Here is a 288,358-nt window from a genome sequence, read left to right as displayed (position 1 = left end):
AGCAGTCAGCTTTATGGTGCTCTTTACCTGTCTGTCATAACTTCATCAGTCTTTTCCCCAATGCATCTAAAGCCTTTGAAACTTAAGAGATGTAGCAGCGCATCTTCACATGGTGTGTGCATTTGCGCCATGCTAACTTGGCTAGCATGTAAACATGAACAGCAGGTTTCTGTGCATGAGACCCAATTATTAAATGTTTAATGAAAAGCCACTTTTGGAATGAGATGCTTGTGTCAGCATGAAAACAATGATTCTAGAACGCACATATCAAAGGACAAATAACTGAAGGGACTATGCACCTTTAAAATGAGTTTCAGATGTATTGTACGATATTCAGTTCTATCACAGCAGTGCTGGGAGGACCACCTTAGCTGTGGAGGATTTGGCTTTTCCATTATAAACATTGACTTTTAAACATCTCTGCAGCATTTTTAAATCATCACAGTGAGCTGAAACATACATGGTGTCAAACAGATGGGAAATTTCATATACATTTTTTAAGCCAGTTAAATCATTTTTGTTTAATTGCAGAGAAACAAAAAAGCTAATAGTAGGAATCAGGATGTGCTTTTAAGTGCTTCTTTGCATCAAGTTCCATATACAGAGAAGGTCTGAATTTGCATTTATTTATTTATTAAAAACAGTAATTTTGGCAGTCAATTCTTAATCTAGACTAAGCCATTCTGGTATTTTGACAAAAACAAATGGTCTTGAAACTGCCAGGATATGAAAGTTTGAAAAGCAGCTTCTAAGACTACATGGGGGCTACCCTCTGGACTTCATATCAATGAGAGTTTTAACTGATTAAGGACTGCAGTCCTTAATGGCCTACAGTCACTGCTTTGATGAAGGGTTTTTTTTTTATCAACACTGTGTTACCATTCACTCAGTCTGGGGCTGAGGAAAGGAAAACAATTCTTATCTCTGTATCTGTTTGTCATTTCTGTTGTATTCCTAATAAGTTTTGTTACTTATCTTTGGTTTCCTGTATCTACAGAGTTAACTTTGGTTTTTCTTATCTTATTGGCATAATGCAAATAAGATTGCTGCTCCATGCCTTTAAGGAAATCATATCAAAATAAAAATTAATTTCTAACTGCAAATAATGCACCTGGCCAACCAGCAAGGGGCGCACTAAAACCCACAGCAAAAGAGGAAAGACTGTGGAGAAATATTGGGGACAGCTTGTCAGCGGCAAGGAGCTTCCTTTAGATGAAAAGAAAAATGAAGCTAATGCAAATGTTTCAGGAAAACTGACCTCAAAGACAAAATTGAGGATTGCACAGTTACAAAATGAAATACCTTATTAAAAAAAATTCCTTGGTAACTTAAAAAATCTAACGCATTTGGTTGAAGTTCACACCTACATTTTTAAGAACAGGCTCTGGTGTAATTCATAACACTAAAATCTTTGATGTTTCATGCAAGAGCAAGCACAGTTTGAAATAGCAGGAGTCCAGAACTGCAGACATGAACTTGGATAATTTCACTTTAGGAAACGTATTCAGAAAATGTGTATGCCCCATTTTAGAGTCAATAAACCCCAAACTCCTGCCTGAAAAGCACTGCTCTCGGATTTTAATAGAAAACTCCCTTCCCAAGCCATTGTTTTCAACTTTTTAATTACTCTGAAGTGAGTAGATGAAATGTAGCCAGAGGCAGGCAGAAAATCAAAAATTTCCCACTGCTGCTGAAATTGCACATATTTGCCAAGAGAAAATGTGGGAAGTTTTAGAAAAATGCCACTATACCATACCCCTCTGCTAGGACAGGGGAAGCTTTGCAGTATCCCCTTTCCTCAATTGTCACCTTCATGGTTTGGACAAAACCTCTGATTTTGATGGCAGTAACTGACTGATCTACTGACTTGACTGATCTACTGATAACAAAAAGGACACATTTCAGAGTAACAGCCGTGTTAGTCTGTATTCGCAAAAAGAAAAGGAGTACTTGTGGCACCTTAGAGACTAACCAATTTATTTGAGCATGAGCTTTCGTGAGCTACAGCTCACTTCAGTTTCCACGGTATGCATCCGATGAAGTGACCTGTAGCTCACGAAAGCTCATGCTCAAATAAATTGGTTAGTCTCTAAGGTGCCACAAGTACTCCTTTTCTTTTTGCAAAAAGGACACAGTTAACTCAGAAGGATATTGGGCATTGTTAAACAGGCCAGGCCAAATTCATCCCTGCCATAATTCCAGTGAAGCCAACCAAGTTACATCAGGGATAGCTTTAGTCCACTAATCCAAAAAAGATCAGAAGAAAACTGAAAAAAAAATGCCACATAGATTTCTCTTTAAAATACACAATATAGAATGGCTGTGTTTGAACAGTAAAACAGGAGAGGTCGCCTGTTGCATCATGTTTTGCTGTTAGACACAAAGCTGAGTGCCACAGCCAACCTAAAAGGTGAGGATAGTTCAATATGAGCTAACCTCGAGCAATCCAGCAGTTCAGTTCAATTCACATTAGCACACAAATATATGGCTAAACTTCTCATTGAAGTCAATGCGCCTACTCACATGCTTAAGTTAAGCAGGATCAAGGTCTAATGTTACCATCCCTAAACATGCCATGCCATCAGTGCCTTGTTATCATCAGAATGTGAGCCTACGATGAAAATTTGTTAGGAGGAAAAGGGTGAGAAAGAAAAGGATTTATTACATTTTAAAAAATATTTTCACATCACTAAAAATAGTTACAGGAAGAAATTCAAAAGATTCCTTTAAAATGCAAAACTTGGACCAGTTATTCACCTTGATTTACTTTTTTCCAGCTGCCTTGCATCTCAGAATGAATATGGCTTTCACCAGGTCCTTTCTCATCTCTCCCTCCTACATCTCCCATTCACCACCCTTGGTTTGCCTTCCCCTCCTTCCTAGATCTTTACATTCCATTGAGAGGTTCCTCATCCTGATCACCACTTCTCTTCTGAGAAGTGATCCACGGGTTAGTGTGCTCATCTGGGACTTTGGAGAAGGGGGTTGAGTTCCCTGCTCTGTCACAGACTCTCTGTCTGACTTCAGATAAGTCAGTCGTTCACTTCCTCATCTAGGGATAACAGTACTTTGTTGTTGTGAGAATAAGTGTGTTAAAGATTGTGAGGTTCTCAGATACTACACTATTGGGGGCCTTAAAAGTACCCTAAATAAACAGAGTCTCTTTTTAAAAATAACCTTTTTTTCGAGAAGTAATGACTGCTCAGCCCACACTTCCCAGCAGCTCCTGGCTTTGTTTCAATTACAGTAAGCAGGGCTTCCTTCTGTCATGAGGGAAAGTGCTCATAGGGTGGTTGTTCTTACCTCGCCCAGAGGAGGGACAGATTGTTATTATTGATATATAACAATTTACAAAGATTATAAGAAGGCAGGCCAGAGGTCTGAAGGACATTTAACCTAAGACCCTGATTATGCCATTTATAAGACTGCCTGCACAGGGCCCCGTTGAAGTCAATGGAGTTGCACTAGTGTAAAACCAGAGTAAATGAAATCAGAATACAACCCCTAGGGCCAAATGCTGTGCTGATGCCATTCTGCTCACTTTATTCTGCTGGTGTGACAAAAAGAGGCCTTAGCGGGGACTAGACTCTTGCCTCTTGTCTTTGTATTTACTTGTAAAGTACCATGCTCAACTATGCTTTCATCTGATAAATAGTTATGATAATAGTGTGGGGTCTGGATATTACTGTAGCTACTGATCCACTGAAAGCAGGATTTCTTAACACTGCTTTCACATTTAATTTAGCATATTAAAACCAAAACTATAAAAAACCAAGAACCAAGCTGCATTTCCATTACATTTACTTGGGCTTTTCTTAATGCTGCAATTCAACACTGGGTCCTTTTGAAGAAAAATGAATTAATCACCCTGTTGCAATAATAATTCCATGGGAATCCCACAAAAGGCACAGAACACTTTCTTTGCATAATTTACTTTTTCCTCTGACTCATTAGAGCACATTTCCTTGGTACGTAACTGAAACCCAACACTTCTCATTACACACCCTGGGAGTATATAACTCCTAAAGAAGGTTACCAGAGTATTTACACATTAAACATGTGTATTCATTAAAAACAATGTCTGAGGCCAGGAATAACTTATTCACTGACACTTGCAAGTGGTTTTTTGAACGCCCATTTTTCTGTTACTCACAAAAATGTCTTCTTGTTACCACAGAAACTGACGCACTTCTAAAAGAAACACACCATTACACTCCTTTGTTTTTTCTTTTCCTTCCCCTCACAGTACCTCGAGGTACATCTGGGATCCTATTGAGTTAACAAATTGCAAAAGGAGTGATACAGAGATAAGTGACAGTTTACTGTCAGCAAGCCCAAAAATATGTAAGCAAACAAATTTGGCAAAATCTACTCAGCAGAGTTGATCTGAAGTTCAAACTAAGGCCCCAGTCGTGCAAGCTGCCTTTCATGGGCAGATCCCAGTGCCCACACGGGCAGCTTTCAGGATTAGGGCCCTCTGTCCTCACAATCAGCATTGTAGCAGGATGACTCGGAATACAAAGAAAATTTTCTCAAATACTCTAATTGGAAGACAGGTTATAATTATTCTTAATAGGCAAGATCAATAGTCCGCATCACCATTTTTAATTGTGATGCTCAAAATTTACGTTAACCATTTTTTTATTTCCCTCCTGATTTTATTCCATCTTCTAAATTCTATCATCACAGTTTCACTGCATTATGGAAGGAAAAGGCTGTGATGAAGTGAGGTAGTTAAATCAGTCTCACCCTTATATTTTTATTATTTCTGTGGATTCTCCTGTCAGTAAAACATTGCATTAATGACAGGTTTCAGAGTAGCAGCCGTGTTAGTCTGTATTCGCAAAAAGAAAAGGAGTACTTGTGGCACCTTAAATTTGTTAGTCTCTAAGGTGCCCACAAGTACTCCTTTTCTTATTGCATTAATTGAGATCCAAGAGACCAAAGTGAGGGATGGGGGCATAGTGCTCCCCAAGAGGGGTTTTGGGTACATTAAACAATAGGAGGAATGCAACCCAAAGGGGGAGAGGAGGTGCATTTTACATTTAAAGTGCCTGATCTCTCATCCATGGAAATCAATGGCAAATCTCCCTTTGAATTCAGTGGTGCAGGATCAGGCCCTCAGTTTGATTATAGGCAGAACCCAATATTTTCTGTGGTCCACTAGCTCTAAATTGTAAGGCTAACTAAAAATTGTGTGGCAGTCTAAAACAAATAGTAGAACATTCACAATCGAAGTTTGTTGGGGAATTAAATATTAACTGCATTCTTCATTACAGTATCAATTTAAATAAACCCTGTTTGATATTGTTTCTGCCATTTATTTTACACAGTGGTTAAACATTTTGTTTTGCCATGAAATGCAATATTGACAGTATATATAATTGGACTGTAGCAGTGTATAGCAGAGGTAGGTAGGAACTGGGGCTATTGGTAGGTTGGAAGGGAGGCTTTTGTCATAAACAGAGGGTTCTGCAGGTGAAGGTCCGATGATGGCATAGGTGGTGGTAAGCTGGAAGAATCTTTTCCAGCTGCACTGATTATGGGAGAGAAGGAATGCTCCCAAAGTGCAGCAGTGTGGCTTTGATATGCCTGTGTAGCATGGGGAAGTAGCTTTAGGGATACTCATGCAGGTAAATGTTATAGGACTGGGGGGTGCAAACACAGTTTTGACTCATTTCAAACCTAATGGGACAGTGTGGGTTTGATGGTTTGATTCACACTCAAGGATTTGTGTTCTTTTTAGCAGAGATTGTGAATAAAGGAGAGGATAAGAAGCAGGATGAGATAAATGACTGGGTGGAAAAAGTTTTTGTCTGTCTTTCTGCCTGCTCCTGAGAGACAGTGGGTGGAAGGAGTAGCAGCATATGGTGAGAGAGGACTGTAATAGAGCAAATAAATTCAGTCTTTCTTTATTCCATATCCTGGGCCTAGCTCCTGGGGTTGCAGGGAGGTTCTATACTTGCTTCATAGTACTGATTTCCTTTTAAATAGTGAAATATAGCCCTGATCCCACAATTGAGCATGTGTGGAACCCATATTTGTATTTTTAAAATTGATTAAGACATGGGGGGTAGGGGGTCATGTGATTAAGTTAACAGGGCAATGTTACAAATTCAGATGAGTTTTGTAGAACCAAGAAATAATTTGTCTTACAGGGCCTTGAACTCACTGAGTGTTATCCTTAGAAGGAAGGAAGGAAGGAAGGAAGGAAGGAAGGAAGGAAGGAAGGAAGGAAGGAAGGAAGGAAGTGAAAATGTAAGACTACAGATGTGTGAGATTTAGTAGTTCAGGTGTGAATATTTTCTCTGCTTTGATCTCCAGAGATTTGCTTGGCTCAAAGAAATTATAGGTCAAATCCTCAGGTCCTTTCTTAGAAAAAACACCAAGTGGATGTTCTAAACAGAGCTTTGCCCAAGTAAGGACTCAGTAAAGGCTGAGTGAGTGGGGTAAACACGTCCTATCATTGATAGGGAGTCAGTTACCTCTGCAGCACCATCCTCATCTTCTATGGAGGGCACTCTTCCAGATTGAGAATCCATGCAGGGAGGGAGCAGATACTGGATGAGCAGGCCTTTGTAGCATGTGGGTGGGGAAGGAGGGCCTATTTGACACTATGGGTGGAGTGGGGAGAAAGAGTCCCCTGCAATGCCCAGCCACAGAGAACAGCAATGACCACCTCTCAGGAAAGGGAAGGCAGGGCAAATAGAGATGCATATTATCCCTCACTGTGTCCACCTGAATTTATGTGGAAAGAGAATAGAGTCTAGAGTTTTATTTCCCACTGAAGGGAAGAGAGAGCCTTCAAGAGCATACATGACCTAGGGATGTCCTTGATAAGGTGGCTCCACTGGAGCTGTGCTAAAAGGGAGTGACTGGGAGGACACAGAGGTTTTGGAGCAGCTATGGTGAGTTGTGCCTCTGTGCAGATAGCCTCTGACCTTCTGAAGATCTCTTAGGATCCACATGGATCCCAGCATATTTGTGTGGTTTGAGGGTAAGCTCTAAGGAACATTCCAAAAGGGGGCAAACCTTGCTACCCCCCTCTTGTCAGAACAATCAGGGAGAAACTCCTCAAGTGGATCCTAGAAGAACTTTACTTCCCCTTGGCCCCTCCTGTTTCTTTGGACAAGGGGACAATCTGGTCCTAAATAAGGGCTTCAGGATTTGATACTTTGGTTGAAGTTTTAGGTTCAAACACTCCAGCACTCAAACGTAGCTTTGTGGAAACCACGAAGGTCGACCTTATTTTATGCTTCAACCATGCAAAACCATTAACTTTGCTCTGGAATTTCAACACAAAACTATAAATCAGTTCAGGCTCACTCAGAAGGAATTGGTGAACCTGCTCTGAGTTTTGAATTCATAAAAGAAACCCAAGCCAAGTGAATTTCATCCTGAACATTCCACACAGCTCTGTTTAAAGGCAAACTTGGCTCATGCCTCGTCTCCCACCTTTTTCCAATATTTAAGAGCGTGAGAATTAATAAGACACAGACAAAACACCCCAAACAGAATTAGGCACAAATTGCGTGAACCAAGCTACTTAGTGCTATGGCAGAAAGAGATTAGCCTTAAAACATGTTTGTGTAATAACCTCAGGATTATGTTAGTAGTGTCTGAAATCCCTGTATGAAGAAAGAGTGAATAACTTTATAAAAACAAAAGGAGGACTTGTGGCACCTTAGAGACTAACAAATTTATTTGAGTATAAGCTTTCTTGAGCTACAGCTCACTCTGTTGGATGCATTCAGTGGCCAGACTAACACGGCTGCTACTCTGAAACCTGTCATTTATAAAAACAATACTTTCTGTGGCAGAAAGTGTGCTCGGAACATTTTAATACAAGAGGAATAGGAATTACCTGGAAATACTACAGTCCCCCTATCAGTAATGTCATCATGTAGCCAAGACAGAAGATAGTTAATACTGACATAGTGGGGCATGTATTCTGTGTAACTGAAGATCTATTTCAGTATATATGCCTCTGGGGATTGCATTTTCAGTATATTGAATACGTTACTGTAGGTGTATGTGCATTTCTAGTATGAGTCACCCGTGTTTCGGTACATGCATGGTATCTCTACATTTTCTGTATAATATGTAAGCAATAAGCATCAGTAGGAAGTAAAAAAGTTCAGTTTTTGAGTGTATATGTATTCCGATGGGGCAGAACAAAAATATTTTTAAGACACTTTCCAAAATGGAGGAGAAAAATCTCAACAATGTTCTGTTCTACCCCATAGGGATATAATAGAGATGTCATCCTGACCTATTTACAGCACCATTAAAATGTATAGTGTGGATGGCTTGGCCCAGTTGTAGGGGCAGAAGAGCTGATTCATCTCCATTAACATTAGTGGAAAGACTCCACTGACTTTAGTGGGAGCTGAATTGGGCCCATACTTAGGTCGCACATGTTAACTATGTTGTAATTGGGTTGGTGGGGACAATGCATTGTAACCATGTTGCAACCTTGACTTGTTGCAGGGTAGCCTAGCCCCCTAGGATATGTCTACACAAGTGGCAGAAGACAGCCTTCTCGGCTAACCCTCTAAAAACAGTGGTGTAGGCAACACCTTGCTGTTGCAGCTTGGGCTCTGAAGCTTAGGGAGGAGTGCTGACTACACAGCTATTTTTAGAGGGTTAGTCCAAGTCTGTCAACCCAAGCTGGCAGGCTCTCTTCTGCGGGCTGTGTAGACATACAGGGTATCTCCCTCATGCAAATTTCCGATGGACAACAGTAGTCCTTGTCCCTGCTGGGCTCCCGGTCAAGCGTGTTAAGGAAAAATTCTTCCAGAACGTTAAAGTTTGTTTTGACAAAGAAAAAATCTGTTTGTTTGGGTTTTAGAACTTGTTAGCTAGCATGTTCTAGGACTCTAGTGTGGACAAGGTAAATTGTTCTTTCACACATGCTAGCTGGTTGAGGTGAAGCCTGTTTTAGAATGTGCTATACGTGCCGCTTAACATTCTAAAAAACCCACCTTTTATCCTCATCAAGAAAAACTCTTACATGATGTTGCTCAAGAGTTTAGGCTTTATTAGGCCTTGCTAAAATTTTTTCCTCTTTCTTAAAAAAAAAAAAAAATCAAGAATTTCTAAACAAGAATTTCTCCAATCTGCATTTCACTAAACCACACACTTTATAATCTCCCAATCACTTGGCAAATAGCAGATGCTGCTGCAAGGTGTTGTATTATTAAGATTGCATCATTTTTATGGCATATATTTCATTTACTAGTAAATTATGAAAAATCATTATCAGCAATTTAAGCTCAACTACAGTGGACAAAAACAAATGAACAAAGAAAATTTGGGATGGAGTATCCCTGCCTTTTATATTGTATTTCTCTGCTAGTTGCTTGTTTGTAAAATTGTCATTTGCAGTGGGTATCCCACTCCATGTGAATCAGTAACATTAATGCAAAGCACTATGGCCCTGATTTCGGAAACATATACATGCTTAATCTTGTTGATGTGAGCAGTTCTACTGAAGTCAAGGAGACTACTCCTGAAAAAAAAAGTGCATGCTTATACTGTTAATGGTACATATTTAAATACAGAAAGTTATTTTTTTTAAAAGCCTATGGTTTTCATAGCAATTAACTACTGTAGCTATCTATCTGGATATTAATACAGACTATCTAGTTATCAGACTATTACAATTGTTCAATATACATCCGTTAATATTTTAGGAGATTTTCACAAGTGAACAATGGAGTGACTTTCTGTCACACTTCTCCTCCTGTGTCTCTTTAAACATGTCTGAAAATTCCATCTTTATTTTTTAACTGCAGATAATGGTTAAAATATCTGACCTACCCATGTGATTCTAAACACCTGTGATGGAAGGATAGACAATCCTTCTTTCCCTTTTCAAAATTAAAGAAAGAAATCTAAAGTTCACAAACCAAAAATTTGAAACAACTCGCTTTTAAAACAAAAAGAAATGAATCAATTATTGATAATGCTTACAATATAGGGAAACAGTGCCAGATGGACTGTGTGAAAGGCTATCTGATGGCATGAAGTAGAAGAAGTGTACAGTACATAATATTGCTTAAGAAACTGATCCAAGGTAAAAGGAACAAATAGTACACTTTGATGAGTCATTAACAAATGTTTTAGCAGAGGTGAAACTGCACTATGCCAGCACTTGGTTAACAGGAGTGGTGCATCTTCATTTTGTGCTTATTCTGCACTGTTAGTGGAAAAATATTTCCACCACAGAGGCAGTGAGCATATGTAATGCAAACATTTTGACAGTGAATGTAAACAGCTTTACTGCATTTTAAACCATTAAATCAAGGACACAAACTTCCATGCATTTGCAGATTGCAATCTTCTCTGACTGTAGTGAAGATCGTGCTGCATCTGTTTTGTGTTTGTAATTCCATGCTGTGTTGTGTCACTTTGACTGGATTTAAAAATATATGGAGATATAATATTTTTATTCTCATGGACACCAAAGCCATGCTTGTAAACATACTGGGGTGATTCAGTAGTATATTCTGAATAAATATCTTAAACAAATAAACAGTCGGACTGGGATCCTGACTCACAGCCTTACTCGCTTTTGATTTGTGGCTTCTTGCATTTTGATTTGAATCAATTGGCTCAAGCTATATATTTTTGGCTTAGCTCCTGAATGTGAGCCCCAGGGTCCATTCTTGTAAGGCTGCCATAACTAGGTGTCTAACATTGTTTTTGTCATGAGAAAGTGCACATAAAGGGTCTGTCTTGGAACACAACTTTTTTTCAAGCTATCCCATTTCCTCCACCCTCTTACCTTTTTCCAGAATGGTTCTACGGGGAAATTGAAAGTTTTCTTGAACAGGAAAGGAAAGCGCATGTTAGGATGGGCCTTTTATGTGATGGACTGGTGCCCCTCGGAAAGAAACAGTGACAAACGTGTGGTGCAGGCAGCATTTTGTGGAGGAGGAAAAGTTACCAATGACAAAAGAAATGATTTGTAAAGGAGGTAATAAGATTCCTTCAGATTAAAGGGAAAGTTTTCCTTCCTAATAAATTATTTCTCTCCCTTGTTAGTAAATCATTTCCCCCTCGGAATACATTTAATTAGCTATTCCTTTTAATTATTACTTGTCCAAGTGGATCTTGAAGGCTACAACTTAAAAGGAGCCCAACAGAACACTGTCAAAAGCCAACGCCAGCCAGCCATGTCATTAATTGGGAGACAATTCTACTCTGACCTTCCTTTATAAAAATATACTACAGTTAGGGTCCAAAATGCTGCAGTAGCACCATAGCAAGCTATGACACCTTGGGCGAATAGGAAAGGCTTCCATTGATTTTGATGGGTTTTGGATCAGGCGAGTGTGGTATGCTAATGTCAGAGTTTGCATCCTTAGTATACTGCAGTCTTGGAGAGTATCTAATATGATGATGTGCTCTTAGTTCAGAAAAAAATTACCTCTGGACTATTCTTGCTTACCTGTGAATGTAACACATTACAGTGTATCAGAGTATATTCCTCTCACCCTCCAGCAGGAAACAAACTGGGAACACTCGTTTTATGGGCAAAAAGAGGTTTTGCCATCATGTCATGCCTGTAAGTGCCGAGCTGTGTTTTACCTTATAGCCCTGCCTCTATCTCAGTATGTGGCTGGCAGACTTGTACATTGAGATTTATTTCTGAATCAGCAGCATAGCAGTGTTGCTTGTGTTTGGAACACACACAGGCTCACAGCTGGCTTGTCCTGATATTTTAAAGTCATTTCCAGTGATGCATGATGTGTTCACTGGCTGTTTATATTTGTCTAAAGACTAGACATAAAAACTATTTGAAAATTTAACCTTAAATCTTTTGCATTAGTGGTTTGGTAGTGTAAGCACCCAGAAGTCCCAGTGGTTACCCGATCCCCAATTTTACCCATTGCTCCCCAAACTGGCATGGCTCCCTCTACTTTAAGCAACTAATTTGTCCATGACATTTATAATATGCTCCTCACCAAAGTATCTAAGAGTCACTCTTTCTGGGAAGAGAGCAGCCCTCTCTCCCTTCTTCACCATTTGAAATGTGAAGATGCTCTGGGGTTTATTTGCATTTAACGACCCAGAGCACACTGCATGCTAATTTCCTGAGAAATAGCAGAGGAGGATCTTAGGAGTCTTGGAATGTAAAAGAATATAAGATCATGTGTACTTTGGGGCCATAAACTGCAGAGAAATTCTAGAGTGCCTTTACATTTTAAAGGGCTAATATGAGGGCAGGGAAGGCTGCTACTCTGATCATCAAGAGAGCCACTTGACTTCTCCGCAGAAGTTGGGGAGAGAGAGTACCCAGCCTTGCCGTAAAGCTCATGGCTGGGAAGAGCTTTTAGCTTGCACCCTGAAATGAAGAGCTGACTAACCAGTGGAAACAGGCTGTTGGGGAGCCCCGGTCCTGCCACTAAAGAATGGAGTGACAAGCCATGCTAGATTTGTCATTGCAAAAGAAGGTTATTGGTAGGCAGAGTCAGGTGAAAGGTTTAAATCTTAATCAGACTTTCAAACCTTCCATGTGATTTGGGTTCAGTTGTACAAATTGGTCAAGGTTTGGGGAAGAGCTCAATTTTACTGAGCCAATTTGTCCACCTAGTTAGGGCCTTTTAAAACCAGTCAATTAATCACCCCCTTGAATAGATCTCCTTTAGTAGCTATGCTTAGCGCCACCAGTTATGGCCGCCGCTGCATCTATTTTATACCAGCTCTGTAATCCTTTGCCTGGCTATAAGGGGAATATCTTCCAAAATCTGATTCTGTGAAAATTCATTCTGTTTGACCAGCTATAGAGCTGGTTGGTAAATTTAAAAAATTCAGTGCAATTTTTCATTTTAAGTTTCATTTTAAGTCTTTTGTGAAAATTACTTCCCACGCTTGACTTGCTGTAGAGGGAGTAGAATGTCTCTACATCTCCATCCTATTAGCCCCTAGCAAAGGGGTGCGGCCTGAAGGGAGAGGGCCTGGCCAGAGGGCCTCTGTGATCCAGCTATTAATAGCTGCCATAATGACTCCATAAGGGCTATTGCAACCAAATGTAAGCCTAGCTTATGCTGATGACCAGATTGGTCCCTGGTCAACCAAGAATCCAGGGCACCACAAAGATGGCACACAGCTAGCCTAAACTCAGCTGCAGCACACAATTGGGGCCAATAGTTGTAATACTAATTAGTGATGGGTGATTAGGGCGATCTCAAGAACTTCAGAGGTTGGTTGCAGAGTGGGTATCACCCCAGAAATTGGGTGATTTATTTGAATCTTATCAACCCCCTCGGGTTTTCAAGCTAAGCAGGAAAATTAGCAAGAAGAAACTTTCCTCATAATTTTCTAATGCTTCCTGCATCTGGCTGGTCTTAAAATTTCACAAGAGTATCCTTTCATGTGATATTTCAGCCATTTTACTTCTAGATGGAAACAAGAAGGGTAGAAAGCAAGACAATAATAGTGGAAAAACATATCCAAACTTTTTGAAAATCTCCTGAATGGTTTAGTTTGAATTTAGTTAGTCTTCTAGGCAAAGGTTTGGATCAGGGCTTATTTTTATCCAAACTAGTCCACTGAGCTACTGAGATGGGCTCTTGTGACAAAGATCAATAATAAATAATTCATTATTAAATTTTCTGTGTGTGGCAGGATACTGAATCTCACTATATCTCAGTTTCTTATCAATCCATGGTACTTGTATGAGCCCCATTACCAGGATATCTGAGCCCCTCACAGTCTTTAATGTGTTTATCTTCACAGTGCTCCTGAGAAGAAAGGAAGTGCTATTTTTCCCCATTTTACAGATAGGGAACAGAGAGATAAAGGGTTAGGTTTTAAAAGGTGTTGAGGTGCCTAACTGCCACTGACTTTTAAACATCTGGCCCTACTTGACTTGCCCGAGGTCATGCAGGAACTCTGTGGTAGAACAGGGAATTGTACACAGGCTAGCACCCTAACCATTGGACCATCCTTCCCCTCCTTCTGTGCCCTGGTGGTAACACATACTACATAGCAGGTGGTTCAACTTGCATTTCCCCCCTCATGGGGTCTGCTTTATTAAGCCAAAGAAAGAAAATAGTTTGGCTTGGCTCACCCAAAGCACGATCAGTTCCTGGTCAGTGGGGTTGTATGGATCAGCTCATCTACCCTTCCAAGGGCTCACAAAGTCCCTCCAGCTCTCAGATGCCTGTTTTATGTTTTGCTTTGTGAGCAGAAACGAGCCCACTACCACATTTTAATTGCAGTTGTTTAAAGAAGGGGGAGGGGGGCGGGGAGGACTCAATATTGGATTTTCTTGCTGTTATTTTTGTTTGAGATATTTTAAAGCTTGTCATTTCCTGGAGGAAAAAAGTTTAATGTGTCAAAATATATCAAGCTTTCTGATTTTGAACAGGGCTCACTGAGTTTTCTTGCTAGCTGTTTCAAGGTTCTGCTGCAAATTACATCTGTTATGACCAGAAGTGTAACTCTCATTAAATGGTAAACATCTGTGGAGAATACCTACAGTGTCCTTCCTTATTTTAAAAAAAAAAACCTCAAGAAAATCCATTTTTAATGCTATTTGTTGCTAGCTGTGTTAGGATGCTCTCATTCTCTAAGGTGCCACAAGTACTCCTGTTCTTTTTAAAGAAATTCAGATTGTCAATGCACACCTCTGCAATATGTCCTCTAGGCTCTAACCTTACCCACAAATTCAAAGTCCTTGTTATGATATGCAAACTAATGAATCAGTTGAAGGAAGTTTTTATATTATGACTGTTTTAATTTTTTTTTTCTGATTTGAAAATTAGCTGTGACTGTGCCACATACTATGTAGATTTTGTGAACTTTCTTACTAAAATTAGTCTTTCCACTTGTGGATTTTATTGTAGAGAAGTGATGGTCTGAAACTAGAATCATTGATCTGAAACTCCTCCTTCCTTCCACACCAGCATCCAAACTGATGTTTGGATAAAATAAACTACAGATCACAACCATCCTGCCTTTGAAAACATGTCTATAATGGCTGGGCATTATATATTAGCCTGAACTGGTTTTAAACTAGATTCAGTAAACACAGTTTTAGCTACAATTCAAGAAGCTCAGTTCGCTTTAGAGGAAGCAAATACTGTCTATACATGTGTGTGTGTGTGTATGTGTGACAGAGTGCAGGGAGTGAACAGGTGAGCCTGCACTCTGATCACTTAGATGCCAATTAGTTCCCCAGAGAAAGCTAACTAAGGTAATTAGAAAACTAGGCTAGTGGTCTGAGTGGAATAAAGAGCTGATTAGCCCTCAGCCCAAGTCTGATAAAGAGGCACAGGAAGGAAGTGGGGATTGGGGTAAAGAGAGAGAACATGTACATGTCTATGTCTAGTTGAGCCCAGCCACATAGAGGCCTCAGGGAAGGGAGACCTCTGTTTCCCTCAGGTCCTGATGAGAGGGCAGAGAGCACAGAAGATATTATAAACAGACTGTTGCATGGGGACTATAGTGGTAGTGGGGGAGAGAACTCAAAATAAAAGGCCTTGTGCATGCACAACTAGTGAAGTCTGCACAGTTTCTGTGGGGCAAGAGCCGACAGGAGCAAAGGTGGGCCCTGTTTCATATAGAAATCACTTCTCATCCATTGTAAATCCCTTTTCCTAAATCAGTTCTTTCTAAACTTTAACAGTTCCAGAAAGTTGCAACCAGATGACTCTCTTGATCCATGAATTGAGACAATACCCATCCTATTCTGTCTCCATAAAGTGCTTTATCCTACTTTTATGACTTTGTAACTCTCCACGTAATTACCAGCCACTCACTCTGTTCATCCTCCTTTAACTTCTTCCAAGTCCCCTCTTCATACTTGGTGGTTCCTTTCTCACTCAGTCTGGGGCAGGTCTAGATCTTTTCCACTTCACTAAACTCATCTTTACTATCTTTGTTCAGGGATATAGACAACTTTTTTTTTTACTTGTGGGTGGCTAGAATTAAAAAATAATAAAATGATAGCTGTTGGATGTTGTTTATTTGAGTTATTTTGTACCATGACTAAATTTGTCCGCTTTAAATGGGTTGTCATCATAAGAAGCTGAAAGGGTTTCAGCCTTTAGGATGCTTTATGACTTATTGTGCATAAGATGTTACCAGATTGTAAGGATTTCTGATGGTGTAAAGTCTTATGCTGCCTTAGTATTAAAGGTAGTTTAAATGCTTATACAGCATTAAGGATATTTTCTTTAAAAAAAAATCCTAAAGGAATCCCCAAGAAACTAAATGAAACCCCCACCTCCCATTAAGACATTGTTAAACAATCTAAAAGGGCCTAATTCTGCACCAATGAAGTCAATAGTTGATTTTCAGTGGGACTTATGCTCCAAGGCCCAGCTTTTTAAAGGTATTTAGGCATTGCACTGGTCAGTGTCGCAATGGCTAACTGATCTAGGAACCTAAATCTCATTCCCAAAAGGGATTTAGGCATGTAGGAGCCTGAATCCTATTGGCAGTCAATGGGGTTTAGGCTCTTAAATGCCTAAATCCCTTTCATTGATTTTTAGTGTGATTTAAGCTCCTAACTCACTTAGGTTATTTTGAAATTTTTGTCCATAATGATTTTCTTTGATAAAGTTTAAAATACCCACATAATGTGAGCAGTTGTATAAAAAGAGTGTATACTGTGTTGGATGCTTAGTCAGAAGGATATAGCTTTAGAATTTTCCCTGCATCTGTGTGTGTGTGTGTGTGTGTGTGTGTGTGTGGCTTCAACACACATAAATTATCTGGTTTTTTCTTTTTCCTCTTACATATGGAAAAATATATGGAAATGTAAAAGATGAGAGAATATCTGGCATTTGAACCAGCCTCTGTTTATTCACATTTTAGATTCAGGCTGGAAGGTAATTCAAGAATCCATCCAGATAAAAAAGCACTGCTGTACAAAGTAAAAGAAAAGAACAACAGAAGTAAAAGTCCATATCTTTAAAAACTATGGAGCTGCAACTCTGTTTAGCATTCAATAAACTATCTCTAGAAGGGGAAGCACGTTACTTGGTATCATATTGCAAGAGGCTGTTCAGCCCTGTTGCGCTCACTCAGAGCTAGGTATTTACTTTTGTCACTGTGTAGCAGCGATTGCATTATATCCTTCCTGCCAGGACACCAAAGAGAAACAGAAGGTTAAGTATAAATGGGGGAGGGGGAAAGAAGGATGGAGAAGCGGCAAGAAAGAGAGGAAATAACAGTTGAAGAGTAAAGAAAAAGGTCTTAACTGAATAAATAGTAAGTTATTACGGAAACAGGGAGGAACAGGAGAAGATCAAGTGGTGCATATTTGGGATTACTACTGCAATTGTGTTTCTTTTGCCGATGTCACTGAGGGCGAGATCATTGGATCAAAAGACAATCAATACATTTTTATTAAACATACCGGTACATAAAAATGGGAGGCACAGAGTCTGGCTCTGGGGTGGCCTAGAGGAATTTCCATGATTTGGACCATGAATGTTGAATAAAAGGCTTGCTCGTTGGAGTCTGTTGCATCCAATGAAGTGAGCTGTAGCTCACGAAAGCTTATGCTCAAATAAATTTGTTAGTCTCTAAGGTGCCACAAGTCCTCCCTTTCTTTTTGCAAATACAGACTAACACGGCTGCTACTCTGAAACTTGTAAAAAGTATGTCTGCCTAAAAGATAGTTTGCCAGAGTTTGCAAATATAGCTAAAGGAAGCTGAACAAAACAATGGCTATCCTGAAGGTCTGATCTCCAGGCATGCAAACTCTTACCCAGACACCTTCTTGTGAGTCCTTCACCTCATTGGGAGAGGTGAGGGGGGGCTTCAACATTGCATGCATCACTTAAAAATAATCTGCTGGAGGCAATTACAGCATGACCCAAAGCTAGGGTGACCAGCTGTCCCAATTTTATAGGGACAGTCCCGATATTTGGGGCTTTGTCTTATATAGGTTCCTATTACACCCCACCCCCTCTCAATTTTTCACATTTGCTGTCGGGTCACCCTATCCAAAGCCCACTGAAATCAGTTGGATCAAGATTTTTTAAAGTGCCAAGTGATTTGGGGTGCCTCGATTTTGGCTGTGCAACAGGAGAAAATAAAGAGGCCCAGCACTTCCTGAAAATCAGGCCTCTGTAGTGGGACCTCAAGCTGAGCACTCAAAAACTAAATCATTCAAGATCACTCGTCACTTTTGAAATTGTAGGCCTGGGACGGTGTGTTTTGTTTGACTTCAATGGGCTTTGGAGCAGGCCCTGATTGCAAAATATGACTATATAAAGTACTCTCTAATGGCAGAGAAGGGAGAAGGACTTTCCCACTCATTAAGAGTACATCTCAACTAGGATAAAAGAGTGTTAACTCATTTTGACTGATGTTTAAAACTCTAGTGTAGACAAAGCAAACAATAAATTGACATGTGATAGCTGGTCTAGGTGAATAATGGTGGAAGCCATCTAATTTCAGTTACTGGGTTTAGTGCGCAGGAGCTGGGTGATGGTGGCTTTGATATACAGTAGGTCAGACGAGATGATCTGGTGGTCCCTTGTGGCCTTAAATTCTAAAGTCTACGATTCTGTGTATTAAGATACAGTTCACCCTACCTATACCAGGGTTTTAAAATCTGTTGGCTAACACATTTTTTTAAAAAACCCTTTTTTATCCTAGTCTAGACAAGACCCAAAAGGGGCTTGAGGATTGGGTGGGGCTTGTGGATCTCCAGATGGACTCATGAGAAGGTGAAGTGCAAAAGGCATGGGTGCAAGAAATTGCAACTACGGCTTAAAAAAATTGTTTAAACATAGCTTATTGGGGGCACAGAAGACTGGTGGATCTAGAGAATCAGTTGGAGTCAACAATGTGAGAAGAGTAGGGATTTCTGGTGATTAAAGACAGGCATGAGAATGGGGCACCATTTATGGAAAATCTGATTCCCACTCTACTGGAGTTTGATGTGAAGTGTGACCCAATTATTACTGAAAGGGGTTAGTGAATTCTGATGAGAAAAAGATTCTGCTTTCACTACCACTGCGTAAATCAGGAGTAACTTCATTGAAGTCAGTGCGGTACTCTGGTGTAGGAGGAAGCAGAATCACCTCCAACAAGTGGGTTAAGATTAGAGACTGGACAGCCTGATTCTTCATTTCCTTGTATAGTTATTTACATCTATACAAAGGGGAATAGAACTTTGTATAAAAACACTCCCTAACCAGAATTCTCCTCTCACACTAGAGGTTGCATTTTACTCTCCCTTTGTAGAGGTATAAATGACTACACAAGGTGCAAGGCTCTGGAGAATCAAACTCTGGTGTTAATGGGTCAGATCCTCCTCTGGTGTAAATTATCAAATGGACCGATGTTGATTTACACCATCTGAGGATCTGACCCAATAATACTGCAGTCACAGAGCCCGATTCTCCTCTGCATTGATGTCAATGGAACTGCATCAATACACATCAGCTGAAGACCTGGTCCATACAGCACAATGAGTGTGCATGACATTTTAAAAAACAAATAAATGACAGTTTCCTGCCCTGAGGATCTTACAATCTAACTGAGACATAAGAACACAAAAGATGCCAGTAAACAAAGGGAGGAAAAGGGGGAGGATGGAAGAAACAGTGAGAAATCACGACAAGCTTACTTTATATACACAAGCCATTACTTCCTTCTCATTGTGTTTTGTTTAAACAGGGATGGGATATTGAGTGTGTATGGTTGCATTAAAGTGAATGTTGTGTATACACAAAGAGCAAAATCTTAACTGTCAATCAGGCTGTGAAAGGAAAGCAACAAAAAGAGCACTAGGAAATTTCTGAGCCCAGTGTGTTACTCACTCTGCAACTGTCATGCTGCATTGATTCACAGCACTGGGCCCTCTCAACCAGCAGGCAGGCAGGAAGTAGACTCATCCAGCCTGACTCGCCATTGCCCTGCCCCACAGTAAAGTGGGTTTAAAGCACCTACCATTATGAGTGTGGTCCTTGTACACCCACTTGACCCTGGTGTACTGATTACGCAAGGTGCGGGGCGACAGGGCATCCGGCCCATTACTATTTAAATGGGCACTATACAGAAAGCAGATTCTTGCTCTATCCCCTATGTTTACATAGCTACATGGACAGCAGTTAATAAACCAAGAACCAAGGGAACTAAAGCAGATAAGTGGACGGGGTGGATGGTGCTGGTGTGGTGACTGGAGTGGGAAGGCTGAGGAAAAGCAGCAAGACTCTGGGCAAGATTTGAAGGAGGTGAAGGAAGGTCTCTCGTGTACAGGATCTGGGACTGTATTTGGGGCACAGGGGATGTAGTTATCCTGTCACACATTCATGCTAGGGAGAGAATTTTGAAGACTGCCTCTAAAAAAAATAACTCCTGGACAAAGGATCCCAATTCCAAATCCTTTTCTTCCCAGGATTGCCATACAGACCCGGTGGAAATAATTTATTCTCTTGAGGCAAAGAGAGTGAATGTTGCACTACTTCTCCCCTCCTCTCCCACCCTCTGCTCCATCACTAAATGGAACACCCCCTACAACAGTAAAAACTTACGTTTTCTGCAGAGAAACTGCTAGGAAAATATTAAAGGAGGAGACATCAATGAAGCATGGAACAGAGAAGAAATGCGTCATGAAAAGGAAACAGATGAACTAGCTGCTTGTTGCCTTTTACTCTTGATGAACTAGCTGCTTGTTGCCTTTTACAGATGAACTAGCTGCTGTGTTGTTCTCACTCAAGTACAGTGGTGGCAAGTGACGTATTGGCCTGAAACGCAGGGTTTGGACATGTTCCTTAGCTTCTTTGGATTAGTACTTTCCATTTGCTTTAGCTCTCCTGAGTATGGTTACAGGAGAGTGAACACTGTAAATCTGAGATTGTTTTGATTTGAATTTTCTTCTCACTTGATATTTAGGACTCAATCCTAATCCCACTGAAATCAAAGGAAGTTTTGCTGTTGACTTCAATGGGACCAGGATTTGTCCATAATGGGATCAATCTCAAATCCAGACTGATTTTTATTATGTGTATATAATATACAAAGAGCTATCTGTTCTCCCCTGCACTGTGGGGAGAATCCTGAGCCTCAAGGAGGAATCACCCACAAAGAAGTACAAGTGGTACTTGTACAAGTGATATTTGTTCCAAGCCAATGCTCTCTTTTGTAGGGCAACATAAAAGTATCTTGCTCAGTCCAGTCTTTCTTAAACCATTGAAATGAATCCTTTCATATGATCCATTTTAAGGTGTAAGCCTGATTGTATTGTTTTAGCGAACATCTGGTTCTGTTGAAGATTATTGAATAGCATTTGTGAAACATAAAAATATGAAACATGAAACGTATTAACTTTTTCCTGTTTTAAAAATATTTGAAATAAGGGGACCAATCTGATAGGGTGTTCATAAAGACCTCAATGGCTGGCAATCTGTAAAGGAAAGAAGCCAGACCCAGGTCTCCTTCCACCATAGAAACTTCTGGTAAGACTTGCACTTCTACATGTTTTTAAAAATATTATCTTTGCTAAATTGCTTTTTGCCTTAAAAAACATCTCTCAGATGTTTTGTTGTTTTGCTTGTGCTATAATGATCACAATTAAACAGTATATCTGTTAGTGTAAAGTGTTGTAAGCATAGATGGGTCAATGAAGCCATGTTTAGATCAGTATCTGCATTAGGCTCAAACTTGGATTTGAGTTTGAACAGATTAGGAATAGGAGTTGGATTTGATATATGAATTCTTGTCAGCTGTTTTTACAAGATTTCAACATCTAGTGACAGAAATTCCATAGAATCATCTGATCTCAAAACATTTCTGTCAGTTATGACATCATTTGTCCTCATGATTAGTCTTGTGGCATTTCTTCTCACGAGACTTCAGCTACCCTCTCTTGAAAATGGCCATGTGAACCACCCTGGTTCTCCTGAATAAGTACCTATATACTTAACGGACTACAGCCTCACCTGTGGCTCAGATATACTTAATGCTGTTAAGAAGATGTGGAAAAGAGATGGCACTAAGCTACCTTTCTTTATCTTTCCCTAATTATGAGGCTGATCAGGGGTTGACCATGCCCTTGAAATAATTTAGAGCAGGCTCAGAGCACTCTGTCTGTGTCCTCTTTCCTAGCCATGAGCCAGGGTGATTCTCCTGTTGACTTCAGTGAAGCCAGGATTTCACCCCAGGTTTGTAACACTGTTTTATATCCCAGCAAGGATATAAAACACCATTTTTTAGGGATGAAGGATGGTTTTCTGATTAAGGCACTGCACTGGGAATCAGAATAGCTGAGGTTAGTTGTCTGCTTTGCCACAGTGTTCCTGTGTGACCTTGGGTAAGACACTTGATCTCTATGTGCCTCAGTTGCTCATACATTAAAATGGGGATAATAATACTTCCCTATCTCACAGCAGGGATAAAGAAATTCATAACTGTTTGGGGGGGTGCTTGGATCCTGCATTGGGTGCCATGTAAGACCAAAGACAGGGAGGACATTGTGAGGGCAAATAATCTGAGAACCATGTAGTTTCCTGTGAGGGAATTTGGATGAGCTCTTAAAAAGCAAAGTTCTGTTCTGCATGGACACTGAAAGATTCCATAGCGGTTTTTTAGATGGAGGTATTGTTCCAGTGTCCTTGCTAACATTTCCATAGCCTCTATTGTTGTACAATTTGCTTGTGTCATTTGGTGACTCTCCTACACCCCAGAGGTTTCTATATTTCAGTACTACTGCATGTGTAGCACATAAAGGGCCTTCTTATTCTCAGTTATGTGAAGGATACACAAATGCCTAACCAAACAAAATGTGGATTGGGTGCTTTCTACTTAAATTCTGTGGATAATTACCTCATCCACTTACCTGGAGCTACCGGTAGTAGGTGTGTTCCACTCCTGTGGGGTAGAAGCATGCAGTACAAATTCCAATCCCAGCCCCAACTCTCATGGATAATGCTCTAAGAATAGAAGAATGCAGCCTGTGCCATGTTACTACTGCCAAGCAGTATCAGACATCACACAGAGTTCATTAGTCAGTTTAAAAGACAAATCTTCTAACTGGAAGCGTGGTTTAAAACTATTCCCCAGGGATGTTCTGGGCTTCAGACTGAGATGCTTGAAGATAAGTCAAATCTGCTACTGCTTTCAAAAGAGTTCCCCAGAAATATAGCATGATTGGTTGCCAGGTATAAAATTCTGTGTTTTGACTATTTCCTCCTCGCAAATACAAAATGGCAATAATCCACCTCCCTCCATTTTTAAATCAAGCAATTTAAATTATTTGTCATATTTCATCACTGGCGTTGGAAGAGAGATTGACATGTATAATTCTGTTATGGCTACTTCTGTACATCAAGTGTTACAAATTCATCATTTCACATTAGAATTATAGCATGGTAATTAACCACAGATTGTTGTCTCCTAACTGTCTTTCCAATTGTGCTGTTCTGACTGCTAAATATTGCAATCACACACATGTTTTGCTATGTATCTCCGAACTGAAAGCAGCCAAGGACCGTTGGGTTATATTTTGAATACTTGATTCAAAAAGAAAAACAATCCAGGCTTGACACAATGTAAAGGTTAGATGCGAATACTATGCTTGTTTCTTGCCAAGATTTTTTAATTTATAAAATTGATGAAGGTATAAAAAAGAACATCTGCATTGTATACCCACAGTAATATGAGCTGGATTTTTGTATATGTGTAGTTGCTCATGAAAATTAGGTATGTGCAGAGAAAGCTTTTTGAGAAAGCACTACACTGCAGAAACACATAGCTATTAAGATAAAAGCAGATGAGGGCCTGGCTGGCTCAGAGGATTGGTAATAGGATATGGCACCTTTTTCTTTCAGGTTGCTGACTTGAATCAAGTCCAGATTATTAGTGACTGAAAATTGCTGAAGCACCATCCAACGTGTGTTCAGTGGCCCCTGTCAAATGGGCTTTTGGTTGCAGTCCAGTTTCTTGTAACAGGTGTCCACCTCTCCAGGACCACCCAAGATGGCATCTTTGGGCCAGTCTGAGAAGAGAGGCCAAGATTTGTATAGACACTGAGAATGAGCTGCCCTCTTACCTCACTTCCAGGGTACATCTACATTGCAACTTGGAATGAGCTTCCTAGCCCAGGTGGACAGACTCACATTAGCTGGGCTCAAAGTAGCATGCTAAAAATAGCAGTGTGGTTGCTGCACCTCTGACAGAGATCCAGGCTAGTCACCTGAGTTCAGACCCAAGGGATCAGGTGGGCTTGAGAGCCCAAGCTGCCGCCTGAGCCATAATTTTCACACTGCTATTTTTAGCACCAAAATTGAGCCTAGCTAGGGCAAGTCTCTCTACCAGGGCTGGTAGATTTGGTGTAAATATACCCCTACAGAGTCTCTGACCCAGGCCAGTGTATAGACAATATGGGAAACTTGCACCCCCACAGTCTTTGTTATACTAGTTCTGTGGATAAATATGATTCTGGTTTCTATAGCTGTCAGTCAGCACCTTTTACTAGCAGTGCTTTTAAAGAGGCTCTTTAATGATGAAGATCTGAGCAGATACTATTTTCTCTAAAAAGAAAAGGAGGACTTGTGGCACCTTAGAGACTAACCAATTTATTTGAGCATAAGCTTTCGTGAGCTACAGCTCACTTCATCGGTTACTCTGAAAACTATTTTCTCTGTTCCTAAATCAAAACCGGTTTCTCTGGTACCCGTCACTTCCCTTCCCTTTCATTTGTTCCGCCACTTTCCCCCTCCTTGCGTCATAACACCTTAATTATTAAAATGCTGTTTAAATAATGACATGAATAGAAGAATATGTCAACCCTCTTCTGCCAGTAACATACTCTAGATTAAATGGCCAAAAATTGCATTACCTTGGAGTTCAGATTGCTTGGTGGTATGTCACCTCCTTGCAGAATGCTAAGTTGAACATAACTCAAACTCAAACTTCTGAAAACCAGCATCTGCCCAGTTAAGATTGCCCATGCAAAATAAACTCTGCTCGGCTATGCCCTGTTAACACACATACCTTTACTCTGCCAACCTGCTGAAATGTACATACCCATTCACTCTCAGCCACAGGATTCCATCTAACACCGCTAAAGGACAAAAGGTTGGGGGGAGAGAGAGAGATGGTTGAGTGTACCACCTTCCTTCTGTTCCTCTGGAGCTGACAGTAGCCAATGGGAATGATTTGGATACACTCTTGGTGCAGTCAGTCTGTTACACTAAATGGTGGAGGCAGTAGTTGGGCCTGCTTGGTAAAGATGTGTCTGGGATATGAGGACATGTGTGGATTACTTTGTGGTGTGTGACAGCTGTGACGATGGTATGAGGAGATCTATGTTTAGCACCCTCTGATGAGTGTGAGCAAAAGGCAGGGCTGCATGTGTACCTTCAGGATCCAGTATGCATCATTTCAAAGCAGTATTGTGTATGTCAGATAATTAACAAGGCACAGGCATTTTTATTACAATGGGTATTGTCAGTAGCAAGCTGCGATATGAGAGTAGTCTAAGCACTTATTATCGGCATGCATATCCGGTAAAGTGAGCATGGTCAGTGTCAGGTGTAGCTGCACTAAATGATGGAGGCAGTAGTTAGCTCTGCTTGGAAGAGGTGTGTTTGTGAGATCTGAGGATTACTCTGAGGTGCGTGACAGAGCTGTGGTTGTGATATGAAACAATCTATGTTTTGCACACTATGAGGATAAGCAAATGGAAGAAGTGCATATTTACTTTCAAGATGCAGCTGGATCATTCCTGTGCAGAGTTATGTAGGTTACACCAGTAGCATGGCATAAAGCTTCCATTTCAAAGGATATTGTCAGCTGAGGTGGAATAGGAGAGGACTCTAATGCTTTTAATGATGGGTAAGTGAAAGTGTAGGCTGAGATGTTACCCTGTGGGTAAGTGTAAAAGGCTGTGTTGTGGTTCTTAAATTGTACATGTGTGGGGTATTCATGCTGGGGAGCTGGCTAAATATGTGAGTGTATACTAGGATCTGGAACCTCCTGAATCTTATAGTGCCAAAGGCCAGTGTGAGTCTGTGCTATGTGCCTAATGAGGCATTGCTCAAAAGAGGGTAAAGGGAAGGTGGCATGAGCAAACTTTTTTTCCCCTTTATGTCCTTTAATAATGTTAGATGAAATCCTGTGGGTGAGAGTCAACAGGCTTAAAAAGAGCTGAAGAGCTTACACATTTCAGCAGCTGTAGTGTTAGCAGAGTATGTGTTTTAGCAGGGTATACTGGGGCATTGAGTTTTGCTCAACTCAGTGTTCTGCCAGGGAACGACATACCACCAAGCAACCTTAACTCTGCATTAACATCGTTTTTTGGCCCTTGAATTTCCTAGTTTTCTAAACAGGAAAAGATATGTTGTTGGTAGGTGTGAGTAGTCATTGAGGCTGTTGTGCATATCATGTCCCGCACTTTTCATACTAAGTCAGCCATGCCCCTCACACCCCTACACCCAAACATCAGCTCCCCCCCCCTCCATGCCTGCTTTGGAACACCTCCATAGCCATGCCCTCACCCATTCAATGTATTCCTCCTCCAACCTGGCCCCCACCCATGGGCATAGTTTTGGAGGGGTAGGTGAGAGTTGCCCTCCCAAACTGCAAGCCTCAGGCAGGAGTAGAATCCCCCCCACCTCCAGCCCCATTGGCCTGACTGGAGCTGCCCCTGCCCCCAAATATAGAAGTCAAACTACGCCTATGCCCCCACCCCATTACCCCCCCCCATCCGAGCCCCTCCTTCCCCCCAAATGTTAAGCAAGGAATTCATCTCCCTGAGGTGTTCACTCCCTGGTATATCTACCCTTCTATTGTTGTTACTTCCCCCTACCCCCATAACTTGACTCACATACAGTGTCTGGAGCAAAGCACAACCATGTTACAGTGGAATGGTGTTCCTGGTCCATGTTTCAGAATGGTTGGAGGGTGATGTTTGTTGCAGGGCCGGTGAGAGGATCAACAGAAAGGGTTTCTGTTCCAAAATACTGGATGTTTTATGTTTGAGAGAAAGATCCTTTAACCCCTGCCAAACAGATGTACTCCATCTCTGAGAAACAGTCAGGTGTCAGAGCTTGTAATGTTTCTATGCCATACAGTACACATTCTCTGGTCAGCCATGAGCCCTCCAATTTCCCAGTTCATGTTCTTCTAATACTGACTAAGAGTTTTCATTCTGTTGCTGTAGCAATCATTCAGACGCTCAGTCCAATCAGAGTCCAACCTCTCAAGTCACCAATTAGATGTTGCAGAGTAGACATAGCACAATGCCTACACAGACCACCTTTCTCCACCCAAATCAGCCTATAGTCCACAATCTCCATGGCCTGGTGTACTCCTTGCTGTCCTGCAAACTTCTACACCTTGTGATCCAGGAATCACGCAGAATCCACACACTGGAAACACTGCTAGAGTGCACATTTCTTTTCCCTCAGAGGTCAAGGTACCTGAGCTGTCAGTTCTAAACGTCTATGCTATAGGTCTTTGAAACACCACATTAATCTGCCCTGAAATCAGAAAGCAGACCCTTTTCCTCCCTGCTCCTCTGCAGGGGCTAGTAATACAGATTTTCTCAAACAACCAATACAAGGCTTGCCTACCACCCCTTCTCATGCCCAACCCTTCTGCAGCTGCAACCCTTCTCTCTGGCCCCATTCCCACACAAAGTCCTCTGGATCTGGCTCCCCCCCACACACCTGATAACAAAAATTATGATTAGACTGGCTGCTGACTGTTCTCCTGTGTTCACAGTAAGCATCCCCATAAATTAAAGACACATAATATGATAACAGACACAACTTGTATCAAGCAACCCGAATTATTAAATCTTTATTCCACAGGTATACAAAGGGCTGGACTAGAAACATCATTGGTGGGGTGTCCAGGTTTGGGTCACTAACCCTGCCTTGCATCCTCTTGAGGCATACTACATTTCAAAGGAATCTGACTAAGCATGTAGATTTTAGAGGACTTTAAAAGATCAACCTTTAAACAGAAGTCGAGACACAACCTAAGTTCCCTCTAAGGTGCACGGCCGCGCAGATGCCTATTAAGCCCCATGCAGGGACTCAGAGCTGTGGTGGAGAGAGGCGCCCCTCCCCGTGGGCCCCAGCATGGACGTGTCACGGCCGGGGAGAGGCGCCTCTTCCCCAGTCCGGAGCTGCTGCAGCAAGAGAGGGTTGGGGGGAGTCCTCTCTCCCCATCGCAGCTGCGAGGCAGCCTGCACCTCAAACCCCTCATCTCCAGCCCCACCCCACAGCCTGTCCCCCTGAACCCCATCCCTCTGCCCCAGCCCTGGGCCCCCTCCTGCACCAAAAACCCTTCATCCCCAATCCTACCCCAGAGCCCGCATCCCCCCCCACACCCCAACGCTCTCCCCCAGTCCCCTACCACACCCCAAACTCCTCATCCCCAGCTCCATCCCAGAGCCTGCACCCCCAGCCAGAGCCCTCACCCCCCCCGCATCCCAACCCTCTGCCTCAGCCCTGAGCTCCCTCCCACACTCTGAACCCCTTGGCCCCACCCCCACGACATGAATTTTGTTATATGCACCAATATGAAGGTGATGTGTCACACATCACCTCCATATTGGTGCACATAACAAAAATCATTCCGCACGTGGACGTAAAAAATTAGAGGGAACACTGGACACAACCCTAACTATAGGCGTGCTGCTGCGCCATTATGATTTCTTTTTAACAGCTGTGCTTTTCTTATTTGACCTCATCACATTTTACCTATTTCAACCTAAAGACACTTTCACTTAGTCAGCACTCAGGATCCTAGAGACTATTGTTATTTTATTATTATGAATCATGTTTATTTTGGTAGTGCCCAGGGACCAACAAAGAATGGGGTCCCATTGGGCAAGGCACTGTAGAATTCATAGTCATAGAGAGTTTGAGGCCAGAAGGAACCACTGGATCATCTAGTCTGGTCATCTGTATATCACAGCCACCCAATACCACCCAGCACCTGCCCACTAAATCCAACTATCAAAGTTAGACCAAAGTATTACAGCCCACTGGAGACTAAACTATTATGTGCCACAGGCAGAGAATAGGAGGGACCAAGAGGCACCATCCTCCCTAATGGCAGGAAAGTGATTAAATCAGATATACCCAGCTAATCCCAGCAAGTGATCCGTGGTCCATGCTGCAAAGGAAGGTGAAACCCCCACAAGTCACCATGAAACTGACCTGGGGGAAAATTCCTTTCCGATTCCACATATGGCAATCAGTTAGACCCTGAGCATGTGAACAAGAACCAGCTAGCTAAGCAGTCCCTGCTCTGAAGAGCTTACAATCTAAATAGGCAAGACAGAAAAAAAGAGAGGAGAAAGGGAAATCAAATGAGTTATAAAGAAGCATGGGAGGAACCACTTGAGTAATTCTGTCAGGTTTCAGAGTAGCAGCCGTGTTAGTCTGTATCCTCAAAAATAAAAGGAGGACTTGTGGCATCTTAGAGACTAACAAATGTATTTGAGCATAAGCTACAGCTCATAAAAGTTTATGCTCAAATAAATTTGTTAGTCTCTAAGGTGCCACCAGTCCTCCTTTCGTTTTTGAGTAATTCTGTTAAAGTAATATTGGACCCCAGATTTGCTGAGATACTGGTTTTTATTTTAGCACTTTTAGATTGTTCAAGGCTAGCAATTTCTGAAAGTTCTTGAAATAGTTTCCTAACGTTTTAAAGAACTTTACTATAAGGGTAGCAGCAAATGTTTTATGATCCCAGACTGGAGGTCTGACCCAGTGTGGTGCTGAGTGTCTGTAATTCCATTGACTTCAAAGGACATTAGGAGTGCTGAGTAATTTGTAGAACTGCGTTCTTAAATGCCGGAGAAGTAAACTGTAATTATTACCCTGTTCAGTCCAATCAAGCTGATTTTTCCCTTCTCAAGTTGTTCACTACTTTTACATGGTAGGTCATAAAGCACAAAAAAAGAAGAAGAAAGTTAGCACTTTTTGGTATCTCCCTATAAATAAATCCATGTACTAACATTACAGCTGGTTGGAAAACATGCCACATTTTTTTTCAAAATTCCGACTCACTTTTATTTCAGTTTTTTTCAGGCTTTTTAGTGGTTTGTTGAAATTTTGAAACGTTTTGAAATTTCAACATTTTTCAAAAATTGAAAATTTTCTTCCAGCTTTTTAGCTGGTCAAAAACAACCAACCAAAAACATCACTGAAAATGTTCATCAAAAATGTTCAAGGTTTTTTGTTTTTCTTTTCTTTTGGGGGAGGGGTGGCATTGAAATTCAAATGTTCAACAAAAAATGGTCAAAAAATAAAAATTAAAAAAATGTTGATCAGCTTTACCATCTGTTACTTGGCATTATTTTTCTGCCCAGTTATCTCACTCTACATAAAAAACATGCTGTTTTAGAAATCCAGGAAGTAATCAAACAGCAGCTATTTTAATTGACTATCAGACCAACTAGTAAATAAGAGACCAGTCTTGCTCCCATAGGAGTTTTGTGGATTATTTCAATGGGAACAGAGTAGGCTCAAAGTTACAAACTGTAAACAGTAAATGAAGAGAGGCAAATTCAGTTATGCAAGCAGACACCAGTTTTAAATTCCCAAGGACAGGGCATTAGTACAGGGCATTAGTAAAAAGGACAGGGCATTAGTAAAATGAGTGCATTAAAAATATTTTTTAAAGTTTTCAAACCACGGACCTAATAAAGAAAAGGAGTACTTGTGGCACCTTAGCGACTAACCAATTTATTTAGTCTCTAAAGTGCCACTAGTACTCCTTTTCTTTTTGCAAATATAGACTAACATGGCTGCTACTCTGAAACCGGACCTAATAAAGGACACTCTCTTATTTTGCATCTTAAATGTCTATAGAGTTAATCCTTATGAGAGATGAAATTTCCAGAAAATATAAGGGAAAACTCATTTTAGCTTTGCAGAAACTTGATTGATTACTATGGCAGTAAAAACTTGCACTCATACATACATTACTGACTGTCCATGCAGTTCCTGCATACATTCAGATGTGTGTATTTGGTATGCAGAGTTTTGCTAAATCACTACACAGGAGATGGCATATCCTCATTAAAACCTGCAAGGCTTTTTCATGGGGAATCATGAACTTTTTATAGCCTTTTAAAACTAGCAATATCATTTAATGGAGAATTATATCTCTGCTATAGAATTATATAGATTCATTTTAAAATGTTATAGAAAAGCTATAATTCTTCATTACATTCTATAGCTTTTTATAGTAAATTCTACAGAAGGCTATTGATTTTACCCCATTACATTCTATAGGAGTTTTCTATAAGGGAATAGAGTATTGTAGTGTTTTCAAAGAGCTGGTTTTTCCAGAGTCCTTTTTCTCTGAGCCTAACTGCTGTTTTAGTATCAATGTTAATTAAAAACAAAACTAAGATAAAAATAGTTGTTTAGTTTCTAGTGTTCGTTACTTGAAACGTCATGAACTGTTAGTCAGTAGATACGAGTGCACTCTGAAACCTTCATGCTGATACACAGAGTGTGCCCAGCCTAGCTGATAATGTAGAATTAAGGAGGCAGCCTAATCTAGAATATAAGGCAAGGAACAGAGAGTTAGGAATGGATCTGGGCAAATGTCTGCCATTTCTCTTTGTAGGGATTGGGAAAACAATTTCTTTTGGCTTTCACTTTTGGAGTGTATGTTTTGGGGGTTGTTTCAGGCCTTACATTTTTCTAAACAAAATTCAAACTGCAAACGGAAATGTGATAAAAACTGCTAACATTCACCTATAATGTAGAAATCAGATTAAATTCCAAATTGTATATGATGTCAGTGTGAAAACCATGCATTGGCTCAGATTCACATGAAAGCTTGGTGAACTTGTCATTGAATCTGGTCTGAATTTCAAGTATATAATTAAACCCAAATAAGGAGAGTTTTATAACATTTTGATATCTCTATTCAAGGAATCTGTCTTTCCCATTGACTCAGTTCATGACCTGTCAAGGTTCCTCCCCCACTCTGAACTCTAGGGTACAGATGTGGGGACCTGCATGAAAACCTCCTAAGCTTACTTTTACCAGCTTAGGTTAAAACTTCCCCAAGGTACCAATTAATTTTATCCTTTGTCCTTGGAATATCCACTGCCACCACCAAACTCTAACTGGGTTTACTGGGAAACGTAGTTTGGACACGTCTTTCCCCCCAAAATCCTCCCAACCCTTGCACCCCACTTCCTGGGAAAGGTTTGGTAAAAATCCTCACCAATTTGCATAGGTGACCACAGACCCAAACCCTTGGATCTGAGAACAATGAAAAAGCATTCAGTTTTCTTACAAGAAGACTTTTAATAGAAATAGAAGTAAATAGAAGTAAAGGAATCACCTCTGTAAAATCAGGATGGTAGATACCTTACAGGGTAATTAGATTCAAAACATAGAGAATCCCTCTAGGCAAAACCTTAAGTTACAAAAAAAAAAACCACACACAGACAGAAATAGTCATTTTGTTCAGCACAGTTCTTTTCTCAGCCATTTAAAGAAATCATAATCTAACACATACCTAGCTAGATTACTTACTAAAAGTTCTAAGACTCCATTCCTGTTCTATTCCCGGCAAAAGCAGCGTACCGACAGACACAGACCCTTTGTTTCTCTCCCTCCTCCCAGCTTTTGAAAGTATCTTGTCTCCTCATTGGTCATTTTGGTCAGGTGCCAGCGAGGTTACCTTTAGCTTCTTAACTCTTTACAGGTGAGAGGATTGTTCCTCTGGCCAGGAGGGATTTTAAAGGGGTTTACCCTTCCCTTTATATTTATGACATGACCATAGGCAAGTGACTAAATCACTCTGTGCCTGTATTTCTCAAATGAATACTGCCCTACCTCACAGAGCCATTGTGAGGCTTAAAACTTACTTTTAAAGCACCCGGAGTTCTTTAGATGAAAGATACTGCAGACATGAGGTAGTATGGTTCAATGAATTGGGAGTGGGAGACAGGAGACATGGGCTCTATTCCCTGCTCTGCTACTGATTCACTTTATGACCAAAAGCAAGTTATTTTGCATCTCTGAATCAGTCTGCCCACCTATAAAATGGGTATAACGATACTTGTGCACTTTTTGAAACACACTGAGCACAGGGATGAAAAGCACTATGTAAGGACTAAGTTTTATTGAAAGTGCAATATTTTATATAATAATGTAGTGGGGTGGTCACCCCACTCCGGCTTAGAAGGGGTTAATAGCCAGCCCTTGGAGAGGCTGCCTCACCAGTTATTCCCCATTTTGAATTGGGGCATTTAATTTTTTACTTCCTAAGTGTAGTACTATGTACTTATCTTTATTTAATTTCATCTTGTTGATTTCAGACCAATTCTACAATTTGTCAAGGTCCTTCTGTATTCTAATACTGTCCTTCAAAGTGGTTGCAACCCCTCCCAGCATTTGTGGTGTCATCCACAGATTTTAAAAGCATACTCTCTACTCCATTATCTAAGTCATTAATGAATATATTGAAAAGTACCAGATACAGGAATGACTCCTGTGGGATCCGACTAGGTACATCCTCCCAATTTGACAGCAAAGATTGATAACTACTCTTTGAGTACAGTCTTTCAACCAATTATGAACCCACCTTATACTAATTTATCTAGACCACATTTGCTCAGTTTGCTTATGAGAATGTCATGTGGGACTGTGTCAAATGCCTCCCTAATATCAAGATGTATTATGTCAACAGCTTCCACTCATTCACCAAGCCAGTAACCTGTCCAAGAAGGAAATTAGGTTGGTTTGGTGTGATTTGTTCATGACAAATTCACATTGGCTATTACTTAGTGACCTATTTGCCGGAAGCTGGGCATGGGCAACAGGGGATAGATCATTTGATGATTACCTGTTCTGTTCATTCCCTCTGGGGCACCCGGCACTGTCCACTGTCAGACAGAATACTGAGCTAGAGGGACCTTTGGTCTGACCCAGTATGGCCATTCTTATGTTCTTATATTAATCTCTAGGTGCTTATAAATTGATTGTTTAATAATTTGTTCTAGTATCTTTCCAGATATTGAAGTTAGGCAGACTGGTCTATACTTTCCTCCTCCTCCATCCTCCACAGGTTCTCGAAGATAATTGCTAACAGTTCCAAGATTGCTTCAGCTAGTTTCTTCAGTACCCTAAGGTGAATTTCATCATGCCCTGCTGACTTGAATACACCTAGATCATCTAAATATTCTTTAACCTGTTCTTTCCCTATTCTGACTTGCATTCCTTCTCCTGGTTAATATTAATTGTATAAAATATCTTGTCACCTACATTCCCTCTAAATTGCACGGCTGCGCAGGAGGCCACCAAGGGCCATGCAAACGTGCACACGGCACTCGGGCATGGAGTGAGGTGAGGGGTTGTGATGGGGGAGCTTGAGGTGTCCTGACTGCAGCAACTCCCCCAGCCCTGGGGCTGCAGCACGGCGAGGAGAGACGCCTCTCCCCACCCCAGCCCCAGTGCTATGGCGGCTGGGGCGAGGCGCCTCTCCCCCAGCACCAGCCCAGAACAGCTGTGACCAGGGAGAGGTGCCTCTCCCACAGCCCAGGTGCTGCTGTGGGGCGAGAGAGCTGGGGGGAGTCCTCTCTCCCTGCTGCAGCCCCATGCGGCCTGCACCCCAAAATGGAGCCCTCATCCCCCTGCACCCAAGCCTCTGCCCCAGCCTGAGCCCCCTCTTGTATCCTGAACCCCTCATCCCTGGCCCCACCTCAGATCCTGCACCCCCCAGCCCTGAGCCCCCTCCCACACTCCAAACCCCTCAGCCCCATCCCCGTCACACATCACCTCCATATTGGTACACATAACAAAATTCATTCCACACGTGGATGGGAAAAATTAGAGGGAACACTGCTTGTCCCACTTAATCTTTTTAGTGAAGACTGAAGCAAAATAGGCATAAACACCTTAGTCTTCTTGATGTCATCCGTTGTTAACTGATTTTTCCTGCTGAATAGTGGACCTATATTGTCCTTCACCTTTCTCTTGCTCCCGATGTATTTATAGTACTTCTTCTTGCCTTTTATGTCCCTTGCTAGGTCTAACTCATTTGGTTCCTTATCCTTTTGATTTTGTCCCTACGTGCTATTCTTTTGTAATCATCCATTTGTCCACGTTTCCACATTTTGTAGGATTTCTTTTTGATTTTCAGGTCATTAAAGTGCTCCTGAGGGAGCCATATTGGGCTCTTATTATTCTTCCTATCTTTCCTTCACATCAGGATAGCTTGCTGCTGTGGCTTTAATATTGTCCTTGAGAAACTGCCAGCCCTCCTGAACTCCTTTTTCCCTTAGATTTTCTTCCCATGGGACCTTATCTACCAGTTCTCTGAATTTGTTAGTCTGTTTTTTTTTAAAGTCCATTGTTTTTATTCTGCTGCTCTCACTCCTTCCTTTCCTTAGAATCATGGAATCTATCATTTCAGGATCACTTTCACCCAAATTGCTTCCACCTTCATATTTGTAAGCAATTCCTTCCTGTGTGTCAGAATCAAGGCTTAAAAGGTTGTTCCCCTGTTATTTTCTTCACCTTCTGAACGAAGAAGTTGCCCCCAATACATTCCAAGAACTTATTGGAGATTTTGTGTTTGGCCTTATTACTTTTCCAACAGATGTGTGGGTAGTTATAGTCCCCCATTACTATCAGGTCTTGTATTTTGAATATTTGTTATTTGTTCTAGAAATGCCTCATCCACCACCTCCTCCTGATTTGGTGGTGTTATGCTATAGTTGACTCCTACCATAACATTGCCCCTGGTTTTCCCCCCTTTTATCTTGACCCAGGGGCTTTCTATGGTCTGCCTCTCACTTCCTTCTGGACTCAGAACAAGTGTGTATATTCTTGATGCATAATGCAACACCTCCTTCCTTTTTTCCCTGCCTGTCCTTCCTGAACAAGCAATACCGCTATACCAATATTGCAGTAATGGAATTCTGGAAAATGGTGAATTAAGGGAGAAAAAATCCCAGAAAGAAACAGATCCTGAGAAGAAAAGAGAAGCAGGGAAGAGGAGAAGAGAATAGAAAAGGAAAGGTGAAAAAAGACTGGGGGACTGCATAGTTCAGAGAATGGAAAGAGAAGAATAGAAACTCTCATCTCTAGCTTGCAAGGTCAAATCCTGCTCAGGTTACTATAACCAAAATTTGTTACCATACTTTGATGGCGGCTGCTGCTATTCCTAATCTTAGTCGATGGGCATCCATATTACAGGAACCACCACCTCCACAAGTGGTTGATGCTTCGTTGGTAGTCTCAGCAGAGAGGTGAGAGGCTGAATTGACTGGGAAGTGATCCCTGATCCCTCCTAATCAGCGTTGGGCAGAGTGGGAAGGCTCACAGTGCCACTGCCCAACGTGTAGCAACTTCGTGGATGAACAGAGAACTTGAGTTGTCACTTGCTTAAAAAGGAGGAAGAAAGGACATTGCATCTTGTGATACAACTAGAAGGGGACCGGATTTTCCATTTCACAGGAAATTCCTTGATTTTTAAAATTTTGTTTCCATTCCAAAAATGGAACAAAGCCATTTAAAAAAAATAATTCCATAAAATGAAATTCAGAAAAAAATGGTTTCAGATTGAGTGAAACTAACATTTTGTTCAAATTTTGATCTCTTTAACAGTAAAGAAAAATTGTATATAAAGAGAATCTTGTTTTGAAAATTTGTTCCTAAACAAAAAACCAAACCATTCTGTTCCCAAAATGCCAAAGCAGGAGGTTTTGACATTACTGAAACACTTCACTTTGTGTGTTTTCTAAACAAAATTGTCAAAACTGACTTTTTAAAAATGATTTGATTAGGGCTGTCAATTAATTGCAGTTAACTCACGCAATTAACTCAAAAAAAATTAACCATGATTTAAAAAATTAATCCTGATTAATCTCACTGTTAAATAGAATACCAATAGAAATTTATTAATTATTGTTGGATGTTTTTCTACATTTTCAAATATATTGATTTCTATTACAACACAGAATACAAAGTCACTTTATATTAGTTTTTATTACAAATATTTGCATGTGTAAAAATGATAAAAGAAAGTATTTTTAATTCACCTCATAAAACTACTGTAGTGCAATCTCTATTGTGAAAGTATAACTTACAAATGTAGATTTTTTTTTGTTGCATAACTGCACTCAAACAAAACCACGTAAAACTTTAGAGCATACAAGTCCACTCAGTCCTACTTCTTCAGCCAGTCGCTAAGACAAACAAGTTTGTTTACATTTACGGGAGATACTGCTGCCTGCTTTTTATTTACGTCACCTGAAAGTGAGAACAGGCGTTGGCGTGGCATTTTTGTAGCTGGCATTGCAAGGTATTTACATGCCAGATATGCTAAACATTCGTATACCTCTTCATCCTTCCGCCATCATTCCGTAAGACATGCTTCCATACTGATGATGTTTGTTTAAAAAAAAAAGTGCATTAATTAAATTGGTGACTGAACTCCTTAGGGGAGAATTGTATGTCTCCTGTTCTGTTTTACCTGCATTCTGCCATATATTTCATGTTATAGCAGTCTCCAATGATGACCCAGCACACGTTTGATTTACGAACACTGTCACTGCAGATTTGACAAAACTCAAAGAAGGTACCAATGTGAGATTTCTAAAAATAGCTACAGCACTCGACCCAAGGTTTAAGAATCTGAAGCTCCTTCCAAAATCTGAGAGGGACGAAGTGTGGAGCATGCTTTCAGAAGTCTTAAAAGAGCAACATTTTGAGGCGGAAGGTACAGAACCCGAACCACCAAAAAAGAAAATCAACCTTCTGCTGGAGACATCTGACTCAGATGATGAAAATAAACATTCATCAGTCCGCTCTGCTTTGGATCGTTATCAAGCAGAACCTGTCATCAGCATGGACACATGTCCTCTGGAATGATGGTTGAAGCATGAGGGACATATGAATCTTTAGTGCATCTGGCACGTAAATATCTTGCGACACAGGTTACAACAGTACTATGCAAATACCTATTCTCATTATCAGATGACGTTGTAAACAAGAAGCAGGCAGCATTATCTCCTGCAAATGTAACCAAATTTGTTTGTCTGAGCGACTGGCTGAAGTAGGACCGAGTGGACTTTGTTTTATTTATGCATGCAGGGTTTTTTGTACATAATTCTACATTTGTAAGGTCAACCTTCATGATAAAGAGACTATACTACAGTACTTATATTAGGTGAATTGAAATATACAATGTCTTTTGTTTTTTACAGTGCAAATATTTGTAATCAAAAATAAGCACTGTACACTTTATATTCTGTGTTGTCATTGAAATCCATATATTTGAATGTAGAAAACATCCAAAAATATTTAAATAAATGGTATTCTATTTAACAGTGCAACTAATCACGCGATTAATCGTGATTAATTTTTTTAATTGCTTGATAGCAATTAAATTTTTTGATTTAAAAAAAATCTGTGCTCTATGCTTGCCAATTGGTCCATGACATTGATACAATGTGGGCCAAATCTTTTCCTTTAGTGGAGTTACTCATAGGAATAAGGCCAGCAAGGTTTAACTCTGCTTTTACAGCTCTGCTTGTACAGAGCTTTTTCATAGTAACTGAATCCCATAATATTTTCCAGAGCCAAGCGATAGTCATGCTGCATTACAGTGTAAAATAGATGATTGTTTTCTAATACACTGAATTATAATCTTTATGAAGCTATCATTAGGGGTGGAAATAAACAGGTACCAACTGGCAGTCAGGAATAGCACAAACATATTTTGTCTTCTAAACAAGCAGTTTTCAAAGTATGTGGTTATCAGTATCAGACAAAAACAAGATGCCTCTGACAATGTATTAAAAGCATCTGGCAAGGGATTGAGATTTTTTTTAATTTCAAGTCTAACTATCATTTGCACTAAAAGTGGACTGCAGAGGCTTTAAATATCTTGCAACAATCAGGTGATCATCAACATTCCAGATGGGTTTATTTTCTGACAGTGAAAGCTCTTCCAGCTTGCATTGTTCTATTGCTGCTTTTTTCAGTAAGTGCTCTGTGCATAAAAAAATGTGTGGTTTCAATGTTAAAAGCATAAAATATGTGTGCTTGGGAACAGAGAGAGGTGTTCCCTGTTCTTCATCAAACTGACTTGGTCCTGTGCAGAAAGGCTATGCTCTTGGACAGGGGCATGCAACTCACGCGAATCAAAATAAAATTTGGGATTAATTTCTTAGGAATAAGGATGGTTAGTTTGTCCCTCACTCTATCCCCTCCCACTTAGGGCCCGGTTCTGCCACCTTCACTCAGGTTAAGGAATACCTTACTCCTTGAGCAAGCCGGCTGAGTTCAATGAGACTGCCTGAAGACTAAGGTACTTTTCAATGGGCCAGAACACCAGCCAGGGTAAAATGGTTTCAATGGAACTACCAGGGTAAAATGGTTTCAGCGTCATTGGTTTCAATGGAACTACCAGGATTTGCCCAAACAAAGGATTTGGCTCAGTGTGAATAAGAATAGCAGAATCAGGCCCTTAGTGTTTCCTTTCTTTTGTTCGCCCTCTTCTCCCCCCCACACCCCCAGTCTTTTCTTTTCACCTCTTCTGTTTGCACCCATGAGGAAAACCTTGTATAATTAATGGTTAGGATTGGGAAACATTTGTATCTTGTTATCTATGCAGTCTGTTTGATTTTTATTGTTGCCAGAGACGGGTTTAGACTCAATGCTTCTCTCTATATGCCTTTTATTTAAAAATTGTTAGAACCATATAGGTGCCTGTAAAAAGCACCAGATATGACCCAAAACTACTGTTAAATAAAATAATATATTTCTGAAATACGTCACTTTATAAAGAGGTGTTCTAGCCCACAGCCAGCAATTTTCAAACCTAAAGTCAGGTTCCTAAATCTATATTTAGGCATCTAAAGAAAAGTGGCCTCAGTTGCAAAGGTGCTGAGTATATACGTCTCCCATTGACTTGACTGGCATTTGTGGGGTAAGCGTACCACTGGTCAGGCCAGTTTTATTTATAGCCTGACTTTTAGCACCCTCCGCCTGAGCATTTGGGCTCAGATGCACTAGCAGCACTGCCGCACGTGAGAGCCAGTTCAAGACGTGTCGTGACTCCTGCTCCAGGTGGACAGGACTGGATACAAGCATCATGATTTGTCTGTCTCTCTCTCTCCCTCTCTGGACTTGGTGGGTGGGGTGGTCAGAAGGAGCACTCTGTTTCACTCTACTGCAACCCCCACCCGTGATGACTAATTGTAAGAGCTGCTGTGTATCCTTGGAAGGAGTTGTTCCCTTTTTGTCTCTAAGATGAATACAGTATGCACAGTGTGGATGCAGCGTGTTGCAGGGTAGAAAATGATGAGCCGGGCGGTCTGACTCTGCCTCATTGAGAGCACAGCTGCATGGCCACCTCATACTTCTGCTTAGCAGCAAAAGAACGGTCTGAAGGCCTGATTCAAAGCTCTCAGAGTAAATGGGAATCTTTCCACTCATTTCAAAGGACGCTGGATCAGGCTCAGAGGAATGAATAGTCTCTTCAGCTTGCTATCACCCTTAAACCCATGACCACTCATACATACTTCTTCTCCGCCTACAACTCACCTCTTACTCAGCCCTGGTCTACACTAGGACTTTAGGTCGAATTTAGCAGCGTTAAATCGATGTAAACCTGCACCTGTCCACACGATGAAGCCCTTTATTTCGACTTAAAGGGCTCTTAAAATTGATTTCCTTACTCCACCCCTGACAAGTGAATTAGCGCTTAAATCAGCCTTGCCGGATCGAATTTGGGGTACTGTGGACACAATTTGATGGTATTGGCCCCCGGGAGCTATCCCAGAGTGCTCCATTGTGACTGCTCTTGACAGCACTCTCAACTCAGATGCACGATTGTTTGCCGTTGCTCTGACGCAGGGAGGGGCGACTGACGACACAGCTTACAGAGTTGGCTTACAGGGAGCTAAAATCAACAAAGGGGGTGGCTTTACATCAAGGAGTATTTCAGGCAGGACTTCACGGAGGGTTCCAATAAGAAATGGTGCACCTAAGTTATTGTTCTTATTGGAACAAGGAGGTTAGCCTGGCCTCTGATTGATACATGGCTAGATTTACCTCGCTGCACCTTCTCTGTGAGTGACTGCAGTGTGACCTAGAGGAATGAGTCCCCTAGACGATTGTCTGCCCTTGCTTTCACAGAGGGAGGGAGGGAACGGGGGCCTGACAATATGTACCCAGAACCACCCGCGACAATGTTTTAGCCCCATCAGGCATTGGGATCTCAACCCAGAATTCCAATGGGCAGCAGAGACTGCGGGAACTGTGGGATAGTTACCCACAGCACACCGCTCCAGAAGTCGACTCTAGCCTCGGTACTGTGGAAGCACTCCGCCGAGTTAATGCACTTAATGCACTTAGAGCATTTTCTCTGGGGACACACACACTCGAATATATAAAACCGATTTCTAAAAAAATGACTTCTATAAATTCGACCTAATTTCGTAGTGTAGACATACCCTCACCCTGCATAGTTGTGAGTAAGGGAGCAGCTGCACAATGAACACAGTCTCAATGTTAAGGATTGTGCCTAGTGCTTAACCTTTCATATGTCCCATGCCTGGCCTCCACACACTAGCACTGAAGTACAACAACTTTGCCTTCCTGGCTGCATGCTGCTCAAAATCTGGGAAGGTCAAAAGGAAGGTTCTCAAAGGTTCCCAACTCCTATTGACCTTCACTGACTGAAATTCATGGAATTTCACTGAGAGTCAATGAGAGTTGGCACTTAGCTGCCATGTGAGCTTTTGAAAATCTCCCCCGGATACATTAATACTCCTGGCTGTTGGGTGAAGGTAGAGGAGTGGGAGTTGGACAGAGGCAAAACATTTCAAGGTGTTTGGGGAACCTCATTTCCTTAGGGTCCCTTGAAAATCCCAGCCCAAGAGGGTGGCAGAGACTGAAGAGGTGGCTGGAAAATTTGGTAGAGAAATTGAAAATAAAAGGAAAAATGCAAAAATGTTTCCCATTTTCCAGGCCCATCTACTTGTTGACCCTTACTAAGACCAGTTTGCTGTCCTCAAATCACAGTCCTCAGAGGTGGAAGACAGACTTTCAAAGTGTAGGGTATGATTGTCATCAAGTGGGGAGAGAAGAGAGCCTACATTCAACTGTCTGATGCTCCTATTTCTCGGGGCAGGGATGGGGGAGAAATCGCCTTATAAATTATAACCCTATCTGTGGGAAAACTCTTGCTATTGTTATCCCAAGAGGTTAGATGTTCTCTTGTACAAATAGGAATTAAGTATGCACATGCTTTTTTTAATACCTGAAGAATTCCGTTTGTACTCTGAAATGACATGAAAGTGGGAAAATTAGTAATTTCTCTACATGCCAGAATTCCAGCTGCAGGCAGAACAATATGCAGTCCCGATCTTTTAACATCTGGTCCAGAACAGGCTGATGGTGATATGACTCAAGATGAATACAATTTTTCTGTGCCTTTAAGATCAGACTAGATCAGGATCTCAAATTCGAATCACCACGAGGGCCACATGAGGACTAGTACATTGGCCCGAGGGCCACATCACTGACACCCCTCCACCCCGCTGCCCCCGGCCCTTCCCCCCTCCACCCTTTGCATGAGGCCCCACCCCTGTTCTGCCTCTTCCCACCCCTTCTGCGCCCCCATTCCAACCCCTTCCCCAAAGTTCCCACCCCAACTCCACCCCCTCCCTGCCCCTATTCCAACCCCTTTCCCTAATCCCCGCCCCTACCTTGCCTCTTCTCCACCTCCTCCCCTGAGTGCGCGGCTCCCTGTTCCTCCCCTCCCCCCTCCTTGAAAGCGCTAAGCTCCTGGAGGTAGGCAGAGGAGCAGGACACGGTACACTGGGGGAAGGGGTAGTGGGGGGCGTGGGGAGCTTGGCGGGCTGCAGGAAATAACCCCATGGGCCACGTGTTTGAGACCCCTGGACAGGATGATCACGATGGTCCCTTCTGACCTTAGAGTCTATGAACCCACACTAAAAATGATTGCATCCACAGGACAAAAGGATGTTGACATAATTGACTATAATTTTCATCTATATTTCTTGCTTCAGACTGAACTAGCATACCCATGGAAATTACCTTTGTTATAAATTATACCAATCATAATGTTGTCATGATTACTGTTCTCAGCATCTTTGAAATTTAAGGCGAAAGGCCCAAATTTCAGAATTCTTACTCAGTCCATACTCAAGCAAAGCTCTCAGGGGCAGGGACTGTATCTTTCTATATTTTTGAGAAGTTCCTATAATAATGGGGCCCTGGTCTTGACTGGAGCTTTTGGGCACTACTGCAATAGAAATAACTTAATAATTACTAATGGGAATTTTACCCACACGAGGACTGAATAAATGCTAAGTGTTTCACAATCTGTACAAAACAAACTGTTGCTTTTAAAATAAACATAAGTATCTGGATAAGTATTATTTCTGGTACCAAAGGAATATAATATTTGGTACATTTTGCTCTCTTTAAAAACAACTTTTTAGTGAATATCTATGCTTGTGGAAAGTACCAGCCTATCAGAAGGTATGCAGTGTTATTGGTAGCCAGGTCAGTCCCAGGATACCACAGAGACAAGGTGGGGGAGGTAATATCTTTTATTGGACCAACTTCTGTTGGTGAGGGAGACAAGCTTCTGAGCTTACAGAGCTCTTCTTCAGGTCTGGTGAACTAAGTTTGAAATAAGGTCCCTCACCAACAGCAGTTGGTCTAATAAAAGATGTTACTTCACCCACCTTGTCTCTCTAAAGACCTGGCAGAGTCAAGTTCGATATTTATCATTAAACAGATACAACCTGAGGGTCAGTGCCAGTCTGTTCCCACAGCCTGACTACTTCCTTCAGACATGGTAGTATAGCTCAGTGGGTAAACAGTAATTTATTTAACCAATTTCACCTTATTTTCAATTTTAAAAATGTCTGTGGGTAGAGCTGGATAGAAAATTTTCATAAAAAATTGTCCCTTTTTTAGTAAAAATTTTGAAATTTGGAAAATTTTAACCAGCTCTAGTCATGATCAGACTATTTTTCTTTCGTTTATTTGTTGTTTAAAATATTTCATTAACTGTTTCAAATGTTGTTTACAGCATACTATTAAATGCTCAGTATCAAAGCTCCATTGATTAGCTATGATTGGTCATATAAGTCACATGGTATTGCTTCTGTTCCCTTAATGGATGAGTGCAATCACGGTATGCAAATGTAATATTCAAAAACTCAATTAAGTGCAACTCAATTGTCTGCATGTTTATTACAAGTGAGCACACAAGAGTTGTGAACATGGCTGAAGAGAATTCATATTTAAATTTGAGCAAATAGTCACAGAAAAGTTTTGCATTTTTCACCCAGCTACATGCTGGGCCTTATCTAAAGCACACTGGCATCAGTGGAAGTCTTTCTATTAACTTTAATGACCTTTGAGTCAAGCCATCCAGGAAGGAAAAACTAGAGATACTGAGAATAGGTGGGATTTAAAGATAGGAAACTTGAGGCACACAGAGTTTAAAAGATTGGTATATGACCATACTGTGGCAGACCAAGAAAGAGAGCCAAGAATTCCTACCCCCTGTCTTATGTCTTTAGCCACTCAATAATGCTCTTTCCAAAGTACAGCATCAACAGGATCTGAACTTGCTTCCAGGTCTGTATATCCTTGTTCATTATGGGTGAAACTCATCCTGTGCGAGGCCCTCTGCCTCATTTAAATCTGAAAAAACCTGTTGGAAATGGGCCATCCTGATTATCACTACAAGAGGTTTTTTCTCCTGCTGATAATAGTTCACCTTAACTGATCACTCTCATTATAGTGGGTATGGCAACACACATTTTTTCATGTTCTCTGTGTGTGTATATATATATCTTCCTACTGCATTTTCCACTGCATGCATCCGATGAAGTAGGTGTTAGCCCACGAAAGCTTATGCTCTAATAAATTTGTTAGTCCCTACGGTGCCACAAGTACTCCTCGTTCTTCTTTCAGAAGAGAGAACCAAGGGCAAAGTGGCTGCTGCACCACTGAGGGGTGCTCCATCATGGTCCCAAATGCTCTGGTCATGAAAATGCCATTCAGAGGAGGACTAGGCGATCAACACTTATGTGGGTCCAATAGCCCAGTCCCCCTACATTAGGTGTAAAGATGCTGAGGCTGCTATTCCAGCCTTAGTCCCAGATTTGAGCTTCAGCAGGTCTGACCTAGGCTTGGGTATTAGATTCCATCCCTTCCAGCCCCTGCTGAGTTCGCCACACAAAGACAGCTTACTCAAGCTTTGTGTTGGCTGTGTGTATATTTAATGCTAAATCAACACTATAACATAACAAGACCCCACTGTGGGCTGGAGCAACCCCTTCTGTGAAGAATGGAACTCAGGGGGAAGAAAACTCCACAGGTTTTCCTCCCTGCTCAGGTAATTGGCTACAGGCCTGATCCCCAAACCTGGAAGATCCTCAAGACCCCACAGAGGGTATGTGCTCTTGGCACCCCATCCACGCCCTGGCAGTACAACTCTAGCAGATTCCCTCTAGCAGTGGTTGTTTCTGGGACTCCTCTCTAAAAGGATGTCTGCTGTGGAGAGGACTCCATGGAACTGAGAACCCAGCCCCTGGGGGATGCATGATGTGCATCCACCAACCCTGCCCTCACCCAGTGCAAGGCGGCTCACCACTCATCTGCAGATCAGCCAGCCCGCTCTTTCTCACCTCGTGGATCCAGATCCTGCAGAGGGTCTCCACATGGTTAGGAGAAGGGAAGGTGGCTGCTGCTACCCCAGAGATCACTAACTGTCACCTCCCACATGGAAGGTCCCTCTTTGTGTGGATTTGGGGATACGTCTGGACTGTTCTCATCAATATGTTTAACCCCTTAATCCCTACTAATCACATACGTTCAGCAGTAAAGGCGATTTGAGAAAGTGCTAGATACCAGGATAATGGTTTTCTCTAGTGGTGCTCAGAAGGACATAAATATAGTTCTCAAGGCAGATTTTTAACCCTAATGAATTGTGTCACGTATGTATGGTCTACAGTTCTCATTAAGGTTCTTTACACACTGTCCTTTCCTTCACTATAGTTGTATTGTGCCATTTGCTTTCATCCTGCGTATATTCAGAGGGAGGAACAGGCAGGTTAGTGTACTTTTCACATGGCCAGAGCAAGCTGAACAGCTATCAGTTTCGGTGTGTCTGACGGCCCTTGGCTCCTCACTGCTAAAGAAAAATTATTAAGATTAGTATTCTTCATGTTTCATTTATATTTACTGACCTTGCCTCAGTGAGTTTTTAAAGAGACACTTTCATGTTAAAATTCCTTATCTGTCTTACTAATAACTTAGATTATTAAAAATGAAAGACCTTTTAAAATCTAGATGTACTTTTCACCATAGTATTTGTTTACTTTCTGCACATCATTAATGGCCTGAACATGCAATCTTACTCATGTGAATAATCCTTATTCACACAAGGGTGAATAAGGGTTACTCAGATGACTAAGGGATTCAGGATCAGATCCTAGGACTCCAGCCTTGCAGACATTTCTGCAAGATTTACAAATGTGAGTAGTCTGAGTAAAACTACGCATGCACATAAAATTACTTGTGTGTATGTGTTTGCATCATTGGGGGCTGGGCTCTGATACTGCAAACCCTTAACAAAATTAATTTTACTCACCTGAGTAATCCCACTGAGATTAAAGTTACTCCCAGTAATGAATGATTGCAGGATTGGGCCTTTGAAGTCCATGGCAAAATGCTTGTTCACTTCAATGGGTGTGGGATGGGTGCCTTTCACTGTGGCTGCTTGTCATGCTCAACACTGGGAAGTTAGGGCTGTAAATGCTTCAGGGGGATATTTAAATCCAAACCAAAAATTGAAAAAAAGAAAAATTGTGAAATATTTGATAATGAGGAATAAATCTCATTTCATGAAATCCTTTGTATAAATATTACTATGCTATTATTATTAGGCTTTGTGAAGAATTATATATTACACAGACACTTTAAGCCCAAAATGTAGCATCTGCCATGCCCCTTTAAGAAACGTGGGCCAAATCTTAGTCCTTACTCAAGGATTTTTAATGGGATCTTGCCTACGTGAAGACTGATGTTTTGGGCCCAAATTAGGGAAATCTATATCCATTCCTTGGACATCTTTGTATATTTATGATATGGAGATTTTCCACTCCAAGACTTCTTTTAACCCCTTTGATCTCTCAAACTGAATGCCTCTTAACTTCGCAAATAAATTAGCCAGTCCCAACCTCATCTAGCCTTGAGACGACAGTGGCTTTTTATCTTTTTTTTCCTTTTCTTTCTAAATCTACATCATCATGTTTTTCCATTGCCATGGCAATGCAGCTAAGTACACAGAGAAGTGCAACAAACCAACTGGATGTTAAAAGTTCGTGCAAAGATAGAATTACTAACTAAACAAATACTATTGGCAATATGGTTCCAGCAGGGATACTGAGGGTTCTCTCTCTTTATCTTTGTCTTCTTGCAATCCGATTACAGGTAAAAGTGCAAACAGTGAGATGAAAGCTGACACATCAGGGTTTGTAAAACAGGCGTAAAAGAGGAAATCTGCATAAATGATATTACGGGTACATGAAAAAAAGTGGTGTTTGGTTTGAATTGTAAGCAGTTCTGGCAGCTTCTAATGAAAATATGGATGATTTAGCACTTCTTTAGTGAAAATAACCCTGCCCTGAACTTCAGATAGCCGTCTTATTGTTAATGAAGAAATGGTGGAGCAAACAATCAAGGGCATAGTACAAGCAATGAATCAGGGAAGAGTTCTTTTCATTTAGCCTGATAACACTCTCCATATTGTTATGTGTGAAATGAATAATAATTGGCCCTTCAGTAACACTGCAAGACAGCTACCTGCAGGGGAAAATTCTTTCAAATAAATAACTAGTAAATAAACACGGTTCCCTTTTATGGTTTATAAAATAAGGTCTTATTTTTAGTGAAAAGCATTCTTCTTATTCTTCTAGGAATCTTACAACAATGCCAGGGAAAGCCATAAATATTTTATGAAGAATGATAATAGAGTTTTCTATGCTGAGGAAAAGTCAATGATTTTTTAAAAAGGGATATGTGATTATTTTCCGACTAACTGCAACAATGATGTGACATTGATTTTAATATTAGTTAATAAATAATGACAGTATTTAAATGAGCAAAATCAGGCTTTGGTTGGATATTGGAAATGTCATGATTTTGTTCAGCAATTTCAGTATGAAAGCTTGATTATTTCCACTGATGCATTTATACAGTCTTTATGACAAATCTCAGTCACTTTTCAGTATAATCCAATTGTACTTTATAAGAATTGTCACTTATCTCTCTGTGTTGTACCATGATCTCATCAACTTTACAATCTGACTTGGAAAATGAGTTGAAAATGCCAACCAGCAGCCTATGGCATCCTCACACAAATTCAACTTTGATGCAAGATTTTTAAAACTATTGTATCAGACATAGCTATAATCTGATCTCTTCAGCCTGCTTTTGCCTTTTAGAGCTCACAATTACTCAGAATGTTATTGGTATCTGTTTTGCAGACACTTAGAAAACAAAGGTAGAAAGCACCTACTAGGTCATTTAGGTCATCTGACCTGCAACCATGACTCAAGCCAGTAGTCTTTATTCACATGAGTAGTACCGCTATAAGCAATGAGACTTCTCATACGAGTAAGAGCTGGTTTTGTGAGTAATAATTGTATATTCTCCAGTGCTTTGTCTTGGTCAGTTTTAAAGGTGACCTGAAAATGTTGTTTTTTTTGTGTCCTTTTAAAACTTTTTTTTTTTATGGCATTTAAGGAAGGCCTGAGAAATTTTATTTTAAAAAGAAAAAACTTTTTCTCTGCTTCTTTCTTTACTTTAATAATATCAAGAACGTTAAGTCTACCTTTTCCTTGTTTGTCTGGATGACTTCTTCTGGGTGTCAGAGATGGATGCTGTGAGTGCTCTCACCCCTTAACTAAAATGGCAGGGCTCTTCTAGCTTTAACAGAGACGTATTTTCTCATACATTTCTATTACATGCTGAATTTAGATAGCCATTGCAAACAAAAAACAGAGTTTTGTGTCCATTATCTACTGCTTCCTCTTCGTCGGCCACTTCTGAGATTCCATCAGACAACACTATTAAGCTTGCCCAACATGATTCATTTTTTATAAACCCATGAGGCTAAATTCATCCCTTGTGTGACCCTGCTGATTTGAATGGTGTTAGAACAGGGATGAATTTGGCCCAAACTGTTAATTTCTCATGACTCCATTATCCTCTGATCCCTTTGCCTCCCCCCTTAATATTTGTTTCATTATTTTAGAAGGGATATAAGTTAGATTTGTGGTCTGACAATTGCTAGCACTGCTTTTTTGGCCCCTCACCTGTTTTGAAGATAAGTATTTCATTGGGAGTGAGGTAGGTGTTTGCTTTTTCCCAGTCTTTGGGAGGTGACCTCTATAGTAATGTGGCTTTTTAGTAATAATGGGAGTTGAAGCATGTTGATTAGTTTCTGCACTGTCAGGGCCTTGTCCTTGAATTCCTGGACCAGCCAAAACACCTCTTACACCAGTAAACTACAGAAAGAGCTTTACTTCTGAAAACCCCTTACCCCAAAATACCACTGTGGAAGGCCAGAGAGTAACAAAATGGTGAAAAATACAGAGGATCCTGGAGAACCTGGCTCCTTCAGAACAACTCTCCCCAAGCACTGCGCTCAAACAGAAATACTGGTGTACTTTAAACCACATGAAAGCTAGGGGGAAAGAATGGTGACCATATGACCAAGGGAAAGCTGAGGAATGCCCTCAAATATGAATGTGGCACTCTTCAACAAACACTTGAACACTGCCTGATGCCATGCCCCCCCACCCCCCCAAGGAACTGTTTGTGATACGTGACAACACTAGGTCTTGGCTGCAGTTTTGGAGCGACAAGCTCTGCTGATGATCAGTCAGCTGCCCTCTCTCATTTTATGTGATCCTGGAGAGTCTTTCCAGGTGTGTTTTGTTTTCTGGTTATACAAGCTTGTCTTCATGTTTCAAATTTACCTGGAGGGTAGAACAACAAATATGTTTAATAATCAATGTGCCAAGATAAATGAAGCCTGCAGGGGGAGGTGCAAAATAGTTCTCCCTGTACTAGACAGACCCTTTTGCCACAAGTGGGGTTCATCCTAAGGAAAAAAATAATATTCCCACTGGGTCCGCCTCCTTTTTATTAGGAGTTTCCAGTGGGATGGAAGCAGTGAGCTTCTTTATTTTGACTGTGCCTCCCTTGGAGCTCTGTTGGCAGATACTGGGTGAGCACATCCCACAACAGCTCTGCCCAGCATAACCAACTTTTGGGGCTGCTCTGGCTCCCTAGGAGAGCTCACCACAAGAGAGATTATGATTGCTGTCTGGTATGGCAACCTTGCAGATTTTCCACCTCAGACATCCACTTTCAGTGTTTACATCAGCATAAACCACTATAAACTCTGGTTGAATTTAATCCTATATTTATAGCCAAACAGCACCTAAAACCGTCATAAAATTGTAGACAAACATAATACACATGCTTACACATACTCCATTACAAGTACAGGTAATCCTCTTGGTAGCAGTGAAACTAAGGTCTAAACACTACCATTATAAAGCCCAGTTTTACAGAATTCAAAACTCATCTATTAAATTTTACTCTTCGCTGAAACCTGCCAAGAATGGTTTTGGCTTCAAGTGGAAACTGTTCAAAAAATACACGTGGCCATTTTAAAGTTAAGTACAGAAAAAAGGTAAACTGGGATACTGAATGGCTCTGGAGCTATGTAATAGGCTATGAGGCCTTTTCCTCAGGGTTACCACTTCAAAATCTAACCCAGGTTAATAGTGAACGTTATTAACATACGATGGTGGTACAATGACCTCTATGTGAAATGTGTTTGGTGGTCTCAGTCTAGCTCCTAGTGGAGAGATGTCCTCATAGCAAAGACCAACTCCCAGTTGGCATCAATTTCTGCAATTGGTGACAGTCTCAAAAGTGAATTGGAGGACTAAGTGAAATGTGAAGTGATGCTTTCTCTCCTACAAGCACTCCTTGCAGAGCAAAGTTGAGGCTCGGTGGTAAGGCACTGTTGGTAAGTTTTTGTGACTACTACCTTTGCAATACCTGTTGGTTAAGCAGAAGATGTCAACCTCCAGATCTATCAGTGGGCATTGCCTGGGATTCTCTGCTTGGTGTCTCCCTCTAGATATCTTGTTTTGACCCTGTGACCTACACCACAGTCCCTGTTTTTCATTTTTTGTCTCTCATAATTAGTTAAATTCTAGGTCAGGGTGGGCAAACTATGGCCTGAGGGCCAGATCCGGCTCACGAGCCATTTTAATCTGGCCCTTGAGCTCCCACTGAGGAGTGGGGTCTGGAGCTTGCCCAGCTCCAGCGCTCCAGCCAGGGAGCAGGGTCGGGGGCTGCTCCATGTGGCTCCCGGAAGCAGTGGCATGCCCCCCCCCACTCTTACATGTAGAGACAGCCAGGGAACTGCAGCCAATGAGAGCTGCAGGGGCGGTGCCTGCGGACAGGGTAGTTTGCAGAGCCAGAGAAGGGACATGATGCTGCTTCTGGGAGCGCCGCCTGGAGCCTGCACCCCTGAACCTCTCCCCAGCCCTACCCTCCTGCCCCACACTCCTGCCTCCCAAACCTCTCATCCCAGCCCAACCCCAGAGCCCACACCCCGAGCCGGAGCCCTCACCCCCCTCCCACTTCCCAAACCCCTGCCCCAGCCCTGATCCCTCTCCTGCCCTCCAAACCCCTCGATCCCAGCCCAGAACACCTTCCTGCATCCCAAACTCCTCATCCCCACCCCAGAGCCTGCACCTCCAGACAGAGTCCTCACCCACCCCCCTGCCCCAGTTCGGAGCTCCCTCCCACATCCAGAACTCCTCATTTCTGGCAATAGCCCACAGCCTGCACCCACAACGAGAGCCCTCATCGCCCCTCCCCCCCCCCCACATCCCAACCCCAATTGTGTGAGCATTCATGGCCCGCCATACAATTTCTATTCCCCGATGTGGTCCTTGGGCCAAAAGGTTTGCCCACTCCTGTTCTAGGTTCTGTGACACTTCCCCTCATCTGAAGGGACAAAATTTTTTTTGTTATTCCAGTGAGTTCCACCCTCCTCTCACAGATTTAAATAGGGTGACTCCTTTTGAAAGCATCGCATTCACAAATTAGAAAGAAAACTAGAAGTTTACCAGATATGATTTTGTAGTCACAAATGGTCTCAAAAAGAAAAGGAGGACTTGTGGCACCTAAGAGAATAACACATTTATTTGAACATAAGCTTTCGTGAGCTACAGCTTATGCTCAAATAAATTGGTTAGTCTCTAAGGTGCCACAAGCCCTCCTTTTCTTTTTGCGAATACAGACTAACACGGCTGTTACTCTGAAAATGGTCTCAGTTTCATCAGTGAAATTTGGTGATCACTTGGTCTAAGCAATCCTTTCAGGACACTTTTTAAGCGCTACACAGAGAGGCTTGTTGTTTTCTTCATTATTAAAAATGAGATCTAAAAAGAAAATGCACACAAAAACTAAATTGAAATCAGAGCATTTAGGGGTGCACATATGATTTCCATCAAAGTCAACATCAATTTTGCAAGTTTAAGGGCTTTTGAAGCCAGTGTAAACCAAAAGCCAGGACATTGGAGGTTAAAGCTCAAACAGTTTTTAAACTGCCTCATTGTACCTATGTATTGCAGCATGAACAACATAGTATGTTGTGAAGATAACTCTCAAATCCTGTTCAGAGAAGCCTGCAATATAGATATAACGAGGCATGTTAAGGGTGGACTTTCAGCCTTGAATATATAATTACCTAGCCATTGCTGGTTAAAGCCAGACACCTAATGTTCTTTAGAATGTAGCTTTTTCTTTGTGGATGTTTAGATCTGGGTTTTTTGTGCCTAGTAAATTTAATATTACTATAAATATGTTTCAGTAGAAATCCAATCCATCTAATGATGCATCCATTGCATCATTTACACCTATGCAAAGTAGCTGTAAAGTGCTACCATTCTTTACACCCATGTTGTACTTCCTTTGTACAGTTGTTAATGACTGTGCAAGGTAATAGAGAATCAGGCCTAGCATATTTAAATGTGTTATAAACAGTATCTATGAGGTTAATTTATATTTGGCTCATGTTTCTCAAGGGCTATTAACAATATATTGCTTTGTATTCTTAGAAATCAGTGGTACCCATGTAAATTGGCATTGTTATTGAAATAACAAAAGAAATCCCCTGGAGGCCATTTAGAAGCAGTTTGTTGCAGCCAAGGCTCCCAACCAGTTTAATTGTACTGGGCTATCACCAGCAGGAGAGTGAATTTCTGTGGGGGGGTGGAGGGTGAGAAAACCTGGATTTGTGCTGGAAATGGCCCACCTGATGATCACTTTAGATAAGCTATTACCAGCAGGACAGTGGGGTGGGAGGAGGTATTGTTTCATATTCTCTGTGTGTATATAAAGTCTGCTGCAGTTTCCACGGTATGCATCCGATGAAGTGAGCTGTAGCTCACAAAAGCTTATGCTCAAATAAATTGGTTAGTCTCTAAGGTGCCACAAGTCCTCCTTTTCTTTTTGCGAATACAGACTAAGACGGCTGCTACTCTGAAACCTGTACTCTTCCTGTTAGTTTGCTAAAACATGTATGCAAAGATATAAGGAATGACTGGGGAAAGCATTCAGTTTATAAATATGTGATTTGTGAGTTATATGTGCCTGTTGTTCTTGTTTCTCAGTTGCTGCTGTTCAGTGTACTTACGTGTGCCTACAGCATTGATGTCACCACTGTCAAACAAATAATCAAAAATTACAGCATGAGCCTTCATTCCTTGGTTCATTGGCAGCTTGTGGTACATAAGGAGTGCAGGATTGGGCCTTATATTCTGAAGGACACATTTTGTTTCATACTGTTAGAAAAGCTAGTGATGATTAAGAATGGATAGACAGGCGCGTGATTTATTACAAATGAAGTATTTTTTAGTGAGACAGAGTGTTTATTTTATTTTTCTATGTTATGAATTTCATGTTTTTGATCATTCATTTAGCCTTTCTTCCAGATACATTGGGATAGGTGTCAGACACTTTAAATGTCATTATAATCCAAATCCCGCACAGGAATATAAATGTTGCTATCATGGAAGAATGTAATGTAGAAATACTTCTTATTACACTGTAGTTTAAAATCTATTTTCCAATTACAAGAGCATATAACATTTTCTAAACAAATAGTCTAATTTTGTATACATAGGCAGCTTTTTTAATAGGATGCCACAATTGAAAATTACCATATAATTCTTAAGGTCCACTGACACAAGCACATGATTAATCTCTTAATGAAAACATGAGGATTGAGCTGTGTTTTGCAGTGGAAATCACCTTTTTGTACTTTTTACTAAGAGCAGGCAGCAGATTGTTTTGATCAATTGGAAACAATTAAAACAAAGTTTGTGGGGCTTTTTACAGCTGCATTTAATAGTGAAGACCAGACTCTTTACCTCTGATTAAACTGGTTGCTGTGATGCCCAACTATTTTTACATTTGTCTGAAAGTGGTGAGTTGAAACTTTAAAAGTTAATCATGAACTTGACTGAAAAAATACTCAGCTGTATGTCAGGGTAAATATAATTCACTATATTTACTGTGTGGCATGCATAGAAATTTCTCTTTTGATTCTGAAAACTACTCGGATGTATTAAACTATGTTTGGCTGGAGAATCAACCAGCACTACCTGTTTCAACAGTGAATTTGAGTTAAATAAGATGGGTCAGAGGAAAGCTGAATACCCTATTTGCACATTAAAAGCTGATCATTAATCCTATATTTTAACTCTACAACTGTCAGGAGCTATTATTTCCCAAAGAGTCTGACAGTTCAAGGGATAAACTAGAGTGGGTCCCATTATAAAGGTCTATGAATAGACGTCAGAATAGTTAGCGTATCAAACCCCAACGGCTATTAAATGTGATACTTTAAGAATCAATTTGTAGCTAAATTAAGGCTGAAGGATATGAATCCTGGGACAGATGCTAACAAAATAGGACATATAACTTATAGTGTGGCTTTTTAAATACAATTAAGCAGATATAAAGAAATGGTTTTTAAACCTTCAAACATCCATTGATATTCTTCCCCCTATGCTTGGAAGCTTCTACAGAAAAGAGATCAAACTAGGTGATGTGCTGAAATATTGCCTTCAAAATTATGTTTTCAAGTGACTTTAGTGCAGATCAATAAGAGAGCTGATAGTTTACAAGTATTTGAGAATATACAATAAATAAAACCAAAGAGCTCTCTTTACAGAAAATTGTAGTTTCTAACAGGACATCCTGCTGAGTTTTATCTGTGTTCATTAGGCTTTAAAGCTGAGATCGGCTAATTCCGCATGAAAAGATCTGGGCACTTACAAAACCAAATAAGGGGTGATGCTGTACTTAAGCTTATTAAGAAGTTTTAGGTTAACATTAAAACCTGTTTAAAATGGTTTGTTCATAAACAGTGGCTCATTTCACAATACTGTACCATCAGTCTGATTCCTAACAGGAACAAACCAAGCTATGAGGAAATCAGGTAAAACCTGTGCAATTGCAGCTAAGTTTTTAAAGTCCATGGACTTTGCTTCCACGCCCTCAGCAATTAAAATCTTAAACATAAAAGGCTCCATTCACCACTGTGCTTCCCTAGTTTTATGCCAGGGTAGCTCCACTGAAATCAGGGAATCGGGCCCTGTGTATATAATTATCTGAAGGGGGAGGACTGGAAAAAGATTGACAATTGCACTCTACCAACAGAAATTTTGTAGCTATCATCCAACGTTTGTTTCTGTTACATCTTTCTATTTAACCGTTTGCATTTCAAAGTACTGGAGACATTAGAGACCTTTATAAAAATGTGATGATTTGCTTAAGATATAAGTGCCTCTGTACTTAGAAAGTTAATCATTATTTATTATTCAGAGTAGGTTGTAGATATAAAATATTATGCATAATGTGGCCACAGGTCATTTTAATAGCTGAAAATGGAACCCAACTCTTTATTTAGGCTATAGAAGAACAGAAAAGAGTTTATTACAGTAAATACTCATTCTTTATTCTGTTCAGAGCAAGCTGAGAAATGAATGGAAACTCCATAAAAGCCCCACTTCATACTTCACTGCTTATTACAGATTTTAATATTCCATTTGAGACAGCTAAAAGACCTGCACTATCCTGGACCATAATATCTAGTGAATCATTTTCTGTTTTTGATAACTTTGGATTATTTATTTCTGCCTTTTCTCATACTGTGAAGCACAATTAACTATTAATCACTGTATAGCCTATCATCCCAGTCTCCTTGCTCAGCCAGTTCTAGTCATCTTCTCCAGGATCACTGTCTGAATCCCATTCTTCTCCCCAGGCCCAGTCACTTTGCTCAAGCAGTTCCACCCTCATTTTGCCCCAATGCCTTGTCTTTTGTCCTCTTGCCCAACCTGTCCCAGTTGTCCCCTCCCGGATCCTCATACTAGTCTTCCTCCCTTATCCAATCTAAGTCCCTCCCAACCCCTTGTCCTAGTCCTTTTGCCCAGCCAGGCCTAGTTTTCCGCCACCTGCCCAAACTGGGTCCTAGTTCCAGTCTTCTTGCCCAGCCAGTCCCAGTTTCTCTCCCCGCCCTCCAGTCCCAGTCTCGCTAGATCTCTTGTTCCAATCTACTCTTTTTCCCTCTCCCTGGTCCAGCTTTTGGACTCCCTGCATTTGAATCAGACAGCTCCCTCCTGCTCCACACTGCATGGGTGCCACTGAAAGCACAGGAGAGGCTCCCTTGTTCTCAGTTCCAGTGCCTAGCCCCACCCAGGACCATATCAGCCATTACAGAGAAAGTCTGGCTTCATTCCTGTAGCCTAGGGCTGGAGCATGCTCAGTTGCTCTCCACAGTGGTTCATGCACAGTCTGGTTAGCAGTGGGAGATGGGAGAGACTTAAGGATGCTCATGAGAAGAGGTAACATGTGGGGGAGGGCATGCAGGGACATGTGCGTCTCCAGGGTTGCTGCTTGGCTTGTACTGAGCATGCTCACATGGACTAAGCATGCTCAGTAACACCTGCCGAAGCTGCTGCCCTCACTCTGCCCCCTCAAACTCTCCTCTCCCCCCACTATCTGCAGGTAAGGGTCATCTCTGCTCATGAAGACAGAATCTTAGAAGATTTTAGCTAAAATCAAAGCAGTCTCTACTGAGGATGTGCAAACTGCGATTTTTTTCAAAGGTTTATAACTTGGCCAGATTAGGGCATATTTTCATGGAGAGGACAAAAGGCACATCCCTGCCACAAAGACCACCCTCTCCACATTCCAAGTCCATGCTTTAGAGCATGAGGGAGCTAGAGCTGTTCAAAGAACAGGTCATTAAAATGTTTTAATATGGGCCAAACTATATATTCTTCTCCAGACTCATTCTCTGAAACAACTGAACACTTTTAGCTGAAATTTTGCAAAACAATTCAGTCTGAGGCAGACACCTCAGAATATAAATTTCAGTGCTGAATGGTTAAAGTTTGGCAAAGTTATATGCAGGGTTTTTAAATGGAAAGTGGGAACCTTAATAATAGAGCATGCTACCAGCCCCTCCAAAAATATATTTATTTATATGCACACAGAGGCTAAATGACTATATTGGTAGGTGTGGATGTGTATACATACACATACATAAACATGCCTGTGTACTGAAAATTTGTCTAGTGTTCAGAATAATTTGTTTATATGTGATATAGCTATCTATCTATCTATATATCCCACTGACTTCATTTGGAGAAGGATGATCAGTACTGTAATCTTATTAGAGGAAAATCGGTTCAGAAACCATGTCCTACTTTTGTTAAATGCAATAATGGAGGGTAGTTTACACAATTGACTGTTTATATTTTGACATATTAATTACTCATCTAGCTTGTGAAAATGGGTTGATTCATTAAAGAAAATCTAAATGTCACAATTAAGAAAACATTTCTTTAGAGGGCAATAAATCCAGGTGTATAAAAATAGGCTTCTGTTTATAACCTTTAAAAGAAGAAGTAACTGTTCTTACTGTCTTTCTTGCAGAGAGCCAAGTGCAATCACCACTAAAGGAAATGATTCAGTTCAGCTCAGTTTCAGCAGGAACGTTAATTGTGATGTGTATAAAATGTAAGAATATCTGTGCCTGCTAAGCACACACAAAGGTTTTGATTTGCATAAAAATAGTGCTGAATTGGAGTGGAAACAATGAAAGAGTGTATAGGTAGTCACCTGCCCCACCACCCTGTCTCTGTCTACTGAAAGGGAGTTTTTGGTTTCATGGCAGAAACACAAATAAAGCATGAAGCTAAATAATTAAAGCCTGGCATTATGGGCCAAAGTAGTTTATTGTTATCTGGAGAGTATTTGTGCATTACTGACAAAGATTATTTTGAAAGATTTTAACTGTTTTCCTAAGAGAAAATGTAATCCTTTCTAGCATTTGCAAAACTTATATTACATCAGGAAAAAAAAATACCCAGCAACACAGCACATCTGCTTATCTGAAACCTAATATTGTTATTGTAAGGTTTTGTAAAACTCACTTCCTGTCTTTATACTTACACAACAGGATATTTAAATTACAAAGACAATGAAGAAGCTAGGCAAAATGTTCAAGTATTACTCTTGACATCAAATATATTGTGGTTAATTTGATACTATGATTCCTGTTGAAATAACTTGCAGAAATAATTAGTAAACACAAGGTCACTCCTAGAGTAGTGTTAATTAAACAAGCTATAATTATTAAAATAAACAAGCACACAGTTTAACCATTTTATCAGCTGTTCCACTATTCTGTGAAAAACTAATAACTTCCTATTATAATGCCAGCCATTAGCCCCAATACACTTAAGGGCCTATCGCTGTTCCATTGTTAACTTGGTCTTCAAGGTTTAATATCACAGATGTATCAAATAGCAGTGGGTTGACACTTAGCACACAGGTGTGTCTGGATGTTACTGTTTCTCATACATCAAAATTAAATCACATCAGCCAGATCATATATAGAAATAAAATTCTCATTTTCAGACACCGTTTATTTGCTTCCTAAATCTGAACATGAATGACGTTTAAGTCCATAACAAAAAGCCTCTAAGTTGAAAAAAAAACAAACTCTCCATCAATATCATTTTATTTATATTCAGTTTATATTGATGAAGCTATTTTTAGCCCAGGTGTCCTTATTTGTGGGCACTTATGATTTATATGCTTTGCCATCTTGGAAAGCTAATAGGAACCAAGCTCGTACCCATTTAATTGCCATTGACAGCTGCCCAGCCTCAGTGGCTCTGTCTACACTAGCTTGTCTTTGAGAAATGACTTGCCATTGTACTATTTCCACTGAAGCTCCTCTGGCAGCAGCAATGGTGAGAGAGTTAGGGTAGAATAAGACACAGGCATTTTTAACCATCATGTCATATAAGTCTGCTCAAAGCAGTCTTGTCTATGCTAGACTTCTTGGGGAATCTTCCACCATTGAATTAATGCCAGTGCAGCTCCACTAATGGTATTTGGTGGTGTTAATTCAATGCTGGAAGATTCCCCAAAAGAAGACTAGCATAGACAAGGTGCAGGTAGCTACTAGAGTTTTCGCCACTCTCTTGTCTAGATCTGCTCTCAGCAAGGTTAACTCTATTTAATTTTGAAAAATGAAACTGGCGGCTTCTTCATGATTTATTTAATAATAAACTGTCATACTAGTAATCTGTAGCTCTCAAAGAGCTTTACAAAGTTTAAGTATCACAAAGCCCATTTCACAGCTGGGGAAACTGAGGCACGGAGACAGTGACTTGCTTAAGATCACCCAGTGCCAGCACTGTGAACAGTACCCAGGTTGCCTGACTCCCTGTTTTTCCCAGACACAACAGACTATTATCAAGCTAAATTTAGCTTAGTTCAGTGTCCTAATGGGCATAGCTACACCATCTCAGGAGAAGCCTCTTGCTCCTGGGCAGAGTAATTTGCTAGAGCCCTTTACTGGGTGTAGAAGCTTACTCCCCTAACCCTCACATTGTTCAGCAATACTGGATGAAAATATCCGAAGGGGCAGAGCCAAGGCTCCATCTACTCTTATCCACTTCTTTCCCTCCCTGATTAGTGAGGGGAGGGATTTACTGGGCATGCAATCCATTCTCTTCCCCCATGACTGGACCCAGGGTTCGGGGAGCCCTAAAATGGTCACAAAGGGGGCAGCTGGAAAAAGTCTCACTGTACCTTATCCACCTGAGTGAGTGCCGGGCAAAATCTGTCCTATAATAACAATGATGAGCTCTAAGGTAGGAATAAATCTTTTGGCTAAGATAAAGTGTATGTATACCTTCTGTTAGTATATATTTAGCATGACATTATACTTAGTTTAGTAAATGGATGCTATCTATACCATATCTATCGCAGACGAAAAATATAAATCAATATAATTCATTCATAGGTTTATGGACCCAAAGTTCTCCAGGGAGTGTTGCAAATCCACATAAAGGTTTTGAGGGCTACGTTTTGCATCCACATCTCTGATTTAGCTTAAGTAAGTGTAAAAATCATGTCGTTCTCTGTTGACTACATATCTGAAGAAGCTGAGATGCATGAGTAAGCCAGTTAATATAAGGTGCAACTTTAAGTTACATAAACTGGCCACACATCCACTTGTTTTAGACAAAGTGTAGGAAGAGCTGTATGTGTGCTGAATCCAGTGAGTTTTGATCAGATAATGCCCTTTTTTGGAGATTTTCCACCTCACATTTGGAAGTTATGTGGATCTGGAAAACCACATTTCTTTGTAATATGGTGGGAAATGATTAAATAAGAATGTTACTGTCAGTCTCTCAAATGCCTAATCTTACAGGTCTGGAAATTTACCAGTGAACTGCTGAGGGAAACTTTTTTACTCTTAATATGGACTAAACATATGTGGCAGTCAAGGAAAAAACACTTGGCTAAAGACCAAACAGATATTTCCTTTTCTAAATGTCCTTGTGAGCAAGTGCGAAAGTGAATGGGATGTTTGCATGAATGACTTCACTAAGACTTTGTAGAGCAATACTATTGCACAGGATTATAGCAGAAGAGTGTGCAAAGTAATACAGCTATATAATTCTTTGCAACCACTAAGGGACTGGGGTGGAAGCGACGCACAGATTGCGAAGTGTGTTGGGCCACTGTTAATGTTCTGTTGCATTGTCCTCACTGAGTGATGGCTACACTGCAGTTGGATGTGTGATTGCAGCATGTGTAATCTAGCTAGCTCAGGCATCAATAGCTGTGAAGCCACAGCAGCACTGATTTCAGTACAGGCTAGTCACTGAGTATGTATTCAAGGTACTAGGTGTACTTGTCCTGCCCATGCTGCTGTGGCTTCACTCCTACGGGTACCCAAGCTGCCTAGATTAAAGCTATTTTGGGTATGCCCAACATGGCCATTGCAATGTAGAAGTAGATTGAGAGGCAGGACTAGTAGCAGAACAGCACTGAGGACTGGCTATTAAGACTCACTGCAGGCAGAGATCGTTGAGAAGAGCTGGTCCACCTCAGCAGCAGAAACTCAACTTTTGACCTTGCCAAGCTGACACTGGCTGGGCCACCACTAACCAACTACCCCTAGTCCTCCACAGTGCATAAAAGCTGCTGAAAGCAGCAGCAGTTTACAATACATTTGCACCAGACCGTACGCTTCCCTCAGAGCAGAGTATACAAGATGCTGTATTTCCTATGCTTTTCCCCTCTCCACCTGGCCGTGCCCCCAGCTGTTACTAGTAGCTGACCTCTCATAAAATGGCACTGAGACAACAAAAGGGGCAGTGCCTGCATCATGAGAAAATGCTACCACGTAGTCTCCTTTCCCCTCCATGAAATCCCTTGATTCACAATCTTGCTCCTCCTCACTAAACAGTAAAAGGGAATCTATGCCCCTAAATTAGATACTGGCATTTTACACTGGGTTGGCCCTTAAGGGAGCTAGGCATCCAAATCACATTAAACTGGACACCTAACTCCCTTAAGTTCTTTGAAAAACCTAGCATAAGTGTCATGTAGGCAAACCAAATGGACTTGCCAGTATGCACTCACACATATCTTTGGACATTAGTACCTGTTTTATTGAGAAATGGAATGTTGGCTAGGACAGCTTTAGCAGCAACATTCTGTTAGCAGGGTTTGGTTTTTTTTGTTTTGTTTTGTTTTTGGGGGTTTATTTTTGGCAGTATTGTCACTGAACATTATTTTGCCACATATTATGTTTATTACACTTTATCTCATTGAAATTAATAGGGTGTTTGCCCCCTTTGGTATCAATGGGATTTGCCATGACATTTTCATCTAGGAGGAATAATATCTCAGATATTGTGTAATATTACATGGAAACATTTTGCATAGTAATAACAGTGTGATTAGTGATGCATCTTATGTTATGAGAACATTGTTGTACCAGTGATGTGGACAGCAGCTGTACTGCATATTATTTTATTATGCATAACTCTTTTATTGTGCAAAGCCTCAGTGAAATGAAAAGGACACTTGCACCATTGATTTTAATGGATTTTTTTGCAATAAAAATCATATGCAGGAACATGGCGCACAGAAGGAATATGAGGACTGGTGTATATGAGAACTATTTTATGGTGTGAACACTTGTGTATTAGTCTTAGAGAAAAAAAGCATGATGCAAATACAAATAAAATAGATGAGACATAAACCCACAATAGCAACATTCAAAATCAAGGATTCCCCTCTGTCTTTAAATTACCCTATTGTGCCTCTGGAATAAAGTGATTTTTGTTCTGGAGTAGAGTGTCCACACAAGATGCTATTCCAGGATAGAGTCATTCATTCATAGATTCGAAGGCCCGAAGGGATCATTTTGATCATCTGCTGTTTAACACAGGCCATAGAACATCTCCAAAATGATTCCTAGAGAGCACAGTGTTTAGCAAAACCATCTACTCTTGATTTTAAAATAGTCAGAGATGGAGAATCTACCAGCTATTGCTCCAGTAAGCTAGGCCAATTTATACATAATACATAATTGTACAATTTCCTTTTGTAAATGAGATCTCACACTATTTCAGATGCTCTTAACATTACCCAATCTTCTGTTGCCTCTGATTCAGCCATATTAGCTGCCACACAGGACCTAGGCTCAACAAGGTGACAAGAATTAAATAGCAGCCCAAATGCGGAATTCCTTTACATTTCCAAGCTCGTCTGGACATCCGGAAAACTTACTTGAACAAAATTTTTGTACTTAATAGGCAATTGTACTGTAGAGTGACTCTCAGCATAATATACCCTTTCTGTACTTATTTTAATAACACACTGAAAAGAAGTAATGGGGATTAATCTGTAGAAAATAAAGAGGTAGAAGTGCATGTTCAGATCCTGAGCGCATTGCATATTACTAAAATATCTTTAAGTCCTCACCACAGAGGTTTCTGAAAACCTAGCAGGCTCTAAGTAAGGCCTTTGTTGACATGAGTACCTCACTTGTTACAGAATGCTCGGGTTTATTAGCTTTGGAGTTTAACAGGGGAAAAAAAGCAAACGACTCTCAAATTCTGTAGCTAACTGACTTTAATGGCTCACTTCTGCCTTTCAAACCAAATGAAAACGATTACCTAAAAAATCTTCTGAAATTTCTGTTCAATATTAGAGTATTTTTAATACTAGTAATTATGGGTATTTGTTTCAACTTCTTTCTCATAATAGCAAGGGATAACTCAACTGGTTCACAGTTCTGAATGATGTAAAGAAGATTTATGATTTTTGTAGGATTTATGTATAAATTAGGAGATTAGTCCATTTGGCAGGAACATTCATAGAGAAAAGAAACAGTCTATCAGCAATTAAGAAAAAATCAGTGGCAAGTTTTTGGAAGAATTCCCATTCTCAGACCAGTTTTAACTAAAACTGTGCATATTTTTCATGACTTGGGTTTATTATTATTTTTGTTATACCATAGGTATTCATTGTGCTTTTACTGCTTTAACTATGTAATATTATTTCAGAAACACAAACAACACTGTATAGGTTTAGAAGTAATAGATCTAAAATCCCATCATACCTACCTACAAATGTCAAGATTCAATTGTAATATGCAGGCAATGCTATATTAATAAATGGGTTACAGCCACAAACATCTGATTTGAATACAGACCCGGTATTTGAGCAAAAGTTCAGAGGGCTTCAGATTCAGGGTTTTGGTTTGCCTCATTGTAATGTTAGAAGCCATTTACAAAATTTGGCTCAGGCCTGAAATGGGATCTGCATGAATGGACATCTGTGCTGTTGTGGAGCCCATGTGGATCTGATTGCATATCAGAGCCCTGGATTTCAAACACCACTGAAGTTTGAAGGTGTTCAGATCTAGGATTCTGATTTGGGCACATCTCTAATTACTATCTGCAAATGTTCAAATTTACACTTAGATCATACAATTTTGGCAAATTAAATATGTTATGCTAGCTTTTTTTCCCCTTCTCCTGCTTGTCAGTACAGGCCTTCATCTCAGTGCTTATGGCATATTATGTTACGATGCTAAAACTCCAACAAACTTCCTCTTAAATATGTTACTTCTACTCTGTTGCTCTTGATATTGATGGCTATTTTGACCTTTGCAGTTCTCTAATTACTGAAGCTTTAAAATAGTACACATTAGATAAAATGTTCTCTTTTTGAAATTCCTTTTTCCTGGCGTGCCTGAGTTGAAAAACCATATAAACCAAGATTATTAGAACACAGAGACTATTACATAGAAGTTGAGGGAAATTTTGACGAATGTTTGCAAAAACAATTAGCTGTTTTGTTCCACTTTTACTTACGGGGGTATTTCTCCCCCTCGCCCCCATGTGATAATTTAACTCAGTAGAGGATGGTACATACATGAGTTTTTCCCATGCTGTTATATAAATTGTTCAAAGCAGCTTGCTTATTAAACTCTACAAAACAAGCATTTGTGCAATCTCTTTTCTGCGTTCCTTTAAGTGTATGAAAGATCACCAAATAATATACTGTTTTAATGGTAGCAATCAATCTATTTGGTTTTATGATGAGAGTTATATTTGACATGTTATAGGTCATTTTAGTTGTTGTCCTTTCTTTGTTCAGTCCAGTTAGAAAAGAGTACAAACACTCTGGTACAATCAGTTATGCATGGGGGGACATAATAAGATTTTTTGGGGCTGAGAAATAACCAATTGTTTTGCCTTTCCAAGAGTGCAGCACGTTAATGGTTCGGGTTCAGTGTGCCGAGCGATTAGCATATTGTAGTTCCATAATGAGTAATCAGCATGGAAAGAAAAAAGACCACTGAAATAAGACCTACCAAAGATAGGAACTCTTTAAAAACAGGCATCCTTACTGAATTTGTCTTTCTTAAAATTAATTCTACTTTGTGGCCTAGTTCCTTTTATTTCTAAAACTATTATGGGCCACATCTGTGGAATCCCATATCTGCTATTTTGAAACCAGCTGCTGTTGAGATTCTTTCAGTTAAGTTGAAATTAAGAACAGGTCTGTGGGTTCCCTACCTGCTGTGAAGCCCTGATGTAGTTTATAAAATTGCATATGGGTGAGAAAATGTGACTGCCTGGGTTGGAAAAGTTGGTATTTTTATATAGTACTTAGTATGAAGTTAAAATAACCATGTGAACTAAAGGTGTACTTACTTTGCAACATCAACTTTTTCAGCTTTCTTCCTCGGTGCCATTGTAAAGGCGCAACTGAATAAGTGGATTTAAAACAGAATGTGAAATCTGGATTTAATTGAACCAAAGTGTAGAAATAAGAATCCTTCTATAGCTTAGCAACTGTGTTTATGTAAGAGGGAGAAATGACTGACATGACAGTTAAAATGCTGATTCCGTGAGAGAGTTCACAAGATTAGTTCTGTCATAAAGAAAAATTAGGTTGATTATAATATGGGTCACACATGGGGCTATAGAGTCAACTCCTGCTCGCTTTACTCATGTGAGTGGTTCCATTAAAGGCAGTGGGATAACTCGCATGAGCAACGCAAGCAGGATTTGACCCACATCCTCACACACCCATGAAATAATAACTTGTCGTTAGACTTGCCAAAAACTCTGGTGTGGTTACATGTTGAGGGAATCTTCAGATGTAGAAAGGTTGTGTACACACTTTAAGTTCGCCTAATGGAAAGTATTATTTCAAACTATTTGCTGGATTTATGCGTGACTAAACTAACAGGGCACGAGAGCTTGACCTCCAGCTCATGCAGATTCACAGAACATCAGTATGTAAAACTATGCTGGATAGTGGATAATGCATTGGCATCATACAAACTTCAGAAAGGATCTGGCACTGTATGGCTACTAAAGAATATCCATATTTTTGTGGTGTAGAAGTAGATTACAAGTCAATGTATTTTACCAGAAAAAAATGTATTTGTTACTGATTGAAACCCTTTTTGTTTCACCGTGGAATTCAAGCCACAGATAGAAATTAACCGTGGTAGTAAACCAGCTGGTTAGAATGGCATTTAACAAGTTTTAATTGCAGATAGTCAGAAATATTGGTAAAATGTTACTTTAAAACATAATCACTGATCATTGTTGTGCACAATAATTTTTGTGGTTTCTCAGATATATATGAATTATAGGGGTGGTATAGATACTCATATTTGTAAATTCTGCCTATACTATCTGTATTTCTAAATTCAGTAGAAAGAATCCATTTTAGAAAGGTAAATAATAGATAGTAGAAGTTCATTTGTTTTCATTGTTGTTGTGGCTTGTTTTACCCTGGGTATACTTAGTATGCAAAAAGCCTGGGTTAGATAAAAACAGGAGATTAAGGCAGAGTTACAGACTGTAAAGCTGAGGGGTTTATTTGGTAAGGAATGTTTTCAACAAACTTGATGAGAGACACCAAGAAAACTGCCAGTTTGAATGAGTCCTGCAATGTGGAGGTAGAATCTTCCAGAGACTAGGGGCCTCAGGTCATCCTGATAAGCATTATTTAGATGTACTTTATAAATTTCAGATGTATTTCTACCAAAAAATCATACTCAACAGCACTAGAATTAAATAACTCTGAATTAGCATACAGTGGAAACTAAAACAACGGTATCCGCTAGTTACAATTCATTGAAAGTATCTGTATAGATGATACGAATATGTAATATTTAATCAAAATTTGGTTGGTTTGCCTGCCTTGACGTTTTTATATATGTTTTCACCTCCCGCTTTTACAGCGACACAGCCTTTTATTCCTTGATATTCTATTATAGTGTTTCTCAGGAACCTTTCTTATCTAAACTTCCACCAATCATTCCTAAGGCTAAGTTATGCAGACAAGTCATTGCACAGATTTTCATCAAAATGCCATTTTCCTTAGCTTGAGAAAGCCTAGTCCCAAATGCTGAACAAATAATTTATTAGACTGTAGCAAAAGTAAATAAATGTTTTCCTGCTCCATGTATTTCATTAGCCAGACTTATTATACTTACAAGCCTATAAATAGCAAAACATGTATTGAGCCATTAATATCACTGACAATCTCGTACAAAATACTGTAATTTAACTAAAGAATTTGAAATGAGAGTACTTCTCTGGGAAGAGTTCAGAAAAAGATAAAATTGGAAAACAGTGTTGATAAGCAGTTTAATCAACTAGGATAGTGATATGTTAATAACCTATTTTAAAATTAACAAACAGCTTCTCTACCTGAAACTTCTATCAGTACCAGTGAGGTTATACTAATTCAATTTGCATATCTTTTAAGTATTTGAATTTGTATATTGTTCTTCTCATTTTGCTTTCTGAAACCAGAAGTGCTGGAATCAACAGGGGAAACATGACTAAATCTATTATTTAAAGTTACATGGACAGATGGACTCTGATAATGACTTTCTGCACGATTAATATAGAGCTTGTCGTTAATGTCTATAACTCTTGTGAATTTGGGATTCCATTAATGTTGAGTTCTTCTCATCTACCAAACTTAAGGCCCAGTTCTTCAGTCCTCCTTCAGAGACCCATTCCCTACTCTTTAACGGAGTAACCAGTGCAGGACTGAGTCCTATGGAAAGGAAATGTGGAAAATATTAAGTATTTTAAGGGCACTGTATAGAGACGCAGTAAGCAGAGCCCTGAGTGAGCTCACATTTTACTGTCTAAAGGAAAGAATCTATACAGACTAGAGAGAAAAAGAGGCAGGTCATGAAAATCACATTTTTATGTGGAGGAGCTTGAAAATCTCATGCACCTTTCACTGCTCTAAACTGTCAATTTTCACCATATGGAAATTATTAGCCTAATACTGTAGTTTTAAATACTGCCCAGGAATGCTGATTTATAATGGATATTTTATTCTTTGTGTAAAGAAATGCTAAACTTCTAGATAAACTATAACGATTAGGAAAATCTACACCCTGCATTGTGTATGCGATTAGTTTTAAAGGGATGAATTCCGCTCTTATCTGTGCTTGTGTAAATCTGGAATAAGTGAAGTCAGTGTCCCTACAGCAACTGGAGTAACAGAGCAGAATCTGGCCTTGGGTTAAAAAAAAAAATCTTTAGGAAAGGTTACGAAGCATAAGGAACAAAACACAGACTTTGGAATACAGATTATCTACCATGATGAAAGCATTTAAATACTCTACATTAAGGTGAAGAAACTGCTTCTGAAGTATAGGCTAAGTGCATTTTAAAAAGTGCCCTTTCTGTGTATTTAGACAAGCTATTTTCCTGTGAATTAGAATGAAATTTGATTGTTCCAACAAAATACATCCCACTCAGGCATTCAAGCTGAAACCAGCAACAATTGTCAATGACCTTTAACATGCCTGCTATTCAAATTAGTGCAGATCATTAATCACACATAGCTTACATTTTATGATTCGTGTATCCTTCATTACAAACTTTCTCTCTTGCTTGCTGCCCCCTCCCTCCCTTTTTTTCTTTATTCCAAGTCCTCTGGTAATAACCATTGGCTAGTGTAGGGATTCAGAACAGGATCGTACATTTTGGAAGCTGTCTGTAGTAGTTTCTGTTGCAAGTGCAAGAAGTTGGAGGGGTGACACAGCAAAGTCAAACGTTGCGTGCACAAATACCACAGCACTAGGTAACCGTTTTCAGGCGCAGGGCTTGACTGTCTGGCAAGAACCACGTTCGGGGTGGTTTGGACAGTGTGTTCCTCTTAACTGCTAGTTATTCCTAGGTGAAACATGGCAGAAAAGGAAAGCTCTGGGGTGTAAAGATAATACTAACCCGCCTCAAAAGTCCAGCATGGCAATTCTACATCGGCATGCATTTTTACAACAAACAAACAAAAAACAAGCACTCTCAACCCTCAACACACTCGAGAAGTCTAGCACCAAGCTTCAGAAGATTAATTTAGGGTTTCCAGCCATAGACTAAACATATTCCAATCGCCTATGGCACACATACTTTGGGTGATTAAACTGAGCTTTGCAAACGTACAGGAAAATAAGGTTTGAACTTTTCAAACATAGGAGTGGATTATTTTTTAAAAAAGCCATATGGCAGATTGATTTGCTCAGAGCTCTTTCAACTCTTCCAGCGTAACTGTGGAACACCATTACCCTTTGATCTTGATTGAGGACTTTAATGTTTTTGTTACTGTGCATTTGAATAAATCTATAAATATTTTACCAGTGGAGCTAAAAAAAAAAAAAAAAGGATGTTTCTAATAGAAATGCATCTGGAGCAACTCCAAGCTCTTACATTTCAGAGCTTAGATATGTGGGGAGTGTATAGTAGTTTGCACAAACATAACTTTTCACACAAAACAATACACACACACACACACCCATATCCACCTCTATGATAGCTTCCAGTAATTCAGCTCCTGAATGTTTTAGTCATTTGAAAGAAGGTGAGATACATAACAAATCTGATAATGATTCAGTCCTATTAGTGGAATAATTATTTGTATATGACTCATTTCAAGCATCTAGACTTTCCCCGCATTGTACCAGAACTTTGCTGATGAGACAATAGTAGATAGTGTGTGCATTTAATATAGGACAGACCATTCTCCCATCTGGGGGAAGACATCAACCTATACATTGGAGGAAGCCAACGAAAAACAACTGGGATTCGCCAAAGCCAGGCTCGGTCTTTCGTCTGGTAGTCAAAGCAGCCCCGGCTGGCCAAAGGGCCAGGGAAAGTTTGGCGCTGAAGGGGCCCCTGGGTTGGGGCTCGACATAGAGGGTTTGCAAGTCGCCCCCCGTCCGCAGGAGTGGAGCTGGCGCAGTGAATCATGTGCAGTTCTTTCCTTATTGCATTCAGCGCATGGTTTCACCTTCAGATTCTTGTTTGTCTGTGTGTCCTTTCCCAAATATTATTACCTTACGCGAACGAGGTAAGGCACAGGGTGGGGTGGAGTGGGGAAAAATCTCCGTAGGATCTTTTTCTTTTTGGGGGGCTGGGGGCGGTTTGGGGGGATGTGGATCCTCTGAATACGCCCGTGGGAAAAACTTCGCTTTTCCAATTAATGGTTAGTCTTACTCTATAATTTAAGGGATTTAAAAATGGTAACTTTGTACTGTTTGCCGAGAAAGAGATCATTGTTACTGCAGTGGTGCTGGTGGGGGAATTTATGGACTGTATGAGCCTTTTGGCTTTGTACACTTCGTCAAAGGCGGGGGGGGGGGGGAAGAGCTTGAATGCTATATTCATCCATGAAGAAACAAAGAACAAATTGGCTTACTTTAAAGTAAAATGCTTTCGCTAATGAAGGTGGGTGATGGGACTTCAAGCTTTTGAGCCTCGAGTCTCTACTTAAATTATTGAGGATTTTTGCTGGGTAGTATTGATTCAGAATATGCATGAAATGCTTGATGCCTGGGGTGTGTGTGTGTGTGTGTTTTCCCTTCATTTTTTAGTTGCACTCCCTTCAGCTGTGCGTACATAACTCAATGATAAACATTAAAAGAAGTACACAGCTTATCAAAGGAAGTTGGGGCGGGTGGGGGTGGAAAACAAGTATTCACCGATAGACACTGGAACGCTGAGAAGGGCTTGAAGGACAATGTGTAGCAATTACTTCCAGAAGATGAAAATAGCCGTGGGGGTGAGGGTGGGAGTTGAATGTTTATATTTTTTAAAAAGGACACAGAGAGAAAGAAGAGTAGAAATAACGCATTTCCAGACATTTTGTGCGATGAAAGCTTTCCTCCTTCCCCCTTTCCCCCTCCTTCTCCCACTATCTCCAGTGAGAATTAGCATACCAAATAGTTGCGAACCTAATTTGAATTAAGATGGTTCGACAAGTTTAAGAAACTTTGCTAAACTCTGTGATAAGAGAACAAGTTGGGATATTACCATAGGCTGAATGTGTCTGGAAACTTGTGTAGAATGACAGTCACCCTGTTGTTTTTGCTCTAAAACCAGCTAACCTCTCCAATTAACTACTCCCGAGAAACCCTGGCTTTTAAACTGAAAAGTGCTGGTTAGGAGTCAGCACCATTTGTTATGAGCGTTAATAAGCTCCCAGCAGTAGACAAGTATCTTCTGGGGAATGTGCATTGTGTGTCTATGTCCATTACGCATATAGCTAAAGAGCCACTTGGACACTAGATGTTCAAAAATAAATTTGTTCAGACTTCTTCCTAAACATGAACCCTGGTCTTTATTTAATCCAGATGCAGGATTCCACCCCCAACCCCATATTTGCTGCCTTATTGTTGGTTTACATTTTCTGAAAAGGCGACTGGTGTAACCTGTGGAATTTGAAATGCAAATAAAAGCCTGTGGGAGTTGAGGCAGAACAAATCAGCATTTATAAAGTGAAAAAGATTTAATGTCTTTGAAACCATTGCAAGATTTTTTATAAAAACTGAATCATGACGTCAAGTCGTGTGAGAGATTTTTTTTTGTAATGTCTGAAATGTGAAGTGCTTACAGGAAAAACAGATTACAAGATTAACATCTGTTAACATGATCGTTTATCTACAGCCAAAAATAGGTCACTCCTTTCTTAAGGAAACACGACTGCTGGGCGGATGATTAAATAATGAATTTAGACTAATGAGTTAGTTGCAGTCTGTGTGTTATAATCTGACCTGTGACAAAAATATTTAATTCAGAGACCTTCGGAGATCATTATAAGGTCAAAGTCCCTTTTTAGGGAGAGGCACAACTCTCCCTCCTCTTCCTCCCACCCCCTTTTTCTGCTTCTTCTTTTTTCCATTCCCTATTGCTAAATGTTCTCCATCTCCTCCTCCCCCACTGAAGCAGTAATGAATGTTTTCCATCTCCAGTATTGTTAAAGGACACCAACTCTTTGCGTGCAAATGGCTAAGTTTCCTAAGCTCTGGGGTTGTTTTGTCATTAACTGAGACAGTGGCAAAGAAGAATAGGAAACGCCGATGCAAAGTAGCTCTCTGCTTTGCATCTGCCTACCCTCTAACTGTGATTGACAGCCCAAGCCTCCAATCGCCACTTCTTCCTCTCCATAGCTCTGAGTGCGTTTCTGTTACTGCTCAGATCTAGAACCAGGCTGCTTTATTTATTTACACATACCTTGGTGTGTGTGTGTGGATAGATAGAAATCTGCATAGGTACATCAAATCTCATACAAGACAACCGTATACCTCTGTTAGGTCCATAATAATGAATATGTAAAGAGTCAGCATATGAGGAGATTTCAAGTTACAAGTTGAGACCTGCTGGAGGAGAAGAAATATAAAATGATCTCTGGTTATATTTTTACAACAGCGTTGCAGTCATACCTATGTGAGGCAAATGGTGTATTGAAGTCCAAGAGTTACACCCATTCTCAGGTCATCATTGTTGTTTATATCTTTTAGCAATCTTCACAGTACATTATTTTTTTAAAAGTGACTGCAGAGTGCTCTTATGAAAATCACTTTGGGCCCTATGGAGCAATCGATTTTTAGACAGAATTCCTCATTGATTTCAGAGAAGATTGCTGCTGAAAAATTAGAGAGGTCTTTCATACTGGGAAGTAAAACAAAACTATCATGTCTCAAACTTTCTGAAGTTCTTGTAAAGTTTTTTTTTGTGAAGGGGACAGAGTAAATATTTAGTTCAGTGCAAATCCTTGAATTTAAAGCTCATTGCTCCAATAGAATAAAAATGCTGCTGACCAACAGACTCTGAATAATGGTCATTTCTAGACTACACAATAGGCACATTCAATAAAGGAATGCCTGTCGTGAACCATACCAGGTTTTGTGCTTAGTTAATCCTCTACCCCAACTTCACTCCAAATATTGATGTTATAATTTTATTTTTGTTTGGTGTATCAAGAATGTGCTACTTGTAAGTGCAGTGATCCAGACCTTCAGTTAGAGTTTAGCATTTTCTGTGCTTAGGGGTGGATTGTCATTTATCTGTTGAGTTCTCTCATGTTGTGTAATTGCGGTAAAAGGATGGGTGGGTTAGAGGTAGGACAGTTAAAGGACTAAATGCAACCTTTTGTATAAAACAACTTCCCAATTCACTCCGGAGATGGCCAGAATCACTCCTTGGAGAGGGAGCCCAGAGGATGACCAAAGAGGAACCTTTATTCTTTGGCCTTGTGCCACATACTTTATTTCATGCCTGCTGCACTAAATGAGTTAACTATCAAAGGGTTTTTCATTAACTCGACTTGGCAGCCACATATTTAACTTTTTTTTTTTTAAAAAAAAGAGCGTAACAATTTAAAAACGGATTTGAACACCACAACGTGGAAAACTTTTACTCCTATTCAGCCTATTTTATAAAACCAGATTACCTTTGTGCCCCTCCTCTTCTCCCCAACCCCATGGGTCTGGTGCTTTCAGAGAGCCTTGTCGGGATGGGAAAGGCAATAGCTCGACTTTGTCTTGACCGTTGCCTTCCTGTGTTGCATTAATAGCCTGCATCGCCGGGAGGAGGCCAGAGAGCTGCAGAACACGAATGCAACAAAGACTGCAACGGCTTTAAGATTTGTTGCTGTGGTCGAGGTGGTTTTGCAGGGCTGATGTGGCTGGAAGGTGTGTGTGAGAGAGAAGGGGAGGGTTTGTACCTGGGCTGGCCGCAGGAGAGGAGCGGGCCAACCCCAGCAGCAGCTTGTTGCTGTGTGTTCAGTGCCGAGGGAGGGAAGCAGGGAGGAGTTTGGCTCAGGCAGCTCTTGCATTCAGTTGTCCGCCTTTATAATGTAGCCAGGACGTCACAGCCTTGCACTGTAATACAAGAAGTTAAAGAGGCAGAGGGGAAGCAGCCACCCCTCAACTTCTAGCCCTTAACAAAGGCAGAGGCAGGCAGGGATCTGTCAGGAGAAACAGGCGCCGAGAGGAGAGGAAAACACAACTGGGGGGGGGGGCTCGGAGAGATCCAGGGAGGCGCAATTAATGGAGGAGGAACGTTTTGAGGAGGCGAGGGAGGGGGCAGTTGAGCTCAGGCGGCCCCAGCGCTGCCCTATTGGATTACGTGGGGATCTCGTTGCTGGTGAAGCATAGTGGCGTGCAAGGTAATTTACTTTCTATTTTAAACTCCAGTTTGTTATTGTTGAAGGGAAAGGGGGGAGACTTGTTGCAAGGCGTGGCGTGCCCAGAAATAATTACGTAAGTATTCAAACCGGCTTGGTGGTGTTGCTGACAAAAGGGGCAGTTTGTTCTGATGGCAAGGATGGAGTTTATTCCTGACAATGTATCGATTTGGAAAGCTTGAGGGAAGGGGATGGGGAGGAGGGGGTGGAACAGAGAGAAACCTCGCGCTCTCTGTCTGTGGACAGATGAAACTTGGTTGCAAGGAACCCAGATTTATTTCTGGGCGTGGGATAAGGCACTAATATAGTGTAGTTCTGCAAAACAAAGGGGAAGGATGGTAGCTGAATTGCAGTTTTCCTGCGTTCACATTACACTCTTGGTCTTTTTTTTAAAAAATATTTTTAAAGCTCTGATAACACAGATGAACTGACACAAGTTCTGATGAGTTCTGCTCTATGAGTGAGTCACAGAAAACCTTTATCTTTCAATATTATGGTGCCACTTTCTCGTTAGTGAAGGGAGGACTTTTATAGTTTGGTTTCAAGTGTTCTCCAGCTGGAATGCCCAGGAGACGCTTAAAAGTGGAATCCATTTTTTTAAATGCTATTAACTCTAAAATGTCACACTAAAACAAAGATACTTCTTTCATGTAGTGATGTCCATTAATCACATAGATGTGAAGTAAATGTCATTTAAAATTGTTCTCTCAAGCTGAAGGCAATAATTATGTTCCTTTCCCCCATAAAATCTTGTCTGTACAGTAATCAAAATGAAACTGTTTTTCATGTACCAGATAAATATTTGTATAAGCTCTTCAAATATTTTTGATGCTAAGGTAACATAGGCATCATGCATATGTTTTGGTTGCTGTAGAAGGGAAAAAACCTTCATTTGTGTAGTGCTGCTTCATTTTCTGTCAACATGTCCTTTAGTTGTGTCAAAACAAAACCTGAAATAAACTGTCCTGTTTATGCTTTTGTGTGTGTGTGTGTGTGTATAATATATATAAGTTGAATGTACTCTGTCAGGTGCTGAGAAGAGATAAAGAATGGAATTTATCTGAGGTTTTTCTACTAAAACTGGAAGCTGAAGTTGTATAGGAACACCTGTGGTGTAATTAGTATTACAGTTCAGTTATTCAAGGAGACATCTTTAGTTTCACAAGAATAACTGCCATAGCCATCTTGAGTAAGCTCTGGGTAATAAAGTGATCTGCATGTATATTTGGTTTACTTTGAAATAGTGGTATTATGTATACCTTCACTAGTTCTCAGACATTATAAAAGACTCTCTTCAGTTATATCTAATAATCCTCTTCTGAATTTATTTGCAGGGTCTTGATCCTTTAAAGTCCGATGATGTGATATCTTGGTTAGCAAGTATTATTACCGATTCTGCATTACTAATGAAAAAAATCAAACCCCAAACTATGATAAGATTGCATTAATCTGAAGTAGTTGAACAGTGCTGATAGAAAAAAATCTGAGAGAAAATTTAAAGATATTTGAGAGTAACATGGTCTTAAAACACTGACTGATATAACAGATGGGTGTCCAACACTTGTTGTATATCAACAAAGAAGTGGTGCTCATAAATTAGCATAGCTTCTTTCTAAGAGGTTTTATAGCTCATCATGACCTTTTTAAATTGCTAAACATTACTAAAACAATATGCATCAAGAGCTGCAGTCTCTCAGTAAATATGACTGCTCTCAGTACTCTGGGAAAATGAAAATAGTTTACATCACTAGTATTAATGCTATCTATTGTTATGACCTCAATAACTGACTTCCTGCCTGGAATGGAGTTACAGCGGTGACATTTAACTTATATAGATTAAAGTTTCCTGACACAGTGAATATCACCTTTAAAAAAAATGTAGCTACATCTGATTTTCTTATAAGTAGTCATAGCACAGTGCCATCACCAAGATCTAACAAGACCAATTATCATCACAGGAATTTTCAGTGACCAGATAAAAATGATTGTCATCATTCTAAATCAGTGGTTCTCAAACTTTTGTACTGGTGACCCCTTTCACATACCAAGCCTCTGTGTGTGACCCCGCCCCCTTTTAAATTAAAAACACTTCTTTATATATTTAACACTATTATAAATGCTGGAGGCAAAGTGGGGCAAGCTAACAGCTTGCGACTGCCCCCGTGTAATAACCTTGTGACCCCCTGAGGGGTCCCGACCCCCAGTTTGAGAACCCCTGGTCTGAATGTTCTTTCCTGGTCTAACTGCCTTTTAACTGCAACTTTTCTCCATTTAGCTTTACTCCAGCAAACATAGAGACTTTTTCCCCCCCAAATATTTCAGAATTATTTGAGAAGGAGGGAGGGGAACCAATATGCCTCGCTTGAGTGAAAAATAAGAACCCTTTAAAATATACTTTCTTGGTGATGTTTGTGTAGCATACATCAGATGGCACGATGTATGACAGACTGGAGGAGTATAATCAGATGAATGATGTAGATGCTAACTTTTGTAAACTTTGGGCAGTCTATTTATTTAGCTTTGTTAAGGTCATTAAGTGCAGTGCGCCAAATCCCCAGCTGGTGTACATTCATTTAGCTCCATTGACTTTAATGGAGTTACACCAGTTTATACCAGCTGAGGATCCAGCCCGATTACTTTTACACTGTGATTTTTTCCTACCCCTATGAAAGAAAATATAATTACCATACTTATTAAGGGCTTGATCCAAAGCCCACTAAAGTCAGTAATAGCTTTGGAGGGCCCCAGTATCGCAAAGACTTATTCATACCCTTAACTTTACACACCATTTACTTAATTGGGATGATTCACAATGTGTTTTAAAAAAAAGCAAGTTTGTAAGTCTTCAAAGGATCTTGACTCAAGTTTGTAGATCCTATATTCAGATTAGAAAATTGTGTTTAGGGTGTCCAACTGCATTATGTCTTAACACCATAACAATAGGAAGCTGAAATACAAACTTGATTGCATTCAGCAGGAAGAAACTTGCTTGAGCCTGTGTATTTAACTTGTAAAATGTGCTTGTTTACATTTTTAAGACACAAGTGTGAATGTGTACATGTATGCGTTTTAAGGATGAACATGTATTAGATTTCTACCAGAAATGGCATTAAAAAAAACCCACTGTTGTTCTTTTCATAACTGTGCATTGTTTGTCAGTTTGGCAAGAATGTATGAGCCGTTTTATACTTGCTTGTTGCCTAGCTGTCCTCTGATACACATATCCTCTGCTCCTATTGACTTCAGTGGGAGTTGCATGAGTGTATCTCTCAGGGTAAAATTGCGCTCTGTCTATTTCAGTAGCGGAGATTTCAACTGTTTGGAACCATGGTAGCTTGGAAACTATGAGCTATCTTAACTTACTTTTTCTGTAGCCATAAACTGCATCCAGATAATTAATGACTGGATGGCAAAAAACAGCAGAAAGTCAAATTTATTTGATTCGACATCTGCAATATAAATATTTGAACCTTGCAGCAACATTCCTTTTTCAAAGCAGACATCTTACATGATGTAAATGTTTATACATTTCAGTGCTAGGATAAAGCTGTTATGATTCAATCACTTAGGGCAAAATTCTCTTTTGGGTTACACCAGTGTAATTGCACAGTAACTCCTCTGTAATCAATGCAGTTACTCTGGAGTTATATGGGCATAAATGAGAGCAGAATTTAGCCCTTAATTTCTTAAAAGAAAAAAATGGAACCCTCTGTTTCCCAAGATTTGTACTAAAAACTCTCTCAGCAGAAATGATTTTAATAACCTTGGTATTACTGAGCCTGCTCTAAAATGTACTAGTGGATCATGGTTCAGGTAGTTAACATTGCTATAGCTTTCATTAGTATTGTAGTACTTGTGTGCATGTGTTTACTTTCATTACCTGACTGTAATCCTGCAAACGTCCTGTTTCTTGGCTTGCTAAACCTGCTTTCCTGTCTGAGGCCACTGATGATGATTACCCAACATCGATGATTAATTTTGCTATTGCTGTTTACACCTTAACTCAGGTATCAGTAGAGCTACATCAAAATCGGTACACATTTCCTGTAAACAGTTTCTCCCTCCATTCCAGAAGCTGGATTACAACAACAGTTCTTAAGCAAACAGTCTCAGGATATTATGCATGTGTTACTATGTTTTGAAGGGATATTGGCAAACTCTGTTTGTCTATTTACATGATGATAAAGTTACATATTTAGGGTTGTTAATGAATTCAGTGGTCTAAACTGTTTAAAACCTTATGGGATGAATGAACAGAGGCTTTTAATGTGGATTCAAAATTACTTACTTTGAGCTGAGTATTTAAAAAGTATTTTGACTTTTGCTAGCCTTTCACTAAAATGATGACTTATTGGAAATAATTGAATTAGTATCATCAGTAGAATATTATATTTAACACTTGCTTAAGAAAGTCTACATTTTACTGCAGCCAGATATAGAAGCCATAGCCCAAATTTTGCTGTCATGTGTACCGGTGTAAATCCAATGTTACTCTGAATTTACATTGATGTATGGGGGAACACAATTTGGCACATAGTGCTTTGCTTCTCATTAAAGTTTATACAGTTACTAAATACATTTCAAATCTCTAAGAAATGCATATTGTCTCTCTCTTGTCTGTCTGTTTTCTTTACATCTTGCTGTCTGGCATTTGAGCTTTCCTTTCCACATGGTGGCTGTCATGCTTATGTCTAGAAGGAAATCTTTTCCACCAGCACATTTCCAAATTGTAAAGTAGTATAATTTTGTGACTCCCAAAAATTTTAAGTGCAGTTTCTGAAGTGATCTAGCTGTTAATCTTTTTTTTTTCAAAACGAAATGGAAACTACAAAGCATGTACAATTGCAATCTGCAACTATTTTTAGAATTCAGACATGTTTAGTATATACTACAGTTATGAAAACAAATACTTAACACACAGGGTAATGGCTGGATACAGGTTATTTAAAAAAACCAACAAAACAGTAGCATTTACTCCAGCGACACTACATCTATTTCATATATATTCACTTTGATAGATTGCTTTTCTGGTTTTTTTTTTTTTTTTTTGGTCAGTAGCTAATGAAATAATATATTTCATGAAATTACTGAAAAAAATGTAAAGAAGATATGAAAGATCAATTCATCAGACAGTTCTGGATCTAAATGGTTGCTGAAAATAAGACCAACTAATGTATTTTAGTGTTTTCAAGGCACATGTACATATTTTTCTTTTCCAGCAGGTAAAGTAAAAGGAAGACTATTGAGTTGGCATGTCACTTTTGCTCATGTCAGATCAGGCTCCTTGATATGGCTGCACTATTATTAATTTTTTTCCCCTCTGTTCATTTAAAAGGATGGTGAGCAGGGAAATGGTGTTAGCTTTCAGGACATACTGTGACAGACTGATGGAAATTGAGGTGCTGTTTTTATTTTTAATTTATTTATCAACCCTGATTTAAAACATTCCTCAGGTTTCAGAGTTTTTTCCAGTAGTATGACACTTTCCAAAATGTGTCTTGATTACAGTTGTAGTTAAAATTAAAAACATTTTCCATGCTTGTCATGTTAAAAATAGACTTTTTAAAGGAAATTATTCATGTTCTTTGTTTTAAAAAGGGCAACATGTGTGTTTCTTCACCATATGGTAGCATTTAACCCATATTATATGAACTGACTAGGAGTTGCATTTAAGTGTTGATTTATTTCAGTACTTCAAAATGTTCTTTGTCTGAAATCTAGTACAGTAAATGATGCTTTTAAGGTTGTGCAATGGAACTCTGGGTTTAGCAGCTGTAGTTTGCTGTTACAATGATACTAGGTAATGAGTAAGCATTTTTTTTTATTCTCTCTCAAATAATTTCCTTAAAGAATAATCCAGCTCTGAATGTTGAAATGATTTGTGGGAAGACTTATTCACAATAGTCAGTGACACAACATGGTGTCAAGAGTTCCAGGGTGAGATGTTGCAGTCTTTGCTGGCTGAAACTAGAGCTACTCCTTTGATGGCTGACGATATGCTAAGCAAGACTTAGTTTTAGTGCCCCAATAGTCTGCCCATTTTAAAAGGTGCATTCTTGTTCACTTTGGGTTAGACTGTGAAGTACGTATGTTGGTGAGCAGACCATTATTACCAACTCCAAGTATTCTAAAACCATCAGTCAGCTTCCCAAAAATCATGGGATTTTTTTAATTTTTTTACTTTTAAAGAAAATACATTTTGAGTTCTTTTGTTTGCTTTTTGGTTTTTTGAGCCTTTAGGGGTCACATTTTCAGTCTTCACTGGAGCCATGAGGACTAGATACTTTTACAGTAAAAGCTGAAATTCTCCTATAGTTATTTGACTCCGAGAATTCAGACTTTAATGAAACACCAAATATTATTAGACTTGTGATAAAATTGTCAGAGCTGACGACATTTAGTTACTTACATAAAGTAGTCCCATTGATCTCAGTGGAACTACTTGTATGAGTAATCCATTTGCTCTCCATCATGTGTAAGGGGTTCACAGTCTGTCCCTTAGTGAGGTCTTTTGCGGCCTTAAAGTATATCCTTGAGTAGAAAAATATTCCAACATATCTGTAATGGGTTCACTGTATAAAAGATATGTTGGCTCCTTGTAGTTTCAGATTGTATTCTTAATAAATTAATTTGTACTATAGTGATTGTAAGTACATGGTACACTTCTTAGATCATTGGAAGAGCTCTGTATAATACTTCTGTTAACCTCAGTAAAATAAAACATGAAATAAGATTTCCAAACTCCCTCCAGTTTTGAAACCATTGAGGTGTGCATTGGGGAGAATCTGTACTCCACAGCATTATGCTGTCCTCTTGATGTCTCCTTGAATGCCACTACAGGTTTCATATATTTTCATACCTGGTCCCTTGCAATGTCCTCCCTATTGTTGTTTAACAGCAATACCTTGTTGACACCATATTTAATAGTAATATTAATGTTGATTTCAGGGACAACGTATTTCAAGGGAAAAAAGAGATAAATGTGTGTTCATTGATTTTCAGGAAAACCTGGAGGGACAGAAAAAATACATGCTGCATGTAGATAAGCCCTGGTTCCTTTTCTTATTTTCTAGATGAGTTTTACCTCTGTAAGTGAACGCTATGAACCGTGATGCATAATTTATATTGACATTAACAATGATACTAGAGGAATGTTTTAATGCCAGTTTGAGAAAATATCACAATTAATGTTGATAACCCTGGTTCAATTACATTGAAATTGATTTTAGTAGAAACATCCATGCCTTTGGCATGACCGTAAGTGGTATGATGAAATAATTCACTCCTTTTCATAATGCCAAGCATATTGGAGAGATCATGTTATCATGAACAGTGCACACCAGGTGTCAAATGACTTGACAGATATACAGCTTCACTTCTGAATGGTTCCTTCCAATTAGAAAGTAACAGTTTTAAAGGGATCAATGGAGGAATTGGAGTCTCTGAATTCTGTAATGTCAACAGGTGTGTTTTTGCTACTGTTATTTGTTCAGCTAGTTTTTAATGAGCCACAAAACTATTTGGTAAATCTTGGGCAAAGTTAGAAAACAATACTACATGAAAGTCGTGGGGATTAATGGTTTAGTGGTAGGGATTAAAAATGGTCTCCGCAAATTACCCTGTTGATAGAGAAGCCAGAATCTGTTAATGGTATTACAAACAGATTGGTTTATCAGTCAGTTATTTTCTAGGTTGGTTAGTGATTATAGGTTGCTCTGTATTTGTACTACAAAAGTAAATTGTGTTGGGACTGCTAATATTCCACACACAGTTATTTTAAATATTAAAAGCAATGTCAGATAACTTTTCAATACTTATTTAGATGGGCATCAGCTATGGCCAGAATTTTCCAAAGTGGATGCTTATAGTATTTGGGTACTAAATAGGTGATCTGACTTTCTGAGGTGCTCAAGAATGGAAGCTATAAGTGCCTGGCATCTCTGAAAATCAGGCCATCTATTTAAATGCTTAATTTTAGTGCTGAAATTTTTGGCCTGTGTCTTTATTTGTTTCTTTGCAGAGCCTTAGCATGTGTTGCATGCTTCTGATAATCAAAATAATGTGCACATTCTTTTAAACCAGTGGTTCTCAACTTGCGAGTCACAACCCCAGAGGAGGAAGAGAGTTATGAACAGGTGTCAAGGAATGGTGATCACTCTGCCCTTCCCATTTTGCTGACTGGGGAGTCCCAGCTAGCTGAGAGGGGAGGGGACAGGGGTAAAAGTAATATTAAACTCTTACCAGTATTGGGACCAGCTCCAAGCCCCTGGAAGGGGCGGGGCCTCGGGTGGAAGGGGCAGGGCTGGGGGGGGGTCAGCTTCCCTGAGCCAGCCCATCCACACTGCCTGGCCCGCTCTGCTCCAGCTGCTATCACGGTAGCGACGACTGTGAGCCCTGGGACCTTTTAAATTGCCGGCCCCAGGGCAGCTGCCTCTCCTACCCCCAATCACCGGCCCGAGGGGTGCAAAAGGGGCAGTGATGTTAAAGCGCTGCATACAGGCTGGTACCGGCTTCTTACCGGCACGCTGTAGCAGCCTGTACAGGCCTACTTTCACCCCTGGGAGGGGGGTCTTGATATGAACTTGGACAAGGGGTTTGAGGTATGGAAGAAGTTGGTTGTTTTAAAGAGTGACTCTTGTGTGCTATCGTCTAATCTTTATACATAAAATTCTCTTCCCATGCACCAATATTTCATGTTGTTACCATTCATACTTACATTATAGGTCACATGCGCCTCTATGCCTATGCATACAACACTTGGTATAAACTGGCACATTCTGAGAGTCTCCCTGACAGAGAGGAGTCACAATGGAGTCCTTCAGATATTTGCTGCATCTTTCTATGCTTGTCTTGGGAGATACTGTTGCTTTCACTTTACTGCCTTGCACTGATCTGTAGTCTATAGGCTTTTCATTATTAGCTACATTGGGGAAATGCAGTTGTTTGCCACTGGAAGTGAAATGGCAGATAAAGAAAATTGCCAAGTATGATACTTCTTAGACGCGTCTGGAGCACTGCAAGGAAGATTCACACACTAGACAAAATCCTAATTGTTCTCTAATAGTTTGGCTCTTACAAGAGAAGAAGGGCAGGATTCCAGTGCAAGCAAAGAAATCTCAAAGTGGTTTAGACGGAAAGTGGAAGATCAGGGTTGCTGCATAGAAAGCTGGAGGTTGGGATGCCAAATTTACTTGTTCTCATGTTAGATGAATGAATAGCTGCAAGGACATTAGCGAGTTGAGTAGTTTGAGGGGAGGAAAAGGAGTGGAGTCCTTGAGAAGTGTCATAAAAGTTAATTCCTTGCCTTTTTAATACCAGTCTCCTTTTTCTTCTAATTAAAAATCTAATACTCCTGAAAACATTCAACATTTTTAGTTATTTTGAAGGAGCAGCCCTCTTAGAGTGATGAGAAGGATCAAGGCTTGCATCCTCAAAGAGTGTAGGAGGAGATAGATGGTTAACCTTGCTCTTTTGGGTACAGCGTGTGAATTTTGCAACTCTGGAGTACAGGAGATCAGACGTAGAGAGAGCAAAATGAACACAGTGAGAGATTAGTTTTTCTTTGACAGGGTTCAGGGTAATGGCAGGAACAACAAGTCTGCCTGAATTTTGGCTTGGGTCCTATCTCTTCCATAACCTAATTATGTAGACTGGGACAGGTTATTAAGCAGCATATGGGGACCCTTCATTCTCTCAGCCAATTCTAAGATGGGAACAGTGCCATTTGGGTCACTTAAGTCTCGAGAGAGAGAGAGGTTACAGTCTGGGAGCCTTTGTCTTGTCTTTTCCCCCTTTTCAAGAAGATGCATGCTCTTCTCAGATCTCTAAATAAAGGGAAGAGACAAGGAGATATGTGATAACTAAGAGGATATCAGACATCAAGCACATTTTTGTTGTCCTTTCACTTGGGTTTGCTGAATGTATTTTAAGGAAGTGCATGGCATTTAAAAGGCTGAAATCCATCTGCTTCACACTCTGATTGAATTTAGTCTCCACTTTTGGCACAATAATTCTTCATAGGACAATTGAATTTTCCTCAGTAACTTTTGAAAAAGAAAATACTTGCTACCTTTGCAGAAGAAACACAAATATTTTTTTTCAACCCCTCTCCCCCTCCCCCCCCCCACCAAAACAAACCAACTTTACCCTGATTTTTCTCATATTCCTTTGGGGTTTGTGCGGATAGTGGTTGTCTAGCTAGAGGAACCCACACTTCTTCCATGCTAGGACACACGCATTCTGATAACATCTTGGAGCTAGGCCACTTTTGAAATTCTGAAGTTGAACACACACAGTCACTCCTCTCATTCAGGATAAACTAACAGAACTCTGCCAAGATTAGTTGATGGAACTGTCAGGTTCTGTCAGCTGCGTCTGTTTTCCAGTGCAGAAAGCTTGCTTTGCTACCTCACCAGCTTTCCTTTGCTACCTCACCAATAGGGAGCTGGGCTTGGGCAGCAGCAGGTAAAGAAAGAGAGGGAGGAGGCAAAGTGAGTGGGGTTTGAGCAGGGCTTTGGCGTGAATGGATGATTTAATAGGAGATGCCTGTGGGTGGGATCCATTTCTATGCAGGGCTGCTGGGGTCGTTCCGGGAACCCAGAGGCTCTTTATTTAGGCACCAGTGTAGAGACGCTTGACCTGAGCTCTGTGGCACACCATGCAACAGCACTGTGTGTAGGGGGTTGTTGGATTGTCTTGTGTTTTGGATGGTGCCTAGCACAGTGAGAATGTGGTCCGTGACTAGGACTCCTAGGTGTTACTGTAATACAACTGATACATAATAATAATGGGCAGAGTGGGGAGGGTGAGGAGTGGAGATCTGGGGTGGGGGTGGGGGCAGGGGAGGGAGAGTGGTGCATAGAGAAGGAGGGGCCAGAGCAGAGAGGTGTGTGTGTGTGTGTGGTGGGGAGAATGGAGAGGAGCTCCACTTCGATTAACCACCTGCGTTCATCAGAATTTAGATAATCTCTGATGACTCACTTACGGTTCATCAGAGTGCACATAGATCTTCTCCCCACTGCTCCTTGCTCCTCACATACTATTCTCACACAGCCCTGCTCTTTCATATGCACCCTTGGTCTGCACCATGACTCCTCCTCTCTGGCCATATTCAGCTTTTAAACACTGACATAGAAAACCTGAGTAGTCAGGGTGGGGTTGGGGTTGGGGGTTGAGGAAGCGTATTGAGGCGTGGGGCTGTAGGGAGTCATGAAGTGGCGTAATGGGAGCAATCTGGGTCATGCACTGGAGGCTATGGGAGGAATTGGGCTGTGCCAGGGAACAAGGGGAAGGAGTACAGTTGGGGGGCAGGGTATATGCTAATCTTGTATTCGTCTGAATAACGTTTAGCATTTGCAGAGATTTCTTAAATAAGTTTAATCAAAAACACACTTTTTTTTTGTTAACACCAGTTACAGCTGCTCAAGAGTTCATACCACCAACTCATTCTTAAGAGAAATCAGGAGTCGAGTCACTAGTTAAGTACACACACAACCTTTGAAATCTACAGTTGTGATTACCTTTTGCATATCCTCCGCCCACACCTGCCACTTTCCTTCACAACCCTAACTCTGACCAGAAACATTGACGGTTGAAAGAAGGAATAACATCACCTTAATAACATTGCTATAAACATAAACTATAACAAAACAATAAACATGATACAACCTTTTCCACTTAAAAAAATTCCCTTGATTAACAATCATCCAGCAGAACCCACTTAAACACAACCATTTACCCCTTACACACTAAACACCTACACTTCTGTGTGACACAAGTTCAACATTTTAGACAATTAGAAAAGCTCCATTTCTAACCACTAGGCTTGGTTGGAGTTAAATTATGATTATTTCTTATTTGTATTATAGTAGCTCCTAGTGGCCATGACTGAGAGCAGGACAGAGCTCCATTGTGCTAAAGCTAGGTGATGTACATACACAAAGTCAGATTCAGTCCCTGCCCTTGCTGGCTGTATTTTTGTGTGCATGTGGTTAAATGGATTTGTTAAATGTGTCATTGACATTCTTCAAGGCATATCTGCTATCAAGTTAAATGTTAAGAAATAGCTGGTAATTATCAAAGACCTCTTCAAATTAAAGTAGTATAAAACTATCTATTAAAAAACTACTATTAAAGTAGTATTAAACTATCACAAATTAAGTAAAATCTGTGTAATCTCAAAATTACTGTACATTTACCAAGCAGTTAGTCAGAGAATGGTGAAATATCTGGCTCCATGCTGACATTTGAAAGATATGCTGTGTGTGGAACCTGGACATTTGGCAATAATCTTCCTGGCATCAAAAGCGATCTGGATGGTCATGCTGTGGAAATGCTTTCTGTTTTTCTCAAAAATCAGCTGGTGCCACACAGGGAGTGTGAGTGCCATCACATTCTTCCTAGGACTTCTAGGAATGATAGAGAGGCCTTAACTGATTATTCTGTTGCTGTTGGGGAGTGCTTAGACACTTGATAGATGCCTGAATATCTTGGTTGTTGAGGAAATGAGTTTACCAGATACCAGGAGGCTGATTTCATGCTTCATAGTGAAAGGGCACAGAGTACTTTTTGAAGAGCAGGAAGGGGGAAACATTGGGCTTGACTTGTTGTGTAGAATGCATTCACGTAGGCTCAAAGTGTTTGCACGCTCAGATGGGGTAGTATGGTGTACACAAGCCTTCTATCTTTGTTCAAACTCGAATGGAAACTTTTAAACAATTGAAACTTTTTTTATAATATCAGGATATTAGTGGGTTATGCAGCATACTTAGTCCTCACATAGAAGTGAACCAACGGGTCATTTCTGTACATTCTGTGGACCAGATGCAGATGGGAATAAAGCAGTGCAACTCCCTGGGCAGCCTTTGGGCCAAATTCAGTGATGATGTAAATAGTGGTGTAAATTAAAAATTGGGCAGAAATTTGTGCTTGTTGCAAAATAGTGGAATTTGTACCAATTTGGCATTGATTGGGAGCTAAGTTTTCTGCTCAGTTTCTCTAGATTTATATTGGTATAACTCCATTGACTTCAGTAGTATAATTGAAATTTACATCTGAATAAGTGAAGTCAGCATTTAGTCCGAGGTCTGCAAAATGAGCATAATCTATATCCGTATAGAAGATGTGGTGGGGCAGGTAGCCACTTGTAGCAGGAAAACTAATTAAGAGGAAGAGATAAGATAATGGAGGACTCCACGTTTCAGTGTAACTTGCATCATCTTCAGCACTCCCGGATGTAGTCCTGGTGTAAGCAAGGGCAAACTTTGCTTACTCCCTTTTCTGTAGGTGCTGAATTTGGTTCCCATAGAATACAAAATCAGTGTAATTTAAACTCCCTTTCTGATCAATTCAGATCTCATTTATTCCAGGTGTGTAATTTACACTACCACACACATCACTGCTGAACTTGGCCCGTTTGTGTAAGCACATATTCTTCTGTGTGCATACGCACACAAAAAATATGAAATGTTGACTGTGTAGCCCCTACTGACATTAGTGAGTACTTACTACTCACATGAGTAGTCCCCATTGACTTCAATGGGACTTCTCATGAGAAAGTGCTCGCCAGTTTCAGTAATGATTGCACAGTCCTGTCCTAAGTGGGGGTAAAATTGCTCAGTAGTCCTTGTATTGGTATTTCCTTCAAAAAGAGCTTTAGTATTACAGGGCTGTACTCTTACAAGTGTGAGATTTGCATGTTGTTTTCACTTCTACCACCAGCATCAGCAGTCATTTAAAAATGGAACTGAGGAACGTGTATATAAAAATCTCATACATAGTACATGAAAAATACACAGTTATCTGAAACTGAGTAAAAGCTAAAAATAAATATTCCTTTTCTTCCCTTTTCCCCCTCCCAGGCCCTTCTTTCTGTCTGGCCAAATTTCTGTCCTTGGTTACATGCCGACAACCTCATTGAAATTGGAGGGGTGTAACTAAGGGTAAGTTTTGTTCCTCTGTGTATACGGGAGGTATATATGTGTGTTATAGTAGGAGCTGGTTAATTATGAAAGAAAAAATGGCACATGAATGAAATACAGGTTTAGGAAATGAGAAGAGCTAGAGTAACATTGTTTGCCTAAAGATGTCATCATGGCACAGACATTCTGTATATTTTCTTTAGTTGCTAGAATATGACAAAAGAATAACTTGTTAAGTAACATCAGAGAAATGTACTTGCTCAGTAGACCAGCAGCAAATGTACAATACAGTAAATGCCAAAGGCAAGGATTCAATTTAATAGTGACTTAAGAACCTTGCAATAGTTCAGAATTTTGCTTTCCACGTTTCATGTCTTGATAAAAGAGCAAAAGATTTGACTTTTTTTTACATCTATAAGAAACAGTTCCATTTTACAGAAGATATGCATTGGTTTTACCAGTCTTTAGTTTTAAAGATTGTACCTGGACAAACTTCCTAACATTGCAATTGTTACAATTTATGGGGGGAGAGAGAGACACACACACAGAGTAATGTAACAGATTTATATTCAAACCATAAAGGTGTGTGGTGCTAATCAGAACCAATAGGTACTCTAAGGCATCTTTACTTTTCCAGTTGGGTTTTGAACTTTTGGACTACTAAATTTTATTTTCTTGTTAAGAGCCACAGTCAGTGGAGTCAATGAAGTTAGACCAGGAATTAATTTAACTAATTTTTGTTAAATATTCAAGGGTGGTTTTTTTTTCTAGTTTGATTTTTAGATTAGTTTAAAACAGGTTAGAAATTAAATTTGTTTAAAATCTTTGGCTCGGGGCATCCATACTGCCACCATTTTCAATCAAAATAATTGCCACCAGTATGAGGCTTGGAAATGCTTTCCGTACTTTAATGGTGTGGCCCTTATATTCCACCCTAATCCATGTAGGCAGACACTAGTGGCCCCACTGAAGTCTGTGCAAAGGTTTGCTCACACGGGTCATCTTGTACAGTCAGAGGCTTGATTTCAAATGCAGCCATTTTTTGGCCAGTGTTTGAACTCAAACTCATCACACTGATTTTCATGAATTTTTTAACTTCCAGAGTATTTGAATGTGAAAAATGGGTGATTTACTTGAAATAGTTTCCCTTCTATGTTTGTCTTCCTATCTGCTATCCAAAAAGATTATATTGTATGCATCAGTGTAATGTATCCATTAGTTTATGGCTCCAAAGTCTTCCTGGAAGTGTCACAAATCCACAGGGTCCCTTAGTGCTAGATTTAGTATTTGAAGTTTTAGTTTTAAAATCTATAAAACGTCTGTTCTCATACAGCTCCCAACCGGTTTTGCTTTCAGAGAAGCTCAAGAGCTCAGATTATTGTTTCCAGAGTCAAGTTTAATTTACGTTTAGTCAAATCCATCTTCAAGGGTTACTGTCAACTTGAAAAATCACATTTGCCTGAACATTTTGTACCTAATGTAGTTAAAAGCATAGTTACTCCTTACAACCAAGACAGAGCTTTACAGGGGTTAGAACAGTGGCCTTAGTGCAAATGATCCTTGGGTCCAGTTCTTCCACCTGGAAATCTGAAGGAAACTAAATCATATCTACGACAGGGGCCGAGCCAGTAACTCAGTATGGAGAGTGTTTCTCAAACGAGGGTGTGCATTTATTAGGAAAAAGTGGAGAAGAAAAAGAATTTGGATGGGTGGGGGCCATTCAGTAACAAACATAGCAAAATGAAATAAAAATCTGGTATATTAAATAATCAGATAAACTGTAGCAGTGGCCCAATTCTCATTCCTTTGCCCGGCTACCCTAAGTGCTGCAGCATGATGGCATCAGTGATCAGGCGGAAGTGAGTGTGGCTCAATTGTGCTGGTGTGACTCCCCTAGCTGAGTTCACTTGCAGCGGCCTCTCTGTGTCCTAAGTTGATGCCAGGATGTCCTTATCCACATCCTTGATGCTGCCTGCCCATGCACTCTTAAGGGGCACATCACTCCTGAGAGCCTCCACTCCCTGCTACACTCAGGAGCCATCTAGATTCTGGGATGAAGTGACAGCCAGGAGACCTGGTCACACACACAATACCTGGGATTACTAGAGCTGAAAGGAATTAGTATGAAAGTTATTTTTCTCTGTGTATTTTGTTCATTTATGCATGGTCACTTTCATTTTCTTCTGTGTGGTAAATTTCTTCATTACTGAAAAGATCCTTATAAACATTGATAGGGAAACAGAAAAATCATTTTCATTTCATGTTTTTAAAAAGAGGTAACTCCTGCCCTCTCAAATTATAAGGTGCTTTATCAGAATTTCTTTTTTTTAAATTAGACACGTTTTCAAAAAGTTTCAGGTTACAGAGTCCCTTCAAACTTTTTTGCTGGCAAGACTTCCTTGCTTGAGCAAAGTTGAATTGCTTTTATGGGTGCCATCCAAAATGGCTGCTTAAATCAATGGGAGTTTTGCATGAGTCAGTCACACCTATTTTTATCAAAACTACAGTTTTATTGAGATTAGCCACTGTAAATGCCCAAGACCGGTGCAAATGGAGATTCAGACTCCATGGGATGATGAAATATATGCAAATCTTAAGCACATAAGCAAGATTGATGCATTCATTTAATCACATTTAGAGATCCATGGGCAGATCAGAGCATGGAATTTGCCCGTCAGTTTGAATGGAGAAAACTGTTCATGTTGCAAACAAAACTGAAATTCAAATCTTGCAAAGATTAACACACCACCTTACCATTTCAAAATGTTAGTAGCCCCATTGACGCTTCAATGGTACTATTCACAGTGCACAAATTTAAGCAGTGTAAGTCTTTGCAGGGAGTGGGCCCAATTTCTTTTTAACCCCTTGACGCTGGGAATCAGGTTTATTGATTAAGTATGATTCTTATTGCTAACAATGTGCTATGCAGACACCACCATTCCATCAAATTAATATTGATTTCTATTATAGGACAAAGGACATAACTGTCCACTTAAACAATGAGGAGTCTGCTGGCACCTTAAAGACTAACAGATTTATTTGGGCATAAGCTTTCGTGGGAAAAGAGCCCACTTCTTCAGATGTATGCAACTGTCCACATAACACCCAGTGCATATGGTGTGTTTTTTTTCCTTAAGGGAAGAAGAAAATATCAGTGCTATTTAAATATGGCATTTTCCATATCTACTATATTTAGATTGGAATGTTGCAGAAATAATCACTGGGCTGACACAGTCCTTATTTTATTCGCCATTGGTTTATTTCCCAGTTTGTTTCTATCTGTACATGAGTAAAATTTTAAGAACCACTTAAGACAGCTGAATCCCACTGACTCTGTGTATGTTATGCGTGAGGTGTGTTTCCTCTGCTCACTTATACTTGCTCACGTTAGCTCTCATTAAGCTAGCGCAAGTATAAGTAGCATGGGCAGCAGCGGTGGAGGCATGGCTTAGCTGTGCCAAGTACATACCTATCTGTTTCAGATGGGTTTGTACTTTTGATGGCCAAGCCTCTGCTGCAATTTCCTGTGCTACTGGGACTATGCTTCTATTTATACGTGCACTAGCTTGATGAGAGTTAGCATGAGTAGGTAGAGGTGAGCACACCCCTACCTTGTAGTGTAGATGTAGCAAATGAGACTTAGGTTCCTAAACCGTACAGGTGCTTTTGAAAACTCTACATCCGTACACTCGAGTGATTCAGTGTTATCTCAGCTAAAGTAAACTTGTTTGTGGTGGGCATGGCTATTTTGGGCAGAACTCAGCCAGCTGAAAGCTTCATGAGAATCCATGAAATGGGCTAATCATTGTGGTATCTAGGCTGCAAAGACTAAATTAAGAATCACATTGGGACAGTGTTTTGTTTCAGGTTGGGTTTATCTCAAATGAGATACTTTGGTTTGTCATACCAAATCAAAATGTTGCATTTTTGGCTCAGTTCGATATTAAACTGTGTCTTCCCTGATGGAAGCCTGATGAGAACCCTAATTCAGGTTCCTAATGCCCCTCTCCACCTTATGGGCCAGGCTCCCATGCTGACTGAATCTCTCGTGATGCACCTATGGGTGGGTCCAGGAGGCACCTAAACTGCCTCTTTCATATGAGGCATTGCACTGATTCAAGAAAACATGTTTCACGTTGAACTGAATCAAAACTAGACATTTTGATTTGGCAATGTTGAAATGTTTAATTTTGATTCGGGAATGTTTTGATATTTCCAAATGGAAAGTTTTGTTTTTTCCATAACAAATAAACATTTGCCACAGAAAGCAGACATTTTTCACCAAAAATTTTGTTTAGTTGAAATCCCAGTTATCCATCGAAAAACAGCTTTGATGGAACATTTTTGAGCTGCCCTAGTATACTTTTTTATTTAAGAAAAGATATCTGAGAAATCTTACTCTTCTGCATGAACAAAAACTCATAAAATACAGTTGATTATCTTAAAGTGGCAAGAAAATATTAGGGAGTTGGGGGCTGGAGAGGGAGGGAAAAACAGCCTGTATTAGTGTAATTGTGATTAAAATTAATGAAATAATGAATTCATAATATTGTGTTTATAGCATGCTATTCCTATCTTAGCATGGCTTGCTCTTTCACCATTTAAAGCAGGGCGGGCAGACTTTTTGGCCTGAGGGCCACATTGGGTTTTGGAAATTGTATGGAGGGCCGGTTAGGGGAGGCTGTGCCCTCGCCCCCTATCTGCCCTCCCCCATTTCTCACCCCCTGACGGCCCCCACCCCCGGGACTCCTGCCCCATCCAAGCCCCCCCCCCGTTCCCTGATGGCCCCCCTAGGACTCCTGCCCCATTTCCCCCCCCCCCCGCTCCCTGTCCCTTGACCGCCCCTGGAGCCCCTGCCCCTGACTGCCCTCCATAGCCCCATCCAACCCCCCCCCCCTTCGTGACTATCCCCCGAACCCCTGCCCCCATTCAACCCCTGTTCCCCACCCTCTGACCGTCCCGACCCCATCCAAAGCCCCACCCCCTGACCACCATCCCGAACTCCCCTGCCCTCTATCTAACTCACCCTGCTCCCTGCCCCCTTACCGCACAGCACCAGAGCATTGCCCAGCCGCCCAGAGCGTTGCGCCGGTGTAGTGTAGTAAAATTGCTCTCCATAACTGCTACCACTAGCGTGTTCCTACGTGGAGCAGTTTAATATGCTACACCAGCAGCATGGCGCGCTGAGGCTGCGGGGAAGGGGGAACAGCAGGGAAGGGGCCGGGGGTGAGCCTCTTGGGCCAGGAGCTCAGGGGCCGGGCATGGGGGTCCTGCAAGCTTGATGTGGCCTGCGGGCCGTAGTTTGCCCACCTCTGATTTAAAGTCACAATTGTCATTTCAGTTGCATTATCAGTAAGGTTGAGAGAAGGTATACTTAATACCTCTGCTCAGCAGACTCCATCTTGTTGATCTCTAGTATACATATACATAATTTCTCCGAACTTGTCCTATATCAGTGCATACAAGTAGCTTTACTTTTTACCTTTGTCTCTTTCAGCTAATGTAGATAAGAGAAAATCAGGTTTTCTTCTTCTGCTCTTTAGACCAAGGGCATGCTGACTTAATTAACACAGTAGTTTCCTGACTTCAGCAGGTGGAAGTAAGCCTCTTAGTGGTTATGCAGAAGAATTTTAATTTGCAGTTAGACTTTTAGGTAATTATGCCTGCCTGCCTTAGGGTTATAAAAATCACCAGCTCAGTGAGTTTTATCAGATTTTTTCAGGTTCTTAGAACAAAACATTTATTTGAGAATATGTTGATGCTAGAAACATAAAGCTCTAATTGCAGTTGATAAAAGAAAACTTCAGTTATTCTTAAAAGTTAAAAGGGAAGTGATGAAACACCAAGATTCTTGGTGTGCTGATAAGGAAATTACAAGAAAGTTAGAAGCCTAGAGAAGAAGGAGGAAAAATGGAAGAGTCATTGGTGATAGGGGCATCATGAGAGGGTGAAATCAACTGTGTTTGGATGTTGAAGAGAGGGGAATCATTAAAATTGTCATCTGTTACGGAGGGCTTTGTTTGCTAGAATGTAGAAATTTCTGGTGGATAGATAACGTTGTTTTAAATAAAGATGGCTAGCTCCTCTTTGAGTCTACGTAGTGTTGAAGTCACTGAATGATTGTTTCTGATTCTGATGGTTGTAAATGTAAGAGCTGCTGATTAATATGTCAAACAGGTGATTTATATGTTGTCATTGCCAAACATCATTGGATGAATTTATCTGACTCAGCGTGCCAGTAGTTGAAAGACATGCTAGGAAATAAGTGATTGAATGAAGTTAAACATGTACACATGGTTAAGTAGCAAGATGTAAATAGCTTTTGAGTAGTTCTCTGACATCAGTTTCACTTAGAGCAGGGTGTCTGTTCATTTTTAACACCCCAAAATGGAAAATACCTGTCAGTATTTATGCAATAAAAGTTGAGCCTTCATTTATGCTAATAGCACTGCCTACAACATAGCAAAAAATGGGCAGTTTAAAGAAATGATGGAAGCACGTCACCCTGGAAGAACTCCTCACATGCCTGCTAGTACATTCTGCAAATGAAAAATCAGAGGAAAAATTAAAGGAAGGACTGTAGAAATAGATACTGGTGTTATGCAAGAGAACAGGAGAAATGATTCAGTAATAGCTACAAGTATTCAGACCACAGGAGGGGGGAAGCATCCGCACTTAATAGGACTGATTCTGTATCTTAAAAGAGACTGCCAAATACTGTGTCCATTTTGTTGAAGATGTCATCTAAAAATACAGGGAAAGTATGATGGGGTGGTTTTGCCATTTGCTTAAGATGACAAAGATAATAAAAAAATTAAAGAATTTCTCAGGTGCAGTCATGCTAACTTCAGACATATGGATGTCAGTACCCTATTTAAAGCTCAGCGAGAAGGCTTACAGTTTTTTCCGCCACCATCAGCCTCATGGTTGGTTGACTGAAAAAGGAAAATTGATGCCCTAGCCCAGGGGTCGGCAACCTGTGGCACGCGTGCCAAAGACAGCACGCGAGCTGATTTTTAATGGCACGCTGCTGCCTGCTAGGTCCCAGCTGCCGGCCCTGCTCAGCCCGCTGTTGAACCCAGGCCGGGACCCCGGCAGGCAGCAACGTGCCATTAAAAATCCTGCCCTCCACAGCCTGCTCTTCTCCACCCCCCTGTAGGGGCAGGGTGAAGAAGCTTGGTCCTGCCGGCTGCTGCTGCAGGACAGGCAAGGTCCCCCCTCCCTGGCCTCTTCCCCCAGCATGCTGGGTTCCTGCCCCTCTTCCTGTCCCTCCCTGCTGCCGATCAGCTGATGGCTCTTGCGAGGGAGGGGGAGAAGTGGAGTCGCAGCGTGCTCGCTGCTCCGCAAAGGAGGCGGAGAAGAGGTGGGGACGGGACCTTGGGGAAGGGGGGGTGGAATCAGGGCATATCCCCTCCAGCCCCCTGCCTTGAGCCGCTCTGGGCAGGGGGCTGGGAGCACCCCCAGCCCTCTGCCCTGACCCCTGCACCGCCCTCACACACCCGCAGCCCTCTGCCCTGACCCCTGTACCCCTCACACACCTGCAGCCCTTGGCCCTGACCCCTGCAGCCCCCCACGACCCCAGCCCTGACTCCAGCCCCCCCACACCCCATGCCCCAACTCTTGCAGCCCCCACATTCCCCCCCTCACCCTGAGCACCAAACGGGAGCTCCTGCACCCATCCCCCACATTTCCCACTTGCACCAAATGGGAGCTGCACTGGTAAGGACTTCACACCCAAACCTCCTGCCCCAACCCTGAGCCCCCTCCCTCATTCTAGCTCCTGGCCAGACACTACATCCCAACCACCAGCCTCTCCTTCACCCTCCGCACTGTACTCAGTGCACTCCCATCCTCAGCTCAGTGCAGAGAGAGAGAGGAAGAGAATGGGCTAGAACCAGGGAGAAGGTAGGTACCCACTCTATGTGGGCAGGGCTGGGATCCCAGACTAGCAGCGGGCTGAGTGGGGCCAGCAGCCAGGACCTTGGCTGGCAGGAGCCGGCGGACAGAACCCCAGACTGGCAGCGGGCTGAGCCATTGCCGGTCTGGGGTTCTGGTTGCTGGCTCCTTGCCAGCTGGGGTCCCGGCCGCAGGCTCCGCTCAGCCTGCTGCCGGCCTAGGTGAATGGAACCCCAGGCTGGCAGCGGGCTGAGCGGGTCAGCGGCGTAAGATCAGCATTTTAATTTAATTTTAAATGAAGCTTCTTAAACATTTTGAAAACCTTGTTTACTTTATATATGACAATAGTTTAGTTATATAATATATAGACTTATAGAGAGAGACCTTCTAAAAAAACGTTAAAATTATTACTGGCACACGAAACCTTAAATTAAAGTGAATAAATGAAGATTTCGGCACACCACTTCTGAAAGGTTGCAGACCCCTGCCCTAGCCTTTCATTGACATATTTTACTTTATTTTTGGAAAGTAGCATGTTGGTTTTGTGATGCTTTATTTTGTAGGTGTTTGTGGTGCTTTATTACAGCAACGAAGGCTACACAGATTACTGATTTAGGCAAAACCTTTCAGGCCTGGATGCCTAACGTTAGACTCCTAAATCCACCTTTGTGCACTTAAGTGTAAGTAGCCTGAGCCTCAGAAGTGCTGAGTGACTTACAAATCCCCTATCTAAGCCGATAGGAGCTGCAGGTGCTCAGCACATCTGCAAATTGGGCACTTTTATTTAGGCACATAACCGTGGATTTAGGAGCCTACATTTGGACACCTGGGCTTGGAAAAGGTTTACCTACATTAGTAACCTGTGTTGTGTTTCTTGATGCAATAAACTATCATAAAAATGGTAGCACCTAGATTTGAAAATTTCAGCCTTAGTTTCAAAGAACTTTAAACAGTGCAGTTCTTGTTTAAAGAAAATTAATGACATTTGATTACTCCCAGTATTTTAAAGCACTGTCCTTTGGGAAAATTGTGCAGTGGCAGAGGGAAGTTTTTGATTTCAGCTTCAGTTAAACAAAATGTGGGACACAACCCTGTTGACACTTAATACACGTGAATAATTTTAAAGACGAGGGTAGTCTTATTGGATTTAATGAGGCTATTTATGTGGGTGAAGATACTCAAATGCATATGTGCTTGCAGGATTGGGCCTTGGTTAAAGTGTCAGTTAATGACTGATAAGACAGCTGTACAGCTTAATTTTTCTTTGTTTCTTTTTGTTCAACTTAATCCAACTTCTTTTTCAAATATATGGAAAGCCTGTCAGTGCAGCATGTCACCAATCTAAACATTCAGTTTCAAAATGAAAATCATGTTAGCTCTTCTGTTGTTTCGGTAGGAGGAAAAAAGCAATCTGGAAATAGGATGGGGTTTGGGTTATTTACATATTTCACCACTTAGTACAATAAATACATTCATAGACTTTTACTAAAATGTATCTTCATGGTGTTCTCTAAATATAGAAAATGTAATGGGTGTGGTTTTTTCAGTAGCAGTGTGAACAATAGAAAGAACATAAAATCTTTAATAATAATAATTTTAAATTACAATTCTGAAGTGCTGACTTCACCATACTGAGCTATTTAATGGTTTTACATAGAGCCATAAGACGGATCAAGCTTTTTTCTAATGCAGGGCACTTCAATACACTATAATTTGAGTATTATATCAGTTATTTATATGTAGGCAGCGTACAGCAAAATACGTGGAAATGTTAGGACTTCATCTTTTAAAAAAACCTGTTAATAAAATAGCAGTTTTAAATACATCCTGAAATACCACAACACAATGTGGGCAAAATATGAGCTGCAGAACACATACATTTCCCTGTTGTTATTAAACTTTTAACAGGATTCACTGTGTGTCATTTTAAAATGATTTCCAGGTATTATCCAGAATAGTTTAATAGCTTTAGATACCTTTTGGCTTGTTCTGTAGAAGAAAATGGGTCCCTTTCTAAGTAGCAATTAGAACTTATTGAGACCTTTTATATTCTAAGAGATAGAGCAAAGCGGGTTTGCTTTAAAAACTTGGTCAGTAATTTCAACTATAGCAGGTCAGAGCCTTTTCTCTAAATCATATTTATTTTTATTTTTGTATATGCATTGCAGTGGTGCTTATCACTATGGAATCTGATTACACTTTATATAAACAAGTAAATGAGAGAGTATTGTAAATCACAGCTGCAATTTCCTAAAGGAGCCCTAGAGAGCTGGGCACCTAACTCCCTCAGCCTACATTGACAGTCCCAGCCTACATCTGTTTGTGTGTGTGTGTGTGTATACACACACATACTATAGCATATGACTATCTGATTAAGCTTTGCCATATTAATTATAGCAGTTGAGGAAACAGGTACTAATATAGTTAAGGTTCAGTTCCATCTCTTATTCTAATCTCTCTGGTTCAATTGGTCCTAATATTTACAAGCAGCTTCTTGGGGCTGCAATTTTACACGCTTTGCCTTAGCTCATAGACAGGGTTTTTGGCTTTGAAATTTTACTGAAATTTAAAGCCTTTTGGGGGAGTATTCAGCATGAAAAAAATATACTTTTACCATTTTTAAAAATGGGAAGACTCCCATTAGCTTCACTAGGCTTTGGATCAGATTGTAATTCCACTCAGAAATTTGTCTCTGTCATAACTAAGAAGGTTTGACAGTAAAATTTGTCAGCCACACCTGACGTTTCCAGAGGACACAAATCCGAAGTGTCTTCGCATAGCTATATTCAAGAATGATTGGCCTAGAGAAAGTCAATAGGGTTTGCCTATTTTCCTTCTCTCATAATACAAGAAATAAGAACTCAAAAGAAAAGTTTTAATCTGTGGAACTCATTGCTGTAATATATGGTTGAGACAAACAACTGCAGTTATACTGTCTAGGTTAGAAATTAGGATCAAGTTTCATTCTTCAGGACATATGCCAACCACTAACTGCCTGGAGTTACAAAGAGTCCTGTGGCATCTTATAGACTTACAGACGTATTGGAGCATAAGCTTTCGTGGGTGAATACCCACTTTGTTGGATGCATTCACCCACGAAAGCTTATGCTCCAATACGTCTGTTAGTCTATAAGGTGCCACAGGACTCTTTGCCGCTTTTACAGATCCAGACTAACATGGCTACCCCTCTGATACTTGCCTGGAGTTAGGAAGATATTTCCCTCATAAGCATGTTCTTGTACAATTTTTTATTGCTTTATGCCTTCCTCTGAATATAGGTATTAGTCACTGTGAGTTGAAAGGATTCATAACTAGAGAGGCCAGGGGTCTCATCTTATGTAGCTGTTCTTATGTTTCTAAGTAATATTCTCTTTTTAGGAAAAGTGTAGACTTTTTCTATGTGTTACTGTTCATATTACTCAAACATCTTTTAAAAAAGAGATCATCCACATGCTGTTGCAAACTCTGCCTCAGTACCAATTGTGAGTTGAGGACAGCACTTGATAACTTTCATTGTTTTTGGTTTTACTTTTACATATTAGTACAGCCAATAAAGGTCCAAAGATTCTCAGCTGGTGTAAATCAGGGTAGGTCTGGCTGATGTCAGTAAAACTACAAAGATCAGTGTCAGCTGAGGGTCTGGCCCCACATGTCCTAGATTAATTACTAATTTGATAGGGTTTCGTAGCTGTATTTGAGACTTATAATGTATTAGAAACACGCACTAGTGTATTGGAGAAGTAATAACATCTTGCACTGACATATATGCCTCCTACGTTTTATTGAGGAATAGCACCACTAGGCCGCCAACTGTTACTCAGTCTTCTCCAGAGAGGCCAGAGCTAAATTATTTTCAGTCAAGAAAGGGGGCAAATTTGATGTAGCTTGCTTCTACATTCACAGGAAAGTTAAATTCTGTACTATCAGAATAGTTTCCTGTTTAAATTGTTGGGGTTTTGTTGCCCACAACTGGAATTCAGATAAAGCAAAACCAATCTATTTCTCTCTGACCTTGACATGTGTTTGTTTTTCTTGGCACAGCTGAAAAAAATGTTAGAACAAACTTCATGGTAAGACACAAACAGAATAATTAAAAACTTTTACATGGATATGTAGCTTATCAGTTGCTGTTTACTTTTCATTAGATCAGTGCCTCCATAAAAAGAGTTATAACACTCCCAGGAATTCTTTCTGGAGATGCTGGAATTAATGTGTAAGAGTCTATGATTTTGTACTTGTTTTTGTTTGATCATCATGGAGAATCTCCCTGGAAAGCTTTTATAGTGCTTTTATAGTCAATAAAAACAACTTTTGGCTTTAGCCTTTGTTCTCCGTTGTTCTTTGATTGAGGAGTACCACCAGTGCATGACAGCTGCATGTTTTCCTTTAGCATTTTCACTAGTGGAGAACAATAATAATATGGGGATAACTTAGTTATAAAATGCATGGATATTATTTCACTTATTTGAACAATGGACTGGAGACATGGAAATATGAATCTGTAAAACAGTAAGCATTCTTCTGATAAAGAAGCATTTTAAAAGAAATGAACTTTCAATTTAAGTATTTCTGCACTGTGCTAAAGAGCTTTGTTGTGGTTTTATGCCTTCAAGTTTAGTCTGTTTATATCACAAAAGGATGTCTTAAATATTTTTGGTTTGCACATACCTTATAAGGAAGTGTAAGGTGATACAAACTCTTCTTTCCGTTGTTCCTGCAATAAGTGCATGTGTATAGAAACAAAGCACAACACATTTTAGGTTTCTGAAAAAATATGAATAGAAAAGGAATTAAAATTTGGAATCTGCGAGTAGTAGTCACGCACAGTGCAGTTGAAACTAAGATTGAGTATAAATATATGTTCTTGCAGTGTAAGTAACTTCAGTGTAAGATCACACAGCCTAGCAACAGTTCAACATCAAGATGGTGCATTGCCTTAATTAGCTTCTAACTCTATAGGTGAGGCACTAGAGTTTTCTGTAGCACAGTGGTTCCCAAACTTGGTCCGCCGCTTGTCCAGGGAAAGCCCCTAGTGAGCCAGGCCTGTTTGTTTACCTGCCGCGTCCGCAGGTTCGGCCGATCGTGACTCCGAGTGGCCGCGGTTTGCTGCTCCAAGCCAATGGGGGCTGCGGGAAGCAAACCGGCCCGGCCCTCCAGCGGCTTTCCCTGCACAAGCGGCAGAACAAGTTTGGGAACCACTGCTGTAGTATATAGTATCACAAATGGATCTCATATTCATATATGTTGGTCACTTTTACTATGTTAGTATGGCTGGCAAACATGATTTCTTAGTGGAAATTAAAAAGTCATAAGTGTAAATCTGTGAGCATATGAAATTATCTGTGCAATTTGTTTTACTTTAAGTTCCAAGAAGCATTATGATGCAAAAGTGTAAAGAGCAGTACAGACAGGTTAATAGTACATAGTGAAAATAATTTGAGCTTTTAATCAAAAGCACGTCTACTATAACTATTACAGTTTGTATTGCTCATAAATGTACGTATGTATTTTACAGTGTCTAAACGACCGTATTTGGAAGTCCTTGTATAGATGTTCCGTAAGGAGAATTATAAACAAATAAATAAACTGATTACAAAAGGTAAATTAATGGGAAAAAATCAAATAATTAACTTCTTGCAATGAATAAGATTTTGTCATACTGTGACACAATTGGTCACTACCTTGCTTAACAGGATTGCTCTAATAGCTCTGCTGTTGTTAGCAGCAACCAGTGTGGATATAACTAAAATTTCACGTATTTGATGGTATTTGTAAAATAATGCGTGTGCCTTTAAGGGAAAGTGAAATCAAATGATGGTGGTATACTCAAAATATTCAGACCTATAAATGAATCACCGTGTTTCAAATAGAGAAACTATTGGGCAATTACAGTAAAAACCCAGAAGAGAAAAACATTTAGGTATGATTGCTAAGTACCTCCTTTTTTGAAAAGTAGTGTATGCTGCACTAACATACCGTTCATATCAACAACATACTAGTGCTCAGGTGTAAAAATACATCGTAATGACAGTGCATTTGATTGAAACACAACTGTTGTGATTTCAGGGCTCTCTTATGTGGCTTTTCAATAGGGACAATCACAATAATGAAACAATCATGGCTTCTCAAAGTCTTTGTGAAACACAATTAAAATACAGAAACAAAACAGGTGACAATTGATGTAGAAGAAATGTACATGTTCTTCTACCTGTTCTGAGTACACCAAAGATGTTCAAAATGTGTCCAACTGAAGGGTTTGTGTTGGCAGCTTGCTTGGAGATTGAGGGCCCCCACAAACTTAAAAGGAGTAAATTCCATCTACCCTCCTCTTAAATAGGGTACTCCCAGTGCATTGGATAAAGATGGACTATTGCACACTGAATGCAGTAATGGTTTTTGTTTTGCACAACTCCCTGTTAAAGATAAGAGAGCCTTGAGTCACATTGTCGGCCACCCATAAACAATACCAACAGCTACAGCTACTGTGCTGAAAGAATTAGAACATACAAAGTCCTGGACCAAAACCAGATCTGCATGCAATCCTATTCTTGTAGGGAGAGGGTGCTTTAAGGTTTGGAGTGAAGGCACCCTGTTTAAATAAACAAAATAGCTTTAAAGGTCAGAGAAGAGAGAGAATTTTTCTTACTATTTTGGGGCCTGATTCTCTGGCTGCTGTGTACATGGAACTGTCATAGAAATCAGTCTAAACTTAGAAAAGGACCTTTATCGTTTTAGGGTATGAAAGGGAATATAGTTATTTTAAATTTAGAAACATCCTTAATATAAAGGAAGATAAAAATGGCTGTGCTGTAGTTAGAGAGGAAAGGCTAAAATGTCCTCTCTAATGCTGGTGTAGTGACGTCACAGAAGTCATTGTAGTTACTCTGGATTTACACCCATGTGACTGAGCTTATAAAAACAAAAGCTGTGTGTGTGGGCAGTGGGAGGGTAGGAGCTCCTGTGAGCAAAGGACTTCATCACTGGCTCTAAGACTAAATGGATACCCCGTGACTCTGCTGGCATAAGGCTAGGAGGCTGTCATAAATCCCCCTTAAGGAATACTGCCATCATAGGGGAGTATCTACGCTGGCTCAGTGACACCACCTGGAGAAGTCCTAGGTGAAAGGGATTTTCCAGGGGCATTTCTGGGAGAATAGGGTTGTGGCCAGTGCATGGCTATTCTTTGGCTCTTCCTGGCAGATAGACATAAGTTAGAGCAGCCTGTGATCTGACCTAACCCCTTTCATGGCAATCCTGTCACGGGGAAGTGCAAAGGTGACATCAGATCACCTTCCCACCTCTCTCCAGTCCCAGTTTGGCGCATAGTCCAGATGGCCAGTGTATGATGATTCCCTTTCTGGAACTGAAGTTAGTTACAAACTAGAGGACAAGATGAAGTCCAATCTGAAATCTTTTCTCCAGGCTTGACTACTCCTTGGGTTCACAGTGCATTATCTGTACCCCGTTACCAAGTTCCCTGTATCAGGGCAACATTTCTGAAGCCTGCTCCTTCCGTTGTTGTGCCCTCCATGCTCAATATTGTTGGAAGGTATTGGCTTCAGCTCCTATATCCAGGTCAGGCTATTAACCTCTTCTTGACCTGGACCACAATGGGGTTTGTCCATCCCAACACAGCTCCACAGCTATGTGGCTTCTGAGAGCAGAAAAAGTGACTTTTTCTTTATTTTCCTTTGTGTGGAAATACAGGTTTAATGATAATATCATAGTCAATCCTAATTATGATAGTGAGATTATCGTTTTCAAGGAAAATTGTGGTAAAACCAAATGATCAAGGCATCTTTATTGACATTCAAGTAGTCAGCATGACATAAGCTTATCCAGGTGAAGATGGTTTTTAAATTTAATCTATTTTACTATCTTGTTTTACCTGCGGGTAAACTTAATGCTCTAGACTAAAGAAAAGATTTTCAAACTTGGATGGCTAATTTTAGATACTTGATCTACGTCCATATTTGGAAAACTAAAGTTGCTTGATTTTCAGAGATTCTGAGCATTCAGAGCTACTGTGAAGTCAGTGGGAGCGCAGGTGATCAGCAGTTCTGAAATTCAGGTCACATTTATGAACATGCCAAAGTATAGATTTAGGTGATTAACATCAGGCCACCTACATTTGAAAATTTTGGACAATATGCAGTAACCTTCTGAGAAAACTGTTATACAGATGAAATGGAGGAAGGGGCGGGGGGAATACATTATAACAGTGTTGCGAACTCTTTATGATTTCGGAATAGATGGTGATTTTCTGAAAGCCGCAGCTTCTGGAATCGGATGATTACAAGAGAATCTCAGTTTTAATTTGAAACAGAAAGTGAGTCCTAGACCTCATGCTTGTGAAGAAAAGCTTGAAAACATGCACTAGACCTCAACGCTGAAAAGCCAGCAAGCAAATAAAAAGAATAATAAAATAAAATGTATTAATTTTTGAACATCTCATGAGTTTTAAGCCAGTCATAATTTTGGGAAGCCTGACTCCTGATTTTTGAATGCTCAGAGTTGATAACACTGTATTCATTATTTTTAATGTGCATGAGATGCTGATTTTAAAACATATCTGAAGGTAGGTACTGTTTATCAAATAAAATCTCCATCTCATTAATAAATAACATTAAAAACACAGAGAGAGTTCTGAAAGGGCAGTGTAAAGCTTATCAGTAGTGAAGTAAAATGATATTTTTCATTTCCTAGAGAAGCTGTATTTTAAGAGTGTGACATTGAAAGGAATCCTACTAGATTACAAGCCTGGAACAACATGTTTTTATGAAAAGAACCTCCTTGAGTTTAAAAAAGAAATGATATAGAACTCTCTCGGAGACCCTGCACAATAGTGGTAATATCTTTTATATTTTTCTGTAAATAATGCTTTTTTCCCTTTTATGCTGATTTTGAAAGATTGTGTGATTTTTACATAACATCTTTACGTTACTGTTGCAAGTAAAATAGATATTAAGCAATGACTTTGACAAAACTGCCATTACCTAAGAAAGTAAATATAGGTGTGCTTATCTAAGCTTGGAGGTGGTTTTAGCCTAAGAAGGTGAAAACCCTTTTAAGTATTAGCAAACACTATGGCTGCCTGTTGAAAACTTGCCAAGATACATTTGTGAAGTGTCTTTTTATGCAGATAATTTCAATTTGTTTTATGTTCGTTATTATAATAAAAAACTTAAAAAAAAAAGTATGCTGAATTCACTTGGGGGTATTTTGATCCTTTTATACACATGCTCTACATTTAGTACTGAAAGTAAAGTAAAGTAGATATGGGATGCTAAAGGTGTTATATAAAAATATATGGTGTATTTTGATAGTTTGAAGTACTATGTAATGATAGTACAGCTAGTAATTTATATAGAGATCAAGAATTATACAGTGCAACTAACTATTGATTATTTACTACTATCTCAGGTGTACAAGTTTATTAAAAGTAATGGGCAGGCCATAAACTGGTGGCACAGAAAAGTGAAAGCTAATAAAAGTCACGTAACATAAATAAATATGATGATGGCATTTAAATATGTAGCAAAGACAAACTGCATTTGTGTGTTAGGAATAGGATCACAAAACATCCCATAATGAATCAGTCATGCAGTAATCCATGCTTATTTGTTGTGTAACAGGTTTAAGGATTTAGTAGTATGGTTCAAATTGTACTCTTAGAGTTAGTCACTGTTAGATTGTGCCTCCCTGGTGGCAAATGCACCGGTTTAAACATCAGCCTAAAGAGCACAGGAGTATTTGTATTTATAGAAAAGTAATGTGTGTGATATATATGCACGTGGCTTTGTTTGTGTAAAGTTTTTGATAGGCTTTTAAATCAAAGCTGTAGTTATAAGAGCTAGGACTAGGTAGACTAGATGGTGGGCTAATCCCTTTAAAAAGAATACGTCAGCTCTGAGATTTGCCACTAGAAATCCTATACTGTAATTTGATGCTCTGCATGGCCAGCTCCTTCTCAGTTATTTATGTATTAAAAAGATGTAGAGAAATATTTTGCTAGCATGTAGTTGTGCCTGACTTCAGATGTGCTGTTGTTCTTCTTGCTTAACACTCTTAACCAATACCGCAGATTCTGCTGTACAACAATGTAGCTAAATAGGTAAGACTGTCTGCAACCCCAGGGTTCAGAAAGGCCGTGGAAGGTTCTGCTTGAGCTGCTTAAGCTTCCCAAGAAATCTGGTTAGTAGTGTGGCTTAAAGTAAGCATCAATTGTTTCACTTTAGCTAAGGTTTCTCAGAGGAGCCAGAGAGTAGCAAAGCTGTCTATCTGAAGCGACAAAGCTTTATTCCTCAAGGAAACTGAGTTTAATGACATTTGATTATTCCTTTTTCCATGTCATTGGCTACCTGTCCTATTTTTTTTTTTTTTAGTTCAGTAAGAGATGAGTTCTGGGTAGGCAATGGAGGAGTTTTGTTTTATTTACTCTGAGGGCTGGATGAGATGAGGGGATGTTTTCTATCCATTAGCAGTGCCCACTGACGAATGGAGAAACTTTGACTGTTTGAAAAGATGACGCTTCAGTCCATAATGATAATTTGCACTTAAATGTTATTGGAAGTCAGATAGTACATTTGGCACTGTATAAAACAATTCAGAGTCCCTGCTCTGAGGAATTTACATCCTCCCTAGACTGTGGCAATACAGACTAGCTACAAATTACATGCTGGAAGAAGCACCAAAGCTGATGTGGTGGATCTTGTTTTGAAGGAAGACTTCATGGACGAAATGTGTTTTAAGGAAGTATTAGAATGATGGAAAAGAGGTTATTTGGTGCAACGGGGAAAGGTCATTGTAAATACAGTGTAAAAAGATGTGAGGATATGAATGAGAGAACAATACAAAAGATGCATTATGAAGGGAAACTGGAGTGGACTTTAAGCAGCACAAAAGGGAATAAGACAAAATGAGAACAGATTAGGTAGGATGGAGTTATGCGGGAACTATAAGGGGAAGAAAGGAAGCTTGAACTTTTGATATGCAAGACATTTGAATGGGGCAGTGGCATGATTGGTTTGATATGAGAGTAGAATGATTTTAGCAGCAGCATTTTGAATAGATCCAAGGGGAACAAGATGAGAACAGGGAGGCCAGAGAGGAGGCTGCAACAGCTGAAGAGAAAAATTACCAATGTGTGGACAAGTGTTTTAGGAATAGGGATAGAGGAGACGGGATGGATTTTTAGAGATATTGAGGATGATGTGGAAGAAGAAGAGAGGAGTCAAATTTGAAAATGAGGTTGTGGGCCCTGAGGACGTTGAAGATATAGTACTGTGTTCATCAGTGATGAAGAGGAAGAAAGTTGAGAAGCTTAGTCTTAGATATTACATTTGAGATGGTCAGTTGGATACATAGGCTGGAGTACCCATGGGAAAAAAATAGTCACAGCTGTTTGGTGGCACCACCCATCAGCTATTTGGCAGCTTAGGGAGGGTGGAGGCCAGCAAGCGGTGGGTGGAGGCTTGGGGAGGGGTCAGAGGAACTGCAGGGCCTCAGGGATGGAGCAGAGGTGGGAAGAGGTTGAGCAAAGGTGGGACCCTGGGGAAGGGCTGGAGTGGGATTGGGGCCTCAGGGTGGAGCAGGGGCAAAGCACCCCTGGGGAAAAGTAAAAGGTTGGACATCTAGATGGGGTTGACATAGAGGTATTCATGGACATGCTGAGTTGGCAGAAAGGAGGGATTTGTTATGCGGGGGAGAGAGAGATTTAGAAGGAAGGTGCCTTGTTTCAGGAAGGCATGTAAGTGTGTGTTTAAGTGTTTTCCTGAATAAGGATGCTTTTCTGAATTGTGACCAGGGGACACTAGTTGAAACAGTGTGAATGGATAAGATTCCTTAGGGAGAGCATAGAAGAAGAAAAGGAGGGAACTACTCCTGAGGATATGAACAGAAAAGAAGAGGAGAAGGAGCTTCCTAATGAGGTACTGAGAAGAGTTGAAAGAACTGAGAAAGCAGAATCACAAAAACAGTGGGAAAAGGAGTGATCAACAGTATCCTGAAAAGGAATAATTCTAGTGAAGGGGTCCTTAGACTTGGGCAGGACAAGGATGTGAGTTACAATTTCAGAGGGGTAGAGAAAGTGGATGCTGAAGGCAGACAATCCAAGAGGGATTTAGTGGACAGGAGGGTGAAGCAGCAAGTACATATGGCACAGTCAGTAAGCTTGCGGGGCAAAGGGGATGAGGAATACAGTGTGGCAGCTGGACAGGATTGTGGGGCACAGGAGATAGATGAGGCCTGTAGGGGCCTGCTTTGAAAATTGAGGGAAATGAGCTAAGAGTGTTTTGCATGTGCGAGACAAAGGCGGATACATACTAAAATGGAAGGTTCCCTTACATAAATGCCTCTATAAGAAAAAACACTTTCTATTGGTGAAAAACAGTACTGTATTAGTCATTCTGTTAAGTTCTCAGTTCTGGTGATAAGAACATTTCAGAAACTTGGTATGTGGTGTGGTGACATTTCTACAAGTGGATAGTTAATCTAACTACAGTGTTACTGTAACATATTTCATGGTGCTTGCACTTTTTACTCATTAATATTTAGTGTGTCTTGGTATGTGTGTGATACCTATTTATTGCCAAGGAAAACAATCAGATAGATCCAAGAAGGTGCGGTTTTACTTTATGCAAGAACTTGGACAGTGGACTTTTTTTTAGGCTTATTTACTTTCCTTTGTGAGTGGCAATATCAGAATGTTTTGTGGCAGATGTCGAGAATCAGTTAACCTGGTAGAGTCCAAAATGAACAAAGCACAGGTCAGGAAGTGGTAAGCATAGGGGCTTAAATCTCTCCTTTGCTTACCCCTGATCCTAGTGCTGTTCAGTGTACAGCTCTTCCTACTGCTCCAATTTATTGCTGCCATTAGCAGCCACAGGAGGCCAAAAATGCAGCCCAGGGTTGGCCTGGTGTATGGCTGTCCTACCGATACCCCTTTTCCTTCTGTGGACAGCAGAGGGGGTGCATGGTGTAAGAGCCCTTGACTATTCCAGGATCATTCCTGCACTTTGGGTAATTTTCCCTGGTCAAGTTCTGGCAGTGCAGCACAAAGCCACCTCATTGCACATGAGGACCTGGTCCATAGATTTAGTGGTCTTTGAATAAACAATCTTCTGCTGAACCACCTGTGCTGTGTAGAGTCTTTCAGAATCTTCGTCTGTCTCCTAGCAATATATTGCACTTCTGTTCACATTCATGCTATTTGGACTGGGCAAATTAGAGAGAGAGAGACTGTGTGTGTGTGCGTTTTGGAGGTGGAGTGCAAGGGAGATCAGGAAAGAACAATTTGGATAAAATGTTCCTTAAGAACATATTTATAAGCAACTGATAGGATTCCTGTTTGTCTCATTCCTTGACCCTTTTCAGTGATATTCTGCATAAATAGTTTAGCACTTCATACCAAAATAAGCCAGGCTATGCTGGTAGCTGAAAAGTTTGATTTCAGGTTCAGTTTCTCCTCTCCAGAGATTATTGTGGCTGGGAGCTTTGAAACTCAAAAATTGTCGACTTGCGTTTCAAATGTATGTGGTATACAGGACTCTCACTTTACACATTTTCCCTCTTTATGATAATACATAAATAATGCCCCTGTTGTATAAGCCTCTCATACAATGCAGTAATTTACAAGCTAGAGATTAAATGTTTGCTTTTCTAGACTAACGATGATAGACCAGTGCAAGGTTCAGTATATTTCATAATTAGATTTTAAACATGCATTATGTTGAACGCGCTCATATGCTCTGGTGATGGGAACTGTAGATAACCCTAAAATAGATTGATTAGATAATAAAACAACAATAGGTGATCCTTGGGTTTTGAAAACTACCGTTGAACCCAGGAACTCACAATGACTCATTAAATCACTAGTAATCACAGATATCTTACCAACTAATGCTCATAAAATAATTATACTGTATTTGTCAGGAATTGCTCTTTGTAAATATACAGTGATATATCACTCATTTTAGCTGCAGATGCAAGTGATTGATATACATTAGCAATAACTAGGTCAAGTTACAGTCTTTTGAAAGTGCTGGATGTCTCCAAATTCGCACGCTCAGGGCTTGATTTATCACTGTTACTCCAGGTAATTCAGTTGAAACCAAAATTGGTATAAAATAGAAATAATGCAGTGGAGCATCCTATACATATAGGGCCAGATTCCCCGCTTGTGTAAATTAGTGGAACTTGGTTGTCTTCAATGGAGCAACAATGATTTACAGTAGTTGGGGATCTTGATCCATAGAGCATATAAGAAATGTTTGTGTTTGGAAGGGGACCTACAATGAACATTTGGCATTCATAATATATTGATTGATGTAGTACAAATGATAATAAAAAATATTAACTATAAGATCAGATTAAAAAATCTCAGAAAAATAGACCAGTTTTGTACTTTTGAAAAGCTTATTGTAAAAAACTTTCAAGAAAACTGATAATGTGTGTTTGGTGCTGTGTATTCTGAGATTAGATTTTTATATTGACTTTCTGTGCTAAATAGTGCTGCCTCTGAAGGTAATGTTTAACAGAATGTATTTATGGTTTACTGCACATAATTATCTCTCTTTATATTCAGGCCACAGTTCTTTCTTTTTGATGATGGGATTTTTTTTAAAGCTCTTTCACAAAATGGAACTTTGAAAAGAGATAATAATGGCAGTCAAGGAATTTGTTTGTCTTTTGCAGTTTCTGTTCTGATACTGACTGGAAAAAGTAAACTAACGGCTTGCCACTGCTGCTTTGTGACTTTAAAAATCTTTTTTTTATTACACCCAACAACAACATTGTAATCTTAAATCTGTTAACAAGTTACTGGTTGGCAATAACTTGATACGGAGAATCATTACTTTATGTTTATTTGAGCAATAGGACGTATTAGGTGTGAGGGTTACCGATTACTTACCTTGAATTTCTTAATTCTCTCTGCATAGCTTATCTCATGGTAATTTATCTTAGAAATAGCCCTATAACTTCTGTTAACCTGCTGTAAACATAATTGCAGTTGTTGTTGTTATTAAATTTTCACTGTGTTGTAATATATGGTTCTTTGCATTCAGGGATGCAGCATGCTTTTATTGGGTAAGTCATTATTGTTATGTACGTATATAGTAAATCTGACCTTGCTGTAGTAAGGTCATCAACGTATATTATAAATAGGGTGACCAGATAGCAAATGTGAAAAATTGGGATGGGGGTGGGGCTAATAGGTGCCTATATAAGAAAAAGCCCCCAAAATCAGGACTGTCCCTATAAATCAGGACATCTGGTTACTCTAATTATAAATCATTCAATCCAGTTTCCCATTGGTGTAACTACTAGTAGCATTAGGGAGAGATTTGGCCCATTGTGACACGCTGTTGTTTCATTTTAGTTTGTAACTGGTACACACGTTTCTCTGCCACTGAAGTCTTGACTCTTGATGGCACAGTGTTTTGCCATTTTCAGTCAGAGGTCCAGATTCTCGGTTGATGCAAATCATTGTAGCTCCACTGATGCAGTAAGAAAGTGTGTGTGTGTGTGTGTGTGTGTGTATGTGTATATATATATATATATATATATATATATGGTATATCAACAGAACTACAACAGTTTACACAAGCTGAGGATCTGGCCCCTGTTTTTCTACATTAAGTGCAAAAATAATTAAATATTTTATTTTCAACCAGGGTGCTGCAAATATCAGTCTATCTATAGTATTTTTATGCATTTAAAAAAACATCCAAAGTAAAACATGAAAACGCTCCTTCTAAGCAATTTTGTATCAGCATCCAGACTGACAAATTTTGGACCTATGCAATTTGAAATGGCCAAATTATAAACCCTTGTAAATTGGGTTTATAATGGAAGTCCTGACGAGATAGCATTAGCTACAAAGCAGTATTGGGTCCGGTAAAAATTCTGTGCATGTTTTATTCACATACACGCATGAGTGGACAGCATCAATGCCATTGATTAGAATAAAAAAAAGCTGTACAGTATTTAGGTGGATTTGCTCCTATTTGGGAATGAATTGTTTTATTTTTGCTTTGATAACAGATTTGGGGAGTCTTTTTTCCCTTTTTTAGTTTCAATACAGAACATAATAAAGTGGCTTCCTTCGGTGGGGTTTAGCAAAATAGGAAACAGGTACATTAATGTCCAAAAGTGAAGTAAAATGGACTCTTTTCCAAGGCATTTGTTAAAATTGAAAATGCTTATATTCAAAATTAGAAATGATTTTTATAACACACCAAAATATCCGCTTTTGACTTCCTAATATAGATCATTAATGACCCTAGCAAAAAACCCACATGTGCACTGGTTCAGTTCTTGGCCTTTCTAGGTCTAATCAATAATCACATTGTGTATTCAGCTGTCTATTTTTTTCTCTCCTGTGAGGTCAATTTTAACTATTAGTCTTTATATTTCAGAAGAAGGACATAGACTGCCTTATGTATAATAATATTGGTCTCAGTGTTTTCTTCTGGGTCTAAATTGTTATACCCTCACCAAATGAGTAACTGTTAAAAAGTGTATATTTATTTAAATATTTTATCTGAAATGTAAGATGCTCTTTCCCACTCCGCTGCTGTGTACAGAATCTTTTGAAAATTCTAGGAAAGTATGTTGATTATGAGTGGAAAAAAGTTTGCTCTAGTTTTAATGTACACAAGGAGATTTAAACTGATCATCGTTCTTGTGTACTGCAGGATGCGAAAGTGGCAACAAGAGGTAAATAGTTGCAGTGGTTCTTGCTGGACGATAACACAGCTGCTGCAGTAAAGCCATGTTATGGTCTACTGGTCACATTTGGGCAGTCACCCCTAATTCAAAATTCTTATTTAGTTTAGAAAATAAAGGAAGCCATTGGATTTATATATTAAGTTTCTTTTCTTCTCCTGGAAGATTTATGCCTTTTTTATTTTGTCCTGTAGCCAGAACAAGTACTCTTGAAAGTGGCTTGTCTTTAAAATAAACTTTTTGTAAATCTTAGACTGTAGTATAGTGGTCTTTAGTAACTGTCTTAAAATAAGGGGGTTATTGTAGGCAATTCTGACAGTATCACGTATCACCACTAGTTTAAGTCTTGTGATGGTGGCATTTTGTGATTTTTGTGTGTGTGTGTGTATGTTGTTTTTTCCATGGAATTATTACTGATACTAGTTCCCTTTTATTCGTTTCTTCATATTAGAGTGGAAATGTAGTTTGTTCATAATGGATTATTGATTGGTCTGAGAACAGCAGAAGCCCCAAGGCCTTGTCATCAATGGTACTTACTCTCCCAGTTGTGAATGCATCACTTCATGCAGCTATTTGGGACCCGTGTCTGTGGAATATAAGCCTGTAATTGTTAATCTTGTTCAGAACAGTTTTTAGGGAGAGGAACTCTTTATTGTTGTTGTGGGGTTCCCCCCCCCCATTTGTTCAAAGAATAGTCCCTTTGTTTTGGTAGTAAAATAAGCTTGTCCAGGATGTTAATGATGTATTTTAATTCATTGCTTAGAATACTACAGTGTGACTAATAAAGAACATTTCTTTGTCTCCAAGAGGACAAACATGCACAGTAAACTGAAACACAAAATATGTACTGAGTGGGTGACAGCCCTGTGTTTCTCAACATACCCTGTAGCAGTGCACAAGAATAACCTTTTCATAGAACTGCTTCTTTAGAAAGCACTAAAAACTGGGTTATGGACTTTTTATTGTTCTGCTGGCTTTTGGCTTGAGACACATCACTTCTTTGCAGCTACCTAAGCCTTTTCAGCATGAGGTGTCTTTATTATCTTTTTATATATATACACTGCACTCCATTTTTAAGAATCAACCGCATAGAGTGATCAAACCCACTGGGACAAAATCATTCCTATGCTCTGCTTATAAGAATCAAATAATCCAGGATGGAAGTGATTCTTATAAAAGGAGTGCACTGTGTATGTATATAGGTATAAGATAGGGATAGCTCAGTGGTTTGAGCATTGGCCTGCTAAACCCAGGGTTGTGAGTTCAATCCTTGAGGGGGCCATTTAGGGATCTGGGGCAAAAATTGGATATTGGTTCTGCTTTGAGCAGGGGGTTGGACTAGATGACCTCCTGAGGTCCCTTCCGACCTTGATATTCTATGATTCTTCTGCTACGGGTGTGGTGCTGATTCAGAATGGCCTGACCCTGATTTTTGGGGCCCGGCTGTCCGTTTGAGGCCTGCTGTGGAATGTCATTAGATCAGAGCAGCAGAGAGTCAAAGAAGCTCAAAATAATGTGTCAGTGTTAGAACTGCAAACTTTTCAACACAAAAGGAATAGACTCTTCAGCTTCAGGGGAAAACAGAACAGCGCAATTAACAAATACAGTAAAATGCTACTCTAGGATTTAAATACAAACATATAAGCGAGTTGAAGTAAACTCAGAGTAATAGAAATGCCTGGTCTATTTTTCTAGCAGCCCTTTTAACTCTCTCATTTCCGGTCCTCTATGGCAATTTTGGAAGGTTTAAACAACCTCCAGAGATGTGGTGTTAGGATTTCTGCTTTAAATAATTAAATGCTTTTAAAAATTAGAAAGTCTTCCTTTATAACTGGCTCAGTTTTTTGGATAGCTTTTTGGCAGAATTAACTTAGACAGCTCTCAGAAAATCAATGCAAAGTCATGCTGCCTTTACCTAATATTGGTTTACTTTGTAGGCCAGAGAATGCCAGGATTTCCTGTGAATTCAAGGGTAGGCTTACTATTTAAAGACACACTTTCTTCCACCCTTCATCTTGGTCGAAATAATATTATCTGCTGAAGACAGAGTAAAAGGGATATAGACAAATGAAGCGGTCCATAAAAGGACTAAAGAAGGCATTTTCAGTAGGACTTTTGCTCAAGTAAGAACAGCAGGATCATGACTTTGATCAAAACAATATAAAACTAACCATTGTAATGTTCTTGCAGAAGACTATAAATTCTGCCATGAAATCAATGGGGATGCACTGGTGTGAGGCCTATAATGTGGGAGTATTTCAGTAGTATAGATCATTGAGGCTGCAATGCTGCAAAATGGTGGGAATTTCTCTATATCTTATCCCGTTTTTAGATACTTCAATTCTGTTTTTCCCTTACAGTGAATGCCCTTGAACAGAAAAGTCTTTCAGCTGTCTAATTTGAGCTTCCTGAAAACTGGAAGGCCTGGTTGCTGAGTTATCACTCTTTTGATACATACTACTACGTCACCTGAACATATTTATATTTGCTATGTACTCTTGCTCCTTCACCAGAAGGATCCCTTCTTCACACAATTATGTGCCAGCATTTGTTGTTGTTGGAGAAGTGTACTGGAGTGGTGATCTGCAGAATCCTCAGTCTAGGAGACGTGATGAGCAACATTTCTACAATGGATTCTGTGCTCCTTTCATCCAGGGCTTGGAATTCACATATCTGAATTGAAAATGTCCTGTTGCTTGAAAAAATTCACTGTAACTGCCCGTATCTGATTCTTTTCTGCAGTTTTTCTTGTCAGTGGAGACCTGTTCCTTCATGTAATGTTGTGGCCACTACAGTCCACATAATACAGTTTAAAGTTAGGGTTTTTTTTAATAGTCTTGTTCACGGTTTCAGGATATTATAAAAGAAGTAAATAACCTACCTATCTAAGCTTTGTGAAGCATTTGTCCATGTGTAAGTATTTTAGAGCTATCAGCCATGAATTTGGGGTTAGGTTTCATATATATAAATGTATATTATTGTATCTACTCCATTGTTGGCACAAAGGGGCCGTAATGGTTGTCTGGTTGGCCAGCTGAGACGTCTCCACCATGTAGCCAAATACCTTCATCCTCTGCTCCCAGCATGTATAGGTAGCATGGTGAGCAGAAGTGTGTGTGTGTCTGGAGAGTTGCTGCTGGATCAAGCTGTAAGTAGCATTGGGGACAGTGGGGGAGCTTAGTGGTGGTGTAATGTCAGCCTCACCCTAGATGCCATACCAAACACAGCTCAGCTGGACCAAGAATCAGGGCCTTTAAATCTATTTTAAAACAGTAATCAACTGTAGTGAGTTAACAGCTGGTGGCTTCCACCTATTGCACCAGGCCAAGTGTTGAAAGAAACAGTCACTAATAATCTGAATGTTAACTGAAGCATCTAAGGGTAGTGTTTTGTTTTTCCTTTTTGATTCAGTCTTGAGGCATTGAAGCATTCTTTTCAAAGTTGATATTTTCATTTTGAACTCACAGTTTCCTCCCTTCCTGGTGGAGAATAGCATTCTGCAAAGAATCCTTCTAACAATGTGACAATCAGCATAGCACTCAAACAGTTAGATGAGAGATTCTGAGATTGTTCATCTACCATATGTTTGTGTACTGGGCATTCAGCCTTCTAAAGCCTACACGTGACACAATGAGCCAGTCTCTATACAATACAGGAAGAAGACTTAAATTAGAACTGGTTGAAAAACAATTTCCATCCTGCAGGAGATAATGAGATTTTGTCTCATCTCAGATTGGGACAAAGTGAAAATCTCAAATTTTTCACACAATAATTTGAAACATTTCTGGTAAGGCTGAAATATTTTGTTTCAACTTTTGTTGTATTACAAATTATAACACAAGTTGAAACGATAAGGTTGAAATCAATAATTTCTAGGGCTGTCAAGCAATTACAACACAGACTACAAAGTGTACAGTGCTCACTTTATATTTATTTTTGATTACAAATATTTGCACTGTAAAAAACAAGATATAGTATTTTTCAGTTCACCTAATACAAGTACTATAGTGCAGTCTCGTTATCATGAAAGTTGAACTTACAAATGTAGAATTAGGTACGAAAAAGTAACTGCATTCAAAAATAAAAACAATGTAAAACTTCAGAGCCAACAAATCCACTCAATGACAGGTTTCAGAGTAGCAGCCATGTTAGTCTGTATCCGCAAAAAGAAAAAGAGTCTCCATACGGCTAAATTCAGTGCCTTGACTAAATTTGTTAGTCTCTAAGGTGCCACAAGTACTCCTTTTCTTTTTGCAAATCCACTCAGTCCTACTTCAGCCAATTGCTCAGACAAACAAGTTTGGTTACAATTTGCAGGGGATAATGTTGCCCGCTTCTTGTTTACACTGTCTCCTGAAAGTGAGAACAGGCGTTCACATGGCACTGTTGTAGCCAGCATCACAAGATATTTACATGTCAAATTCCCTAAAGATTCATTTGTCCCTTCATGCTTCAACCACACCCCAAAGCACTGCGGACCGACGCATGTTCACTTTAATCATCTGAGTCAGATGCCACCAGCAGAAGGTTGATTTTTTTTTTGTTAGTTCAGGTACTGTAGTTTCTGCATCTGAGTGTTGCTCTTTTAAGACTTCTGAAAGCATGTTCCACACCTCATCCCTCTCAGATTTTGGATGGCACTTCAGATTCTTAAACCTTGGGTCGAGTGCTGTAGCTATTTTTAGCACTCTCATATTGGTACTATTGGTACCTTCTTTGCGTTTTGTCAAAGCTGCTGTGAAAGTGTTCATAACACGAACATGTGCTGGGTCATCATCGGAGACTGCTATAAACATGAAATATATGGCAGAATGCAGGTAAAACAGAACAGGAGACGTACAGTTCTCCCCCAAGGAGTTCAGCCACAAATTTAATTAACACATTTTTTTAACGAGCATCATCAGCATGGATGTCCTCTGGAATGGTGGCCAAAGCATAAAGGAGCATACGAATGTTTAGCACATCTGGCACACAAATACCTTGCAATGCTGGATACAAAAGTGCAATGCGAACGCCTGTTATTGCTTTCAGGTGATATTGTAAATAAGAAGCAGGCAGCGTTATCTCCCATAAATGTAAACAAACTTGTTTGTCTTAATGATTGGCTGAACAAGAAGTAGGACTGAGTGGACTTGTAGGTTCTAAAGTTTTACATTGTTTTGTTTTTGAGTGCAGTTATGTAACAAATTCTACAGTTGTAAGTTACACTTTCATGATAAAGAGATTGAACTACAGTATTTGTATGCGGTGAATTGAAAAACACTGTTTCTTTTGTTTATCATTTTTACAGAGCAAATATTTGTAATAAAATAATAATATAAAGTGAGCACTGTACACTTTGCATTCTGTGTTCTAATAAAAATCAATATATTTGAAAACGTAGAAAAACATCCAAAAACATTTAATAAATGTTAATTGGTATTCTGTTGTTTAACAGTAAGATTAATCACAGTTACTTTTTTTGAGTTAATCATGTGCGTTAACTCTGATTAATCAACAGTCCTAATAATTCCCATCAGACTGATGAAATTGATATATTCCAATGAAACATCTTGATTTTGTTGAATCAGGATTTTCAGCTGGAAAATTTTTGACCATCTGTAACTGAAAGGATGGGTGATTGATTTTACATAAGTAACTTTTTTTCTTCACTAATGAAAATGCTATAAAAATTAAATGTGGAATATGCCACGGCTGTGTGTGGGGGCAGAGAGAAATCATGGGCATATAAAAAAGAAGGACTCCTTCCCTCTCTGCAATAGCAACTGTAGAGAGAGGAGCAAGGATTCCTTCCTTCCTTTTCCAGCTGCAAAGTTTTTCTTTTGGGCCTTTTTTCCTTGGACTTTTCTCACATGACTAAGGCTATGTCTATGCACCCTAGCATAGACTACAGGGATGTGACTACAAAGAGATGCACTCTAACTGCCACGTCTGGAAGCTGCTAGTGTGAAGGAAAAGGTACCTAGTTCATGTTGTTGTAGTCCTGTTTGAAAAAGGAGTACGGTAACGTGAGCTAAGTACTTCTTAGATTGTGCCAGCAGCGTCTGTATGGGGCGGTTAGAGCACACAAATCTTTGGTGCACTCTTCAATTCACACCCCTGTAGTCCATGCTACAGTGCAGTGCAGACAAGCCCTAAGTTTGTCTCTTAAGCATGTATCTTTGGACTTTCAGACAGGTGGCAGAAGCACTAGAAGAGCTTGTATTACTTTCCAATGAGGGGGTCCGTCTCAAAAGGTTGATGGTTTGGGGGTCAAATAAGTAACTGTGACCCTTTGGTGCCAACTGGCAGAGGGAACAGGGGATGCATAGGGTTGTACAGGAATCTCCTGTGTCAGATGTATGCTGAAGAGTGGCATGTGAGATCTGTATTGAGAACCAGAAGCCCACTGGTCATCATAATCATTTGTGAATATTTAAGGATTATGTATCTATACAGAAAATTACATTCTTAAGGTCTTGGAGTTAAGGCAGGTCCCCAGGAGGTGAGGTGACATACCTCAGAAAGGTCCTAAGGCAGCAGATAAGACATATTTCCTTGTCTGACCATGTGAATATTCAGTGCCTCACATGTATGCCTATTGACATACTAAGCCAGGGGCTAAATAAGAGATTGAAAAACCTACAAGAGAAGAAGTGTACAGAGGAGTGGCCTGCTTATTATTAATAAAGACAAGGAATTGTTCTGGTTTATTTAGGAGTGCAAACAAACACATGAGATCTTTCACAAAGGAGGCAAATGGACCACATGCTTGTCTCATAAATGGAGGGTCAATGCCAAGCCTTGCAGTAAAGTGCTGCAAGGATTTGGGGTGAGAATTACTTTACAAGACGGGAGAGTATCTTGGTAATTAAGTCTAGGCTTTAGAGTGCATGTTATGATTTTATTTTATATGTAACCGTTTGTTTCTAATACTTGCTACTGTTTCAATCACTGTGCTTTGTTTAATACACTTACACTTGTTTCAATGTAAACATATTTGAGTGCTCTCAGTTAAGTGGAGTGATGAGCTGAGGTGGAATTGATAAGCTAGGATGTGTTGTTTCTTTGGAAGCAGCGAGTCTGGGAATACTGGGGTTCTCCTGTGGATCAGGGGCTGGGCACTCCAGGGAAGTGATTGAAGGGCTCAAGGGCTGGAGTGTCCCAATTGCTAACCAGTAGAGTGACTGCAGGGCCTGCAAGGCCTGAAGGGGAATGCATGGGTTGCTTGTGGCTGGTGTAGTCAGGGAGCTGACCCATGACAGGCACAAATGTGGTTTCCTCACACTAAGGGCAGGTAGTAGTGAGGTTTTTCACAGCCCTAGGTATCCTGGAGAAGATTCCCAGTAACCAAGGAACAGATTTTCAAAGGTGTTTAGGTGCCTAAAGATGCAGATAGGTGCCTACTGAGATTTTTCAAAAGTGCCTGAGCAGGTTAGGCACCCAACTCCCGTTGAAATCAATAAGAGTTAGGCACCTAACCTGCATAGATGCTTTAGAAAATCCCACTAGGTGCCTGTCTGCATTTTAAAGAGCCTAAATTCCTTTGAAAATCTGTCCCCAAGTTTGGATGCTTATCTGTAGCTCATGAAAGCTTATGCTCAAATAAATTGGTTAGTCTCTAAAGTGCCACAAGTACTCCTTTTCTTTTTGCGAATACAGACTAACATGGCTGTTACTCTGAAACTTATCTGAAACTCTTAATTCAACAAGCTGATCTGGAAATTTCCTGAGAACAGGTTTTCCCTTTACTTGGTCCCTGTCCAATATACCATTTTGACACTGCTTCCAGGCTTGGAAAAATTAAAAATAATAGGGCAATGAGATTGAAGCTCAGGAAAAGTTTGTTTATGGTTCAAGTTGGGCTGTTAATTTATTTGAACTGCTTCACTCATTACTACCCTATGTGGGGTTTTTCTGGCTTGTTTGTACTTTCGGTACAGCTTTCTGGTTGCCTGAATGACGGCCATTATTTCTTTAGCCAAGCATGTGTCTTGCGGGGCTGTCCCTCAACTCAGTCCTAAACTGCTAATTTCAGGGATCAGCAGTTCAGATGCTCTCTTTGCAAACTTGTTGCTCAGCTAGACATTTGAGCTCTTGATCGGATGTGATTTTCCCCTGATAATGTAGTACATCAGTTCTGGACATAGTCATAAGAGAAAAATGTGTTTCATTTGAAAGAAATGCAATTGAATTTGAGACGTGTTTCTTGCAGATATTTGTAGTTGTATTGGTCCTTGAGGAAAAGGTAGATAATGTGATGCTTACCTCTTAAAACTATAAACAGCTAGTAACCAAAATTAATTACCCTGAAGATCTAAACTGAATTGTTTTTCAGAAAATGAAAAGTTAGGTTAGCTTAAAAATAATTAGTGTTATTACCAGGGAATGTAACTGAGTGCCTGAGATGAATAATCTAATTATTTTAGATTGTGTTTAGATTTATGATGATGTTCATGGTCAGACTACATTTATTCACTTCCCAGTTCAGAATAATCTGTGGTGAACAAAGTGACAAGACCTTAGAGTTTGCAACTGTAAATCTCTTTTTTTGATTTTTGCATCAGAAGTCTCCAGTGGAAAGTGTGTATGTGTGGTTGTAGTGGTTGTGTTTAGATCTGGCCACATCTTAAGAAATTGCTTTCTTTTCTTACTACCAAAGAAATGGATTGACTCCATCCATTAGTGCATACAATATTCTTTCCTTCAGATAGAACTTGCTGTTCAAACTGGGTAAGGGGGCTACAAATAACTGAGAAACTTTTGCTTTGTATATATAAGGGGACTGGAAAAGCTTATTTTATAACATTAATAACGTTATTTCTCTTTTTTTATGTGCTCAGGGTTGCGAGTTGATGGGGAAATATATGTTGTGTAGCTGAGATAAATAAGGGACCCAGTTTTAAAGATGGTTATTACTATACATACTGTCATGCAACAGCTTTTAAAATTCTATTTGTTCATCACTGACCAATGTGATTTTAATAACTAAGGATCTGCTTCAGCAAAGCATTTAAGCACATGCTTACCTTTAAGTTCCGTTGACATAACTTTAACAACCATTACAGTGAGCATTTAAGCACATGCTTATTTACTTGGTTGAATTGGGGCCTATGTCTTGGATCAGCATTTTTTTTTCATACTGGATGCCCAACAGGAAATCATCTTTAAATACACAGAACACTTTGTCAATCTCTGTATTATGGTTTCCCTTTCAATCAAAATGTGAAGTGCACTGCAGTCTGCTTTCCTGTTACATGAAGTACACCCCACATCAAGCACAGCGGAACTGCCCGAAATACAATTTAATGTAATTTTCAACAGGGGTACAATATTCTATAAAGAAAGTCTACAGAAAAGTCTTTTATCTCTGGGCAAGCAAATATTTTTAAATGAAATTATACATGACTATAAAGCCACAGACTTAAAGTGTAACAACCACTTCAAGAAATTGTTTCCTAATGTAAAAGATATACACAGAGACATACAGACATATGGATTCTCTCTCTCTCTCGGTTTTGAAATAAGAAATATAAGAATGTTTGAAAATGGATTTTCCTGTTGTTGAGACTTTATTCATACTTTTTTGGGGGGGAAGAGGGGGAAGGGGACGGAGCCCATGACCAGTGGGGATTTGATTTAAATTAAATTGATTTAAATAATGATTTAAATCACTATCCAGGAAGACTCGATTTCATCATGGTTTTCTACATAAAAGTGCATTTTTGTTGGTTGGTATAACCTTAATACGTGTTCTTCACAACTCAGAGATAGATGTAGGTTTCATTTTTAGAAGGTACACATGATACATTTTTAAACAGTGATTTATTTTGAAAACTTTTCAGATTAGTTGGTTGGTTATTTCATTTACTAAAGGTAATTGAAGCATATATTTATGAAGTCATTGGGAGGTGAACTGTCTCCAATTCAACAGCTTAATCATTAATATTTGGAGGATTTTCTTGCCATGCTGTATTAGGAGGAGAACTTCACCCGACAGACATATACATTGTTTTATTTAACTAAAACAACAACGTTATGTATTCTGGATTTTTTTCTTCAACAGCAAACATAATATTTTAACAAAACAAGCATATGTCCCTCGCTTCTCACATTTATCTCCAGACTTCTTTTCCTTGTCCAGATCTATTCTGCCCCCAACAATCTTCTATTCATTGAACCTTTTGAAACTTTGCACTTTTAGAGAGAGGTAAGGGATTGACTCTGTCTACACAAATTTGCAGAGGGACAATAGAGTTGAGGTCTGTTATTTCTCACCTCTATATATTATTTATTTATTTAAAAACATTTTTGCTGTTAACAAGCATGTTATCTCTGGAGACACAAATCCACAGTTTGAGAACCACAAAACTAAGCATCTCTGATGGTAACTTCTAGACTGAGCACTGAGTCCCATTGGGTAGATAGATTAACCTAAATAATCTATACAGAAGCCTGTGGAACCTCATAAACTGGGTCCCTAATCCATGAACTATTGGAATTAATTTACAAAACTTTTCTCATATATTACATGAATATATTGTTTTATACTATAGAATTAGAATGTATAATCTCTATTCCATGATGAGACATTATAGCTTAAAGATATATCTTAATTAAAACTATCTTTAGATAGGTTTTTTCCTCAAAAAGCATTTTATCAAAAAAATCCAATTTAAATTTAAAAAATCCTTTTTTAAAAAAAAAAAATCATTGATTTTTATCCACCCTGCCCATGGCGCGCACACATTTTTTAAACCGTGATGTCCCTTATCCCTGTGTATGTCATTGTTTTTACCCCAAATTATATTTTAATTAATGTTGCTTTGAATGCTAACCATTTAAACTAAAATGTGCATGTTATGGAATATTAATATAAGCTAATGCTTATTATTAAAATAAATCAAAGTATAATATGTTTTTGAAATTGGGTCTGGTGACAAAAAGCACCCAAGGAAAAGTATAAATAGTTTTAAACATATTGAATAATCTACTTACACAATTTCTGTATTTTTGTTTTTGTTTGTTTCAGGTGCTTATTGCCATCCGCTTCCAGAACATACATGAATAAAGTGACAGCCCAGACTCTTTCGAGCAATTGATAGGGGAAACTTTAACCTGAGAATGAAGAGGTGAACACTCAACAGAACCGTATGATTGAAACCACAGCCCAGCCCTCTGCTGTTGGACAAGGCTTTGTCCTTTTGCCCTGTACGACCGATGTTGCAGTAGTTCAGATGGATCGCAGCAAGGAGGTAGAGATGGAATTACGAAGATCCTCTAGTCCTAGCAAGATAAACAAGAACGACGTTGATGGAGACAAGTCCATGTGCCACAGCTGCTGCATCTGTGGCAAGAGTTTTCCTTTTCAGAGCTCCCTGTCTCAGCACATGAGGAAGCACACAGGAGAGAAGCCCTATAAATGTCCTTACTGCGACCACAGAGCCTCCCAAAAGGGCAATCTGAAGATACACATTCGGAGTCACAGAACAGGCACTTTAAGTCAGGGGCATGAGGTGGAGATGGGAGAAGCACAGCTTGGAGAGATGGGAGTCTCAGAAGGCCTTGACGGATGCACCAGCCCCACCAAAAGTACATCTGCCTGCAACAAGATTCTGAATGGGGCAACCCAGGCAGACAACAGCAAGATTTTATTGAGAAGCAGCAAGAAGGAGGTTGTCACCGAGGCACAACCTGCAGAAGATGGCAAGCTACCCACTTATCTGTGCAACTTCTGCAAGAACAAGTTTGAGAGAAAGAAAGACCTGGAACAGCACCTACATCAAGTCCATAAGCCATACAAATGCAGGCTTTGTAACTACATGACATTAAGAGAAGAGACGCTGTTAAACCATATAGAGAAAGACCATATTACAGCTCAAATTCCAAACGGGGAAGCTTACACTGAGAATTGCAAGAGTGAGCTGAATGCAGGGGAATTTCCTTGTGAAGTCTGTGGTCAGGCCTTCAGTCAAACCTGGTTTCTCAAAGCTCACATGAAAAAGCATAGAGGATCGTTTGATCATGGATGCCACATTTGTGGCAGGAGATTTAAAGAGCCCTGGTTTCTCAAAAACCACATGAAATCACACGGTCCAAAGACGGGGAGCAAAAACAAACCAAAAAATGATTTAGAGCCCATAGCCACTATTAATAATGTGATTCAGGAGGAAACAATTGTGACTGGTTTATCTCTGTATGAAGTTTGCACCAAGTGCGGGAATCTGTTTACAAATATGGAAAGCCTAAAAGCACATAATGCTGTACACTTCAGAGCTCAAAGAAGCAGTATTGAGAACAAAGGTGAGGGGTTAATTGATGGAAGCCCAGATCCATCTGTAAATAAGCAATTTTTCTTACAGTGCCTGAATCTGAGGTCTGCTGTAGGGATAGATAGAGTTACAAGAGGACAGCCTGGAAAAAGGGTAGCTGAGCTGGATCCAGTCAGTAGCTACCAGGCCTGGCAGCTGGCCACCAAAGGAAAAGTAGCAGAGCCTTCTGAGTATGTAAAATATGTGGGATGGGATGAAGTCCTTGCTGATGCAGATGTGACTTATGACAAGGATAAAAGAGAATATATTCTGGTCAGCCAGGAGAAGCGCAAGCGAGATCAGGATTCACCCAGCTCCTCCAGCAACCCCAAGAAGAAAAGCTGTGTCAGTGGGCGCTTGGAGAAGAACAGCAATGTGCAACAAGGAGAAAACTGTATCCTTGCTCAGAGTGACCTGGACTACAGACCTTCCTCAAGGCAGAGTAGAAGGGCATCCCAAAACAAGTCCACTGAGTGCTTTGAGTGTGGAAAGATTTTCCGCACGTACCACCAAATGGTGCTCCATTCACGGGTGCACAGGAAAGAACGCAGGAGCTGCAGTGAGAGTGGGACCATTGCTCAGCCAGACCGGTATGGATCCAGCAGTGAAGAAGGGGATTCTGGTTCTGTTAGTGGGCCAAGCACTCCCGGCTCAGCGTCTGCCCCAGAAGATTCTGTGACCTCTGGAATGGGTGAGGAGGGTGCTGAGGACAGTTTTGAGGAAGGAGTACCTGAACCATCACTAGGTAAGCTCATACACAACATTTCTCCCCCCTTTTGCCTATGTTACTTTTTCTTTGTGTCTAGCTCTTGTAGGTCCCATGCCTCTTAGCCTCCTGGGGCCTGAATGTGGGACACAGCAAGAAGCAAAGGATCACAATAATAGATGAGTAAAATACCATAAGAAGCTTAAAATTAATGTGGATCAATTCTGTAGCCTAATTAACATTGTTTATAGTCCCAGCTGGATGATTCAGCATTTCTGATGTAAATAATAAAAGTGAGGTCACAGGAGGTCTTTGCAAGATACAGGTAAATTTGGATTTCAAATGAAGGACAACTGAGAGGTAGCTTAGTTACCCCTAGCAACGCAGTTACCTCTGCTGTTTGCTTCAATATCTCTGCTGTTAGTTTCAGTATAGCAGTATCTTTCCTAGACATCTCCAGGCCCAGTTTTGCCCTGATTTACACCCTTTCTGCTCTCAGTATACAGATGTAGTTAGAGCACAGTTTGCCTGCTATAACCTTGAAGCACATAAACTTGTTAATTGCTAACGAGAAAGGCATTTCTTCCTCTTTTCTTTTTCTGTGTTTTGCTTCCCCAAACTTGTGTTATAACTATAAGGCTATAATTAATCTCTCTGGATTAAAGCAGTCCTCTGAGTCCAACTCTAGCTAAATGGAACAAATTATTCCCCAAATAGCAGCAAAGTAAATATATAAAGAAACACTAAGCATTTTTGTATCATTTTAAATTTTTGTTGTTTACTATCCTTTGTTTATAATAATACCCTATGAGAAATGAGAGAGAAACATTTCTTTCCTGACTAGCCCTCTGCTTTTTCCATTTGGCAAACAATGACATTTCCCCACATTTTCTTTTTCTTTCATGAAGAACTAACTAATCCAGGTTTTGTAATGTTTAACTTGTTTTCAGGAGCATCAGTGAGGAAGTCACCAGCACAGTTCTGGGAAATTTTTTAAACTATATTAGTTAACACATGCTTCCTCAGCTGGCTAATGAATGTCATAGAAGAAAAGCAACATGTTCCAGGATCATGTATTAAGTTCTATATTTAATCATTATTGACAGCAGTGATGATGTGGTGTTGGATATATTTTGTCACTGGACATTTCCCATCAGATTATGATCATTTTAAGAGAGGTCAAAGTTTGAGCTGAAACTACAAGGCATATATATATCTCTTTCTAAATGTAATGCTTAGATCCTCTTCCTCTGTCCCTCCAAGGGTTGAAATCATTATAAAAATCAAAACCTTTTTTGGTGCCTAAAATGTCCTTTTTGGAACAAAACTTGTCTTGGGTTGACTTCACTGTGCGTTCTCAACTTTATTAGCTTCACTGGGACTTAAATCCCAGATGGGCAAATCCAGGGGCACATTAGATTAGAAGGTTAATTTAATGAAATACCAAAGCCAAATTCTTATGTGCTTCCCTGCCCATCTTAAAAACCACAACTCTAATAAGTACTAGTGACAGATCAATCTTAAGTATTTATGTCATGCTCACTTGACCAAATAGTAGGCTCAAAATTTGGTCTGTCCATTTATTGTTGTATTTATGCAATTTAAAAAAAGTTTATGAAAGTATACTCATTGCATTCATGTTAAAATCCATTGGGCACTCTCTGAAACGCCCCTGTACAATAGATTCAATATGGAATTACTGAAATACAGCATCATTCAGGGTGAAATGAGGCTGTGAAATTCTACCAGTGCAATGCACAATACCTTTGTGGAAACAGTTGTGATGGAAAATCATCTCCCCAGAGACAGGCTCAAAACAGCAACAGTCCTTTCATATAATGCTCAAAGAGTAAATTATTCTTCTGTACTGTTCTTAATCATTTGATTTTAGCCTTATCTCTTTCCTACCTCAGTTCAACTTCTGAACACTGATCTCAGAAGAGAAAACATTTTAAAGTTACGCAGCAATTTCTCTCATAATAACCCAGTGCCAATAGGAAACTCATTTTCTTTAGTTGGCAAATTGGTTCTCACCTTTCGTATTGAACAGTGAGAAAGTAGCAAACTGATCAAGCTAAATAAAGATGAATATCAGTAAATAGATGCACTTGCACTGTTTGTCTGTGTGCTTCATTTTTTATTCCACAATTTCACATTTGAAGAGCTAGTTAGTCAAAGGGACTACTGTATAGTTAAGGAACTTTACTGTTGCTACTTCACATTGTTAATGCAGTTTATTTAATAATTACTAGCGATATCAATGAAGTGAACATTTTTCATAGCTGACAAAGCTTTCTAATTGAAAATAGAATAAGTAGAACACAATTTTTAGGCCAAGATCAGTATCTTAATTTTCCTCTATTTATATCTCTTTGATAAGGCAGTTTAATGGATATGCTATTCAACTGTTTTATACTGTCAACAATTTAGAGATAGAGAATTGGGTCATTCTGTCCATCAGGCTGTATGAATACTTTGTTCAGATAAAGGAATTTTAGCCCTCTTGAGGTTGCTTATTCAATTCATGAGGCTTTCCCCCTCCTTTATGAACTAAAACTTGAAGTCTATAGAGTATAGGCCAGATTCTGCCTTCATTTACAACCGGACAGCCCCATTAAAATCAAATGCTTTGTTATGCTCTTTAAATTGTCTTTTGTCCTAGAAGTGTTATGGTTTGCTACCCTCTGCTGAGGCTCTTCTAGTTAATCTCACAGGGTCAGGTGGCCTTTTTAGTCAATAGCAAAGCTCAAGCAGCAACAACAGTAGCCATCTTCAGTAGCTGTAGTTTCTTTTCCCCACATTCACTTTACAGTGTTGTTTTTACTCAGAATGTGGCTGGGCAAACCTCGTGGTACTCATGAGACTATTTAAAATCACATCATTTACTTTTATTTTCACATCTTAACTTCCTTTCCCCATAACTTGTATATGTTACTGTGGGACTGCGAGCCTAAAAGGGCCTTGATCCTGCAAGAGGGCTGAACATTCTGTCCCTGATCCAACATAGCTTTTAAGCACATAATTAACTTTAAACATATGAACAGTACAATTTAGCTGAGCATGTGCTTTGCTGGTTTGGGGCCAGAATGCATGGCACCTCGCAGAATTGAGTCATATTAGAGGAGCAAAAAGCATGCACCAAATGCAAAATAGCTCTGAGTCTCTCAAATACAGAGTGTTCCTACCCTTCACTTATCCTCTGCTAAATCGCTAGAGTCACATCGTTCTTTCTCAGCCGTGTGAGTTGAGTTTGCAAACCCAGATTACCATCCATCAGAGGCTCCCAAACTGGTGTATGGAGTACTTATAGCTGCAAAGACTTGAAGGCCTGAAGGGACCATCATGTAGACTGACCTATTATAGCATTGCAGGCCACAGAACTCCTGCAGTAGGCCCATACCTCTGTCTGAGTTATTCAGATCCTTAAATCTTGGTTTAAATTTTTCAAGTTACAGAGAATCCACCATTTACTCTAGTCCAAACCAGCAAACTGCTGATGGTCTGTGAAAAGCTGGCAGGTCACATGGTGTTGGCTCTCCTCCTTTTATTCAGCTGTTAATCATTTTAAAAGATGACCAAAAATTGCATTCCTTATATCATTTTTCTATGTAAACAGTCACTGCAGTTGCCATAGGAATGTTATGCAAATGAGAGGGGAGTGGCCTGTGTGATGGCCAGAGGGAGAAGAGGTAGCCCATGAGCTATACTGTCGGTTAAGAAGGAACTGCACTATGAAAAGATACAATCTCTGTGCACTGTTTGTCAGTGGCATGAATGGCGCCAACAAATAAGGTTATGTCAGCATTTCCATTATGTTGCATTTGAAGCTGCCTGAGCCAGGTGCAAGCAGCTGTTGCTCAGCACTTACATTGACTTCAGCTTTTTTTTTTTGTTAGTTTGAGATCTTAACTAAAAGTGGTAGGTTAAGGGTCATGCATCATTTCCATATAAGTACAAGGAGAAACAATCTCTATTTTTAGCCCATCTGCTTCTCCCCCAAAGTATATAATTTGGTGAGCCAAAAAAAAAAAAAAAGTCAGGACATGCAAGACAGTGTCTTTATTTTTAGGCTGAAAGTGGGCACCCTAATTTGATCCCCCTGTGGGCAGCCCTGAAGCACAAAACAGGCAGAATTATTGCTCTCCATATCAAAGTGATCATTAAAACAAAACAGTATGGGAAGACACCTGCCATTCCATTCCTTCCCCATTAACTTGTTGTGATCCAGCTAGATCTCTGTCGGCAGGTAACTGGGGGGTGGGGGTTTGGGGTTTTATTTGTTTTTGTGTGTGTGTCCTTTTGAGCTTGATCTCTGCAAAGACCTTGTAAACCCCCCCCAACAAACAAACAAACAAGAAACAACAACAGAAAAACAAAAACTAGAGTCACGATGTGTTTGATGCTTAGGAAGTGCTACAACATCAGTTTGTTCATTAAGGCATTATGGGCTATTTCAGTTTTGAAATCTAGACAGAAGCATCAACTGTGACGACATGACTGCCAAATACTTGCTGGTGGGAAAATGGGGAAGCAAGTTCATGTAGTTTTAATTTAATATTTTACAGAGCAACAAGCAAGCAGCCGAAGAACAATATTTTGTATCCTCCACTGTAGTGCTCAAGGGATTTAGCAAAGGAAATAAATTACTTCCCCCAAGTATGCATTCTCTCTCTGAATGAAAAAAGTTATAAAGTAACTGTAGAAAACCAGGATTTTTAACTATTATAGGTGGGATAGAGGAGGGGGAAGTTTTATTATTCTAATTGGTCTCACCAAGAAAGGGGAGGAAGAGGAGAGAGATCATTGTGCATGAGCGGGAACCCTGATTCAAGTGGGAAAGTTTCTCCTACACTTAGTTCCCTTCCCTTCTCTGCCTCTGCCTTTTATGTGTCTTGTATTTTTCTCCCAGCTTCCTCCAGCTTCTTCCTACATTTTAAAAAGTGACTCCCTTTTACTGATGCTGCTCATTGTAGCTGATGCATCATGTTGTTTGTTATTATTTATTATGTTTATTACAGTAGTGGCTGGGGTCTCATTGAGAATGGAGCCTCAGTGTGCTAGGCACTGTATAACAAGAGTAGTAGGCAGCAGTTCCTGCCTTGGAGAATTTAACCATCTAAATAGATAAGACAGACAAAAGATGGGGGGAAGGTTGGAGCAAACAGCCAATCAGCACAGGGGGCAGAATGTTTAGTCGGAACTGTAGAAAATACGCTGATAACATCACCTGTTGGGGATTGGTCCTGCTTTGAGCAGGGGGTTGGACTAGATGACCTCCTGAGGTCTCTTCCAACCCTGATATTCTATGATTCTATGATCTGTACTGGGAGGTCCCTGCTTAGACTACTTCAGCAGCTGCTTTCCTGGTTTCAGTCTCTGACTCCCCCATACAGGTTCTATCCCCAAGGACACATGAATCCTAGTACTCCCTGAGGGGGTCTCCACTGTAAAAGTCTGGGGCCAGGAGCTGAACTGAGCAGCACAGTGGAGGTTGTGAGGGAAAGAGAATGCTGAAGAGGATCAGTGAGGGGCAAGCCCTTCAGACTTACTCCCAGGGTAGCAGGGTGTTTTGCTACTGCAGTTAAGAAAAAAAATATGTAAGGGTAGGATGTCACATCACTATTGTTTCATGTTCATCAGAGATGAGAGAGCTCAGAAAGGGTTTACCAAAACAAAAACTTTAGGATGGCAATGGAAGCATATCTGGCAGCAGAAGCACATCCTCTCCTGGTCATATAGTTATAGTTGATAGTTATAGACTAACTTGAACATTCTTGATATCAAGAACAAGAAGTCAGCGCTCTTAACCTCTTCTCGGTTGTGGTTGAAGTTCTAGGCACTGGAGAAGTGCCTGTTTTGTTTTAGTTTTTAACTTGTCCGGTGGGATTTCTTGGGGAATCAATGGTTAGACACTGTTTTATGTAATGTTTTGGTTAATGAACTGAAACGGGGGAAAACAGCATATTATTACATGTATATCAGGAGGTATGGCAAACAACCCTGAGCACACAGCCATATTAAAAAGAGACACATAACTGATAGCATATATATCTATATATCTATATCTGATATATCTATAAATTGGGGTATTGGGGAAAAACTATGGGGGAATCTCTGAAGTCTGTTGAAATTCATTAGAGTATGGGAAAATGCTAATTATTTTGCCAAAAATAGAGACTGACCCTACGTAGTGACCACTAGCCTTTTGGGGGAGAGATCATTAGGAGGTTAGAAACGTGAGCAGGAAACAAAATGAATTCAGCTGTGAAAACTGTAAATTAATACATTTGGGGACAAGTGGTGAATTCTTGGCCCCACTGAAGACAGTGTGAATTTCTCAGGATTTCCTCCTAGTAATCTAACAGCAATATATGCAGTGGGAGAGAAGTATTTGGAAAGCAGTTATCCTCAAAGAGGCATGGGGTAATAGTGGATACTAGAGCTGGCTGACAATTGTTTAGGGTGGTCTAAGGAGGTATAACTAAAAATAATGGGATGATACTGAGCAAAGGAAAATGGAGACAATATCAGAAAAAAATGTGCTTATCTATGAGAACTTTTCCCCCAGAAGAAGTGATAAAAGCCCTATTTTTTGAGTAATTTAAAAAACTAAAATAAAGCCCCAAGAATACAATGCTCTTATTTGTATGATTGATTACATTTAGGGAAGAAGAAATGAGTTATTGGTGAGGGCATATGGGGAGATAATCTACAACATAGTTGCACATACAAGAGCTCCTTCTGTCTTGGTGCGTCTGAGGTATAAGCAGATGCACATGTGGCTCTGTATGCCCCTAATTCTGGCCCAGGGCTTCCTATCTCCCTGTAAGGAACAGGATATTTCAGTGTGGGATACTTTTGTGTCAGGGTTTTTAAAATTCTGTAGAATGCATCTGTGTTGTTACTCTGTGGGCACAAGAGAAATAAGGCAAGGTTTGGGATCTGGCAAAGCCCAAAAGGTGTGTTTAGTTTGCACTAGAGGGGTGTAAATTCTTCCGATGAAGTGAGCTGTAGCTCAAAAAAGCTTATGCTCAGATAAATTTGTTAGTCTCTAAGGTGCCACAAGTACTCCTTTTCTTTTTTAGAGTACACTAGTTTATCATGCACTAATTGGCCTCTGTGGATCCTGCTGGCGCGCACTAGAAGTTCACTAGTGCATGTTAATGTAGTACTCTTTGAAATGGGGACTTTTAGTGGGCACCATTCAGGATCCACATGGGCCAGTTAGTGCTCAACGGGCCAGTTCACACTAAAATTTACACCACTGTAATGTGGATGAATGCACTGAATAAAAAAGGCCCAAGATACTAAAATTAGCAAAACAATACTTTAGCTGTATTGCCAGCCCCAAGCATATAAAAGTCATTCCCCAAATGTCATGATACTGGCTTAAAAATCATGAAATTTTAAGAAAAAATAAATTTAGGTCTTTTTGCCTTCTTGGGTCACATTTCCAGCTCTTCCCCTCAACCATGAGAATTAGAAACCTTTTTCTTTTTCCAGTGAAAGTTGAGATTCTTATATAATCAGTTGACTGGACTTTAAGAAGGATATCATGAGACTTGTGATAAAAATCACAGGAGTTAGCAATATTGCTTTTATGTTTTCTAAGAGATTCCTAATAAATGGCAAGACTAGAATTGCTGAAGCTTAAGGGTTTGCCATGGAAAGGCAAACCCATAAGAGAACCTGAAAAGGAAAGGTTAGGGGAATGACTGGACATTAAACCATTTGTGCACGAAAACGTCTTAGACTTCCACAAAGTGCAATAATTACAAATAAGAACAATTCCAGTAATTTAGATTAGTTGTATACAAATGAAGAAGGGGGGAAAAAAGCATAATGCCACAATTGCACAATACATCAGCAAAATCTGACAATGTCTGAGTTGGCTGTCAGTATAGAACACCTACCCCCATGCATACTTTATTAGCAAAACTAATTCAGAACTACACACAAAAGGGTGATTAATGCCAGTACTTTCAAATATCACTGCAGGTTGATGACACAAATGTAGAATGGGGGTTAAACAGCGGCCAGGGCCCAGTTCTTTGCAGTCACACACAAGAGAAATTATGTAAGGTTTGGGATCTGGCAAAGCCCAAGCTGTCACTCTTGGCAAACTCATGAAACAAAGATCAGATCAGTGTGTAGCTTGAAACATGGTTGGTTCTATACATTTCAAGAACCACTGGTGGCACTGGTTTCTCTTTGGCACCATTCTTGTTAACACTCTGAGAGCACTATTCTAACACACACAGGAGGACAGTGGTATTACTGCATGGCCTGGAATGTGTTTGCAAATCATAGATGGCAGAGTGCTATTTGTGAGCAGCATCGGGCCAGGGTACCACTTCATAGCAGAATCTTACAGCACCCCTTTTAAGAGTGTGGTATGTTGCTCCGGACTACAGTGGAAATGGTCATAAGTGGGTATCTTTCTAGTGTTACGGCCAGTGGCCGCAGTTTGCTTCCATTTATCTTTGGATTACCAGGGGCTAATGTGAATAGAGAGAGGACCGAACAAAACAGAAATGAGTGTTTTGCACCAAAAGGGAATGGATGACAACGAAAGGTTTGATAGCTAGAAGCACTGAAGGGTGTTGGTGAGAGATCAGAGAAGCCAGGGGACGTATATGGGAATGACTAATCCTCCAATTATACAGGCTTTAAGGTCTACATGCCAAATTGTTTGGCCTTCCCTTATTTTAAGATGAATGCAGGAGCTGTGTAGCAGATAATGGAAGAAGTGATTGATTAGAGCTGAACAAATACATGTTGAGTATTGGCCTGCTAGCTGTGCTCTCTGTGTAATTTTATGTATTATACTGACATCATACAAACTAACCTTTATCCTGCAGGCATTTTGGGTTATTTCCACTGTGTTTCTGATTGGCAAGTTCCTTTTTTCTAGGTTCCGTTTTACTGAATCTGAGGCATTGTGAGTAGATGAGCTCAAAGTATTTGCATACAATACAAGTAGCTTAAATTCCTCTCACAGTGGAGCAGATAATGTGGTACAGATAATATCTGGTCCAGTCAAGTTGGTGATTTAGGCATGCTGGCCTAGCTGTGGACACCTCAGTAGTTAAATGATTCACTTTCCCAGAAATTAAATCTTTCTTGCTGTTCCTAGAAAACTTCTTTAGCAACATTTGGAGGTTATAGATATATTAATAGTAGGTTTGCTGCTGTGACTGTTCACCCATTTCTTGCACTTTACCAAGTTGCAGTAGATGATTTCACTTGAAGCATTTAGCATTTAGTATTTAGTTATAATTGGTAAGTTGTGAAAGGGCAGCCGACTCCCAAGCACACCCTCATAGCCAAGGGTGGGACTGCAGGCCGCTGCCTCAGTTTCCCTTCCATAGGTTCCCAGTTATTCACAGAAACTTTATGTCCAGTGACAAATTCCCTTCTTGGGGACTGGTTTATTAATATAAAATGAACCCAGAGTAAAGTCAAACCCAAAGTAAAGTCTCTTCCATTCTAGTTTCCCACTGGGAGCAGCCCCTCCTCCCAGAGGTCTCTCTGGCTCCATCTCTCCACTAGGCACAGTTATCAGCTCATCCCAGGCTCTGATGATTCTGTCTCTCCCATTGAGATTGGGGGTTGCGTAGACCCCCACTGTTTGGGGCAGTGTTTGCTGAATGCTCAGACTGCTTGCCACCACAGCAGCTCTCGTCTCTCCAGCTTCCTCTTCCTGTTTCCCTCTTTATGAGACCCAGGTGCCTTTCCTTAAGCCCAGTTGGGCAACAGGTAATCAGTCACAGGTGCACTGGACCCCCTGCTTTCTCTTAAAGTGGCCAGATAGAGGGTTTCTTTTTATGCACAAAGGACCACAGTTAGGCTAGATAATTTCTGTAGACCTGTGCTATACTGCAGATGAAGTGCTGCGATGGAGCAGCATGTTTAGCTGGAGCACATGGCAGCTTATATCAAATGAGGCTGTAGATATTAGTAATTCCACCCTTTAGAAAAAATTTGTACCAACGTATTAAGGGATTTCCTAATCCTTGCAGCCCTATGTGTTTGAAAAGAAAACTAGGAAAGTGAGGGTATTGTGAAAAGATTTGGAAAACAGTGTAAGAAACTTTTACTACCTAGACATGTAAGATTATACCAACTCTGTTGAAGATGTGCTAAGCACCACTAGATCTGAATATAACTCCAGTAGCTTGGGGATGTAACTTCTGGAAAACATAGAGGCAAGGTCTTTTATTGGACCAACATCTGTTGGTGAAAGAGAAAAGCTTTGAGCTACACATAGCTCTCTTCAGATCTGGGAAAGGTACGTAGACTGGAGTTACCTGCATTTAAAGATTAGTCATGTCTACGTTATTTTGTATGGCCAGCATCCATTCTTTGTTTACTGAATACTCTTAACATTTAAAAAAAAAATTTTTTTACTGTGAGATTCAGAAAAGCACAGATGGCAGTTAATCACCTAACTCATTTGTTCCTTCAAAAATCTCCCTCTTTAGGTTAAATCTATTGTATGTATTTTGATTGCTGGTGTATGTGACCTTTTGCTCTTCTTCAGCAATTGTTAAGGACATCTCCATACATACACCTTCAATTTCTATATCCAGTTGGAGAATAACTTGCTTGATTTCTTCAAAAACCTCGCTTCTTGATCCTTAGTCTAGTTGGTTTGTGAAAGTCTGTATAGCAACTTTGGATTTGCTTATTACTGGGCTTTTGAATGTTTCAATTATAGCATGCTATGTAATTCAATGTGACATTTATACTCATTAAATCATGTCCTGAAATGTGGAGGTAGATCTGATTAAGAGGTTCCCCTGTCTTGCGATGTTTTTTGTGAGATAAAAAACCCCAGACCGTGAAACCTGTGTCAGACAATGGAATTGATAACGGTAATGTTTTGAATCTGATTTCTAAATATGTCTGTAGCACTGCAGCTTCTTTTAAAGGGTTTCTAGTGATCTGTAAATGATTGCTGATGAGGGATTTGTACAGATGTCTTTGATGTTAGATCTTTTTGCTGCTCTTAATGTCCTGGTTCACAGTTTGCCCCAATTCACCTTAAATCCAGACTCGGGTCTTCTTTGTTAGTGCTTTAGATTTAAGAGTGGGTGCAGTGTGCCTCTCAGTGGAGGCAATGGAATAAATTCTTAATGGTTGCAAATGTTGTAAAGTTAGTGCAGAATTTGGCCCAGTATCACCCAATGGTCAACTTTTTATCTGAAGTTGCGTTTTACAATTGTGGTATTCACTAGGCATTCATTCTCTCTCTCTCTCCTCCCTTCCTCCCCCCTCCTCCCCATCAGTTACCTACCCAGACAGAAGATTATTTTAGCTTAGATGGACATCCACTTACTCTGCTCAGACAGCACATTGTCTGCTCTGAGTTATACCAGTATAAGTCAAGAGTACTTCCACTGCAGTGAATGGAATACACTGGTGTAAAACTGGAGTGAGAGCACAGTGAGGCCCATTGTTTTTTCAGTTGTCTCTTAATTGCCTACAAGACATTGCAGTACCTGCATTGGGGGTGCTTGGAAGATGCAAAGTTGAGAACTAATCTGTGTTTGAACGTAGCTGTTTTGGAGGTGACACCTCTAATTTTTGTTATATCTTTTGATGTCTGGGTTGTTTGAGTATTATGTCTTGGAGCTGCTTTACTCTTTGGATTAGATTTACAGACTAGAATCTCTCATGGTTTATGACACTGACATGAAGACTCACTCTTTTTGCTCATAAAATTCGAGGTTTGGGGATTTTTTTATGCTTCATACATACTCTTCATAATGCAACCTCGAGCCAGATTCATTATCATGCACCAAGATGGCTTGTTAAAGCCTGCTTAGGACTCTGGCTTAGATTTCTTACTGTACCAAGTTTGTGACTATTGCTATTATGTCATTTCTCTTTGATACACATCTATGAATTACTCTAAAGGACAGTGATGGACTGGTAGAAATGTAGGCAATCGTTTTGATGGTGGCTTTGCATCCGACAAAGTGGGTATTCACCCACGAAAGCTTATGCTCCAATACATCTGTTAGTCTATAAGGTTCCACAGGACTCTTTGCTGCTTTGTTTTTCATGTCTATATAAAAAGTGAGATGCTACTAGTTGCTGAACACTCTGGCCCCAATCCAGCAAAACATTTAAGTACTTACTTAATGTTAAGCATATGAATAGTCCCATTTATGTAAGTGTTAAGTACTTTCCTGGAGTGCTCAGCACCATAGGACTTTGAGTTTCTAGTCTCTTAGGGTCAAATTTGTCTTTGATTGCTGTATAAAATCTGTGGCCTGATTTGACCATAATTATTAACATGGTGGTGGTCAACAGTCTTGTTCATTTTGGGGAAATGAGGTTCAAGGAACCAGAGCATGCCTCCATATTTGCACCTCTATTTTTTTAGGTTTCAGAGTAGCAGCCGTGTTAGTCTGTATCTGCAAAAAGAAAAGGAGGACATGTGGCACCTTAGAGTTGAACAATTTATTTGAGCATAAGCTTTCGTGTAGGTCACGAAAGCTTATGCTCAAATAAATTTGTTCGTCTCTAAGGTGCCACAAGAACTCCTTTTCTATTTTTTTAGTTATAGCTGTTGGAAGTTACTTCAAAGGTAAGATAATAAGCTACCTTGACTAGTTTAGTTGACAATCATAGTAGTTGCACCCAAAGTTTAATATAAGTTATACAGTGCCACTCACAATTCCTGAAATCTATTTAGTGCACGTTTTCTGTAAAGAACATGCCAAACTGGAGGAATAAGTTCCCTGGAGAATTGTCATATTAACACTGCTAAGCCAACCAATACAACTACAACATATTGCTGTTAATGACAAGGAAAAGGAACATTTTACATATTTACAAGGCAAAACTTCCAACTTCTAATGGGTAAGTATCCATATAGCCAAAAAAAAATAATTACCATCACAATTTGATGCATATTGGAAACGCCACAGGACACAAGTTCAGTTACACTACACATGGAGAGTTAACCACTTTTTTCCCTTTAGAGGTGATCTGTCCAGATCATGGCTGAAACATGTAAATGTAAATAGGTCATTTTGGGGAAGTTTACACTAGATAAACAGAAGACTTTGGTTTCAAGCTGCCAGTTCAGTCTGCTGGTTTTCACAACCCTCAAATTATTGTGTGTTTTAATGTTAACATTTCTTATTACTTTAAGTAACAAGAAAATAAGACAAAGTAGTAGTATGCCCCATGTCTGAGAACAGATATCAACTGAACAGAGTTTGTTGCCAATTCATGATGGTATTATTAAACTATTGTGTAACCACTCATATATAAAGTTATAGTAGTTCCAGAAGTATAGTGAAACTCCACACAAGATAATTTTTCCCCCTTTGCGGGGATACAGAAAGGTTGATTTAAAACTGAATTTGGAGTTAGTTTATAATTGTAATAGAAGACGCTCCTAAACCTTGTGTTACTTTGAGATAACAGATTCGTCAGACTGTTGAAGGCACCAGCTCTACCTGACAGCACTTCAGAAGTATGTGTTATCTCAAAATAGCATATGTCTTGTCATGTCTTATTGCTTAAATAGCATTTGAGGCAAGTTGCTGTCAGCAAAAATTAAATAAATAATAATAGGAAAAAAACCCAAAGAAAGTCTGGATTATTATTTGCCCTATAGTGTGGAAATTTGTGAGTTTTTTTTTCCCCAGAAATGTAAATCTAAAGTTTAAACAACAGTGCTTTCCCCCCTTCTCTGTGAAACAGTTTGCATGTATTTTAACAATAAGGGCCAACCGCAAATGCCATCAGGCTGGAAGGCTGAATATACAGTGTATTATGGGAATTGTATTCTGGGCTAGCCATTTCAAAACTTTGGTAAAACATGAGTTTACATAGAGACAGCCAAAAATGTTAATCCTTCAGAAGCTTTAAATACTTTTGTGTGTGTGTCAGACAACTATAATACTTTGTCCGGTTAAAGTATTTTATGTGTATGTGCATACATGATACCATCATACTAAAATTGATCAGCTGTTCTGTTTTTCAGTTACTGGCTACTTTTTAAAATCTAACGGGGTATACAAACCAGCATTAATTCATCTATGAATAACATCCCTTTTCTTCTCCAAAAAAGTTTATGTTCAGAGAACAGAAATGAAAACTGCCTGCCTGGTTGGATAGTGTTAGTAGCAAGGAAGTTTATTTAGCAGATTCAGTATTGCCAACCCCAAGTATTTAAAAATCAAGAATCCAAACCTAAGGGGGCTAGATCAAGTGTTCAATAGGCTGCTTAATGTTAGGAATAAAAGTGCATTGCTGAATCAGGGTCATAATAGTACAAGTATACAAGGTTCCATCTGTCTCTTCCACCAACCTACCCCAAGGTAGGGCAGCAGACCCTGAGTTTGGGGGTCGACTCTATTTCCTTCATTCCCTCACCTTCTTCACACATTGACCTGAGCACACAGCCTGAATAAGTCAGTTGTGTACTGGTTTCCGTGATTCAGCCTTTATTCAGTAGGTGGTAAAGCCTTTTAAGCAGTTAATTAAACAAATGGATCCTTCTCTTCTGTAATAGAGAGTTCAGGAAGTACACCTTACACAGCACAATGCATATGGAACCCATTAATTCTGAAAACTTTCAGTCATTGTACTTTGCAGCAGTCTCTTTTTCTACATTTATTTCACACCCACATTCAGAAGCCTTGAAAAACTGGTCAGATAGCTGAATACCAATTGAAACTTTAATGGGAAAGATTTAATTTTTACCTGCCAGAAAACAGTTATCTGGGATGTTTTGAGTCAAGAAAAGAAGGATTTAGACTTGCAGATAGACTGGAAGGGTTGAGCTATTTGTATTTGAGGGGCATTTTCCTTTCCTCAGATGACAAGCATGTTTGGAAGGGAGATCCCAAATCTCACTAGTTGTACAGGAAACACAGGGCCTAGGTGGAGGTTCCCATTTTTGCTACTTTATATATAAAAAAGCTGGTAGCAATTCCGCCCTACGATTTTATTTTACAAATGAGTTACAAGTTTTCATCTCATGCATTATCAGGGCACAAGAGCCTAATAAAAGAAAATATTTATGGGAATAGTGTGATGTTAATGTTTAACAAATTGTTTATGTACCAGGCAAAAAATATACTGTTTTGACCTTTTCTTTGTGAGCTTTGTCACAGCGTGAACCTTATTTAAAAAAAGTCCCATTTAAGATGTGTTGAGTAAATTGGAATATTTAATTTATTAGATTCACTCTCTAGTATTTACTCTGTGAGACTGAAGCAATGCACAAAATACTATACATTATAAAGTATGTATTTGGTCAGTAAAAAGAAAAGGAGGACTTGAGGCTCCTTAGAGACTAACAAATTTATTTGAGCATAAGCTTTCGTGAGCTACAGCTCACTTCATCGGATGCATGCAGTTTCACTCCTTACTTTTGAGAGTTTCCAAAGAAGGAAGAAATAGGGTACTAATATGGATATACAACACTACAGGCCAGAATAGGCCAAAAATAATCTGCACAATAAAAACTCCATGAGACTCAGCAAATTTTAAGAAAGCTAAGAAGAATATTGTCTGCATTTAGAAAAAAACAGTGATATATATGTATAAAGAGAAAGAGCTGATGTTTTAATGTTTAGGGCTTCATCCAAATGTTAGAGACTGAAGAATAAACAAACAATGTAAATCTTTCAAGATCATTAATATTTCCAGATAAACCTCACATGTGGACATACCTCCAAGGGTTCGTCTTGGGTAACAGAAAGTATGCAGAAATACAAGCTAAAAAATTCCTTCATTACAATAACAATAATAATTCTAACCAGGAATTGGTTTCCTAAACATAATACTAGTACATTCTGATTTATGGATCAAAACTGGCATTCAACATATACATCATCAGGAAACTAAAACTTCCTTTATGTGAGATTTATTTTAGCTTATGAACAATAGAAAAAGAAATCTAATTTCAGGCCTGATCCCCTCACTTTTACATGCACACATGGAATTCCCATTGAAATTAATGGGAGTTAAGTATGTGGAAGGACTGCAAGATTGGGGCCTTTTTAAGGCAAAATGTGGTCTGCATTTATATGAGACGGGTGAAATTCTGGGTCTGTTGAAGTCAGTGGAAGTTTTCCCAGTAACTTGACTAAGTATGTTTTGATGCTCACATGCTAAAAGAAGCGCCAGTGTACTTTTTTGTACAGAGGTATAGGCCACAAGTGAAATGATACACTAGGATCTTTAAAACTTTGATAGTCTTTGGTAGGCTATGAAGAAGAGGGTCCTAAAATATTTTTTAAATAACTGTAAGTATTTTTATTTTATTGATATTACAGTAAGGCATTGTCACATGTGTCATCCACATGCCCTTCATTTGTGTGTTACACTCAGTTGTATCAGGTCTTAATTTAGATAGGAAGAATATCCCTGTACTGGGGAGTTTACCATCTCTTTGTAGAACAGATAACATAATGGGACCCAATCTCACTGGAGTAACAGTGATAGGAACGTGATGTGGCTAAGTAGAATAACTTTGAGCACAACTTTGCAGGTGATGAGTATTTATTTATATCCTAAACCCCGCCCTCCATGAGACACACAGATATCAGTAATTCCTGCTGGCTACTAACAGTCAGCAATTTGCTGTAGGCATCACAGCAAAACTGGATCTAAAGGAGGACAGAGTATTGGCTTTGTAGACTTGTATGAGAAAGGTGTTCCACACCTAAGGGGCATAATGGGAAACATGAAAGTGCTTGTTGCAGAAATGGCAAAAGCACACTGCCAGGGCAGACAGGGCATGTGAGAGAGGTAGGCAGTAGGGGAAAAGTTAGCGGGTCTGTAGGTGACAGCCACCAGGCGGGAGAGGGGATAGAAGAGTCTGAATGCTGTTCAGATAAAGAAAACGAATGAGTGAGAAGGAGAGGGAGGGGATGGAAATGTTAGGAACAAGACAGAAGTCCAAAACCACCCCCACCATGTTTCTCAGAGGTCTCAGGCAAAGTTTGTGGGAGGAGAGCCTACAAGTGCAACTGCCAAGGCTGTGTCCAAGAGGAAGAGCCAGGACTCGGTGAATGCTAGGTGGTAGAGGAAGTGAGAAACGGAAAGGTCATACGTTTCTTACAGTTGTAGTGAGATAGGTAAAATGAAAGGGGGTGAGGGAGGGAAGTTAAGCGGTGATAATAGCAAATTCAAGTATATAAATACAGAATTCCATTTTGATAAAATCTTTATAAAATTTGACATGTTGGCTGTCTATATGTATGACTGCATATGGGTTTTTCTACTAAAGGCAAAATATTACTTTATTTTATTCATTATTGAATAACATCAGTTGCAAGTGTCTTGAGGTATTTGATATAAGTTTGAAAAATAATTTCTAAAAAGACGTTCGTAATTTTTGCAGTTTGTTTCATTTTTCTTGGTGTGTTGGACTGTTTATTTTCCACCAAAAATGTCATGGAATAAAAAGACAGAAAATGATACAGGTTGAACCTCTCCAGTCCGGCACTCTCTGGTCTGGCAACATCCGTGGTCCAGCATGATTTTAGTTAGCCGGATGTCCGCTTCTTGTAGGTGGGGCCAAGTTTCCCGTGGTCCGGCAAAGTCCTGCCAGTCCTGGTTCTCAGTATTCTTTGCTGTTATTTAGCTCTAATTTACCCCTAAATATGTCTTCTAAGAGACCAGCACGTAGTGGAAGTGTTGGTAATGCTGCTAAGTGTAAGCATGTGTCAATATCCATACCGCAGAAGGTGAAATTGCTTCAGAAATTGGAAAAAGGCACATTGGTACGTGCCTTGTGTGAGTTTTACAATGTAGGGTCATCTACAGTGTATGATTTGAAGAAGCAAAACAATCAAATCCTTAATTTTTTTGCCAAAAGTGACAATAAAAAAAGTATGAGTGTTCATAAGAAATTGAAGGAGGGGAAAAGCAGCGATGTCAGGCAAGATGATGATGGCACAAGCAAAAATATTCCACAAAGAACTTAGCCTGCAGCATGTGTGAAACTGCTCTTTATTGGCGTTGTATGCCTAAGAAAACGTTGGCTACTGATACAGACGGGCCATCATCTGGTACGAAGGAGTTGAAGGACAGGGTAACTGTCTTTGGTTGTAGCGGTGCAGTAGGCATGCACAAATGCAAGCTCATGGTTACTGAGAAAAGTGTGACCCCAAGGGCATTCAAAGAGGTGAAAATATTCCCAGTGATATACCGTGGCAACAAAAAGGGATGGATAACGACTAATCTATGTCTCGAGTGGTTTGAGAAATATTTTGTACCGGAGGCAAGAGCCCATTGCACCTCGGTCTGGATCTGAAGTGCTAAATTGTCCTGATTCTCAACAATTGCTCTGCCTGCCCTAAAGCAGAGCTGCTTGTCAAAGATAATGTGGTGGGACTGTATTTACTCTCAAACTGTACCTCACTGATTCAGCCTTGTGATTAGGGTATCTTACGATCCCTGAAGTGTATGTACAGGTCTGAGTTTATGCACCAATTGTTAATATTGCATAATGATGGGAAGAGTTTGACAACATTTAGGAAAGAATTTAACCTCAAGGATATAATTTGGACACTAGCTAGAGCCTGAGACAGAGTAACTCCATCTACTCTGAAGAATGGATGGCACAAATTGTGGCTAGCCCTAATGTTTGAGGACAGTCCTGACGTCAATGATGAGTCCGAGTTCACTGGATTTCAAGTGTCTGAAAACCAAAAAATTGTTAGTGAGTTAATGAGTATGCCAGAGGTATGTCGCAACCTGTAGAGCTTGACCTGGCCAAGGATTTGGGAGAGGAAAATTCACTAGACTGGATGGAAGTCGACAAAGATGCACCAATTGCTAGTCAAGTGACGGATGAAGAATTTGTGCAAATGGTACAACAGGGAAAAACCAAAGATAACAAAGAAGCCAGTGATGGTGATGAAGATGAGGATGAGGACGTCGCAGAAAAAAATTCTATAGATAAATGCATTCAGTTGACAACAAATGTAATAGAAGGACTGGAGCAAAGACATTTCATTTCTGAACAAACGATCATGTCTCTCTACATGATACGAGAAAAACTCATTAAAGAAAAAACAAAATACATGCGACAAGCCCAGCTGGAAGGTTGGTTAAAGGTAGCAAAGAGGAGCGGTGAGCAGCACTCTACAGTTGAAAATCCACTTCATCTACCCAGGATATACCTACAGCAGAGACCCCAGATGTAACGCACATGTAATTTGAGTTAGCCATTCTTGTCACATCACTTTGGAAGAGGAATTCAGGCATTCATTTTAGGTGAGTAAATTATAGATTTACCTGTATTATTATCTATTTCTTTTTCTTATTATTTTGTTTTTTATGCTTTATCTATTATTTACTTGTGCCAATACAGTAAAATTGCGTAACAAAACTAACACTTTGTTATGAAGAGAGCCAGTAAGTCTTGGCTAGGCGGCGTTGCAAGCATTGTTCCATTTATTCGCCTCGGTGAGATAAAAAAAGAGACCTGCTTGCTACACTATTGACCTCCCGTGGTTCAGCAAATTCTCTGGTTCGTCACTGGCCAGGTCCCGAGGGTGCTGGATGAGAGAGGTTCAACCTACATGCTTCCCAGAATGCAATACAATTAGATCAAACAAGTTCAATTGGTCCTGCATACCCCTTACTGGATACAATACACAAATGTACAAAAGTAAAGATGCGTTGAATTATAAACTACTCACACCCTGCCTATCTGTCACTTAGGATGGACTTTGAAAACATGACAGTTTAACAAATGGTTTGGTGGGACCTGTGTATTCTTTGCACATCATTTTAAATGCACATCATTTTAAATGCATCACTAAAGACAGATATGTAACTTGCTGGCAAATAGATTTAATGGAGCTTAGATTGAATGAACTTACAAATTACTCTTGTAATGGGTAATTTGTAAGTTAATACATTTGATTCTTGACACTTTTCCTTTGTATGTATTTTAAAATAAGGAAAATACAATAGTAGTTATTCTCACCATCACTAATGAAACCAACTCTTCTAATTCATGCCCACTGGCAGTAATATTTTCTTGTTATATATATTTTACATTGTTATTCTTCACATTTTCTGTTCTTTGTTTTGGTTTAACTAGCCTAACAACATGGTGAGATCTAATGTTGAGTGTCATATTCAGAGGTGGTTCTACTCACATAGAACGATACATTTTCTATATTTCTCTTCTTACCCAATTACAATTACGTTTCATTTTTAGGGGCCCTTATATGAAAACAGAACCTTCATCTATTCCTGCAGAAAGCTTACATACATGTGACAATGTGGTTTATTTGTTTAAGAAACTTTTAATGATACCTTGAGAGAGAGAGACAGACACACACACCACACACATACACACGGCAGCAGCAACAGACTAGGAGATTTCTTGCCTTCTCTTTGTCTTGTTTCGGGATTCCTCAGAGCAGAGCTAGGAAGGATGAAGAATTCCTCTTCTTTTTAAAACACTGGGGTATTCCCCATTAGTTTTGAAGTCTCTGTGTTCACTGGGAATGTGTGCAAATGTCAGACAGATGTTGTATGAAAGCTCTTTATTCTCCTTTACTGTGCATTGTGGTTCTTGTCTATTTTTCCAGTTACTCCGCATGATAGCTGAAGGGAAACTCTTTTCCAAGAATTTCCCTGTTCGAGGGGTTAATTGAGTACTACAGTGTGACTGTAACTCAGCAAAAGTTGAGTGGAAAAATGGGAATTTCAGGATGAAAGGAAAAAGCTTTTGTGTAATTTAAACTTTCTTCCGTGTTAAGTTAGATGTTCTTACCTGACAGGGGAAAAGTAGCAGTTATTGCATCGATACAGCTTAATTCAGAAAGAGAAACCAAATCTATGTATTGTTTCCTGACAACTGGTTGCCATTAGGCCTCTGCCAGTCGAACTGTGGCTAATTAAATTTGCCACAGGTGCAATAATAATCAGTTGGTAGGAACTGAGAAAGTATGGGCAAATCCCTACAGCAGAGGTCAGGGGGTTCAATTCAAGTAGGAGGTCAAGAAGGTAGCATGATGGAGATAAGGCTGTATTAAAATGCCCCATGACCTGAAGTCACAGGGTTAGTTTCTGATCTCATTCATACTTGTAAATCCACAGCATTTTCACTTAAGTCAGTTTATTGAGCATATCCAGACTCAAGGGGCCAGAGTCAGTGAATTTATTTGGATATATAATGATATAACTAACTGATCTCAGAGTCTGGCCCCTTGACTTTGGATGGCTCTTAGAAGTTGAGAAGCTGTATCTTATTTTTCTTATTTCTCTCATTAACTTTTTTGGTGACTTTTATCTTCTCTTACTCTAAAAATTCACTTGGCAAGTTTTTTGTAGCCACTAGCTGGTGATTTTTTAAAAGAAACACATACCCAAGCCATTCATGTGGTTCTTTAGAAGTAAAGTGACTTATGAATAGTTTCACATTTTTTTACAAATATTGAATTTAGGTAGTCATTTAGTTTGAAATAGCTTGAGGTTTAATGGCAAAAATCATCTGTCAAACTAAACTGAGAGCCATAGTTCCATTATGACAGGTTTCAGAGTAACAGCCGTGTTAGTCTGTATTCGCAAAAAGAAAAGGAGGACTTGTGGCACCTTAGAGACTAACCAATTTATTTGAGCATAAGCTTTCATGACCTACAGCTCACTTCATCAGATGCATACTGTGAAAAGTATAGAAGATCTTTTTATACACACAAAGCATGAAAAAATGGGGGTTTACCACTACAAAAGGTTTTCTCTCCCCCCACCCCACTCTCCTGCTGGTAATAGCTTATCTAAAGTGATCACTCTCCTTACAATCTGTATGATAATCAGGGTGGGCCATTTCCAGCACAAATCCAGGGTTTAACAAGAACCCGGGCGGGGGGGGGGGGATGGGACAAGGGGAATAGGTTACCTTGTATAATGACTTAGCCACTCCCAGTCTCTATTCAAGCCTAATTTAATTGTATCCAAAGAAAATAACAGAACGCCACTAGCCGTCACCTTCAGCCCCCAATTAAAACCCCTCCAACGCATTATTAAGGATCTACAACCTATCTTGAAGGATGACCCAACACTCTCACAAATCTTGGGAGACAGGCCAGTCCTTGCCTACAGACAGCCCCCCAACCTGAAGCAAATACTCACCAGCAACCACACACCACACAACAGAACCTCTCACCCAGGAACCTATCCTTGCAACAAAGCCCGTTGCCAACTGTGCCCACATATCTATTCGGGGGCACCATAACAGGGCCTAATAACATCAGCCACACTGTCAGAGGCTCGTTCACCTGCACATTCACCAATGTGATATATGCCATTGTGTGCCAGCAATGCCCCTCTGCCATGTACATTGGTCAAACTGGACAGTCTCTACGTAAAAGAATAAATGGACACAAATCAGATGTCAAGAATTATAACATTCATAAACCAGTCGGAGAACACTTCAGTCTCTCTGTTCACGCAATTACAGGCATGAAAGTTGCGATATTACAACAAAAAAAACTTCAAAACCAGACTCCAGCGAGAGACTGTTGAATTGGAATTCATTTGCAAATTGGATACAATTAACTTAGGCTTGAATAGAGACTGGGAGTGGCTAAGTCATTATGCAAGGTAACCTATTTCCCCTTGTTTTTTCCTACCCCCCGCCCCCAGACGTTCTTGTTAAACCCTGGATTTGTGCTGGAAATGGCCCACCTTGATTATCATACACATTGTAAGGAGAGTGATCACTTTAGATAAGCTATTACCAGCAGGAGAGTGGGGTAGGGGGAGAGAAAACCTTTTGTAGTGGTAAACCCCCATTTTTTCATGCTTTGTGTGTATAAAAAGATCTTCTATACTTTTCACAGTATGCATCCGATGAAGTGAGCTGTAGCTCATGAAAGCTTATGCTCAAATAAATTGGTTAGTCTCTAAGGTGCCACAAGTACTCCTTTTCTTATAGACCCATTAACTTTTACTAGTTCTGAAGATTGATTGCACTATGGGAATTTATGAACGGCTAGTCCACTACCTTCTGCTGGTAGTTTCAGGTTTGACGAAGGATTCTGTTCTTTCAGCCCTGATGTAAATCCTCTTAGGTGAGGTCCTCTTGACTTGTGTTTTCTTTGGGAGACAAGAATAGGGCCCTAGATGTTTAAAAGAAAAAAAGGGAGGGGGAGGGGCAAAGTATTAGAAATATTTTTTAGTTTTTTTTGTTGTTCATGGGAAATGTTGTGACAATTATAAACAGTGCTGGAAATATTCATTCCACTCTGATGAGATTTCTCCAAGTGAGTGCCATCAGTTTCTGCAGAACTTAAGTTTTTTTTTTTTTTAAAAAAGGTCTTTAAGCCTTATGGTTGTGATGAATATAAACTGACTGGATCTGAGGAACTGCTGTGTTCATAAACCTGCAGAAAAACATTTCTCAGTTCCTCCTTGGAGAAATTATCAGCTTCAAATAAAATCTGGGAAGCAAAACAAAACAACAAACAACCCGTTCCCCCCACCCCTAGATTTTCAGTCTGAAAAAAACATCAAATACCTATTGCATTAATTCACACAGTTGTTAAAACCAAAAATAACTACAAAATAAACTCCCTCTCCAATCAGCTGAGTAAATTATATGCTGTTTTTCACAGGTCTCCTTTAAGAAACAGTTCGCATTTTTCATAAAAATATCAAATCTTTTTTAAAAAAAAAAAAGAAAAGAAAAAGCCAAGTGACATATTCACAGAATTATTTCTAAATGGAATGTTTGTCAAAGTTTCCCATGAAATGTCAGCTGTTCTTTAAACATTGCATGAAACAATGGAACTATGGAGTAAAGAATAGAAAACAGTATGGATTAGAACTATCAGTAATGCTTATGAATAAAAAACAGTGGGCAAGATTTTTCAGACATGTGCCTACCTATTTGTGGACATACAGTTCTGTGTATTTATACAAAGCTGATGTGGATGAGCACAGTGGTTGTTTTGTGCATATGCAGAGTCAGTTTGCTAGGCAGCTGGCATGCACATGTATAAATAACCAGATATGTGTGCATAGAATATTTGTACATGTAAATGCATGAAAACTGTGTGCGTGCAAATGCACAAAAATCTTTGAAAATGGAACCATATATAACCAGGACTGTCTTACTGTTCCCAGCATGCACCAGATACCATAAATTACTGCTGAGAAAAAGGGACTGGATGAACCATTCAGTTGTGAGCCCACATTTAAAGTACAGTGGTATCTTAATGAAACCGTTTGCCAAGCTCCATTTCAAACCATAAATAAAAAAACCCAGCAAATGGTTACTGCAAACTGAGAAGCATTGTGAAAATCTGTTTATTTCCAAATGTTCTGAATTATGACCTTGTATTCTTTGTTATTTATGGAAATATGTTACTTATGTTTGCCAGATTATGAGAGTGGCTGCCTATTAGTATATACATTATTTTGGGGTTTGTTTATTTGTTAGCAGATGTGTTTTTAGCTTAAAGTCTAGTAAAAATAGGAAAGATGGAAAAGACAACATCCTTACTAGATGTGAGATTCTTAAAATGTTTTTAACATTTAAAACAAGTGAGAGAAATAATAAATGGCTGGGAAAGCTTTCACAAAGAAATGACTGTCTTCAAAGCTTCTTTCCATATAAGGCTCAGATTTAAGATATAAGCATAGCTGAAAGGAGCTGAAATATGTGATCATTATATACTAATAAATAGCTGCCTTCTGACTATGCAGTAACTTTACATTCAAGTCTAAGCTTCCTTTTAAGTGCAGTTAGCATTTGTTTCTTCAGTTTTATGGCATGCAGATTACTTTCACATCTGGCATCTTCCTCAAACATAAGGCATCACTAATCGTATAATTAATATACCAACATGTTGCCATATTTCTTTGCTGACCAACACTAAATACTCTGTTGGGCTCTCTATAACTCGCAATGGAATTGTGGAGACACGGTAGTCTCTCCAGGGTGAGGTTTGTGAGGCTTTCTGTCATAAAACTGAGTCCATCTTGCTCTTTGCATTTTCTCCCTACCCCATCTTTGCCAATTCACTGTAGTTTCTCATGTGACAGCTTTCCAATTTTTCTTCAACTGTCCTGTCCCCAAAATGGTTGAAATCCCAAACTTGTTCTCTTCAGTTTGTTTTGATGCCTCTATACCTGCCTCAGGCTCAGGAATGGGGTATATGAGAATTGGGCCCACAAAGTGTAACTATAGGCCATGTGGGGCTTATTAACTACTGAGAGGGAGCCTGACCACTGTGTGCAAATGGTTGTAAAATTTCTAATACTTACTGTGAGGAATGTATTTTGGGAAGTAGAGATGGGTTATGGGCTTTTATATAAGAGGTGAAGCGTTGCTGTTTTGTCACAGGAGAATGTTAATTACTTTCTGGTAAAGTAAGTGGTACTACATAGGTAGTGGATTGGTGAGTGAGTGCTTGTGAAAAGTCAACGGTAGGGCCAATACCTAATGGTCTTGAAATCCAAATGACTGGTATAACCAGGCTTCAGAGTCAAAACAAAGGTAAACTTCCTAGAGAGAGAGATTTAAACTAATAGTTCAAAAGCTTCCTTCAGTCTGGTTTCTTCATGAATGCAATCAGAGAGGATTCCTCCCCCCACCCCGCTTTTATCAAGCAGATGCTTCAGAACAGCTACCTAATGTGCTACAGCTGAGACCAGCCATACTTCCCTCACAAGCCTTACACTTCCAGTATTTCTTGTACTTAAGGAAAGAGCCTTAAAGCCAGCCCGCACTTGGACAGGGTCTCTATAACCATTCCAATGAGGGAAGTTAATATAAGGCTCCGACCCATGTCATTCAGGGATTTGCAGAAGACTCATGCTTTCTACTGCCTACCCCCCATATTGCAGAACAGAAATGCTGTATTTCTGCAGTGTTTGAGCCTTCTGAGGCCACGGCCGGCTTCTCAGGATTTGGCCCTACAAGAGTATAAGTACAGAATGGCTTACCTAAATACCACAGGTGAAGATTAGTAGCTGTTAGAAGAAATAAGCAATAGAGCCTCTGTTTTCAGACATCCCATTCTACTGAGTACACTCTTCAGACTGTTGTTTCACCAAGGGATTATTCTGACCTCATAAACCACCCAAGGAAAGCTCGGGGGAGGGGGAGTTTGGCCTTAGTAAATCCAAGATGAAATGACACCCCTTTGTAATACCTCTGCAATATGTGCTTTTACTTAGCGCTCAAGGCGCTGTCTCCTTTAGTTCAGTGACTGTGAACTGTAAATATATTGCCCTATATTGTAAGGTGATAGTTTGGAGGATTGCTAGTGGTTAGAAAATTGCTGTTTGGTGCATTACCCTTGATGCCAGTTTCAAAGCTGTGCTGCCAGTTGCTATCATTGGAATTAAAAGACCATCAGTCAAGTAAGTTAGCCAGGTAGTTGTTGCATAAAGAATGAATGTAATGTAGGTCATTTTGCAAATTTCAATTCCTCAAGAGTCCCATATAGTTTATAAATACAGCTCTGCATTTATTACCTCTTTTTTAAAAAATGATTTCTTAAGCAATGTGTAATTTTCTAACCTTGGACTATTTTTAGCAAGGCTCTTCATTTCACATTTGCAGGCTAAAGACATTTTATCAAAGAAGTGACATACTAGATGCTGAATGCAAAATATGTAGCTGGAGCAAAAGAGACAAATGCACTTTTCAGCCCTGCAACTCAGGAACAACCAAGCTTTTAAGAGACTTAAGACTGAAACATCAAGTTTAGATTTAGCTGGTGTATTTTATTCTTGCAGGTAAATTGTGCAAAACAAGCAGAGTTGGTGAGATGAAATGCCCTTTAGATAGTTTCGCTGCTTCACTGGGGTGGTCCTTGGGGTTTTCAGTAAAAGTTCAGCTTTTATTTTAAGATAATGTTCTTCCCCATCTCACCTCGTACAGCACTGAAGGAGTCCTAGAGGGAAATATTTCCCTCCTTCATCCAGGAGTGCTCTTCATGGTTACTACTTTACTGTTGACTAAAAGCAGGTTGAAAGATTTGAATAATAGGTTGTAACTCAAATGGATAACCTCTATCATTTATTCATGATGGATCTCAGAGTAGCCAATATCTATCAATAGTAATGTTTGTATCCTTCTACCATAGTATGACACATAAGAGGTACAGTGATTGAAAGGCTATAGATGACCTTATGGTCATTTTATTAATTCCTCTATCTGAGTTTTATAAGCTGTTTATTGTTTATGCCATGGAGCCACAGGGTCTTCAGGAACTTCTGCTTTCCATAGCTGGTTGAATGCTCTGACTTGTTTTCATATGATCTATTCATACTCTTTGGGTCAATCCTCCTTCCCTTGAAGTCAATAGGAGTTTTGCCAGAGACTTCAATAGGAACACAAACTGTGCATATTATATAATGCCTCGTAGCTAATGTAGATTGCAACTGGAGAGAGGGTGTGCTGTCACCTGACCAGACAAGGAGAAGCGGGGAGCTCTGAGGCAGCATGCATCATTTAAGCCAGGGAAAGGAAGAGAAGCTCTCTTGTTCCTCCCCCTTGCTTTAAGCTCTGTTGGTATTCGCATAGTCTATAAATGCTAGGCTAATATGATGTTAAAGTTGAGCTATTAATCACAAAATCATAACTAACCCCTCTGCCTTATACATAAGGGATTTTCATTGTGTAATAACACATCATATATGCTCTGCTATGAAATGCTTCAGATGTGCATCTAAGGTAATACAAAAGGTTTAAAAATTCAAACACATGAACCACTTGTACACAATTTAACCAATCCACTCACAGTCTTACTAGAGTAGCATTACTAAAATAAAAGAAAGCTTTTAATAACTAACATTATTTTGCACTCATGTTGCTTATTGATCATACTGGTTTTTGTTAATGTATTCGTAAGTGCAGTGAATGCAGATCTACGGAGACCGAGATCAGAATGTGCAGATAGCCAGAGATTCACATGTGGTACATGTTCATAAACTACAATGAAACTAAAGAACAAAATTCAGTCAGATTTAGAAAAAAAAGAACGTGCTGGACCCCCTGTTTTTCTGCTAGGATTCAGAAATGAGAAATTATTCCCTATCCACTCCTGTAGCCAAAAGAGAATTGATTCCTGTAAAAGTAACCCAGATGTTAATGTGCTATCAGCAAAGCATGTGAACAAGCAATATAGGCTCTCAAGTGAGACCTAGGAATCTTAGCTTGTAGTTCCCAGTGTGGAGACTTGTTTACACCAAGTCTTTATCCATCCCACTGTATGCCAGTGTTTCTCCATGGATATTATTCATTTATTTATATGTTTTCATAACACCTAGAATGCCTGTCATGGACCAGGACCCTGGTGCTAGGCACTGTACAAAGAATAAGAATATGGACCCTGCCCCAGATATATTCAAGGTCATTTCAACCACACACTAATCAGGAAATTTCTTTCCTCAGTTTCTGTCTTAATCCAGGGGAAAAGATGGGGGAAATCAGCGATCCATCTCGGAAGTACATCGAGCATAGATCATTCCTTATATTGGTAGAACATCAGGATAACTAAAACAAGACACCTACCCTCCCAACAAGACACTTTAATGATAGTTAGAGGCCCTAGAGAAAACAACCATGGCTCCAGTTGACGATATGGTCCTGCATAGCCTCTATATTCATGCTTCTATTGCCATGCTGTTTGACAAATCTATCATCAAAGCAATGGTCTTTTTTCCCCATACCCTTACCTCCTCACACATACCTCAAAAAAGTCTTGTTGCTTTTTATTTTTATCTAGTTCTGGTGAGGGTCTTCCCAGTTTCTTTGGGACGTGGCAGGGGTGCTGGAACAATTTGTAAAGTGGGGGTGCTGAGAGTCATTGAACCAAACCGTAAACCCTGTATATGATGGAAACCACTTCAAGCCAGGGGTGTGGCAGCACCCCCAGCAATCCTAGTTCTAGCATCTATAGGATGTAGCATGGGATAATGGTTCACTTTGGTTACAGCTATTTGCTGTCTTCAGCTTTCTGTTTTGTTGTTGCCAATTGCTACTCAGATCTGATCAGCCTACAGTGGTGATGAGCAGGATCAAATAATTCTATTCTGGAAAATCTTTCCTGTGACCTGGCTATATCATGCAGACACCTACCCTTCATAGTTTTCCACGAAGAAGTGGTGTATTCGTATTTTAAAGTTAATGTTTACTCTGAGTTAAATTGCAGCTCTGGAAGCTTTCTCTGAAGAGAAGGGTGAGGAAGTATATTGGCTAGAGGGAAGGAAAATCTTTGGTTTCTGTTTGTTGCTTCCTGACATGAAAGGGACAGACTACCCATCTCCTACCCATTGTAACCAAGTAACAAAGAGTTACCAGGTAACAGTCTTTTGTTGTTGTTGTTGAGCAGTGCTCACTGTGGGTAAAAGATCCCAGCTCTTTGAAGAATATGTACGAACCAGATGGAGACTTGCACTTCTCCTGATTATAAAGACAAGTGGAATCATTGATAGCTATGAGAATGATGTCAGGGACCCATGAGTAGTCAAAACATTGTGCTTTGGTGCATGCTTAAATCAGTAAGAAAGGCAGTTCATGTTTGTGCATGCTAAGAACACAATTAAAAATATAGCAAAGTAGATATTCCTCATTTTAGACAATGTACTTGGTTAAAGACTTAAAACCAAGTTAGTATTGAGTTATCTGAGAAAATAAAGGGCCAGATCTTGCTCCAGTTGAAGTCCAAGGCAAACCTTTTAGTCACAAAAGTGGCCTAGTGCACCTGAAAATATTCCCTGTTTCTCTGAAAAAATATTTTGTTTGTGTGTTTAAATAACCCTTAAATGGATTTTCTCACTTTTCAAAATGTCTTCCTCAGTGTTGAAATCAAGTATAAGAAATTAGTAAGAATCTTATAAGAACCAACAGAAATAGAGATTTAGAATGCAATCTATCTTGCCACTGACATGCTTTCACATACAGCAGAACCCTGCTCATTTACATAAATGACTAAAAGATCTGCTGCAAAGCACTGTACTTCGTGAATTAATGAATAAGCACAATGAAGAAGATGTTGCATCACAACAAGTTCTTTATGCGTTGATTTTGAGTATTGCCGTTTTTTGTTATTTCATAGTATATTAGTAACTGGTGTTTAGTGTACTTTATAATGGAGTCTCAGTAACATGAAACCTCACTACAGTCTCCTACTCTTAAACGTTTGTTGACAAGTGCAGTTCAATCAGCAGTTTTGCGCGCGTGTGTGTGTGTGAGAGAGAGAGAGAGAGAGAGAGAGAGACTTATTAGGTGTCTGAATCAGCAAACTGTGGATTAGCAAAGTTCTAGTGGAATAGCAGTATGGCAAACACATAAGCCGGTAGGTAGGTCGGTAGGTAGGTAGGTATTCTTTCTGCGTGTGGGTTTACCATAATAGCGCCTCTATAATTAAGCATCTGTTAACATTTTCATTATATAAGCCCCTATTTTCAAGAATTCAGATTTTATGTATAAAAGCAAAATGTATTTTAACCAATTTTGTAGGAGGCAAAAATGTGAAATTACAGGCCTGTTTCTCCTTTCACGCTGATACAGATCAGGAGTAAACTGCAGTGAAGTCTTTTGTTGTCAGAGTGGTGTAAAGCTGGTGGGAGAGCAGAGTCAGGATCCAAATTTGCCGTCTGAGTGGACTGGTGCGTCTTGGTATTTCTTAAAATTTGAAGTGATAGACATTGAGATTTAAGAATTGCACCTTCTGCTGTGCGCATTAACTAAAGGTTTTTAATGCTTTAATTCTGTTTACTGTTCTAACATTTGTACAGTTTGCTGTTTGTTTTCTTTAATCTTTAGAAATTATTCCAGAGACTTTGACTGGAGCCACTGTTGTTTGTGTGGTTAAATTCCTTCTGATTAAAGCTCCCTGAATAGTCATTAATATCATATACCAAGAGCAGGTCCATTTTCTCCATGCTAGGGTGATAATGGGGTCACTGGGAGATTTCTATACTATAATTTTTAATCCAAGTTACAGTGCAACAGGGATGTTTCACTGTTTAGCAGTTGGATGCACCTCAAAGTATCTTCGGAGCACTTGGGGCAGGGTCTTATACGTTTCCATTCCTGACTAATTATGCTCAGTAGGGAAACACTATAACAATTTCAGTTATTCCATATCAGGTCCAAAATATCATCAGATATTTTAAGATGGAAACAGGCCAAAAAAACCCATCGATATCCAGCTCCTATGAGTTAGCAGCACCAACATTTTTCCTTTCAAATATTTGTCTAACTCATTTGTACATCCATTTATATTAGCTGGTCCTTTGTAATTCATATGTCTTCCTGCAAGAATAAATGCTTAATGCCAGAAATTTCACACCTAAAAATGGGAATGTGTGAAGATGAGTGTGCAGTTGTGCAGATGTATGATAATTAGATGATAAGCTCTTTGGGGAGGAGACCATCTTTGTGTTCTGTGTCTGTACAGCACCAATTACAGTGGGGTCCTGGTTCATGACGGGGGCTCCTACGCACTACCGTGATATAAAGAATAAATAATAATGAAATGGATTGGCCACCTACAGGGTCTTACATGTTGGGGAGTTAAAACCCTGACTCAGATATCAGATCCCAGCAGATACCTGAGGAAACTCCTGCTGTTGATGTCTCAAGGGTAATTGTCAGCAGGTGACCATGCTTTCAAAGTAAAGCCAGCAAGGAGTAATGGTTAGCTGTTTGTCAGAAAGTATATACCTTAATGTACTCCCTTAATGTACTGTGAACTCAATCCAAGAGGAAGTTCAATCCTTTTCGTTTCTGTTTCAAACCCTGGTTCACAGAAGCATTCATTTTGAACAAGACCTTGCAGATTCCATTGCCTCTACAGTGTCACTGCATTGACCGGCTGTCGGGAGTCACTTTTCAGAAATTTGGCCCTAAATGTCAATATCATTAATGTTTTATTAAAAACTGTGGATCGTGGAAATACTATAGACTTTTGGTGCCATTTTTGCCTATGCCAACAAAAAATTAAAATCCTGCAGATATGTGGAATTTCCACATAATAATTCCCCTTGAAGAAAAACCTCATGAAGTACGTAGCACTCCATGCATTCTGTCAAAGGATTTCAAATGTGCCCTGATACAGGGGCAGGGCTCTTCGTTGGCAGACACTTGGTAGAAACATCTGTTAAGAATTTTAAATGGATGAAAGCCTGAAGAAGGCTCTTCCTAGATGACAGTTCCATTTTGGAGCTCTTATGGGAACTGAGAAGAGCTATGTAGTCCAAAGATTACTCCTGCTGCCCCTGAAAAATTAAGATCAGGAGATTTGGGGGAGAAGAAGCTTGCTTCAAACAGATCAATGGTTTTAAGAGTGTCTTCTGTCTGTTAGTTCTGTGATTAAGGGGGCAGAAGGTACTTCCTCCTCTTCCATCTCCAACCCACAGTCCCCTGGTAAATTATAACGTTAGTTGTTGACCATATAGAGGTCATAAACTGTGTGGTGAGATTAATCCAGTACTAAGGCTGTAAATAACTCCTGTGGGTTCTGAGGCCCACATTGGAAGGTCTGGACCAAGAATAGGGAATATTAGAGTACAGGAGGACAGCAGTTCATTTGTTCTTCCCTTCAGCCAGGTCCACAACTCCCTGAAACACAGCTGCTTCTTTATTTTAGCCTGTGCAGCAGGCTGACCTATCTTTAGAATAGGTTATCTCACCACATAGTCTGCCTCATCCACAGCTTTCCACTGAGTTCATGTCTTGGAAGTTTGTAGATGGACCATACTGAATATGGGGATTTCTTTTGAGGGGTAGAGGTTGCCACATAAATCCAGGTGGGAGCGACAGTTGTAGGTGGTTCTGGGCTTTGAGGGACGGAAGACAGCTAGAGAGGCCACTCCAAGGGGGGGGGGGAAGGATTTTATTGGTGTTTTCAGTTTTGAGGGCAATTCCAGCTCCTCCAAACAGACTTCACAGGATCCAGTTCATGTGGCGTGCCCACACATCTTGCAGGGTTCACCCAGTCCTATGGGATTCCCATCTTCTTAATAGCTCCAAATTAAAGGTTACCAATCATAAATCACTGGGCAATCCTAGCTTAAGAGGGATAGGAGAGAAAGAGAAGCACCCTTGTGTGTGTCTTCACAGGCCATGTCAGTTCCTTTTAATTTGAATTGTAAAACCTGTCAGCCTAGCATTTGGAAGCAGTGAAGATTCCATTTCTGTGCTTGCAGTAATATTTGTAATTTCTCTTTCTAAATTTAAAATGAAGTTCAGAGTTCTTCTGAAAATTATTAAGAATGATTCCAAGAGATAAATATATTTAAAAAAAATCTTTTCGGGCAGAGCGATGTTTTCTTTTGTATATCACCATTCTTTCACTGAAAATCATTCAGATTTTTGTGTGCTTCAGTAACGGTGAACACAAAGTATTGCTTTGTTTCTGGTGTTTTTTCAGCCTAGTAACAAGGTGAGTCAGATAATAACCTAGATAATTAGGTTATATAAAAACAATCTGTCTTTTAAAAATACAGTTTATGACTCTTAACTTTATAGCTAGAAGTTTGCCACCATTAATAATGGATCAGTTTCAGACTTGTACTGCATATAAAAGAAATCTGACTATATTTTAAGGAAGCTGAAGATTGTAAATATAGAACAGTATCCCAGTAACCTAATAAAGGTATTTTTGGATAGACAGAAAGTGGAGTGTTTTGTAGAAGAGCCAAACCAATACTTGTGCTGTCGACTTTATAACATGTTGAAAACCTAGTGATTTGTATTTTACCGCAATGTTAAAAGTACACCACAGTCCTTAAACGTTTAGCTATTGTCTAATGAAAAATTATTCAGCTTAAAATTTTATTTTACACTCAGGTCTAACACTGAGTGGCTTGTTAGCTTTTAGGCACAATGCAAGCGACAGTAAAATTTTGACCCGTAAATTACTGATGGAGTTTAACTGAAGTCTGAACTTCTTTATACTTTAGTAGAGGGGAGTAAATGAAGAATAATTGCCTCAAGCAAGTTCTCCCACTTTTCACAAACACACACATATAGAAAACATGGAAAACTTCACAGAAGTTCAAGGGATTTTTTAAAAGAAAATTATGAGCAACTGAAAAGGGAGAATGTAAATTGTTATTTATGTTGCACTGCTACAGATTTGAAAACCAATTTGAGGCTCCATTGTGCTAACTGCTAAATAAAAATATACTGAAAGAGAATGTCTAAGAACATACAATCTAAACAGACAAGACAGGCACAGAATGGGAAAAAGTATTATTATCCCCATTTTACAGATGGGAAACTGAGCTACAGCAAGATTAAGTGACTTAATCAAGGTCAGACTGAAGTTTGGAGGAGAACCAAGAATTGAACTCAGATTTCCTTAACCATAAAACCATCCTTCCTTCTATAGTTTTACTTGATACATGGAGGGTAGAGTAAGGAAAGATTATTGGTGAGAAGAAGGAGGAAGAGGAAGTATATTTGGAAGAAGTGGATCTGGAGATATTTGAAGGAAAAGTGGGAAGTAGTTAGATAGAAAGTGGGAACAAATAACTTAGAGGTTGCCTTCACAGTTGAAAGATGGTCTTGTGACTAAAGCACAGGTCTGGGAGTGAGTTGTAGACTTTCCGAATAAATTTGAGCAATGCAGCAGGTGCCTCAGGAAGGAACATAGAAATCAAAGATTCAAGCAGAAGAGGTGGAGGAGGAAAGCATCAATGCAAGACCCTTAGGAAATCAGAAAAGGCCATAAAAGACTAATTCAACAAATCATGCTCTGCTGACACCTCTTGCTGAAGCCAGACAAAACTTTTTGACAGAAACCCTTTTCAGCAAAAAAAATGCAGATTTGGGCTACCAAAACTTTTTGAAAATTTGTGTCAATTTTGCCAAGTAGCTTTGGTTGAAAAAACTTCCAAAAAAATCAAAAAGTTTTGTTTTTACATTTTCAGACTGAAACATTTTGACTTCTAATTTAAAGTGACTTTTTCATTAGAAATTTCCTTTGTTTATTTTAAAAATTAAATGTTAAAAAAGCTAAAAAGCTAAACAAAATATTTTATTTGACCCCAAAATAATTTTTTATTTTTTTTAATTTTTATGTTTGCCAAAAATTTTGAAAAATGTTCATTTTGAGTTGACCCAAAACTATTTTTTTCCAGAACTGCCAGCAAACCAAAAAATCAGTTATTCACACAGCTGTACCTCTTAGTAAACCTAATGTACTACAAGAACCTCAGCTGCTGAATTTCTTAACTGGTTCTTTGGAGGGTATGGTTAGTAGCTGCACTTGAAAATGAATCTCAAAAGACAATAGAGCATCCACTGGCAAAAGCATGTTGTTCCTTAGATATTAGAACTTTCTCTTGGGATTGAATGTGTGTTTATAAGGCTTCACTGGCAATCAAAGGCAGAATGATAACTCTTGCTCTTATTCTTGTGAAAGTCCTTAATTTTGGGGGTGGGGGGGGGGGAGGAGAGAGAGAGATTCCTAAAGGCTACTTGGAGATGAAAAAGAAATTATAGATGTTGAGTTTGGGAGTTCCAGGGTTTCAATAACAGAGTGACAAAAATAAGACATCGCTGTAGGGAGTCCCTGGAAAGCTGTGGCTCCACTATGCTGTAATTTTCCCTGGCAAATTGCATATGTTTTGGAATAATTTTCTGTTCCCTTGATTAAGCTGCTGACTTTATTAAGTCTAAAGGCCTATCGCCTGTGCCAAGTTTCCAGGAAACTTTAGAGAACACTGTCCAACAAAGTGAGGGATCCTCTCATTTACCATAACGTCAACACATTCTTCTGCTGTCAGAGATGATAAAACATCCTTAAATGCTGTATTCAGTGTTTGCTATTTTTGTTTGTTTACAATTCAGTTGGCATCTGTTGACAGCAATGTTATGAATTTTTTACTTGATTATGTTTATATTGTTACCCTTTATGAACTGAGGTGGATAAATCAAAATAGGAACCACACCCAGATGAATGTGACAAGGGATTTTGGGTGCTCAGCTGGAAGCATCTTTAAGGATACCTGGTTTTTTTAGAAAGTACTGTATACCTGCCTTCTGAAAATCAGGCCTCTTTAACATGTCTCAGGTTGGGCACCTAAAAATGGAGGCACAACAAATCACTAGTAACTTTTGAAAATGTAGGCCAGTGGTGGGCAACCTGTGTGAGCCGCATGTGGCCCGTCAGGGTAATCCGCTGGTGGGCTGCGAGACAGTGTTTACATTGACCATCTGCAGGCACGGCCGCCTGCAGCTCCCAGTGGCTGTGGCTCACCATTCCCTGCCAATCGGAGCTGCGGGAAGCAGAGGCCAGCATGTCCCTGTGGCCCACGCCGCTTCCTGCAGCTCCCATTGGCTGGGAATGGTGAACAGCGGCCACTGGGAACAGCGGGCAGCTGTGCCTGTGAACAATCAGTGTAAACATTGTCTCATGGCCTGCCAGCGGATTACCCTAACAGGCCACATGTGGCCCGAGGGCTGCAGGTTGCCCACCACTGATGTAGGCCCTCGAATACAAAATTCCTCTCGCTACCCCTTTGAATTTTTGCTGCAGAATTAGGAGTGGTGCTAGATTGAAATCCCCAGAATCAAAACAATGTCTACAAGTTTGGTTTCAGATTTAATCAAAAACACTTTTTTTTTCCTGGTTCCAATTTGGATGTAGCCAAAATCTTGTGAGATCAGTGTATTTTGCAAGACTTCTGCCATTTGAGGCCAACATCTCCTTTCACAATAGTTTGGCACCTTGGAATACTCGCTCTGATTTGGCGTCTCCACTCCCAGCCTAAACATGATCTAGATGCAAAAATCAGATAATCTCTACTCATCGTTCTTTGTTCTCTTATTACATCTGTTCTCTTTTATTAATTTGTTTGCTTTTCTATTTTAGATACATATAAGTAAAGGTTTGTCCTCTGAAATATATTTGCCCTATTATTCCTTAATAATTTTCTCCCAGTTTGAGCTGTGGAGGAATTACTGATTTTTTAATTTGTGAGCACCCTATATTTCCTCCCTTCTCTCTCATCTCCTCTTCCCTTTATTGTATTTTTCCTGTATTTAGGTCTAGTATCTAAACTACTAGAGTTTAAATTGTATTTTCATGCACTTAAGTGTGTAAGAGTTGATTACCTAACATCAGCAAGGAATGATCGAGGAAAGATAGAGATTGGCATTACCTCATTCTCCTACTAGCTTCACAAATTAAATCCCTATTTTATTTATATTGTTCTTAACCAGTGTAGCCATGAACTGAAATTGAAATCTCCTTAGCATCTCAATTTTTCTTAAAATTAGACACCTTTCATTCCCGGTGAGGATGCTCCTTCCTATAAACAATGCTTTTACCCATTATCCTCTTATTAGGCCATTGATTTCAATTAAAAATCAACGATACAGTTTTGCATATTATGTAGAAGAGAATATCTAAAATTCTCTAGTTCTTATCTGCATGTCTAATTACATCCAGGAAATCATCTCTGTTCTCCAGACCAAATACAGCCTCAGTTATAAGTAGGGTTTCATTTTCCCTTAACTTCGAGAGTTACGTTTGCACCTGGGGTGAATTTGGTCCTCTTTGTTAAAAACACCAGATTAAAGTAATATGAGCAGTAACAGAGAGAGAGACTATTTTGTCATATTTATCAGAATGAAGTGCTCTCCCTCTGATCAGAATACCCAATACAATATTGATAAATGACTTCTGTCCCAATAATTCTGGATTACGCATTTAATTATTTGGAGCATAGAGAATTTGCTCAGTCCCTTCTCTGAGCTCAAGAATTATTTAGCAAAATCTACAGTAAGTAAAGGTGTAATATGAAGTTCTATGAGATATTTTTGTTTTCTTTCTCTGTCCCGCTGGTAATTCACATATTTCATCATGGCAAAAGTACTTTAATTTCTCTCCTGGTGAAGTATAATGGAATAATATTCACAAATATGTCACAGTATTGCTATCATTATGATTTCAAATTCTATCCAAGAACTTGTAGTCCAAAAAAGCTATGAAACATGGACAGCTCCCTTAAGAAGTTATCCTGGAGAGGGTGCAAAGTTGTTAGAAACCTTAATCATGTTTGGTGATATTATACTGCCATTGAACTCTTCTGAACACAAGTTTCCTTATATTGTGTTAATATATTCAATAAGGATGAAACTCTCCCCACAGTGCAGATTAATTAAAAGATTAATTGAAAATCCCTTTCCTGTCTACTTTTGAAGGGCTTAAATTGTGAGAAGATATAGTCTAACAGTTCTGAAATTGAGATGAAAGTGAAAATAAAACATAGGATCTGAAGAAATATTAAATGAAAAAATTTGTTTTTAAGGAATGCAGATACATCTTGGGTTGAATTTTCCCTTTGGAGATGTGTGTGCAGCTTCCATTGACTTGCATTCGTGTATCTTAGGGTGGAATATGTTAAGATGAATCTGGAAGATATTGTATATTCCTTCTAATTTCCACTTGTTGGCCAAAGCTCGATATTCTGTCAGTTAGTTTCCAAAGAAACTTAGACCACACACAATGCAAATTGAAAGACTGTGGTTTGGTTTATAAATTGTGAACAGGTGCCATCTAGTGATATTTTGAGTAAATGCAATGTGCGGTGGGCATGCTGGAGACAGCTGTTCTCTGAATGAATGCCAGCATCTTATTGTATTACATTCTAAACAAAGACCATTTATATTATCAAATCTTCCTTCTCCGGAACATTATAAACATTTTGCAGTTCTAAAAACTTTCAAAACCATTGAAGAATTGGCTTTGCCTTTAAAAACTGGGGCCAATTGTTAACATTATATGTGGAAGTTTTTAAACAAAATCATACTGTTTGAATACAAAATTATAATTTATTAGGTTGGCATAAAGCTCTTAAAAGGTCACTTATCACTACTGTCTTTCAGAGATTTCATTATTCTACACAGCTGTATGTAGAACTGTCGAACCTATCCTTATATCACAAGCATCCAGTTTAAAGGATGACACATGCTATTGTAATGGAGTTTGTACATTGTTAACCTAATGCATCGACCCTGTGTTGATTAACTACAGGCAGTTCAATGTTTAGAAACAACAGAGATTCTATATTCATACTGAGAGGCACCCATAGTAGTGGAAACCCAAATGGCAAATATCCTGGCATATGATACCCAATCCTGCAGTCCTTACTTGAAGAAGTCTCTCACTGACTTTCAGGAAGTGATGTTAGTGGTAGTTTTGCCTGAGTAAGGATAACAGGAGCTGGCCCATGGGCTAAAGTTCCCAACTTGCTCTAACTCCTTTTTTGATTTATTTTAAAAGTAGTTTAAAGGGTCAGAATCAGCACAAGAAGCCAATAAAAACCCATGTGCAAGGCCCCCAAGGAGGAAAGCCTGCAAGGTGGACTGCTCTCACAAGAGTACAGGAGTTAGCTTTGTTCAAAAACTGTGTAGTTTTGGATGGGGAAGGGGCATAGTCAAGGCAGCTGGTTGATTGATTGATTCATCGCACTCCCTGGTTGATTGAACACACACCCCATAGTGGCCTCTAGCTACAGAGCTTCTGTGGGACCTAAAGTTGTTTCTCTCCACCACTGGAAACTACCATCTGTCTGTCCTCCTTCAGAATGAACTCCTCCAGGGATCAGGTAACTCAGTGACGTGTAATTTAAATGTTGGCAAATCAGATCCACAAGTTTTCTTTGCAGTGGTGTTAATCATGTCTTTTGTTTTTTATGCTTTGTTTTGTTTTATATAACAGAAGCTATGTTAACACTTCTTCAGTGCTGGGCCATTGCCTGTGGGAGAAAAATATATGTATTTGTTATGAGCATATCTGCAGAAATTGTAGGAAGGATGGATTTACAAAGCTCAGGTGATCTAGTTGAGGAATCTAGTACTAAAACATCATGGCTGTCAACTTCGGTAACTTAAGCCTGTATTTCTTTTCCATCAAAGAGCACCCACTAGGTTACTATTATGATTTTAAAAAACTATACGAACATGTATAATGGCAGTGGAAATAAGAGATTTTATTTGTATGCACTGCAGTCTCGTGATATATATACATGACAAATTATATTATAATTACAGGTTTCAGAGTAACAGTCGTGTTAGTCTGTCTTTGCAAAAAGAAAAGGAGTACTTGTGGCACCTTAGAGACTAACCAATTTATTTGAGCATGAGCTTTCGTGAGCTACAGCTCACTTCATCGGATGCATATGCTCAAATAAATTGGTTAGTCTCTAAGGTGCCACAAGTACTCCTTTTCTTTTTGTATATTATAATTGTGCTATTTGGGAAACAGTCAATGACTCTGTGGTTTCTAGAATGTGTTTGTGATAGGACAGAGCACAACTGTGATGCAGATGGATTGAGAGATTTGGACAGTAGAACTTGAAGTCATTTAATTACATGTTAGCCCCTGACTTCATGTGGAAGAAGTACACTAGATTTGATTACAATGCTGTGAGATACATAACTTAATTTGTGAAGATACGTAACCTCATTAACCTACATATAGTCAGGCCTGCTTACTCTGAGTCACTTTAGAAGCCACATTTTTATGTTGATTAAAGAAGAAAATCCGATTACCAAGTCAGTTTTGTATACGGTTCATGCTATAAAGATTAGTTACCCTCTAAACCTTGCATAGCCAGACATGCAGATAAACCAAACACAGATTAAACAGGTCTGAAGGAATATACTTAAATGTGAATCTGTGTGCGCCTATGTATGAAAGGATTTAAAAAAACATTTTATTGATACTGATATTGCCTCATCTCCATCACTGCAATAGTACTTATGCCTACTCTTCTTCCTCCTATCATACCCTGATTGATGGAAGCAAAGTGGTGTAACTACTTACCTTTTCAGTTTTGGAAGATCTGTTCCATGTATAGCAACTGTGGTCTTCCTCACTGATGATCATAATATTTACAAATCTAGATTAGTTGGGCCTGTTTCTTAGGCTTGCTCTTTTTTAGGCCTTTCCCTGGTCTTCGTGACATCAGTGGGATTTTGCCAGTGGGAGCGGTCTGAGGCCTCAAATGTGATTTTTTTTTTTTTTTGTATGTTGCAGTATGTTGATAATTGGAGACTCTGCCTCAAGACTAATGCAAGCAACCAAAAGGGGTCTGCTTTCTGTAGTATGACATTTTCTTTTTTGGTAGCATTAATTGTGGTCACTCCCCATTTTTCCTTTGAGTTTTGCATGTTTAAAACAACTGAAAGCAGTATTTGCAAGTGTTACACCTCTTGGGGTGAGAGGTCAAAACGTAGATAATGTTTGCCACAATCCTCCTCCTCCTGTGCCCCTTCTAAAAAAGAAAACAAAAACAAAAAGGGTGAAGAGAAAGGAGAAATCCAAGCTACTTTCCAGCTCCTCTGGATATGTTTTCCTCTAGTTTTTTAAAAAAGGAGAACTTCCAGACTAAACCAGCCTGTGGCAGTGTTTTTCAGCGTTTCCTTTGCTTCTCCCACACTTAAAGCTTAAGCCTTGTTACTAATTGGAATACTTGGGAAAATTCTTCAATTCACTGTGCAGTAGTTAGTTCAAATACCGAAAGTTTTATAGTATTAACAACAATCCTTTACCTCTTCCTATAGTGGTGAGTCGTAGAACTAATTATGACTCACTGCTGAGCTGTAGAATTAATATTTCATTGTATATGAAACTTATTTTAAACATGATAGTTTGCTACGGACCCTTTTAAAATGAGTTTGATTTTTCCCCTTTTTATTACCATATCAGTGTTACTATTATTCCAAAGATTCAGAAAAACAACTTTACAGCTGGTTCTCCTTGTTGCTTTCAATGCATCTTTGAGCCACCCCTGATCTTTCTGATCTACATTATGCACCATGGGAGGATTCTCATTTGATTTCCCCCTCAAACAGAGGGGGAAGGAAGACCAAACTAGCAAATTTTCTTTAAAATTAGAAGGAAGACCAAACTAGCAAAGACGAAGAAGAATTGCTTTTGACATTTGAAAAGTCTTTTTAGCTACATCTTCAAAGAAATTATTTGTGTGTGCATGTGCTTACGTACGTGTGTGTGCGCTTTCCAAATTCCTAAGAACATGGGGACTTTGAGTAAGCCAATAAAATTCAGTTTCCCCTCACAAGCTTTAAAATTCACCCCTAAATTTAAAAGAAAAATTACCTCAAAATAAAACTTTAAAAGTGCAGTTCACCACAAAATAATCCTCTCCTCTGCTTTCTTGTTCATGGAAGATTCTTGTAGATTCAAGGATTCTTTGTCCATTAGCTCTTAAAGGGGATTATTGAAGTTGCCAGTAAATGGCTAATGTCTTTGGTGATTTCAGCCAGGCTGTCACAGAGTTGTTTCATGCTCGGGCTGAAAGGCCCATTGACTTTTTTAGAAACGCCACACATAGTTATTGTTGTAGTTTCCTCTGTTCTTATACAAAAGAGCAAGGGAGGACACAGCAAAGAAAGGAAAAGGAAATGCAGTTTTACCTAGTATTTAATCAGCCAATGGAGTTCACTGGCATTCAAGCTCATCGGGATGAATACTGTGGCTGGAGACAGAGCCTTTTACCTCTAGGCTACTGGTTCAAAGGCCTAAGTCAGTGGTGGCTTAAAGTTACCCAGTGAAGATTTTCTGTGGCCTATGTGCAATTAGTTTGGTTTGAATTCAGTTCCTAGTGGATGGCTGTTGCCATTACCACAATGGTTACTTAATGGCACCCTATTTGGCAGCCTCAGCAGAGAGGCCAAAGTCTTGTGTTTCTAGCCTCCTCTCAGATCTCCCCATTTCCCACATTGTTACCCTTCAGTCCATCCAAAAGACAGCTGCTAAAATAAATTTTTCATCCATCCACCACCTCATCTGTCCGACTGCCTGTGAATCCTTCCTCTGGCTCCCTGTTGCCTGCTACATCTGGTTTGAACTTCCCAGCCTCACCTTCAGAGTTCAGCTCAGCTCTGCCCAGGCTGCATCTTGGATCTTATTTCTTATCTTCGCAAAAAGAAAAGGAGTACTTGTGGCACCTTAGAGACTAACTAATTTATTTGAGCATAAGCTTTCGTGAGCTACAGCTCACTTCTGAAACATTTCTTATCTTGTCCCTCTGATCCCTTTGTTTCTCCACTGATGACATCCTAACCATCCCATTGTTTCTTCCGATGGGTCCTTATTCATTCTGTGCTACGTGGAATGACCTCCCAATGCCAGTGTGCTCCTCACTGCCTGTCTTCTCATTCAAATTCTTCTAAAGACTAGCTTCTTCTGTGAGGCCTGCAAACATTGAGCTGCATCAAGCAATTGCCTTCTCCATCTCAGCGTTACATAACTGGGGAACAGCTGTCAGCAATAAGACTTTTAGAAAACATAACATTCCATGTTAACACTCTGTTCTGGTGTTACCCTATGCTCTAAGGAAGACATAGTACGTCCACATTGCAGGCAGACGTGAGACTGCAGTATGTGTAGACATACCTGAACTGTCTTTGACTAGCTAGCTTGCAGTGTGGCAGTATGGGTTAGTTGCTCAAGTACATACCCAGAGTCCTGGGCCTGTGCTGCCACAGCTTCACTGCTATTGTTATTCAGCTAGCTAGATCAAAGCTAGCTAGATCTAGCTAGGATTGCCCTATAGGCATACCCAGTGAGTGCCTCAGGGGCAGGGTCTGTATTAGTTTGCTTAGTGCTGCACAAGACACAAACAATTCTTAACAAATAGTAACACGAATTTAGTCAGCGTGCAGCCTGAAATACAACTTTGACACCTATTGTTTCTTCTTGCTCAAAGTTGAGATACATTTGATGCGGTTGTGTGGAATGTCTGTGTTGTCCTGTGGATAAAGGAATTGTTTTTCCAGGTTTCTCAGCCTGGCATCTTTCACCAGTACCAACCTCACTTACATCCTATTTTGTATAAGTTTGGGCTGTATTGTGCTCTATGCAGGAAAAATGTGTGCTTGACCATGACCCAGGAAGCTTGACACTATCTTCAGTAGGGGTAGCTCAGCCCATAGGGTTCTAAAAGGAAGAATGTAGAAAACTGTAGTTTGAATTCTCTCCTACTTCTTGGCTCCTCTTCTGTTTCTGGACTTCAAGGTTTCCTTTCTTCTCCTCCTCGTTGGCCACTTGGGATTTGGCTGCTTTTTGGTGTGGTTACTGACCTCTTCATTCTTCCAGTTGCTACCATGCTTTAGCTCTTTGGAGACTCACTGTTCTTAGAGCTACTTGAAGGACTTAAATTCTTAGAGATGCTTTTTAACATGAATTGCCATTTCATCTTATTGCTTTGATCCTCTTCAGTCATTTCACTCAATCATGGTGTTGCATTGACTATGGAGATGATCCTCTGGCCTAAAATGGCTGTCATGTCTTGTACCCAGTGGAGCCTACAACTGCTATTGCTGTTGCTTGTTATATTTGTCTCAAAAAGTCTTCCATCCTTGCTGTCCACCAGCTGCCCTGTCATGGTTTTGACTGCATTGGTTCCTTTCCTGTCAAAGCCCCTTATTTCCAGCCAGGAAAGAAGCAGAAATAATGGTCTCAAGATCTTTTGGCAGCATGCCTACTACATTCCTCTAGAAGTGGTTTGGTTTTGTCACTTCTGTAATGCCCCTTGCTTCTGATAGCAAGAATTAAGCATTTTATCAGTCTTTCCACACTCCTGGCTTGGAAAGACTCATTAATTTAATAATACATTGTAAGGAAGGTGAACAGGTGGTGGTGAAGTAGCCAAGGTTCTGGCATGTCTGAATGTTGGCACCAAGAAGATTTACTACTGTTTGGTTCTCTGTTTGGAGTGCCTACGCAGGCAGGCTGCCACTTGTGTTAAAAAAAAAAATTAAGTCATCATTTTCCATCTCCACTGCAAACATTTTTTATGCATCTACACCAACTGGATTTTTCTTTCCATGCCTGAATTATAAAACCAAACCAAATCCTGCCTCTAATTTAGTTGTGCATCCTGCTGTGTTATTGAGCCTATGCCCTTTCTTTTTCCTCCTTATCTATACTAAAGCTAATGATCAGGGCCAAATACAAAGGCATGCCTAGCTGCTGCACAATGGAGAAGTATTGTGCTTAGGTTTGGGACCAGTGTCATAATTTATATGGTATTTCTGGTAGCTGTGGAATTGCCTCTAAACTGTATTAGGATCAGATTGCTGTCTTGCCTAGTCACTTTTGTTTTTAGAGGGCATTAACTTATTTGCCTGACCATGTGGTATATTTGATGTCCTATACATGTTCTTACAGTGTCTGTGATCAGGAAAATTTAAGGCAATGTCAGATGAAATAGTTTTATTTTGTCTAGCAAAATATCTAAGAGTATATTTGTATTCATGGTGTATATATGTATTCCTATTGTATCTCTGCTTTGCCCACTGTTATATTTATTGTTTACTTGTTACCACACCTTCACTGTGCTCAGCATTGTGCTAGAGATAGAAGGAGAAATGGTTCATGCCGTGGGGAACTTACAATTTATATTGACAATGAAGGGACACATCTAGGGGTGAGATATAGTTAAGATTCCATACTCATTGAGTCCTTGGGCTCTCTCCTGAGACTGTCAACAGGGTGCCAGTTTGTATCAGCTGTAGTCATGGTTTCTGTATGTAGATACTTGTTCCCTGAGAACTGCCCTGAGTTTATTCTAGGGATCAAGGAAGGCTGGTCTGAAGTTAAGGCCCACGACTAAAAGTCAGGAATCTTGGTGGACAAGTCACATAATCTCTCTGTGCCTCACTTTACACCATGTGTCACCTAGTGCAATTGAGAGGACACTCAGGACATCACTGTTGGTGAGGTGCTTCCATACTATAATATCAGAGGGTAGCCCTGTTAGTCTGTATTCACCAAAACAACAAGGAGTCCGGTGGCACTAACAGATATCTGTTAGTCTTTAAGGTGCCACCGGACTCCTTGTTGTTTTCATACTATTATAGTAAGCCATAGATATGTCTATAAATAAATACACAGGTCATTCAACTGCTGCCACATGATGATTCTAATTCATCACCTACCCTAGACTAGTGACAGAGATGAAAGGGCTGGTATCTCATTACCAGTTCTCTGAGCCATCCATTTCCCCAGCTACATGGATTTTCTAGCATCATGTTTTAAAACGTAATTAAAGGCATGGACACAGATACTCCAGAAAAATAAAAACATAGAGATCCCTGCACTCTATGGTGGTAGTGTAGCCAGCTGTGGCTACTTCTCTATTCATCCTGAGTAACACACTCAGCTATAACTCATGAACCTAAAACTCTACCCAGCCTCTCTGCTGGACACAGTGCCAGCAATTTCTAGGACATAGAACCCCAGAGCACGCTACCTTGAAAATGGGAGGTTCTGAGGCAATGGTTCTCAACTTATTTACCATTTTGGGCTGCATCCAATACTACCTTTATGGCCGTGAGGGTGTCACATGGACCACAGCTGTGTGCTGATAGGGCTGTAGGTTGAGAATCACTGCTCTGGGGCCTCAGCACAAAGGTTGATAGTCTGGATGAGGCCCTTTGGATGGGTCTTTGAAGGTGAGGGTAATAAGGAAGTTATTTTGTAGGGGGAGAGTAGAGCTTACTGTACGGGTTTCTCCTGAAAGCCCATGGAGTTTTCTTTGGAAGCCTGGAGGGTCAGTCCCCTAGATCGCTAAGCAAAATATTCCATAAGGAAATGTATATACAAATATCCATCAACACACACAGTCAACACCATATCCATTTCTTTGTTCCTTGGCATCATCCTCTCTTCAGCCTGCTGAGTTTTGCACCCACAATTAATTGCAAAGTGCAAACAATCTTATTATGCCTGAAAAGCCAACCAACCTGATACCATTTACGTCGACAGTTAATTGTGCCACAAAATTGGATGCCTGTTTCAGGACCCTTTTACAAAGGTGACCCGTTAAGTGTGACGTAACTAAAGCGTTATGTCTATGCAAAGTAATCTGTGGTGTTACTGAGCTAGGGAATACCTTGTGGAAAGGGTTCTTTTGTATGATGTAATATAACTGATCTCATTTTACCCTAGAATGGCAAGTTTGAATTAAATATTTGTTACCAATGTTTTCCAATCAGTTCTGAGGCCTTTCAGATTTTACCAAGATGCAAGCCTCATAACCTAGCATCTCTGAAAAAAAATAGTTCCATGTGCAGCCTAGAATTGAACAAACTTTATTGAATTAGTCTGCTGGTTGCCTATTCGTGTTTTCTGCTCACCAGATTGTAAGGGCTCAGTAGGTTTTGTTTTCACAAGCAGCAGGTGTCCTCCCAGACAATGCTGGAGAGATAAGTCAAATTCAGAATCAAGAACGTTATGAGTTGTGAATTCCGTTGGCATTTTCTCATTCATCTTGTGGAATGTTTCACAGTTCTGTTGAGAAAGTGAAGTGAACAATACAATGGGACGTTTAGCCATTCATGTACTCGGCTATGGTTACCACAGAACTTGGGTAATGCAATATTTAAAGTGTTTGACAGCAAGAATAAAAAGTGCAGTTTGTGGGTGAAGCTGGAAGTTGCAGAGTATAAAATTATAAAATAAAACAAATGCCCCTTTGGAATAAATTTTGCATTATCCTTCAGAGAGTGGGGGGAAATTATGGAAAAAAATGTTCAAGAAACACAACTGAAAATAACATGGTCCTAATAAATGTGGAATTCAGAGCTCCAAGCATCATTCATTTAATCCTCATGGCAAGTGCGATAGTGCAGCCTACTTTGAGATGGGAAGGGTGGAAATAAGGAAGCTAAATTGTGTCACTGAAAGATTCCAAAAAGACTTCAAATTGTATTGTGCAGATAACTATTCCCCCCCGAACCAAGAAATGTCGTTACAAAACATGTATTTCTTTTTTCTCTGTACCTGCAGAAGCATGGATTTTCTTTGTCCATGCCCTTTACAAGAAGTATTCAGGTTAAAGTGGCCAGTAATTTTCATGTCTTCTTGCACTGAAGTTGCTAATCATGAGATTAAAAAGTAAACGAGAAGTCAGTTTAGGAAATTTAATGAGTAAACAGTCCAGGGTACCACTGGAGACCATAAAAAATCAGTAAAACAAGAATTAAAAGGCAGCAAGTTTGCAGGAATATGCTCAAAAATAATATTATCCTAACATGTTTATACTAAGAAATATAAAAGAAATGTACCCATTTCCCATGTCTCCACATTTGCTACAAATAAAAACACACTTGTATTTTAACTAATCTTTGGCTGTAACAAAAAAAAGAAAGACACTCTTCAAATTGTCAACTACTGTAGTAAAACACAGAGGCAACATCCCCAACCAGTAGCCCCAGCTAGAGGTATATCAATGAAATGTAATAAGGAAAAGCCAGTGTGGTGTAAAATAGAAAGTTGTACTTTACAACTAGATAATCAGGGAATACGTGGCTGAGTGGAACAGTTGGAACTTGTTCTTCTTCGATTCCTGAGCTCTGATTCCTCAGAGTGTTGTTCCAGTTTACACTTCCGTCACTCTGTTAAAATTAGTGCATTAGTGAGTCAAGTCTGCTGAATCAGACTGACCAAACTGTGTATCAGTAAAGGCCTGACTCTCAAGAACTGTGGTCAGTTTATGCAGTATAAAGACTTAACAACCAAAGAAGTTAGCCATTAAGTGTCAACCAAAAAGTTAGCCATTAAGTGTCACTTTCAAAATTAGTACAAAAAGGAAGTGGGAGTTGTTGGGGGGTTGGTTAATCCGGTCCCTTGTATAGCTTAATACTACCCTATTAACTCCTAGTACAGTCATTCCAGCAGTGTGTGAGGACTCCAGTTTAGTCCTTGTAAGTCTGCATCCTTATATAAGGACAAGTCCAAACTTTGCCCCTGTAAAGGGTCAACTGCCTCCCACGTGGCTAGGAGCGGCACTGTGGTGCCAGTACCCTACCTCAGTTTCCCCTCTTCGGGGCTCTGTAAATAAACTCCACCAGTCCAGAGTCCTTAAAACATTTCCCTTGTGGTCTAATTTATTTATTTATTCATTTATATATTATTCATAACAATGTTTAGTCATGGGGCTTCTTCCCTTCACCTTGAAAAGAGTCTTTTTCTCTCCTGGGCCCCTCCCCAGCCTTCCCACCTGGAGTCTTTCCCCCCTGACGTCTCAGTCAATCCTGGGGCTTCTCCCGTTTTCCCAGGAGAGGATTCAAGCCTTCCAGCCTCACTCTGGTTCTATCCTGCTTTTGGCAGGCCGCTCCCGGCGTTAGCTGGCTGGGGTCTTTTGGTCCCTGAAGTCTCAGAATCTCCTTCAGTCTTCTACTCTCCACAGCCTAAAGGAGCCGTCTAGCCCCCTGCCACAGCTTCCTTTTCAGGTTTGGTTCTAGCCTTCACCTCAGCGGCCAGCTGTCCCTGCTCGCACTAGTCCGGGAGCGTGCAAAACACTAAGGCTGGTGCTTGCCCCAGTGGGCGGGGCTGGGGGCGATATAGCTACGCTGAAGGAACTGCCCATGCGGGATGCTGGCTCTTGCGAGTGGTGGCCAGATGTGCGGCTGCTTTTGCTGCTGCCGTTCCCCGGTAGAGCCCTGCAGCTCCTCAGATATCCACTTTATATGTGTGGATATCCACACATATATAGTGGATATAAATTTGGCATCCTTGCAGGGCTCTACCGGTAATAGATGTCTGTCTGACTACACTTTGGCCACCATTTGATAAAATATTTGGGTCCAAAAATTTTACTTTGAAATCACACAACTTCAGTAAGCTACACCATTTACTGTTGGCAGCAATGGTGTAGTTCAAGTTCAACAGTTGGTCTAGCAGTTGATTAGAGAATCTGAAAAAGTGAGGAGCAGTTCTGGAAGCACATTTAAAAGAGTTTATAAATAATTTTGAAGTTTTAGCAGCATCTCATCAACAAGGAATAGGGGTTATTTATGCAGATTAAACACACGTGCACACACATGGTGTTCTTGAAGTATTTTGCTTCTTAGAGTTAAAAAAAAAAAGTAATAATTCTGAGGAGAAAACTTATGTCACTGTTTGAAGTTACCACTTTCCCTTGCAAACTGTCCTACATTTTGTTTTGGAAATGAGAGGCCATTGTGTTTAAGTTCAAGTAGATATTGAGTAGGCCTCAACAGACATATCTTTTTACACCGCTGTAGCTTTTTTCCCCTCACTACCATGATGTCTCCTTCTCTTTTTCCTCTGTCATCTCCGGCCCTAGGAGATGACAGAGATAGGAGATAGGAAAAGCCACATTTTGCATTCTACACAGTGCAATAGTGTCTCCCGCCTCGTCTACAAGTATGCCAGAGAGAGCAGTGGTCTGATATCATTGCTAGAAAGACAACTGAGGTACAGATGAGCTGCCTCTTCTGCTTGCGCTCACTCACTACTGACTGTTGCATTTAAGCTCTGAGAGAGAGGAAACTAGAGGAGAGGTTAGAGATGGTACAAACAGGAAGAGAAGGCAGATACTCTGCAGGTGGAACAGCGCCCTCTGCAACAGGGAACACATTTACTGTAAGAAAACACATCCCTGATGACAGCCTGGTCTACATGTGCAGGACAAACCTACTGCTAAGCAGGATCATGGGACCCAAATGGCAGATTGTCTTATGCTCTATAAGAAAGCAAGTATGATGACGTGTTGGGTAAATATTCATGGAAAGATCAGAATTAGTCTATACCTGTTTTAGCATCTATCTCCAATGCAATTCCGGTCTGTGGATATTAGCCTTTTAAGGTTTTTGACTTGTTTTGCAGAGAGATGGGAAAGGCCTAGCAGGCGATCCAGTCTATCTGCCTGTCTAGATTGTTAGTTTATTCCCTTTTAGCCATCAGTTAGCCAAGCTATATGTACTTAACTCTTTTAATCTTTCTTCTGAACTCCCTCCGGATTGTCAGTATTTTCCTAGTAGATTGCTGTCCAGTACTGTGTACGATATTCCATGTACAGTAACTAGAGTGATGTAGAAAAGGATAATTGTGTCATCCTGTCCCAAGATGTGATGCTTCTGTGTCTGCAGCCCAAAATTGTATTCACTTTTTTGCTGCCATATCCCATTCTATTATATTCTATTTAGGGGATTATAATGTACCCATCACCATGTTATCTAAACGTTGGGGTGATGTGTTAAGCAACATTACTAATGTGTCTCATGCAGCCCCTTCTCCCTAGGGGGAAAATATTTTTTGTGGTTGTTATCAGATGCTGTTATTTGTAAAGGCTAGGCTGAAGAAATGTGTATTGCAAACTCGTGTCTAATTTGAGGTCCACTATTACATCTGTCTTTTTCAGCATCACTGCTTTCCAGATTTGTCCCTTCCACTGGTCATCTGGTTTTTGGGTAATTTTCTCTCGCATGTCTTAGCTTGCATTTTTTCTGAGATGAATCTCATTTTATTAATTTCAGCCCAAGTTTTTATTCTCTCTCAGTACATTGCATTATTTCCCTGTTTTCATTGGTTTTTTTTTTTTTGCAACTCCTCCAAATTTGAAAACAATTTACTGAGAGTTGTGGTGGATTCTCCATCACTGACAGTTTTTAAACCCAATATTGGATGTTTTTCTAAAAGATCTGCTCTAGGAATTAATATGGGGAAGTTCTATGGCCTGTCAGACTAGATGATCACAGTGGTCCCTTCTGGCCTTGGAATCTAAGAATCTATGAAAAAATTGATGTAACCTGAAAATTTAATTTAACATGTTGTTTAGTGTCACTTCTGGATCATTAATGAAAATATTGAATGAAATAGAACCTCATACAGCTTTCTACAGTATCACATCTAGATACCTTCTCAAAACTAGATACTTGGCCTTTTATCATTATCATTTGTCTTCAGCCAAATTTCAAATTATGTGATGGTGTTCATATCCAAGTGAAACTCTGAATCGGATGCTTTACTAAAATCTAAATACATTACATTTACTTCTTTTCCTTCATTCCCAAATTTTGAAATGCTGTCCGAAGAAGCAGTCACATTTATCTTATTAGTTCAGTTCTTTATAAACACGTGCTTCATATTGATCATGATTCCATTATCTTCAGATTTTTAGCTTGGTTTTGGAGGCTTTTCCACAAATTACAAGAAGCCCTGGGAGTTAAAACAGATGTGCACCCCATTCTGAAGTTTGGTTTGGTGGGGAGCAGAGCTGGGGCGGGAATAAGTGGTGTGTGTGTGTGTGTGTTTTCTCCATCTGCTTGTGTAGGATGCATAATGGAGCACAGGCAGTGGCAATTATAAATGATGTATTCCTGGAGAACCAGTCTAATCCCAGAGTGTTCTTATACTGCCTAACCTTGGATTCCCATAAAGTTAAGTGTTTCATGCATTCCTGGTTTACTCTCCTGTGGTCTATGATGTCATCAATATTTAAAATTGAGCCTAAGCCGGGGGCGTGAGATAATATCGGCAGCCACCTACCAGCTGCTCCACACAGAATCCTTCCACTCCGGTTGCTGGCCAGCTAACAATGGCAGACAAAACTGTAGCACTGGTGTGATGCTTTGGAGAGCAAAAATTCCTTTTAGGTACAGCAGATGAGAGAGTTTAAGTTTGACTAAGAAACAACGACTTAAGATAAAAATGAGAAAGAGGTGGGTGGAGGGAGAAAAGAAAATGAAGGACTGCTATGCCAAGAAATGTTTCTATGGCAAATGTGAATTATAGTCCCTCAGGATCATCCAAAAGGCATCCCATTCATGGCTTCTGGCTTTGACCAGGCCGTAATAAAATCTCAAAAATTTCTTGTGACAGTTATGCCTGCATTGCACTGACTAGAGCAATATTTTATACCAGTGATTTAAGGAGCTAGTTAGTACCCTGTTTCAGTTGGGGTGGGGAGCTGGGGAGCAGGCAAAAATATTAAATTTTTGTTTTACAGCTGTTAGTAGATCAAATACTGTCTTCTATATACCTATGTACAGAGGAACAATAGGCCATGACTCACTTCTGATTGGTTACGTGTGTTTGCAGGGTTGCAGTTTAATCTGAATATTAGTAGCCGAAGAGCTAGTGAGAAGTAGTCTGGGGATTAGAACAATGTCACAGCTGTGTTTTGCTTCGCACTGACCCAAAGTATCATTTGGACCTACATGTGAATAGTGGCAAAACATTGTCTATGTATGGCATAGTTTTTTGCTTATGGCTTATGGAAATGCTCCTGAGACAACCTGTTATAATTGCTCCTGGTATTTTGCCTAAAGTATCCATCCATTCTGCATATTGAGAACATCCCTTATGCAGTGTGGAATCTCAGTTAAATTGTATCCAAAAAGAAGCTACGAAGACTAGTTACATACTATGCTTTGTAATCATCTTGCAAAGGATCATACGTCATAAAACAGTGTGGGCTGGCATTCCTTGTTTTACCTGTGCATAATAAACCTCTGGAACTCATTGCCACAACATATTATTGAGGCCAAGAGCTTAGCAGCATTTTAAAAAGATTTAGACAGTTATATGAATAATAACATTCACAGTTTTATTAGTTAGGATTAAAATGGATGAGTGATATGAACCCTCCTGCTTCCAGGCACAGACCAACCACTAGCTGTCTGGGATCAAGAAGAAATTTCACCAATGGGTAGAGTATTCTGTAATTGTCCATTATGGGGGTTTTTTTTTGTTTGTTTTGTTTTTGCATCTTCTTCTTAAGCTGCTTTTACCGGTCAATGCCAGAGAAAGGGTTCTGGATCAGATGAGCCACGTGACATGATATGCCAGTTACTCGGGTCCTAAAAATAAGCTTTGTCCTGGATTTTTCATAGTTATACTTTATTTTCAGGCTTAAAAAATAATCAGACTTCTCCTTTCTGGTTCTCTCTCTTATAAACACCCCCCCCCCTTTCTTTTTCTGTATCTCCTTTTGTGGTCTTTTTGCTCCTCACCTGTGCACTTTCCTGATCGCCTCTCCCATGACAATGCCGAATAAGCAGGCCTGCTCTGATTGCCAGTGATTGATGGCAAGAGTGGCTTCCTGGAGTACTGAAATTTTCATGTCAAGCAAAGTGCCTTCTTCTGAATGGGCTGAATTTAAAGGCTGGTGAGCACTGAACTGTGGGTCCAGCTGAGCTGACCTAGTTTGCAAGATTTTAGAGACATATTGTGAGTTAGTGGGATTCTTTCAGTGAAAATATGAATAATTGGAATGTTTAGGAGAAGCTCTTCAGTGGTGTAAATGGGAGCAACTGACTTCTGTGGAGCTATGACCCTTTACAGCTGCTGAGGATCTGCCCCTTGGAGTCTTCTCTTTACCTCCTGGTGTACCATATTGTATGCCAAAGAACACTTCCCACCCGAAGTGCTGACTTAACAACTGTGCATTATAGAATCATAGAATCTCAGGGTTGGAAGGGACCTCAGGAGATCATCTAGTCCAACCCCCTGCTCAAAACAGGACCAATCCCTAATTTTTGCCCCAGATCCCAGATGGCCCCCTCAAGGATTGAACTCACAACCCTGGGTTTAGCAGGTCAATGCTCAAACCACTGAGCTATCAGTGTGTAAATGATATAATGTATTTCTTCATTCTGCGCTGCATTTCTCACCCACACAGTCCTCTTTCCCTGGTAGCTAAGCTGTACGAGTGTGGATAGAAAGATCAACAGCCTACTCCAGAGCTCCCATCCCTGTGTCTGTACCATTTGTTGTTAGGTGGTTTGGAAGAGCTACCTTTTCCCCTTGTTCTCAGGCAGCCTTGTGCTTTCCCAAGACCAATCCTAAATTGAGCCTATCACTACTGCAATGCTAGTTCAACTCAATATCCTTTGCTGGCATGACCAGGTGTACAAGTTGTGCCAAAGTGAGATCAAGTACAAGAAGTATCAGACTAGCACAGACCTTCACAGTAGTAATGGGCTTCTATCCCATGTGTCCATTTAGCATCCTAATCCATTTCAGATTCAGGGCAGCCAGTGTTTCCCAACACCACAGTCCCATTGAGCACCAGTTCCACAGTCTGTCTGTCTTACTGTATTTTGTGCTCAACCTAGCCATTCGGTTAGTGCAGTCTCTATTGATTATCGCTACAATTGAATGTTTTATTATTTACTTTAATTTATTATTTAGCATGTTGGTCAAAGGACCTCACCATTTGGAAGCCTAAGATCTAGTTTAAGTGCATAGATATTTGACAGATGTGGTTTGAAAATAACACAGATGTGCAGTGTTAACTTTCGTTCCTGCAACAGTGTCTTTGTTTCAAATTATACACTTAGCTGGGTGTGTTGTTCATGTGCTTTCAGAAGGCCTTCCTCCCTGTAACACAGGAAAAACAAGTATTTTTCATGCTTTATCCCTTTGAGAATTTGAAAGAAAAATGATCTTAACAGAGTGAGCATTGAACCTTTATAAGACTGCAGATCTATGGGTTATTTTTAACCTAATTACACTGAATTAACAAAAGCTTAAGACTTTTTGCCTGAATTAAAGCTGAGGCTAAACAGACTCTATTTGCAGTGAAACTTCAGCCTAAAACATACTTGTTACATTGTGCAGGTTTAGAATAATGCCTATGGCACCAGTGTTATATTAAACAACAGTGCTTGATTTTCTGAAACATTGGCTTTTATGAGTTGATGTGAGAGGATATGCAACTATAGAACAGCTCATTCATTCCCCATCTTCACTACTCCCCCAGTTATGGTGATCACTTTGGATTGTTGACATTTTAGATGGAACATGGTCCCCTTACACTTGCCTAACAGTGGCTCATTAACTCCATGTTAATTGAAACTGAAAGTTTGTCAGATGACTCAATTCCGTTACATGTTAAATGGATTCAGTGAAGTAAGCATTATTGCTGTGATGAAAACCTCTGTGGAATTGATTGTGAACTGATTTGGAGGGATTCAAAGACTTTATCAGTAGCTCTTAAAGATAAGCATCTTGAGAACTATTGGAGTTTAGGAACATTCTAAATAATCTAAATTGAACTGTTTTTTCCCTGAACTTCTATAAAATCTACCAACTTACGTTCCATTTCTGAACTATATCTTAGATGAAATATTACTTTCATTGCATGTCTGAGACTGGGAGGAAGGACAGAAAAAAGAAAAGAGAAAACAGAAAATTCTGTTTTAGTTAGGCATTCATACCGATCAGCAAATTAAGCAGTCACAAGCATACCTAAAATGGAACACAAACATAAAACTGTTAAAATAAAGTTGCATTTGCTTTTAAACTAACAAAACCAGGAAATTCAGTGTTTAGACTGTCTTTACCTCATCTTATTATACCTGAGTATTGCAAAGGTCTTTGTTAAGAGAAGGATTTATGGTATATGCCATATGTGCTGCAGTACTTATATGAGACCTTTATATGCCAGGTTTCAGTGTGGAGCCAATTTTTATGGCTGAGTTATAAACCCTTTGAAAATAGAGGCTTGTAATGGAAACAGTGACAGATCTTTAACTAGTTTGGTCTTATCTGGCTCCATTATCTTTATTTTTGTTAAGCATTAAATGGCTGCATATTTGTTTATCTTTCTCTCACTCTCTGAATTTTAACAAGTTTGGATTATCAAATTGTTCCTCCTTTAAAATGTCATGAACATGCATCATTAGATAGTTTATCCAAACTTCAGAGTGATGCTTTCAAGGTAAATTGAGCTATTGTGTCTTATTACAATGATTTTCTTGGTTTTATAATACATTTAGTTTATAGGACACTAATAACAGAGTAACTTCCTAAAGTTTGCTCTTTTCCCCTTCTCTCTCTCTCTGTCTGTGTATCTTATTTTAATCTTGAATTTGATTTCTTGGTTTTGATATAAGTTGGTAATTTTGTTTTTTGATTGTCCTGTTCAGGTAAAAAGCCATACCACTGCAGTTTTTCTGAAGAGGGGGCACCAATGGTAACATCTCGGGTAGAAGAGCTTCCTAAATTTGGAAGTGACAATGCCAGAGAAAAAGATGCCAATGAATCTAAACCAGAGCTATCAACTTTGGTATCTACCCTGGAAAATAATATCAAACGGCCTTTTCCAAAGTATGAAGCTCAGAGAAATTCTTCAGACTTAAAGTTGCCAGCTTTTCAACCCAGCCAAGAGCTTCCTTGCTCCAGGAGCGCTGCTGATTTTGCTTCAGGAGTGGGCCAGACACCTTTAGATGCAGCAGTAGACTTGAAAAACTCATTGGAAAAGCAGGCTAGTCACCCTAAAGAAAATTTCTCAGACTTGCACAAGGAGCACCCTGTTCTCGAAAAAGGTAGAGAGACACAAGAAATGGTTCCACTAGACTTAAGTGAAAAATCAACGAGGGCTGATTCATGCAATAAGGGCTTTACCTCATCTTCGCAGGCTGATTTGATTGTCCACCCATGTCCTTACTGCAATCATAAGACCTATTACCCTGAAGTCCTGTGGATGCACAAAAGAATTTGGCACAAAGTCAGCTGTAACTCGATGGCTCCACCATGGATTCAACAAAATGGATTCAAGAGTATAAAAAACAACTTGGTTTTTCTGGCAAGAAGTGGACGCACTGGTCCTCCTCCTTCCCTTGGTGGTAAAGAATGCCCACCTTTGCCTGTTGCCAGGTTTACACGCACTCAAGTACCAAGTGCGTTGCCAGGATCCAAAAGCAATTCTTCCCCTGTTGGGATGACTATAAAGCCTGGTAGTATACATCAGTCTAAGGACAGCCATTCATTTGGCCACTGCGGTCCACGGTCATCAGGTCTTGATGGGTACAGGCAGCCCAAATCAAACCATACCCAGGAGCAACATAGCATAGCAGTACAACAGCCTCAGCTTAAAGCTAAATATGAAGTAAATGCTAAACTGATGCAAGCGGGAAGCTTTAGCAGAAGCCTAACACCCACTCAGACAGTCGTATCAAGGCTCACCTCACAGCCTGCCAACAGTAAACAGGTGGAGAAGTATATGATTCCCCAGGGAAGTGCTGGTTTTCCCCCTTCAAGTAAGCATTGTGCATCTGACCCCATAAAAGCCAAATTCAACCCGCCGCCTCAGTATCACCCTTTGTGTAAAACTGAGCAGTACAATAAACATGAAGATCTGTCAGTGCCTCAATGGGAATCTCACACCAAGGCTGGGAATGAGATGAGGACACTGGCAAACTGCACAACAGGAGCAAGAGCAAGTCCACTAATGCAGCCTCAGCCTAGCACAGCAGGAGCTTCTCCAGCTTTACACCCCATCAAACAAGAACCAGCATCAGAGGGGCACGAGAAACGTTTGGACATTTTTTTTAAGACCTACATTCCAAGGGACCTTGCTTCATTGTACCAAACCTGGGGTGCCAATAGCCCTGTGCTGGATCATGCAGGTAAGGCTTCTAAATGCTTTTTGTTTTGGTTCGTGATATTGGTTTCCCATTTTGTCCTTCTGCTTGTCCTGTAGGTGACGTCTACACTATGAGCTTAGGGTTGTGATGGTAGCTCGCATCTGAGCAAGCTTGCCAAAAATAGTCGTGTAGCTGCTGTAGCAGTGGCAGTGGGCCTGATGACATGCCCCGGGGTTCAGGCAGTTTTGTACTGGAGCAGCTAGCATGGTGCTGCCACTGCCCATGTGATGGCAGCTGCACGACTGTTTATACTTGTGCTAGCTCGGTGAGAGCTATCACGAGAATGTGCACACAAGTTGGGAATCACACATCCCTAGCTCGTAGTGTACATGCAGACATAATTGCTGCTAATCTGAGTAACGGTGGTTTTATCAGTGTTGAGTGGGTTGGAGTAGATTTCCTCATGTACAGTAGTATGGTAGATTCTCCTCCCACACACTGTGTGACGTTTCTGTCACAGGTCAAACGTATTTGTTTACTCGTAGAGTGTTACTAGTCCTTTGTCCCACTGCTTCAAGTAGGCTAGAGTTACACAGATGTTCTGTCACACTAAGATCCTAGTTGTCCGCTGGTTCTGGCACACATCATAACTTTTTCACTTTGGGCAAAATAAACATGCTCTAGGGCTTAACTCCTGATGCTATTTTGGCTATCTTGTTCAGTTTCCTCTACACAGTTTTTCCAGGAACAGACAGACATACTTACACATCTTTCTAAACAAAGAATCCTAAGATCTTTATTGTACATATCTTTGAAAAGAAGACAGTAATATTTTCCAAGTGACTATCTTGGGCTGTTTATATGTGTCTAATTTTACAGTATCTGTCAGTTTACTTTGACAGGAAAAGCGTATGTATAAATAGCCAATTTAAAGTTCAGAGGCTAATTTGTTTTAAGGTAGTTATACAAGCAGCATTCAAAAAAGTACCGTGAATTTCCTTCCATCTGTCTCTACCCTTCCCCTCCCCTCCAAAAAACCACCTTTTTGGTTTTGAAACTAATCACCACTGTGTCTCTCTGATTTCCTGCCAGATTTTGGTTGTGTCTGTGGAAACTGAAGATTTACTCTTAGGGGGGGGAAAAAGCCCTGGGAACAAACCTTTTTATAAATTTTAAGATTTTTTTTTTCACTTTTCTTTCAGTAGGATCAGTGCAACATGAATCTTTCTAAAATGAATTTAACTCAGACAGAACCCCTTTAGTCAGATCTTTACTATAGGAGCTCAAGATTTTCACTCATGGAGCTGAAAGGAGCTGGGGACATCATCTGTTAGGGGAGGAAGTAGTGTAATGCTTTCTGTTTCGTCAAGTTAGAATTGCTAGATTTTAAAAATGAAAAACCAGGGACAGTTGTAGCTAGGGAAGAGGATAGCATACAGACAGTTTTGGTGGAATGCCTGGAAGGTGTGTACATGATGGTTTTAGCTGTCATGGTGTGGGTAGAGAAAGAAGATCCATACTGCTGGGTTATGGGCTTGTTGGGAGGTTTTTTGAGAGGCAGGCTGGCAACATGAGTGTGCTCAAGAAATGGTCCTAGACATGCACATCTTGACCAGCCTGTTGTCTGTTTTGCTTAATCAATTGATGATTAATAGTACTATCTCTCTTCATAAAACGCTTTGAGATCTATGTATGAAAAGTGCTAGATAAGAGCTGGGTGGTGGTGTTCTTCCTGACTGTTTGATGTTTCCTTCAGTTGGCCCCAGAGTGTAAAAAGGTTTACAAAAGCTGGCACAAAGCACCTGTTCTTGTAAAGCAGGTGGGGAACAGGGACATTCTCCGTTTCAAGGAACACATTGTCACAGTAGCTTGTTCTTCTGTCATATGTGCTCACTTTGTTGGTTAACTACCAACTGTTTTTCATTTGTCCCTCTCCGCTCATAGGGACATTTTCTAAAAAATTTCCACCGCTACTAATGCCAATTCAGCTCTGCCAATGTTAGCAACTTTGGGTACCTTACCTCCTGGTGACACTATTTAACATCACGTCATGTAAGCCTGCCTGGAATAGATCTGATTGACACAATGGGCTCCCTTTCAATTATGCTCGCCAGGATGGAGAGGAACAGGAGGAGCGCCATGAACCTGACATCAACGGCTGGAGAAACCAGAAGATGCACAAAAAATATTGGGGCAGAGGAGGAGTTCTATAGGAAATATTTACTTGCTGATCTACTTTTTTTGAAGTAGGACTTTACTGTGTAAATACTGCTTTAAGGGGAGATTTTCAAAGGCACACATGGAAGTTAGGTGCACTTTGACTTTCAGTGAGTGTTGGTTGCCTAGCTCCCATTTGTGCCTTTGAAATCTCTTCCTTAACCTAAAACTGTTTGTAATGGCCAAGTTTTAGAATTTTGTGGCCTGGTTTTCTTGTATGTAGCCTTTGAATAGCTTTCTTGAGCTCATTCCATATAGAATTTGCAGGTCACTGGTGCCACTACCAATGTATTGGCATGGCGCTGTATATTTTTCAGAGGACTAAAGGTAAAACTGCTGCACATGAAAGGGACAGGTTCCCACCTGTTAGAAGAACTCTTCCCTCAATTACATGCAGTCAGTCTCAACCGAGGACAGAATTATCCCAGTGAGTCTTTATTATGCATTACAACAAACAAGGCTTCAATTTGGCCAGAGAGATTGTGTTGCCATTATGAAGAATTCAGGGATGTTCTGCCAATCACGTAGGTTGTTCCTAAGCCTCTCAATTCTGGATATTTAGTACAATACCTCATGCAGTAGATCAGCCTTGATCACAATAGAATTTTCCATTTCAGGCATTTTGGTGTTTTGTTTGTAGCCTTTGCTTTTATATTTTAAATTGGCTGTATCTGCTCGCATGAGACTGGTGCACAGTTCGGTATTCTGCTAGTAGTCTGGCATTTCTTCGATTCTTTGGAGAAAAGAGTTGAAAGTACTCCTGTGGTACTAGTATTAGACATCAGGGCTTTTACATCAAGGACTAGATAGTTTGATTACTGCTTAAGGAGAAGAGGGTTTTTTTTTAAATTTAAGTTTGGTAGAGGTGATTTTTCTTTTTTATTCATAGGGTTATTTACAACTGTCATGGTACTAGGGAGGACATATTACAGCAGCAGGTGCACCCTTTCCCCTGGGATTCCCGTGAGACCAACTCTGAGTGCTGGTTTCACAGGAGCTCCCATGAAAATGGTCACTTTCATTTGCATCACTTAATTTCCAAACACCTGTGGTCATCTGCCCCCCTCTTATTCAAGTATAGTTTATCCTGAGAGATGATCTCACAGAGGCAGTATGTTGTGACAATGGTGTCCATCAAGACAAAGCCTTAAAATACCAAAAGCTTATGATGTCTCTCTTAAAGAAATAAAACAATGACAAAAATATGTGGAAGCAATCCGGTTCTTCTATCTTTTTTTTTTTTAAATAATAGCCAGAAAGCAAACCGGAAGAGATAGAGGGAGATGCTAAATGAATTCTTTGGTTACATATTCATGTACAGTAAGCTAGCTGGCAGAGTTCACACTGTGTAAGAAAAAAATACTGCAATGGACCCTCTCTTCTAGAAGTGTCATGTTCAATAGGCAAATCTCTAGACTCTTAACATCCAGCAGTTAACCATCATTTAAAATGTTTTCACATATGATCTTCATTCTGACATGAACTGATGTGTTTTCCCTCTTACTAAAATGTAAAATTTTCTGGGCTGGTTTCCACTGCTGGTTCGCTAAATATTATTTGTATACAGCTAGACATGTTTAAAAACAAAACAAAAAACCTAGCAGTTCTGGTGCTGAGGTTGGATAAAACTTTAAGGCAGAGATATGGGGCAAAGATGTGGCTAGAAATATTGAACCCAAAATAAATGTTGTCACTAGCTACGGTGAGTGCACAATATAGAAGATCTGACCTTGCAGTCCTTACTCCAGCAAAATTCCCAATTTCCTCAAGAGGTTGATTGAAATGGGACTTTTTACTCAGTCATGACTCCTAAGATTGGGCCCAGAATGGTTAGCCAAAAGAACTTCAGGTCCTGAATTAAAGCCCATTGACATCAGCATGAGTCTTTCCATTGTTTTCAGAAGCTTTTGGATCAGGCCTTAGTTTCTGAAGGGGCCAGGATAATGGGCTGAAAGGCTGGACGGGACCATTAGGATCATCTGTATCGGACCCTAATGAGTGACTCCCATTGACTTTAACATGAGTGGCGTCTGTTGATTGATGAGAAAATAAACCTAAATTGTTCTTTCTTGCTGTGACAGTAGTTGTTGTTGGTTATTGTACAATAACACTTAGAGACACCAACAAGATCAGGGGCCTGTTGTCTTAGGCATCGTAAGAGCCAATTCCTGCCCCAGAGAGCTTACAGTTTGACTAGAGGAGAGACGCAAAGGATGGGAGAAAAGACATATAGTTATCTCCTTTTTACTGGTGGAGAATTGGGGCACTGAGAAATTAAACGTCTCCCTGAAAGCCACATAAGAAGTTAGTGGCCAAACTGGGAATTGAACCAAGTCTTCTGAGTCCCAGTCCAGTGCCTTAACCACGTGATTGTCCTTCCTCTATATGAGATGTATTTTGACTTAGTCTCAAAATGAATGGTTTAGAGATAACAGCACTGATTTCATGGGAAAACATATCAGGGTTCCTTAAAACACTGCATGTAGCTTCGGTCTCCGGATTGCAGCCATAATTACTTCTGTCTTGTTGGGGACAGATTCTAATAGGGTTTTTATAGTCTGTTAGCTAGAAACCAGAAAATCTGCTAGACTGCTGCTAGAAAATCTGTTTTAATCTTTTATAGATCATGGGGAAAGTCCTGTTCACTTTGAAACTCCCAGGGAATCAGTGGGAGTTTTGCCTAATCCTAATCGTAAAACTTAATGCTGCTCATCTTTACTCACACAGAACTTCCACTGATTCTCTGGGAGTTTCACGTGAGTAATAGTGAACAGGATTAGGCTTTGCTAAAGCAGTGTGGTTCTGTATTCTCTCTCTAGGAACATATTCGGGGGTGCTGTAATGAACAGAGAGGAAATACTTGTACAGCAGGTCTTTTGAACTAATTTTATTGAAGTCAATTATTATTATTTATCATTTACGTGGCAAAAGAGTGAATGAAAGCCTGGTCCCTAATCTTCTTTGCCCTTTGTTTTGTGGGCATCACACCAACTGTATACGTTTTGGACATAACCTAGTTTCTTGCTGCAATTGATTTAAAAGTGTAATTTAGCTTTTTAAAACAATTGTCACTTTTTTGTTAGAATTTTTACTTTTTTCTGTGCATTGGTCAATTAAAAAAAAAAAAAAGAGCTGAACCGTCACTGAAACTCCTCTGCGAATTTGCTTTAAAAGCCAAGGCATTCCAATGGTAAATTAAAACATCAATTCTTTCCTTTTTAGGAGGGCTTCTTACCAAAATAAAAAAGATGTTCAAACATTTTAAAGAAATGCCCAATAAAAGTCAAATGTGTCTTTTTTGATCAGCAGCAAAAAGACAAAGACCAGCCCTTTAAGTCAGATACTGTAAACTGACCTTTGGAAAAAAAGGAGAGGTTTGAGTAGTTTTCCACAAATGCTAATGGCCTAGAAAACATGTTTACCAAGGGCTGGTAGAAGGCTGCTGTGTTGCTACTAGCTCAAAATGTCCAGAATGACACTTTCATTCACAGATGTCTTTTGTCTGAGCCTCAGAGGTCTGAGGTCAAAGCAGCACCGGCAGGCAGGTAAGCAGGGGCTAAAGGTTTGATCAGTTTGTGATGGCTCCACTCACTCTGTATTTGTCTCCAAGGTATTGCAGCCCGGGGGGGACATTCGGGCTCTGGTTCTGCTCACTTCCTATTATCCATGTGACTTGTCTCCGCCACGCTGGAGTCACTTTGATTTGCCTGATGTACTGCTTGACAAAGCTGGGTGATGGTTGAAAAGTGGATCCAGCTGCTCTGAAAAGCGCACACCTGACATGCCAGTCCTGGTGCGGGCACATCATGGGGAGCATTTTTTAATTCAATGTAATTTATGCATTCTTGCAGTCCTGTGTGTGCCTGGCCTGTCAGCCAGTGCCTAGATGAAGGCTGACAGTTGTCATCCAGGGCCTGAAGGTAGCCTCACATAATGACACATTAGACATACTAATGATGTTTTCTTCTGGCATAATGTTTTCTTCTCAACTTTCCGCTCCCCCTCCCTTTCTTCTCCCTCCTCTCTACCACAGGGATGCTTAGGACACAAACACGCCAAGGAGACTATGTCTGCATAGAATGTGGAAAATGCTTTAACCAGCACAGTCACTTCCGGACTCATATGAGGTCCCACACAGGTATCTTTTCTCACCAGTTTTTTGTTTTGTTTTATTTTTTAACCCAACTAACAGAATGTTGAATTTAGTTTTATCTCCTATACTAACCTAAATAATTTAAATACTTTCCAATATGCAATACCCTAGGTTTTGATATTGATTGGTATTGCTCTTGTTCTCTATGTGTTCCATACCTGACTTCCCTCCCTCCACTCCAAAAAATTGCAATGCATTTGAGATAAGCCTGTTTCCAAATGCTTTATTTTAATTAGAGAGTAGGATACTCAGAAATGAATATGCAAATGAATTCTGTTGCCACCAGCACAAATTGAAATCAGAGTAGCCCCTTTCAGCAGAACATAAGGCTTTGTTTTCTTTCATCATTGCTATTGACTGGAACAGTTTTGTATGAAAACAGATCCTCCTCAGACTGGTCAGTTATAAACTCTAAAATCCCTGTCAGCCATTTCTACCTTAGAATGATCTACTGTTGAGAACGTAGCCAGCTAAAGCTACCAGTGTCAAGATACCTCATAAGCATTACATGAGACAGTGAGACTAGCGGGTTTTCTTTGAAAAGTGTGAATGATGCATACATAAGCCAGTCTGATGCAAAATGACAGAGGCCAAATGGTAAGTAATGCAAGAAGAGGGTCCCTCTACACATACACTGATAATTAATGTTGTCAGTGATTGCTTTCTTCAGCACCGAAGTCTGAATTAAAAAGGGCAGTGCCCCTAGGCTGCCATTAGCACACTCTCTTACAGTAAGTGTTACGGTAAATTGGTATTTTCCGGCCACAGGCTAGTAGCTGGTGTCTTTTTTTGAATGTGGTTAATCTGTAATGGTCTCAACTAATGTACACACACTAACGAAGCTTGAATGTTCATCTGTTAACAAGCCCCCTTGTTCCCACAGTGGTATTTGAGTCTAATGGACTCCGAGGTACTGAAGTTCACACCACCTCCTCAGATGCCCCAAAACAAGTATGTTTTACAATTAATTGGGTGTTTGGTTTTTAATGTGTTAGCTGGGGAAAAGTTGCACAGTGATACTCATCAGTAAAGCACTGACTGTTTTATAACAAATGTGTAAATAATAACAGCGTTGCTTTGATTTTTAGATCCTACACTTTTTTAGCATTTTACCAAAGACTGTTACATATAGAAGACAGTTAATTGTGGGTCAGATAGTTAATGCATAAGCAAAGATGTTAACGGTGTACTGGGGGTGGGTGGGAAGGGTAATTGTATAATGCACAAAATGGTATATAAATGTAAGATCATAATTTAAGAATCGCTAGAGAGAGAGATTTGCTTTTACCCACCTAAAAAATTATCCACTGCAACAACACAAATAACACTTGGTCTGTGTTTTTCTGAAGAGTATTCCTATCGTGATATCCTGTAGCTGATATCTTTGAAAGGCTCTTACCTTTCAGTTTCTGTGGACTCTGTGTGGTGGTGTGCTTTCCTGTTTCTAATGTACATTGTTTCCTGTCTTGACAAACACTTTTCAGTTCTCTGAATTGGGCTTTTTATGTATTAAAATAAAACAACACCACTTCATCTATCCACTCCCTTCTTCAGCCTTAGCAAGTGGGCTGTGGGCTTCATCTTCTCATAAACAGTTCTCACTCAAGTTTCTATCTTGAATGATGTTTTTTTACCCTTTTCCTCCCTATTTTCAGTTTTTCTTTTTTATTGCCACAATATTCTAGTCCTTCCCTTCCCACCAAGCCCCTGAAAACAGTGTGGGCCAAATTTAGCTTTGGGGGTAAATAGATGCAATTCCATACCAGCTCTGAATGTAGACCTTTATTAAATGTAAGGACCTAATCCAAACTGTCATTAGAGTCCATGATCCAAAACCATCCCCACAAGAAGTCATATCAGAAACCACAGCTTCATGCAGTTCATACAGTGCTCTCTTCATGAGGACTCTTAATAATCTTCTCCATTGTGTTGGCCTATGGGGTAAAAAGGCTAGAGGTTAGTCTAGAAGCACACTCACCATCACAGCAGTGTGTTGTGCCACCATCAGTCCATTGGGATGGCCAAGGCCATCTCTCTAAAAAAACCTGTCTTTTAGTGCTAAACCAACCCCAGGTCAGTAGCGACTAAAAGCTGCTGTTATCTGATGACCACTCATTACCCTGTGTGAAATAGGTATGCTGTTCTTAGCCCATTTTTCAGTGGGAAGATGTTCATATCACTTCAACAATCACCACAGTTGATCCAAATTGGTATCTTTGTTGGTAATCTCAGCAGAGGCACCAAGGATCGAATGGGTCATAGAGACTGAACCACCCTGTCCCCTTTAGAAGAGGTCTCTCCATGTTATTGTGAGGTGGGCTGAATTGCTGCTACCCATGCTGTTCCTATTCTGTGGATCAACGCAGGACTTCCCTCTCCAGGGTTGTCAACATGCCACCTTTTATCAAAAATAAATTCATATGAGAAACTTCAGAAAAATAAGAAGCAACTTTGTTTAACATTTCTATGAAGGGGTTTTATCAAATACAATGAGACCCATCACTAGAAACACAAACATGAATCCATGTATGACATTGACTTTATTTTTATCCTCATGACTGTAAAGTATCTTCCCCTCACAAATCCTATTTTAGTAATTTAATGAACGTATGCCTTAGTGATTAAAAAAAAATCTCAGCGATTGTAATAAGATTCATACATTGTAGGGCTTTGAATTGAATCGATTCAAATTTTAAAACTGAAATGCAACTCCTGTTCCAAAAAGAAGATGCTTATTTTTGGTGAGAGGGGCATCGGGAAGAGAACGTATAACAGCAAGGGTATGCCATAATTAGAGAATTACATATTGAGATTGCAGATGAATTCAGTCCAAAAGTGTTCTGCTAACGTCGATGATCCATTAAATTGGTAGAAAGGCATGACTCCTTGATAAAAGTATTTGACAGACGGTGAAACACTGTGTGGCTCAATGGGAGTCTTCGGTGAGCTCTCATAAATTTATTAACATAAATTTAGCAAGCCTAAGCATATTTAAAATACGTGTGCTGTTGGATCTCTTTCGTCTCTTTACCTTTTTTGACTTGTCCCAGGCATAGCTGAGATCAAAGATTTTGAAGGCAATGTTTTTTGAAAGAAAAAATAAGATTGCAATTGGAAGTCTATTTTAAAACACAGACAAATTGTAAAAAGGTCATTTCTGGGAGTAACAGCTGTGGTAACAGCTTACTTGTCTTTGCAAACTCATGCTGTGACTGAGTTTATTGATTAACTTCTTCCATAGCAAACTTAGTTTGCTATTGTAGTCTTCGGCAGTCTTGGTCTGCCTTGGTTGGTTGTAGCAGATTAGAGAAATGTTGTACCGCATCCAACAGCTTCCGCAGGATTGGGCAGTGGTGAGCTGCACCAATTTCTCAGTCTGTTGCCATTCAGCCTCTCTTCCACAGAGATTCCAGTATGTTCACCATCCGCCACAAATAGTTCTCTTCCTCTTTTTTGCCACAATAATTTCAGCCTTTGTTTCAGTTTGTCAGTGTCATTGTCAACTTAAATGAAAACTTTCAGTCGTCTATTGTCTGTGGCCTCAGAATAAACAATGACTTTATTCCTGCGCTTCCCCCAAATTTCACCTGTAAATCCCCAAGGTATTAGAGAGTATAATTTATTTTCAACATGGAACTCTGGGAGCTTTTAGAAGCATAGAATGTATTGAGAACAATGCTTCCAGCACTCTGGCAACACAATTATTTTCTAATTAAAATATTGTCACTCCACTGTTTTTTTTTTTAATTGGAGATGGAGCTATTCTTAGTTCACTGTGTAGAGTCAATTCAACTTTCAGCAGTGCCATACACTTGCTCCCTGCAAAAACCAGTAGCCATCACTTGCAATAGCTTTAGAATAAAGGTTTTTCACATTAAGAGAATCCATTTCATAAAATGTTGCCTCTTTACAGGTAAGAAATCTTCCCTTGAGCACTTATTTAAAGTGAAAAAAATTAATTTTGATGTAAGACTGTATACCACAGTTCCCCTGACCTTTCTGTATTCAAATAATGAAACTTTTGAATAACTTCCCTTATAAGAGAGAGCGAGCAGATTCTGCAGTCCCAAATGTAGCAGTTTACAGTAGTGTTACTATTATTTTGGGACTTTCTTGTAGAATAATTTAAAGCCAGCACTATCACAATGAGTCTAAAATTGGTTGTCTAAAATTAGGCGCCTGAATCCATATTTGGGCACCTAATTTAAGGTGGTGAGCAACCAGTTTATTGGGAGCTGCAGCTGCTGACCACCTCTGAAAATTAGGCTGCTTACTTAGGTTCCTTTATAAAGACTATAGGCACCCAAGTTTGACAATTTTGGCCCTTGCCTATAACTTTATAAGGGTTTCTTGTCTCACCATGAATGAAGAAATATAACCAAATGAAATATAAAAAATAATTAGGTGGGTGCCTGAGTCATAATATTCTTTCCTGCTTTCTCTCTGCTTTTGCATGACCCCGTCTAAAAACAAATTGACATTTTCACCAAATAAATTTTCTAAGTACTCTCATATAGTTCCTAATCCTTTACGAAGGACAAAGAATACACACTACATAACCTGAGTCAATACAGGCAGTGCAAACTCATGCAGATCTGCTTGAAATGCTGCCATGTTAAACGTTGAATATTCTGAATATTTTTATAAATGCTAAATATCTGAATATATCCATAATTAAGATTGCATATTCTACAATGAATATGTATCACATTTGGAATACACTAAACAGCATTCCAAAGACATGATTCAATAAGCATGAATTCTGGGAGCACACAGCAATCACATGAGGGGTGCAAAATGAAACCAGTTCCCTCTTGCAACAATCACTGTGACACTCTGAATAGACAGACTTGTGTACCACCATGACTTTAAAGGCAATGAGTTTCTTAAAGGTTGAGCAATGGTAAACTGGATCCTGTGGGATTGTACTCAAAGGCCAAAGTCTCAATGAATTCTATGGCACTGGAACTTCCAGTTTGCCTTAAAAATGGCATCAGTATTGATAGCAATTTCTGGCACAGCTACTGTTCATTTAACCCTTCCAGTTTCATTTTAAAAAACAACATGATTGTCTACCCTGTAGGGTTCACAGCCCATCCTTAGTAATATGCTCAAATATTTTGTTTAAACAAAATACTCTAGAAAATTGTAAAGGCTGAGTAGTTGCTCTCAGGAGGTGTGATTTGCAAGATGGATGACAAGATCATGACTCCTCATCTAATTGGGATGATACATGTAAATTAAAGCATCTTTACAGTATTTTAAGCATACGCATTAAGTCCTCTGCTCAAGTATGCTGATTTGTGCAACTGAAACAAACAAGTAAAAAACAGTTTTTAAAAGCTGCTGACCAGAAAAATATTTGTCATTGGAAATCTCTCTGTCCTGCTACTCCTATGGTGCTAGAACCCCCTGGCTATCACATTTTGCAAACGACAGCAGTGTCAACAGCTAGCACAGCTCTTGAAATCACTTTCATTTAAAATGCATTTTAAAAATTGGTCTTACAATGGAAGGCCATGCAACCTCAGTAAGAAGGCATAACCATGGACCCTCATTATCTTCAGCATAGCTGTTTAAAATGTATCCTGTAATGTTCAATATCCGTCCTCCATAAATCATCAAACTTCCGGGGGATGAATGGATTGTTAGGACCAAGGGGGAAATGCAGCATTATGTTGTTAGAATTTGGGGGTTATTTTTTGGGGGGGAGGGAGGTTGCTTTTTTCTTTAGTGTGTTTTTATCTTTCTTGCTATACTACCTTACCTAGCCTAGAGCACTTAGGACAAAAATTGTTCATATCAAAAATATTATTAATACTATTGACTTCTTTATTTTATACCTTTCAGATTTTAAAAATGGCAACTAAAAATCCTGTTTATAACATTTTGCTCACATATGAAATGTCATGTTCAAGTTCCTTACTGAGTTTTTTTAAGATCATGATTAATAGTTCATTTCACGTTATTGCAAATGTTATTTTTAAATAGCTATGTTGGGAACAAGAATTCCATTAATCAAAATAATAGATAATGAACAAATAAATGGCAACCTAATTTGTCTCATTCATGGATGTGGATTATAATGCAAACAATCCAGGAATCATGTAGGTTGCTGCACTTGAATATGAGTATTATGCATATAGCATATGTCCTTTAGTTCACAAACATCACAGATGACTTCTGTGAATGCGGCTCTTGTCCCAACTTTTTCCCACTTATCTGCAAACTGGAAGAGGCAACCTTTTCCAAACTGATAGTTGTCACTGTATTGCAATATTTTTCAGTAATTTAACACTGACTTTTCCAAATATAAGTACAAAAGCCTGCAAGGTGCCATCATCTTGTAGCAGAACATGTGAAATCCTCACAAGGGAGATTAGGTGTGCAAACCAGTTTTGATTTGGTAGCTTTGTTTTGTCTATCTAAGGCAGCCTTCTCCTTTTCTTAAAAGGAGTTATTTTTCCACTCGTGAGAGAAGAACCCACCATTTTAAATGGCAGAGTTCCTCCTTTGGAAGAAATAGTCCCATCCCCGTATGTAAAAAAATGCCACGCGTATCACATACCAGCTGGGGCAGTGCACACTTTAAGGGCCAAATTTTTAGCAGCAGCTTTTAATTTTCTGCTTGCAAAAACATATTTGCATAATTTTACCGTTCCCAGTTTTTAGCAGATGAATCAATTAATGGACTGCCATCTACCGAATTTGCATGTGCAAATGCAGGTGAGCAGGCATTTGTGTTTGAATATTTTTGCGGGCACAAAGTCAGATGGTTCTCTGAAGCTGATTGAAAAGCACTGAGGTGCCCTAAACACTGTAGTGCTTATAGGGTATGACAGTGCCCCCCTCTCCCCAATCTAGTGACTGCATTTGCCTGCAAAAGTTTGAAGTCTCCTTCCTCACCGTGAAGAAATAACATTTTGTGTGATCTCCGCTCATGTACTTTTTTTGCTATTTCTCTTAAGATGGAAATTGCACGCTCCCACTTTACATTCACGTTTGCTGAAGGCTGAGATTTCCCCTCAGTGTAGGAAAATTTGGCCCTTAGGAATGGTCGTCGTCTTTAAAGCTGTAATTAGGAGAATTCTGCTAACTTGGCCTGTTTGGAAGGGAATTGTCAGCCTCTCCCACCCACCACCACAGCCCTTGGTCCCCCTCTGTACTTTTATATCTTGTGGGCAGATGACAACCCCTTTCATGTTACTGTGCTCCTGGTGGCACTCTGTCTGTGGGTGGATTACAGCTGGACCTTTAGGGCAAACCTTCCTTCCCAAGTACTGATTGGTTTAGCTGTGCTACAGAATTACCCCTGATTGCATCCTCAGGCCAGGGTCCTTTTTACAGTTCTTACCCAGAGAAACTGGGGCAAGATGTGTCCCCCTTCCCCCCAGCACAAAGAATCCTCTCCCATGTTCCCCAGTGTATCTCTAGCTGGTTCAGTGCGAGATGTTTTAATGATAGTGCTTTCTCTTGGAATTGTGGCTCTGTCTCTTAGGCATGATGTAGCCGTGCAAAAATGTAAAACATCTTTCTTAGTTTACTGCAGGAAATTCAGCATCCAACTAAGGAAGTTTTATCACATCTCTCGTTCAGTTACTATTTCCTACATTTCAAATATACTGCAGCCTGTACAGCGGCTTTTTTTTTTCTTTAATTTTGTTGCAAATCTTTCTGACTTACCCCAAACTTTGACTGGTAAATGTCATGAATCTCGGGCCAGCTTTAATTAGGAATTTTCTAAATCTATTAACAAAAGAGATACACTTAATACATTATGTCAACCAGAGCTGGGTTTTCTTTAGCTATTTCCAAGGCTGCCATAGGCACAGCTTGAAACTTGCTGGGATTTTCCATGGGTGTCGTATGTTATGTCGTGCTAATATAAAATGGTCTGTTTTACTTCATCAGGACTTTAGCTTTAGGTTAATGTATTTATGTAAGATTAATCTTGCCAGGTTGCTTTAGTCATCAGGATTGTAAACTGCATTGTTCATACAGTGATTTCTGAATGTCATTTTAAAGCTTACCCTGGGAGCTGCAGGCTCCCATTTGTTCCCAATTTTATCTTGCAGGTCACTTGATTTTTTTAGAATATCCCTTTCTGCTTTTCCAACGTGGTAATTATTTATGAAAATTGGTAAAAATCCCTCACACGTTTGGACAGAGCTGTGTTAAAGTTTTGCCTGTCTTTTCTCTCTCCTTCCGTGGCCCTCAAATTCCCCTTTAAAAAAGAAAACAAAACAATTGTTCAGTTATAAATCCCTTTTTGTTACTGCAGAATTCTGCTATTTGGAGTCCTTCCTCTCCCAGCCATTCTTAACCTTTTCTTAAGTGCTCCTTCAGTCACTATTATTTGCTGGTCTAGTATGTCAAACAGTTTATAGGAATCTGACATGCTCTGCTCTCACTGGAGATTATTAAAAAATAACTCTTTGTGATGTGTTAGGTCAAAATTAATGTGCATAATGCTAAAAAATGTAGCTCAAATATGCATGATGGTTCTGAATAGGAGCAGAGCTGTAGTGTTAATAGGAAGATTATACTTAGAAAACAAGAGGAAGGAATAAGCTTTTCTCTTTGTCTTTTTTCTTGCAGGGGAGAGACCATTCCAATGCAGATATTGTCCATACAGTGCCTCTCAGAAAGGGAACCTAAAAACACATGTGCAGTGTGTGCACCGGGTACCCTTTGACAACACCCAGTACCCTGATCGGCGATTCCAACAACCTCAAAACGATGATCCCAACAGCCCTATAGAAGAACAGCTGGAAAACTTCCCTATAAGCCATCAAATCTCTGGAGTCACTGTGCTAGAGTGAAAACAGTGCTCTGCTAGAATGGAGATGCCTCTGCACTGTTAATCATTTTAAAATAAATGAAGATGCTACACAAGATATATATAAATTGACGTACTAATCAGTCCCATGGTTCCTTATTTCCTTTGTAATAAACAGTGGAGTTGGCAAGCATTGTGGCAGTGCAAGGCATCTATATTAATCAAGATAAGTTTGAGACACTGGAATAATTAAACTGTATGTGATTTGGACAGCGTGAAGAATTTAAGTACTGTAACAAAAACCTCCCTGATGCTCAGAATGACTATTTGATACATTTGAAAAACAGCAGTGGATTTGGGGGCCGAACAAGTATTAATTAATGAAACTGCTACTGCTTGTCATGCGGAAAAGTAAACTTTTAAAAAGGAGGAGTGTGAGGGGGAAAGAGGTAGCATTTGGTGCTTTGGAGAGCAGTGCTTGATGAAGGACTAAAGAGAAGACCATCATTCTACAATGGTTTGTTTCATTACAGTTGGGGACCACTTGCATTTCTAAGTCTCTTGTTCTTGACTGCGCACCATTAATAGTATGTGAATATGGAAATTGAAACACTTCCACAGAAATGCTTATATTCTGCTTTGGAAAAGAAAAAGCTGGTTCAACACTAAGAAAAACAGGCTTTGGTGTTTTACTCTCAGGACCTTTTTTGTAACAGGGCTACTTTCTTTGACCTGATCACAAAGGAAGTCTGCACATTTTAAAAAATTATTCAGCTGTTTAAAGCCGCTGATCTGTACGTTTTTAATAGAAAAGGAGTCGCTGAACAAGTTCAGGCTGACCTAGGCCCTTAGGGTACTGTACACTCCTGTATTTTTGTTCGGCAAGCCAGTTACCCTTCCTTTCTGGGCTTGGTGACATTTTGAAAAGCTGAGTAACTTCTTTTGTGGTGGCAGGTTAATGTTCATATAATGTGTCATGTCTTGTATTTGGTGATCACTGGTGGTGTTAGGGGGGAAAAAGAGCTTTATATACCTCTTCTACAGTAACTCTTTTAAATGCAAGTTTTCAAGGTGGAGGTTGTGGCACATAGGTTGGTAAACCATGAAGTGTAAGCAATTAAAAAAATGTATTCCACAGATATAAATATTTTCTTTTCTCATTGCTGTGACACTATGTGTGATGGTAATATTTCTGAGAGTTTCAGATTTTGCACATATAATTTTATGCATTATCAAAAAGTACTGCTGCCTTGAAAGAAAATGTTCTGTGAAATTTTTTGCAAAAGCTTTAGTAGGTTTTTTTTTTAATTGTAACATTTTGTAAAGGCAGGAAATGGATTAAAAAAAATCGCATGCTAATTATATTTTTCAAAAAAAGCAATAATTTTACATGTACAGAAATGATGCTAACCTTTAATAACGGCGAGAGCAACAGTTTACTTAATACGATAATGGAATAGTGCTGTTTTTGTAGTAAATGGGCTTCTGACACAAAGATTTGTTTAAAAAAAAAACAAAAACCATAAAGCGCGATTTTTTCTGTTCTAACAATTTTTTTTTGTTTGTTTGCTTGGGTTTTTTTTAGGGTTTTTTTGTTTGTTTGTTTTTAAACCTAGTCAATAATTGGTTCTGGCTACTACTTGTTACTTGTTGTGAATTACTTGACAGTTCTTGTTACTTTGCAACACTCGCAAACATGCAAATATAACTTTCTTATGTAATTTTTTTTACTAATTTTTTCTCATACTTTTACACCAGATGTATACCAGAATTCTCTGTAGTCCTGGTGTAGTTAGGAATGTCTGTGCAAATACTTACAAGTGACTGTCATTGACTGTTTTGTAAAGTTATTTTGAGGGAAGTCGCCAGACACATTCCACTGTGTACACGAACACAGACACATGCACACAAAATTGCTGTGTGGATTAATGATTGATCATCATTTTGGGGTTTGCACTAGCTTTTTTTTTTTTTTTTTGGTTGCTTTCTGAGTCATATTTTTCTTGGATGAAAGTAATGATGACAGTTCAGGAATGCACAAAAGCTAGTTGCTTATCCTATTTGTTTGTGTTTTAGTTATTAAAATCTCTTCTGTACCCAAAATGGCACAAAAGTGTAGTGTACATTTGTAATTTTTTTTTATTTTTTCCTGTTATGCAAGCTGATATGGAAAATCATAGTTAATATTTAGAGCAAATGTTGCTTTCTGGAACCTTTTTTCCAGCGTACCTGACAGAGGAGAGGATAGTGCTGTCGCTGCCATTACCAGGGTACTAATCAGCAAAGTTACAATCATAATTTAGCTACATGAAGAACAACAGTAAGGGAAATCAGTTTAAATAATTATATGCTGTGTATAGCACAGAAATGAGATTTTCACATAATTAAACAAGGAATGGGAGGAGTGGGTTGGGGAAAGCCAACCTCAAAGACCAGCCATTTTCAGATGTGAGTCCTAGGCTTTCTTGTTCCTTCTTTATCATTGTATTGTATTGATTTTTTAATTCAGTTAGACCATAATATTTAAAATGATTTGCGTTCCTTATTTATTTAGTTAATTGGTTTTGATCAGCTTTTTTAAACAGCATGATGATTTTTTAGCATGACACACTCCTGTAAGCCATCTTCTGACTGTTACAGACTTTCTACTACCTCTACAAATCTACTGTTTCCTCTCCTTGACAGGTTTTTACAGTGTTGCAGTCTAATGTAACTTAGCCAATAAAGGGTATGATTATCTATACTGCAGATTCTCAGTGTATCTGCCATCCCTCTTTCTTTCTCTCTCTCTTTTTGCCTTTACTTTTCGCCATACTTAAAAAGCAGGTGACAGAAAGATTCTGTGCCACAATATTTTTTCTATAGTGAATGTTTTAGATTGACCAAAATTTTGTCAGACTCAAAGTAATCTCTTCTTGAAGATAATCAACTAGTGTATTGTTGTGTTTCTGTTTGCATCCTGGAATTCTTACTGTCAAAAATGTATGAATAAATTTTTGCATGGTAAAAAAACAAACAAAAGAAAAGCAAATCATAAAGCCAAAGCAGGTTTTAGTTTTGTGTTTCAAAATCACATAGTGAAAAGCTCATCCCCACCCCAAGAAAGACACTGCTTACATGAAAACAGCTAATTAAAGGAAATTACCCTTTAGAAAGTATCAGCTTGTATTTGTCAGGTAAAATCTGTCTCTTGAGTGATTTCCAGACTTTGACAGTGTGTACATTTCATGGTAATCTGTGTAAGCGTGATACCTTCTAACAGTGCCTCACGCTGCATACAACACTTTTATATTTTGGAATGCACATATACATTTGTCTCATTCAATATTTCGGAGTATACTATACTTTTTGGACTAGTTTGTGAACCTTTTACTCACATTGGTATGTACATACTCTCACGTGCTCATTGTCAAATACTCTCAAAGGCATTCACAACCTGGCCTGTACATTTTCCTCTGTACTCATGTATTTAACTATAGAAATATTTGTGAAGCCCTATGAAATGATGAGAATGCATTGACACATTAGGAATTTTTCTTTTGCAATTCCCAAAATGTGTGATTTAACTAGCCTGTGGGGAGAGAGAAACTGGAGTGAAGAGTCTGAAGCAGGATACCAGTTCACGGTTGGTTCTCTGCCGTTTTAAAATTTGTTGGCTTGCAAGTCAAGAAGATTGTTCTTCATGTAAAAAACGTAAGCCCAGTTTTTGTAATTCATCGGTTTCATACAAAGCAATCCATTGTCCTCCAAGTCACTTATTGTGTTTTTGCTTTCATCATTCAGTTCCACACTGGGTCAAATTCTGTCCTTTTAGGTAAAATTCCTACTGATTTCAGTGGGAACTTTGTCTAAAGTGTGCTTGTTTGGACCCAGTATGTTTCAGGAAAAAGTTAGAGGGACACTAAGATAAAACAGAAATATTTATAACTCACCCTTACCTCTTTTATTAAGAACATCATATATTGGAAGACGTGCCATGTGCCAGCACAGGTGCAGAAGGAAGTGGGATGACTCGAGATACCTCCCCTCTGTTCATGGACCAAACACAGTCTGAGTGCCTGCACTCAGTTGAGAGCACAGGCTGCCTCTTGCTACTGCCTTCTGGGGCACTCCCCATTGCAGAGGGGACAGGGAGAACTGGAACTACAACCCTGTCATCTCCACGCGAGAGAGCAGAGCTGGCTCACCACTTAAGGGTGTATATGTTGGCATTCCCTGAAGACAATTAACAGGCTGCCTGCTGGGATCGTAGCTCTGTTACAGTAATTACTATATTGCAGTTGGATTGATCTGGGGAGATTTTCTATCCTCTGTCACTGTAGGAGCCCCAAACGAACAACATGGACTGACCTCTTTTTAACCATCTCAAGGTAAAATGTAATCTTTACTTATTTCCAATAGCACCTGTCATGTGCTAGGCATTTTCCAAACAAAGAAAAAGGTACAATATCTTTCCCTAATGATCTCGCAACCTAAAGACAGAGTAGCAGCAAAACATATATGCAGTTATGAAATACAGAGGTATTAAATAGGATTAAGTATTTCCAAATTGCTTCTTATAGGCTTGTTGTCAGCGTGAATGAGAGGTTTTCCTGTGGGGATAGATACAACAGGTCAGTTCTTCAGGGTGTTGAGTAAGAAGCAGCAGCAGGACTTGGCGGCAACTTGGCTGTATGAGGCAAGGAGAAGGATGAGTCAAAGATGACCCCCAGATGGTGGGCTTGAGTAGGAAGGAGAATGTTGTTTACCGTATCAGAAGAAGGGGTTAGTGGAGAGGGTTTAGGAGAGATAAGGAGTTTAGTTTTGGCCACTACGTTGACATTGATGGTGAGATGTCCAGGAGGAGTTATCCAAGATACAGGACTATATGGGGATAAGCTAGAAATGGTGGAAAGATAGATTTGGAGCTGAATCAATAGAGGTTGGCATGGGAACTCAGAGTGGAGAAGATGTCATGAAAAGTGTAGTCAACAATGTGAAAAAGCAGCAGTGATGTCTAAAAGGATGGGGATGAAGTAGAGATCGTGAAATTTAGCTAGGAGCAGGTCTGTTTGCCCCTCCCTACTTTATAAGGGCTCCTGTTCTAATTAAGGGAATAAAATAAGACAAACTGGAAGCAACAGGAATCTTCCAACAGTTTAAAGCTGATGTGTCATCTTATCCTGCAAGACTGGTGCCCATTGCCTGAACTGGAATTATTTTGTGACAAAAAATGAGAAACCTTTGGGATCCTCATTTCCTTGATTGGCAGATCATCAAAAGATATGACTCTGTGTGGCCAGGGAAAAGCTGATGTCGTTATGGTAGCTAAGGCTGGACTGAAAAACTTCTCCAGTCCCCAGAGAGTTCCAAAAAAAATGCATCTTTTACAGAAACAAGCAGACTCTGACTAGCCCCAAAGCGGAGAACATGATGGATCATCACTTTAGAGGACATAATATTTTTTAAGCAGATGCTGCATTGCATAATACTTTTTAAGCAGATCCTTTGAGGCTGCTGGAGGATATATATAGATAGCACTCTCCAGGATACTGAATTTGTAGGTCACATCATAGGGTATTGCATGAAAGAGCTGGGGATGCCTCACGCCTTTAAGAAAATACATCTTCTATTAAAATGGCTTCCCACCTTCGTGATTGTACCTTTGAAATTCTTACAACCACAGACTAACATTATTGTGAGCAGCAGAGTGGCATGGATGGCTTTATGTTTGTGCTCCTGGAGAGAGGCTCTATTACCTGTGTCATCAGTATTTCCTTCAAAGGTGAGTTACTCTTGAAGAGGTCAGAAAATGGTACCCATCTTCGTTTCCTGTGAAATGAGAGATTACTGCATATATCTCATCGTCAGCCCAAGCACTGTACCATAGAAGATCCTCAAGGGAAGGAAGTTTCTGTAGGCAGAGGAAAAGGCTTTATTAGTCTTGTAAGTGGCCCATTTTCAGTTACGACACAAGAGGCAAAAGAATGTGGGCCAGCTCTTTCTAAATCCACAGTTTGGAAGTAGATTCCTCTAGTTTATGTGGAAGTGGCTTTGGATAACAAGTAGATAGCGTGGTTCCCGCCACTAGGGTATTCCATAGAATTTCACTGTGGTGGGCTGAAAAACAAATGGGTGTGTAAAGTGAGAATGTAAGAGAACCTATGAAAACAACATGGGACAGATATACAGGAGAAGTAAACCCATGTTTACAGAGTGGGGAAAGACCCTTAATTCTTACCACTGTGGGGTTAGTTTTTATGATTTGTAAGGATCATTAGAGGAAGTATTGTTCGATCCTTCCACTGTGCTCCACAAGAGAAGGTTGACCTCCAGAATCTGGGACTGAAGCAATGAAGAACCCTCCATAGTCTATTTCCCACTATTCCCATGGGCTTGGGTGTCTGGTAGGCAAAAAGCAAAAGGAGAAGATAGTGAGCAGCCTAAAGTACATTACCATATAAAGTCTCAGAGATGCCCCCTCCCCCACCAGTTCTAAATAAGGCCTTCTGTGAGGGAAAAGCTGAATTCTTCTTGTATTTGATTTGCTATCTTCTTGTTTCATGAGCTCTCAGTCCTTTCAGCAAGGCCCGGCTGATAAGCAACAAAGGGAAATCCTCCAGGTACTGTGGTGTCTGAGCGATTTGTAGATACTTTGGAATGTTTCCACAGGATTACTCAACTTCAGCCAAGCATCTTACCTCCTATCATCAAATGGGCAATGAGGGTAATAATACCAGGCTCAGCTGGTAGTTGTGTGCACTTCAACAGGGTAGTGCAGCTGTATTGGCTAAACACGTCTTGATGCCTTCATGAATTCTGCTGAGCAGGAGACTAACCTTTTTCTACTTTTTTTTTTAATACGGGGGAGGTGGTAACTAAGTATTTGGTAGAATCTTGTCAGCATTGTTCCCTCCTGACACCACAAACCTTTTGTGAGAACAGTGCTACAGCTGCTGCCACAGTAGCCTGCCCCTCTATACATAAGTCAACGATGGGGTGTCAGCTTAACAGCTAACAGTGTAGTACTTAAGATTCCATTGGTATGTTGAGGCCAGAGCTGAAGTTTGAGGAGGGAGAGCTTAAGAAACCCTGGCAAGACTGCAGTATGGAACAAGCTTAAAGAACAGGGGAATCACTGTGCTCCTGGCTGGTTCTGGCATTGACCTGGGTTGGAGTCCAGGTAACTCTGGAGGCTCCTTGAGATAGTTTGCACCTGATTGCTCCTTGTCCTGAAGTGGGTGGAGAGATGTGGTTGAGTTGCCGCCCCTGGTACTGGCTGCCTCTTGCCCTGAGCTGGGGATCTGTCTTGACTCCTGCTATCAGCTGTGGATGTTCTGTCTGGGCTTACTATCTCCTGGCTGGGTGTTAAGCTCTTCCTGCCCCTTGCTCACTAGACCAGAAGCCCTGGTTCTGCCTGCTCCCTGGCTCATTCCCTTGTGGCCAGGGAGAGGTGGCTAGAACTCTGCCCCAATGAGTGTCACTCTAGCCTTAACTCCAACTCAGTGGCCATGGGATGGGGTTTGGAGGATTATGTTCTTTATGGTTATTGTCATCCGAACCAGGTCTCTCTATAGTTAGACTGAGAACTCCAAGAGAAGACTCCCTAAAGCAGCTCTAACTATAGAGTGTGTTCATCAGCTCTCCACAGCAGGAGATTTCAGCCACAAGCCTGGAGTGGTGCAGAATGTGACTGAAGCCAGGAACATCCCAGCCAACTGGGAAGACTTACCAGGCTTGTCTTGCGCATGCTGCCCCTTGCAGGGCCACACTAAGTTACATGAACTCAGGCCAGTGATCCTGGGATGGCTTGTCTGAGTAAGTGCCAGCCACTATGCAAGTACAGACTACTGCAGAATTTGGCCCAAGTGTAGGCAGGGGCAGCAGTATCATTCAAGAAGCCTGCTTTTGCCTTTTTTTGGGGGGGTGGGGAGACATGTTGATTTGAGCACTAGGGATAAATCCAAACAGATCCAAGGGAAATTCAGGTGAATTCTCCATTTGTCACTGCTAAAGATATTTTGATGGATGATTTTATAGATCTGTCCTTTTGCTCAGTGTTGTAGGTGATGTTGGACAAAGCAATTTACCAGTTCAGGGCAGCAGTAAGGACAGGCAGTGAGCAAGTGTCAAAAAATGACATAGGTTTTTCACTCGCTGCCAGTAAGGCTGATGATTTACTTCATAGTGCACTGTTTATGGGCTACTCCATTTTTTACACTGACTCCAAAAGTTTTAGTGCCTTCATAGAAAGAGACACCAAAGGTATTCTCTGTATAAGATACTCAGATGGCTTTTATATGCCACAACAATACAGAATAATGTGAGAAATTACATGTGGCGGAAGTGTAAAGGAAGCAGTTTGAGAAACAGCAATAAGGTCATTGCTAGTGCTAACTTTCCTAAGCATGAAATGAAATTCTTTGTCAAGTAAATTTATTCTCTGTGGAGATAAAATTAGCTACCATTGTTAAATCAACAGCAACTTTAAAAGAGGCACAAAGGTAACTGGAGTCATCACTAAGCCACATGAATTTAGTTCTTGGAGTTGTACCCTGTGAGTATTTTGAAGAAAAATAGTCTTTCGCATAACTGTTACTAGATTTTTTTGAAAAATAAAAGTAAACTCAAATGATTAGAAAAAACATTCCTTGAATGTTGTAACCAGGAATTTGCTGCATTGGTCAGAATGACTCCAGTAATTTGAATTTGCGAGAAATAGTTGAATACTTCAGTTGACATCCTGGGAATAGGCATCATTATAATAGTAATTGTTGGTAGGCTTTAAATTGACTTGACCAATGTTCTTACTGAAGCTGGTTTGGAGAGGTCAAATCAAATATTTTAAAAAAAATTCTTAAATTCCTTGGCAGCTCTACCAACTGTGTTTGGTAATTATCAGAAGAAGCTTCTGAGTGACTCATTGGAAAACATGTATTTTTAGTTATTCTCCAGATCATTTCTAATGCTTCTTTAGGGACAATAATTTTTTTGCAAGATTATAAAGTTTCTATCATGTTTTAAAGGTCCATATTTGGATTACAGAGCTGCTTAGCAGCCTCAAGCAAGATATAGGGGCCTCTTTGAGAAAGGCACTGTAAACACACATAAAGGCAGTCCCTGAAAGAGCTTACAGTCTAAACAGAGAAGACACGGGTAGTCCAAAAGAAGTATTATTAGCTCCATTTTCCAAATGGAGTCAAAGAGATTTAGTGACATTCTAAAATCACTTAGGAAGTCTTTGGCACAGCCAGGAATTGGACCCATATCACCTGAATGCCAGTCCACTACATTAACTGCAAGATTACCCGGCTCTCTGAGGCCTGATTCCAAAGTCCTTCCTGAGGTAAATCAGCCGTTTATTTCCAATTAGTTAATTAATTCCAGGGTATTGAAATGCCCTTGCAATTTTAATCTCATCTCATGGGTGCCATCTCAATGCAAGTTATGCTCACCTAGAAAAAATAATAAGAAACTAAATTCTAAAATCTACATTAATGTTAAGGAAGAGAAACAAACCCAGCCATGCTCCAGGCAATGTTTGGGCACACTGCCTGTGTTAATGATGGTATCTTTTATGTTTAATTTTCTTCCTTTAGTGGATTTATTTCTCAATTTACCATTAATTTCATTTTATAAAACAAAACAGGAATCTACACCTTGGTTCTCTTTGTACAATCTGCCCGACGTAAGTTGCCACACTGGTCAAGGAGCAGTCCAGGGATTTCTTCCCTTGTCCCACCTTATTTCAGGGGGATAGCAATCTATTACTAATCCCTACCAGTACCAGATTACTACCTCTCCCTCCAGCAGCTTGATTGTGTTGGTTGATGGTTGGGGATGGAACTTTTGGCTCCTCCTACTCTCTACCCACTTGTTGGGGGAAGAGTAGTGAGCATGTAGTACTCACTCATCCCTAATGAACTGGACTCCACAGTCCTGGGAGGCCACAGAGGGGCTTGCTAGGAAGTTTTATTCTCCCTTATGTTCCTGTATAGCTGCATAGACTGAGCTACAATCTGGCCCTTAGCCATCAGAGAGTGCATAAAGTGCTTGGTGTGAATATTTGTATTTGACCAGGGCTAATAAGAGATGGTTACTTGCTGTCCTACAATACTTAATGCAGGAAGGTCTTACCCAGGCCAGGGCTCCCTATGTTACATTCTTTCTACACTTCCAGAAGCTACTCTATATAAAGAGAAAATAAGAATGAGGGCCAGCAAGGTGGTGCTGCCACTGATTGCTCTAACTTATCTACGGGGATTTTTTTTTCCCCTAGAATTTAATAGAGAAAGTTTGATGCTTAATTTTTTTAAAGGCCTTATTTTTTAATTACACAACATATCTGTGAATAAACATATCACTTTTGTCCATCTGGAAGGGGGTAAGACTTTTTTTTTTAAGGACAGACATTAATAAACAAAAAAGAACTAGGGCTGTCAAGCAATTAAAAAAATGAATCGTGATTAATCACACTCTTAAACAATGATACAATACCATTTGTTTAAATATTTTGGATGTTTTCTATATTTTCAAATATATTGATTTCAATTACAACACAGAATACAAAGTGTACAGTGCTCATTTTATATTCATTTTTGATTACAAGTATTTGCACTGTAAAAAAACAAAAGAAATAGTATTTTTCAATTCACTTAATACAAGTACTGTAGTGCAATCTCCTTATCATGAAAGTTGAACTTACAAATGTAGAATTATGTAAAAACAATCAAACCTGTATTCAAAAATAAAACAAGGTAAAATTTTAAAGCCTGCATGTCCATTTAGTCCTACTTCTTGTTCAGCCAATTGCTAAGACAAATAAGTTTGTTTACATTTGCAGGCGATAATGCTGCCCGCTTCTTGTTTACAATGTCACCTGAAAGACGTTCTCATGGCACTGTGGTAGCTGGTGTCGCAAGATGCTCACGTGCCAGATGTGCTAAAGATTCATATGTCCGTTCATGCTTCAACCACCATTCCCAGGGACATGTGTCCATGCTGGTGATGGGTTCTGCTTGATAACCATCCAAAGCAGTGCGGACTGACACGTGTTCATTTTCATTATCTGAGTCAGATGCCACCAGCAGAAGGTTGATTTTCTTTTTTGGTGGTTTGGGTTCTGTAGTTTTCACATGAGAGTGTTGCTCTTTTAAGACTTCTGACAGCATGCTCCACACCTCGTCCCTCTCAGAGTTTGGAAGGCACTTCCGATTCTTAAACCTTGGGTCGAGTGCTGTAGCTATCTTTAGAAATCTCACATTGGTACCTTCTTTGCGTTTTGTCAGATCTGCAGTGAAAGTGTTCTTAAAGGGAACAACGTGTGCTTGGTCATCATCCAAGACTGCTATAACATGAAATATATGGCAGAATGTGGGTAAAACAGAGCAGGGAACATACAATTCTCCCCCGAGGAGTTCAGTCACAAATTTAATTAACGCATTATTTTTTTAATGAGTCATCAGCATGGAAGCATGTCCTCTGGAATGGTGGCCGAAGCATGAAGGGGCATACGAATGTTTAGCAAATCTGGTATGTAAATACCTTGCAATGCCGGCTACGAAGTGCCATGCAAATGCCTGTTCTCGCTTTCTGGTGACAGTGTAAATAAGAAAAGGGCAGCAATATCTCCTGTAAATGTAAACAGACTTATTTGTCTTAGCAATTGGCTGAACAAGAAGTAGGACTTGTAGACTCTGAAGTATTACATTGTTTTGGTTTTAAGTGCAGTTATCTAACAAAAAAAAATCTACATTTATAAGTTGCACTTTCACGACAAAGGGATTGTACTACAGTACTTGTATGAGGTGAATTGAAACATACTATTTATTTTGTTTAACATTTTTACAGTGCAAATATTTCTAATCAAAAATAATATACACTGATTTCAATGACAACACAGAATACAATATAGATGCAAATGTAGAAAAACATCCAAAATATTTAATACATTTCAATTGGTATACTCTTGTTTAACAATGTGATAAAAACTGTGATTCATTGTGATTCATTTTTTTAATCACAATTAATATTTTTGAGTTAGTCACAAGAGTTAACTGTGATTAATCGACAGCCCTAAAGAAGAATATGAGACTTATCAAAACCCTATAAAATAATCCTTCTCAAACAAGAAAAAACATTGTAGCCTGTGCCAAATTGTGTTCTCATTGGCATCCATGTATGTTTGGAGTAATTCCACTGGCATCAGTGGGTATCACTGAGTGCAGAATTTGACTTCCAGTCACTAATGCATTGGAACTTAACTGTGTAAACATACACGTGTTATTTTATGGAAGACGGGGGATAGAATGGGGATAGCAAAATATTAGTCCCTGCATGCTTGTAACCAAATTGCACCACCACCAATTTTAAAGCTCCACTTCCCACTTAAATAAAGAAATCTGCTTTTAAACTGATGGCATATTTTGGCTCCTAGCGTTTGAACTAAAAAATTTTCCTCTGGCAAAAAGGCCCATTTAAAAATTTCAATCTGAAATAAAACAGAGCCTAAAAAGATGGAGGCAAACAGGTTCAGGCTTCATAATGAATCACCTAAGTGGAAGCATGAAAATGATACTTTAAAACTCTTAAAAAGACTTGGCTTTACTATGGAAATTATTTCAGTTCAAGTAAAAAAGCAATACTAACCATGGGGGAAAGTGTCATTGAAATAGTCTTTCTATCTTTTTTTTTTTTTGCCAGAAAAAGCCTTGAATTATACAGTTGGGAAGCTACATAGCTAAGGAAGAAGATTCAGCAAGGGAATTTTAAGTGAATATTGGAGAATATTCACAGAAATTGAATTTTGAATTTCTACATGAGAATATTCACACAAGAAGCCTGATTTCAAACGTGATAGTCATGCAGTCAGGGAACAGAAACAAACCCTTTGACCTATGTGTCCCATGAAAGCAACTCAAATTTTGCATATCAATTCATAATAAACAGCTGCACATCTAGAATTATTCAGAGAAATTGTGTCAACTTCTTTTTAATAATGAATAACTTGAGAATATTGTGACCTGTTCACTGACTTCACAAACAGAAAATGCGACAAAAATAATCAATTTGTTATGAATTATTTGTTCAGCTCTAGTATTTTAAAAGCTGTCATGCTTATTTTGAAAACATGTCGTATGATCAAGCTCAGCCAGTATCACCACCTGGGCCCACTAGAGTTCCCTCAGAACCTGCTCCAACCCATCCTGCGGTCAATGGAGGTCCTTACTGAGGGAACTACCTTTCTCTGGCTTTACATGATGGCAATGTGCAGCTATGAGGAGGGCACTCATACATTATCATCTGGCACAGAGAAAAATATCACTTAAGTCAAACTCAAGAATTACCTCAAAAATTCGTATAAGCCCAGGTTTATCCATTATATTGCTCAGTATACATATGAAGTATGTGGCCCCAAAGTTATCTTTGTTTAGTGCCAGAGCAAATAAAGAATCACTACATTTAGTTTCCTTCCACAACAGAAGACTCAGCTGAATGCAGAGATGTCTACTGGGAGAGGGATCCTCTGCCAAGGCCATAGCAAAATGGCTGTTAGGAGACTGCTCCAGGTTGGAGTGATTTTGTTCATGGTGGAGGAAGGTCCAGAGGATCTGCATAATGGTGGATCCTAGGGCACTATCCTTTCTGAAGCCATCTCCCATCCTATTCCCAGGAATCAGTGTACACACACACACACACACACACACACACACCATGTTCTCCCAACCCTCCTCCCTTGTCTGGTGCAACTGTAGAAGGCCTATTTGCTTACCTGTCTAAACACTACAGTGATGGGAGGCTATAGAAGTATCTGATCACTTTGCAATCATTGATGGATTTCTTCTCACAGCACCCCTGTGAGGTAAGGAAGTGCTATTATCCCCATTTTATAGGTGGGGAAATGGGGACTGGGCAGACTTAGGCTATAACGTTGAAACTCGGGTATGCCTAAAGCTAGTTACTTAAATCTATAATAATTAATCACCGAACTGAGTGCCTGAAGTTTCATAGGTCTTGAAGACTCATGGGTCACACTGACTTCAGCTGGGAGCTGTGGGTGCTCAGCAGGGCTGGCCATAGAACAAATAGGGCTCCAGATGAGGAAGGTCTTTGGCACCTCCCCTCCATTTGTTAAACTTTTGCATACTTTATTTTTTATTGCACTTGTAGCCCATTTCACAACTTCGATGCATGATTTACATGCATGATTTATCCCTGTCTTATGACACGATACATTTGCATGCTAAGATCTGTAAATCTATTTATTCATGCCATATAACCAAATAAAAAAATTGTTTCCTCTAAACTTATAGAAACTTTTTAATGTTAAGAATAACTGAAATGTACTAACATCAAGAAATTGAACTCTGCACCCACATTGGGTGGACACGTATTAAATAATGTTACAGCAGATGACAGCCTTAGCATGTTAAGCCCAGACCTTTAGTTCAAAAGGTCACTTTTCTCCCCTTGTCCTCACGACCTGAGGCGCAGCGTTAGAGAGAGCCAAAGCCCTCCAAGCCCAGCACTCCACACGGTCGCCTGTGTCGCTTGTCCCTAAATCTGGCCCTGGTGCTCAGCATATCTGATAATCAGGCCACATACTTTGATGCCTAAATATGGGCACCCATTTGAAAATTATTACTACTATTACTGTTTGTTTGTATTGTGGCAGTGCCTTGGCACTATGGTAATAAAAATCAGCAATGACAATTATAATTCATAATAAATATGCTGGGCTAAGTGTTTTGACCAAGGCCATATAGCAATAGAATTAATGCCAGATCTTCTGAGGCCAAAGTCAAGTATCTTAAATAGAAGAGTGTCCCCTCTCTCATGGGCAGAACTTTTCCTTATGGTAAGTGTGAATACTGAAGTTGGGTGAAAATGTCTGTATATTTTTCTCAAGAGGTTTTTTTTGCATGTGAAATTTTCCAACCAGTTTTGGTGGCTATGCCAACTAAAATTTTGTACTGAGTGTGTGCTGTAACCAATGTATTATTATTATAATTATATTTATTAATGTATGATTTGTATTGCAGTTGAATTTACAGATCTCCAGTCATAAACCAGGACCCCATTTTGGACTGTAAAAACACCTAACAAAAAGGCCATCCCTTCACTGAGGAGCTTACAGCTGAAGGTCCATTTTTTCATAACTGTGTTATGCAACCCATTTGCTTCAAACACGGACACTTCATGGCCATACTCTTCAATTGAGATGATTCACACCCTACATTTTACAGGTCAAAGTTCAGCCATTTTGGAAATTTACATGAAAAAAGTGTGATAATTAAAAAAAATTGTAAACACATTTTTCACCCTCAGAATTAAAACATGGCTGATTTTTTTTATTCAGACTTTTGGGAAATAAGTAATCTTTGGGGAGAGAGCAAGCACAAAAGGTGAATTTTTCATAGCAATACGATCTTGTGAAAACAGGGTCTGATCATTGAAACTGTTTACAAAAGTAATGGCAGGAGTCTAAAATGCTATTGTAGTTTTGTGAGCCGTTCATTGAACATATAGAGATTAACCAATTCCCAGTCCACCGTCACTCGTTTTTAATTGCAGTTGAGTCATGTCAGAAAACTCTTGGGATGAGCAAACCATTTCTTGAAGAACAGAATAGCGAGTCCAAGGTAAGAATTTACCAGGTGCCAAGAATCTCTAGACTCATTTAGTGTCTCATTATTTGGTGAATAAACCAATTGGCATTGCTTAGTCAAACATCAGAATCATTCCTGTCCAAGACAGCCCTCATTGTATAGCAGCATGTGGCCATTATTCTCTTCCACATCAATTTCTTTCTGAGGGCAGAAGACAATAGTGAATATTGAATGGTTTCCATGGAGTTTGATTCTCTTTTAGTTTTAAAAACACTGTTCTTTAAAATTAATAATTGGGAGGTAAGTGAACTGTTTCTACTGGCAATCTATCCTACCTGCATTGCTCTATCTAGATTTTTATGCCAGGGTATCTGAGTGCCTTATGTATCCTATAAACCCAAAAGAAAATCTAAATACACACTTTCCTTAGCACAGGTAGCATTATTGTCCTTTATAAGTATAGTTGTGATGGGAAAAATATGTTGAACAGATGAACAGCATTGTGTCCCATCTGCAGTCAATATAATAGCCATCTTGAATGCTTACAGGTGAGGGTTCCTCAACCATGAACCCACCAAGTAACCTCTCTTCTGCTTCCCCCAGTCACACTATTGTAAACAATTCCATTCTTCCTGAGGAGCACAGTCAATGCGGCAAGTCTGGGTCGTGAAGAGAGAGGTAATTCCTGGTATCCAATACTTCCCCTCTCCTCCATCAAAGACTTTGAAAACTCAGTCAGAACTTTAACTTTAATCTGGTATTCACTTGGGTCCAGGTCAGTCGTGATTGTCCTGTTATTTAGTAAGTGGACTGCTGCATGTTGCACCAGTTGCATCTTTTTAAGTTTCAATGGTTTCATTTTGAAGCATGTAGTGTACAGCAATAATCAAGCCCATCGGTCATGAATGCATGGATCATTTTGAGCAAGGCATTTCTCTCAGGAAGAGACACATTCTTTGGTAGATAGAGGAAGATGGTTTTGCATCGGTTGCTATTAATATATCCAGCACAAGGAAAGAGTTCAGAAGGAACTGGTTATATACTGATTTATTGATTACTCCGTACTGAGTGTGATGGGCTGGTGCTGGCTAGTTCTGAATATTTTCATTTTCCAGACAACATCACTGTGTCTTATCCAGATTTAGATTCCACCAGTTACTCTTCAGCCAGTTGCTGATTTCATGCAGGCTCTGGAATAGGTGGGAAATGGTGGACTGTGATGTAGAGATGGGTGTCATCTGTGTATTGCTAGCATCCGAGTCTGTGCTGTCTTAATAGCCCACCCTGGGGGGAGTGCCAGTGATCACCTGTTAAATCCCAGTAATTTCAGCTGTATGGTAGAAGATGATATAGCACAGATTCTGTCAGCATTTTAATGGAATGTCTTAATTATCACCATCTTTGGAGAAATAAATAGCAAAGTTAGAGGTAATGTTTGGTCCATAAGAACTTGAAAAAAAATTGAACAGTCTGAAGATAAAGGCATCTGATGGATGAAAATAGCCCTTTGATATGGTTGCTTGAGGCCTGTTTCTGCTCTTACTGAAGTCAAAGAAAAAGTGGCCACAGACTTCAATAAAAGCATGAACATGCCCTTGTTCTGTATTTCCAGTGCTTATTGTCTTTACTACATTTGTGTTCTTATATTTGGCTTTCAAAAGTCATAGGGCAGTATGAACTCCCTTTCACCAATATCACCATAATTATCAGGCGATAATCGCCATTATAATCTTGTCATTGGGCAAATCAATTACTTTAAATGTGGTGGTTCTTGCCCACTAATCAATTCATTTAAATCCAGTTTAAAAAAAGAGCTATTTCATGATTCTGTACATTCAGTTGCTACGGAACGTCCAGCCTAGTTCTGCTTTGACGTATCCCTATACTTCTCTTTTGGACAAGGCAGGCTCTCTCTCTCTTATAGTCTTTGCATTCCTTCCAACTTGATGCACATAGTCATTTGTAATCAAGGCTGTAAATTGTATTTAAAGCTGTCCAGCACTACCCATGAGTAGCTGAATCATAAATGAGAGTATTGTCCTGCCTGTACTCTTACTTATCCTTCCATCCGTAATAGATCCTTTCATTTATGCTCAATTAGCGTTTCCACTCTTGCATTCAGTCCCTGAAAGTTTCCACTCTTTTCTTCAGGTCTTGAATGCTGATGGTGTGGTAGATGGTTGCCTCTACCCATAATTTGTTTAGCTCTTTTGTGCAATAGATTTCACTTGGAAAAAAAAAAGTTTATTTGTTTTGACAAGCCCAAACAGGATGGCTGTATTGTGCCTCTAACATGTCATAATGTAAAATAGTCCCTGCAATTAGCTCTGCAGTATTACTGCTCTGGAATAGACTGCTTAATATTTTTTTGACAACTGGAAGCTCAAACCGTAATGCTCCTGTAAAACTGACTCATCTATTAGAGGGATGATCCTTTTGCTTTTGATACAGAAGAGAGCCAAGGTGCACCAATCACATGTCAGAAGCAGTCATTTTGAGAACAGAACCTCACAGTGTTTAAGTAAACAGAGTGCTTTTCCTTTCACTTAAATGCTCTTATACTTAGTGGACAATGTGGATTTCAACAGTATGCCATCCTGAGCCATTTCCTATGGCTCCTGACTGTACTGCTGTCTTGTTTCACAGGTCAGTAAAATAACTCCACTAGGTTTGTCTGACGTCAGTGCAGTAAACCTTCCCAGTGCTGCTAGCTGCTCCTTGTTAGGTATTATAACTCTGCTGGGACTTGAGCCTGATGCAAAATATGTGTCTCCTAATATTTGTAATCATTTGTTCCATTGCTACTGCATCTTTTTACATTTGCTGATATCTTGGGGGGCCAGGGAGGGGAGGTTAAAAAGAAGCTTTCCAGCTCAGATAAATGTTTCCTTTTTTCTTCAGCTTCCTGCTACCCAACCCCATTTCCTTTATTTTAGAAGAAGGAAAAAAGCAAAATGTAAAGCAGATTACCCAGTCCAACTTCCTTGCTTTGGATTCAAAACAGAAAATACAGTATATTTACACTCTTTTTTTGTATGATCAGATACAATTTATTTCTTTCCTGCTGTAAAAGTTGCTGGTTCTTCGGAATCACTGTTCAATTACATTATGAATATGTTCCTAAAAGAGGATTCTTTTTCACTGTTAATAAAACTGGCTTCTGTTTTTATCTCACGATTCCTTGGATATTGTTCACCATTTCCATTGTAGGCAGAACAGTATCAGTCTACTTACAGCAGCATCTCATTTTGGTGTCTCAAGTAGGCATCATATTTTTATGAGTGAAGCTTGGAAGATTCTTACTCCCTTCCCCCACCACCCATTCAACCCCAGGATGGCAGATAATTTTTATTTCTCAGGGCCTTTCTGAATATCAGACGTCCTTAACCTTTGCCATTGTTGATAATAGGTTTAAATCACATACAGAAGCTCAAATGTCAAATTAATCCTGGTTTAACTTGATTGCCATCAACAGATTTAAACCAGGGGAGAATTTAGCTTTGAGCTTCCATTTTGGGGAAGCATCTGACTCGGGCTTTTGCTATATGAGACTTCTACAGGAGAACCTGAAGGTGCAGTAGAACTTGAAGATGAACCCATGATCTCAAAGGCGTCTCAGGAATCACTTTCCCAGTATTGTATTGTTGAAGTTCTGAGTGCTTCCAAAATTTAGTATGAGGCTGGAAGGTGCACTCGAAGGATCTGTGGTTGTTCTCATTCTGGTTGAGAGTTTGGTGCTGGATATTGCACCACAGCTGTGTTTCCTCTGATTTGTTGAGGCAGTGGTAGAAGAAGAAAAGATAAATTGGAACATCCCAGATTAGAAATTTTAGCCAATGTTATGCTGTTTATCACTCCAAGGAAGAGTAATTAAGGGACTCATCTTGCAGACTCCGGCTTACAGAGCACCCACTGAAGCAAACTGAAGTTCAGTGCACAGAAGGCTTGAAAGATTGGGCCTTAACTAGAGACAGCATAAATCTAACATGACCATCCTCTGACCTATTACTGTAACATCACAAAGGGATTGAACAGAAAACTAGAAGCCTTGAGAATCGTTATGAACAAAATAGGGGCTATTTGTGGCTTCATAATATATTTTAAATTTTTCCTTTTAAACTAAAACCAGATTCTCTCATTACAACAGGCACTGGGTTCTTCAGGAAGTGGCTGTGAAAGGGATACGCTAAATTCTTTATAATTTTGTTTTTGTTTTTAGGATTGGTTAATCCGCGGGAGGAATATAGAGGTGGTTATATTGGCTACATTGTTACTTAATGTTGTATTTCTATTTGGGTCCTGTTGCTGATCTATGTGATTTTGCATCTCTGAGAAGATGTTCACTTGCACATTGGTGACCTTTGCACTGTATCACATTGGTGATCTTTTAATAAGGAATCTCTATTATAATGCACAAATGGATTTCCAGTCAGTCATGGAATTGGCACTCTCTAGTTTTTTGGTTTTCACTTCTCCAGCTAAATTGAGAGCATCCAGAATCTAAACTGGTGTAATTAAAACCTTAATCTGGGCCCTTAATTACTAATTACAGCAATTTACACTTCGTATCACTAGCACCCCTTTACTAACATGAAACCCACCTCTGAATTTGGCCTTTTGTGTCAAAGTTGAAGGGAATTCTCAGTTGGTCTGACTTTTACACTAATAATATTGCCAACTTCAAGCATTCAAAAATCCTACTGGACCCCAAAAATAATGAAATTGACTTAAAATAATATTTTAAAAAATAATACATTTGGAGTGCTTTTTATTTGCCTCCTGATTTCCGAGCCTTTAAGGGTACAGTCATTTCATTCTTTCAAACTTTTCTGTGAAACCATGGAGGCTACAAACTTAACTTTGTTTAAAAAAAAAAAAAAGAAAGAAAGCTGACATTTTCCTGCAATCTGTTGACTCCAGTGGTTGGGTCTTGAAGGAAAACACCAAATATTGTGAAACTCATAATAAAATCGCAAGAGGGGGCAACAGCATACTGATGAAGCTGGAAGAAGGAGAAAAATACACCAGCTGACGCTCCCTTAGACCTCTCTGAAAATGGGAACTGTTTTTTAACTGGATTGTGTATAAGATCAGCACTGTGGCAACCAAGGCATTATTGTTGCCACAGACATCTACACTGCAAAACAAACCCCATTGCAACAAGTCTCAGAGCCTGGGTCAACTGACTCAGCCTTGCAAGTCTCATGCTATGGAGTTAAAAAAAGCAGTGTAGACCTGCTCCAGCTGGAGCCTGGGCTCTGAAATCCCTGCTTCTTTGCTAGATTTCAGAGCCTGGGCTCCAGCCCAAGTGGGGACATCTACATTGCTATTTGTAGCCCCATAGCAGGTGTTCCACAAACCCCAGTCAGCTGACCTGGGCTCTGAGACTTGCTGCCCTGGGTTTTTTGTTTTTGTTTTTGCAATGCAGACATACCCATAAAGACTGAGTCTGTCCCCTTCCCTTGCCTTCTGCAGCTACTCAGCTATCACAATCTCTGACCAGTTACTACTGGCCTTGTAGGTGGTTACTATCCACAGACCTTGAGTGCTTAGACTTTTAGTTAAAGTCATTTTCATTTATTGTATGTGGAAAAATCATAATGAAGAGTCAGCACTTGAAGAGGTGAGTTATGTAAATCCTAACTTTGCTTAGTAACCACTTAACTAAACTGCATTTGGGAGAGAGAATCTTCATAGAACTCTGCCCCTAAATCGCATCAGCAGGATATCAACTGACTTCACAGTTAACCAATAAAATCTCCTGTTACAAACATTACATCATCAGAACAACTGCTCATTGGCTGAGCATTCCTTGGAGCTATAACACTGTTTCTATCAGCTTCTCAAAACTGCCTATTTCAAAATTAACCCTTTCATGAGTGCCAAATGCAGCCACATTCTCTTTTAAATATTGTAATTTACACCTAGGGGATTCTTAATCTTAACTCTTCCCTGTAATTAACGTACATTTGAAAAATGCTTCGAATCTCATGCTCTTGCTGATTCAGTGGTCTGGAACTTTAAAATTTGGGGGTCTTTACAATCCTGATAGTAAATTCCCCAAAGAGGCCTATGTAAATATACATTTGTGGTGCTTCATTGAAAAGCATTTACTGTGTGTATATTTTTTTGTGTTATTCTCTTTTACAAGCACCGTTCTTGTCATGGGGCCCTATCTGTCTAATTAGTAAATCATAGTCCAAATACTAACATTTTGTCCTGAAAGGAGGGTCAACGTGTGCTGCTGCTATGGATTTTTCCACATAAATTGACTTTGTGCAGCATTTCTACTTAGTGAATTATAATCAGTAGAGAGAACCAGACATGTACAAATCTCAGTGGCCTCATTTTATTACATGCACTTTAAGGATAGTCTGTTAAGGTGGAATGTTGCTTGGGTGGTAGTTAACAAGGACACCGGCAGACGAAGTCCAACAGAACGGCACAGTTTGTACAAAAATTTGAAAATTTCCATAGCTGCAACAAATTGTGAAACCAGTTTCACCCCCATGCGCCCCTTCTACACATGAGCATCTCACATATATGATTACACATGTAATTATACTGTCACACATAGAGCAGTTTGTGGCATGTCTACACAGCATGCAGTAGTTGTACCCTTTGGTGTTGCTGTACTGGAGTTCTATCAGTGTTGGACATCAGCTGGGAATCGGTAAATTCTCCCATAAAAATTAATTCCAAGTAGAAAGTGAAATTCTCAGTCCAGCAGGGGAAAAAATGCCATAATCTTTTTAAAAAAATAGATACGTACCTGTTTTTATAAATATGTATGCCTGTATAGATATCAGCATGAGTATGGAATGAGTAGGTGGGTTGGTTCAAATGTCTATTTCATTTTCATTTATGTATATAGTGCACCAAGAAGCACATAGGCTAAGCGTGTATGGACAAAGAGGTTTAGATGGAGGTTAGGGAAAGGTAACAAGAAAAGGAAATTTTTATATAAATCAGTGAGGCAGCATTTCAGAAGTGTGCTTTTAAGAGGGACTTAAAAGAGGAGAGGATATGAGCCTTGCTGATGACATCAGGGAGGTCAAACCATGTATGGAAGAAGGAAGAGAAAGTCTCCATTTAAAGAAGTTAGACACAACCAGGAAATGCATGAGAAAAGTGATCTCTATCATGCTGCTTCCAGGCTATTTCAAGGCAGCCTGGCATTTATCCCACTTTGATATACATCCTTTGGGCACCTTATGGCATACGCTGAACTGGAGTTGCCTGCAAGCAAAGCACAAGTTGCAGGGATATAAAAAAGCCTCCTATTTTGTCAACCTCAAAATAAAACTGCCACTATGTTGTAAACTCTCACTGTCCTGACCCCCATATGTCTAGGTAGTGCAGAAAATACTGTACATTGCAACTCACACTGACTGGACACCTCTGGGATATCTTAAGTCAAAGGTGAGATTTAAGCATGGATTATTATGATTTTCTCAGTAGAAATCAGATTATTACCATTATTAGATTGTGGATTTTTTGTATTGAATATACAAGCATTTGACAAAGCACTACACTATAATAGTTTAATAATACACATTTTGAACCATAAAATTATTATATCCAGTCTTAAAAAGTTAAATATGTCACTATTAGGGTAGAGTAACATAAAATTCAGTTTATAATATTAAAATTCAAAAAATGACACAATGTTATCCATCACGTTCCCTGGCAATATTAAACTTTCCTCATTTTTCTTTAATTTTTGCATTTTTAGTATAATAAATTGAGATTAAAGCAAAATCCTCATGTTCAAGGTCTCTTGGCGGTGAGTGGCAGTAAAGTTACACATAAAGTGATAAGAAAACAAATCATACAAAAATCTAATATTTAATAACATTTCAGACAGATTACGGAGATTTAAGACTCTGAACTGTAATCAGCATTGGAGCAGTGCAGACATTCTAGTAATTACAGAGGGAACACTTGAGTCTCTTCTGAAATAAATGCAGATTATCACCACAAGGCTTGAAATAAATTGAATAGCAATTGAAAAACTGAGATATTCTTTTCTGAAGGATTCTTATTTTGCTCCCAATGGCCTTTTGTGAACTCTCAAAATATTTTTCTTTTAGCTGAGAGGATATTGACAACCTTAGAATTCTTTGTGTGTGTGCGCGCTAATATTATTATGCATTTAAATGTGTGAGCTTTTGCATTTCTTCAGCCAAAAAAAAAAAAAAAAGTGAAACTTCCAAAAATATTTCCCTACAAGGGCTTTAAAATGCCTTGATGTGTGTTCAGCCATTTTTCTGTTGGTTTTTTTAGAAGTACCCACAGTATAAAAAGTTGCATTTTTATTCACCTAATAAATGGGGAAATTCTTTAAAAATGTTGTTCAGTTGACAATGAACTGATGGCCAAATTACACAATAATGCAAAAAAAAAAAAAAAGAAAGAAAGAAAAAAGAAAAAAAAAGTTAACTGGTCTCTCTCTTTGCAGATACTGTAAATATCAATTACTCGGTGATGCATTATATGGAATAATCTAATTCAGCATGTCAAACTTTTCAACTGAATTTATAAATTCAGCTGCATCAGCCTCTGCATCATTTACAACAAGTAATTGTTAGCTTCTCTAGAAACCAGTGCCTCTGAAGAACAGGATAGATTTAGTATGTGTTTTACTCTGTGAACAAAATGAACGCCATGAGTTCCACACAATAGAACGAAATATTGCATATTGTATTTTGTAGGCTGAGCCTTTTTCTTTCTTTTTTTTTAATATTATTTTTATTTTGTGCCAGTAGAGCTATCCGGTCTTGAATATGTCAGTGTGCCTTGAATGTGCAGTCACATTCTGAGGTATGTCTTTGAACTCTTCAGTGGTGCTTTGCATTTCTTTGAGACCTTTTAGGGGGAGGAGATAGAGAAATATGGACAAAAATGCTGTGAGGTTGTCTCATTATTTCTCTTCCATTTAAAAAAAAAAAGAGTTCTTGTTCGGCAGGAAGACCTCCGTTTTACAGTATATTCAGCATCTCCTCATGGCTTCATACTGATATTTGCAGACAGCATGGGGGAAGGCTTGCCGATTTAAAATGGCCAAGACAATATTTGCTATCTGTTCTGAACAAAGAAATTATCATCACCAGCTAACCATTACGTTGACAAAACAATAACTTGGTTTCTGATGTGTATTTCATCCTGGGCCTTTTATTGTTGAAACATAACACAGAGAAAGGGAGGATAATCATCTGTGATCAACAAAATTCGGACCCTATCCTGAAGTCCTTATGAAACCAGTAGGAGTTTTGTCTGTGTAGGGGCTGCAGGGGGGGACTGCATGCATGCACCCAGTTAGGGCCTGCCACCCTTACTTATGGGGAGTAATATTTTACTTGTAAAGTAGTCCCACTGACAAGTACTGTTCCATGTGAGGAACTACTAAGGGAATAAAGTATAACTCCATGTGAGGCGGCAGAATCTGGCCTGTAACACATTTAATACAAGAAAAGTTTATTCAGTACCATCAGAGTAACAGCACTTACATCACAGAGTCAGCCACTTCAGTAACATCAGCAATGAATGCTACATGTGTGTACATCACAAGTCAACTGGACATAATTTAAAGATATTTATGGGGGGATTTTACAAAAGGCCATTTGCGTTACAAAAAATAAAAAAGCCAATAAAAGTTTGGAACAGAAGGGTATTCACAGAGATGTAATAGTATATTTTTATAGTGGTTTCCTTTCATCGAACTTACAGTTTAGCAGTTTTCAATTCTGTATGGGTTGAAGAGAGTAGGGAGGAAGAGAAAGAAAAGGGGACACATTTTGATGTAGTTTCTCTATTATAGTTGTATAATTATTTGCCATAGTTGTGGTTACATCCCTTTGCTTAGCAACTGTCTGTGATCATCTTTAAATGTGATGAGGGATCTGAGTTTACTACCCTGGTTCATTCCTTGTAATAACACACATAAAATGTAATGCATTAAACAAGTTTAATTTTTAAAATCTATCTTGCACATGTCCCCTTGACAGGAACATTCCATGAGCAGATATCTTTTTGTACTACTTGGGGCACAGTCTCTGACAGAGATTACTTTATAACCTGAAGTAAAAGTATCAGTATAAAATGTAAGATTGTATACATGGGATTTCATCCAGAGCACTCAGCCAAAAGAAATATCGAACCACTACTAAATCATTCCAATGAGTTAAGTATTGTGTATAGTTTTGTTATTTTAAGCAAATGCATTCATATTTGCTTTTAAAACTATCAAGGATTGGTCTAGGAAATTTTTCAGTGAAAGGAGTGTGCGTGTGTGTGTGTGTTTATAAAATTACATAAGCTTATTTTCCTCTGTGACAAAAGAGTTTAGCATAATTGTTCAATGAAAGAATCAAAATTTTCATGAATAAGCATTAGCCATTCAGATTTCCCATTTATTGTACAAAATCATAAATAAACTTCATTCCTTTTTTCTTTTCACGTTAATGCCTTGCCACCTTTATCAAATCCATATGTTGCATAGAATCTGGCACTTTCATTTGAAAGCAGGGCTATAAGGAATTATATTTACAGGGTTAAGGAAAATATTTGAATGGGTTCCAGTTTAAATGGGAGTGGGGAAGGAAAAAGGGAAATGGTACACATCAACTTGGGCTGACGGTTTGGGTGCCAAAACAGGAGCTTTCTATAGGCCCAACTAGAACTGCCTTAGTCTTTATATTCCACTTCTGATTTCTGTTGGTGTAGGGAATAAATAACTACTGCAGTCCATCCATAAATGTCTTCCCTCCCATCGGTCAAACAGACCATGCTTTCTTGTTTTTAGAAATGCTTTCCACTGTCTCATACGCCAGCTTTGTGCCAGCCAAAGGTTCTCCTGCTCTGGAGGAATCCTCAGCTGAACTCTTGGAGTAGCATAAGGGACACATTTTGAGGGCTAGGACCTGGCCCTTAGTCTTGAACAAGCAAGCAAGATTCCACAGTAGTTCTAGTCATGGCCTCTTTGCCTATACAAATGCTAACAGATTGTATTGATTGACTGGATTTGTTGTTTTTCGTGAAAGCTTCAGGAGACAGTCCATGAGACAGTGCCCACAGGTAGTGGATCTGGGAGAATGAAGGGATTATCACTGTATGCTGCAGAAAATTTTTGCTTAAATTAAAGATCAGTGTCATCATTGAATGTATTTCTGTCAAATGTTCAGGTTTCCCTTCTCCTTTAACACAAACACTGCCTTAGTAATTAGAAATGAGATATGGGATTTAAATATATAAAAAATATATATAAAATATTATTCCTGCCTCTCCTCTTAGACAAAACTAAATGCCAGTTAAATTATTCCAGCTCTATGCAAAAAAGGCTTGCTGTGGCGTAGGTTTTGTCTGAAAAGTAGAGATGTGTAAACTTCGAAATGATGGTATTCTTTTTATTGTTCTTATAAGAGAAGGCACAATATGGCTGTTTACAGCAACTAGGAAATCAGACAACAACTAAGAATGTCATTGTTTTCTCTAGTGCGATGCTTTATTGTGGAAGTTCAGGGAGAAATCCTCGTGATAGAAATAACCCAGCAGATATTTTCACTACTTTTGACACTTATAATAGCCTTTAAAATTATTATTAAGATATCTTAGGGGTGAACCACAAAGTTTGAGTAAAATGAAAAAAAAAAGAAGAGAGAGAGAGAACTTAGTTATGGCATATGTGCACATACCTTCAAATTACAGATGCACCTATGTGTTAAAAATAACATTTGGCCATCACTTTCTGCTTCATTTCTCTTGTAGGGAGCTGTCCTGTGGTGAAGTCCATGGGGGTCTGCATAGCTACTGTTACCAGTGCAGAGCTCATTGCAGAACCTCTTCTTATCTATACCTATGTCATTTCAAATCTTATCTCACCTTGATTGTAAACTTCATGTGGCAGGGATCGGTTGTTTTATTTGTCTGTAAAGTGCCTGTATATCTGCATTATAGCATTGTGTACATAATATTAAAATTATGTGTGTTAGGCAGTGGCAGATTAATGATTTTGCCGCCCCTAGACCCAGAAATAATTGCCGCCCTCCCCCCCCCCCGCTCACCTCCGCTCCAACTCTACCTCTTCCCCGCAGTGCGCGGCTGGGTCCTGCTTCTCCCCACTCCCTGCCAGCACTTGTGCGCGAAACAGTTTCGGGAAGGAGGCGGGAAGGGGGGAAACATGGCGCGCTCAGGAGAGGAGGCGGGGCTGGAGCGGGGATTTAGGGAAGGGGACCAATAGGGGCAGGGAGGGGGCGGGGAAGGGGTGGAGTTGGGGCAGGACCGGGGGTGGAGAGCGCGAACTGGCACCAGGGAAAGCAGCCTCTGGTTACTATTATAAATTTGCCGCCCTAGGCCTAGGCCTTGTCGGCCTAGGTGTTAATACGCCACTGGTGTTATGGTAGTGCCTGCAGGCCTTAACAAAGATCAGGGCCTCATTGTGCTAGGTCTTGTGTAAACACATAATAAGAGGCAGTCCCTATCTCGAAGAGCCGACAGTCCAAATAATCAAGACAGACAAAGTGTGGCAGGTGAAGCACAGGCACAAAAAAGTGAAGTGATTTGCCCAAGGTCAAGCAGCAGGTCAGTGACAGCGCCAGGAATAGAGCCCAGGTCCCCATTGGACCGTATTGTCTCTAGTAAAATTGCCGTGTTCAGAATGCTGTTTCCAATGCAATAATCAAGAATATCAATTCACAAACCCTTAAAATAACATAGAGAGTAAAATGTAAAGTTCTATCCAGCAGGAAACATTCAAGATCTTCTACAGCCCAACAGACTGTGGTAGGTCTCAGAGAGTGACTGTGCAACAAACTGATTAAATCAGGGACCGGCAGGTCTGCTAAGTGGGATTGCTAAATAAAAAAAAAAAACCCTTCATGTCTCTCCAGGAATTGTGGAGCAACTCTAAGCAGAGGAGTACTCATATGAAGATGCTCCCTGCTTCGTGCACTGGGCAGCTTTGAATGTAAAGCCAGGTTCTTACAGCCCTAAATCTGGATGCATCCCAGACTGAAGGTACAAAAGGAGGAGACAGACTGGTCTTGGTTAGTTATAGTTTTTGGTTTTTTTTTAAATTACCTATTGTGAGGAGGTCCTTCAATCCCCCTATTGTTGCATGAATCACCTCAGGAGGAAATCTGTAGCCTAACATACTGAATATCATCCCTCAGCATCTAGGTATGGGATGACTGTGGTCTGAGGTAACAAGTCTGACTATCTCAGTCCAAGCAGAAGCTTCTTCAAAACCCAGATCTCCCCCTACTGAGCTTTGGCGTGAGGGGATGATTCAGAACTGTACCCAGGCCCAGACTGAATCTTAATGCCAGTCCTGCTTCAGCTCAGATCTTAAAAACTCAGAGATTTTAGGAAAGGTTGAAAGACAGCAATGGATCCTAATTTTATAAAAAGAAAAGGAGTACTTGTGGCATCTTAGAGACTAACAAATTTATTTGAGCATAAACTTTCGTGAGCTACAGCCTAGCTCACGAAAGCTTATGCTCAAATAAATTTGTTAGTCTCTAAGATGCCACAAGTACTCCTTTTCTTTTTGCGAATACAGACTAACACGGCTGCTACTCTGAAACCTAATTTTATAGTGCAGTCCCCACTACTAAAGAAAGGTATTTTTGGTTTGCAGTGGAAAATTGGCCAAAATTGCATTTTATTTTGTTTATTTAGTTAATAGTATTTGATTCACATTCTGGTACTGATAGCAGCAATTAAATCAGTCTGGAAATGCAGTAAAAACACCACAATGACTGTTCTATGTATTCCAGATCCGACACACGAGGGACCCTACCTGTGGCTCTTTTCAGGTCTGACCTCACCAATGGCTCATCACACTAACTAACAAAGATGGACACTCTTCTATATCACTTAGCAGCTTAAATATATTAATGCTGACAAACTTTTTTATTAAAAGTCCTTTTAATTTTAATAGTTATGTAAACTAAGTAATGAGTAAAATGGTCAAACTGACTTCAATGGGACCTAAGCACCATGCTTTAAAGTAAGTGTGTGCTTAAGTTCTTTGCTGAATAAGGATAAGATGTGGAATCAGAGCCTAAGTGAAGGAAATGCTCTTCCATTATAAATGTTTACAGCTGGTATTTGATGCCCCATGCAAAATGGGTTTGGTGATGTCAGTCCAATTCCTTTTGTGCTTATATCACAAAAAACACCACTTATATTGGCACATGTTGGCAGTCTGAGCAGAGTAGTTGAGAACTGAATAGTCTTGGAGATGGGCAAAGGCTGAAACACAATGGGGAAATGTGCATTGCCACTGCATGTATTGTGACTACTCTGTAGAGGAATACAGAAGTATAGCTCTTATTTGAGTACTTGCTTATATCGATTCCATTCTAGGTGTGCGTGCCCACATGCATGCTTGTTGGAGATTTTTGGCTTAGCAGTATCCGTGGGGCTGGCAGTGGCGCCCCCTTGAGTCCATACCCATGTGTTGGTATATTAGGCATCACCGACCCTACACCTTCTCAGTGCCTTCTTACCACCCGTGGTGGTTAGTTGGAGCACCTTTCCTCACAGTGCAAGGGCTAGCGATTTCATGTCTATTGACTTTGAGCCTTAGGGCTTTGTAAATAGTTTGTTTATAGTAATTAGTGTTAAGTAGTTGTTAAGTGTAGTTATAGTTAGAAGCTAGAGTCTCAGCGGGGACTTTGCCCCAGGCAGGGTATGCCCCGGTCTCAAGGGTTTAAGCCATGTGTAACAGGCCTATGCCTGTAAGTGACTCACAGCAGCTGTCTCAAGTGCTTAGGGGGAAATCACATGTGAAGGACAAGTGCTGTATTTGTAATAACTTCTGGCCCAGGACTCAGATCGCTGGAGGCGCAGCCCAGACCTTCTGGGGCTTGCCTGCAGGCACCAACACCATGATCACCTCCACGCAGATTGCCTAGAGCAGTGCCACTCAAAGTGGTGGTCTGCGAACCGGTGCCGGTCCGCGAGCCATCGGCTGCCAGTCTGCGTGCACGTTGGAAAAAAAAATTGCCAATCCCCCACATCAGAAGCACTGGCCTAGAGGGAGGCGCCGGTCTCCGTACTACCTCCCGCCAGTTGTCCTCTTGGCGCAGATCTCAGTCGCCTGCCCCCATCATGTCTCTGGTCCCCCCGGCACTGACACCAGTCCCCCCTCCCTGATACCAGCACCAATCCTCTCACTCCGGGGACCAGTCTTCAGTGGTGACAGTCAGCAGGCAGACCGAGACATCAACGGCCCCACAGTGGTCTCCGAAAGGGAATTCCTCGAGGGTCCAGCGGAGGAAAAAAATTCAAGGGTGTTCACAAAATGTATGGCGCCAGTGGCTGCTTACCTGAGATGTCAAGGGGTCCAGGTCTTCCCATATCTTGACGACTGGCTCATCAAGGGCAGATCTCGGGAGCAAGTGCAAAGGAGCCTCGATTTGGTGCATTCCACCTGCCACAACCTGGGCCTATTAATAAACGAGAAAAAAAAATCCAGTTTAACGCCAGTCTAGTGACTAGACTTTGTTGGGGCGGTTCTTGACTCCATGTGAGCCAGAGCCTTCCTTCCTGATCAACCAGTCAGTCACATTAAGGCTCAATAATGCTGTTTCTGCCAGAGGAAAAATGTAATTTGGCTTAATTTCCAAATTCCAACAAAAATATGTATTGATTCTGCAATGCAAATGAATGATATTTCTATTTTTATCGGAGACCTTCCTAGCATGTACTGATGTGATAATTTTCTTACAACTTCCAATAAATTTTCCCCATTCAGACCCCTGCTTAGCCCAATAAATCAAACCTAGTAGAGACATGACTATTTCCCTGATAGCAAAAACTATAAAAGGTATACAGTGCTAAGGGTAGTTCATGTAAGCTGTCCCTATGAAATGTATAGATTCATAGATATTAAGGTCAGAAGGGACCATTATGATCATCTAGTCTGAGCTCCTGCACAGCGCAGGCCACAGACTCCCACCCACCCACTCCTGCGAAAAACCTCTCACCTATGTCTGAACTACTGAAGTCCTCAAATCGTGGTTTAAAGACTTCAAGGAGCAGAGAATCCTCCAGCAAGTGACCCGTGCCCCATGCTACAGAGGAAGGCGAAAAACCTCCAGGGCCTCTTCCAATCTGCCATGGAGGAACATACCTTCCCGACCCCAAATATGGCGATCAGCTAAACCCTGCATATGGGCAAGATTCACCAGCCAGATACCCAGGAAAGAATTTTCTGTAGTAACTCAGATCCCACCCCATCTAACATCCAATCACAGGCCATTAGGCCTGTTTACCATGAATATTTAAAGATCAATTAATTACCAAAATCATGTTAGTGAGCTGTAGCTCACGAAAGCTCATGCTCAAATAAATTGGTTAGTCTCTAAGGTGCCACAAGTACTCCTTTTCTTTTTGTTCCATTTGAATTCATCCTTCTTAAACATGAGAGACCAGAACTGCACACAGTATTCCAGGTGAGGTCTCACCAGTGCCTTGTATAACGGTACTAAAACCTTCTTATCTCTACTGGAAATACCTTGCCTGATGCATCCTAAGACCGCATTAGCTTTTTTTCACGGCCATATCACATTGGCAGCTCATAGTCATCCTATGATCAACCAATACTCCAAGGTCCTTCTTCTCCTCCATTACTTCTAATTGATGTGTCCCCAGCTTATAAGAAAAATTCTTGTTATGAATCCCTAAATGCATAATCTTACACTTCTCACTATTAAATTTCATCCTATTACTATTACTGTATCAGAGACCGCCTTTTGTTTGTGCTCCCATTATAAGTCCATTTTGAAAGGGCAGTTTGTCTTTAATGGGTTAACTGATGCCACATTAATAGAGAAGCTAAAACATTACAAGCAAATATAGTTTAATGCATCCTACTTTGAATTCAGAGTTCATATGTATTCCAGACAAAAGGCCAAACAAATTTACAACACTTCATGCATTTCTATAGAGGAACATTTTTACTGAAGGATATGTAAATATTGCACTAATCAGAGGTTCTGGAATTCCAAATGCCACAAAAGGTTATGACCTGAAGCCCTGCTAATAGATGACTCAGGGCATAGACTAAGTAGTTCTGAATGACAGCAACCACAGGGTGTTTTGCATGAAAAGTAACCTCTAATAAATGACCTCTGCTTTTTTCTTTTCAAATCTATGACAGTAATGAATATGAAAGGGGGAGCGGTGTACACATCAAGTGTTATTTACACCTAAACAGAGCAAAAATGGAGTCTAGTATACAGTATGTACTGCTTCAATTCAAATATAAAATAGTGGATTCTTTTTAATATTTCAGCAAATACTTCTATTGACTTCACTCTTCACCCATAGGAAAAAAACAGTTTTGAAATAGTAAATACCCCTATTCACAGGTAAAGCTATTAAACTGAACACTTGTTTTTCAGAACTTGTTGGGTTACAGGGTCTGAACGAAACCTCTTTTGAATGCTGAAAGAAGCTTTCATGTTAAGCTAGCTTGTGATTGTCAAGGTTCCTCCCCCACTCTGAACTCTAGGGTACAGATGTGGGGACCTGCATGAAAAACCTCCTAAGCTTATCTTTACCAGCTTAGGTCAAAACTTCCCCAAGGTACAAAATATTACCCCCGTTATCCTTGGACTGGCCGCTACCACCACCAAACTAATACTGGTTACTGGGGAAGAGCTGTTTGGACGCGTCCTTCCCCCCAAAATATTTCCCAAAACCTTGCACTCCACTTCCTGGACAAGGTTTGGTAAAAAGCCTCACCAATTTGCATAGGTGACCACAGACCCAAACCCTTGGATCTGAAAACAATGAAAAAGCATTCAGTGTTTTACAAGAAGACTTTTAATAAAAAATAGAAGTAAATAGAAATAAAGAAATCCCCCCTGTAAAATCAGGATGGTAGATATCTTACAGGGTAATTCGATTCAAAAACATAGAGAACCCCTCTAGGCAAAACCTTAAGTTACAAAAAAGATACACAGACAGAAATAGTTATTCTATTCAGCACAATTCTTTTCTCAGCCATTTAAAGAAATCATAATCTAACACATACCTAGCTAGATTACTTACTAAAAGTTCTAAGACTCCATTCCTGTTCTGTCCCCGGCCAAGACGACTACAGACAGACACAGACCCTTTGTTTCTCTCCCTCCTCCCAGCTTTTGAAAGTATCTTGTCTCCTCATTGGTCATTTTGGTCAGGTGCCAGCGAGGTTACCTTTAGCTTCTTAACCCTTTACAGGTGAGAGGAGCTTTCCCCTGGCCAGGAGGGATTTCAAAGGGGTTTACCCTTCCCTTTATATTTATGACAGTGATCTTTAACTAGGTAGAGGGTTGTGTCTTCTGTAGGGGATGAGCAAAATGAGAATGTCCTTTGAAAAGTGCTTTGAGATCAACTGATGAAAAGTGGTATATAAGAGCTAGGTTTTATTATTATTATTTTATTTCAAAACATAGACCCCCTGCTAGTAGATGATATTTCCGCTTCGGCATTTGTAGAAAAGGATCCCGGACAGTTCCCAAAATCCAACCAGAGACAGAGCTGGGCTCTTGAACAAATATTGTAATTTTAACAGTTCTGTCCTAGCGAGCTGCAAATCTTTATTTCATACCTTGTCAGAGAAATTAGAGATGGAAAAGAGCAATTATCAGTGGTCATCTTGTCCATCTTCCTGCCAGTGCAGCTGCAGTTATATTCCCCAGTGCTTTGTTTAGCCTAGTTTTACTTGAAACAATTTGCAGTATGTCTGCCACTACTTCTATTGGGCCAAAGGTGTCTCCTTTCCTCCTATGCTTCCACTGTAACTAGGAAGGGCAGGACATTGAGAGGCCAAGCAGGGAGGTGCTATATGTCCCATGCAGGGCAGGACTCTGATGTGAAGTGCATTTCACTGTAGCTGCTGGAAGAGGAGAGGGGTGGTCTAAGGACACTGTGAGAGATGGGATTTTACCACTGTGGGCCAAATTTTAAAAGCTAGTTAGGAGCCTACAGGGGCAGATAAGCTTTTTTGAAAATTCCACTAGGTGCTTATGTGCCTGACTCCAATTGATTTAAAATTGGCTCCACAGGCCTAGACAAAGCCACCAAGCTACACGGAATGGCCCCAGCTGCACCTACAGCCCTTAGGCAGTAATCGTGGCAGCAGATTACTGGGCTGTGCTGCTTGCCTCCAAAACCATTTTAAATCTCTTGTGTGAAGCTTGCTTGGGATTTGGTCACATGAGGGTATATGGATGCAGCATTGGATCCACTGGGAGACCCTGACACAGTCTAATAGACTTCACAGTTCAGGAATTTTTCCTGCTATTCAGCCTAATTCTTTCTTTGCTTAATTCCATCCCATTACTATTTAGTTAGTTAATTTTATACAGCTGTTTTATTTGTAAAAGGCACTTATGTTTACTCAGGCATTACTACCATTGTCTTCAGCGGCAATTTTACCTGAGTAAGGCGTCCTAAATCAGGCCTTAAAATGTATTCCTCATAAAATGTATAGGACTATTCTGTATTTATATATATATATATATAATGCTCAATCCATTAGGTAAAACTTTTGTTGCCTTAAACCAACCTGCAAGGGTGTGCTCTGTGCATGTGGGGACTGGAGGGCCCAAAGAGATAGGTAGAGAGACATCTTTCTATCATTTTTAATACTACACTCATTACCATGGCATCTGAGCTCCTATTACATAGATGGAGCCTTTCATATTTAGGTATTGGTGCAAACCCAGACCAGCTCAGTAGAGACTGGAAACCCCCCATTATTTTCTGAAGAGTTGGTGTGAATGGAATGACTGGGTGATCTCATCGTAATTTTTAGTAAGTACTCAGGTGTTCGGGAGGTTGGAGAGAAGGCAAAGCCCTTTTATTAACTGCTCAGGGCATTGAGTTAGGTTTCCAGAAATATATAGTTCCAATGGAGTATGTTCAGAGAGTAAACACAGATATCATTATAGTCACTCCCATACTAACTTTGCATGATCTCATGAGCGACGTCTCTCTCATCCTAGTAACTGCACGCTGTTGTTCACATCCCAGTTTTTTAAGCGCCTTTAGTAACTAATTCTTTGTCAGGTTGACACATTAGCTTCGAAGTAAAATCAAAACTACTAAAGTCATTGAAATAGTCACTTATTTCAGCCTGATTTTTTCCAGGACCTGTGTCACAGCCTGTAGCGACGCGAGGACGCACCGGTGCGGCGCCTCCTGCTGGTGGTCTGGGAATTCGCTCTTTCCAGCTCTGGAGTGCCCTCTGCAGGCCCGTGTCTTACCTGCCACTGGTCCTGTGTCTCTCCCAGACCCCAGTGCCTTTTACCCTGGGGTTCTGCCCCAGCAGTACCCCCACACTCTGGGTCTCCCCTCCCAGGGGAACCCCCAACCCTCTAAACCCACCTTGCCTCAGTGGCTACTGCCAGTCATCACCTAGTCCCCACTCACTGGGGCAGACTGCAGTGTAATAGGCACTTATCACAGGCAAAGGGGTAGGACCAGCTGCCTCTGCCTAACCCCAGGCTACACCTCTGCAACCCCAGTACAGTCCCTGTGTAGGCTTTCACCAAGGCCTGCAGCCTGGGGGTTTACCAGGCAGGCGCTCCCCATGCCTTTACCCTGCTCAGGCACCTTCAGCTCCCAGGCAGCCAGCCCTTCTCCCTCCAGGGCTAGAGTAAGACTCTTTCAGCTTCTGGCCCACAGCGTTCTTATAAGGGCCAGCTGGGCCCTGATTAAGCCAGCCACACCTGTGGTCAGCTACATAGCTTCCCCCAGTTGTTCTTAATCCCTTTTCTCAGCTGCAGCCCTCTCCAGAGCTGCTTTTACTATTGGCTCCCCCCGGCGGCCCTCTCCCAGGGCTGTTTTAACCCCTTCAGGACCGGAGCAGGGTGACCACCCCGCTACACAGCCTCATAGTTGTCTCACTGTTGGCTTGTGCTCCACCTGTCTCTTTGTTGTTTTCTTTTGTTGTCTTTTGACTTATACTTAGATTGTAAGCTCTTCTAGGCAGGGACTCTCTTTTTGTTACATGTATGTACAAGGGGGTCCTGATCTCTGAGGGGGGCTTCTAGACACTACTGCTTTGGACCAAATTTTCTCAAATCCAACCATTTATTTTTGCTTTCCTTTTCTTTCTCTTCTCCCTGTGTGGTCATCGTATGAATGCAACTAAAATTAACTTCCCAATGATGTGGAATACAAATACCTGCACTTTTGAAAGAGTATAGGTCTTATTTTCCACCCCCTTCCACCAGTGTGATTCCAATGACTTACTTTTGTTTAACACTAGTTTGACAGGAGAATCACGTCATTTAATTTTTAACTTCCCCTTTCTGAAACATTCCTTTTGTTGCCAAATTTGTGGGTGCAGAATGAAACTCTTAACAGTCAGCTCTGCCTGGCCAGGGCTTGACTGCAGGACCCCGGGGAGAGTGTCTTTTATGGTATAGCAATAGAAGCAATTAACAGTTTTACTATCCATTTCATCCTCTCAGTTTTTACAGTAAAGAGAGTTGTCATCATTTTAGGATTATTTTACTTATATCCATTTTGTTCCACTATCTTTAAAAGCTCACTTCCCATTTAGTACTACTTCGGTTCTGCCCTTTTCAGCCCCTCAAGTATCATGGAGAAAATGAATGCAGTGGCCAACAAAATGAGCAAAATGAGAGAGAAAATGACAGACTCATCTTTACTAAAGCTCAAAAACTGTGTCATAATGTTAGCCTCTTCTTGGACTTAGGGACAGTGAAAACACCACAGCCAAGTCTGCTGTTTCCCATTTATAATGATGTCTTTACTTTGGGCAGACCCACTGGTCCAAAGTTTCCTCATGGTTTCACCAGCTCATCTCCACGGATACCCATGGAGTTAAATCAGCGTAAGGATGTGATCCAAATCCCTTTGAAGTCAATGGAAGGAATCTCATTGATTTCACTGGGCTTTCAGTGAAGGTAATTTGGCACTTTATATTAGCACTTGGCAACTACAGAAATGAATATTTTCAGTGATTCTTTCCCTTGTCATATTACATTAACTCCTTAGTCCTTCAAAAACTTCTGTGAGGTAGGTAACTAAGTTGTAGGACCTATGTTATAGGAGATTAAATGAAGTGGAGAGGTTGTGACTTGTGCAAGGTTTTAGATGGAGTTAATAACACAGCCTGGATTAGTATGCAGATGTTTTTGGTTCCCAGTCTTGTGATCAGATCACTAAATAGCACCCCCGCTAACCATCTGTATGTATTTAAATTTCCTTGGAAATCCAATGTGGGAAATGGTCAGCAAGTGAAAGAGAGAGATCTGGGAGAGTAGGAGTGGGTGTGTGTGGAATTTGGAGTGTGGAAAAGAATGAGAAGATGGAGGTTAAGGGAAGAAACACAGGAAAAAGGAAACAAGATGTCAAAATTGAGGGGTATGGTAAATGTGTGACAGAAGAGTAACAGAGGGGAAGGAAAGAGACTGAAAGAATAGGGATAGAAGGGGAAAATGTAACACAGGAAAAGAGAAGACTCTCAAGGACTGGTAGAGATGGAGAGACAGCCTGAACAAGTAATCTGCTAATGAAAAATAGAAAGGCGGGAAGGGCAGGGACAGAGTGAGGATTAGGAAATAAATATATGTAAATTAGTCTAGAATAGCAAAATACTGGTCTTTCCTGGGCATCCCACCTATGTTTCCTCATTTCAATTTTCTTTCCTACATTTAATAAAATTGTTTCCCTTGGGTCCTCGGCAATATTTGCATGTAGTTGCTTCTATGAACATATCAGCTGTTGAAAGTTCAAGGGATGAGTTAATTACAGTTAGACAACTATAGCTAGGGTACAGCCTAATCTGGAAGAATGAGTGTGGAGTCAGTAGTTTCTGAGTTATAATCTCAGTTCTGGCTGTGATTCTCTGGATGGCTTCAGATAAATAACCTAGGGTCAGATTTTCAAAGGTATTTAAATGCCTAAAGATGCAGATGGGTATCTAGTGGAATACTCAAAAGCCCGTAGAAAGTCCTACTAGACATCTACAGTATTTGCATCTTTAGGCCCATACAGTCTTAACCTTTTTGACTGAGTTATCTCAAAATAGGGCCAATAATCCTTACCCTACCTACCTGACAGGGTAGTTGGGAGGATTAATTAATGTGTCTAGGGAATGTAAACTGCTGTGCAACTTGTGATGATTGGTATTAACTTTCATGACAACCTCTCAAACTCATAGTTTCTTCTTTTCACTAAAGAGGAGCAAACTTCTTGGAATATGAGGTTTTGGTTTTTGATTTTTCAAACCTACTGTAAATCCATAAGACTTTTCTTGCTTAAATATGGTGGTACTGGGTAAATAATGCAAAATATGTTCTGTGAATATTCAGTCCAATTTTTAATGAAACTAGCTTCAGCTGCATTAGTGCCACTTTGATGCTTGCTTTCTGTGAACGTTTGTGTGATGGAGTTTTACTGGCAGAAGTTCTGTTGGAAAGCAGATTTGAAGTTTGCACAGGCTCATATTCCTGGAAAGCAAATCTTACTTTTGTTCTAATGCAGTTTTTGGATAAGAAACATTATTATAAGAATCACATTTGTGATATCATGAAACAAAAACAATCCCATGTGGCTTATGTTCTGACCAATCACAACTAAGCAACACATCTGGAATTTTAAATATGCAATAGCAATGCCATCCTGATCTTTTCATAGACATTCAACAGTCCAAAAAGGGTAGAAATCACTGACAGCTACATTGTGCCCTCAGCTTAAAGTGGTTGTGCAGGGGAAAAGGGGCTACTCCCATCCGTCTGCATGATCTCATAGGACCTATTGAAATGCAAATTTGAAGGTAGGCACAACAATATACAGATGTTTGCCACTGAAACTGATCCAAAGTCTGTTGAATTTCTCCATTCTTAGGTGAGCTTTGGGTCAGGGTTTCAGTGAGTCCTAACCTGTCCCCATTGAAGTCAGTGGCAAAACTCTAACTGACTTCAACAGAAGGTCAGCAGATAGGGCTCTCCCTCTGCTCCTTGTCTTCAGGAACCCTTGAGATGGCCATATAGCTTCTCTGAGGGCTATCAGCAGCCCTCCCCTGAAACTGAGTCAGTAGCCCAACATCATTCAGAATAGTCCCCAGTGTCCCAAACACAAAGTCCCTCATAGTAATCCCAAATTCATATCCATCTCCAATGCTCCTGTTGTCCACAGAGACTATATTCTGTTCAGCAGAAGCCTAGCCTTCTGGCTCAGGCCTCCTTCCTCAGTTCACATGTGCCCTATTCTGAGAGGGAAGGTGGCATATATATTACCCTTCTTCTGAATGCTTCTCCCTATTGGCTGGGAGAGAGGGGAGCCCTGCACCATCCTGTACTACATGGATTCTAATCCCAGGCCCTTAAAGTGACAGTGTCCTGGGATCTTCCCATTGAACTGCTAACTCCATGGCACCACCTCCTCTCTTCCAAACACACTTAAGAAAAGTAAGGCTCTTCACCAAAGGGTCGTAAGCAAAGTAAGCAGTCATGGGATAAGAAGGAAGGTTCTCTCATGGGCCAGTAACTGGTTAAAAGACAGGAAATAAAGGGTAGGAATAAATGGGCAGTTTTCAGAGTGGAAAGAGGTAAATAGAATTGTTCCCCAGGGATCTGTACTGGTAGATTCATAAAAGATCTGGAAAAAGGGGTAAACAGTGAGGTGGCAAAGTTTTCAGTGGTACAAAATTACTCAAGATGATTAAGTCCAAAGCAGACTGAGAAGAGTTACAAAGGGATCTCATAAAACTGGGTGAATGGACAACAAAATGGCAGATGAAATTCAATGTTGATAAATGCGAAGTAATGCACATTGGAAAACATAATCCCCCCTTATAGATACAAAATGTTGGGGTCTAAATTAGCTGTTACCACTGAAGAAAGGGATCTTGAAGTCACTGTCGATAGTTCTCTGAAAACATCCACTCAGTGTGCAGCAGCAGTCAAAAAAGCTAACAGAATGTTAGGAAGTGTTAGGAAGTAGTAGGAAAAGGATAGGTAAGACAGAAAATACCGTAATGCCGCTACATAGATCCATGGTACGCCCATATCTGGAATACTGTATGCAGTTCTGGTCACCCCATCTCAAAAAAGGCATATTAGAAATAGGTGCAGAAAAAGATATAGAGAAGGGCAACAAAAATGATTAAGGATATGGAACAGCTTCCATATAAGGAGAGATTAAAAAGATGGGACTGTTCAGCTTGGAAAAGAGACAACTAAGAGGGGACATGATAGAGGTCTATAAAATCATGAATTGTGTGGAGAAAGTAAGTAGGGAAGTGTTATTTACCCCTTCTCATAACACAAGAAGCACCCAATGAAATTAATAGCCAGGAGGTTTAAAACAAACAAAACAAAGTATTTCTTCCTACAATGCACAGTCAATTTGTGGAACTTGTTACCAGGGGATGTTGTGAAGGCTATAACTATAACTGGATTTTAAAAAGAATTAGGTAAGTTCATGGAGGTTAGGTCCATCAATGGCTATGAGCCAAGCTGGTCAGAGATGCAACCCCATATTCTAGGTGTCCCTAAGCCTCTTTCTGCCAGATGCTGGGAATGGGAGACAGGGGATGGATCACTTGATAAATTGGCCTGTTCTGTTCATTCCCTTTTGAAGCATCCAGCACTGGCCACTGTTGGAAGACAGGATACTGGGCTAGATGGACCATTGATCTGACCCAGTATGGCCATTTTTATGTTTTTATGTTCCAGTTTCAGCTGGTTTCTGAACCTGTGCACATACCAGCATCCCTGGAATGGGCTGTTCTTATCCCTCTCCCCCTTACTGTTAATGGGCCAGTACACCCTGTTATAGGGAGCAAGATATTTGCTCGTAATGTGAAAACCTAGCAACACATTAAAAAAATAATCATCAAACAACTCTCTCCCTCCTTTAGTAGGAAAAAAGAATGCTATTCCACTAACTCTTATTAATTCATATGTATTCACATAGTTGTTACCCAGTTGCCATTTATCATGTCCTTCCATGTGGTACCCCAATGGTGTATTGCCAGTGTTTCTGTTTGCAGCAGAGGGAAGACCCATCAGGTCAGCTTTTGTTCAATCAAGTGAGGTGTCAGAATCCTTGTATATGTTTTTTTTGTTTTTTAAAGTTCTATAGTTTTACTAGGTGGTAAATTTCTTGGTAGATGAGCTGTCTTGTGCATATTTTCACTCTGGTTTGTAACATAAAGACTGTAAGAACATTAGCTGAAGAAATTTTGAAATAGTTTTTATTCCTTGTAATGGTTAACATTCTCTATCGTACTGATAAATCCCTTTTTCAATGTGGCCTACAAAATAGGCCCATGGTCCTTTCTTTGCTATTGTATGTTTCTTTGACTTTACACTTACAATGAGGGCATTTAAAACAGGAATCTTTTGGCAGGAAAGGTTATGGCATCATAAATGGGTATCCATGTGTGGTACCGACTGGCATTCTTTTACACATATACTAGTTAAAATTAAAAGACTGGGGCCAAGATTTTCAGAAATGACTAGTGATTCTGAGTGCTTCAGTTTTTGGGTGTGCAACTTGAGATTCGTCAAAGGGGCCTGGTTTTTAGAAAGTGCTGAGCACCCTCTGATAACTAAGCCCCTTTAAGCTGTGTCCAGCTGGACACCCCAGAATAGAGGTACTCACAATCACTAGATTGCCTTTGAAAACTGGATATCCAGACAGGGGTGCTAATGGTGTGATGTGCATGGAAGGGGGAATGGCAGGTCTGAACTCTACATGCTTACCCACTAAACTAACAGATTGCCAAAAACTAATCTGCCAGGGTATTAACATTGCTCCAAGCAGCAGCAATGCCTCTCCATGCTTCTTACCATCTCTCTCTTGGGGGACCTAAGGTACAGTACAAGCAGGTGGGAGTAAACTAATGGCAGCACAGCTCATGAGAGAATGGGGCAGGGGAAGAACAAGGAACTGTATGAAGTGATTGCCTGGGAATGCCACCCCTATGGAAAAGTCCTGAAGAATTTTACAGACAACAATATTTTCTGCATGTTTTGGATTATCCTGTGGAATTCAATACAAAAGTTGTATCCCTACGATAGAACTCTGTAGGATGGTTAGAAAACAAAAGCTTTAGAAAGGATACTTAATTGCTACTAAATGCTAAAGGTTTATAAAGTCAGTTTTAGAGAAATCTATTGGCTTAATCCCCCTTAAATTTTATATGATCTTGACATAAGGCAAGGTTCCAAGCTAATGCTGGGTGATTTCACTCCATTCTCAACTGGTCAGAAACTCTGACAGAAAATGAGAAGGAATCTCAAGTTTCTGTGCGGGGGGAGGGTTGCTGTAAAATGAACATTTGGAATCAAGGTGATAATGAGGTAAATGGCTAATTGATAAATAATATGTTGGCTATATTGCTAACCACAAGCAGGGAAAAATCATGATTCGGGTCCCCCCAGAAATCTTGAGATTGGCTTAAAATCATGAGTTTTTTTTAGAATAGCAAAATTTAGGTTCTTTTTATTTGCATTCTGCTTTTGTTAACCTTCAGCATTTGCGTTTTCAAGCTGTACTCTGCAACTATGAGGGCTAGAAATGTACTTTTTTTAAAAAAGAGCTGAGATTCTCGTAATAATATGACTCTAAGAGCTGGGATTTAAGAAAAATAACAAATATTGAAAGTTAGCAACAGTGGATGGAAAATGATTAATTAGGAGGAGTTAATAGAACACAGTCTTCTTTCCTTAGAAAATATCTCTGGAGAAAGTTTTCTGATGATTATTTTACAAAAGGGTATTCACATTCACAAAAGGTCTTTGCATTGCAGATGCAAACTTCTTGTGGCTGTTCCGCAGTCACTGTATAAATTCAGTCTCCATACATAGCCTACATCACATGTCAGAACTGAGCTGCCTATAGTCAAGCCTTTCTGCAACATTCATCACACTTAGCTATCATAGTATCATTTACAAAATTGTCCCTACTTCCTTCTGTCATTTAGCCAGCTATGGCTAGTTGTTTTCGTCGTTAATCCTTGAGGGGGAACTGTGTGTGTGCAGGCTAGCATAGCAGAAACCACCTATTGTATTGAATTGTGTGGTGACTTTGTTATGCCGATAGAATTCCATTAGAGAGTAGATGGAGTTCACCTACCCCAAAGGAAGACCACTATGCTATGGCCTCACCTATTCTAATTTAATCATATTGGGGAAACTGTTCTTCGGGGGTGGGTGATGGTTTACCACAGAAGTCCTTTTCCGATATGAAGTAAATGAATAGATGCGAATAGTGTCTCCTCAGGTCTAAAGTTCAAAACAAAAAGGAAAAGTAGCATTTTGTTATCTTTTCTCTGACTCCTATATAGTTCAAACATGCCTTTTGATTTATAAAAACAAAAATTTGCATTATTATTACTACGTATTTAAGGCAACAGAGCTATTACGGTTTGAAAAGTAGCAAATGCTCAGTTACCTTTCAAATATGTGTATATTTTCTCCGGCTCTGTAGAATAGATCTATTTACACAAATACAAATGATTATGAGTTTGTATTTGTACATTGTGTGTTAGCCTGCCTCCAGTTAAAAATATTGAAAAGTTTTTAAAGTTCCTACATACATGCCTACTAATTAGATCACAACACTTCTGAAAGGATCATAATATGCATATTAAAAAGTTCTTTAGTTTCAAGGGAGCTATTATAGTTTACTGGTAAATATGCACCAGTGCCTAGGGAAGAAATTAAACCATAAAAGTTAAGTAATCTTCAGGGACTGAGTAAAATTCAAAATATCAAGACGGTAAGGGTGAAAATCCAGTCTGACACTTTGTTACCCCCCACTCTCATCTGCCAAGGATTCCAAAAGCATGTGTGATCTCACTTAATGCATTATATGTGCTGCCTGCAATTCTGTGGTACCACGGCATGTGTTAAAGACAGTGTCAGTCAAATTGGATTTTCCGCTATGAATTCCTTTGAGTCTATGGATTTAAATCAGAACTTACAAGTTACTTAAACAAAGGGATTTTTTTTTTTTTTGGTTTGGTTTGGTGTGGTTACTCACAAGATGCCAAAAATGCAGTACCAAACTCAATCAAAACTCTCATTGAGGTCAATAGGCTGCATAAGAGCCGAGTAAGGAATTCAGGGTTTTGTTCACTATAATTAGAGATGAACCTAAACCAGGACATTGAATCTCATTCCCTCTAAATTTCAGGAGTGCACCTAATCCCTGCACCTAAACCTGCTCCTATAGTTTTGATTGTAGCTCAGATCCAGAATCAGAATACGCTTATTTTCTGGTCCTGATTTGCCAAAATGTCACTAAAACCTCTCACAAGAGTTCAGTGACATAGATTCCAAGTCCAAAGCCTAGTCTAGCCCTAGTTTAGGTCAGGATATTCTGAAGCATGTTTTCCTAGCTCTATGTCTCATCCATCCAGAGCAGTGGAATGAATTACCCAGTGACTATGTGAATTTGGGGCTTGGATGAGACTCAATCCAGACTGAGATAACGTTGGGGAAAAAAGTCAGAAGTCTTGGTGGAACTAATCTTGGCAACCCTCACAGAGGAAATGTGACTTGTAAAACCATTTGTAAAACATGTGCATAATTTGGAACTGTTTTTAGATCCTGGCTGTTCCTAGACATCCTTGTAGCAGCTGTGACCAATGGTACTTTTTTCATCTGTGCCTGACAAGACAAGTGCAACTTATTCTTCCCAATGTAGACCCTGGCACAATTATCCATGCCTTTGTCACCTTGAGATTAGATTTCTGTAATGCACTCTACAGGGGCCAATACCCTTGAACCATTAGGAAGCCTAAGATAGCACAGAATGCTCTTTGTCACTTATTAAGTGGAGTTGCATGTTGGGAGGTCTGCACTGATTTTCAGTAAGCTTCCAGGTGGAATTCAAGGTATTGGTTTTCACCTATATAGCCCTAAATGTTTTGGGGCCTGGTTATATAAGCGGTGGCCTCTGTTCCTGCAATATATTGCCACAGTTGAGATCAGCGGAAGTGCATAAGCCGGCGTGCCCTCAATAGAAGTGAAAAGCAGTTGCTGGCATGTCATTCTTTGTGAGGCGTTCCTACTTTTGTAACTTGCTCCTCTCTTTGATCCACCACAGCCTGGATTTGTTAACTGTCCGAGCACATTGGCAAGCCTATGTTCCTTCTTTGTGTTAAGGCTGCTGAGGAAGGTGTGGACTGAGGGGGATATATTTATGGGTGGTCCTTTGTCTGTGTTTATACTGCAATTTCTAATTTATGGCGTAGGCACTCAGAGCACTGGAGGGGCGGCTATAAATATATTTTAAAATTTCTGACTGAAATCTGTTAATGGAGTGGTAGCTTCACTATAATTCAGGTTGAGACTTTTTACTAATCAATTTTTACAAGTCAAACTAGAGCTTTGAGCCTCTCCAAGCTTCTGTCCCCTACCCAGGATTGACCTCAGTGTCTGCCACTGCCCCTTTGGGGAAGCAATATTTTAAAAGTTATTCAGGGTGAAGACTGGATCCACAGCGAGGCTCAAATCAAGCTGATGAACAAGAAAAAGTCATTTGCTCATACATAGCAACACTGGTGCCCTTTTGAAAGCCAGAGCGTCCGCAGGCACACTGATGCTAGAGTAACTGGTTGGCTGAGGCTGTAAGTCGTTAAACCCACGCAGCACTCCTGCACTGTGAGTTCAGTTCCTGCCTCTAGTAGCTTTCTGAATATCAGTGTTATGTGCATGAGTTGTGTTCTGCAGCGGCTTCTTTGGTAATTTAGCCCTGAGAGCTCGCCTTCTGATTTTAGTGTTGATATACTAAAATGCTGTAAAATCCAGGTGCACACTCAGATTTTACTTAAAAAGAATGGTCAAGGAATGCACCATTAATTAAATGAAAGGAAGATGAAAGATTCTAGTAAGCATCAGCATGAAGGTAACATAACTATGCCCGATGCGCCTCACTTGTTTCCTGAACACTGGGACTGAGCATGATCCAAGAAAAGCAAGTAGCTGTAACTCTCATCAGTGACAGCATAATCAAAGGGGTTGCTGAGCATCAGGACCTGGATCTATAAAAGAGAGCACTGATGTAAGGTCAACATTCACTGATGTGGTGCCAGAATAACGGCCATGCATCAAAACTATGATTTATGTTTACCATGAAAAACAAACACAGAAAACAAATTTTAACTTTCTACAATAATTCGTCAAATTTCCACAATCCAAATGTTCTCACATGTCAGATTTACCCCTCAAAGTGCTATAGATCCTACTCTATGAAAGGGGAACAAAGGCAATGTCAAACACTAGTCTCCTGACCCTTTTTAAAACAGTCATAGTTAATAATTCCCCACAAACTGCTATAGACAAATAGAGCAGGACAAATTCTACAATGAACGCTTTAAAATGATATGCTAGCCCAAATATTTAGGCCCTCTTAGAATGGATATCCTGATGCAGTCTGGGGCTCTACCTCCCCCTCATATTTCTGTGTCACATTAGAACATGGGTAGAGCACGTTGGGGCTATTCGGTCAGGGGCTCCTCAGATACAGCCCCACCGATAAAGAGCTGATTTTAATATTCAAATTCCTCTCAAACCCCTATACAGAGTAAGATTTTCTTGCAAACTGATATCCCCAATAAGGGCTGAGGTAAACATTGGGAGAATACCCTGTAAGGCCATTCACATCTCTCTGGGCTATTGTGTCAGGCTGTACTCATCTGTATGGAGTGTTCTAATTCATCTGAGAACATCCCACTGAGATGAATAAGCCACCTTATACCTCTGCTATCCTCCCATGCTGTGGAGGGTTGTGCACAGCTCCTTTTAAACTACACCTGAAATGGAGTGTAGCCTGGTGCTCCCCTTTGCTCCTCCTTGCTGCCTCCAGCTGCTAGATATGCTCCTTATAACCCGAAGGTTACCACCTTCTTTCCTTCCCAGGGCCCTTCAGCCCTGCTGGGACCACATAGGGGCCAGAAGGAGGCCAGAGTTCATAGCTGAAGGGCACTGAGGTGTTCCCATGAAGCTTTCTTATGATCTCTTGCATGTGCCCCTCCCCCATCATGCCCCACTTCCTCAAAAAACAAGGGAAATTCACTACCCTGAAACTTTACCCATTTAAATAGAGTTAAGGTTGACTGTCAGTGTCTTATATCCTTCCAGAACACCAAATGTACCTATACCTAAACCTCTGAAAAACAGGAAATACAGAGCTAATATATGCACCAGCCCTGCCCTGCAAACTTAACTCTGCCTTCTTTAAGCAGTGCTTTATCCCACCCATTGACAGACAACCTAGTGTTCTCTCCTTCTAGCTCAGGAGTTCCCAACCTGTGGTACATGTACCCCTGGGGGTATGTGAGACATCTCTGGGGGGTATGCAGGAGAAATTGTATAATGGTGGATTTTATTAATTATTTTATTTATTGCATTTTTCATAAGAGGGATGCAGGAAGGAGTGGGGTGAGGGGGAGGCGCTTCATGGGGGAGGGGGTGGAGGAGAGGAAGAACCCTGGCAGCGGCAGGTAGAGGTGGGGCTTGCAGAGGAGGGAGATGGAGGAGAGGAGGGACATGGCAGGGGTTGGGGGATGGAGGGGAGGAGAGGAAGGACTCAGCGATGCAGCGGTGGGGGCCTCGGGGCAGGGGCGGAACAAGGACAGGAAGAGGTGGAGCTCAAGCGGGGCCATCACGGCCCAGGTGTCTGTTGGTGAGTCATGGCAGTTGCACTGGGGAGGCCTCCCCTGGCCTATTATACCTGCTGCCTATGAGCACAGGTTCAGTTGTCCAGCAGCTGTGCAATCTAACTGAGTTCAGAACTTAATCAAGGTTTTTTCTGGTTGTATACGTCATACTATAACTACATCTGCATGTAATGGTGAAATATGGACAGATGGCTAAAGACAGGTAGTGTTAAGAAGACACAAAGTATCAGTGATGAGAAGGGTAGGGGTACGTAGGAAGCTGGTAGATCTGGATGGGGGGTACGCGGGCAGCTAGTAGATCTGGAATGGGGTACTCAATAAGAAAAGTTTGGAAACTTCTGTTCTAGATGATATGGAATGCCGTGGGGGTGCAGCACATCAGCACAGTAGCAGAAATTGTCAGATCATGTCCTCAGCAAGGGAAGGTTGCATTTAGGGCAGGATTAATGAACTCCAGCTGGCTACATCTGGCCTGTATTGAACCACTTCACATAATGTGCACAAACCACCCTTAAGTTGCCAGATGTTAGCACCCCTTGGCCTGTTGTGTAAGGATTCGCTCTGGAACATTGGCTGCATGCCCTTCTACCCTGTAGTGCACTGTCATGTGTGCTACCAAACTGCTACAAATGCCCTCTGCAAGAATAAACTATTGAGCTCCTCTACTTGAATGTGCACATAACTCAGCACAGAAATTGGGGATCTATGATCCCTTTAGGTGAAACTACACCTCGCCTTATACCATAGTTTGGGCTGTGGCAAACTAATCTGGCATGAGTCAATACCGCTTCTCTTAGCACAGTGAAGAGCAGTTGGTGTGCATGCAAATGAATGAGCGCATACAATTCTGTGCAACCCAACACACCACATAAAATGGCACATTTACTTAGTCATTCCTTGTGGCTGTTTATTATAGGGCAGCCTTGGATGAAATGTACATACAGTACATCACTAGTGGCCCTTGCCAACTCCAGAGGGCAGAGTTAGGATTGCAGGGTGGCACTAGTAGATACCTTAACTCTGCATTTCCTGGTTTTCAGAAGTTTAAGTGTACATGCATTCAGTGTTCTGGAAGGGTATGTGGCACTGCTGGTCAAACTTAATTCTGTGTCAACAAAGCTTTTGGACAGTGAATATTCCAATACATGTAGGTCACGAGTCTCCACTGCGTCACAACTTGTCATTTTCACCTGTGCAAAGGAGGGGATTAAAATGCTACCATTGGTGAGAATGGAGAATTCTGATTTAACACCCACTTTGAGGAGTTGTTTAAAAGCTATCAAGCTGCAATACGATGGCTAATCAGGTCCACAGTGGTTACTAAGGATAAATGCTAAGCTGAGACTGCTTTTAAAAGAAGCGTCTGTGCATAAATGCATATACGTGTTTATAAACTTGTGCTTAACTCACCCTGGTGTGGGTGAAGGGGAGTTGATTAACCTCCCCATGCTGTGCTGGAGAGAGATTATCTCTGGAGAGAGCAGGTGGCAGTATTGTAATGCTACCAAAAAAGGGCAGTTGTAATTAATAGCTAATAGGTGTCCCATTATATTAGAAGAGGCACTCACCCTGGCCAGCCCCTCCATTTCTGGGCTGTGTTTGTTGGCAGCGCAGAGATTGCGAGTTGGTCCCCACTATTTTGAGCACTGGGGACCTGCAGCCTGCATTCTGACAGAGGTTTCAGCATCTTCACCCCATTCTGGCATACAGGCTTTCTGTCAGAGGAAGCCCGCATCCTGGACTCCCCAGGCTATGAATCAACCACTATATTTGAAAAAATTGGTTTAGCATCAAAATAATTAAAGAACATTGAGGACCGACCCTGTGTAGGCCAAACCCACGTGCACTGTAATTATTTCAGCCCAGTAAAAGATATCTCATCATTTTTGTCTAAATAAACCCATCTCCCCCTGAGCCTATGTGACCCAGAAATGACACAGGCACCGGACAGAGTTTATTATTCTCCTCCAGCTATTTTCACCAGTTTTCATCAAAAGTAGGTTTCCATAAGAAATTAGGAGGAAAAAAGATGAATGTCCTTGTTTCCTTCCCTCAATCCTCTAGCCCCACTGCCTCTCTGATGGAGGGAAAATTGTTGCTGCAAATCCTTTTCTTCACTCTTCTCTTGCAGAGAAGTTCCTAAAATGGAAGATAACATCTCCCACAGCTAAACTGATTTTTTTTTGAAAGAATAGTCTTTTTCCAAAGTTAACTTAACAAGTGTCACTCTTGATTCAAAGAAAACAAGTGGTTTCCATTTCAAGGGCTTTTGGAGAGAGGGAGAAGCTGGCAATGCTGTGAATGATATGTTACAGCCAAGAAGGCGGGGGGGTGTTGGGTTTGGGAAGGGTGGGGGGAATTAGAGCCGTTTGCATTAGTAGACTCTGGCAGCAGTTATCAAAATCCCAGATGTCTCTTTGCTGATGTATGAGTAATGACACAGCTTGATGTTTATGGACAGCTTGTGCTCTCACAGAGAAGGTGTAAAGCAGGGCTGTCACTCTCTTCTACCACAAGATGTCACTAGCACTGCTTGGGTGCTGAATGTGTATTGACAACATGTCGCTGTTCATATTATTAGCAGGGTACCTTTAATTTTTTTTCCTTTTTGTAGATGGCTGTGCAGCTTCTTTATTGATAGTGATGATGCAAAAAAAAAAATAAAGAGAGGATATCTCTCTTTCTCTCTCTCTCTCTTTTTTTTTTTTTTAGGTCCAAGCATGTTTAAATCACCATTTGAAAACTGGCTATGAGATCTAATAAGGGTAGAAAAGGGGGAAAGGTGGGGGGTAACAAACGGGCCTTGGTACATGTGTATAGATGATCACAGGGATAACAGACTATACTCTCACAGTCTTGCATCGTGGTTAATAAACTTTATTCATGACCTTAATCCCACTTTATTAACTTTAGAAATAACGAGTTGTGCAGTAATTGCAGGTGTTAAGGGAGCAGTGAGGATTTTTTTTTTTCCGAGAGGGTATCAAATTCTGTGTTGTGTTACATATGCACTAAATCTCCATTAAAGGGCTCTCTGTAAATGTTTCAAGGCTATGCCAGATAGAAGGGTGCTTCATCTTGGTTCCTGAGCATGATATCATCTATTTTAAACACTGTGCAATCACACCTGCCTTATTTATCTCTCTCAAAAAATATGGTGTCTCAACAACAGCTTTTTATTTTTTTTAAAAGGAAAGCATAATGTACAATTTTGCGGCAGAGCGGGTGTATCCTTCATTAGTGGATCTGAGTTAAAACAAATACTCTGTACATGGGATTAGGCACTGCCATTCAGAAGGTGGCAAAATAAGGAAACCAGTTACAGGATGGAACCTCACTGAAGTAATCTGTTCTCCTTCTCATTATTTCCCTTTCCTTTTTATAAATCACACTCTTCTGAACCTGCAGGGTTTTCGTTCACATTCACACATTCATATTCACACCAAACTCATGTTTTAAAGTCCATCTTTAAACTGATTGCTCTGACAGAACAAACAACTTTTAAAAGATGGCTGCATGCTTATCTGCATATTGTGTCTTTCTGTGGAAGTACGCAGGAGGAGATATACATTTATACAATAGGTGTGCACGCTTTGAGAGATAAATGTGTCATAGTAGCCTCAGTCAGTAATGAAATAATGTACAAGAAATAAGTCAATGGTTGCTGAGGATGCTTAGCCCAGTGAAGGAGATGCTTAGCCCATTGAAGGAGATGCTTAGCCCATTGCTGGGTTCAGCCATTAGGCTCTGATCCAAAGCCTATTGAAGTCAATGGAAAGACTCCCTTTGACTTCAGTGGGTTTTGGATTGGGCCTTTAGGGCCAGATTAAGAGGTCAAGATAGTAACAGGTGCAGCACAGGAAAACAGAATGGAGGGCTGTCAGACAGATGTAAACTGGGACCAGTGGTGTGTGAACCTCCAAAGGCATTGTTGATGTTTGGGATGACGAGCTGCAGTATGAATTTTCAATTTTATATTACCTTTGTAATAAATACTTTTTTCCAGGAAGGAGCAAACTGTTTTGGAGTGAATAAGGAAAAATCAGAACAACTGATCCAAATCTTTGTCCCTAATTGGAATGGCAGTGAACCTCAACTCTTTAGGGAGGGTCTGGAAACTTAAAAAAATATTACTTTGGGCAGGATTCTGCATTTCTTGTTTTTTGAAAATTGCAAAACACCTAAAATGAGGCTTTTCTTACAGTATTCCTGACCCACCTGGAAGCAGGAAGTTCTTGAATTTGTGTGTGCATTTCAATCTAATTTTCAGACCACAGAGGTTCAGGATCCTCTTCAGATGGAGTATCCACATTTTCCCTTTTAATGTTCGCCTGTCATGAGATGTTTTAGAGTCTGATCCTGTGACCTTTACTGACACAAGTAGTCTTTTCCCATGCATATAGTGCTGTTAAAGCCAATGAGATTACCCACCCAAGTATGAACTAGACACATGAATAAGTATAGCAGAATCTGGCCCAGGGTTTGTAAATGAAAAATATTAGATCCAATAGACAGGCCATGTGTCTGGTTTAGCTCTCAACTTCATTCATATATCCATTACTTAAATGAGTGAGATAATAGACCTGCCTAGGGTAAGAACCTCCCCACTATCCCATTACATTAGGCCTCAACAGCTTGTATCCTTGTACAGCAGCCTGCAGGATGTGAGATTAGCTTGCACAATTTATTTTTGAGGTGTAGGATTTTCTATATGTGTCCACTAGATAGCATAATAAACTTTCTTCTTTTCTTGTCGAAAAACTTTTTTCTCCCACCCAAAGAGCCATTAGCCTTTCAGTCTCAGAGTAATGGGTCTTCAGGAAAAGATCAAAGTTTCTCAGATAAGTGTTCTTTTACACAACGTTACTGACACTCCACTTTGTAAACTTTTTTTTTTTAAGGACATATAAACATGCCAAGTGAGATGGATAGACTGTCACTTTTCTTTTTCTCTTTGTGTATGTGTGTGTGTTAACTGCTCAATGAGTATCATGGTTGGGTTGTACTGATACAACTGCTTGGCCTGTCTTGTGTAAACAGAGGGGGGGAAAATGAGGGGTGTGAGAAGTAATGCCAAGCACAAATTGTGTTACAAGAACAACTCTGTAAACTCTGATCTCACTTTCCTTTTGATGGGAAATTTCTGTCTTGTCCTTCAGAAATGAGATGGTGGGTTTTGCACTGAAATCAATGTGAACTTGAGGTAAGGCTTGGGTTCAAATATCTATTCCATTTTGTTACAGTTCAAAAGTTCCTTAGATTTTCTCCTGAACAACATGAAAATAAAGGGACCAGAAGATATTTTCATTGATCACAAGGAGTTCAATGCAGTTACTGCTATTTTTTAAATAAATGGAGGAAGAGGAATAAAAATATGCCAGAGAATTTTGATGCTATATGAGTTAGTTGTTCACACTAAGGCTAAGTCTAAACTTGGAGCTATGGGTGTGATTCCCAGTTCATATAGACATACATGCGCTAGCTCTCATCTGACCTAGCATCCTAAAAATAGTAATGTAGCCAGGGTAACATGGCCAGCAGCAGCATGCGCTAGCTGCCCCAATATGTATCCCCAGGCGGTTCAGGTAGGTTTGTACTTGGGATGGCTAGCTTGTACCACTGCTGCTGAGGCCTCTGATACTGTGGCTACACTAGTATTTTTATCATACTAGCTCAGATGAGAGCTAGCGTATGTCTATGAAAGCTGGGAGCATACCCCTAGCTCATAGTGTAGCCATAGCCTCAGCGAAACCATTATCTAATGCTTAAAGCAGATGAACAGGGGTCAGGAGATGTAGGTTCTATTCCCAGCACTGCAACAGCTTTCCTGTAGCAGACTTCCAATAAACTCTCTGTGCCTCACTTGCCATATCTATAAAATGGGTATTAAATTAGAATAACACTTACCATGTGAGACTTAACAATTAATGCTTACAAAGTATTTGGAGATCTTTGGGTGGGAAGCACTATAGAAAGGCAACATACTGTATTACTATTATTTTTTCCCAAGGGCTCACTGTATTTCCAATTACCAAAGTGATTTTTATTATTAATTAATGTGTATAACTGAACTAGAGACTGAACCATCTATTCCCTAAATTCTACCATTAGTGTGGAGGAAATATGAATTGTTGCACCACTGTCTAGAGATGAGCTCAGGGCCAAAACCTTGGACATGAACACAAACTAAAATAGTGTGGTTTGGGTCAGATTCAGAACCTAGATCCAGATCTGATTTTTCACAGCTAGTGCTGTTTATAATGGAATGGGCCAAACCCATATCCCAGACGCTAACACCCCTACACAGAGTGCTCACAGCACAGATCTGGATCCAAATTCTCCAACTTGGGCCTAGCTATAGTGTCTCAACCAGGGCCTCTGCCTGCATGTGGTCTTGCTCAAAGGTAACTATTAGAGAATCTATCTTGGTAGCCTGGTTAGTCCTTTCAATCCTGTTTTCTTTTGCAGTCTTCTCTCATTCTCCTTTCCATGCCTGTAGGATTCCCTCCCTATCCCAGTGTGCCAGGCCCCCCATACTCTCACCTTTCAGATCTTTCCTCAAAACACACTTCTTCCATGAAACACACACAGATCAGTTCATATCAGTGAAGAATACTGTCACCCAACCATTAACAAGACAATAAAAAACCAGAATGTACTAAAATCAAACTTTCCTTTGAGTCTCCCAGTGAGTTGCCGGTTGTCTTTCTCCTTGGCTGGAAATGTCTCAGGGCAAGGACCATGTTGTCTTCTGTATTTTGTACAGTTAGTTCTATAAAATAAAATAAGCAAACGATTTCTCCTCACAACATTTGGAATAAAGCAAAACACATCTGTTCTCAGGCTGAAGACATTTATCATGGGGTATATTCACCACTTAGCATGAATGTCCTACTCACAACTTTACTACCTGGAGCCCTGAATCCACTGAGTTTACTGAGGTGGCTATACAACACCAGCTATATTAAATGCAAATAGTTTGAGAGTATGCACATTTTATGTCCTTTCTTCTGTAATTTTCCTACTAGAACAGTGCATTTTCTTCATTTACTTTTATGAGGTTTACAAGGAAAAGAATTGCACTGCACCTTTGAAATGGGAGAAACAAAGGTGCATCTAGTCTGTATTAAAAACTTCCTATAGACTAATTTTGTTTTTTCTATAACCACAAGCAAGATTAGTGTGACATCAGGTCTGATCTGTTAAGTGCTACATCTGAGCTGTTGAATAGCCCATTGCTTAGCTTCTCATGAACATTTTTTCAATTCTGAGTTGCTGAGTGAGCAAAGCATGAACCGGCAGCTCACTGCTGGGACTTCCTCCAGAGGTGCTTGAGGTCCTAAGAAAAATGAGTTGGACATTCTCAGCTTAGTCCCTAATGAGCAGCAGCAGTAGATCACTTCACAAAAAGGAGCCATGCGTAATTTGGCATGGATGACAGAAGCCTCACCAGCAGAGACTCAAGGCTTTGCTGGACTGAGACAGTGTGCATTTAAAATCACCTCTTGACCCGAGCCCAGAAGATTCCTCCAGATTGCAAGGATGGGAGCAGTTCTGGGCTAGAGGGAGCTATCCTGATAAATGTGTGAGCCAATGCAAGCCACCCTAATAATTGTGTAAACTGTGACTGACCAGTGTGAGCCACTCTGTCCCAACCGTTAGGATACATTCCTTGAGATTGTTAAGGGAACTCCAGGTTACTAATTTGGGGCATCCTCCCTCTTTCTCTTCTCAATGCAGCAAGCCCACCCTAGTGAACCAACAGCCCTGATCGAGTGCAGAGGCAGGCTCCATGCATCTCCTCCTGATGGAGCTGGCAGCAAAAATCGGACACTGGGACAAACAACCATAAATCAGGACTGTCCTGATTAAATCAGCCATGGCTGGCAAGTAAGTTATTAGCCGCCTGTGAAACTAATTGTGATAGTGATACACTCAATTTTGCTGTGTCTTTCAAACACCAGTTGTGATGGGAAACAGCTGTTGGGAGGGAGGGGAAGGAGAAGAAAGAAAGAAAGAAAGAAAGAGCTTCAGAATCATAAGGTTTGTCTTCTCTATTCCCTTTCACAAAAGCTCTTAGATTCTCCTATTCTCCTCTAGACAATTACTCACAGCAGGCGGGGTCAGTCAGGATGAGCTCACTGTTGCATTTAAAGTTCATCTGCTGAAGGGGGGAAAAAGAAGATCGGGGAGGGTGAAGAATCCTCCCAATTAATGGGTAGAAAAAAATGGCAGGTTTAAAATAGGATAATAATTCAGGTTAAAGCAGTACATAAATAAATAAATAAAAGGCACATGACATTGGTAGGAGAAAAGATCTTGTTCAGCTGTATTATTTGATGGTATGCTCCATTCATAATAACTCAGGCAAAGGGATAGAAAAGCTTGTGTTGGTTTGATGGCTGGATCATGCAACTGTTATGGGCAGTTTATGTAGAAAAGAGGGTGTTTTCTAATAAATCCAAAGGAGCAAGGGCCCAATCCTGCTCTCATGGGACCAAGTGGCAAAACTTCCATTTAGTTTATTGTTGGCCACAAATTCTCCCCTTACTTATGTCCAGGCAATTCCAGTGAGATCAGTGATGAACATGAGAGCAAAATTTGGCCCAGTGGATCCTATCCCTGCTAGGAGGGTTGATTCATCAAATCAAGTCAAGTCTGAGGGTTTGTCCCTACAAACAGTTAGTGCATGGCAAGCTGAGATGTAAATCTTCAGCGCACTAGCCTGCCATGCACTAACTGTCTGTATGGACCCTGGTGCTGTGCACTAAAAATTCCCTAATGTGCTTTGATCTACCCTGCTTTGAAAAGGGAGTAGATTAAAGTGCACTAGGAAACTTCTAGTGCACAGTAGCACTCCATACGGACAATTAGTGTCTGGTATGCTAGCACGAGAGATTTACACCCCACTTTCCCACACACTAACTGTTCATATAGGCAAGCACTGAGTAAAAATTTAAAAGAGATGTAGCCTATCATGGGTCAGGGCCTCAGCCAACTATTTACTGCCTGCCCCTATGGGAAGTTTATTTCAAGGCGGTTTTATGTCTGGCTCTGCAACATCTGTGATTTGTCACTTTTTGAGATAGGATACTGTAACTTATTGACCTCTGGACCGATCCAATATGGCAATTCTTGTGTTCCTAAGTTCATTTCCATTTTTCTTTCTGGTCTTGTATTTCTCTGCCTCCCTTTCTGTTGATGGTTTTTTTAAAGTTGTAGTTATAAATGTGTAGAGAAAAGAAAATGCACGGCAATGTTAAGCAGTTTAAATAGTTTGAAAGAGAATGAGAAGAAAAAACAGATCTCTCAGGTTATAATATTTCTGGCTTCCTGTTTGTAAACCAGAAATGTTTATTTTCAATGTCTCACATGGCAATGTTTTTTTCAGTGTATAATGCTTGTGTCATTACATAATGGATCATAAATGATGTTGGTCATCACAGAAAAACAGAAAGTAATCGAACATTTTCTTGTTTTTAGTTGTGTTTTGTGGAGTCAAGTGTAGTTGGGAGGTCAAATCATCAACCTTTCGGTAATCTTAGTTCCAGTTTGTCCAGAGTCTAACAGGACTTTATGACTGAGTGGATCCCAATGTTAAACTTTGTTCTTGTTGATTTTTTTAACAATGGCAAACGCTGCTGCTTAATTCAGCACACCAGCCATTTATTACAAGAGATTCAGGTGTTGCTTTTTCTGAACAGAAAGATGACAGTGCAAGATAAAATATATGAACTTAGAACATGAGCATTTATTGTTTACCATCAATGGTCAAATCTAGCAATAATTTATTTTGATTTTTTTGTTTTAAATTTCACATTCACGTGGACTTAAACTTCCTCCAGGATAAGATGACCTGAAGCAGATGGGTATGAGTTTCATACCTTGTGAGTTTCAACTGTAACCCTACTAAGCTGACTGGGTCCAAGGTTAATATAGTGCTTCAGTTGGTTTTCTGATCTGAACTGCAGCAAGTGTGGGGGCGTACAAGTGTAGGAGTGCAATTTTCCACAGTTTTGAGATGCATGGTTGCCCATTCCAGCCCCCCCATCCTGAAGCTAAAACTGAAACCAACAAAGTGTGAATAATGTGCATAGAAGGTGCAATCCTTATTCCTTGACCTGAAATAAACTCTGACGAGCATAGAGAATCGGAAGGCTTTGAGCTTTGCTGTACTCCCCTGCCCTCTTCTATCAAGGGGCTCATTTGGCATCAGTATAAATTGCCCCCTGTTCTGAAAATCAAATAGGAGATGGAAAACAGCTATTAAGCCAAAATACTGGGTGAAATTCTGCTCCTACTAACACCAGTGTAAATCAGGAGTAACTCCACTGAAGTTGTTGGGGGATAATAGGAAGATTTTATATCATTTCATTTGCAGGGCACCTGTCTTACTCAGAATACTGAAAAATAAATGCCCCCCGTCCCAAATCTCTGCAGAGAGTGTTCAACTTCCTGATTAAGGCTCCATCTGGAGGCAGGCACATTCCAGTAGGGGAGCTCCAAAGCAGCAGGAGGACAGTGCATGACATTTAGGGTGGGTCACTGGTGTAATTCCACTGATGTCAGTAAAGTTGCATCACTGATATATATGGCCCAGTGAGCATATGAGTATCTAAGCAGCAGCTATAGGACCTTGTGTCGAATTTTAGTGCTGCCACAGATCATTTGCTATGATAAATTTGCGTTAACAGGCAGCAGGATGTCAAACAGCACCTGATATAATTTTCAGATAAACACAAGGCAATACTCTACCAGTAAAGCATCCTTTTAGTGAAAACTGCGTACGCAAAAGCATTTACTTTCTTCTGTTAAGAAATATGCAACCATCACAAATAATATTGCTGACCAAAGCTTCAGGTAGTATGCATGATCAGATCCCCCTCATCTTTCATACTGTAGGTGAATGATGAAAAGGTGCTGAGTTTTCAGGCCCTGAGTCAGCAAGGTACTTAAGCAGGAACCTAACTTCAATGGAACTGCTTCTCTGCTTAAAGCTAGCCATGTGCCTAAGTATGTTGCTGAATCAGGGACTAAGTTGTAAAGATATTCCTTGTATGATGCATGAAAGATGAATGCTCCTATTTGCATGTAAGTTACAGGCATCTTTTAGATTCACATCTCTGCAGACAGAAATCACAAGTAAGCTTAATTTGAATAAGAGGGTTGCTTTAGTGCAATTGTAGGAATATATAAAACTTTTTGTGGATGTACTATTGCTCCTGTAGTTACAATAGTTTTAAAAATTCTATTTATTGATTTTTTTTTAGTTTCCCATGAGCTTAGAAAAATATATTGATAATTACACTGCATATTCTGCATGCATATTCATACTGTAGCATGGTAAGAGAAGGCTTTTGACATGTACATTAGATGAAACCACCACTACTTCTCTGTACTGCACCTGTAACTGTCAACTTTAACTGCTCGTGTTAGGAAGACCCCAGTACTACAGTGAGATCCAGACACAGTTCTCATTGCTGGATCCAGGCTTATGTTTATAAAAAAAACTTATTGGTGGGTTAGAAAATCAATTTACTTGTGCGATGACTAAATAAAACACATTAGAATGTAATGTTATGATTAACAAAAATGAAATAAATTGTTTTTTGCTCATTGGTATTTGGATACATATTTATGAATGTGTAAGTAAAGGACCCAGTGTCAATAATGAAAGCAGACGTGATCTTCATTATGCCAAGGATAGGTTTAGAGCAGTCAGTCAAGCTGCTGCAGGGTGAATTTAGCCATGCTGGCCCTACAGTTGACTTCAGCCAGGTGGCGGAAAGACACTAATCTTTGAGCAGCACATATTGTTGGGTGTAGGACTCTGTTGGACATAGTTTTTGAATTATATTATAATCAGCTGTACACAGTGTGTTTCTGACAGCAAACTAGATCTATCTCTACACCTATGTGTATTCTTGGTATATATGCAAAATGAAAACCCAGGGCAGTAGGCATGATGAGGGTTGGGTATAAATATATGAGAGGGCTTTGGCAGCTGCGGGGGAGACAAAAGAATATGCATGCCTGGCCCTCTACAGCTAAGCAATGCTCCTCTCAGTCCTTCATTACTACTATATAAATTTGACTCTATGTGTAGGGGAGTGCTGGCACGAGGCCCAGTGCCATTCACTGCAAAAAAAGGATGCTTACACATATCAGATCCAGCAGTGGGGTGGACTTTGAAGCACGCATGCACTCAGTCAGCCAGCAACTCCTTCAGGTGGCCAGCTTGCATGGTTTTACAAATAAAATGGACAAATCACTGGTTAAGTACTGATGTCTATAGTAATGATGGGTCAGCCAGAAAAGTTGCAGACTTTTGGCTCACGTATTTAACCTAAGCATATCCAGGCATATCTTTTCAATCTGAAAATAGAGATAAGAATTTTATAGGGATAGGCTTGCTCCTGAGATTTACCATACTTTCTTGTTTCAAGAGGGACAAATACAGCATAAGAGCAGGCTCCTTTAGATTATGATTCTGCTTCTAGTTGAAATCAGGAAGCATAGGAGTACATGCGCACTCTGCAACCTCAAACCAGCTCTGTGTGTTGGTCTACTCTTATTTCATCTGAACTAAAGCAGCCCATCACAGCCCTCATTTTGTTCCAAAAGGACAAATCCTACCTCGCTCTCTGTGGCTGTGGATGGAGTGGAACTGATCTCTATGGCTCGGCAGCAGTTCTGCAGAAAAGGACCTAGGGGTTACAGTGGACGAGAAGCTGGATATGAGTCAACAGTGTGCCCTTGTTGCAAAGAAGGTCAATGGCATTTTGGGATGTATAAGTAGGGGCATTGCCAGCAGATCGAGGGACTTGATCGTTCCCATCTATTCGACACTGGTGAGGCCTCATCTGGAGTACTGTGTCCAGTTTTGGGCCCCACGCTACAAAAAGGATGTGGAAAAATTGGAAAGAGTCCAGCGGAGGGCAACAAAAATTATTAGGAGACTAGAACACATGAGTTATGAGGAGAGGCCTGAGGGAACTGGGGATGTTTAGTCTACGGAAGAGAAGAATGAGGTGGGATTTGATAGCTGCTTTCAACTACCTGAAAGGGGGTTCCAAAGAGGATGGCTCTAGACTGTTCTCAGTGGTAGCAGATGACAGAACAAGGAGTAATGGTCTCAAGTTGCAGTGGGGGAGGTTTAGGTTGGATATTAGGAAAAACTTTTTCACTAGGAGGGTGGTGAAACACTGGAATGTGTTACCTAGGGAGGTGGTGGAATCTCCTTCCTTAGAAGTTTTTAAGGTCAGGCTTGACAAAGCCCTGGCTGGGATGATTTAATTGGGGATCGGTCCTGGTTTGAGCAGGGGGTTGGACTAGATGACCTCCTTGAGGTCCCTTCCAACCCTGATATTCTATGATTCTATGATTCTATTTGTGCTGTACTGGAAAGAGGGGATGGGTGGAACCCATGAGAAGGATTGTGATGGGGTGCAGAAAACCTGCACTAGATGCAAAGAGGTTAGGATTGCCAGGCATCTGGTTTTTGACCAGAACACCTGGTCAAAAAGGGACCCTCGCGGCTCCAGTCAGCACTGCTGACCAGGCTGTTAAAAGTCTGGTTGGCAGTGCAGCAGGGCTAAGGCAGACTCCCTTGTCCAAGCCGGGAGCACCCTCATACACCTCAAACACCCTCAGACACCTCATCTCCAGCCCCACCCCAGAGCCCGCACCTCCAGCTGAAGCCCTCACACTGTCCCCTGCACCTCAACCCCCTTCCCCAGCCCTGATCCCCCTCCTGCCCTCCGAACCCCTCAGTCTCAGCCTGGAGCACCATCCTGCACCCCCAACCCCTCATCCCTGGTACTACCCCAGAGCCTGCCCCCTGACAAGCCAGAACCCTTCCCCCATCCCACACCCCAACCCCCTGCCCCAGCCTGGTAAAAATGAGGAGTGAGTGAGGGTGGGGAGAGTGAGCGACAGAGGGAGGGTGGGGATGGAATGAGCAGGGGGAGGCTCGGAGAAGGGATGGGGCCTCAGAGGAGGGGTGGGGCAGAGGGCAGGGCAGGGGTATTCAGTTTTGTGTGAGTAGAAAGTTGGCAACCCTAGAAGAGGTTAATGAGAGTCAGTGGGCTCCATTAGCCTCACCCCTCTCTCCTGTAAGAGGTGTCAAGCCTGGAGGGAGAGGTTAAAAGGTTGAAAGGAGAGGTTGAAAGCCCAGCTCAGTAGGGGCTGATCAGGAGGAGGAGAGGGCCTCTTGTGCTAGCCCACTGAAAAAAAGAGTAGCTGTGGCCAGGGCCTATCCCAGGACTGCTTAAAGGAAGACCTGGCTGGGGCTGGAAGGTGACCACACACTGCTAGACACCCGAGCCTCTAGGGGCAGATAGACCTGGCACGAGACTCATATGTGTAGTTTGTTCCCCAGGACTATGGGGTTTTTCCTTTTGAGACCTGCGAAGGAGTGTGCCCACGAATAGACTGGTGGAAGTGCTCAGAGACAGGCCATGGTAGGAATCAGCTAAGGGAAGAAGCAGCAGGTCTGAATAGGCATGCCTTAGCTGTTTGTTACAGGATCTCTGGGCCAGAACCCAGAGAAGAGGGAGGGCCTGGGTTATTGGCCTTCTGACAGAGGCTGTAGGGAGGTCATGGAATTAAGGACTGGAAAAGACTTAAGCCTGTAGGTTGGGCTGAAGACCTGGTCTGAAGTGGCTGGGTGGCTTAGATATACAGAGCTCAATTTACCCTAACTTGGGTGGGATCACATGTGACCATTCTGGAGTGCTGAGTCACAAGAAGAAGTAGATCAGCTCAGTCGTGGAGCGACTCTCAGCAGGGACAGAGAAAAGAAGAGACACTGCTATGCCACACCCAACCACAAGTGGGTGTGCCAGTGATGAGTCCACTTTGACAAGGATGTATGTTCCCTTTACTTTGAAGAGCTCAGTTTTACAGAAGCCTGTTGCATGACAAGGAAAATTGGGGTGGGATAGGTTGGAGAGAATGAATGTCTGGGCCAATGAATCAGTGTCTATGGGGTTATACTAGCCATTGCCCTCTGACAGAGCATGGCTGTATGAACTACTCTGGTCATATGGCTGCAGCAGAACACTTTGAAGGAAATTCTACCTTCTCTGTCCCCCCAAATGGTCATGAAATACTCCAGTGGCAGCCCATCAGCATAAGCTGTGTCAAATGAAAAAAATGCCAGCCTCTTAGTGATTAACTGGAGTGCTGTTTTGTACTCACATTTTCTAAAGAATGGCTTTATCATTTAAAATGATAATACAGAATGTGAACTAGAACAATGGGTATTTTGAAAACAGAAAATAAATAAATAAATGACTTGCTATTACTGCTTAAAATGTGGTTTCTTAGGATGCGCATGTCAATAGTGTGACTGGAGTTTCATAAGAATCTTAGGCACACAGATGTAGCTGGATTGACAAGACAGACCATGATGGCTCCAAAGGGTCAATAAAACATGCACCATGAAGGATTTACACAATAGACAGTAATGACTTCTTTGGAGCTGTTACGGTCTATTGGGTCAATAATAATCCACTTTTTAAAGAGTGCCAAAATATGAATTTACACAACAGGCCATAATGGCTCCTGATCTATCAGATAAGTGATATGAATTATCAACATTAGCGCCCATACTGCAGTGCACATTTAACTATTATACTCTATAGGGTAAATAATGCATGCTTCAAAATATAGATTCATTTTCAAAAGACTGATTTATAAACAGATCTTAAGAGGCTGCAATTTTGTCTTTAACACAAGTTATTGTAGGTTTATTTTTCAATATTATTAGCTAAGCAGTTATCAAGCTAAACTATTTATTTTTTAGCTTTTTGTTTGTTTATTTTACAAACTTAGGTCTCAGGCCTGCAAACCTTTTCTTAAAGTAAAAAGAAAAGGAGTACTTGTGGGACCTTAGAGTCTCTAAGGTGCCACAAGTCCTCCTTTTCTTTTTGCGGATACAGACTAACACGGCTGCTACTCTGAAACTTTTCTTAGAGTAGTAGGCCTTGTCGCCCAATTAAGCCTGTTGACTTCAATAGGATTGTTCAGGTGCCTAAGGACTACTCACATGAGTAGTGGTTTTCAGAATATGATATTTAACCAGTCTTGATATGAAAATAAATATTATAATAAATAAGGAAAAAAATATTTTTTTTTTGCCTCTGTTTTCACTAACAAGGTCAGCTCCCAGACTGCTGCGCTGGGCATCACAAAATGCGGAAGAGATGGCCAGCCCTCTGTGGAGATAGAGGCGGTTAGGGACTATTTAGAAAAGCTGGACGTGCACAAGTCCATGGGGCCGGACGAGTTGCATCCGAGAGTGCTGAAGGAATTGGCGGCTGTGATTGCAGAGCCACTGGCCATTATCTTTGAAAACTCGTGGCGAACCGGGGAAGTCCCGGATGACTGGAAAAAGGCTAATGTAGTGCCAATCTTTAAAAAAGGGAAGAAGGAAGATCCTGGGAACTACAGGCCAGTCAGCCTCACCTCAGTCCCCCGAAAAATCATGGAGCAGGTCCTCAAAGAATCAATCCTGAAGCACTTGCATGAGAGGAAAGTGATCAGGAACAGCCAGCATGGATTCACCAAGGGAAGGTCATGCCTGACTAATCTAATCGCCTTTTATGATGAGATTACTGGTTCTGTGGATGAAGGGAAAGCAGTGGATGTATTGTTTCTTGACTTTAGCAAAGCTTTTGACACGGTCTCCCATAGTATTCTTGTCAGCAAGTTAAGGAAGTATGGGCTGGATGAATGCACTATAAGGTGGGTAGAAAGCTGGCTAAATTGTCGGGCTCAACGGGTAGTGATCAATGGCTACATGTCTAGTTGGCAGCCGGTATCAAGTGGAGTGCCCCAGGGGTCGGTCCTGGGGCCGGTTTTATTCAATATCTTCATAAATGATCTGGAGGATGGTGTGGATTGCACTCTCAGCAAATTTGCGGATGATACTAAACTGGGAGGAGTGGTAGATACGCTGGAGGGGAGGGATAGGATACAGAAGGACCTAGACAAATTGGAGGATTGGGCCAAAAGGAATCTGATGAGGTTCAATAAGGATAAGTGCAGGGTCCTGCACTTAGGACGGAAGAACCCAATGCACAGCTACAGACTAGGGACCGAATGGCTAGGCAGCAGTTCTGCAGAAAAGGACCTAGGGGTGACAGTGGACGAGAAGCTGGATATGAGTCAGCAGTGTGCCCTTGTTGCCAAGAAGGCCAATGGCATTTTGGGATGTATAAGTAGGGGCATAGCGAGCAGATCGAGGGACGTGATCGTTCCCCTCTATTCGACATTGGTGAGGCCTCATCTGGAGTACTGTGTCCAGTTTTGGGCCCCACACTTCAAGAAGGATGTGGATAAATTGGAGAGAGTCCAGCGAAGGGCAACAAAAATGATTAGGGGACTGGAACACATGAGTTATGAGGAGAGGCTGAGGGAGCTGGGATTGTTTAGCCTGCAGAAGAGAAGAATGAGGGGGGATTTGATAGCTGCTTTCAACTACGTGAAAGGGGGTTCCAAAGAGGATGGCTCTAGACTGTTCTCAATGGTAGCAGATGACAGAACGAGGAGTAATGGTCTCAAGTTGCAGTGGGGGAGGTTTAGATTGGATATTAGGAAAAACTTTTTCACTAAGAGGGTGGTGAAACACTGGAATGCGTTACCTAGGGAGGTGGTAGAATCTCCTTCCTTAGAGGTTTTTAAGGTCAGGCTTGACAAAGCCCTGGCTGGGATGATTTAACTGGGAATTGGTCCTGCTTTGAGCAGGGGGTTGGACTAGATGACCTTCTGGGGTCCCTTCCAACCCTGATATTCTATGATTCTAAGACTAAAAATCTTTTTAAATAACATGTTCGGTGTAGATCCAGCTACCAAACTGTCTACACAGAGAAAGAGAAAAATAAATACTTTCCTGCACTATCTTATCTATAGAAATAAACTCTGAAAATGCTTAAATTTATACCAGCGGGTGGCGACATGCCGCAACAAGCTCAAATGGTCACAAAACTTTCCAGCAAACAATGAGAAAACACAAGGTACATTAAAATGAAATATGCATTAAAGAGGGAAGGGGGAAATAATGAAAAGTGTCCATCAACATTACATATGTTATGCTTTTGTCTAATCCCAACGCAAAAAGAGTAAATGCAAACCATTACAGGTAAAAAGTTTTCCTTGCTTCTCTGCTGAATTTATTTTAGTGAGGATTGAACATTTGGCTTAGTTGTAGAGCATACTTTTAAATTAAAAAAAAAATGATATTAAAAATAACATGAATGGAAAGCTGTGAGAAAACCCTCTGCACATGAACTGTAATAAACACAACAAAAAGGACAGGTGTGTAGAAGCCTATGATGCTGTGGTGAAAAACCACAGAAACGTACTGATCCAAGTCCTTTCAAATATAGGGATGAATACTTGTCATTTTGCAGCAGTCTGTGACTTCCCTATTCTCTTTAGAAACAGGAGCTCACTATCCAGTATACTCACCTGAAGGCCCCTTTCCTTAAAAAAGCATACTGTAGTTTGCACACTCAAGAGAAGAAGCCACTGCTCTTACGTCTTAAAAGAACAAAACAATTTAGTATTCTATTAAGCTGATGGGCAAATAAGTCTCTATTTTTTTCCCGACTTTTTTTAAAAAAAAATATTATTTAAAAAGGGGAATTCTCCTTCAAGAATCCATCTTCTTCCGTGTCTATTCTGATATAGTTAAGAGATATTTTGTCTTACTCTGACTCTCTGTGTACGTGTGTACCTTTGTGTGTGTTTTGTGCCTATAGAACTCCTTACTTTAGACTAAATGTTCTTTGGAAGAATTTGGGTGTTTGCAGTATCTGAAGTATGGTAACTTAACATAGCAAAAAGTAGGTCTCAGCTTGAAAAATAGGGAGCAGAGAACAGAATAACAATATAGAAATGCTGAAGGTTCCCCCCCCTCCGGCCCCGTTGCAGTGTCTGTTTCCTGCAGCTATCTACAACCTACAATATTGACTGGTTTATCAGACAGCAGGTATCTCTATCAGCCTATCTTGAATTGTCATCCAACAGAAGATTAAATGTTGCCTGCCTCCTTCTTGTGATTTTCAGTCTTCACATCACAAAGTTTTCAATCAAATTTCAGCAGTGTACATTTAGCTTAGAGAACTCGGAGTACTTATCTTCCTAAAGCAGGTGACTTAGACCACGTTTACCTTGTACAGTTCCAAGATATCTCTCAGCAAACCTGTCTGCATTTAGGCCTTGAAATGGTTCCCAAGTTCTTTTTTCCTTTCTCTGTTTCCCTCCCACTCTTTCTCCACAACCAGGCTACTGGCCAAACAACAACAAAGATTCTGTATTACAGACAAGTGCCAGTTTTCAGAGGAGTTATACCAGTGCAGCAACCTTGTGTTGTTACTTTTTAAAATGAAAGCAACATCACATACACAGTATTGTTCTGTAGAGCTTCCTCATTAATAATCTTTTGAATGCACTTATCACCACAGTGGTTTCAGCTCATGAATCAGCTCAACCCTGAGGAGGATGTCAGCTGTGCTCATTTCTTGGTTTACACTGGATACCTTAGGAAGCTGTGGTCTGTTAGGTATCTCAAAAAATAAACTACAGCTCCATTTGTAAGGAATTCAGCACAAGCAAGCTGACAATGAAAAAAAGACTTTTCCTGCTAATTAGCATATTTTCTGCCTGGTGTTCTTATAAACAGACTAACTAGATTTTGAAGAAACATAAACTTGAGACTAGAGAAAGCTGGAAAGAAAATATCAAGAAAGACAGGTTAGAATTTTGTGGTGTGTTTTCTGTTTAAAATAATTAGAATATAATATAACTAAAATGACTTTGGCAAGGTTTCACAATAAATGTGTGGCAGAGTCAGGAATTCCAGCCAGAGTCCTAATTCCCAGTCTCTAACCACTAGATATTTTAGGCCAATTTATCTGTGCTGTAATCAATGGAGGACCAAAGATGAGATCTCTATCCCCACTCTAATCCTTTTATGCCAAGTAAAAGGGCTGAAGTCATATAAAAAGGAATTAAAAGCCATGGGTTCTGGCCAGGGAAAAATTCCTCTGGTGAAAGAATTGTGAAAGATACCTACAAGATGTCTTCTGAAGACCCCCTGTAATGAGGCAGAGTGGGCCAGAGAGTGAGGGACCTCTCTCTGAACCCAGGTGAGTGGAGGCAGGCAGTACCTACCTCTCCCACCGGAAGTCAGGAGGCAGGACAGAAAGTATAAAGGGCAGGTCCTGGGGCTCAGTTGGGCTACAGCTACCAGAAGAGACAGGCACCTTTTGGCTGCTACCAAGCTGTGAGACCATAGAGGAGCCCTACCGCACTGCAAACTGGCTAGAGCTGCCAGCTGACTGAGGAGTCTCTGGGACTGCCACTGGCCACCTACCCTGAGGAGATGGAGGACCCCCACAGATCCAGGTACACTCTGAGGGGAGGGGAGGAAGTGGCCCAGAGATAGTCAACCCCTATCTGGCTACGTTGCTGCTGGAAACCTGGTCAGCCTGTTGTGGCTGGATTACCTGTTGACCCAATGGCAGAACACTCTGCTGTTGTTAGCCCCCTGGGCTGAGACTTGGTGGAGTCAGGTGGGCGCAGGTACCCCTACCCCATGCCACTCCATCCCTGAGGTGGCAACCTCCCCACAATAGGCCAAAAGGCCTGTGTTTGTTTGCCATCTGCCTGAGCCAAGACATCAGGCAAACTGCTTACTGCTCTACCCTGTCTCGGGGGTCAGAGAGATCCCCTCCTGAGCCCACAGACTGTTTGGTGCCCCGCCTGGCCTGAGCTCTTGGGTCCATAGACTGAGGGCTTGGGCCCCAAGACTAATTGCGGCTCTGTCCCTGCTTAAGGGCCAGAGCTCACAGACTGCCTATTGCCCTGCTCCCGGTTGAGGGCCAAAGCCCATTGACCGCACTTCTTGAGGGCTAGAAGCTTTTAGACTGTTTGACTCTGCCTTGCCTAAGGTCCAGAACCTTAGACTATTTACTTTGCAAATTTCCTGACTGTGGGTGTCCCCCACAGACATAGTGATGTGGAGTGGCCTCCCTCTGACCCACAGGGGGAGGATCCACCACTAACTTGCTAAACCACTCAAAACACTGGAGTAGGAGGCATGCTGGGGCAAGAAATTCTGTTGCTGAAGAGATTTTAAGCATCATTTGGGCCCATATGATAGCCTAGTGAGCCTTAGACAAAAACTGAGTACTGTCTAAATTATGACAGGGGCGTCTCCAGGCTCCAGAAGAATCCAGGACCAGTAGGGCAGGCAGGTGGCTTAAAGCCACTTCAGTACTCTCTCCCTCAGGGCTTCAAGTTTTTAACTGCACCTTTTTAGGTATGCTGCACCTTTCTTTCAGGCCTAGGTGGCTCCCCTAGCATGGGTATAAATAGCAGTGTGGCTGGCAAGGCACAGTTGAGGCAAGTAGAATAAAGATGTGTTTGAAGTGTTCGGGTATATATGTGATTACATACCCTATAAAGCTCTCTGCTCACCCAAGCTGTGCCGCGCTGCGTACAATGCTATTTTTAGCAGTGTGGTATCCCTTTTCCTCCTTGCTGCTGATGCCTTCTCAGGAGAAGACTCCCCCATGTTTGGCAGAGAGCAGTCAGCAGGGAAAGCCTTGGGCACTGCAGGCCTTTCCCTGCCATATGGAAAGATTCTGGCAAGGGGGAAAAGCTCCACCAGCTCCCCATTGATGAAGCTTTTCTCCACCTGCCATAAGCCTTTCACTGACCTGTAGCTACACCCCACAGTGTGGACACAACAGGCATTTTGCTGCGGCATGTAGCTATGCGTACCCTACGTGCCTCTGCCAGTGGTGTGTAGTATAGACCTAGCCTCAGCAGCCAACACATAATTCCCCCCAGAAGTGTGAGGGTAGGTGGAAGGTGACTCTTGCGTTAATGTCCAGGTGGTGGTGGTGTCCTGTGATATACAGGAGCTTAGAGTAGATGATCTTGATGGTCCCTTCTGGCCTTAAAATCTCTGAGTCTATGACTTTTGTGCTCCCAGATTGGTGCCCAATCAGATAGGTGCAATGTTACCTTGACCACACTGCCTTTAGTTCATTCTGGTGGTGTAGGAGTTCTATAACAGCCCTTTGACACTGAAGGACTCCTGTCAGGAAGAGGGAATCCTCCAGATGCAGAATCCACTGTGTTTAGTCTGCTTTGTACTGCCAGTGTAACACTAAGGAGAGGTAACCCGTATGAGAACTGGCTAGCTGTTTGTTCACGAATGTCTGTGACTCTTATGTAATGTTAATGAAAATTATATGAACACACTGAAGGGGGAAAAGGCTGAAAATGAAAAAAAAAAAAACAAAAAAAACCAGTGACTGACCATTGTTAAACCTGTGATTTGACTCTGTAAATCTAATTTACTTCCTGTGCATGCAAACTGAAAAGTAGATAGAAGTGCTAGGTGTGAAACCTAATCCACCTGATGTTGAACATGGAAAATGTATATTTGTGTCAGTTGCCTCTTAGGATCTGACACTGAGAGACATTTTTCCTCTTCCACAAGCACATGAGTTAAAAAATATCGGGAGCCCAACTATGGGAGTAGGGGTGGGGTACACACACACCCTCTTTCACATCAACCTTACAGAAACTCCCTGTTGGACATTCTATGGTGATAAAGATCCATGGGTGAGGAGGAGGGCCAAATAACAGGCTGAGGACGGAACCATTTTCCATGGTATCATTTTAGACCTGAGTTAATGTGGATTCCATCAGTGTTCACTGTCACTGGTTCCCTCACCATACAACAAACTTTCCTTCCTCCCATTAGGGTTTTGAAAGCACCCATTGGAGCTAAGGCAACTGCGAAGCAGTTGAGACATTGAGAACTGTAACAAAGGTGAGCGACACCTATGGTTCCGATGATGACTCCAGTGTCTACTGCTGCACATGGCTTCTTCATAGATGATGTTGGCTTCCATGGCTCTCAAGAGTTCTGTGAGTTTTGGGGGATTGAACCCCTTGCATTGTCCACTGGGGGCAAATCTGTGGCAGCAGTCCCTAGGGATACGATCAGGTTAAGATCTGGCAAATCCACACTCATAGTTTCGAGTCCCATACACTGGAAATAACTCCTGTATGGGGATGATTTAGACCAGGCTTTCTCAAACTGAGATCTGACCCCATTGGTGGAATCTGGACAATGCTTGCAAGGGGTCTGAAATGTGTCTGTCCATCTATCTGTCACTCTCTCTCTTTTTTTATCTACAATCTTGAAATTAAGAAAATGTTAATGGGTATCTGGAATTTTGTTTTGTTTTTATCCCCTCTGTGCATTTTTCAATATGCAGGAGGGCTGCAGTCACTTCTCCTGGCTGTTAGGAGCCACTCTGGTGCCAACTTTGAAGACCGGGTGTCTGTCTCTCCCCATCTGCTCTCAGTGCTTGCTCTGCAGTGCAGGTGCCCAGTCAGCTGAGCCTCGCTAGTGTGGGAGGAGGAATCAGTGGCCAGCTGCTTCAGGGCCTTGCTGTCAAGGAGGTGGGAGAGGCAGAATTAGGTCTTGTGGGGGGATAGGCTAGTGGATGGTGGCTCAAAAAGGAAAAGGATGGGGGAAGAGAAGGAGAAACAGGATGGTGCACTGGAGTCAAGGGAAAAGCCTCCAGGGTGAACAGTCTGGGGAACGGGGCTATAATGAGGGGTGGGAGGGATGAGAACAGGCCGAGGGGACTGAATGATGTATTAGTCTAGGGGACTGTTACGAAGGGTGAGCAGGAAGAGGGATTGGAATCAAGAAGGAATAGGCTGGGAAGATGGTGGCTATCCTGCAACTCTTGTTACCCTCTGTGTCCCTGTACTTCCATTTTGTCCCCCTTGAGATTCCTGTGGGATTTGTAGATCACTCTCTAATTTCAATTTGGGTCCATTTCCCCACCTCTGAATAAGCTATGCACACAGAAACATGCTCCTCCATCTCTTTAAAACATTTCATGGTAAGTTTATTATAACCTTAGGTGGAACTGGCAGCACCACCTACAGGTAATGTTACTTAACTCTTCCCATTATAAGACCTTGTTTTCAGTTGCTTATAACTTTAGCAAACCTCAACAGGTGAGGGGTGAAATTTTCTATGCCTGGTTTCCACCTCAGGCTTTTTAAACATTGCAGCAAAAATGGTTCATCCAGGGGTTCCCTCTGAATATCTGCCCAAATTTGAGGTTGAGCAGTACTTCCCCTGCCATTGCTCCTCTTTACTCCAATGGGCCACTGTGGCACTAGACGCAGGAACTGAGAGCAGGGAGACTGTCCTGTGTTCTCAGCACTTACATACCAGTTTTTAGAAGCTTTCCTAAATCTTTAATGGAAGCGACTTACTTTAAAAATGTAAGTTTTGTGAGGTGTTGATCCCCGTATTCACTTCAGTACTTCAGAAAATGTGTTAGAACATGGTTGAGGTATTTCAATTTGATAAATAAACTAAACTGGTTACTTTTTTGAGAATGTTTTCTGTCACGGTGCTAATTTCCTATTCATTTGATTGGGATGCAATGATTTCACGACAGTGTCAGTGCAGGTCTATGGAAAAGACATTATAGTGTCAAAATGAAATGAAACAATGTTAATTTGTCTATGGAAACTGTGTTACACTGCCAAATTGAAACATAACCCTTTACTCAGCCACCTTGAGACTTGGCACAGCAGCCCTGTCAGAGGACCCCACAACACAGGGTGATTTTTACAGCAGCACACTGGGAAACTACAAATCTGAGTTAAATATTACAGGAGGTTAGGCTATTTCTTTTGTTCAACAGAATCACAACTATATAGCCTTTCCAAGTATTGCTGCAATGCCTCAGAAATGGGAAGAGGCTGGGAGTCTCGTAAAGAGCACTCTGGCAGCTTACCTCAGACTCCTTTTGGCTTTCATCGGTTTGCAGCCCCTCTCACTCTTAACGTTATATTGCTGTATGCTTTTGGGTGTGAAACATTAAGTTTTACAATGTCCACGGCACCTAACTGACATCTGGGACATCTGAGCTCAAATTAAGCAATGTTCTAAATCTAATTTGGATTCTAATTCCACCAGAACAAAACATTTCTATTAAAACTAGAATTTGAATATGAACCACTGTCCAAGGAGCATGGGAATACAATAGTAAAAAAGAATGGTAAACACTCTGATATCAAAACACCTATTCTGAGGGAAGGAATTATAATAATTATTCCCTTTACTGCCAGCATTTGTTGAGTTAGAGAATCAACTTCTCAGCTGTAGTTTTCTCTTTCATTTTGTTCTATGTTCCTGGACAGGGTAACCACCTTTGAAAAATGGCAATCCTTTATTTTTTTGCCCCAGGGCTAGGATTAGCAGATGTCCTTTTGTTTCTTTTTTCTGTCTTCCATCTTCAGTGTCCTTCACCTTCTAGCAGAAGTGTTCACATGGAACCCGTGACAGATGTTTCTCCATTTGGTCATGTAGTGGTGGAAAGGCTGAGATCTGAAACCATCGAAATAAGTCCTCTCCCCCCCCCCACCCTCCAACCTTGTTAGTAGGTGGTGGAAGAGGATGGCAACTGCATTACCTGTACTTCTGGGAATATTGGCAAATCACATGGGGATGTCACAAAGATGAAGAATGATCCAATAGTCAGGGCACTGACCTGGGAATCGGGAGAACTGTGTTTAATTCCCTGCTCTTCTATAGACATGCTGGGTGACCTTGGTGGCTTAGTTTCTCTGCCTCCGCTCCCTATCCAGGATGACAGCATTTCCCTAGTACTTCCCAGAGGACCTGTGAGGATAAATACATTAAAGATTGTGAAGGGCTGTGATGATGATGGGTGTGTGGGGGGGGGGGCAGAGACTGATATTTTGTATTGGTGGTAGGCAAATCGTATGCATGCTGTGTCTTTAAGAAAATAGTGTGAGCTTTTCAGAGTGTATGGCCCAGATGGCTTATCTGGCATTAATCTGACACTGCTTATAAATAAGCATAATAATATTGGTCAAGTCCCACTATTGGCAGTGTAAATGGCTTGGTCCAGAAGATCTGTTTGCCTACTGTGGTGTTTGTCATTTTGTACCTGTAATGATGTTTTCTGTGGTATGCACTGTGCCTTTTAAGGGTACAGTGAGCCCCCAAAGCTGTCTGCAAGAGAACTCCCTGGGAGTTTATGCTGGCTCCTGCTACATCCCGAATGGTGTACACTGTGCTCTCTCAGAAAGACTTTATATTTGTTCTCTCTTTGTTCTTTCCTTTAATCTCCAGGCTGAAAGTACATGTTTGAATGTTATGGGTCCAAGTATACTGAGCATTTCTTGAGAGGGGCTGAATGTCTTATTCCCATTGACTTCAATGAGACGGGAGCTGTGAGCACTTAGCACCTTTTCAGAGGAGCTCATTTTATAATATATATATATATATATATATATATATATATATATATATATATATATTATATAAGTTACAAACTTAATGAGTTTCTGTAACAAATTCTTCTTCACTCACCCAACCAATCATGCCAATAATTATTCTCTTCTAACCCACTTATGCCCACCACAACCAAACACAACCCTTAAAAGTCTGGTGGAATAGACAAGCCACGAGGTGTGCCCTGATAGTCCACAGACTCCGACAAAGGCAGAAGTGATTCCTTGAAGTGCGGGTCACCCATAGAAAATGCCCTGTTGCGAGCCCCTTCTCACTTAAAATGGGAGTCTTCAGTGCTGAAATATTATATGGCAATATGTTCTCTGTCATAGAAGTTGTGTATAAGGTGCCCAACTATTTAGGGCTTTATAATGTAGGTCAAACTAAGCATCTAGAACTGCTCAAAGAAATGAAATGGAAGCCAGAGCAAATCTTAGAGACCAGGTGTAATTTGTTTCCCCAAGAGAAGAACCATTAAGCAAGCTGGCAGCTGTGTCCAGCTGAAGTTCCCTAAGAGCCTTCAGATGTAGATCACATTGCAGTATTATATTTGAAATCTCCATTTGGTACAAAATGTGGCAAATCCTGTATTAAGGTCACCTAACACTTCATATTCTAACAAGATTTCCCATGTTTTTTTTTTGAAGAGCTGACAATTTGCACCAGGGACTTGAAATTTGACTGAGGGGTAGTTGTGGGACATAGAAGTGCCTTTTGCTTGTCCTGTGAAAATCCATTCAGATTTAAACAAATATATATGGTGTATGCTTGTATGTGTATAAATTCATTGTGCAACACCTTTATACAAAAGGTTTAAAATGGTTATTCATAACAAATTATACAAATGAGGTTTGCAGTTTATTGCGGGCAATGTGTTGTGCAGGCAAATGGAATAGCTAAATTTAAGGAATGTATTGTTTAATGTGACACTTTTTAATCATGAAGATATCAGCTGCTCTATTTCTAGAACATCCTTTTTAGGATATTCATTGAACAATGTGTCTGCCCAAACAAAATATTTTCTGTACCTCTGTATGCCTTTACAGTGAATGAAATGAAAACTTGGTCCCACTGAAGTCAATGGCAAAACTCCCATTGACTTCAATGGGATTTCAGCCAAAATTGCCACATCTAAGGCTGTAAGACATGAACGTACCACACATTTGAGCTCTTACAAATAAAATTCTGTTCCCAGAAATTATCAATACTTTCCTATATACTGTTTTTGTAATCTATAATCCTCCCATCATGACGACACATGATTTTATACAACACATTTTGTTTCCTTTTTTCAGTTTTGCACATACTGTCTTCATGCCCCAGAAGTTCAGAGTCATGGCATACAGTTAAAGTACAGTAATACAAGAAATATAAAGATCGCTTTTTGTAAACTTTGTTTACTGCTTAATAAAGTCCCTGGGTGAAATCCTAGCTGTGTTGACTTAAGTGGAAGGTTTGCCATTGACTTGAGTGGTATTTCACTCCACATCTTTAAAACAAATATTTAGCACATAAGCCTTCTAAAAAAATACATATGTCAAAGGAAGAACAGAAGACAGGGCAAAAAGTAGCTGCCTCAATTCTCCATAAAATTCTTTCAAACATCTCTCAGTACTCTAAATCCTAATCTAAACTTCTGGCCACATAACAGATAACAGTCCTTGGAAATGAACTGAAGAACTGTAAAGCCAATAAGAAAATGTTCCATTAAAAAAAGAATTGAAGAGTTTCCTGGGGGGGGGGGAGCGGGGGAAATCACAATATATGTACTTTCACATGTTCAGAGAAATGATAAAAAGTTTATAGCGCTTGTAATTGGTCTCTTTCCATTTTAAAATATACATTTTTTTAATCCAGATACATTTCTCTGCCTTGCTTTGTGGTATCATTAATGAAGTCTGGGTTTTTTCAGTAGCAGAGGGTACAAAATGATGTGTTAAGAAAATGTAGCATTGAAACATGATAGATAGATGGCAATCTAAACACACAAACTGGAGGATCCATCAGATGAGACCCAGTCCTGCAGGGTACTGAACACCCTCAATTCTGGCCCATCATGCAGCAGTAAATAACTCAGATGATAGGGGGGATTATTCTTCCTGCCAAGGCATTTCTCTGCATGTCACTATCCAGGCCATTACAGAGTGTTTGAGTGTTTTTGTTGTATATTTCCACCTCTTTAGATCTCAGTTAATAGTCATGCATGGCTCAGTGTAACTGCAAGAAAATCAAATTCTATCATTGTATACCAAAAGGAAGGAATGGAATGAGGGAATCCATGGAAAACTCCCTCTCCAAACCACCACTTGGCTTTTCTGGGAGACTTCATACCCAGACAAGTTGTGTGATGTAAACCAGCTAACTCCAGTAACAAAGCCACTTGACCTGTTATCTTATTAGTGTGTCACCAACAGACTAGTCTTAAAAACCAAACCCACTTTTGACATCTACAGATCATGACCTTTTGATTGGTGTATGGCAAAAGTATGTCAGTACCGAAAGTCCCACCAAAGTCCCAGTCAAGATTTTTCATATAAGAATGTATGTGTCTATATATCGCTTTTTCTGTAGCAACTGTCAATCAGGTCACATGTTAAATTTTTTCCATTCTATTATCTTTTTTACTGTTAAACTAAGCTTTAGGTTTTGTTCTAACTGTAAAAGCACATATGAAATGTTTCCTTATTTCTTTTCATAATACTACAGGAGAGGGTGTTTTACCTTTTCTTTTGTAAGTTAACATAAGTAGAAATTGTCAATCTGAAATTGACAGGTATTTGTTACAGTCAACAATGCATTGTTCACATTTTAGTTCATCCACCAACACAGGCATTGCCTGTCAGATGTCACAACAGTGTGGAAACTTATTAAACTATAAAGAGTAATACTATAATATCAAGAATTGTGGGTAAAAAATCTAAAAGCTTGTATGCTGGCTTGAGTTAGCAAAGTTTGTCCTTAGCTAAGCTAATGTAGCACTTATCTGCATATTCCAGAAACCTCATGCTTCCGCTGCCAGAACTGCCCTTATGACTTATGGGGGCTCAGCTACCAAATAACAGTAAGATGGAGGTAGAAGTTTGGCAATAAGCTTCCTCCCCTTCAGTTTTATTGTTGGAGGGAGGAGGATAGGAGATCAAGTTGTTGCAGTGATTTTTCTACTCCACTGGAAGACAAGGAGATTGAGCCAGCCAGTGAGCTATACTGCAGAGCCCCCACAGTGTAATGATCCAAGCAATCACTTGTGTTTTTTCTGTTTAAATCTGTCCCTAGCCACCAATGAACTAACTATGCCAATCTTTAAGCCATTCTGTGGCCTGTGTGCCTGGCTAAAGGGATGTGTGACAGCATCTACTGGAATGGTACATGGGGGAAAAAACATGCATTGACCAGTCTCATCTGGTATTGGTAGTGACTAAATACATGTGTTCTAGAGATGGGCCTGAGCCACAAAACAAAATCTATATTTTTATATTCTCTCTCCACCCACCCCCTCAAAAATGTCAGGATTGTTTGGATTTGAGGTTCTATTTGGGGCTCTGCTCTAACATGCAGCAAAACAAATTTCGTATTTGTTTGATTTCTCCATACAGGAAACAGATACTTTGTCAGAATGAGTTTGATTGTGTGGTGTGTTTTTTTTTTTTCTAGATTGAGAACAAAACAAGGAAGGAAAAAGGTAAAGTTTCTATGTAAGAACGTGTGTATTCCCTCTGATGGTCTTCACAGCTTTCTGGGAGCAAAATGATTGCTACATTCTGCACAGGAAGAACTGAGAGGGCCAGGATGCCATAAACTGCCTTAGGTACTAGAACCTTTTTTACAAAGGAAAGAGAAAAGTGCTGATAATTCAATGGACTGCAAGGCAAATGGTTTTTGTAATCTGAGAATACTTAGTGAGTGTCTGGGTGTGTGCATTTGCATGCACGCACAAGTGCAGGAATAAGAGCTCATTGAGATAATTTTCATCTTTTGTTTGTGGGAGACCCTCCTTTGCTTCCTGCCAGAGAAGGGAAAACAAACAGTTTCTATGGAAAGTTTTCCTTTTCCTTGAGGACGGTTAGAAACCTTGATTTCCAATTGGATCTCAGATATGCAGTATGACAGTAACATGTGAAGTGATGTGCAAAACATGCAACATGAAATATTTACTCTTCAATGAAAAAGACAATGGGCAGAATCTGGTAAACCACTATTATGTTTCTCCTGATCCAGGGCCCTCAGGGGCCAAAATGCCCTGTCACCTAAATTAGGTCAGCCCAAGAGTTGTTCTAGGTTACGCCAGGGATCACTGTACTGGCTGAGAATTGGATGTAGTTGTCACTTTCGGGGTGCAGTCCCAACCAGAGAGAGAGTGTCACTATCTGCCCTATAACCCTGGCTTCCTCACAATGCTTTGTTGTTGTAGCTCCCAACCTGGGCTACTCACAAACAGCTTACTAGCAAGCAGGTCACACACTGAGTGTCTGTATAGCTGCAGCCCTGATCCAAGCAGCCTGTCCGCGACACTCCAGTCACAGTCTGGTTCCCACCAGCCTTGGTTACTACTTTCAGGGTGACCCCAACACCCTCCCAGTCCCAAAGTTTCCCCAAAAACATCTGTTCTGCACTGTCCAGCCCTCTTGTGGGCAGTTCAGATATTAAAGGTCTGTTGCCCCTGTTCAGGGTCAATATTCAACAGTTTGCTACTTTTACTGGAGTTACTAAACAGTTCAGTTTAAACACAGCATCGGATTGATTTAGATTTAAAAAAATAAAATGAGGTAGGATTTTAGATGAATTCAGGTATCAAGTGTTAGTCAGTAATGGCTACAAATGAAATAAAGATAAAATGCTTTCTAGTAGCTGAACTTAACAAGCCAGGCTTGGTTCAAGGTAAAAGCCTAACCACATGTTCCCAGCAACATGGCTGACCAAATGCTAAGGTCAGGATCTCCCCCCCACAGTCAAAGGGCTGGTTCTTTTGTCATCTTAGCTGAGAGAGAGAGTGAGTGCTTGGGGTTTTCTGCCCCTTTCTTTTGTAGTGCAGTTAACCTTTGCAGTGGATTCTTCTGAGGGTTACCCCTTGAAGCAAAGCTTATTCAAACAGTAAAGAAGGAGACATGGAGTCAGGTGAAGAAGGCTCCATATTTTTTTCTTCTCATCTGTGTTTGCTGAAATGCAAATTTGCTTTCTCTCCTGCCATCTCCCCTCTCTGTTGTTTTAAGGACCTTGTTTACTACTTCTATGTAAATTGAGGTAAACACACATTTCTTCACACAGAATACTTCTGTTTGGGTAGGGCTCTGTGGTTCTGAACGTGTGCTAAAAACATCATACAGGGGGAAGAGAATGGAGGTGGAGTTCATAACTTTACATATAACTTTGATACACACATTTCACCATGATATTATTGACCAGTGAGTTGTCAGTTTTCAGATGATACCTCACAAGGCATATTTTGTAGAAAGATTATTACAATAGCATGTAGGGTGTGAATACAGGGGTGTTTTCAGTAACAGTAATGTAGAAGACCTTGATATGTACAATAAATGATAATTTGAAATATCCAGTCAATGAATTGCATTGCATTTTTATTTGGATATGTTACCTTACTGTTGACCTGCTGCCTGAAAGGATCCAGTTGGGTAGAACCGACCAAAGTGGTATCTATTCCCAATACTTTGGGCCAACCACTCTAGGCAAGTTGTCAAGAAAGGAGATTTTATTTAAAATGGAATTCTTGTAAAATTAAAATACCTATGTTTTTAAATGACCAGCACTGAGAATAAAGGAAGGAAAAGAGGAAATTAAAACTGACAAAGGAGGAAGATCTGGCAGGTTGGTTTCCCACCTAAAAACCTCAGGTGGGAGCCAGGGATGCCTGAAATTACCAAGAAATAAGGAGTTTTATAGTTCCTTGTTCAGTCTTTTAAGTGTCCCACACAATCAATAATGTGAGGGGTAATAGTGTATGTGGGGTGGGGAGAGGAAGAGAGAAGGGTGAGAATAGGTGTCCAGAACGAAAAATATGGGGTGGGGGGGGGAGAGAACCTGGATTTATGCTGGAAATGGCCCACCTTGATTATCATACACATCATAAGGAGAGTGATCACTTTAGATAAGCTATTACCAGCAGGAGAGTGGGGTGAGGGGAGAAAACCTTTTGAAGTGATAAACACCCATTTTTTTTCATGGTCTGTGTGTATAAAAACATCCTTACTGCATTTTCCACTTTTATGCATCCGATGAAGTGAGCTGTAGCTCACGAAAGGTTATGCTCAAATAAATTGGTTAGTCTCTAAGGTGCCACAAGTACTCCTTTTCCTTTTGCGAATGCAAACTAACACGGCTGCTACTCTGAAAAATATTCCAGTTCCTATAAACATCTATGGTTAGAAAGGGCTATTTAAGGTTAAAATGAAAGACATTCTGAATCTGTAAAGTCTTTATTAAGAGGGATAATGTCACAATATCCTTCCTAACCCAGAAAAAACTAGCTTTCTGAGGACAAAATATTCATAGATTAACCTCTCCTGGTAAATTGGGCATGTGAATGAAACATGAGAAACTCTTGATATAAGAAAAAAGAAAAGGACATGGCTGCTTCTCTGAAACCTCTTGATATAAGAGTGGACAGTTGGGTTTCCATAGGCACTACATAAGCTTGCTTTTGTCAGATTATCTGTAACATCCCCGTTTGGTTATGCTATCTAAACATAAATGTTTGCTGTCCCAGAGCTCTCCCAGTTTAAGCTACTGCATGTTAAACTCCAAAGCTTTGAATAAACATCCACATTTTCACTCGATCCATACTAAACCCAGCAGCTGAATGTTTTAGCTTTGCCCAGTGCTGTGTTACTCAAAGAATGTTACTTCATATTATATAATATACCATATTAATATGTGATGTGTAACTTCAGAAAGTTTAGATCATGCCGTACATGCTCTATTGTACCAGGAGAACATAAAATTGACTTTTTCTGTAATTGTGTAGATGGAAAAGAAAGAGAAATTAGCCAGGTAGTGAAGAAGAAGAAAGCTGTAGGTAACAATCTGATTTCAGTTAATAATATTAAAGTGGAAAAGGAAATAGAACACAAACATCAAGATTATAGAACTCTTCTGTCTGATCTATTTATATCATCAGTTGGTTCCCCAATAGGTACTTTTGGCACTTGTATATTTTCAGTTGGGCTAGAGCTTATTCCACCTCATTTCTCTCTCTCTCTCTCTCTCTCTCTGGTTTTCCCTTGGAATGTACATGCACTTTACTCACTGGAGTCTGTGGCCTGGTCTACACTACAGCGTTAGGTCGACATAAGGCAGCTTACATCAACCTAACTCTGTTAGCCTCTATGCTAAAATGTAGCTTCCCACCAACGTAACTTGCCCACTACACTGATTTAATAATTCCACCTCTGCAAGAGGCATAGCACTTAAGTCAATGTAGTTAGGTTGATGCAGTGTCAATGTAGACCAGGGATCGGCAACCTTTGGCATGCAGCCCATCAGGGAAATCTGCCGGTGGTCTGGGATAGTTTGTTTACCTGCAGCATCTGCAGGTTTGGGCGATTGCAGCTCCCACTGGCTGCAATTCGCCGTTCCAGGCTAATGGGGGCTGCAGGAAGCAGCGTGGGCTGAGGGATGTGCTGGCCACCGCTTCCTGCAGCCCCCATTGGCCTGGAATGGTGAACCGCAGCCAGTGGGAGCCGCAATCGGCTGAAGCTGCGGATTCTGCAGGTAAACAAACCGTCCCGGACTGCCAGCTGATTTCCCTGACTGGTTGTGTGCCAAAAGTTGCCAATCCCTGGCGTAGACACTGCATTGCTTACATTGACTTTTGATGCCTTTCCGAAACCATCCCACAATGCCCCACACTGGCAGTTAAATCCGTGCAAGTGCTCCTGGTAAGCTCTTCCTGTATTCCACCAACAAAAGGAATATAGTGTGGATGTGTAAAACTGAGTCAATTACTGTGGTGGCTGTACGTCGACATAACCTGGGTTGACTTAATTTTGTAGTGTAGGCTTGCCCTGTGCTATGGCATCATTTGCATTTCTGCAGCTTAGAAAATACTTTGCAGAGCAAGTTACCTGTACTGAAGAATGTGGTGCTTCTTTCAACAATAATTTTCTGTCTTACAAAAGGAAAGCCTGTACGTTGACTAAGTGCTCTGCAATGGAAATGATATTATTCACCCTTGAAGAGCACATTATTGAACATGGAATTTTCTGTTGGGAATTTGTACTGTGCTCTTTGTGTGAAAGAACCTCAGAATTTTGAAGAAAAATTTCTAAGAGCAGCGAACAGGAAGACCATATTAGAAGACCGTATAGAGAGCGGCTCAGGCAACAATTTATTTTTAAAATATATTTTAATTTTTCATTTTTTCAATATATAGCATATGGACTACAATTGAGATAATATATTATGTTATTACGTTACAATAAGTGCATTATTATTTATTAAGCTGTGATGATATGGGTGATGTTCTATACTTTGGGGAGTGTACTGTAACCCCCATATGCCTCATTTTCATATAAGTGTGGTCTCGCTTATAAAGCATGCCTTGTAAGGTATCAGGGGAAAAGTTATGATCTGCTGAAAGTCATTTCTCTACCATATATGTATATCATTCATGCATATGAAGTTCTGAGAATTGTGTTGTATGGTTGTCACTAAAACATGCTGTAAATTGGGGAATCAGCCAGATATTAGCTCCCCAGAGGCAATAGCAAGGAAAGTAACCAACACCTGGGCAGGGTGTGAAACAAACCATCAACAGCCATTGTCTAGCAAGGGAGCTACAATTCAATGGCTCACCGACATGAAGCCACAGCAAGGGAATTGCTCAACTTTGCCTGTTGACTCAGCAATGCCTCCCAACATGTCTGGACTTGTGTTTTCCAAGCAAATGGACTGAGGGTATAAAACAGGCAGAGTGGACACATACTGAGCCTTTTCTCCTGCCCCCACCTACACTGCAATCAACTATGACACTGAGAAGAAGACAAGACTCCAACAGAGGATATTGGCCCAAGTTTAAGGAACAAACCTGTGTGTTAAGGACTGCAATATCCAGTGGGGTGAGAGAAACTGCTTAATTTAGATGTTGCCCAGTATAATAGGATTGACAGGTTAGACTGCATACTTATATTTTATTTTCTTTTTGGTAACTAATTCTGACTTTTTGCCTATCACTTAAAATCTACCTTTTATAGTCAATGCATTTGTTTTACTGTTTATCTTTACGAGTGAGTTTGTATGACGTGTGTGGCAAGTCTGCTCAGGTTTGGCAAAGGCTGGTGAATGTCCACTTTTCATTGATGAAGTGGTGAACCATGTGCTCATCATGAGCAATGCAAGACGGTATATTCCTGAAGTACAGTGCTGGGAGCTGGGGGAATTTGGCTGGTGCCTTACTCTGTGTGATTCGTGGGATCATTCATGCATTATAGCTGGGTGTGGGGCTCCACATGCTGTTGTGCTGAGTGATCACAGCTCCTGGAGCGGCTTGCTGCTGGTCACTAGCAAGGCATTGTGTGAGAGACAGCCCAGGCTGGGGAGAGTTAAGGTCCCACTGTCCCAGGCTGCACCTTGAGGGGATCCCGTCACAGTATGCTTGGGCTTGCAAAAGGCATAAATATAGAGAGAATCTTACCCCACAGACAGTCTAGTCCATAACAACAATTACATCTGTACCATATCCATTTATTTGTGCTACTATAGCAACACTATTCTCAATTTGGGTATGTCTACACAGCACCTGGGAGATGTCTTTCCCAGCACAGGTAGATGTACATTCCATAGCACTGCTTGAACTAGTACCTAAATACAGCTGTGTGGCCATGGTGGCACAGGTGCTGGGAGGACCTAGCCACCCGAATACAACTCTGTTTAACCTCTCGAGTATGACCTCAAGTGGCTAGCCCAAGCTGCCATTCATGCCATGGTGGCCTCACAGCTATTGTTAGTGTGGTGACTCAAGCAGAGAGAGTGCATTTATCTCTACCTGTGCTGGGAATTACACTTTCTCCTGCTGTGTGGACATACTCTTTATGTTAAGAAATGAATTAACCTCTGTCAGTCATTTACTGACATCTCAAAAATTGAATGTTAAGGAGCCCTAAGATTTACCTTAGATCTACAAGAGGATTTAAGGGGCAAATATTTCAAATGTAATCTCCATTTCTGGACCTTTTGCACAGCTTTTACATGTGTACTTTTTGAACATTAGCAAAGCCACAAAATGAGACCCATTCAAACCCCACTTGCAGTCCCTACACACCTAACTTGTACAAATAGGGTTGCATATATAAATTCCAAGTTACTGTATTCAATAGTTGATGTGGAAGTACGTTATGAAAAATGGAAATCTTGTTTTGAAAATTTGGCCTCACAACATCAATTATAGAAGGTAAATTTAGGTACCCATAAACCAGGATGTAGCTATCTACAACATGAGGCCAAATTTTAAGAAGTGGTACTAATTTGTGATGTCTTAGTTTTTGGGTGCACAACCTGTGGTATCTAGAACCTGATTTTAAAAAAATGCTGGTCACCCACAATTTCTACGCATTTCATTTGGAGGCGTGGGTGATCAACATCTTTGAAAATCAAGCCCTGGTGTCTCAAATTGGGTGCTCGGTTACAGAGGCACCTAATGCCATGTCACTTTAACAATGGTACTTTGACACCAGATTAACTGATGAGTTCATCAGCTTGGAGAGTTTTCTGAAAAAGGAGGCCCAAAGAATTCTTGTTGAAACCACTGATTTCAAAGGAAACTGGAAAGAGAAATGGAAAAAGTGGCAGGTGATATAGGACCTTCCCTGAGGGGAAAATACAAATGTAAATCTTGCTGGTGAGTATAAAGCTCATCTTAAAGCACAATTAACTGATTCAGAAGCTGAAAGGAAAATTTTCTTCCACATTCTTAGTTGTATATAGTACACACAGCATACTACATATTCATCTAGCTAGTAAGAGTACATCAAATACAAATGTAGCATACACAACAATCCTTCATTTCAGCTCTAATACAGATGGTTATCCCTATAACAAATAAATAGCCGGGCTCAGAATCAAGAAAGGATAGGAAAAATGATAAGCAAAAGCCAAGAGGAAAAAAAATACTGGTGCAGATGATTTTGTGAGACACTACTTTATCTACCTCCCTTAAAACCTCATATCTCAAAAGCACAGTGGGATAGCATAGCCCAAGAGCACTTAAACGGGAATACAAATATGGATAATTGGTACTAAAACTACCTGTTAAGCACACAGTCACGTAATATACTGTCATATAGGTTCAGTCCATTTGGGTCTTCCAACCCCAAGAGCTATATCCCTTCCCTAAAGTCTTACAGTAATTGCCATTTTGATATTTAGAGCTGACTGATGTACAATTCCATTTAACTACAGCTTTCAGGATTTCTAACTTTGTCTTCATTCTGCATTGGAACAAAACCTTCTGAAAGTTTGTTTTGGAATGGGATTTGTGTTGGAATGTCCATTTTCTGCTCAAATAGGCCAGGTTTTCAATTCTGCTTTCTCTCTCTCATCAGAAGTGGCAACAGAGAACCTCAGAAACCCTTTGGATGAAAACTTCATTGAAATGGATACAATTTTTTTTAGCTTCAATGAACCAGCACATTCTAATGAACCAACTAGTTCCACTGATAATATTTTTAAAAGAGAAAAGACTTCCAGAAAAGAAAGTCCCCAAAATAGGCATCTCAGAGTGATACACTGCTTCAAAGCAGGTGTGACCACACTCTTTCATTTTATTTACATACTTGTTCCAGTGCTCACCATTAACTAGACATAGGTCAAAAGAAGTTGCCCATGCCTATGTGATGAAAGAATTTGTCCCAACTGTACTTGCTTAGATGTTACAGGTAATGTTATATTATCACTTCAAAATATGCAACATTATAATTTCATCTCACACAACGCCTTTTCCAGGTGACAATGAACTATGCAGCTTTGGGTTATTGGCAAAAGAGTGTGGAAGATGCCTAGGTTAAAATCTGGCCATGTGTCTTTGCTCTCTCATTTATCTGTAATTTTTATTTCCAATCTTTTTCTGACTTCTTAGTCTTACCACTAGTATCTTCAAAACCTCCACCTCCTTCTGTTCAATAGGCTACATATAAATGAAGAGACAAAGAGGTAGATATTAGTGACCTCTGAGAAACCTCTGAAGTCTGCATACAGAGGCTGTCAGTGAAGTCAGGGAGTGCAAAATGGAATAGTTTTTGTTGTAAATCAGGACAATGAGTTTCAAGATTCACCTGCAACATTTTCAGTGACTTCAGGATATTCCAGACAAATGTAGTGATCTAGATGGCTCATATAATATATCATGGGTGCTTTAAGTCAGAGAATTAAATGGTCTTGTGGTTGTCAGTAAACTAGAATTTAGGAATACCACGTTCAGTTCTTGGCTTTGCCACAGATTCACTTGGTAACCTTGTGAAAGTTATTCACAGGGAAGTTTTCAAAGTCACAAATGGGAGTTAAGCAACCTTGAACAGGGTAAGTGCCATGGAAAGATAGTCACCAAATGGTCACGATAAACGGTGTTCATGTAGGTTCAACAGGTCTGTGTAGCATACAGAATTTCCATTGATTATAAATAGGAGTTTCACACAAGAACCACATGTGGAATGCCCCTTAGTGTTTGCATTAGTGAAAAATACCCTTACTATCTCTGTGCTTAAAATTGTCAAACTGGGATTTAATATATAAGGGCTAGATCTTACAACCGTTACTTGCTTGAGTAATCTTTATGCACATGATGTCAGTGGGGCTACTTGTGTGCATAAGGATTACTCAAACAAGAAAGACTTGTACAGTTAGCCTGCAAGGTTGTAAGGAACAAGTCTGATTTTCTTAATCTAAGACATTTGTATGTTTGTTTTAGCAACTTGTCCTTAACTTGAACAATGTTATTTTAACTACTTATTATTAACAATTTATTATCTCACTTTATCTGAAAGTTCAAAGACCCTCCCTTAATCTAAGTGCATCATTTCAAGTGGGTAAGAATATCCATAGAAGCATTTGTCATTTTAGGGCCTTATTTAAGCAATGAAAATATTCAAAAAAGGGTTTGAGTCAAAACTCATAGATTCTTTTGTTTCGTTCCATTAGTGGCTTACAGTGAAATCTACCACTGGTTGAACTTGAATGAATGCTGTGCCTAGGTTTTCATTTTCCAGTACGAACTACTAGAGATTGATGGATTAAGTATTTTATTAGAAATATTTCATAACATTTTAAAAATAAATTATTGGATTAATATAACTCCACATAAGTAGTAATATTCACTAAATTGTAGTGTTCTTGTTAATAATTCAACCAATATATTCTGGAATATTTTAACATTAACTTTACTTTATTCATTGATGAAATCATTGGCAAATATTTTTTCAAAATTTATTAATGCAAATTTACTGACTACTATTCATGGATCCACTCCTCTCCCCACCCCCCCTTACTGTATCCATTTTTGGTCATGGCATGGTTGCAAGTAGGAGATATTTCCTATTTCACAGACATCTTCTCTGAATAAGTTAGGACAGCGAGATACTGGAGTGTGAGGTGATATTTCAGTGGGATTCAAAGATGTGTTTTGTTCCATGATTTACTGTGTATTCTCAGTAAATTCATGCCACTTCCCATTTTTTGGCAGTCTTCTTTCCGGGTGCATTTACAGTGGGGCAGATTTCTGAATGAGGTTGATGAGATTTGTAATATACTCTGAGTTAATTTAGACAGCAGATTCTTCCCCTCAACAAAACTGTGTCCCATATACAAGTCAAATCTGCTTTTTTCCTTGGGCAATGATTTATTTCCCTCTTAAATTGGCTGGACCAGTTAGTTTTTTATTTTTATTAAGTCACACTATTCTTAAATGAAACTATTGATTTAAAGTCAGCTTAGTGAGGATTTAATTTGTTTTCAGGGGATTAGAGCAGGTAACATGGGATAATTTTACAATAAAGTAGAATAGAAGCATTCCTTCACATTACCCTCACCTTTTTTCTTGCCAGAGTGCACAGACATTACAAATTTTCAAGTAAATTGTGGAAATACATTCATAAATCAGGCCTAATTCCTCTGCCTGCTTAAAGGCTATTCTAAAGAATATTTTCCTTTTGACCTTGTCCCTGTTTGTCCTTCCACTGGCAGTCTATACATTTGATGTTTTTTACATACACACAAAATTCTGTCAGACCTGCCGTACTAGGAAGCTGTAAATAGGGGCATTTGTGGAGTAAAAAAATACAGACATGTCTTTTATCTCTGTTGAAATACATTGGCTACAGAGAGCTTTCCAAAGAGTTAAAAAATGGCAACAGTATTGCAAGCACAAAGAGGGACAGTCTACTATATATAACTATCATATGAAATCTCCT

At 40.1% G+C, this 288,358-nt stretch overlaps 1 protein-coding gene across 4 annotated transcripts; it reads left to right on the top strand.

Moving 5' to 3' along the window:
- Window positions 1-70,274: 70,274 nt before the first annotated feature.
- ZNF516 (zinc finger protein 516) lies at window positions 70,275-199,318 on the top strand. Of its 4 annotated transcripts, XM_084619260.1 has the most exons (7): window positions 70,275-70,370; window positions 88,346-88,426; window positions 124,041-126,064; window positions 182,718-184,199; window positions 190,408-190,512; window positions 191,411-191,478; window positions 199,126-199,318. In XM_084619260.1, exons 3-7 carry the CDS (start codon window positions 124,162-124,164, stop codon window positions 199,183-199,185), a joined length of 3,618 nt encoding a protein of 1,205 aa, XP_084475386.1. In that variant the 5' UTR covers window positions 70,275-70,370; window positions 88,346-88,426; window positions 124,041-124,161; the 3' UTR covers window positions 199,186-199,318. The 4 variants fall into 4 exon arrangements, with proteins under 4 accessions (XP_084475386.1, XP_084475387.1, XP_084475388.1 ...); XM_084619261.1 differs by lacking the exon at window positions 88,346-88,426; XM_084619262.1 differs by lacking the exons at window positions 70,275-70,370; window positions 88,346-88,426 and adding an exon at window positions 74,162-74,468.
- Window positions 199,319-288,358: the final 89,040 nt, after the last annotated feature.

Source organism: Lepidochelys olivacea (genome assembly GCF_965140295.1).
Source record: "Lepidochelys olivacea isolate rLepOli2 genome assembly, chromosome: 2".
Classification (NCBI taxonomy): domain Eukaryota; kingdom Metazoa; phylum Chordata; order Testudines; family Cheloniidae; genus Lepidochelys; species Lepidochelys olivacea.
Note: the sequence above shows the minus strand (reverse complement) of the source record. Positions and strands in the feature narration are given on the sequence as shown.

Excerpts from the sequence above, each read along its gene's own strand:
- ZNF516 (XM_084619261.1), top strand. The coding sequence starts at position 124,162 with ATGATTGAAACCACAGCCCAGCCCTCTGCTGTTGGACAAGGCTTTGTC. Across the intron at positions 184,200-190,407 it reads CCCTGTGCTGGATCATGCAG|GGATGCTTAGGACACAAACA; the intron begins GTAAGGCTTCTA and ends TCTCTACCACAG. Across the intron at positions 190,513-191,410 it reads TCATATGAGGTCCCACACAG|TGGTATTTGAGTCTAATGGA; the intron begins GTATCTTTTCTC and ends TTGTTCCCACAG.